General features: G+C 40.2%; 1 protein-coding gene across 1 annotated transcript; it reads left to right on the top strand.

Annotated features, from left to right (window-relative positions):
- The first annotated feature begins 22,421 nt into the window (after positions 1–22,421).
- Positions 22,422–250,490, top strand: PTPRQ (protein tyrosine phosphatase receptor type Q). The gene is made up of 64 exons (XM_075274511.1): positions 22,422–22,469; positions 23,198–23,345; positions 24,533–24,664; positions 26,682–26,936; positions 27,892–28,109; positions 29,350–29,539; positions 30,112–30,396; positions 30,654–30,938; positions 34,529–34,795; positions 35,006–35,272; positions 36,245–36,375; positions 37,285–37,414; positions 38,306–38,456; positions 39,131–39,237; positions 42,005–42,102; positions 58,471–58,633; positions 60,337–60,597; positions 65,836–65,996; positions 66,821–66,932; positions 69,134–69,360; positions 80,993–81,062; positions 98,308–98,507; positions 102,034–102,277; positions 107,165–107,293; positions 108,397–108,543; positions 130,961–131,133; positions 135,983–136,160; positions 141,119–141,280; positions 141,359–141,538; positions 143,718–143,825; positions 145,229–145,510; positions 145,591–145,872; positions 147,431–147,715; positions 150,790–150,972; positions 151,424–151,525; positions 155,168–155,288; positions 157,363–157,523; positions 159,701–159,846; positions 163,573–163,735; positions 165,237–165,512; positions 167,268–167,419; positions 168,695–168,836; positions 169,586–169,855; positions 180,519–180,839; positions 185,157–185,278; positions 194,666–194,852; positions 196,105–196,349; positions 198,770–198,836; positions 200,820–200,978; positions 209,790–210,012; positions 210,562–210,635; positions 214,023–214,122; positions 218,582–218,710; positions 225,191–225,235; positions 234,528–234,554; positions 234,958–235,039; positions 238,112–238,202; positions 240,941–241,017; positions 242,923–243,057; positions 243,134–243,259; positions 244,265–244,413; positions 248,191–248,326; positions 248,707–248,830; positions 250,210–250,490. The coding sequence occupies exons 1-64, from the start codon at positions 22,422–22,424 to the stop codon at positions 250,245–250,247; spliced, it is 10,449 nt and encodes a 3,482-aa protein (XP_075130612.1). The 3' UTR covers positions 250,248–250,490.
- The last annotated feature ends 2,653 nt before the right edge of the window (positions 250,491–253,143 follow it).

Below are 253,143 nucleotides of genomic sequence, written 5' to 3'. Positions count from 1 at the left end.
GTTTTGCCAACTAGACAGTTCTTTGACTCGTGCGATTTGTGAGACTTTAGTGAGCCAGGCCTGCTTAGTGGGGACTTCTGTTTGGAGTCAGAATAAAGAAATAAGAGATTTTGCCGCCGCTAGTAGGTGAGATGTAAGGTTAGATTTCGAATGAGAATAGGAAGAGGTTGGCAGAGAGAGGAATATTATTTCAGGGGTTATCCGGAAGGAGGTTCTCATGAGAAGGCTAACATAGTCTTGAACATCTGTCCAAAATTGTTTCAATAGTGGGCAAGTCAACCAAATGTGGAGGTAAGTGCCTTTGTGTAGTTTGCATCACCAACAAAGGTCAGATGAAGAAAGAGAGTGTTCATAAAGCCAGGTGGGAGTACGATACCATCTCGTGAGGAGTTTATAGTGACTTTCCTGAAGAATGATGCATTGGGAGAATCCATGAGCAGAGTAGAGAATAGTTTCAACATCTTTGTCGGAGAGTTTGATCTGAAGTTCAGACTCCCAAAAAGTACTTTTTTTGTTGCATGTTTTTCTGAAGTTGTTTGAGCCAAAGCCAAGAGTGAATTCAATAGGAATGGGAAATATATAAGAATCTGTCATACTTGTCCCTCCTGCAAAAGGCACCCCACTAAATCCACAACGTAGAGCTTCAGCCGTTTTTTTTTTTTTTTTAAATGGGCAATCTCTTAAATGGTTATTAAAATACTGATCATTTTGGGAGAATCCATTTTGTTTATTAACACACACACACCATTTTTAGGGAATCTATTTTGTTTTATGGTTCATTATTTTTATCGCTTTTTAAAACTGTACCAATTTTTTTTTGGTTTTGATAATATAATAGTTAGAGGTTGAAGGTGGAACTTAACTGTAATTCCTTACTATCTGATATATTTTCAAAGTGATACTTTTAATACTTAGTGATACTTTTACAGATAATAATCTGCATTGTTACAGAGATAACATTCATATTTACAGAAAAAACATATATAATTTATTTTATGACTATTTTAGTGAGAATTTGTTATAAAGGTATAGGACTGACACAAAGTATTCTGGTGCCCTCCACGTACACCTCCTTCCAGTCCTGGTTGTGTAGTCCTTCAAAACCAAGAACACTCAGGTGGTATGCTGTGCATATTGTGTTGCTATAAGAAGGGATCTAAATAACCCCTCTTAATCCTTTTACAGATTAACCCTAGGAGGCAGTGGCCATTGATGTCTATAAAAATTATTTTGAGTCATTTACATATCCAGAAAACAAGCTGAGGGAATGAGGGAAATAGCAGTGAGTAGGGAGGCCCAAGTGACAAACATTTAGTGAAATGAGAATCCCTTCTCCGGCTAGGAAATGTCTGGCGTCAGCTTTCCTCCCTTGTATAAAGTAAACATGCATGCTTGGCCGAGGTCAGAGGGCATTGCTGACCAGTTTATGGGCATGTCTGGCTTAATACTATGAATACATAGGTAGAATGTTTACTGGTACACGTAGAGAACGAAATCTGTTCTATCACTATATCAATCATAAGTAGTCATATATGTTGTACAGATTCCATTAATAAAAGATGAATTAGAAGAGGATCCTATCACAGGGAAATTAGAAGGCTGGGTTGAGAACTTGCTAAAAAAAATTTTCGATGGAACAATATGTGTAAGGTAAACCAGATTTAGATAATATGCTTCGTTTTAGCAAGTAGTGTCAGAGTTTACATAAAAATGGACATAGACACACATAATGAAAATATAGTTTTTAAAATCATTATTCAGAAGAAACAATGAATACTGGAAATATTACACAAAATATACCTAATATATTAATTAATATGGATGAATGTAACACGATCAGTATGGAGTCCCACCGTTGTTATAAGAACAAGGGACTATATTGGAAGAAAGAAAGCGGTACCATCAGTGAACAAAGACCTTGTACTGTCAATGCAGTAAAAGTTTACAGAGCGGTGCAATCATGGCTTATCTTCAGTTACTTATATAGCGCCAACGTATTCTGACATTAGGGGAGATTTATTAAGCAAAATGCGGCAGAATTATTTTGAAATTTACAACAGAAATCTTGGTAACAAGCAGTGTGCCACATCAAGTGTTTTAGATGCTTTATAGACAACTTTTGTAAAAACAGGGCTTGGTCTATCTGGAAAAGGGGTTTGGTCGAACTTGTGAATCTGTTTGCCAAAAATGCACCAAAAAGGAACTTTCACGCCAACTAATAGGAGGTGTAAAGCTAGACTAGACAACATGAGAGTACAACAGATTTATCAAACAGCATCAGAAACTTTAATAGACTAGGCACCAGATTTCTCACTTTTTAGGCCAGGGCCCCACTGGCCGGAAACGCCGCGTCTTGCCCGAGGCAGAAAAATCGCCTCATTTTACAGTACTTGCAAAGTGGATGGGATTCATGTGAATCCCATCCCCACTTTGCGGAAAAAATCGCAGCGCGGACACGCTGCGATTTCCAAAACCATTGCGGTTTTGAAAATCACAGTATGTCAATTATATCTATGGAAACGCTGGCGGCTTCCCCGTAAATATAATTGTAACCGAAAGTCCAAGGAGGAAAACTCTGTGAACTTTCTGTTCAAAGCGCTGTGGGAAGAACCGCGATGCGTTCACGCTGCGGTTGTTCCTGCAGTGCTTTAGCAGTGTGTTTCCGGCCCGTGGGGCTTTAGCCTTAGACAGTATTAGGGTGGGTTCACACCTGCACCCCGGGGGGTCGGGGCTTGACCTGCAAGAGAGTAGTGTCAGAAATTCTACTGCATGTGCACACTGCGTTGACATCTGTATCGGGTGTACGTTTAGTGCAGATCTGTCAGAGTTCGCTAGATGTAGTCCTGTGAGCTGATGGACAACCGACGCGCCTTATTATAGTCATTATGGTCCGTCAAGATCTCTGGTTCATGTTGTTTTCCTTATCCATTGCTGTCCGTTTTTCTGTTCTTATCATCCTGTGATGGAACAGAAAAATGAAAAGGACAGCGCCGATGTGAAGGTAGCATTTGGCTTTTACAGTTTTGATAAGGCCTATTGTGCACAACCTGCTAGTCCTGTGTCTCTGTAACTATAACTATTAGTCTTATCATATTTTGGGATGAAAAATATTGCCATATTATTTCTCATCAATGATTAAGTGTTAATACTAGTTCCAAGATGCTTATTTTGCTATCCTACAGATTTCGTTCTAAAAGTTGGTGACAGCTAATGTTATTAAAATGAGATTCTGCAGATGTAATTGCTTTGTAGTTTGTTTTTCTAAGTAAGTGCCCCCCCTCATGTGTCTATGTGGACTCCCACTCCCAGCCTGACTGTGTCTGAGAAAGGTTGATGCCTCATTGTTGCCATGGAGACCTCCCTTGACTTTAACAAAAGGGAAAGGCAAAGAATAGGCAGCACAAATTGGGATATATAAGAAATAGCTGACTGTGGGCGTGAAATCATAATCCAAAAGTGAAGGGAAAAAACAACATCCATTAGGAGGAGTTAAGCTGAAGAATCGTTGTCTTATTAAAAGTAGTGAGGCAAAACTTCTGGACGCATAGTAGAAGAGCCGTCACATTGTATCAGGATAAGCTCCAAGCGTCTTCTGCTGGAGCCCGAGGAGATTGCTTGTGATACTGGGTGCTCAGGACTGGACAGTCAGGAGGTAAGTTCCTATTTCTTTTTGCCACTTTTTACTAGCTGGGTCAATAGCAAAGTCAACTAGTTAAATATACCGGGTTTTATCAGTACTATTATTCAGATATATACTAATAAATTGTGCTTACGTCATATTTCACAAAGGATAAAAATATATCATAATTTTAATTAAAAATATATAACATTGCTGATCTCTGATCACACTAGTATCATGTCTTCCATTTATAATAGATCCATGAGAGTCAAATTTATTAACTGACACTGATTAATATTGACAGACAATATTGACATTAATGGAGTCCATCAGTATTGGTAAGAATAGTGCTGCAGACTGTGTTATTTCTGCCTGTGAAAGTACCACAAAACTCAATGTAAAGTAATAGTATCAATGTGAACAAAACCTACAATAATTAATCAATTAACATGTTATAGCCTCAGAGTTACAGAAATACTTCACTTGTGTACGTGTAATTTGCAACCAAGCCATAACAACCATATTTTTGCAAATGCATTGAATTGCATATCTTGGTTTATTTTCTGCTTACCAAGAAAATATATAGAAATACTGACCAGAGAGCAGAGCGTTACGGGAGGTTACATGACAGGTACACAAGTACGATAGGCCTCGGTCTGACTACTGATAAATGGCATACACATTCCATGAAGGGGCTAGCAGAATTTTTACTTTCACTTTGGGTGTGACTAGAGAAGAAAATGACATACATGAAATTGAATAACCTACAATTCACACTGGTGCTGGATTCTGTTAAGTTTTGATTGCATTTCAACAACAGACAACAGATACAGCACTATTTACTTGCCATAAAAACATGACTGTAAATTAGTGGAATATATCAAAATATATTAAGATTAAGTCGGTTCTCCGTTTTGGACAATATCTAAAGATATTGTCTCTTGATAATAAGCTGACCACAAAGTATCCCTTTGACTCACTGCGATCACCTGTACTCTGTTAGGGCGGGTTCACAACTGCGCCCGTGTGCACTTTGGGCAATCCAGCTGGGTTTCCGTTTTCTGCCCCAAGAAACTGGACAGGGGACAGAAACCCGGCAGTCAGTTTTCAAACCCATTCAAGTGAAAAGTGTGAGCCTGTGAGCGTTTTGTACCTGTCCGCAGCGAAACCGTTTTCTTTAACCGGACACAAAGTCGGACATGCCTAAAGCGCGCACGGGCACAGGTGTGAACCCGCCCTTAGAAAAACTGTTCAATTTCCTTACAGTGTCACTACAGCCTTAGGCTAATTGCAGGCAATCGTGTGAATTATGTGGTTAGAAAACTAGTAATTAGGCTCGGTTCACTTCTCCGCCAAGTCTCCGAGCACATATACCGTCCCCCTCTCCCCATGAAAAATACAGAGAGAAAAGCGCTCCAAGCAGCGATTTTCTCTCTGCATTTTACACCCTTTTTGAGCAGAAACCTAATGGAAAACATACGGACCCCATTATAGTCTACAGCAGGGGTCTCAAACTCGCGGCCCGCGAGAGCCGGGAGGAACGCCCCCTCCCTCTGCTAGCAGTACTCGTCCATAGACGAGCATTATCAGGGAGGGAGGGGGCGTTCCTCCCGGCTCTCACAGCGCAGCACGATTGGCTGTGCTGTGAAGAAGGATGTCTCTGACTGAGTGTCAGAGACGCTCTTCTGACCATAGAAGAGCTACGGTACCGGACCGTAAGCTCTTCACACTGGGCCCACATCGGGAAAGCCGACAGTGTGCTGAACTCAGCGCACTGTCAGCTTTCCGGCAGTATATAGAACTGCCTGTGGGCAAAATGGTGGAAGGTCCTCTTTAAACATTGAGGTGGAATGAAGGGGCTCATGACACTGGGGGCAGACGAAGGGAGGGGGGAGAACGGCATGACACTGGGGCAGAAATGGAGGGGGACATGAAACTGGGGGCAGAAATGGAGGGACATGAATCTGGGGGCAGAGATGGGGGGACATGAATCTGAGGGCAGAGATGGGGGGACATGAATCTGGGGCAGATGAAGGGTGTATATGTAACTGGGGGAAAGATGGAGGGGGGACATATAGTTTACGGGTGACTGTAGGAGGATTACACAGTGTGGGGGCACATGAAAAATGAATGGGCGGAGTCAACATAAAAGTGGGTGGAGCTAAATTTGCCGCGGTGCGGCCCGCCGACAGGCTGGGATCTTGCTCTGCGGCCCACATGCTGAGTTGAGTTTGAGACCCCTGGTCTACAGAGTCTGCGGGTTTGCATAAGTAACTACTTTTTATGTAGATTAGGTTTCCATTCAGGGGGCCCTCAATCAGACCCCCCAAATGGAAACCCTAGAGCAACTGTGAACCTAGCCTCAATCTTTAGTTTTTGCAGACAGAATGTCTTCAGTGTGTGTTCAGTGTGTTTTCAGTGTTTCTGCAGCATCAGTGAAGTATGTCTGCAAAAACTGACAGTGTCTTCAGTGTGCTATCAGTGTGTGATCCTAGTTTGTGCATGCACCATAAGAAAAAAAATACAGGTGACAATTATATCCCTAGCTTGTCCGAAAATGGATGGCACACTGATGACACACTGAGTACATCACTGTGCTGTCCTAGGTTTTTAGTCTCCCATAGGCTTCATAGGAGGTTCCGTAAAAACTGAATAGCATAGGACATGTTCTATATGATGTGGCGCAGACTCACAGCTCGCACACTGATCAGTGGAAAACAAGGATGTGTGCATGTACTCATAGAAATGGGCCCCTTCGGACGGAGGATACGCTGTCTGATTTTGAACGTGTAGACGTTCCTAATCAGCAGCGTTTAAAGCAGGTCCCATTGCTTTCTATGGGAGCCAGCATACGCTCGCTCCCCATAGAAATGAATGGGCTGCTTTTTCCTATTCATTTCTATGGGGAGCGCACGTATGCCGGCTCCCATAGAAAGCAATGGGACCTGCTTTAAAACGCTGCTGATTCGGAACGTCTACACGTTCAAAATCAGACAGCGTATCCTCCGTCTGAAGGGGCCCAATGAGTCAATGTGCTATCCATGAAAAACATGGATAGCACATGGATCTGTGCATCTGCAAGGGGCCTTACACAGTGCCCTTTCAACTCTATGGGTGGTGATACAGACCATGATCTGTCCTCTGTCATGTTGTTTTAAAGTGGTTGTTCAGTTTCAGGGAAATACTTAGACACAAATGTAATTGGTTGTATAATGAATAGAGATGAGCGAACAGTGTTCTATCGAACACATGTTCGATCGGATATCAGGATGTTCGCCATGTTCGAATCGAATCGAACACCGCGTGGTAAAGTGCGCCAAAATTCGATTCCCCTCCCACCTTCCCTGGCGCCTTTTTTGCACCAATAACAGCGCAGGGGAGGTGGGACAGGAACTACGACACCGGGGGCATTGAAAAAAATTGGAAAAAGTCATTGTCTGCCGAAATCAGGTGACCTCCATTTTAGACGAATAGTGGATTTCAAATCCGGGTCATATGAGAATGTGAACTTTGTGACTATGAGACAGGGATAGCTGTACAGGCAGGGATAGCTAGGGATAACCTTTATTTAGGGGGGAATGTTATTAAAAATAACTTTTTGGGGCTCTATCGGGTGTGTAATTGTGATTTTTGTGAGATAAACTTTTTCCCATAGGGATGCATTGGCCAGCGCTGATTGGCCGAATTCCGTACTTTGACCAATCAGCGCTGGCTTTGCTGGAGGAGGCGGAGTCTAAGATCGCTCCACACCAGTCTCCATTCTGGTCCGACCTTAGACTCCGCCTCCTCCAGCAGAGCCAGCGCTGATTGGCCGAATTCCGTACTCTGGCCAATCAGTGCTGGCCAATGCATTGTATTGGCGTGATGAAGCAGTGCTGAATGTGTGTGTTTAGCTCAACTACACCGGTGGAGTAGTTGAGCTAAGCACACAGATTCAGCTCTGCTTCAATCAGCGCTGGCCAATGCATTCTATTAGCTTGATGAAGCAGAGTGTGCACAAGGGTTCAAGCGCACCCTCGGCTCTGATGTAGCAGAGCCGAGGCTGCACAAGGGTTCAAGCGCACCCTCGGCTCTGATGTAGCAGAGCCGAGGATGCACTTGAACCCTTGTGCACCCTCGGCTCTGCTACATCAGAGCCGAGGGTGCGCTTGAACCCTTGTGCAGCCTCGGCTCTGCTACATCAGAGCCGAGGGTGCGCTTGAACCCTTGTGCAGCCTCGGCTCTGCTACATCAGAGCCGAGGGTGCGCTTGAACCCTTGTGCACACTCTGCTTCATCAAGCTAATAGAATGCATTGGCCAGCGCTGATTGAAGCAGAGCTTAATCTGTGTGCTTAGCTCAACTACTCCACCAGTGTAGTTGAGCTAAACACACACATTCAGCACTGCTTCATCACGCCAATACAATGCATTGGCCAGCACTGATTGGCCAGAGTACGGAATTCGGCCAATCAGCGCTGGCTCTGCTGGAGGAGGCGGAGTCTAAGGTCGGACCAGAATGGAGACTGGTGTGGAGCGATCTTAGACTCCGCCTCCTCCAGCAGAGCCAGCGCTGATTGGTCGAGTTCCGTACTCTGGCCAATCAGCGCTGGCCAATGCATTCTATTAGCGTGAACTGAGTTTGCACAGGGGTTCTAGTGCACCCTCGGCTCTGCTACATCAGATTGCTACATCTGATGTAGCAGTGCCGAGTGTGCATCAGATGTGTAGTTGAGCAGAACTGGCTCAGCACTGCTAAGTCTCTGCATTCGCATAGGAATGCATTGGCCAGCCTTCGGCCAATCAGCGCTGGCTCTGCCGGAGGAGGCGGAGTCTAAGGTCGGACCTGAATGGAGACTGGTGTGGAGCGATCTTAGACTCCACCTCCTCCAGCAGAGCCAGCGCTGATTGGTCGAGTTCCGTACTCTGGCCAATCAGCACTGGCCAATGCATTTCTATGGGGAAAAGTTAGCTTGCGAAAATCGCAAACTGACAGGGATTTCCATGAAATAAAGTGACTTTTATGCCCCCAGACATGCTTCCCCTGCTGTCCCAGTGTCATTCCAGGGTGTTGGTATCATTTCCTGGGGTGTCATAGTGGACTTGGTGACCCTCCAGACACGGATTTGGGTTTCCCCCTTAACGAGTATATGTTCCCCATAGACTATAATGGGGTTCGAAACCCATTCGAACACTCGAACAGTGAGTGGCTGTTCGAATCGAATTTCGAACCTCGAACATTTTAGTGTTCGCTCATCTCTAATAATGAACAGTTTTCTAATATACTTTCTGTATCAATTCCTTGCAGTTTTTTAGATCTCTGCTTGCTGTCATTCATACTGTTTACTTCCAGTGAATAAAAATCAGTCCATGGTCATGTGATGTAAAGTCCATAGTTATGTGTTATACAGTCTATGGTCATGTGATAGAGACACAGCTGTGTGTTCATCACATTTGTCTTTCAATATTTGTTTAAAATTGGACAACCCCTTTAAAGGGAGTCACCAGGGTAAAGCATTTTAACCCCTTAGCGACCTTTGACGTACTATTACGTCATGGACGCGAGGTACTTCGCGCACCATGAAGTAATAATACGTCATGGTTATAAACAGCCTCCGTGTCTCAAGACACGGAAACTGTAAGAAGGTTGCTGCTGTCCATGACAGCAGACAACTTTCTTTACATGAATCGGAAGATTTAACCCCCTCCCTGCCACGTGGATCGCTGCAATTGGACGATTGCTTCGCAATGTCCAATTGCAGCTTGCCGGCACAGATCCAATGATCTGTGCCGACAGATCGGTACAAAAGTGACAGTGATTGGAGCTACACCTTGCACCAATCCCTGTCGAGTGTTTGGGGGGCGTACAGTGGTGCGACCCCCTCCAGATGTTTTAATTGGTCAATCTGCCAGCATCATGGCAGATTGACCAATCAATGGCGTGCAGGGCAGTGTAAACTTCGGGCACTGCTCTGCTTACATCACTCCCTCTGGGAATTGCGAGCAGAGCAGAACCCGTGCTGCCCTGTGAGCGCTGTGCGTGAGATTGCTGCGTTACCGCTGCGTCATACCTCGATCAGATTCTGCCAGACGTCCTAGGTCCTCTCCCAGCCAGCCCTCTACTGCCCATCTCTCCCCTCTGCCGTCTCCCGTCCCCCCTCCCATCTCCTCTCCACCCTTTCCTGACCGAGGCATCTGAGACTGTCTGGCTCCTCCAGCTTCTGGGTCCTAAACTCTGCATTCTGTGCAGAAAAGAGACTCACCTCCCTCCCCTTTTTGAGAAAGCCCTTTTTGGCATTTCTCCAAATTTATTTTTTTTTTTTTTGTTAGGTTTTTTTGCATTTTTGCATTTTTTTTTCCTTTTCTTTTTTTTTGTTTGTGCACAAGCTTTTTTTTTTTGTAAAACTCGCCACCGCAAATTGACCAGTAATAAAATATACGTTATTGGTCACATTTGTGATTTTTGGCTCAGTTTTTTTTTCTAGTAGGTAGAAAAGAGAATTTTGTTTGTGCACAAGCTTTTTTTTTTGTAAAACTCGCCACCGCAAATTGACCAGTAATAAAATATACGTTATTGGTCACATTTGTGATTTTTGGCTCAGTTTTTTTTTCTAGTAGGTAGAAAAGAGAATTTTGTTTGTGCACAAGCTTTTTTTTTTTGTAAAACTCGCCACCGCAAATTGACCAGTAATAAAATATACGTTATTGGTCACATTTGTGATTTTTGGCTCAGTTTTTTTTTCTAGTAGGTAGAAAAGAGAATTTTGTTTGTGCACAAGCTTTTTTTTTTTGTAAAACTCGCCACCGCAAATTGACCAGTAATAAAATATACGTTATTGGTCACATTTGTGATTTTTGGCTCAGTTTTTTTTTCTAGTAGGTAGAAAAGAGAATTTTGTTTGTGCACAAGCTTTTTTTTTTGTAAAACTCGCCACCGCAAATTGACCAGTAATAAAATATACGTTATTGGTCACATTTGTGATTTTTGGCTCAGTTTTTTTTTCTAGTAGGTAGAAAAGAGAATTTTGTTTGTGCACAAGCTTTTTTTTTTGTAAAATTCGCCACCGCAAATTGACCAGTAATAAAATATACGTTATTGGTCACATTTGTGATTTTTGGCTCAGTTTTTTTTTCTAGTAGGTAGAAAAGAGAATTTTGTTTGTGCACAAGCTTTTTTTTTTGTAAAACTCGCCACCGCAAATTGACCAGTAATAAAATATACGTTACTGGTCACATTTGTGATTTTGGGGGCAGTTTTTTTTTCTAGTAGGTAGAAAAGAGAATTTTGTTTGTGCACAAGCTTTTTTTTTTGTAAAACTCGCCACCGCAAATTGACCAGTAATAAAATATACGTTATTGGTCACATTTGTGATTTTTGGCTCAGTTTTTTTTTCTAGTAGGTAGAAAAGAGAATTTTGTTTGTGCACAAGCTTTTTTTTTTTAAAACTCGCCACCGCAAATTGACCAGTAATAAAATATACGTTATTGGTCACATTTGTGATTTTTGGCTCAGTTTTTTTTCAATCTATATATAGCTCCATTTTTGATAGAAGGGAAGGTTTTTTTTTTTTTTTACATAAAATACACGTGTTAAAGCACAACACACACCCCACACTGAAAAAGTTTCAAAGAAATAAAGTTTCAAAGAAATAAAGTTTCAAGAAATAAAGTTTCAAGAAATAAAGTTTTATATACTCAAGTAAAACACCACACACACACAAAAATGTCCCAATCATCCCAAAGAAGGTTTTCAGTAGAAGAGGCGTACGCCATACTGGCCTCTGACACTGATACCGCCAGCGAGGGAGAAGAGGAAAATGCCCCATTCCTTTATTTTTCCTCTTCTTCCTCCTCCTCCTCCAGTGATGAGCAACCCCAAAGGAGGCGCCCCAGAACAATTGCTGAGTTAGTTGCCCCACCTGTAGAGCCCATGTGGACCCCACCCCCAGAAAATTATGAGCCTCAGCTTCCTGACTTTGTTGCCCGGTCAGGAATACAAATTGAGACTGAGGGCTTCAGAGAAAATTACTTTTTCAAAATCTTTTTCTCTGATGAGTTTGTAGATCTTATGGTGGCCCAAACGAATTTGTACGCTGAACAATTTTTGGAACAAAATGCCACCTCTTCCTATGCCAGGCCACAGAACTGGACCCCAGTAAATGCAGCAGAAATGAAGATTTTCTGGGGTCTTATTCTGCATATGGGCTGTCACGGGATGGTTAGAGTCCGGCAATAGGCAATGTGTAATATATATTTCATGTGGAATGTATTCTCTAACCTGTTGTAAACATCAGTGTGTAGTTGGCTGATTAGGGTCTAGTGTGTTAGCACATTGTATGCAAATACCTCTAACTAGTGAGGACAATGGGTGGAGATAATCTGATCAGTGTCTCCAAGAAGATGTTGGACTGTGCATTGTTCAAAAGAGACAGGGAGTCTGCTCTCCTTGGCATAGGTGAGGGGGGAAGGATCTGTGACTCAGCCCTTCCCACCTCCAGATATAGGAAGTAACAGTTTAGTATATAGATGTAGCTAGCAGTTAGTATGTGTTAGCCGGCCTGTGCACAGCTCTGCAGAGAGCCAGGATATAGTTACAGGACCAAGGAACCAAAGTTATCATTGGATTGTGACTTCTGTGGACTTATTGTTATTACGGTTGATGTGACCGCCGCCGGCTACTAACTTTGTGGATTACAATAAATTGCTGTTGTCTCCCGACCTCTTGCGTCCGTGTTGATTCAAAAGACCATCCGGAGGAAGACGTATACCTTTGCTCCGTGACAACTGGTTGGCAGCGGTGGGATCAACAGCGGACAGCGAGATGGACTACAGCAGCCCAGCGATTAATGGAGCCACAACCTCAGAATACAGGAACTGGACTATGGCAAGTCTACAAGTAAGGGCCCGGGAACTAAACCTGAGTTACCAGGGAAGAACGAAAGATCAACTGATCGAGGCACTGGAGGAGATGACCCTGCAAAGCGACCATGAGGAGGGCTGCCCCCAGGAGACAGTAGAGATACGGGAGTGGCAGGTACAGACCCAAAAGAGCAGATGGGTTGTTTTGTATGAGGAGGAATTGGCAGTGCTTGGGCTAGGAGCAACTGCAGAGCAAAGGAGTAGAGCGTTACAGAGAGCTCAGGAAACGGAGAAGGAGGAACAGAGAATGGCGCATGAAAAGGAAAGAATGGCGCATGAAATGCGAATGGCTGAGATAACTACGCGGAATTATAATCAAACGTCGACCCCCAGCCCAACAGTGAGAGAACCACCATATGTCTCCCATAAACACTTCAAGACCTTTGATGAAGCGGCTGGGGATGTTGATGGATATTTTCAGGACTTCGAACACCAGTGCCGCCTGATGGAAGTCCCAGAGAAGGATTGGGTCCGGTATCTGGTGGGGCACCTACGAGATGGGGCTGCGGAAGCTCTCAGAGCCATGGACCCTAGTGATCAGCGGGACTATGAGGCCATTAAAAGAGCGGTGCAGAAGTATTATGCAGTCACTCCAGAGACCTACCGAGTTCAGTTCCGCTCTTTGTCTTACAATGGGGGAAGCTCCTTCCACATGTTCGCCCACAAGTTGAAGCAAGCATGCAAGCGCTGGCTAGAAGGAGAGGAGGCTGTCACAGTCGATAAGATCCTCCAAGTCATACTTAAGGAACAGTTCTTTTCCCAGTGCCCCGCTGAGATCCGTGAGTGGGTGCTGGAACGGAACCCAGCCACAGTGGAGCAAGCTGCTTCCCTTGCAGATGAGGGCCTGACCATCAAGCCGCAGTGGAAGAGGTTGTTTGCAGAGGAGCGGAAAACTACCACAGTCCGCCAGACACCCTTCAGCCAGCCACCCACCTTTCGTGTCCGGCCTCAGGATTACAATTCCCCCTCTACCCCTGCCCCAGCCCATCGGCCTCCAGCTATGAACAACCCTGTCCCTAGACAACGACCCACTGGAAGAATGCTAGAGCGCAGATGTTTTGGGTGCGGGCGGCCTGGACATTTGCAAGCTAGTTGCCCTGCTAACATGGGGGCACGGGCCACCGTGGCATCCCGGCCTATTCACTACCTGGGAACCACCCCTAGGACAGAAAGTTTGGCCCCATTTCCAGATGACTCCATGAATGACCCATCTGTTCCACCTCCAGGGGTCTATGGGATTCAGCCCTCCGCCACACATCCCGCAAACCTTCAGCGGAAGCACTTGCAGGAGGTCCTACTGGATGGCCGAACAGTTGTTGGATTCCGGGACTCGGGAGCTTTCCTAACGGTAGCGGACCCCCGAGTTGTGCGACCCGAGGCCCTAGAGGAGGGCCCTGGCATTTCTATCAAGTTGGCAGGGGGTACTCGGAAACGTATTCCTAAAGCTACCGTGGAACTCGACTATGGTTATGGACCAAAACGATGCACAATTGGTGTGATGAGCGGGCTGCCGGCCGATGTTCTGTTAGGCAACGATGTTGGAAATCTACAGTGCCACTTTGTGGAAGCAGTGACCCGAAGCCAAGCTCAGGGAGAAGCCAACATGGATCCACCGGATTTTCTGACAGATGCCAGCCCTTCAACCCTACAACTTTACCATTCAGTACCGCCGAGGGAGCCAACACCAGAACGCGGATGGGTTATCCCGGCAGGAGGACATATGAGCTATAGAGACTGATGTGCATTCCCCAATTTACCTGTGTAGGCCAATTGTGTCATGCACATGTTTTGAGAGGGGGAGGGGTTGTCACGGGATGGTTAGAGTCCGGCAATAGGCAATGTGTAATATATATTTCATGTGGAATGTATTCTCTAACCTGTTGTAAACATCAGTGTGTAGTTGGCTGATTAGGGTCTAGTGTGTTAGCACATTGTATGCAAATACCTCTAACTAGTGAGGACAATGGGTGGAGATAATCTGATCAGTGTCTCCAAGAAGATGTTGGACTGTGCATTGTTCAAAAGAGACAGGGAGTCTGCTCTCCTTGGCATAGGTGAGGGGGGAAGGATCTGTGACTCAGCCCTTCCCACCTCCAGATATAGGAAGTAACAGTTTAGTATATAGATGTAGCTAGCAGTTAGTATGTGTTAGCCGGCCTGTGCACAGCTCTGCAGAGAGCCAGGATATAGTTACAGGACCAAGGAACCAAAGTTATCATTGGATTGTGACTTCTGTGGACTTATTGTTATTACGGTTGATGTGACCGCCGCCGGCTACTAACTTTGTGGATTACAATAAATTGCTGTTGTCTCCCGACCTCTTGCGTCCGTGTTGATTCAAAAGACCATCCGGAGGAAGACGTATACCTTTGCTCCGTGACATGGGCATAGTGAAAAAACCTAAAATTTGTCAGTATTGGAGTACAGACGTCTTGCACAACACTCCAATCTATCGAATGGCTATGTCCAGGAAGCGGTTTGAAAGTATCCTAAAGTTCATTCATTATAATGATAATTCCCAGTGCCCGCCCCAAGATGCCCCAAATTTTGACCGCTTATACAAAGTTAGGCCAGTCATTGACCACTTTAGTTCCAAATTTGCAGAGTCCTACATCCCTGATCAGAACATTGCAATTGATGAGTCTCTGATCAGTTTCAAAGGGAGGCTAAAATTCCGCCAATACTTGCCCAGTAAGCGGGCACGGTATGGCATTAAAATGTATAAGCTATGTGAGAGCAGTTCAGGATACACTTATAAATTTAGGGTGTATGAAGGAAGGGACACAAGGATTGAGCCCCCAGACTGCCCCCCAATCCTAGGAGTTAGTGGGAAAATTGTGTGGGATTTGATGCACCCACTGCTGGACAAGGGTTATCACCTCTATGTGGATAACTTTTACACCAGCATCCCACTCTTTAGGTCCCTGAGTTCTAGAGGAACTGCAGCTTGTGGGACTGTGCGCAGAAATCAAAGAGGCCTCCCTAGGGCACATATTGAGCAGCGCCTCAGAAAGGGTGAGAGTAGTGCCGTCTGCAATGAGAATATGCTGCTGGTCAAGTATAGGGACAAGAGGGATGTCCTTGTACTGACCACAATTCATGGCAGCGGCAGCACCTCTGTCCCTCTGCGTGGCACCAGTACCACTGTCTCCAAGCCAGACTGCATCCTGGCATACAATAAGTACATGGGAGGGGTTGATCTATCTGATCAAGTCCTAAAGCCCTACAGTGCCATGCGAAAAACAAGAGTGTGGTACAAAAAGCTGGTCGTGCACATGGTTCAGATGGCATTGTATAACTCTTACGTGCTATCACGATGTGCAGGCCACACAGGAACTTTCCTTGAGTTTCAGGAGGCAATTATCAATTCCCTGATATTTGGGGACCTAGAAGTGCCAGGCCCCAGTACTTCTGAAACTCAAGGTTCCCGTATTGTACCAGGGCAACATTTTCCCGGTGAAGTCCCCCAAACTGCTAAAAAAGGGAAAACTCAGAAAAGATGCAGAGTGTGTTACAAAAGAGGAATAAGGAGAGACACCATTTATCAGTGTGACACCTGCCATGATAAACCTGGCCTGTGCATGAAGGAGTGCTTTAGATTGTACCACACTTCCATGGAATATTATTTTTAGAATTTATTTTCCATGGAATATCGCCTCCTTATACCATCACGTACTCTGCACACAATTACTTTCATCCGGTTATGCAGTATTTTCTGGATAATAAATTATTGCCATACAAGCTGCATCCAAATGTTTGCTATACTTCTTGGTAAATTTTTTAAGAGGTGTAATTTAACACTAACATCACTGAAGTCAAGGGGTCTAGTTTCCAAAATGGGGTCACATTTTGGGGATTTCCACTGTTTTGGCACTTCAAGGCCTCTACAAATGTGACATGGTAACTAAAACCAATTTCAGCCAAATCTACCCTCCAACTATTGTTCTATCCCACTGTGTGACCATACATCACTTTACGTCCACATGTGGGGCATTTCTGTATTTGGGAGAAAATGCTTGACAATTTGTGGGGTGCATTTTCTCTTTTAACCCCTTGTGGAAATGCATAATTTGGGGTTAAAGCTACATTTTATAGCAAAAAAATGGTCACTTTTCCTTTTGTTGGGCCAATTCTGTTACACTCCTGTAGGGTCAAAGGGCTCACTATACCCCTTGATAAATTCCTTGAGGGGTCTAGTTTCCAAAATGGGGTCACATTTTGGGGGTTTCCACTGTTTTGGCACTTCAAGGCCTCTACAAATGTGACATGGTAACTAAAACCAATTTCAGCCAAATCTACCCTCCAACTATTGTTCTATCCCACTGTGTGACCATACATCACTTTACGTCCACATGTGGGGCATTTCTGTAGTTGGGAGAAAATGCTTGACAATTTGTGGGGTGCATTTTCTCTTTTAACCCCTTGTGGAAATGCATAATTTGGGGTTAAAGCTACATTTTATAGCAAAAAATGTCACTTTTCCTTTTGTTGGGCCAATTCTGTTACACTCCTGTAGGGTCAAAGTGCTCACTATACCCCTTGATAAATTCCTTGAGGGGTCTAGTTTCCAAAATGGGGTCACATTTTGGGGGTTTCCACTGTTTTGGCACCTTGGGGGCTCTGCAAAAGGAACATGGTGCCTGCAATCTATTTTAGCAAAATCTGGCCTACAAAATCCAATTAGCGCTCCATCCGTTCTGAGAGCGACCGTGTGCCCGTACATTAGGGTACCAGCACATATGGGGTATTGCCGTGTTCGGGAGAAATTGCGTAACAAAATGTGGGGTGCAATTTCTCCTTTAACCCTTAGTAAATGTGTAAATTCTAGGGCTAAATGAATATATTAGTGATAGAAATTGAAAAATGTAAATTTGACCTCCATTTTGTTTTAATTGCTGTGAAATGCTGAAAGGGTTAAGAAACTTTCTATCTGCTGTTTTGGATTCTTTCAGGAGTGCAGTTTTGAGAATGGGGTGACTTATGGGGGTTTTTACAAGAGAGGCCTCTCAAGTTCCCTTCAAAACTGAACTGGTCCCTTGAAAAATGTGTTTTGGAAATTTTCTTGAAAATTTGGAAAATCACTGCTTGACTTGTAAGCCTTATAATATCTGAAAAAAATGAAAGGGTGATTAAAATTTGACTTCTACATAAATCAGAGACATGGTTAATTATATTTATCAAAAAATTTGGGTAGTATGGCTTTCCATTTGAAAGGCTTGCAATTTCAAAGTTTGAAAACTGCACTTTTTTCCAAATTTTCATCAAATTTCCTATTTTTTCATAATCAAAGGCAAAAAATATCGACAAAAATTTTCTACTGACATGAAGTACAATATGTCACAAAAAAACAATCTCAGAATCACTTGTGTAAGTTAAAGCGTCTCAAAGCTATTGCCATTTAAAGTGACACATGTCAGTTTTGAAAAAAGAGGCCTGGTCCTTAAGTCACTTTTGGGCTGTGTCTCTAAGGGGTTAAAAAAGCAACACAGACCTACCTGAATGTAACTCCCTTCTCCCCATGACAACTCCTGCTTCCATCACAGAGATATTTTCTTTGATTTCATATGCTATTGAGCATTGTGGAGCACTGAGGGTGTGCGCCTGCTATGTCCTACACTACTCTAATACACGGGGTTGAATGTGAGAATAAAGGGCCAGGTAATATTTCAGCATAGCTTTCGCACCCTGTTACTGAAAGGAGGATGTATTACAGCAGGGGGATGTAGCAATTTGGAGCAATGAACCTGCCTTCGGTGTTCCACACTGCTCATTTGCATATTCTGAAATAACTAACTATAGGGATATCTGAAATAAATGACACTATAGGGATAAATAAATGATTATTTAGCAACACAGTCAGGTCAGGCTCACCTCAATATAACACCTTTTATCCCATGAAAATTTGTGCCTCTGTTGCTAAAATTCACTATGCAAATGAGCATGCTGGAGCACCGGGACATCTCCGATTCTTCTAACTGCTCTACCCCCCCCCCTTCCCCATGGTGTCACAAACCCCAAATTCAACCTTACCACATAATTATATTTAGTTAATAATTAATATAAAAACACATGAGACAAATTTTAATGGAATAAATAGGCTGCAATGTTTTATAATGGGGTTACCCAAATACAATTAAATTATTAATAAAAGTAATTCATTAATTCATTAAATAATTTTAATTAAATTAACCATAACTGTAAAACACCATTAATAAATAACACAGCAAAACCCAGTCTTCTCAGCCATACCTGGGAGACTATCACCCCACCATTAAAACTATGGCGACATTGAAGTAAGGGAGTGAGGGCGCTGACTTCTCTGACAGGAATCAACTTTCAACTGTCATGAACAGCTGGAAATGAGCGATATTTATAGACACGATTTCCCGCCACTTTTTAGTTTCGAATAGTGTTCGCTCATCTCTGCTGCTGACCAATCAGCTGTCTCAATCTGCTATCAGGCAAATTTAAAACAACCTAACCTGCTCATGCCGGGCACAGCTGACCTGGGGTTCACGTCAAGGTAAGACCACCCTGTGGAGAAATGAACATGTATTACAAGTACCTCATAGAAATGAATGAATCCAGTTGTAGTAACATTTCTTATTAATCATGACTAAAATTCTCAATTGGGTTGTGCCATCATGCGTCCCCCACATCATATAACATTTTGGGGTCCCTTTCATACTTTCAGTAATAGGGCCCGGGAGCTCTGCTGAAATGTCACCCGGCCCTGTGCTCTGGTGTTTGATCCCGCACATTAGCACAGTGTGGGGCGTAGTGGTTTTGCGTAATGGAGCTGTAGACTTGCACATTGTGAAATACATCTCTGCAATGTACTAAAGCATTCCATTCACCGATCTTTGTCACTGGCTTAATACATTCCTTCCTGCTGACAGACTCGCTTTATGTGTCTTCAGTCATTATACCTTCAACCTGATAGACCCAGGTTATATGTGGATATGCAGATGCCAAACAGATGTACAAAGACAGCGGCACATCACAATTCTCTACTGGCATCAGCAATTGCTCTTTTCAACAGGCCTTTGCACATCAAACAAGTGTCCCAGAAACTCCTGTCAGACTCCATTTCTTCTTAATATTCCCATCTCAAAAGAAAATTTGAAGAGATATGCACATAAGGGAAGGCATTACTACAAGCAGCTGGAAGTAAATGTGGGAGATTGGTTCCTGGTTAAGAGGCTGAGGCGTAGTGACTAGAGATGAGCGAACAGTGTTCTATCGAACACATGTTCTATCGGATATCAGGGTGTTCGCCATGTTCGAATCGAATCGAACACCGCGTGGTAAAGTGCACCAAAATTCGATTCCCCTCCCACCTTCCCTGGCGCCTTTTTTGCACCAATAACAGCGCAGGGGAGGTGGGACAGGAACTACGACACCGGGGGCATTGAAAAAAATTGGAAAAAGTCATTGGCTGCCGAAATCAGGTGACCTCCATTTTAGACGAATAGTGGATTTCAAATCCGGGTCATATGAGAATGTGAACTTTGTGACTATGAGACAGGGATAGCTGTACAGGCAGGGATAGCTAGGGATAACCTTTATTTAGGGGGGAATGTTATTAAAAATAACTTTTTGGGGCTCTATCGGGTGTGTAATTGTGATTTTTGTGAGATAAACTTTTTCCCATAGGGATGCATTGGCCAGCGCTGATTGGCCAGAGTACGGAACTCGACCAATCAGCGCTGGCTCTGCTGGAGGAGGCGGAGTCTAAGATCGCTCCACACCAGTCTCCATTCAGGTCCGACCTTAGACTCCGCCTCCTCCAGCAGAGCCAGCGCTGATTGGCCGAATTCCGTACTCTGGCCAATCAGCACTGGCTAATGCATTGTATTGGCGTGATGAAGCAGTGCTGAATGTGTGTGCTTAGCACACACATTCAGCTCTAATTCATCGGGCTAATAGAATGCATTGGCCAATCAGCGCTGGCCAATGCATTCTATTAGCTTGATGAAGCAGAGTGTGCACAAGGGTTCAAGCGCACCCTCGGCTCTGATGTAGCAGAGCCGAGGGTGCACTTGAACCCTTGTGCACCCTCGGCTCTGCTACATCAGAGCCGAGGGTGCGCTTGAACCCTTGTGCAGCCTCGGCTCTGCTACATCAGAGCCGAGGGTGCGCTTGAACCCTTGTGCACACTCTGCTTCATCAAGCTAATAGAATGCATTGGCCAGCGCTGATTGGCCAATGCATTCTATTAGCCCGATGAAGTAGAGCTGAATGTGTGTGCTAAGCACACACATTCAGCACTGCTTCATCACGCCAATACAATGCATTAGCCAGTGCTGATTGGCCAGAGTACGGAATTCGGCCAATCAGCGCTGGCTCTGCTGGAGGAGGCGGAGTCTAAGGTCGGACCTGAATGGAGACTGGTGTGGAGCGATCTTAGACTCCGCCTCCTCCAGCAGAGCCAGCGCTGATTGGTCGAGTTCCGTACTCTGGCCAATCAGCACTGGCTAATGCATTGTATTGGCGTGATGAAGCAGTGCTGAATGTGTGTGCTTAGCACACACATTCAGCTCTACTTCATCGGGCTAATAGAATGCATTGGCCAATCAGCGCTGGCCAATGCATTCTATTAGCGTGAACTGAGTTTGCACAGGGGTTCTAGTGCACCCTCGGCTCTGCTACATCAGATTGCTACATCTGATGTAGCAGTGCCGAGTGTGCATCAGATGTGTAGTTGAGCAAAACTGACTCAGCACTGCTAAGTCTCTGCATTCACATAGGAATGCATTGGCCAGCCTTCGGCCAATCAGCGCTGGCTCTGCTGGAGGAGGCGGAGTCTAAGGTCGGACCTGAATGGAGACTGGTGTGGAGCGATCTTAGACTCCGCCTCCTCCAGCAGAGCCAGCGCTGATTGGTCGAGTTCCGTACTCTGGCCAATCAGCACTGGCCAATGCATTTCTATGGGGAAAAGTTAGCTTGCGAAAATCGCAAACTGACAGGGATTTCCATGAAATAAAGTGACTTTTATGCCCCCAGACATGCTTCCCCTGCTGTCCCAGTGTCATTCCAGGGTGTTGGTATCATTTCCTGGGGTGTCATAGTGGACTTGGTGACCCTCCAGACACGAATTTGGGTTTCCCCCTTAACGAGTTTATGTTCCCCATAGACTATAATGGGGTTCGAAACCCATTCGAACACTCGAACAGTGAGCGGCTGTTCGAATCGAATTTCGAACCTCGAACATTTTAGTGTTCGCTCATCTCTAGTAGTGACCAACTATCATCCTAATACTTAACTTAATCCTTAATCCTTAACCCTTTCTAGCCACACAAGTTAATCGCATCATGATTGCTGCTCAACGGCAGCGTCATCTAGTCACAAAATAAACGTAGGCCCCTTTTAGACTGAGGCCCCACATTGCAGAAAAGCAGTTTTTTGTTGAGAAGAAGGTATATATTTCCCATTACTTTTATAGCCATTCTTGGCTTTGGCTCAATCTGCAACAAAAACAGCAAAATCTGCCACAAAAAAACAAAAACAAATAAAAACAGCTTTTCTGCAACGTGAGGCCTCAGCCTTAAACATCATCGCAGCTATGATCCAAGACTAACCAAATCAATGAATTTAGATGATGGGGTCCTCCTTCTAAATGATACATCCACTGACTTAGCATCTGTGGCTGCTTCTGTAAATTCAACAAGTTGGGTTGTTGTACCTGTTCTACACAGAAGAGAGCTAGAAACAGGGCCATGGAGAAACACATATTGTTACATCATCATATAGTTGGGTGTATTGTAGTTGCATTACAGGCCTATAAATAATGATATTCATTAGGCATTGTCACTATTTTCTAATTCTAATGTAACTTATTAAACATTTTTCCTACCCAGGCTTACCAAATCATCTGGCAAATGATGCATCATAATCTCTCCGAAAATGGACACCATGATTCTTCATCTGCTTCTTTTTAAGGGTCTTTTCCAGGTATGATCATAATTAGACATCTCTGCATATTCCAAAACTGCCATCCAAGACTTCAAAGGAGAAAGATGCATGCCTGCATAGTCAACTTTCCATTGATTTCATGGGAAAACAGACCACTCTGATATAACAAAGGACCCTTTATCTCCCAATTAGTTAGAGTTTCAAGGGTGGGACCTGCCAAGTACTTGTGGCATAAACGGTGTAAGATCTTTTTAGCTTGGCATGTTTAGATATGTGTGATGAGATGATAAGCTTATCAAGCCAATATTGTCTTGCGATATTGTGACACAAAGTAATATCCTATGTGTGTCTATGTCTGGGCACCCAGTGGCTAGGAACTAAATTGCAGCCTTTGAAGGATTTTGTTACTTAAAAGCTTGTGCATAATAAGATCTACTGCATATATCATTGGATTAGTAATAGTTATCTAATGGATAGTTTTCATTCAATTACAGTAGGGCTCTCTCTTATACGTATATAAAAGATCATACAGCTAGGGAATGGTTGGTGAGACATCTGGCCTCTAGGTGCAGTGTTCCTTGGCAAGCACCAATAAATTTCTTTAAGACAACTTCATCATCAGCATCAATACAAATATAAACATATTAACTTTGAGTGGTGTAGAGACTTAATTGTATATACTATGACCTAGTTTTGTTTTGTTGTACATGAACTGAGTATTTCACAAGCTTATGTGAATATTTCACCTTAAAGCAATATTTTTTTAGATGGTACAGAATGTGCAGTGTGGCAAGAAGGGCCCGAAAAATGTTGCACTTAGAATTGAGTGGGATAAGTTTCCTGAAAATAAGACTCCTGATAGTTATTTTGTGCTATATCACATCTATAATCGCACACACCAACAGGTAAGCGCTTGTATTGTGTGAATGTAACATTAAAGGGGTATTTCCACGTCGTATACTCACCAGTCTTCATTGCTGTAAATTCTTCTGTCTTCCTGCTTTGTTGTGTCATTGGTGGGCGGGGTTACATATGCAAGGCCCTGCGTGCACGCTCATAGACCAGTCTAGCCTTCACAATGTGAATACAGACCCGGCATCCGCCTCTCTCTATTACAGCGGATGCCGGGTCTGTATTCGCATTGTGAAGGCTAGACTGGTCTCACTATCTATGAGTGTGCACGCAGGGCCGGCGGCATCTTGCCGCTGGCTTTGCATATGTGAATACAGACCCGGCATCCGCTGTAATAGAGAGGCGGTTGCCAGGGATGGTTAGACGCCGGCACAGATGTACAGATGCCTGCAACCTCGCTATGCTCCTGCCCTGCATGAAGCCAGCAGTGGCAGGAGTGATGCTGTTATTCTGCTCCTCCCCCCCCCCTTCCCAAATAGCAGCATCGCTCCTGCCACTGCTGGCTTCATGCAGGGCAGGAGCATAGCGATGTTGCAGGCATCTGTGCCGGCGTCTAACCGTCCCCAGCATCCGCCTCTCTATTACAGTACTATGTACTGGCGGCCCCTCCCCCCCAAAGGGTAAATTATCCCCCCCCTCCAGGCTCGCTACCGTGCACTTAGCCCCTCCCCCCCTCAGAGCAGCAAATACATCACTTGACTTATCACCAGATAAGTCACGTGATGTGTAAAAAAAACCCCTGAATAAAGTAAGATAGTGGACAAACAAAGCAGTTTTGCTGAAGCAATGTATTTAGTCTTACATCCACATTATCAAGCAGTATAGATAGGATCCTTGTGATGGAACAATCCCTTTAAATTTCTAGATAATATTATGTGTTTCAGACAGTTTCTGTGCCTTGTCTGACAAGTGAGTGGGGTTTGTCAGAAAGGATTTGGGCTTATCAGAAAATAAGTGTGGACAAAAAGAGGACCTTTTACCACCTCCACCAATTCAAGTTTTTAGCATCTGTTAGGTGCTCATACAGATGTAGTAGAGTTAACCTGACTACTCATTGTTTTTGTTGTGTTTTCTGACAAGATATCATGATGTAGTAGATTCACCAATTGCCGAAATTTGACTTTACTCTACTCAGTTTGTGCAGACATGAGAATTTACATCTCCATCTCCGTTTTCATCTCCATAGAGAGCACCAGTGGTTGTTCAGCTAGCTTACAGTCCCTTCATATCATTGAATAACTTATACCAAGAAGAAGCTTATAATGTCACCATAAAATCCATGAAAGATGGCAACATGTTAAGTGTTATATCATTTTTAATACGTAAGTACACAAAGATATAGAGGTTATCTGTAAGTTACAGTCACACATATTCCCTACTGACTCTGTTTTTATTGCATATTTACTATATACTTGCAGTATGGTGTGGACTGGATTTTTAATGTTTTTTTTTGAAAATGCAGAAAAAGCAGACCAGAAAAAAAGCAACTAATGCATATGTTTTTCCATTAACATTTACAAGATCTCTGTGGAAATAGAGACCCTTAGGTATTAAGTCCCAAAGCAGCTGCTATATCTGCTACCGAGTGGCGTAAGTAAGAATGGTGGGGCTCCATGGCAAACTTTTATATGGCCCGCCCCCTCGAAAACCGCCTCCCTTCCCACCCACCCGAAGACCCTGCCCCCCCCCCCGCATGCACCATTATGCTGCATAGTGGCCCCTCTACACAGTATTATGCTGCATAGTGGCCCCTGCACACAGTATTATAGCCTATAGTGGCCCTTGCACATAGTATTATGTACTGTAATACATAATACTTACTGTAAAAAGTTTGCTGCCTGGGAAGAAGGTGGGACAAGTGCCACACTCAGTGTCAGTGAAGAGTGTTCTCACAGTTCTCACTTAAAACACTCTTCACAGACACTGAATGTGGCACTTGCCCCCTTCTTCCCCAGGCTGCAAACATATTCTAATTATTGGAAAGAAGCAGGCAGCTGCCAGCACAGTACTGTGTGCTATACAGCCTGCCCTGCATGCATATGTGACCATGATCCACGTTCACCTCACCAGTCTCCACTCTCCAGAAGGGATCAGAGCTGCGCTGCTTTCTCCACAGAATGGATCCTCCACAAGAGCTATCTTCTTCCTTCACAATGTCTCGTGCCCCCAGCGTCAGGACACTCACTGAGGGAGGGGACATACTGTGGAAGGTCCTCTTCAATCTTCAACAAGAGAAAAAAAACCCTTCTAAGGCTAGAAATAGGACTGCCTACGTCCCTGTGCCCAACCCCGACTTCTCGAGGCCCGGATTTCGGGGCCCAGGCCTCAAAAAAAATAAATAAATTGTTGGCATTAAGTAGTCAGGGGGCCCAGGCCCCTCAAGGTAGTAACGCCACCCTGTGGTAGTTATGCCATTGCTGGTAGCTATTTATGGTCTCATTCAAGGCCTAATGATAGGTCATCTGTTGCATACTCCTAGATAACTCCTTTAATCCCAGATGTTTTTATATTTTTTAACCATTTATTTAATCTAGTTTAGTTATCTAGTTTAATAAAAATATGGATAGAATGCATCAATCCAAAACATTTACTACTATATATCCTATTTAAATTTAGAACTGTTTATCTTATTTATTTTCAGGTCATTGACCTCAGCTGTGATGTTTTGTTTGCAAGCTCACTACCATCCCTGTCAGCAGTTCAACTAGCAAACAAAACGTCACAACAGAATGTGAGTGAGATGTGTGAGTGCTTTATTACCTGTTATTTCATTTCAGAGAAGCGTGGAAAAAGGACGGGGTTGCATGTAAATAACAGTGATACCAGGGGCACCAATTAAAATAAAGCAAAGCAAAGGCTGCGCCAGGGAACATTAAGTATTTAGCACTGCTGTGGATATATTTGCAGATAATTTTTGGAAGCTAGATAACCCCTTTAAACCTAAGAACAGTGCTTTTTTGTTCACTTTTCAAACGGAAGATAAAGTCCTCCAGTCACAATTCTATCTTCCATCTAAAGCAATAACAAACAAGATGGAAGAAAGCTTCTGTCTTGTTTTTTCTTTACAGTGAATGATGACAGGTACAGACAGAATGTGCTCCATTTGCATCCATCATTACATTAGGTTTCAATATGTTGTTCAGATTCTTCGATGGATCAGAACAACAGACTTAAAAGAAGCTGATACCATCTTAGTTGTACTGGTCAAAAATTAAATAAATAAAAAAATAATAAAAAAAAGTTGCCTTGGAGTCGTGTTAGACTACAAAAGTTCTTGGAAGATTACCTGATATACCTGTCTGCCTGATATAGTTACAAATGTTATACTTTTTCACTTAGACCCTATACAATTACAAGATGTAACCATTGCTGTGACAACGACTTCAGTATCATTCAACTGCAGCAAGATCAGTGGAGACATTTTTGTTTCCGATGTCTTTAACTACTCTGCTGAAGCTACGATGCTGAATGACAAGTTTTACGAAGTGACCAATTTGCATCCAGGATCTCTTTACAATTTTCAGTTTGTTGTGAAACAGTATTATTCCAGCTCTATTAATGTGATTCAGAAAATGGATATTCAAGTTGAAACAGGTATGACCATTTAATATATATTATAACATCAAAAGATATCAAAAAGCTGCCACATAAAGAGTAAAGGTAGGAAATTTTGCTGCATTTTTTACAGCCAAAGTCAAGAGCGGCTCGTAAAGGAATGGGAAACATAAAAGAAGCATTTATACTTTTACTTATAGTTTTCTCTTCTGTTACTTTCACTCCTTGCCATGGCCCAAAAGTTGCAGCAAAATCTGTAATACAAAAGGCATCCTTTTCGCAATGTGGGGCCTGAGCCTTAGGGGAATTGTTTGCCCTGCTGGGGCTTTGTTCTCCATTCTAGAAAACATCCCTTAACTACTGCCAAGCTTCTGACCCCATTCCCCCATTCTTTAAGTGACATCTCCCAGTTTGTAACACTTCGGCCGGGTTCACACGATGTCTTTTGGCACGTAATGTGCCACGTAGACGCCGCGGGAGCTTTTGCGGGCCGTATACGCTCCCATTGTTTTCAATGGGAGCCGATACCGTATACGCAGCGCTATTTTGCGGCCGCCGCAAAATCACGGCCGCAAAATAGCGTCGCATATACGGTACCGGCTCCCATTGAAAACAATGGGAGCATATACGGCCCGCAAAAGCTCCCGCAGCGTCTACGTGGCAAATTACGTGACAAAAGACATCATGTGAACCCGGCCTTAGTCTGCAGCTGCCTCCATCTGAAGCTGCCTGCTCTGCTGGGTGCAGCCTGGCATCCTCAAGCATGCACAGTACAGCCAGTGCTTTTTATGGCTGATCCAGACCATGAGCAAGATGTCATTCAAGCAGTAGGGATGGAGTTGAATGACCCTCTAAAGAAGTAGACTGCTCAAAAAAATGTTCTGTATGCATTATGTATAGTACAATTACAATTAGTCAAAAGGTTTGGCAAAATGTGGCTGTATGTCAGTAAATATCATTATGTTCTTACATTTACACTCTTTCCTGATTTCAGGGCTCTGTTCTAAGGGCTGGGTTGCATATAAAAGCAGCTGCTATAAGTTGATGCATTATAATAAGCCTTGGGCAAGTGCAGAACAAAACTGTGAATCGCTTCACAATGGAGCGCATCTTGTAAATGTTCAAACAAGCGAAGAACATTCATTTTTATCTTCTTTCCTGAGTATGAAGAGTGAATTAATCTTGCTCTGGAGCGGTCTCTCTGATTTAAAGGTTTGTGCAAGTTTTTATTTTTTGCAATCTACCTACTTTACTTACTACTGATTAATAAATGGCTTTACAATATCTGCTTGTTAATGGTAAAAACTACAGAAGACTGATGAATATTCACTTATGTATTTGTATTGGTATGCAATTTATAAAATAAACTCTAGGGGAACTTGTACAAAAAAAATAGAAAAAATTATTAACAATAATCATATTATTATTGCAAAAATTTGGTTGTGGACTAAATGCAACCAGCCTCGGATTGGCCCATAGAGGAGCAGGTGAATCCCATCGATGAGGTTCTCACCCAGGAAAACTAGTGGGCCCCTGCAACCCCAACCTCTGCATGAGTGGTGCATGCCATAGTACATTCATTGCACTACATAGAGATTGGCAGTGGACAACAGCTTGCACAGCCTGTATTACAATATAATAAAATGGGTATAAGAATTCATGAATTACCCACTTTATTATATATAAATGTACTGGATGGCTGAAATGACATCTACATAAAGAAGCAGGTGACCACTACCATCCCTCCTGGCAGTGATGTAACGATCGCACAACCGGTCTGGGAGGAGTATGGGGCCCGTGGCCAGATTGAAATGACCATGATAATTTTTTGGGAAAGCCTGGTTCCCTGACCGCTATACATAATGTTAATGGAAAGGGGTTTGACTATTGCTGGGACCCTTTCCAATTGATGCCAGTCCAGGAGAGGTGGCTAAAAATAAAAAAAAATACTTATACTCACCTCTCCTGACCTCAGCATCCTTTCCGGGGCTTTTCCTGGTAGGTGACTGTGGTCACGTGCCCCCGACGTCACGGCTGGGCTCTGTGATTGGGCCACTATGATTGAGCCCTAGTGGTCACATGAGTGTAAAGTCATCATTGCGCCCCATGTGTGCCCCATGAGACCTTTGAGACCTCTGAGGCCCAATTACAGGTCCTAGCAATGACATTTGGGGCACAAGCCCTTCATCTGCAAGTCCTGTTGAGTCCCCATCGTCTCTCAGTAGGTTCGAGTAAGACCGTTCCTCTTTTATCTAGAGAGCGGTTTATTATGTGCACTTAAATTAGTGATGTTTTTTGACCGTCTTAACATGAACATTTATTATTATAATTTATACTAAAAGTTAATTTTTATCATTCTTTTGGTCCTCTGCTTGTTACAATAGATTGATGGATCATGAAGGTTATCTAATAACATAGTAATTGCATGGCTTGGCAATTATACTTTTTATAGGTTGAAGAAGAACTTTTGTGGACAGACGGATCTGCTTATTCTTTAGATTCATATGAAGTGACGTTGTTGTCGCATTTGCCTAAAAATGATACAGACTGTTATGCCCTACAGCAAAATGCAACAGGTCGAAATTATTTTTATACAGCGTTTTTTTGCCACATGGCCTTACCATATATTTGTGAATATGAATGTGAGTATCCAAGATTATCTTCTTCTTCTTCTTCTTCTTCTTCTTCTTCTTCTTCTTCTTCTTCTTCTTCTTCTTCTTCTTCTTCTTCTTCTTCTTCTATCTCTGATTGAGGCTGGGGGCCACACGTTGCGAATATGCAGCATTTTGGCGGTGGTTGAAAACTCTGCGCATTATAGTACCTGCAAAGTGAATGGGATTATGGATGATCCCATCCACATATTGCAGTAAAAAAAAATCTGCAATAAACAATCACAGTGGGGTTTTTTCTGTGGCTCGCTACATGGGGCCCTAGATTTTGTAAGGTCCCACACAGCAAAACACAGCTGAAAACACTATGAAAATAAAACGCAGCAGAGAACAAAGGTAGCATAAAAAATGCATGTACAGATGAGATTGAATGAAATGTCATAGATTTTGCTAGGACTGTAAAATACTGTTTTTTTTCCCACTGCCTTTTCACAAAAGCCAAAAATGATATGTTTCCGTAACATGCGGCCTCAGCCATCATGCAATTTGGGAGTATTTCTGAACAAAAAAAATATTACATTGCTTATTTTCTTTTTCTTTTGCAGTCCCAGATGTTTCAGAAAAGTTTACATATTCGGTGAAAGATGTTTCAGAGAGTGAAGTGCAGTTTAGATGGAGCCATTTTCCTTTTTCAGCTGAAATAGGCTTTTATCTGTATTTGAAAATTTATTCCAATAGTTCAAATGGGTACTTTGAAAATATAAGGCAAAATTCTACAAATATCTCCATTCAGAGCCTGAATCCTGGACTCAAGTATCATTTTATTTTGTGTATAAAGGATGACACAGGGTCACAGTATAATTTAAGTCCAGTTATCTCAATACTAACAAGTAAGTTAAATGTATGTGTCAAAATCATGAAGTCAAAGTGTTAAAATGTGTTTATGGCACTAGTCATAAATTCAAAATCTGCAATCTAAAAGTGACATTTTCGGGAGCTTTTTGCAATTTTAATGTGCTGGGATGGTGCAGGGGGTACATTTGTAGACAAAGATCATATTGGGGTACAACTCTAATTAAATTTAATTTCAATTTGTTTAACTTAAATTCTCTTATTTGTCTGTTTTTCCTTTTAATTCTTTTACCAGGACCTTTAAATCCCAGTAATTTGAATGTTGTAAACATATCATCATCTTGTATATCTCTGAATTGGAAACCACCAACAAGCCCATTTGGCAAATTCATCTGTGGCTACCATTTAACTGTCTGGGACATAGAAGAAAACTCAATTTTATCATTCATGAAAGAATCGAATCACACTTCAACTACTATTAAAAATTTGAAACCATATCATAAGTACAAGATATTTGTACAAACTATAGCAGAGACTGGAAAATTAAGTTCTTTGGAAAGGAGCTTATCATTCATAACAGGTATAGTATATATTGTTAGTGTATATCGAACAAGACATTTAGGTCCATGCCAAACAATTTGTCTTCCATGGCATTTTAAACTGTTGTGAATATTGAAGCTGTTGATAAAGTCATAAAACAGTAATACGTAGTAATGATGTCATACTGTAGAAATAATACACAGATATTGGGGCAGATTAACTACTATTGTCTGATTTAGTGCAAAGTCAGACTAGACAGTCTTTAACCTGACCCCGATTTTCCAAAGGGTTACTGTTTGAATATCAGCCAGTGTTGGGGTATTAAAGGGAAATAACCACTTCTAAGTTTCCGATTGCTGGTGGTCTGGCTGCTCCATCACAAGAATGGGTTTCTTCAAGTATCCCATGTAACTGAAATGGTGGTGAGTATGCATGACTACCAATGCATTTATTTTTAAGGGACTGACAGAGGTACATGACTATGTGAGTCCTTTACTAATTTCCCCACCTTGTGGTTGTGGCCCTGGGCAATAACCATGATGTAGACATGACTAGTGCACACTAAAGAATACACTTTCACTTGTGGCTGTAAACATGCACACATGATTCAACAGTACAACAGCAAGTGAACACATAAATGTACCTTCTCAAGGCATGATACCAATATACATATTGTTTTCCCAATGATTTTTCATTGGTTGTTTTCTTTGATAAGATATATCATGCTGCTGTTTGAGTTAACTCTTATACATCCATGTCCTTTAATCAGTTAACTAAATGTAAAGTGGATTAGCAAAGATTATACAAAATTGCTATAGCAAGGTTTATTACAGATGAACCAAGCTATTGGCAGTTAACAAGGAGCAATATAGTTCTTAGTGAGTTAGATATTTCCTCTGTCCATATTCCTTCGGGAAGGATTTTTTTCCCCTGAAATGGGGCAATTGGCATAAGCCTCATGTTTTTTTTTCCTTCCTCTGGATCATGACTGTAGGGGATTGTAGGATTATAGGTTGGACTTGATGGACTGTTGTCTTTATCCAATCTCATCTACTATGTAACTATGATACATCATCTGCACTTTGGTTGATGGCACAGAGGCAGTACTGATATCAGCATCAGGCCTGAACACTCCCATGTTTTCAACAAGAGTGGTACTGTGGGATCTCTGGGAACCCCCCCTCCCCCCAGCTCCAACTGACTATTTGCATAGTGGTTAAAACTTCTTTTTCTCGGCATTCAAGGCACAATCTCAAACATAAAAAAGTATGATTTATGTTGCAGCATCTACAGCACGAGGGTCATTCCATATCAAGTGATCCAAATAGGAATATTTTTTTTACCTGACGTCTTTAGATTTTTTTTATTTTTATTTTTTATGAAGTACAACTTAAGTTAATTACAAATAAAAAGTTTTGAATTTTTTTCTTCATCAGTTAATTTTTTATAGACTTCTAAAGTTTTGAAAACGTGTGAATTTTGGCCTGGTATGGCTTTACATTTTTTAACATATCTTAAGCTAGAATTAAGATAAATAGGTGGGAGAGGCATCATTTTTCTCAGAGCGGTACCGGCTTTCATTTGATATGTCTCAAGACGATGTTTCTTTATATTTTGTTTTGGAGAAATCAAATTCAAAATTTTGATGCGCAATTGTGAAAAAAACGTATGTTTTAAAATTGTGAAAAAATGCATTTGTGTTACTTGTGTTCTTGGTTATATTTGTACAGGTTTTCAACTTGGGACCAAATTGGGATCAATTTTTTTTAATTTTTTTTTTTAAGCCTTGAATCATCTGATTTTATGTTTGTGTGGCTTCTTTCTTTTTTCTTTTCAAATTACAACTTGCTGAATTTAACATTTATATCCAACAATAAAAAAACATAAAAAACAAATACTGTAAGTGCCAGAACAAATACATCTTATCATCAGAACACAGCTTGTTCAGCATTTTCAACCTGAATGCATTGAACAAACCGAAAGAAAAAAGCTGCTCATATCCTCAAGTGCAATTTTCTAAATAGTCTCATCCTAATTATATGTTAACAAGGTTAAAAGAACCAATATTTATAACACCTATTTCTACATGTAACAATTGTTTTTTTATTATATCACTAAACATGTAATTTATTAAGAAAAATAGTCCGGTAGATAAATCCTCATTCTATAAAATATGAACTAATCAAACAATTAATAGGAGGTTTATAAACTACCGGCCTTTTATCATCAATTTGTCCTTTCTAGTGAGTGAAATGTAATCTTGTCCATAAGCGCTTACTAGCAATGGCCATTTCCTTTTGTGTCAAAGAGTATGTACAGCCTGTCATGGTGTTAGGCTCCACCTGAGTTAATATCTGATTTTTGTTGACTTGTAAAATGTCTGGTTTTCTTGGATACACAAAGGATGGTGCTGGACCAGAAGGATGCAAAAAAGGCAATTTTATGTCTTCATTTTCACAATCTTTGGAGAGTACAGTAGCCAGCCACCAGCGCCGATCATATTCACAGGTCACATAACCAGTTATGTCATCCATTGCCAATCTTGTGCTGCCTTCTACCACTTCATGGACTTCACTGTCATTGCTGAATGAAAAAATCCTTGTTTTTATTTCTGTTTCACTACATGGAATGAAAGTGTGGTATGGCTGAGTCCCTTGGATGGGTTCTGCTTCCTGTAACCGATGTTTTAACAAACTCCTCCTCTTCATAGTCCTGGTTTGTACAATACATGAACACACCTCTGAGAGAGATGGTCCCACTCTAGTGTCATATTACAGGACCTGTATACTGCTAGTCTGACACTAGTTAACATTAACATTTTGTGAGGTGAATCATTCTCTGTACATATCTCACATATAGACCCCACACTTTTAGACCACAGGCTGAACAGATCTGAAGTCAAGATTTTCGGAATTACACTGTAATAGTTATATTTTAAAATATTATCCCATCGTGATCCCAACTTGAATTTTGGTACAGATGTGGCTAAGGGCATAGCAGGCCCATGTGCATTTTTTTGAAATTTTTAAATAAAACGTTTTTTTCGGAAATGCGTTTTAAAATTTTGCGTTTGCGTTCACATGGGTAAAATATTAACAAAGATACTCTTGTGACATATTTGGTGAAAGCCTGTATAGTTCTGAGTAGAATGGCGTTTATTTTGTTTCTCTATCTTTTTTCTAGCCTAAGTTATGAGGAGAAATGTAAAGGCAGGCAACACAGAAATTCGCACTTTTTCTGAACTTTGAAAATCAATTAAAAATTCAAAAAAATTTCTAGAATTTTTTTTTCTTCACATTTTGCATTCTCTGACACACTATTACCAAATAACAAAATCTCAAAAGAATTAAAAATATAGAGGGAAAAATCATTGGTTCACTTGACACGGAATGACCCACAATAGGGATAATTTTACAGGGTTGGGAAGGTGATAGACTCTCTCTAGGTAGGTAACCAAACAAATAAAGACAGTAATTTATTTATTAAGTGTCATTCTTTTAAACTTGATGGACGTTGTGCTTTGGAGTTTGCTGACTAGACTGGAAATAGTATAGATCAGTGCTATTCTGCCCAAGCTATAGATTTTTATAATAACAGAAAATATATAATAATCAATTTATTTTTATCTAGAGGTAAATCCATTGGATAGAATCGGCATCGAACCAAATTCTGTAGAAGAAGACAATTTAGTCCTCCAGTGGGATTCTCCTCAAGATCTTCATCAAATCTACATTCACGTCAAATCTCTTGTGGATAATTCAGAAGTCTCTTATGATGTGAATGACACTGACAATTTCCGTGTCGGAGCATTAATACCTGGAATGACCTATGAAATAGGACTTTCTGTAGTGATGAATGGAAACAGAAGTGAAATGAAAACCCTACAGCAAACACTAAGTATGTATTTTTATAGATCCTTTTTGGTTAGGTTTTTGTATAAATGTATTTAATTTAATAGAAAGTTGATAACACAAATGGCAGAGCAATAGAAGAATCATGTGGTAAGATCAATTTTACCATTGTCAGGGCGCAGTCACACTTTTGTTTCATAGACTCAGCAGTTAGAACTATAGTGATGATTAAAATTCTTTTTTCCTTCACTTATAGGACCTAAACCAGTTACCTTTGTGGTCCCAGTCAAGGAAGACACACACAACGTTGAGCTCTTTGTTCAAAAACCTGATGTGGGAATATTGGATAGCATATTAGTAACAAACACAAATGGTGACAATAGAACAGTTTCTTTGGCACTTGTGGCACATGGCAAATATCTGATCGACCAGCTTTTGCCAGGCACTGAGTATGATTTCATTGTTTACACCAGAAGTAAAGACATGCTAAGCACTCCATTCACATTATCATCAGTCAAAACATGTAAGTATGGAGTTTTATGTGATCATTTCAGCAAAATGGTAGGACAAAATATGTTTTGTAGCATATTTTGGGTACAGCAGATAAAAACTCCCAGTTGCCCAGGTAAGTCTAAGTTTATATCAGGACCAGTTACCAGATATCTGTTTATATCTGTGTCTATTATGCACAGATCTGTCATAAATTGCAGGATGAAAAAGTGCTGAAAACCCAATTTCTCCAGTCAGCAATTTCAGTATATAGATACAACTGACAAACCCCATTATAGTCTGTGTGGTACCTTGGGCTCCATTCGTGTTGTCATAGAATGGATCAGCTTCTTTCCATTTCCATTTTTCTATTGTTCTGGTCATCTGATGAACCATAAGAACGGGCAAAACTGTTCAGATGTTCCTAAGTTCTACTTATACACATGGGGCCTGCAATATATTTTGTAGAATATGGATCATCTCAGATTCAGCATGCACTGTTTGAATTGGGCTACTCTGGTCATGCAGTGAAAGAACACAAACGTTCTGTAGAGGTGTGGGGTAGGTGACCTCAAAATCACTCTTTTTTTAGTGGAGCCAGAAGAAACTTGACTGACACTTATAATATATAGGGTATAGGATATGCAGGCACACATATATCATTAAAGAGTGTGGAGGTTGCACATGAGTTGCAATACCAGTGCTGTTTCTACATAGAAGCAGCCATGTTTTATATTACTGTAACATTTCTTTAAACTATTTACTCAAGAGTTCAGCTGGAATTCTCTCTCTCTATCTATCTATCTATCTATCTATCTATCTATCTATCTATCTATCTATCTATCTGCACCTGGTGTAGTGTTTGATGGTTAATGACAGAATACAGCTTTTTGAATTGACTTTTATTAATAGATACCAGCATTTCAAGACAAAAAACACTCACTTTGTAAATGTATCCTGTATGTATATTACTTTGGAAATATTAATTTACTATTTTCTTAAATAGGCCTGGCAAGCCCAACTAATGTACGTGAAGGGGAGGTGACTGAATATACTGTACAAGTCATTTGGGACAGAGCTGAAGGAAGTTTTCAGCAGTATGAAATTATTTGCAAAAATTGTTCCAACTTTATTACAGTAAGTGGAAATATGACTTCCCAGCCAGACAGGACAGCATGTACCGGTTGTCAAAGTGACATCATTGATAAAATGCCAACTGTTTTATGTCATATTTATTGGCTCTAAAAAGCTTATTTGTATAGCTAAATATAATGTACAAATAATATTGCATTTTGTTAAAGTACTGTATAAAGGAGATCAAAGAAATGTAACCTCTTCCTGCTGCAGCTATTTTTTGTTTTTTTAATTTTTGTTTTTTACTCCCACCTTTCAAAGCCATAGCTTTTTTATTTTTCCATTAACAGATCTAGAAGCTTATTATTTGTGGATCAAATTGTACAAAATGTTAAATGGTACCATTACGAAGTACAATGTATTGGGGAGCTGGAAAAATGTTCAGAATGAGTGAGAAATAAGAACAACTGGATTTGCTCCATTTTCTTTTGGGTTTTGTTTTACATTCTTCACTGTACAGCCAAGGTGAAATGTTACATATATTCTGTGGGCTGCTACAATTATAGTGATTTGCATAATAATCTTTATGCTTTACCACCTTAACAAAACTCCAAATATGTCGCCATATTCTGACACCAGTAAAAAAAATTTATATTTCTATGTACATAGCTGTGTAAGAAGTCTTTTTTACTAGATAAGTTGTACTTTTCATTTATACCATTTTCGGGCTTTTGTTTGACATTTTGATGGTTTTTATTTAATTACTCTGTGGAGGGCTAATGGTGACCATTGTATTTTATTTTTTTTCTGTTACAGCATTCACGTATAGGACAAATATTTTTATATGTTTATAGTTTTGCATTTTGGAAAAATTAGTGAAAAGATTTTTTTGCTACCATTAATACAAATAGTGTAAAGAATGTGACAAATCATTCATAATTCCAATCAATTTTAATATTGTCTCTTTTCAAGGTTCAAAAAGTGACTGAAGAGTCAGCAGTTTTTTTGCAGTTAACACCTGGGACATTCTATACATTCATGGTAACCACAGAAAAACAGTACTTCAGAGATAGTTTACCTGTTACAATACTTATACAAACATGTAAGTATTTAACCTTTGTAAACATTAGTTATTTTGTGGGTAGCCCATTATTGGCCAACTTTACCTGGCCTAAAATTCATAATAGTAGGACACTAGAATGGTTGGGTTGGCCACTGACCTTCCCTTATAAAAAAGAAAAGCTTTATACAGGCGACATTGAAAAAGCACAGAAACCTGGACTGAAATTTTTTTTTTTTTTTCTTAAATAGAGCAACTCTTATCTACTGGTTTTGCAGGTATTGTAGTTCAGCCTCATCTACTTAAAGGCACTGATACCAGACAGACCTTGGACAAGAGTGGTGCTGTTTCAGGGAATAAAAAGCGTATCCTCACTATATAAGCCGCAACACATAGTGAAACACCGATAAAAACGCTGCCAATAAAAAAAAATGCAGCAATGTACCAGTAAAGTGATTTGGGGTAATCTCTTTCACACACTGTAGAAAAAAAGAGCTGTGGAAGCTGCTTTTTCAAAAGTGAATGCAGTCATGTTAATTTTAACTTTGGAATCGCAAGAGGTTGCCCTATAGATTTTATAGGGGAAGTTTAAAAGCAGATAAAAACAGCACATTTTTGCTGTATTTTATCACAACGCTTTTTTTTTTTACCTGTGTTTTGCAATATGGAAACTTAGTTTCTCATCTGACTTTGGCTCAAAACCCCCCATAAAAAACTGCCTAACTTGCAATAAAAAAAACATTGCATTGGTCCAAATGAAGTTAATTGAATTCCCAAATGATATAAGGGCATTCAGGTATTTCCTGGATAAAGTTATAGCAATACTAGAGTAATGTAACGTAGAATTACTAGTAACTTTATATTCTGCTATGTTTTTTGTAGTATGTTGCTTTATTTTGTTTACGCATAACCGTAAACTGTTTTTATCACAAGTTCCTAGATCTGTTACATATGTAAGCCACACAATAGATACAACATCAATAACCGTCAACTGGCAACTGACCTTTAGTGGGTTTGATGGATATATCATTTCCATATCAGCAGAAAGCACCATCAAAACTGAAATGATTCAACCAAGTAAAAGGTACTTTTGCTAGTCTAGCTTTTTAAATAGTGCATTATAGTTAAACTTTAGCTTTTAATTAGATGATACTTAAAGTTTTTTTTTCTCCAGGAATATGATATTATTTATTTATCTTTGCTGGCAGCGTCTCCACCCTCGGGTGTTTAAAGGGGATCTTTCACTACCTTTATCTGTTAATAGGCACTGCACCACTGATTCCAGTACAGTTAGAATTTTCTCTCTAGTCCTCACCATTTCCTTAGTAACAAATGCATTTAGTTTTGGTGTCTATGTTCTAATGTTAGAAGGGCAGTTTCAGGCAGAGATTGGGAAAGGAGGGGGGGGGGCACACTCAGATTTCTAATCAGAGGATGCCAGTGTCTGACCTCAGAATCACACCCCTTGGTTGCTCTTGCCTGACACCCTTCAGACAGTACAGAGCCTAAACAGCAGATAAGGCACCAAAATTAACAGCATTGATTGCTGAGGAATGGTGGGTGCTAGAGAAAAAACTGTGCCCAAATCAGGGGAGCAGCAGCTATTAACAGATGCTAACAACCAGAGTTGGTGGAAGTGGTGAAAGGTCCACTTCAATGGGGCCATGAAATAATCACTGTGACCTCTGTACTGTATACCAGGCACAACATAATGACCAGTTAAATAAATTATTTATCTGTTATTTTTGTATTTTATAGACAGTATACTTTCAGAGGCCTTTTACCTGGTGTTGAATATGTTATCAGTATTATAACAACATGTGGATTAAAGCAAAGTGCTCCTGCAGTTATACACCTCTGTACAGGTAAATGTATAAAGGATTTAACCCCTTAAGGACCAGGCCATTTTTTGGTTTCGCATTTTCGTTTTTCCCTCCTCACATTTCAAGAGCCATAACTTTTTCATTTTTCAGTTCACAGAGTCACATGATAGCTTATTGTTTGCGGGACAAATTGTACTTTGTAATGGCACCATTCAATATGCTGTGCAATGTACTGGGAAGCTGGAAAAAAATTCAGAATGAGGCGCAATTGGAGAAAAAATGCATTTGCGCCATTTTCTTATGGGTTTAATTTTTACAGCATTCACTGTTTGGTACAAATGACATGTTACCTGTGTTCTACGTGTCAGTATGAACGCGGTGATACCAAATTTATATAGTATTTGAAATTTTTTGATACTTTTAAAAAAATGATAAACTTTGCAAAATAGAAAAAAAAATTTGTGTCATCATGTTCTAACACCTGTAACTTTTTCATATTTCCATGTATGGAGCTGGTTGTGGTGTCTTTTTATGCGGGACAAGATGACGTTTCTATTGATACCATTTGGGGAAAGATCTGATGGTTTGATCACTTTTTATTCAATTTTTTATAGGAGGCAAAGTGTTGAAAAAAACGTTTTTTGGCTGTTTATATTTTTTTTGCCGCTACGCCGTTCGCAGTACGGGATAAATGTTTTAATATTCTAATAGTTCAGGCATTTTGGAGCGCAGGGATACCTAATATGTTTATGTTTAATGTTCTTTAATTACTTTTATAGCTGATCTAGGGAAAGGGGGGTGATTTGAACTTTTATATTTTTTTAATTTTTTTAATACTTTTAAAAACTTTTTTTTTTCTTCTGTTACATTTATGATCAGACCCCTTAGGTACCTTGAAACCTAGGGAGTCTGATCGCTCATACTATTCACTGCAATACTACAGTATTGCAGTGAATAGGAAAATCGCAGCACTTCTATTAGACGATGCCTCTGGCATCGTCTAATAGATCTAGTGCAGAGACAAGCCTGGAAGCCTTCAATAGGCTTCCGGCTGTCATAGCAACCGATCACCGCCCTCATGTGACGTTCAGGAGGGCGGCGATCGGGGAAACATGGCGGCGCCCATGCCGCCGGTGCCGTTTACACACTGCGGTCACGTTTGACCGCAGTGTGTAAAGGGTTAACAGCAGCGATCGGCTCGGGCACCGACCGCTGCTGTTAGTGGCAGGTCCTGGCTGTATTATACAGCCGGCATCTGCCGTGTATGGAGCGAGCTCAGCGTGTGAGCTCGCTCCATACATCCCCATGCGACCCATGACGTACAGTTACGTCAAGGGTCGCTAAGGGGTTAAGCTTGTATTAACCCTTTTAAGGATGCAAGGCAGTTTGTACGTTAATGCTTGGTGACTTTTTCATATATTTCTTCCCCATCTTCCAAAATTCATAACTTTTTCTGTCGACATAGCTACCCTGTTTCCTCGAAAATAAGACAGTTTCTTATAATTAATTATCTAACAAAATATTTGACCTTTCTTATTTTCGGGGATGTCTCATGCAGCGGCTAGAGCGGGGAACAATCAGCAGTCATGCTGATGCTTCCTTACTGGAGCGCCGACATGACTGCCGGTTGTATGTGATCCAGAAGGTGAAGGGGGGGGGGGGGTCTTATTTTCGGGGAAACAGGATATTCAAGGGCATATTCTTTGTGTGACGAGTTGTATTTTTATTTATTTATTTATTTATTTATTATGCTTACTTTTATAGTGCCATCTTCCACAGCACTTTACAGTGTTTTCATTTGCCACCATTTTGGGGTACATACAATGTATTGATTAGCTTTTATTTATGTTTTTTTGGGGGGGCCATGTGAAATAACACACAATTCTATCATAATTTTTTTTATTTGTGTGTATACAAAGGAAAGGGGGTCCGAAAGGAAATGTCTTTTCTCTGGCTGTACACAAACATATGTTTTTTTAAATGGTTTTATGACATCTGGTCAAGCAGACACAGAAGGGGGAAGAGGGGTATAGTGCCCCTGGGATAACCTTCAGAGCCAGTAGAGACAAACAGCTCTCTAAGGTGAGGGAAAGGATTCTTCTGTCCAGATAAGGATGATTGGTTCATTCCCCAACTCAGGGAGTAAGAGGACAGGGACACCCTGGCAGGGAGGTGTGGCTGAACCCTACCCTTAAGAACCTACAAGACATTAGAACTGATGTCAAATCTGTGGATCCAGCAGAGATAACTGGGTGTGTCTATTTCACTAAATACAATTACCAAGATCTTGGGACAAAGCCTTTTAAGTATTATTCTATTTTTATCCCATTTATTATTAAGGCTGTTTGCAATGTTGTATTATTTTTGTCAACCTTTCTTGTATATATAGCACTGAATCCTTTGGGAATTGAGTTGTTAAATTTAAGGTTACTTTGTGTTGCTTTATGAACCCATTAGATTTTTGAGGTGTGTTTGTGTCTGACTGTTGGAGAGACACCAATATATTTGAGTAAAGTTCCCACTGAGCCAAATCAGTGGTGATGGTGGCGTATGTTTGGGGTGCATCAACTGTGTTGTATTTACGCTCAATTTGCGGCATGAGAGAAGGGTGAGTGCAAGATTGAGTGAGTGGAGTAAGTTGATGACCTGTACATAACATCTGGTGTAAAAGGACACAAAGTTTTGAGCTTATTTGAATAAATATTTTGTACCATTTTTATACCACTGACTACTTCTGAAATGTCTATATTCTTTAAAAATTCCCTTCACGATAAATCTCACCAATCAGTTTTGAACAATTTGGTTGTAGATCCTGAACCACCATCAGCTCTGGATGTTCTTGGTCAAGAGGAACATTCTATTTACTTATCCTGGAAACCCCCACAAGGAAGATATCAGAAATTTCAAGTAAGTGGTCCTTTTAATGGACATTTTACATATATGTGGTACCAATGTGTGTAGTTATGAAACTATAAATATAAATATAACAATGTGACAATAAAATTATAACTTTACCTGCAATTCAGTAAATTACATTTTTTTCTTATAAAGCATTATAGGGGCAGTTATTACTATAGGTAACATACCTTTGTCTTGTGAAAGTGCTGTGTAGATATTCAGAAAAACAACTTCTAATTTAGTTGCAAATTAGGTGACAAATGCACCTGGGGTGTGTCCCTGCTGGATTAAAGGGGTTGTCCCATAACAAGGATCCTATCTATACTGTAAGTTTATGTAGATATAAGACTTTTCCTAAATACATTGCTTTATCAAAACTGATTTATTTGGCCGCTATCTTAATTTATTCACTTCATTGTTGACACTGGCCCTTAGGATTATCAGCTCATTTTTCAAGTGACATAGCTGCCTGCTCTCAGGGGGGGAGGGAGGGGCTGACAAGCAACGGAGCGCCTCATATAGGGGAGGGGGAGGTGAGAGCTCCGGGATTACTGTGCTGTCTATCTTCAGCTTTTCCACTTATCAGCCAGTTTAATTGAATTTGGCTGATAAGGGCTGAGATAAGGAGTCCGTTACCTCTGTATGTAATACAAGCTGACTCAAATCCAGCTCTGCTACATCAGTTTCCACATCAGCGTCATACTGTGGATCATAGCAGGTAGCAGAGCAAGTGAAACCCCGCCCACCAATGTGCAAGAAATCCAGGAAGTGAAGAGTACAGAACCTTCAGGCTGCAGAACAAGAGTTATAGGAATACCCCATTAAGCACTGTCTCTTCAGTCCAAACGCTGAACAATATGTTTATCCCTGCCCAACTTCTTCCTCTGCCTTACTGATGAACGTCCCTACTTGGAACCATTATGACAACTCTTTCAATGAAATCTCACTCATGCGCTAACAGCTACATGATCTGTGCATACGCGATAATTCCTGTTTTTCCGACTGCATCATCCTCTACAGTACTGCAGATATGTCAGTTGCCCAGCAAACGGAGACAGCACTGTTCATATGTGCTGGCTGTAGAGCAATAAGCACATGCACAAGATTTCAGAGTAGAAGCATTCAGAGTAGGAAGACTTTGGATTCCTGCTCTACCAGTAGGAGAACCAGGTCTGGGTTCTACTTCTCCCTGGTTCTGGGTTGTATTTTCAGCAGAACTAAGGAGAATGTGGCTCTGCATTCACTTACCAATCCCTGCTCCTGCCCAAGGCCTCCTGCACTGACCTCTTCAGCCTTCGTTGGGCCCTGTGTCAAACATGTTGCAACACAATGACGTAATGTTTGGCGTAGGAGGCCCCCTGGAGGGGTGAAGGAGAAGTCGCGGCAGCAGTGAGCGGCAGTGGGGATAGAAATGTTAAAAGGGACCCACTGGTCTGGCCAGACCAAGCCAGTCTGCCTCTCATATAATCTGCTTCCTATAGTCCCCTCTCTCACACAATGCCCAAAATCAGGTCACCATGATTCCATGACCTTCCCCCCCTTGTTACCAGCAGCAGTTAGTGCAGCTTTATAAGGAACTGTAATCATTTTTATTTTTATGATATATGATATGAAATGGGTTTGAAAATGTCATTATTTGTATTTCTCATGCAACCTTTTGTACGATTCTGATTATTTAAGAAAAAATGTCCATGTACCGTGTTAGCCAGTGGATATGAAATGAAAAACTTCTCTCAAACATTTTCATCTGATTATTTAGACAGAATTAGTGTAGTTGCCAAAGTATGTGGATACCCAGTGATATGTTTGAGAAGTCAAAGACTGAATGTCAGATACTAGAAGATTAGAGAGCCAAAGTAATACATAGTAGCGATTTAAGGGTCAGTTTCAGGGCAGGATTACCAGCAACATAAGCTAGGCTAATGCTTCCGAGCCAATGGTCATAGGAGTGTGTAAGCACAGCCAAACATGCTCCACTGATTTTGACGATAAATTTCTCAGATGGCTTTTTCCCATATATGATCCACCTTTGTGTTATTACCCCTATGTTTTATGCTGAGTACTGATAACATCCCTACTAGTGTGAACACTACAGGAAAATGCATTTGCGCTTTTCTTCTCTTAGACAATTGTTAAAGTATTTTAAGACAGTGATCAGTGAGCATGAAAATCCTCTTCTAAACACATGGTACAATGGATTCATTTTTAATGAGTACGACATCTGTATGTCAGTTACTTAGCAAACACCAGTGAGTCAGCCAAGATCATTTTACTGATCATCTAATATTTATTATTCTAGCCCATATCATTTACCATTCTTCTCTGGCAGAGAAATGTTTTACAATAACAACCAGAATGGTCTAACATACTCCACTTCTGTTGACATGTACTTACATTTTTAAAACGGGGCATTTAAGTTTATTAAAGCATTGCAGGATATATCCGTGAACATAATATCCTAATAAATGATGAAAAGTGTTACTATTTACATTGGAAGGTAGACTCAACACTTTAGAACCATTGAAATGAATTGATACATGATAAACTATTGGCAAACAATGGAGACATAAAATCTTTTTAGACTCCAGAAAAACCTTAGTCATTGCTTTATTCTTCCGTTCACTTCAGTGCACCGATACATCCATGTACCAGGTCTGACCATATATCATGCATACTGTCTAGACACTTTTTGCATCTTTTAAGATACCCATACACCTTAAATAGCTGTTATCCATAGCTTATTTAGCTAACAGCTGTTCCTCCCGACTGCCTCAAACAAATACATACTTGGTTTTCAATGGAGAGTGTGGACCTCTGGTGGCAGCTTTGCATAGAGAGGAGAAATTCAACAGCAAGTCATAAAGCCACCATACACATTAGATAGCTGACCGCACCTGCTGGATCTTCAATGTGAATGAGGGCCTTTAGGCATGACAGCCATCATGTAGCTGTTGTAAATACCATTAAATTCTCTAGATGTATTTAAAGATCAGTATTTTAATAAAAAAACAAAAAACAAAACTGAAGTCCTATATTTGTCTGTATTGATAGCCACATAGACTCAATAGAAATCAATAGAACTGACTCATGTCTTTCACTCCTGTCTTGATAATCCCTACCCCATGAGATTTGGTGCCCAATTTATCACAATATGGACACCTCTAGGGACAATGCACTTGAACAGAACTCTTCATCAGCTTTGTGCCCATGGAGATTTCTGTTATATTTTCTAACAACTTCAAGAAAACTAGTGTAAATGAAGTGAATATGACAGAGCCGATGGTCCTGCCACCCATCATGCCCATGTTGAGGAAGGTGATGTGCGGGGTTCAAAGGTTCAAAAGTTGCAATTATTGTGCAATAATTATGCAATAAAAAATTGCAACGTTTTTTATTGCTTGTACATCAGTTTTATTGTGCATAAGCTATGATAAATTTTGATGCCTACTAAAAATGTAATGTAAGTATTTTGATTTAGAGATTTCCAGCCAGTAATCTTAGTATTAAGTTAAACAATAACTAATAAACAATAATTAATATATTTAATAAAAGGGTTTATCCCGGATTAGAAAACTATTGCTTCTTTCTTTCGATCTTAGCCTCACACATGTACCTGTCCACAGATTGTTTGATATTACAGCTGAGTCCCATTTACTTTATAAGATTTGCGCTGCAATGCCAGGTAGCCTACGGTAATCTGTATACAAAGGCGTAACTTCCCTGGGCCCCAATGCAAAACTTGGAACCAGTCCTACATTGTGCCATTTAGAATAGTGGTATATTTTATGTGGCAGATGGATCTTTGGAACCCTCCATGGTTCAGGGCCCCTATAGCTATGACACTGGAAATAAAAAAAAAATATAATCAACCTTAGCGTGGTAAAGGTAACTTGTGGGTCTCCTTGGCTTATGGGCCAGGTGGTATCTGCAATATCTCATGAAAGTGCTTATGGGTCCCATAAAGCACCTGGGCCTGGGTGCAACTGCATCCTCTACACCCCCTTAAGTTACGCCCCTGTCTGTATAGGTATACTGTTGAATACAAATGAAAAATGTTTGATGGCACATACCACAGGTCATACTGGAATGTAGTGTAGATCTAACCCTATTTTACTTAAACATCAATGTAGCTATATAAAATGTATGATCAATGTGTATAAAGATTAATCAATATATATAAAGACTATGAAAATCTATATTGGTTGTGTCAATCTAATTAACCCCTCACATCACCTACACTATAAATCAGGTCTAGGCTGGCAATATGTCTAGCCTGTCAGATTCCAGATGTGCTGCTTTAGAATATTAATGATCTGGGCTGGGGGTATAATTGAATATTGCTACTTGCGGCATAGGCATGTCAGCATCACTCAGGCACTGCCCACTGAGATTCTTAGATCTTGCACTGAGGGTAACCATATTTTATGAACTCTTGACATACTAGGAAATATAGATCTCTTGCCTTCTAGGTGACCATATAATATAGAAAAGCTATCGTTCATATTAGTCACATGGTTAGTGCTATGTGTATTTACTGTATGTTTAAAACACTGAAAGTGGAAAAACTAGATTGAAAACATGGTAATAGTGGAAGGGGGTTAGAGGTCAGGAAACTTTGGATTGAGGATGTGAACCTCAGCCATGCTGACCGCAGTATATATTTATGTATCTCTTAGATGTACATGTATGTTTGTATATGCATGTATATTCATCAAAACTGTAAAAAAAAAGAAACCTAACGTTGTTATTTACAGCATCCTATCACATACCTCCCAACTTTCAAAGAACAGAAAGAGGGACAAAATGAGTGCCACAGCAACTTTATCTCTACCCACTTCTATGCTGACTCCACCCATTATAATCCATGTTTCATTGTGCCCCCCACACAATATAATACTCCTTCAGTCACCATTACATTATATGCCCCCACATTATAATGTTCCTCTCCAATTTCTCGTGCCCCAGTTTAAACTAGGGGCAAATGGGGGGGGGGGGACACATTAAACTGGGGCAGCTGGAGGGGGACATTAAACAGAGGGGGTGGTTGGTGGGGGACAATAAATTAATGGCAGCTGGAGTGGGACATTAAACTAGGAGCAACTAGAGTGGGAGATTAAACTGGGGTAGGTGTAACGGGACATTAAACTGTAGTGGTAGCTGGAGGATGACATTAAACTGGGTGCAACTAGAGGTGGACATGTCCCCAGTTTAATGCCCCTTTCCAATTGCCCGTAGCTTAATGTCTCTGTCCAGTGACTCCCATTTTTTTTGATGTCCTCCTCCAGCTGTCCCCAATTTAATGTCCCTCTTAATCTCCCCCCTATTTACTGTCCCCACCCCTCTATTTGCCACCAGTTTAATACCCCCTTCATCTGTCCCCAGTTTAATAACTCCCCTCTATTTTCCACCAGTTTAATGTCCTTCAGACACAGATGACTTGAATCTGGGACATACCTCCTCTCCTCCCGATTTCTCAAACTGAACATGGAGAAAAAGGAGTTCATCATTTTCACCCCACCCCATGTGGCCCCTCCACCTGACCCATCTATCAAAGTTAACAGAACCACAATTACCCCTGTCTCACAGGCCTGATGTCTTGGGGTAACCCTGGACTCTGACCTATCCTTTAAGTCACACGTTCAAACCCTCAACACTTCCTGCCGCCTCCAGCTAAAGAACATCCATCGAATCCGCTCCTTCCTCAGCCCTGAAACTACCAAGATGCTCGTCCAGTCCCTCATAATCTCCCGCTTAGACTACTGCAACACCCTTCTTCATGGACTCCCAGCAAACACCCTCGCCCCCCTCCAGTCCACCTTAAACTGTGCTGCCCGCTTAATTCATCTCACCCCCCATTCTTCATCAGCTGCTCCCCTCTGCCAGTCCCTCCACTGGCTACCTATAGCCCAGCGAATTGAGTTCAAGCTATTAACGTTAACATTCAAAGCCATCCACAACCTGGCCCCTCCATATATCTCTGAACTAATCTCCCACTACCTGCCCACACGTAACCTCAGATCCTCCAATGACCTCCTTCTCCACTCTGCTCTCATCTGCTCCTCACACAACCGCCTCCAAGATTTCTCCCGTGCATTTCCCATACTCTGGAACTCCTTACCAAGACACATAAGACTGATCCCCACAATCACAGGATTCAAGAAGGCCCTGAAGACTCACCTATTCAGGAAGGCCTACAACCTCCAATAACACTATCACCACACCACCATCTGAACTGTCTCCCCCTCTCTTTCTGTCTCTACCCCCTTCCCCCATAGATTGTAAGCCCTCGCGGGCAGGGCCCTCTGCCCCACTGTGCCAGTCGGTCACTGTTAGTATGATATCTACCTGTATATTTTGTGTATTGTATGTAACCCCCAAATGTAAAGCTCCATGGAATTAATGGTGCTATATAAATAAACAATAATAATAATAACAACATACCTCCCGCCGACTGGGACTGCTGGACACAAACCACAATCCGGGACTGTCCCGCAGAATCCAGGAAGGTTGAGAGGTATGCAATCACAATGTAGCATATATATATTAAACAGCTCTAGAAAATGAAGACTTTACTTCAAATGGGTATAGGGCTATACAGGATATACATTTTTTGGGCGTAGAATAGGCCATAATTACCCAATCAGTAGGGGCCAACTGATGGTACTGTTCAGCTGTATGGGGTCGCTTCTGGCGCCCATACTATATATAACATAGGGTCAAAGACAGATAGCGCCTATCCCTATGTATTGGTAGAGTGCCAGTACTGCAATTCAGCTCCCATTTAGATTCATCATCATTTACACAAGTTTTCTGGTGTAAGTGATGCCTGAATCTATGAAAGCTATGAAATGGCATAAATTTCACAGATATACACATATAAATCAGGATAACTCTGTGTTGGCACAGGGGTCAACAAGACTGTCGTACAAAACAAATATGAATCTACATATTTTTATTAGTTTTCAAATGTGTCTTGCAGAGCAGTAGTAGACAGTGACATTGTTAGGCCAGGGTCCCAAGGTTCCATCTTTTTGACTTAGTGTACTGCGTGACCTGATGTCAAAAACAATTTTAGTTGTATCCATAACCATAGTTTAACAAAGTATCTGATATTAGAACTAATGTAGATGTAAGTATGTAATAACCACACCAACTGCATTCCTTCTGGTTGTACCCACACATAACTGGTGGTGTTATGTAGCCTTCTCAAGAAGGAAACCACCAGACACTCATGTACTGGAACCAACAATATACCAGGAACTGCTTACATAACTGTGACGTTCCCTTCCACACCCACAAACTAAGCCTCCATTTCCTGGTGACATAGCTTATACAATATTTATTTTTCCCTGTGTTATTGATGTGTCATACTACAGTTAAGCTTGTATCATACCATGGAACTTGTCAAAAGATCTTCCTTCAGGGTACATGGCCGCAGCTATAGTTCTGTCTTACACTTTACACATTGCATTATCAACGTCAATACAGAGGTCAGTAAAAAAAAGCAAAACATGGAATAAACACTGAATATTGCTATTCAGGGCTTAATAACTTGTTTTGCAGAAGCATAGCTTGAAGCTTCTGGGCCTCAAAGAAAAATTTGCAATGAGGCCAAACTTACCATGTGTTATCTATGATACTGGTGTCTCCCTATGTTACAGAGAGGCCTTTGGACCCCCTCAAGTTCCAGATCCAAGGAACACTTTCTGCCTCTGCACCTGCTGTATCTATACCCCTTACTGTATAAGACCATCTATGGTTACCTACCTAAGGTTGCAAAACTAAAGAGGTTAACCTTCATCTATTTACAACTTACAAGCCTGAGAAGAAATGTAGAGCTAGAGCCAACAATGAGCTAGGTTAATGAAAGGGAAAAGCAGCTAAATCATTGGGGATATTGTGGTTTTCATTGAGGCATATGTGGCATACTGTACTTGCCAACAGTTCTGAATTTGCCATAATTTTCAGAGACAATCAGCAAATTCAGCTTGTCATGACCTGGCGCTAATGGAAGGGTGATCCATTCCTCGGCCAACTTTACTAACTGAAATATTGCTAACAATGATGATATGAAGTTATGTGGTTTTGTAAATGTCAATAAATACATCCGTCAGTAAGACAACCAGTCCACCAGTACTGATAACTCCTACAGAGTGTGTAGACATCCTTTGTGTATAGTTATCCAAGTGTGTAAGTGTTGCTGTGTGTCATATTCATCAACACACTTTTGGTTAAGATTGTTACAGTAAAAGCTGGAGATGGGATCCTTTAAAAAATCTTCCATAGACTGCACTATAGTATGGAGAGTAGTTTGTTGTCATTTTACATAAAGAATCAATGTTGTTAATGCCATTATCTATATAATTCCATAACTGAATAATTTCGGGCACTAAGGGCTCGTTCACATCTGCGCCCGACACTCCGTTCTGCAGGTTTCCGTTTCCTGCATAAAACGGGGCAGGAGACAGAAACCTGCCGGCATCTTTCCAAACCCATTCATTTTAATGAGTTTGAAAAGTGTACGGCCATGAGCGCCGGTGGTTTTTTTAAAACCGGACACAGAGTCGGACATGCAGTACTCTGCGTCTGGTTTAAAAAAAACTGGTTTAACTGCGGAAAGCTCAAAATGCTCACCGGTGCTCACGGCCGGATTTGGCATGACAGGTTTCCGCCTTCTGCATGCAGAAGATGGAAACTTGATAACGGAGTCCAGACGCTGGTGTGAATCCAATGTAAGCCTTGGAGTATACAAGTTTAGTTAAACGTTCATGACTATTGCATTATGTCTTGCACAACAGTTAGGGTGCATTCACACTGAGTAAACGCTAGCTTATTTTGTAGAGTAAAATTACACTTGTAAATTTTGCTATCCCATTGACTTCAATGATATTTTTTTACAAGTGTAAAAATACGCCTGTAAAAAATACGCCTGTAAAAATACGCCTGTAAAATATCATTGAAGTCAATGGGATAGCAACATTTACAAGTGTAATTTTACTCTACAAAATAAGCTAGCTTTTACTCAGTGTGAATGCACCCTAATTATGTATTTTGATCACTTTTTCGGCCTCATGTGACAAGGAGGTGGGGCTTAGAACATAGGAGTCTGAAGTTAAAATTTGAAGGGATTGTGCCATTATAGGCATATATCCAATAAGAGCCAGATGAGTGATTGTAAATGTGGCCATAAAAAGAACCCACAATTTGGCCTTTTTTTTTTAACTGAACCAAAAAATAGGTGGCATAAATTTAGCCCAGACTAACCCTATATTCACACGAAAATGATAATCATCCTTATGATGAACATTTTATTAATGGCTGCAGAAAATTCAGTGTTTGTGAATGAGAGCTGTTTAATGGACTGTAAAAAAAATAGGTCATGTCCTATTTTTACCCATTTTCATGGATTCCTTAATAGGTGTCCCTCGGGAGCAAAACGGCTGTCTATTTTTCATGGCCAATTTATACCACGGTTGTGTGAATATAGGGTAGAGCAAATAGAGTGTGAAATTTTATTTTACACGTGTATTCTTTACACGTGTATTTTGCCAAAATGAGCGCTCGTTTACTCTGTGTGAATGGACCCTTAGATTTCATACATGAAAACATACATGGAAAAATCTGTGTGTAATCTATAACATGTAGCATGTAGCCTGAAGGTGTGCCAGATTTATAATCCACCATCAGCTATTATGATAAATCTGAGGCATTTTCAGACCATGAAAATCATTTTTGTTACAGATTTTGCTGTGATTTTTTTTGAATGGCTTCAAAGGAATGTGAAGTATAAAGGAAGCACTTACACTTCTCCCTACCACTAAACTAACTCCTGGATTTGCAATCTGCAACAAAAATGCAGCTTTATCTGCAACGTGTAGCCTTGGCCTTATCCATTATTACTAAATCTTCCCTAGTATATTTATCATTCAATAAACCTATAACACATGGTATGTCGAAATATGTGCTTTTCAAAAGTTAACATGATGGATCAGCCTGTAACATTTCTATTGCTGATGTATGGCACTTGGAATTATCAATTCATTATTTCTGATTTCAAAGTCTTTTTGTCTCTCCCACCAACTCTTCAGGCAGTCACATGAAATATCTCACATTTTCAGTCATTTGGATAGATAGATTGTCTGTCTTCCAATTCCTTAGATACCTTACATGGGAAAAAGTATTCTTTATGTTAACCATATATTTAGAGCGTTGACTGCTTTATGGTTCCTTCATTATTTCCTTCTCAAGAAAGTCACTTTTGTAAAATAGTACAGCTGTGTAATTTGTGGAGTCATATTAGTGTGTGGGCAAATTACCTGTGCAGTAGAGAAGATCCCCATGCAATGGTGGTACGGTTTTATTTTTCACTTGTGGTGCTCATCATAAAGCCATACCTGCTACTATTCAAAGGCTGACCCCCAGGATAACAGCATGCCGTGAGGCGTGGGCAATATCTGGCCACACTCCTGTTTGAGACATGGCTCAAAAAAAGTGTCCAGTTTACATTATAACTGAAAGATAGAGATTTGTCTGCTCTTCTGGGACTCCTGAAGATCACCCCTATTTTAAGGAGACCCATAGACATCCCAGGAGGTATGCATAAAGCAACATAAGCTGTTCCACATGCAGACATGTCACCTCACCCAGGGGTCCCAAGAGTCAGCCTCTCCTAGGTTGAAATCTCTGCATTTGTACCATACCTTTTTACTTATAGTTCATGTACTATAGTGCTATCTATATGTACCACATGCATTGTACCACTATCTACCAATGCTTACATGTATTGTACTGATATCTACTTGTGCTTCATTTACTATATTGCTCTCTACTAATACTATATATTGTTTACTTGCTGTTACTGCACTAAAGCCAGTTGCACAGAACCATGTGCTGTACAGCATGGGTGGACTTCTCTAGTGTACCTGCTGTGTATCCGTGGCCCCTTTCATTCAATTAATAGGAGCTACTGAAGCAGGGCCGCAATATTGGACAGGAATAGGACCTATTACATATTTTGCAGCCCAGACTGTCAGCCTGCACACGTGACTGTATCATTCATGGTCATGTGTGTGGGCCCATAGAAATGAATGGGTCTGTTTGTTATCCATGAAAAACCCAGATAGCACACTGACCAGACATATGGTCGTCTGCAAGAGGGCTAATAGAACTGACATGTCTCTAATGTATCCTACATAGGACAGCAAATCCAGGTCTTGCATTCAGCTTTATTTACCCAAATATTCTCTAAGATATTATTATACAGACAGATACATACTTTTTAATACACTACCTTTTTAATACACTACTCTATACTGTCGAGGTATGTATAGGGCATCGATAACTGTGAAGTAAGATGGTTTTGGCTTCTGAGCCCTACAGATTTTTATCTTTTGCAATAAAACATAAATGAAAAAGAACAACACTAGAAAGGGTAAGGAGTGCACAGTAGTCTGACTGTAGTGAAATATAATAAATGTTGTTTTGTGCAATCCTGGTTACATCTGTAGTCTGCAGCTGTCAGCAGCCTCCTTTTCTATTGAAAGCTTCATTAATATCCAAGCAGTATCTCTGGATTGAAAGATTGTATAGAAAAGGATTATGTCTGAAATAGTATTACTGCCAAATGTTTCAAGACAATCACAGGACAGACTAGAACAAAGTTTACATAAAGATTTTCGGGTAGTATGTTTTCACAGCCTCTACTCAAAAGAGACATGTCCTCTTAAACTTTAAAGAGATTGTCTGGGATAACCTAAAATCCCTATACTAATCTAAATACCCTCCCCCTCCTACTTTCTAATTAACATTGATCATCAGACATGTACAGTTACCCATATACCTGAGGAGGTCATGTGACAACCCCAGGGACATATTCTGATTATCTGTTGATGGTACGTTTCCGCCTTCCTTCCTTTTGGGGAACAGCTCTTCTTTCTCCAATGACGTTGGTGCGTTCATGTGCAATTGGAGCCTGAAGTCAATAATACATCTCTATTGCACAAGCGGAAGCATGTACAATAGAGAAGTATTGAAGGCTACGGGCACAGTGCTGCGCATTTCCAGCAGAAGGAAGAAGACAGGTAAAGTATAACAGAGTGGGGAGTAGGAAGGGGAAGTGGGGGTGGGCTGAATGAGTTAGTAAAGGCTAGAAGTGCGAGGAATAACTAGGGAGACAGGGAGGGGGGTGTTGGGGGGGGGCTAAGGAGTGAGTTGGAGATAGTGTGAAAGCCTTCAACTACCAGAATGCATTGCAGCAGGAAGCTACACCACTTAAATAAATATAGAACATGCTAGGCCTTCCCAGAGAAATCCATAAATCACTCAAAACACTACTAAAGTTATATGGGTGCACTTATTAACCCATTAATAACACTAGCAGATTGTTTAAAAAAAAAATATATATATATATATATATATATATATATATATATATATATATTGCCCGGAAAATGCCTTTTAAGGCTGCATGCGCGTATGGTGTCAGAAACCAGCACCTTCCACAAATATGACCTTAGGTGTGAGACTAATGCTTGGTTCTCATGCACGATGGTCTATGTGTGCTTTATGTACTGCCTATGTGCAAATGTTCTGTTGATTGTGATGACTCTGCTGCACTTGGTATTTTGTGCTAAATCACTTAAAGAGGACCTTTCACCACTTTTGGGCACAGGCAGTTCTATATACTGCCAGAAAGTTGACAGTGCGCTGAGTTCAGCGCACTGTCGGCTTTCCCGATCTGTGCCCGGTGTGAAGAGCTTACGGCCCGGTACCGTAGCTCTTCTATGGTCAGAAGGGCGTTTCTGACCATTAGCCAGGAACGTCCTTCTGCCTCGCGGCGCCAATCGCGCTGTGCTGTGGAGCGGGGAGGAACGCCCCCTCCCTCTGCTCACACAGCTTGTCCGTAGACTAGCATTATCAGGAGAGGGAGGGGGAGTTCCTCCCGGCTCCACAGCACAGCGCGATTGGCGCCGCGAGGCAGAAGGACGTTCCTGGCTAATGGTCAGAAACGCCCTTCTGACTGTAAAGCGCTACGGTACCGGGACCGATAGCGCTTTACACCGGGCACGGATCGGGAAAGCCGACAGTGCGCTGAATTCAGCGCACTGTCAGCTTTCTGGCAGTATATAACACTGCCTGTGCCCAGATATGGTGAAAGGTCCTCTTTAAAGTGTTGCATTGCTGAGTCATCACGTCTTCTTCGATCTAGCAGTTTCTGGAAAGAGGACAGTGTGGTGATTCTTCCAGATGAGTGGAACTGATTGCACCCATTGGCTGTTGGGCACAGCAGGTGGTGTCAGGGTAACAAAGCATGGAGCTGTAATAAGGAATCCTAATAACATAAATCTACTTCCTTGTGTAATCATAGTGTAGTTTGTCAGTTCTTCCCTTTCAGGATTCTGAGAAAGCTGGATAACATGGCAAGTAATGCAGTAATAAGGACTCATATCATATACATAAATAAATCCCCCAGCCTGCTTTCAAGTTATAGTTACATAGTTACATAGTAGATGAGGTTGGATAAAGACATGAGTCCATCAAGTCCAACCTATAACCCTACAATCCCCTACAATGTTGATCCAGGGGAAGGCAAAAAAAACCCATGAGGCTCATGCCAATTGCCCTATTTCAGGGGAAAAAATTCCTTCCCGACTCCAAATATGGCAGTCAGTATAAAACCCTGGATCAACGTGTCCTTAAAATCTAGAGACCATAACCCATTATATTTTTCTCTTCAAGAAAGACATTGAGGCCCACTTTGAACTTGTTCAGTGAATCCGCCATCACCACTTCCTGGGGCAGAGCGTTCCAGAGCCTCGTTGTTCTTACTGTGAAGAATCCCCTTCTATGTTTCTGGTGAAACTTCTCTCCTCCAGACGTAGAGGATGTCCTCTTGTCACTGTCACTGGCCTAGGAGTAAAAATATCCTTAGAAAGTTCTTTGTATTGTCCCTTCATGTATTTGTACATTGTTATTAGATCTCCCCGTAGACGTCTTTTCTCTAAACTGAATAACCCCAAGTTTGTTAATCTATCGTTGTACTCCAGTCCAGCCATTCCCCTAATCATTTTGGTTGCCCGTCTTTGCACTTTTTCAAGTTCACTTATGTCTTTCTTGTATATCGGGGCCCAAAATTGCGCACAATATTCTAAGTGTGGCCGTACCAGTGATTTGTATAGAGGCATAACTATGTCCTTGTCATGAGAATCTAAACCTCTTTGGATGCATCCCATAATTTTATTTGCCTTGGCAGCAGCTGCCTGGCACTGGTCATTAAAGGTAAGCTTGCTGTCCACCAAAATCCCTAAGTCTTTTTCATTGACAGTCTTACCCAGTAATTTACTATTTAGTACATAGTCATACATTTATTACGTCGCCCAAAGTGCATTACTTTACATTTGTCAACATTAAACTTCATTTGCCAAGTCTCCGCCCATGCTTCCAGCTTCCTTAGATCCCCTTGTAATATTCTACTATCCTCCTCATTATTGATTACCCTACAAAGTTTAGTATCATCTGCAAATATAGACACCCTGCTTTGTAAACCCTCTACCAGGTCATTAATAAAGATATTAAACAAGAGAGGACCTAATACTGACCCTTGTGGCACCCCACTGGTGACTGTGGCCCAGTCTGAATATTTACCATTAACAAGTACCCTCTGTTTCCTATCAGTGAGCCAGTTGCTAACCCAAATGCATATGTTTTCCCCCAGTCCCAACATTCTCATTTTGCATACCAACCGTTTATGTGGAACAGTATCAAAAGCCTTTGAAAAGTCCAGGTACACCACGTCTACTGCATTACCCATGTCCAGTCTTGAACTTACCTCCTCATAGAAGCTGATCAGATTAGTCTGACAGGACCGATTCCTCATAAACCCATGTTGATTTGGTGTTATAAGATTATTTACATTGAGATACTCCAGGATAGCATCTCTTAGAAAGCCCTCAAATATCTTTCCCACCACAGAAGTTAAACTTACTGGCCTATAGTTTCCAGGTTCCCTTTTACACCCCTTTTTGAAAATTGGCACCACATTTGCTATTCGCCAATCCTGTGGAACAGACCCAGTCATTACTGAATCCTTAAATATTAGATACAAGGGTCTATCTATGACCATGCTTAATTCCCTCAGAACTCGGGGGTGTATACCATCCGGACCGGGCGATTTCTCTATTTTAGTGTTTTGCAGGTGGCGCTGCACTTCTTCCTGGGTTAAGCAGGTGACATTTATGCCAAAACTTTCTTTTTTGATTTGGGTTAATTTGGGTTCTGGGAAAGATGGGTAGGATAGCATGTGGAAAACTGAATACTACACTTATTTTAATAAATCAAACTCCTTGCCACATTGTTGTCCCATATCATGCCAGATGTGCATTTCAGGGACTTGAGAAAACTAGACAGCATACCAGGTAATTATATAATTAATGCTGTAATATAGACAGCTGAGCTGCTGAAGCAAAACCTACCTATATAAACCTCTTTCTAAGTTATGACACAGCTAGCTACTGAATCTGGGAAACCTGGGTGATTTGCACAAAGTACATGAAAATCACACACATGTACACCTCCCCTTTTCCTGATGCAAATCATGCTCTAGAGCTACACTGTTTCCATTATAATTTAAAGGCAGTTTGTTACTTTATTAGACTGAGTGAGAGCTAAGTCACATCCCCTCCATACGCTCCAGTCATGCAGGATTTTTTGTGATGTCATGTTAGTGCATTGCATATAGGAAAGAAATACTGTCTGCACACTCTATGTCTGCAAGATTGTCTCCAAGATGTCTGTTCCTGTGTTAGGATGACAGCAACAGACATTAAACTGTTGCAGAGAACAGTCACAGACTGATTCGGTGTCCATTCCCTTTGACACTAATCTAATCAACCGGATGGAAGGGTATGTTCATATGGCAGAATTTGCTGCAGATTTTGGAGGCAAATTTTGCCCCCGAATCCGGGACAGATTCCGCCTGAAATCTACCTCCCATTGTTTTCAATGGGAGGGTGCAGAGAAGAGAAGCCACAGTCTTCAGCTCAAGACTCCCTGCTGATTATTCCCATTCATCTGGGCCTATTCAACAGCGGGAAGCCGCAACGGAATACTGGCCAATTTAGAAACTGTGCCAGTATTGTTGTTTCTTTTTTTATTCAGACCTGTTGGTGGATTGTAATGGGGGGAGGGGAAATATGATTGACCTGGGGCAAAGATATGAAATTGAGTCATATATTTCTTGAGGAGATGATAATATATGAGAAAATAAAGTATCAAAGGAGACACAGGACTTTAGGGAAGTATTGCAGAATTTTTATTGTTTCTGTGTATTTTATCCATTGAGCATTATTTTAAGAACTAATATGATTTATCTTTTGAAAGGTAACCTATCAATCAAGCAAAAAAGAATCATTACATATTCTAACTGTGTATCATAATGAAGTAGTCATAAAGAAGTTGGTGCCTGGTGAAGACTATGTATTTGAGGTTCAGACAATTCAAGGGAAACTATATAGTATTCCAATACGCAAAACTGCTAGTACCAGTAAGTATGCTCTGAATTATTCATCTAATGTAAGCGGCCTTTGCCTATGCGGAGCGCTGTGGAGGTGAACAAAGGAGCCTGCTGCTCATGATTTTGGACTTCATTTACACACATTGCAGTTCTGTGCTGAAATTGCTAACAGAAGAACTCTAAGTTACCGCATGCTATAATTTCTGTTATAAGCTGTGACCTATGTCGGCTGGCCTATTTTTCATTAAGAGAGAATTTTAGGCCTGTAACAATGGGTGGGTGGAGATGTGGACACATTAGGTTAAGCCAAGCAACAGATTATGGGTTTTTCACTTTTATTGCTCACAAGGAGGTATGGGCTTTCCACTGGGAAGCAGCAGCTGGCATAGAGAGGAACTAGTGTTTCCAAATTGTAGCACAGAGGAACTGGGCAGGATTTGTGGTGAGATGGGACAAGACAAGGATCCTGGCTGGCAGAGTACAGTTGTAAGCGCAGGTCAGATAGTGGTCATGTGGCAGCTGACAAGAAAGCAAGGTTAGGGGCCACACGGTGGCTCAGTGGTCAGCACTGCAGCCTTGCAGCGCTGGAGTCCTGGTGTTCAAATCCCACCAAGGGCAAAAAACCATCTGCAAGGAGTTTGTATGTTCTCCCCGTGTTTGCATGGATTTCCATCCCATATTCCAAAGACATACTGATAGGGAAAAAATGTACATTGTGAGCTCTATGTGGGGCTCACAATCTACATAAAAAAAAAAAAAAGAAAAGAAAAAGAAAGCAAGGTTAGAAAAATAAGCAGGGACAAATCCACACCTATGCAGTTTGGAACCAAAAGTACCTTCTTGCTCTAGGTCACAGTGGTATGAGAAGGACCCTTTTGAGGTGCAAGGGGCATTGGGATTGACTGGGGTTTGCGGCAGTTTGGTGCTGGCACACTGGTCCTTTAAGAAACCAGGGACCAGTTGCATAACTTTTCAGAAAAAAAAATTGGATGGAAGAGTGCAGATGTGCACCAGTTTTTTTTTAAATTTTTTTGCCAAACCACGTGTAACTGGATCAAATGTCTGAATGTCCCTGTCTGAAACAAAAATATGGCGCCTTATAGTGCCTACACACTGCAGGTTCTTAACATGGGTGTTGGTAAATCCCTTACTGTATGTCCTACACTACTGCACAATTAAAAACATCGCTCTGAGAAGGGGCTTCTAATAGCTCAGAAGGGTTCTTGGCCAAAAAAAGCATAAAAATCATTGCTGCAGACTGGAGTCTGTATATCGTATCCCTTGTTAATTCCATGGGTGACATGAAGGAGAACATGCCTTTATATAATTTTTTTAGGCTCTGAACAAGTGGTTCTTCCTGCAGGAGAGTCAATGTAAACTTTACATGCTACATCTGTACACATATAATATCAATTGGAATTTTTTTTTTCTACAGGTTTCATAAAACTGCCTAAATATGTTCCAGTTTAATTAAAGGGGTTTACTCATCAAATCGTTTATGGCAATTTGACTAGATATGCCTTAATAGTCTGATTGGTAGGGGCTGCTTGGCTGTATTTTCTGCTAGCCAAGAACAGGATCATTCCTAGGATCAATGGGGGTCCCAATGGTCAGACTTTCATAGATCAGATGCATATGTCATATGGCACAGTAATACATATATATAAGGCTAGATTAAGAAATTCAGCACATGACCATGTTCCTTACTGTGTTTGTATGTGTTTTAACTGCAGGGCCTTCTGGGATTTGCGGGCTCTCTGTGAAAGGCCGTAATACCACTGCTGTGGCTTTCCAGTGGGACCCAGTTGGAACCAGTTTTACTCACTACAGAATCATAATTAAGAACTATACATATGCAAGAGAGTTCATTGTTTCCAAAGAAGAGCCGGAATATACAATAACCCATCTTTACCCTGGTGGGATTTATAATGTTACAGTTCAGAGGTTGAAAGGAAATGTTCTTGGTGATATTTCATCTATACAGGTGGTAGCAGGTTTGTTCAGTCTTCTTGTTTACCACATATTTTATATCATTATTGATTTTTTTTCTTTCTAACCAGGTCTTAAAAACATTAATATATGGTTTATTTGTATAGCGTTGTATTACAAAAATAGTTTTCCACAGAACCAATGCCTAGGACCCCATAGAATTCCTATTTGTATTGTAGCTTCATACAACACAAACATTATACAGAATTGTAATATAATATGCGCGTGTGTACAAGTGAAGTGGAAGAACATGTTGAAGAGTCTGCAGGACACTTTGAGACTGCGCCTCTTTCTTTAGAAGATGTGTTGACCTGAGAATGCTTTTCTCTTATACCACTACACTAAAAAATACTGTTGAAGTTAGGGCGGGTTTACACTAGCGCCTGATCTCCGTTATCCAGGTTTCCGTTTTTTTGCCAGCAGAAGACGGAAACCTGGTAGACCATGAATGGCCGTGAGCGCCCGTGAGTGTTTTTAGTGTTTCAAATGAATGGGTTTGAAAAATGCCTGCAGGTTTCCGTCTCCTGTCCAGTTTCAGGCAGGAAACGGAAACCTGCATAACGGAGACTGGGGCGCAGATGTGAACCCGCCCTTAAGAGTACACATGTAACTCAGTATTTTTTATTTTTTGTTTAAATAAAAGTAGACATTTAACAACAGATTTTAGATGTAAATGTACATTTTGATATGTCTACTTAATGGATCAGTTGAGAAATAAAATAAGCAGAATTTATTTATTAAAGTCTTTTACCACTACAATGGTAGGAGAAACCACTTTATGTAACTACAATCTATCTCTTTTCGGTTCCTTTAACTTAAAATTACTGAGACTTTCATTTTTGTGGGTCAGGTGTTTCACTCTTTTTTTGCTTCACACTGAGTAAACACGCGTGTATTTTTGCAAAATACACGTGTAAAAATACACGTGTAAAAATAAGACTCCCATTGACTTCAATGACATTTTACAGGTGTATTTTTACAGGCGTATTTTTACAAGTGTATTTTTACAGGCGTATTTTTACACGTGTAAAAAAATATCATTGAAGTCAATGGGATAGCAAAATTTACAAGTGTAATTTTACTCTAAAAAATAAGCTAGCGTTTACTTAGTGTAAACTTACCCATAATATAAAATAGATAAAAAAAAAACTCTAAGATGTCTATATTTTCAGAAGAATATCTTACATTACGATTATTTAAATCCCAAACACTCATATGAAAGTTTCAATTTTAGAAGACTTTGGCAATGCAGTAAATTTAGTAATACTATCCAATGAAAATGGAAATATGTGATTGTTTTATTTTATTGCATAAATTGGTAGAGAATAGATAAACAGATGTATAATGAATTATTATATTACCTGCCTCTAGAATAGCACCATTTGTACCCATGTTTTTGAATTTTGGTCCCTTTCACTGTCCATGGTGCTGATGGAAAAATTTATGTAAAAGAAAAAAAATAATTATGGCATAAAAATCCAACAAAGGCCTTTAATTTTTTTTTTTTTAATGAATATTTTTGTGCGATACTTATGTTTTGATAAGGATGAATATTTAGCAGACCATATCTTTCTTTTCTTTTAAATCTCACTTTATTAACATTTTTTAATTTTACAGCTTCACAACATCAGTAAAAAATTCGAAGAGAGTACATACGAATGGAATCAAGTCATGTACAAAACAAAGCATGTACCAAGCAATCGTATATAATTCTAAGCAGGGGACGAAATAAACAACACATATAACAAACCAAATATGTGTCCATGTCTACTTTATCAAACGAAATATAAATGGATGTACAACAGTATAGAGTAAGGAGTTAGAGGAATATAAAGAGAAGGGAGGGGGGGGGGAAGGGAAAATAGTAAGTGAGTATTGAAGCTAAAGGGAGCTTCACCATAGAGCTTTTGGCTTACCTTCCCAGGCCATATCACTTAAACTGGAGGAACATCTGTACATCAGCTCTGTCCTTGATATACAGAAACTGCTGGACATATCTACTTTATGCCTATAGTGACTGTCTAGCCAAAACCTCTGTTCTGCAAGAGTCAGTCAGTGTACATGGAATAGAGGGAACTGCATTGCAAGACTAAAATGATCCCCACACTGTGCTGCTGGGTTTTACCATGTACGTGTTAAGCTCCTCCATATACTTGCTACATCCATTGGTTAAATTAGTCCTTGTTGTCTGGCATTGCAGTCCCTACTTGCACAAGTACTTGGCCAATGCCTTGTATTATAACAGAGCATTGCTTTTAAATTCACTGACGGGTAATTTACTCAATTATTAACTTTGTCACAGAAAGAGTAAATTTAAAACATAACTTTTAATTTTTAAGATAAAAAACAAAAACAAAAAAAAGAGCCCCAATGTGCGCTAAAAATTGAGAAATGATACACACTATACGGAATGATGGTGTCCATGTGCGTTAATAAATTCCTCAATACATAACTGTAGTGACTGTATAGAAGGATAGTGACCCAATTAGGAGAATGTAGATAGGAGAGCCATGAGCAACTGCCCCTCAGTCATCCATATATATATAGCACCCTAACCTGTACTGGTTATAACAGTCACTCTAAACCCCTGTGATTAATTAAACACCTGGGGAAGGAAAGGGTATATGGATTTGGCATAAAATAGATATTACTGCTCTCCTATTCTGACCTAATGTGGGCTATGTACTCCTCATAGCTCCTCTACGCGTTTCGCCAATGTATAATGCATGGCTCCTCAGGAGGACGATATTAAATATATACAGCCGCTATTGTTTGCAGTTAAAACTGCAGTTCCTGCATCCTTGATGGTAGGAAGCAGTAATGTGCTGCACGAGGAGTACATAGCCCACATTAGGTCAGAATAGGAGAGCAGTAATATCTATTTTATGCCAAATCCATATACCCTTTCCTTCCCCAGGTGTTTAATTAATCACAGGGGTTTAGAGTGACTGTTATAACCAGTACAGGTTAGGGTGCTATATATATATATGGATGACTGAGGGGCAGTTGCTCATGGCTCTCCTATCTACATTCTCCTAATTGGGTCACTATCCTTCTATACAGTCACTACAGTTATGTATTGAGGAATTTATTAACGCACACGGACACCATCATTCCGTATAGTGTGTATCATTTCTCAATTTTTAGCGCACATTGGGGCTCTTTTTTTTTGTTTTTGTTTTTTATCTTAAAAATTAAAAGTTATGTTTTAAATTTACTCTTTCTGTGACAAAGAGCATTACTTTTGGTGGAAGAATGCAGAAACTAAAGTGTTTCTTATGGGTCCATAATACCAAACGGCATTGCCTCTTTCTGCCACTGTATAGGTTCTGTTCACATAACTATACTCTCTACATAAGGCTTTAAACAATTAGTCTGGTTAAAATATTTTCAGTTTATTGTTATATTTTTAAATTTACTGAGAAATGTTAAAATAAGCAGACATATTATAGCAGCTTCTTATCTAGAGGTCAGCAGTGTAATGCAGTGCAATGCAGACAGCAATGTAATGCATTCATCCATGTGGTCCCATGGACCACATTTGACTCTGGCTGCCTACATTTCTTCTGAGTTTTTTACTTTACTACAGGGGATCTATTATGAGGATTAAGTCAGTCTTTAGTAAATTAGATTATATAGAATGTGTTAAAAACATGATCCCTGAGCACCAAACTTAAAGACGTTGAATGCAAGGGAGACACGTCTTATTTACCTATGTTCCCTGCATGTTTGTTCTGGTGGTGTACCTGTAACTTACAGGATACCACTGTAGCTCTCTATGTATCTACAGTACCATGCTTTCATTAAACAAGATGTATAAATAAGCATAAAACAGGGTTGATCAACCATGGAACCTTCTGTATTAGAATTTAATGGTAATTCATTAAACTCCCACCTCCTGCCTTCCATTCAGCACTATATTCCTATTAGCTTCCATCTGTTCTAGGTTATTACTAGAGATGAGAGAGTAGTGAAATATTCGAGATTCGATATTTGTTTCGAGTAGAGCCTCAATATTCGACTACTCGATCGAATATTGAATCCCATTATAGTCTATGGGAAAAAATGCTCATTTAAGGGGAAACCACTATTCGACTAAAGGAGAGTCACCAAGTCCACAAGTAGCAGGAGGAGAGTGTTTAGGAGGAGCGCTGTGCAGTTAAAGGGGTCCGTGCACTTTAACTGCACAGCGCTTGCAGTTGCGCTGATATTCCGTTCAGGGGGGGAGTCCTCCTGTGGACTCCTTCAGGACGGGAGGCAAGCGCTAATGTGAACCGGCCTTTACTCGTCCTGCAGAACCAGCATTGATTGGCCGAATGCTATACACTGTATAGCATTTGGCAAATCAACGCTGGTTCTGCAACAGGCTCGTCCTTGCTAGTCGGGAGAGCTGGCAGCTTGCGGTTATGTGGGAGCTGACTTTTTATCATAGGAATGCATTGACCAGCGTTGATTGGCCAAATGCTATACAGTGTACAGCATTCGGCTAATGAACGCTGGTTCTGCCGGAGGCTCGTCTGTGAGAAGGCGGAGTCTAAGATCGGACCACAGCAGTCTCCATTGCGAGACTGCTGTGAATAGCAAGTAGTATTCGATCGAGTACGAGTATTTTGAATACCGTAGTATTCTATCGAATACCTACTTGATTGAATACTACTCACTCATCTCTAGTTATTACTTAAAAGGCCTGAATAATACGGCTAACTCTCATAGTTACTATAGTTAGAGTCATTGATATACATATAAGTTCTTATAATTATATAATGTCACTTGGCCTAATGGTGACACTGAGATCATTCTCGCTCATCTCCAACATCTCAACTTAGACTGTTTGCACGTCTAAAATCCCCCTATAAAGGTCTGTGGTCCTGTGATTTTCGTAGTCATTAAGCTAGAAGTGCAGATTAAATGTGTCAGTCTGAATGATAGCTTATACGATTAACTCACAACTGTACCTGGAAAATAAACCTTTATATGGTACACAGTTCATTTCAATCCTCACAAACCTTCAAACACTGCAGAGACTTTAGGATCAGTGTTAAAACTAACTTTTGAATTGGAACTGTAATGTCAAAGATATAGCAGAGCTAAAATTGAAATTTGGGATAACTCATCATGATTCACCATATTTCCTTAGAACTGCAATTGGACCGTCATTCGACTTTGCTAAGTTTGTGCATTGCTACAAAGAATCCTATGCAGGCAGTTGTATAATTGACTATTTTCTTACATTTTTCATCTAGAACCTGAAGTTCCTATAGCGCTTACTGCCTTCAATATTTCAACACACTCCTTTTCAGTATACTGGAAGCAACCTCACGGACGGGTGGAAAGATATCAAGTGGATCTCTTTCCTCAACATGGCTTTGTTACTGTCAGAGATCTTGGAGGTGGGGAGTATCAGGTATGTTTTTCATTATAGTATGTAGATGGGCAACTTTTGTTTATACCCTGAGCTCATTGGAATATTCTTTGCAAAGCTGACCAACTGTAAAGCTGTTTTTTTCCCTATCCTTTTCCTTTTATTATCATGGGATGTTATCAGATAATCTATGCTAAATTTGTAACAAATTTCAACACAAGGAGACTGTTACCTTAATAACAATTAATTTCCTTGTTTTTTTGTAGTCCATCATGAAACTCCAGTCAGTCACCCAGGAGTTCATGAATAGTTTAACAAAGAAAGGGGAGTGCTATTGAGTAATACAGACTCATTAATTGTGCACTGTGCAGGCAGACCTTGCCTTAAATCATTAATGCAGGCAACATTTCCCTGGTACCATCAAAAAGACATAGGAACTATTCGACTTTCTGGACAGTAAAATAATGATTACCTTTTTTCTTGCTTCTTTGCTGCTTCTGTGGAGAACTACATATGTTCAGGTAGGCTGGTTTATGTTATCTGCTTCCGTTGAGGAATTTTTTATTATTTTGTTGTAGATTACATTTTTGTAGGAAACAAAAATATTCTAGCCAGGGAAGGAAAGTTAACCTGTAGTGTCAAGTGAAGTATTTCAGCTCCTTCTTGGTTAAAACTTTTCACACAACAAGGAAATATTTTCTGTTGAGTTTTGTTACCTATACAATCATCCATCACGATGGGAATGCAAGACAAGAGTTTGCTGCTTCTCAGAGATTCTGTGATGCCAGCAGTTCCAGAATTGACTGGTGCTTTCCTGCTCGCTACACTTCATATTTCACTTTTTGGATGTCTGTTTGGCATTTTAGGCAGATGTCTCCAGCGTTGCTCCTGGTACCACGTATAGTGTAGCTGTTTCTTCTGTGTCATCTTCAGCCTTCAGCTCCCCAGACAGCAAGTTGGTGATGACTAACGAAACCAGTAAGTTTATTATATATTATCTTAGAATTGGGTGGGATCTTGACTTTTTTACACCTCCGAATGTACACACAAACTGAATTATTCATAGAACTTCATATAACATACTGATCTCGCTGTGTCGCACAATCCAGGCTGTCTCATTCAATTACTATGGAAATATCCAGTGTCTAGCTTGTTGTCTAATGCTTCCTGACTATCTGGGCTAGTGTTCAAAATAATATATTTTTCATCTCTTATCTATCCTATAATCTATGTTTGCATTGCAAAATTCTTTCATTTCTAATTCAAGGGCATATGGATATAGAGTATCCAAAAGCATAGATGAACTTTCCAAGCTACTTACCACCAATGTATTTCATTCACTTAAGTCAGATTGTATTTGACCTCTATACCGTCTGGTGCACTTTAGCTGCACACTGTTGTGGACTATATTGCCTTCAGTTGCTTACTAAAAATAATTGACCATGGTAAATAAATCTAACAAGTTATAAAAGACATATAAAATTGGATTAAAATTATGCTGTCATTTTTTTAAATTAATACGATACCTTACAGAATTCAGTTCAGTTTAGAACACTAGATAGAGCACATAAAGAATATAAAGCAGTCTTTATTTTGTATCATGGTGTTATATTCCGAACCAGTGTTCCTGGGATTCTGGGGTCTCTGTGCCCTAATATGGGGTTATCTGGAACATGGTGACAACATGACCTGTCACTTTATTTACAATAAGAAAGGCATATTGACCTCAGCTTGGTCAAAGCAGTAGACATATTCAAGTCTATGTATAGCAATGAACAAGAATTCTAAAATGCTTTATAACCAATATTCACTGAGACAGAAATTGCATGAGGAGTTCCCAAGTGGAGTAGATTTTTGTAGCTTCCCTATAGTTATAAGGTTGGAAATCTATATAGTACACTATTAAACCCAAATACTGTATACCTAAGGCCTTATGCACATGGGTAAACTATGTGCATGAGCCTTGACTGGACACACATAGAGCCCTTATTCTTTATTAAAGAACTGAGTATACCTTGGTTTGTTACGATATAGTACTTTCATATGCGCCTGCCTGTATTCTAGAAAATTATAATGGAACATGAACCCTTATGACAAGAAACTCTGTATAGTTTGGTATGTAACCATGGACCAAGGGCCCTACACATGCAACACAAATTCGTAATATGGTCATGTGCCTGCGGTCTAATACAGAGCACTGTTTGGATACTAATGTATTCACATGAGTGATTGTCATTATTTTAATTTAATTCAAAAGCTTTGAAGTAATTCCTATTATAATCTTCAGATTTGCACAGGAGCTAGAACATACAACATACATAGCATTTATACCTTTACACTTTTATACCCATAGAGTAGTTATACCTTTAGGCCCTGGAAAGTAATAGGATCCAGAGGAGTGACTAATGCAAACTGACATCATCTTTTGCATACGTTGTTCTATCAGCTTGGATTCCCAAAAACAAAGAAACATGATCAGTGTCGGACTGAGGTTTCTAGGGTGCAACTGATAAAATGATCCTGCCGTTCAACCCCTCACAGGGGGTCGGAGATAGATCATGGTACCATGGATGCCTTATGATGGACCATTACTCTGTTATTGTGATTAACAGCACATGGTTCTCCTTTGTGCCTTATTCAAGGGCAGGGGTACAAAGGTAAAGTGATAGTAGCCAGCCTAGATTTTGTGCACATGTAGACTAACACGTTACCACAATGCAAATTGCTGCTTTTTGAGGAAGTAAACAATGATCTACTTGCCAAAAGATATAAGAACGTTTATTGAAGTGTCCAGATATGATGCTATTTCGACACTCCTTATTTATCACGAGGAGAGGTGTGAGCTGAAAAGTTGTCGAGGAAGCCTCTTATTTGCGGATACACACACCAATGTCATTGAAATCTCTTCCTGTATATAACTTATAAGTGTCAGAAGCGATCTGGCATCAACATGAAGCTATTCTGCATAGTTTTACTACATTGCATATCTAACATTCCTGGTAAAGAATGTTTCTTGAGTTCCTGTATTTAATCATCTTTTGTAAGTCCGTACTAGGGAGAAGAGAGTGATGTTAACAGCCAATCTGTCTTACACATGCTGCCTTCCCTTCAGTCCTAAGAGAGTCAGTAGCCGCTCATGTTTTTAGGTCATTGTGGTAACTTGTGTCTTGTCATTGTAGTTCCAGGACCCCCTGATCACCTAGCAGGAGAACGCGTGGGCTCTGCAGGAATCCTTCTATCTTGGTATATTCCACGGAATACAAATGGGAAGATTATAGCATACTATGTCATTTACAGAGAGGTTTGCCCATGGATGCAGTCATCTTACACTCAAGTAGCGACCACACCTGACAGTCTAGAGGTTCTTTTGACCAGTCTGACTCCTGGAACAACATATGAAATAAAGGTACCAACTCTGTCCTCCCTGTAATATATCAGATGTATAAGACTATAATTTCCTATGTAAAGTGAGTGATAGGAGTTATATATGAGTCATATATAGACAATAGTAAAATAAATTCATGCCACCTGTTACTATCTGATAGCCTGAAATATTCCAAGTATGGGGATAAAATGTGCCTGGCAGTAAGATCTTAACATGTGTATGACTGATATGAGAGAAGTCTGGCTAGCCAACAACCGTGTGCCAAGGACTAAATTGCTCCCTTATTTGCAAATGAGGTTGATTTTCAGTTTAATCCACATAAGGTTAAGCGGTATTATTATATCCTTATAATGACACAGCTTAGTAAGGAAGAAAAATGCAAGCTCTTCTCTCAGCATAGCGTAAATCAGGTAACCTAGACATTTATTCTTTCTTGGAATTGCTTGGAATCCTTTCTGTTTTAGTTAAAGAGGTTCTCTGAAACTATGATATTGATGATCCCCCGTCCATAGAATAGGTCATCACTATCAGATTGTGAGAGTGCAGTAGTCAGAATCAGATTCGCAGTGTGAAGGGGTGTAGCATTTGGATATTCACTGCAGCATCATCACTGGCTGCGTATGGTATTACAGCTCAGTCCTGTTCATTTGAATGGGACTGTGCTGCAGCATGGCCATGCGACCAATGGACCTGATGTCACTGGCCAGAAAGAAGTGACCTCATCAAACAGCTGATCAGTGAGAGCACCAGGAGTTGGTCCCCCGCTGATCTAATGATAAAATATCCCAAGGATAGGTCAGAAATTTTAGAGTCTTATGAAATCCCTTTAATAAATGGAGCATTGTTTCTTAAAATTGTTGCTGCTCCTGGAAATTATTGAATAAATTGACCACTAGGTGTTATTATATAGGGCTCAGAATCTAAATTTCTTATAAGTAGATCTTTGGATTGTGGGAGGAAACCCATGTAGAGAAGGGAGAATATATAAACTCTTTACAGATGTTGTCCTAGGTCAGATTCAAACCTAGGACTCCAGCATTACAAGAGAACTGTGTTAACCACTGAGCCAACATATTACCAGTTTGAGAGTATGGAAGGGGATGGAGTGTCGCTATATAGTCTTACACTGTCCAGCAGGGTCGGACTGGGGTGTCTAGGGCCCACCAGTGGAATTGTTTCTAGGGGCCCACCACCAGGAACCTGCAGACCAGCGATACCGAGACAGGGCAGCTAAAGGTAATACCATCTCGGGAGCCGGCTGCTCACCCGCCATACAATGTGCAACAACATACTACCTAAACCTACTGCTACACTCTGTATGGAAAGTGATCAGCATGGCTCCTAGAAATGTTACCATTACCTGTAGCCAGGCTGTCCTGGAAGAGCTGATCTGCAGAGGTCCTGGATGTTGTATCATCACAGATGTAATACTGATGGCCTATCCTAAGGACAGACCATCAACATTATAAAGATGGATAAATCCTTTAAAAATTTGTCCAGGAATTGGATCAACCCATGTGCCTGATGGAAGGTGTTAAATAAAAAAATAAATAAAAAGTGCCTTCACCTGTCCCCATTGCTCCATTGTCCACCGCCAGTGTCCATTTAGTCTCGTGCCGGCACCTCCTTGCTGGGAGTCCTGCACCTCATGGGACCACTGAAACCAATCAGATACAGGATTTCCAGAAATGAGGCCATGAGACCGAACGGACACAGGCAGGAGGATAACGGGGCGCTGGGGACAAAAGCTCAATGAAAACCACTGCGTCTCACGTCTGCGCCTAATCTTTAAAGAGGACCTTTCACCATTTGGGGCACATGTGGATTAATACACTGTTAGAAAGGCGTTTATGTCAGTCAATCAGTAACACCCTTCCTCACAGTAGCGTCTATTGCGCTGTACTGTGTGAGGGGGCTTTGCTTACCGCCTAGTGATGACGCTGAGCGGTGAGGAACGCTTCCGATCTCACAGTACAGTGCAATAGGCGCTGCTGGGAAGAAGAACGTTCCTGGCTGACTGTCAGAAATGCCCTTCTGACAGTGAAGAGCTACGGTACCGGCACCGATAGCTCTTTACTGGGGGCACAGAACAGGAAAGCTGCACTGAATTCAGCGCACTGTCGGCTTTCTAGCGGTATATAAAACTACATGTGCCCCAGGAGGTGAAAGGTCCTCTGTAACATCTCAATATACTGTACATCACACTATAAGGATAAGACCTAACACAGCGTCTGACAGCCAAAAAGCGCTGCGGGAAAACCCCCGGCCGCAACACATCAGTTTTTCCTGCAGCGCTTTTTTCAGAAACTCCACAGAGGTTTGCTCTGAGGACTTTCTGTTTCCATTATACCTATACTGCAACACTACACACTCATACATATACATTCATATATACTCACACACACACATATATATAATTAGCATATACACATTTATGTACATTCATATACCATACATACTATATATACTCACATATATACATACACTCACACATTATTATAGCATACTGTATATACACACACATACCTGTATACAAACATACAGTCCTCACACAGTATACAAGACACATGCTTTAACCCTTAAGTACTATCATGGTGTCTATCATAATGATTATGTGTGTGATAGTGGTGTATGATAGACACCATGATAGGACTTAAGGGTTAAACAAATGTACACATATACATATTAAACATTACATTTTACTAAAAAAAAAGGAAAAAATATACTCACATTTGTGGATCATTGCAGCAGCAGCAGACTCCTCTGTCCCCACACGGGCCGATGTAAGCGATGACTCACTGCTGGGAGGGGGAGGGGAAGGAAGTCCGGGCTGCAGAGAGAGCACTTCTAAAGATTGCAGGGATAGCAGCTGCCCCTGGTGTGCTCCGGAGTCCGATGTATACTTTCCTTATATTAATAGGGAAAGTATAGCACCGGCAGGAGGCCCCTCTGTGTAAGTGTCGGGGCCCTGGGAAACTGGCAGCCGGGCATCTTTAGTAATTACAGCGCTGCCGGCAGCCTGGGGCCCCGAGCTTACCGATCGGGCCCCTGCCACTAGCAGTGCTCAGTTTATCAATGCAAATGCACTGGACAGGGGCCTGAACCAGCCCCTGACATCCCGATCGGGCCCCTGACCAGTGCTTCTGCATTGAGGAAGTGAGCACTGTCAGTCCAGGCTGGGGCCTACCGGGGGATTCCCCGGTACCCCGGCGGGCCAGTCCGACCCTGCTGTCCAGCCAGGACTGTCAGTGTAGGCATGTGAGGGATAACACGGGAACGTACAACATGGAGTCCTAAGGAAAGATTTTTCAGAATTGTTAATTCATGTGAAATATGTATGTACTAAGTAGGAAAAATAGGTACTAAAACTAACATGTCAGAAGAGCTGCAGGTTCTCTTTAATTGTAAGGTTGAAGTTTCCTACATTGTGATAGAGAATATTTTTCTATGATTTATGTAATTGATGCATGTAAGATGTTTGCATTGGTATAGTGTGTGATTTTCACATAAGATTGGCATTACAGCAGGATTTAACCCCTTTAGCAATGGAAATATGATCACATTCTTAGGCCTCATGCAAACATATTTTTTGTCAATAGTAAACTGACCCATTCATTTCTATGACCTCATTATTAAATATTATTAGATCACATTAAAGAATTTACCCAAGTATATAGTAATTTACACTTCTGCACTCAGCTGTCATTTTCACTGATCTGTGTGGGTGCAGATCCTATTCCTGTCAGTTTTGCAGCTCAGTATCATACACTGAAATGACAGTCTATGAAAAATACAGATTGCACATGGATACCGTTCATGTGCTCAGTGGCGTAACTACCGTGGTAGCAGTGGTAGCAGCTGCCACAGGGCCCAGGACATTAGGGGCCCGGCGACAGCCGCTACCGCTGCGTTTTTTTTTTTTTTTTTTAATAGGCCGTTACCAGCTGGAGTTACTCCAGCTAGTAATGGGCCCTATATACTTACCGACCCTGGCAGGGGCTGGGATCGGTAAGTGACGGCGTGGGCCCCACAAGCACTATTATACTCGGGGGTCTTTTCGGACCCCGAGTATAACGATCAGAGGCCCGGGAGAGGTAACGGAACATAAAAAACTGTGTTACTTACCTCTCCAGGCTCCGGGCAGGCTTCTGCCTACTTGTGTGACGTCATATGACCTGCAACGCAGGGCCCCGGTCACATGACGTCCTGGAAGATGGCCGACAGCGACGGAGAATGCAGGGGAGTCGAGAGAAAAGGTAAGTAACAGTAGTTTGTTATGTTTGTATCCCTCTGGGTCTCCAATTATTATACTCTGGGGTCTGAAAAGACCCCAGAGTATAATAATTGTTCATGTATGTCCACAATGGGACATAATACTGTGTACTGGGGCCAGTATAGGGACATAATACTGTGTACTGGGGCCAGTATGGGGACATAATACTGTGTACTGCGGCTAATATGGGGACATAATACTGTGTACTGGGACCACTATGGGGACATAATACTGTGTACTGGGGCCAGTCTGGGGACATAATACTGTGTACTGGGGCCAGTATGGGGACATAATACTGTGTACTGGGGCCACTATGGGAACATAATACTGTGTGCAGGGGCCAATATTGGGTATTATAGTGTGCGCAGAAATGCGCATGGGGGGGGGCGACGGCGGTAGGGGACAGTTGGTCGAGGTCTTCAGCATCGGTCGGGGGGAGGGGGGGCATGTCAAAAGTTCGACATGGGGCCCCGCCATTCCTAGTTACGCCACTGCATGTGCTGTTCTTTCTGTTTTTCATGATCCCATTAATAACAATAGATGTGTTTATATCACAACATGGTGTACTCCAATTTTTTTTTCAGACTAAATGTAACCAAAGCCCATATGTATTAATATTGTCTTGTTAAGGATCATTTGTTCTTTATTTCTATGCCTTTTGGTGAAATTGGTGCATTTTATTTTGGAGGATATGTGGCTTGTACTTTAAACCCAGTTTTTTGCAAATCCAGCTTTTTGTATCATTTAATAGGTGCTGCCCCATGTGTCCTGACACATTGAGATTTGTTTTTTTTCCAGTCCCCATCCTCCCTGAGCAATAAGTGCTGTTAGTAAAATGACAGACACCATGACAGAACCTAAAATTTGACATTATGGATAAAAGAAATTAACAAATGCTGTCTGTTTCCCCTCCAGCTATCCACACAGTTTAATGTTTTAAACAAGAAAAAAGAGAGGAATAACAGCTCACCGGTCCGAATTCAAGGTGCCCGATCAGTTTCTCCTGGACTTCAAGGAGACAATCCAATGCCGAGTATATATACAGATGAGATCTGCAGCTCTTGTTCAGACTAAAAAAAATGTCCTTTATCTCTTCACATTAAAAAATGGTACAGAAACCATGACGAACAAGTGAAAAAGTGAGAAAAACATAAACGTGGTTAAAAAAACGCTAGTTGTTTACATGTCTGGCTGACGCGTTTCAAGACACTAAGTCTCTTAATCATAGCCTCCCAGTCAGGGACTGGGAGGCTATGATTAAGAGACTTAGTGTCTTGAAACACGTCAGCCAGACATGTAAACAACTAGAGTTTTTTTAACCACGTTTATGTTTTTCTCACTTTTTCACTTGTTCGTCATGGTTTCTGTACCATTTTTTAATGTGAAGAAATAAAGGACATTTTTTTAGTCTGAACAAGAGCTGCGGATCTCATCTGTATATATACTCGACAGTTTAATGTTCCCCTGCAGCAGCCACCCCACAATTATAAATTCCCTCTCCTGGTGTCCCCACTGTATAAAGTTCCTGTCTTTTGTAATGGAACAAGTAAACAGGTGTGTTGACGCCAATGACATATCTCCTGTCAACTGGGACAGTGGGATAGGACCCGGAATCTAGAAATATCCCGCTGAATCAGAGACAGTTGAGAGCTATGGGAATCTGCTCTATAAATGTTTCTCAGAAACAACCCCAGGACCATATAGGACATACTGTATATAGAAAAATATTGACCTGTACTGATGTTAGTAAAGTACTTTGGTTGTGATAGAAAGCTCATTTTTAGCTCCAGTTCAACAAAACTTGTCTTTCTTCTCTTTTTTCCTGCACATCCTGCTTACTTCTCTCTTCTTTCCCCTTAGACTCCTATAGACCTGTGTAATGTGACCTGCTCTCCATCTCCAGATAGAAGTAGCAGAAACAGCCTGATAAGTGCAAAAAGAGGCATGTGTCATTGATACAACATATTTCATTGTTTCTTACAATCACCTACTATCTATTCATCTATACAAAGTTTGAAGTTGAAATGACAGTGACTATTTAAAAGCACCTAATAAGGGAACTTCGGAAAGGTCCTCTTTCAGACAAAAATTAAGATTGTGAGGGAAAAGGACAGTCCGTACTAAAAAAAAGCACTGGAATGTGCGATGGCCAAAATTCTTTGTCTTGTATACTTTAGGAAACATGATAAGCAGACTGTTTTTCTCTTTGCTGGAACTAATGTCCCATTCCCTAATTGTCAATACTAAAAAGTCTCTAGCATAGACATTTATCACTCTTCAGGTATTTCCAGGGTATTCCAATTTTAAGAATCATATTTACAGTTGCAGCTTAAAGGGGCTCAATCATTGGCAAACTAGCTAAACACATCCTTGAATAGCCTTTAGAAAGACTAGTCCACACATACCTTTTGTATGTAAATTGCCTCAGTAGATTTTGAATGAGTCCATTTCTATACATATGTTAATTAGCCTCCACCGTGCATCGGAAGTCACTGTGCACTCCTCTCTGCTATACTCTCTGTGTATGTACAGCAGAGGCTGATGTGCTAATGACTCAACTCTGCGGTACATACACATAGAGAAGACTGTGCACAGAGACATTTCTGGGGTGCACAGAGACATTTCTGGGGTGCACCGAGAAACCTAATTACCATATGAATAAAAACGCACTTATTCAAAATCTACTGAGGTCATTTCCATACAAAAGGTAGGTGTGGAATAGCCTTTCTAAAGACTATGCAAGGATGTGCTTATCTAAAAATGACTTTTCCCAATGATAAAGCCACCTAAAGCTCACTGAAGTATTTACCCAATATATTGCTTTATCTATATTGCTCCATTTGCCAGATTCAGATAAAAAATCCTCCTCAGGGTTTAGAACTTGTTGCCAAGGTTACAGACCACTTCTAAGGTCTGCTGACTACTCAGTCCCTGTTCCTGGACTATATTCCCTTATCCCCCTCTCTCTGCACATTGCTTTCAGCTGCTGAGCCTGATAAAGATTAGTAAAGTTTCTTGATGAGTTCTCTGTTATGCCTTTAAGTAAATCCAGAGCTAACTGTGCATTTTACAACAAGCACAAGGGCACTGTTGGACTGAGCGGAAAACCATGAAGTGTCAGAGTGAGGAGATAGGAGGTGGCTGAAATCCTGAAATGGGAAACATCCCTTGTCAGTTATAGTAGTTTAAGACTTTTGGTCAAGCTGTTCTAAAGGAGTTTTCTGGGACTTTTAACCTGATTAACCTTAGTTTAAGATCTATCTATCTATCTATCTATCTATCTATCTATCTCCTATTTATCTATCTATCTATCTATCTATCTATCTATCTATCTCCTATTTATCTATCTATCTATCTATCTATCTATCTATCTATCTCCTATTTATCTATCTATCTATCTATCTATCTATCTATCTATCTATCTATCTATCTCCTATTTATCTCTATCTATCTATCTATCTATCTATCTATCTATCTATCTATCTATCTATCTATCTATCTATGAGTTTAAGACCCATTGGTGATTGTCACTTGGACCTTCAGTGGATCAGATATTTGAAGAAGCAGCAGTGCTCCCTAAGCATCACTTCTTCTCCATGGGCCATGTGACATAGTGTTCATCAGTCATATGGACTGATTACAGCTCAGTCCCATTCAAGAAAATGCATTGTGCTTGCTGAATACCGAAGAGGCTGTACACTATAGCCTCTTCAAACAGCAGGTGAGCTGACAGTCCTGGGTTTTGGACTCCTGCCATTTTTTGTTTGTTGACTTATTGCACAGCTAGATTATCAATTATTATGGCTGAAAACCCCCTTTAAGAAGAACACATCATATGGAACACTAAGTGATCTTATCATGCGATCAGTTACAAACCACATGCATATGCATTACAGAAATATGTAAGTTTTATGAAAAGATAAAAAGAGCTGCCCTTCCTCTTCCTCCTACTGACTTCCTTCATCCTCCTCACAAGTCTTAATTTCTAAGGTGATTACGTCCTGTTCATTTCTAGTAGTATGACATATGATTGCCGATGTCAATGGCTGCAGTGGTCACATACATTTGTGTGGATCAATGGGGAATTAATGACTTTTTATGAACTGATGTTAGATGACTATGACAATCCAAGTTTGATGTAGTAGAATTGTGCAGCGTAAGTATCGACTCTAAAATATGGCCTATGTGTATAGTGGTGAACTTTTGGCTGGCAGCATGGAAAGGGTTAACACTGGCTAGATTGTGCAGGATGTTTTAGCTTGAGTAGTAGAGCCATATCACAGCTAAAGAGACGCCAATTTGTTCTCGGAACCAATGAACCTTATATTCACTCGTGAGTAGGGCAACAGGTTCTCCCGTGGCAGGCAGTGCATGTTCTGCAAAAGCGAAATTGTCGCAGCCTGTAATCTTGTTAACTTGGCCGTATATTCTACTGTTGGTTTTATCTATGTTCCACTATGTATTCTTCTCTATTTGCTGTATCTTCCACATCTACCTCCGTAAAGAGAGCATCAACGAAGTACTAGTGTCCGTGTATTTTTCATCACCAGTGGGCAGCTTCAGGTGACATCACATGCAGTTTTTTATACCTGAGAGGTTGGTTGAGGGAAACAGGCTGAGTACAGTGGTGTGTTACCTGTGAAGGGGAAAAGGATGGGGCAGGGATAACAGGGCATCCACACTGCCAATGACCAGGTGGTGGCAGCTGCTTTTCAGTGCCTATTACACAGCTATGCCGACAGAGAATCACTGTTTTGGGAAATAAATCATCTCAAAACTAGGATTGAGCGATTGGGATTGGAAAAGATCGGATTCCAATATTTTCCCATGCGATCGAGGTCGGAGGTTATTTCCCACAATGCTTGGCTACTGACCAATCATTGTTAGCTTTTCCCACAATGATTGGCTAGTAACCAAGCATAGTGGGAAATAACCTCCGACCTCGATCCAGCGTGAAAAGATCGGAATCATAGCAACTTGTAAAGAAAGACTAGCAAGGAATGACTGCCTTATTTTTTTTTATGTTTACATGTTTTTTTTCTAGAACCTGATTACCTTTAAATATGGATGCAATTCACCTGCTTGTAGGGGTCTTCAGTGTAATGTTTGGAATTATTCTTTTCCTCTGCATTGTGCAGTTCCCTGGGGAATCTCTTGGAAATATATTATTGTCTTGATTATGTTTTATGCTGTGAAGTTTCTTTGATTCTTAGTTCATATAGTAGATGGTGTGATGTTACCTTATAGATCCTGGGGAAAAGGTCAGTTGTGATATTTCTATGACAAATTTAAGTAATTTCTTATCAAAATAAAATAAAGGTGACATGATAAAATTGTTGTCAGACTGTGATAGGTCAGTTATGTTTTCTATTCCCTTCAGCCTCAGGATGCTATTACAATGAGCAAAGAATAGAAAGTTTTGATGCTACATAAGAAACAGAAGCCACAACATACTCTCCCAGATTTGTTTTGCAATAGACACAATTGCCTTATATTAAATGTGGGTTCTGTCATTTTGATACACCCCATTCCCTAATACAATACTTCAAAATACCTTATTAGAGATGCCAAATTAAGAGTCCTTGTCCAGACAGATGCCACAATGAGTGATAGAGTCAAAAAGTGATTGTCCATAAAAAGACCACCGCTCCACATTTATAAATTTGCATGTCCGTCAATGTCTATAACATATTTGGGCAACTATACTGCTAATGTTACAACCAGACTCTGGCATAAAATGTTTCAAAATGTGGTGCATTTTGGAACTTCTATTTTAAGATCAAAATATTCTGACTCACTGGACAGGTGGGTGGAGCTTCATGGGTAAAGGATATGGCTTAAAGTCTACCAGTTGTAAAGCACGTTTCATAAATGAATAGTACAGATACATATAAGAAACTTTGCAATATACCTAATTAAAGAAATATTTTACCTTCTCCACTTTTCAGACTGAGTTCCATTCTACTTAGTCTATGGAGAGGGGAGGGAGAAAAGGCAAATGCCATAAAATACCGTATATACGTAAGAGTTACAGTGGATACCCATTTAAATGGGTTTGAAAAGTGTCCGCCTGTGAGCACCCATGAGCGTCTTCTGCTCTCCGTGGCGAAACGTTTTTTTTAACCGGACACAAAGTTGGACATGCAGGACTTTGTGTCCGGTGAAAAAAACCCGGTTTCGTGGCGGAGAGCAGAAGACACTCACAGGCACTCACTGGCGGGCACTGAATGCCAGGTTTCCGTCTCCTGTCGGCAGAAGGCGGAAACCTCAAAGCGGAGATTGGATGCTGGAGTGAACCTGCCCTTAGGTATCCCTGTGTCTGAAAGTGCCCGGTCTACTGAATATAGGGTATCTGCAGTGCTTCTATTCCATCGGGAAGGGGTTAATAGGAGCACTGCAGATACCCTATGTTCAGCCAAGCTGAATACTAAGTGGGCGGAATAAACCCCAGTCCTCAATCTCAGGGAAGGGGCAGACAGACAACCAAAACACCCCCTTCCCCTTCCCCAGCACCCAGCAACTACTGCACCCAAAAACTCCGACCATTTTCATTTTTTAAATTTTCCAGTAGCTGCAACATTTCCCCCCTTCGGCTTATACTTGAGTCAATATGTTTTCCTAGGTTTTTTTTGTGAGGTAAAATTAGGGGCCTCAGCTTATATTCGGGTCGGCTTATACTCGAGTATATACAGTACTTAGAAAATTGCTATTGCTCTACCCTCTACTCTGTGAGTAAGGGATAGTTCTTCGACATTTCTATATCTTGCAGATATAAAACTACACTGCACAAAATGAGGAAACAAATTTACAGTTAACAGTCTTCTCCTCTTCCCCTCTCCATAGAGCTCTGAGTGTGAGGTGAATACGGAGACAGAATCCTATGTCTGATTGAAAATGATAAGGACATAATAGGTGAAAAAGGAAATAGATTTGTTTAATAAGATATATTACAATTATTTTCATCTGTACTATTAATTTATGAGAAGTTGCTTATAACTAAAGGACCTCTCTGAATAGGTGGTATAAACTCACATTAGACAGCCTAAGCTGTATCCAGTTTACCATCCAGCATCAAGTGCTGTGATAAATCTAGCACATTCTCTCATTGCCTGTGTGCCAGTATTCTCTGTATCAAACATTATGAACTGCTACTGTAATAATTTCCATCTTTGAACTGTAAGGAAAGATTAGACATGTGATTGATCTCTTGGTTATGATATGACGCCATGCGATTTAGTATTTAATACATATGAGAAAGAAAGTTGGGGGTCATTATTACAGCTGTTATATCGCTTTATAATGTTGTAAAGGTTATTTTCTCTAGAAATACTTGGATTTCCAAAGGAAATTTGATGCCTAGTCTTTTCTGATTAATTCCAGGTGGCGGCAGAAAACAGTGCTGGCATCGGATCGTACAGCGATTCTTTTCTGTTTAACACTGCAGAAAGCGGTAAGATATTTCACACAGAGCAAAATAACCACATGTTGAAAAATCACTAACACTTGTCCTTGTGGTCCAATGTATGTTATAGAGAACACAAAAAAACATTGTCACCTAGGGTTCCATTAACCTTCTACACAAAAGAAATATTTCAATGATCAATTCAGCTCTGCTGCATTTTCTTTGCAAATCTAAAACCACCACATTCACTTACAGGTCGCACATAAAAGTGTGTTTTTTTCTAGCACAAATGTTGTTAAAGTTCTTACAAATTCAGATCATCTACTGTAACGGGACAGAATCAGACACATGAATATTTAGTTCTATCACACATGAATATTTAGTTCTATCATACAAACAATACATTATAGGTATCTTGACATATCTAAATGCTAAATACGTGTGATGCCAATTTCAAATACTTGCCTATACAGTCCTATGAAAAAGTTTGGGCACCCCTATTAATCTTAATCATTTTTAGCTCTAAATATTTTGGTGTTTATAACAGCCATTTCAGTTTGATATATCTAATAACTGATGGACACAGTAATATTTCAGGATTGAAATGAGGTTTATTGTACTAACAGAAAATGTGCAATATGCATTAAACCAAAATTTGACCGGTGCAAAAGTATGGGCACCTCAACAGAAAAGTGACATTAATATTTAGTACATCCTCCTTTTGCAAAGATAACAGCCTCTAGTCGCTTCCTGTAGCTTTTAATCAGTTCCTGGATCCTGGATAAAGGTATTTTGGACAAACAATTCAAGTTCAGTTAAGTTAGATGGTCGCCGAGCATGGACAGCCCGCTTCAAATCATCCCACAGATGTTCAATGATATTCAGGTCTGGGGACTGGGATGGCCATTCCAGAACATTGTAATTGTTCCTCTGCATGAATGCCTGAGGATTTGGAGCGGTGTTTTGGATCATTGTCTTGCTGAAATATCCATCCCCGGCGTAACTTCAACTTCGTCACTGATTCTTGAACATTATTCTCAAGAATCTGCTGATACTGAGTGGAATCCATGCGACTCTCAACTTTAACAAGATTCCCGATGCCGGCATTGGCCACACAGCCCCAAAGCATGATGGAACCTCCACCAAATTTTACAGTGGGTAGCATGTGTTTTTCTTGGAATGCTGTTTCTTTTTGGACGCCATGCATAACGCCTTTTTTTATAACCAAACAACTCAATTTTTGTTTCCAAAATGAAGCTGCCTTGTCCAAATGTGCTTTTTCATACCTCAGGCAACTCTATTTGTGGCGTACGTGCAGAAACGGCTTCTTTCTCATCACTCTCCCATACAGCTTCTATTTGTGCAAAGTGCGCTGTATAGTTGACCGATGCACAGTGACACCATCTGCAGCAAGATGATGCTGCAGCTCTTTGGAGGTGGTCTGTGGATTGTCCTTGACTGTTCTCACCATTCTTCTTCTCTGCCTTTCTGATATTTTTCTTGGCCTGCCACTTCTGGGCTTAACAAGAACTGTCCCTGTGCTCTTCCATTTCCTTACTATGTTCCTCACAGTGGAAACTGACAGGTTAAATCTCTGAGACAACTTTTTGTATCCTTCCCCTGAACAACTATGTTGAACAATCTTTGTTTTCAGATCATTTGAGAGTTGTTTTGAGTAGCCCATGATGCCACTCTTCAGAGGAGATTCAAATAGGAGATCAACTTGCAATTGGCCACCTTAAATACCTTTTCTTATGATTGGATACATCTGGCTATGAAGTTCAAAGCTCACTGAGGTTACAAAACCAATTTTGTGCTTCAGTAAGTCAGTAAAAAGTAGTTAGGGGAATTCAAATCAATAAAATGATAAGGGTGCCCATACTTTTGCACCGGTCAAATTTTGGTTTAATGCATATTGCACATTTTCTGTTAGTACAATAAACCTCATTTCAATCCTGAAATATTACTGTGTCCATCAGTTATTAGATATATCAAACTGAAATGGCTGTTGCAAACACCAAAATATTTAGAACAAAAAATGATTAAGATTAATAGGGGTGCCCAAACTTTTTCATAGGACTGTATTTTTTGTACACGAGAACTACTATCTATAAATATGGCAAACAACATATAAAATGTGCAATATTTTTATAGACCAGACTGTTAGGTGGTCAGTGAAATTAGCAGGGAAATTGTTATGGAAGCAGCATGAGTATCTAGTCGTGGGTAGTTTCACCAGCACCCTCATACCTTTGTTTTTAATATTCTGGAATTCATTTGCATGGAAATTGCATTTGTCCATGATATGCAAATGAGCCAGAAGTGCAGTGTACTGTAGTAGAACCTGGTTAATTTCGAGGTCTGCATCCCTGCTAAAAACCCAGCCAAGTGCCATCCTCTCTACTTTCTAGCCTCAGCCACATATCGACTATTTTCCTCATATGCACAGTACACATCCCCCAATATGATCATAGGCTTTTGACATGACATTGAAGCAGTAAACAAGAGGCAATGTAATAGGTGATCTTCACTTTATGTTCAGCAACACATGTATTTTTTAAAGGGAGTTTGTCCCCAGGGCCGTGACATGAGGGGTTGCAGAGGGTGCAGTCACACTGGGGCCCAGGAGCCTTAGGGGGCCCATAAGCACGGGCATCAGTATTCAGATTTCAGCTTCCATCTGGCCCATAAGCTAAAGAGACTCACAGATTACCCTAACTACACTAAAGAATGCAACAAGGAAAAATCCAGCAGCACGTCTAATTCCTTAAAACTTAGCCTTTATTCACACTGATTAAAAATCCATGTTCCATGCAATGTTGCTATCAAAAAAATTCCATCATACTGGGAAAAGCATCTATCTGACACGTTTCGAGGATAAACTGATCCTCTTAGTTGTAGCCAAGCCGATGGGTTCATTATCCGGGCATCCACCATCCTAACCGTTGTGGCGCGCACCTTTTATGGACTATATACAGAGAAAGTCACGTAAGTGGGCTGATTCCCTTTCCTTTATCCTTTTGCAAGTTTTGTATTTAACCACACTAAGGTTGAAACCACATTAAGGTAGAAATTTCCCCACTATGGGACTATTAAAGGATTATCTTATCTTATACTCTTAAACTCCTTTGTACCCATAACCATCAGTATTGAGAATTTGCTGTAGGGATGAGGTAGGGAACCCCGGACAAAAGATTGCACTGGGGACCACAAGACTTAAGTCACGCAACTGTCGGTCACCAAAACCCAGCATATCAACCCAGTCCAAGAGGTAGGTTTAGGTCACCTGAATCAAACAGTGTTTTTCCCATGTGAATCAGTGTTTCAGTTGCCAAGATTTATCTTTTATTTATTTATTTTTTTGCCAATAGGAAAATAAGTTCTTTGGAGAAATGAGGGAATTGCCACGTACCTCTTTGGAACAATGGATATACCCACTTTGCTCCAAAGAGTTCATTTGTGTACTAACAAAAAAGGTGATATATTGGCACCGAGGCACTGATTTACAAAACTGTTTAATTCAGGTGACCCTAACCTATCTATTTGTGGAGCTGAATTGCTATGCTGGGTTCTGATCACAAAGTCCTTTTAAGGTTGTGTTTTATAGAGTTGTAGGTTCTCCTTGGGCGTGTTGTTAGAGTGTCTATGTAATATGGCAATGTGATGAAAAATGTTTATGGTTCCATATAATGTTAGAGATAAAGTATTGGTAGTCTATACAAGCCAGATTTTGGATTTGCACAACACATTCCATAATATGTTGCATGTATCAGGCCTATGTATAACTTAAGCTTCTGTTTATGTGGTTGGTCACATACAGCTAGTGTTACTTTGCACTTTAATGGACAATGATACTGTGAAAATATGATAGCAGGATAACCAAATGAACAAAACATTTTCTTGGCCTTTGTCGTTCACCGAGAAGGGAGACAATACGTAATATGATAACGTAGTAATTAAGTAAGCCACTAATCATGTATATTTAATAATTAATAATAACTTTAAACAAAAGCTCATTGTTGTATGTGGCATGTTATGGGCAGAAAAGAGTACATGCAGAGAGGGAAATGTTGTTGTAAAAAGGATCAGCTCTAGAGACATTTTTAGTAGCATCTTCATGAATGATCCTTAAGTGTTCACAGGCTCTCTAAGCAGGGCCGGCTCCAGGTTTTTATGGGCCCTTGGGCGACAGAGCCTCAGTGGGCCCCCTTGTAAAGGAGGTGGGGGAGTCGAGACACTGTGCGTTGCAGATGAAGCGAGTGACATCATGCAGGAGTGTGGCATCACCAACGCCATACCTCCCAATCTTTTAAAGAGTAGAAAGAGGGGCAAAATGTGCGGCGCGCTCTGCAAATTTAGCTCCACCCACTTTTATGTTGATTCCACCCATTCTCATTCATTTATTATGTGCTCCCACACAGTATAATCCTCCTACAGTCACCTGTAAATTATATGCCCCCCCTCCATCTCTCCCCCAGTTTCATATACACCCTTCCTCTGCCCCCAGTTTCATGTCCCCCCTCCATCTCTGTCCCCAGTTTCATCACGTTCTCCCCCTTCATCTGCCCACAGTTTCATGTCCCCCGTCTCTGCCCCAGTGTCATGCTGTTCCCCCCCTCCCCTTCATTTGCCCCTTCAGTTTCATTGGGCCCCCTCCATCTCTGTCCCCAGTTTCATGCCGTTCTCTCCCCACCCCCTTCATCTTCCCCAGTGTCATGCTGTTCCCCCCTCCTTCATTTGCCCCCTCAGTTTCATTGGGCCCCCTCCATCTCTGTCCCCAGTTCCATGCCATTCTCTCCCCACCCCCTCCATCTGCCCCAGTGTCATGCCGTTCCCCCCCCTCCCCTTCATTTGCCCCCCAGTTTCTTTGGGCCCCCTCCATCTCTGTCCCCAGTTTCATGCCGTTCTCTCCCCACCCCCTTCATCTTCCCCAGTGTCATGCCGTTCCCCCCCTCCCCTTCATTTGCCCCCCAGTTTCATGGGCCCCCTTTATTATGTTTCACCTTAATATGTAATACAAAACAAACACTTACACTCACCTTCTATCACTCACCTTCCATCGTTCCCCCGACGCTCCTCTCTCTCTCTCCAGTCACATACCGACATACGCGATGCAGGAGCTGTGAGATCAGCTCCTGCTTAGCTACGGCCCGGCTTGCGTGTGTAGGCATGATGCGATGACGTCATCGCGCCTACACACGCAAGCCGGGCCGGAGCAGGAGCTGATCTCACAGCTCCTGCATCGCGTATGTATTCCAGCTCATCGGCGGACGGACGCCGATGAGCTGAAATTGTGACAGGCAAGTGCCGGGGGGCCCCCAGAGGCTCTGTGGGCCCCGGCACTTGCCCGACTATGCCGTGCGCTGACGCCGGCCCTGTCTCTAAGACAACAATGGTAGAGAGAAGAACTACAACAGGAGCTGAAAAAAATGTAACAAAACATATACAGAATCTGATCTTACAAAAGGTCCCTGAATGGTTTTTTTTAGAAAACATGAACTGTACCTGATATCAAATGTGTTTTCCAATACCATATCTGTTTTACACGTTGTTTTAGCTTTCTTTTTTTCTCCAAAATTAATAGGAAACATACATTTATAGATCAGAAAAGGCAGCCTACTTGATCACAGACTAAGGCCTTTGCTACATGCAGGAGTCTATATGAAAGCATACAGAGCCCTGAGAGTACTGAGTAGTACTGTTGTGTGGTGTTATACACAGTCCAGTCACATTAATGTGACCACCTCTCAAAATCCAGAATAACCACCTTTGGCAGAGCGGACCGCTGCGAGACGTGCAGGAAGAGAGGGGATGTTGTGATGATATTCACTTGGATGTTGAGCCAACTCCAGTGCCATGTCCAGCTGCGCTAGGGTATGCGGTTGAGTATCCACGGAGCAAACAACCCGATCGAGGTGGTCCCACAAATTCTCGATTGGGTCAAGTCCGGGGAATTTGCTGGCCAAGGGAGTATGGTAAACTCATCCTGGTGCTCTTCGAACAACGCACGTAAACTGCGAGATTTATGACACGTCGCATTATCCTGCTGGTAGATGCCATCATCCTGAGGAAAAACAATTCGCATGTAGGGGTGAACATGGTCTGCAAGGATAGATGCATACTTGTGTTGATCCATCGTGCCTTCCACAATGATGAGTGCACCCAGATTGCTGATGACACGTGCCTTCTGCGACTGGTTTTTTAAAACTAGGCGGTGGTCACATTAATATGACTGGACTGTGTATGTTAGAGGTCTTCTCTGAATGCAATGCTAATCTACAGTCCTATGAAAAAGTTTGGGCACCCCTATTAATCTTAATCATTTTTTGTTCTAAATATTTTGGTGTTTGCAACAGCCATTTCAGTTTGATATATCTAATAACTGATGGACACAGTAATATTTCAGGATTGAAATGAGGTTTATTGTACTAACAGAAAATGTGCAATATGCATTAAACCAAAATTTGACCGGTGCAAAAGTATGGGCACCCTTATCATTTTATTGATTTGAATTCCCCTAACTACTTTTTACTGACTTACTGAAGCACAAAATTGGTTTTGTAACCTCAGTGAGCTTTGAACTTCATAGCCAGATGTATCCAATCATAAGAAAAGGTATTTAAGGTGGCCAATTGCAAGTTGATCTCCTATTTGAATCTCCTCTGAAGAGTGGCATCATGGGCTACTCAAAACAACTCTCAAATGATCTGAAAACAAAGATTGTTCAACATAGTTGTTCAGGGGAAGGATACAAAAAGTTGTCTCAGAGATTTAACCTGTCAGTTTCCACTGTGAGGAACATAGTAAGGAAATGGAAGAGCACAGGGACAGTTCTTGTTAAGCCCAGAAGTGGCAGGCCAAGAAAAATATCAGAAAGACAGAGAAGAAGAATGGTGAGAACAGTCAAGGACAATCCACAGACCACCTCCAAAGAGCTGCAGCATCATCTTGCTGCAGATGGTGTCACTGTGCATCGGTCAACTATACAGTGCACTTTGCACAAATAGAAGCTGTATGGGAGAGTGGTGAGAAAGAAGCCGTTTCTGCATGTATGCCACAAATAGAGTTGCCTGAGGTATGAAAAAGCACATTTGGACAAGGCAGCTTCATTTTGGAAACAAAAATTGAGTTGTTTGGTTATAAAAAAAGGCGTTATGCATGGCGTCCAAAAAGAAACAGCATTCCAAGAAAAACACATGCTACCCACTGTAAAATTTGGTGGAGGTTCCATCATGCTTTGGGGCTGTGTGGCCAATGCCGGCATCGGGAATCTTGTTAAAGTTGAGAGTCGCATGGATTCCACTCAGTATCAGCAGATTCTTGAGAATAATGTTCAAGAATCAGTGACGAAGTTGAAGTTACGCCGGGGATGGATATTTCAGCAAGACAATGATCCAAAACACCGCTCCAAATCCTCAGGCATTCATGCAGAGGAACAATTACAATGTTCTGGAATGGCCATCCCAGTCCCCAGACCTGAATATCATTGAACATCTGTGGGATGATTTGAAGCGGGCTGTCCATGCTCGTCGACCATCTAACTTAACTGAACTTGAATTGTTTGTCCAAAATACCTTTATCCAGGATCCAGGAACTGATTAAAAGCTACAGGAAGCGACTAGAGGCTGTTATCTTTGCAAAAGGAGGATCTACTAAATATTAATGTCACTTTTCTGTTGAGGTGCCCATACTTTTGCACCGGTCAAATTTTGGTTTAATGCATATTGCACATTTTCTGTTAGTACAATAAACCTCATTTCAATCCTGAAATATTACTGTGTCCATCAGTTATTAGATATATCAAACTGAAATGGCTGTTGCAAATACCAAAATATTTAGAACTAAAAATGATTAAGATTAATAGGGGTGCCCAAACTTTTTCATAGGACTGTATCTTTGCATCTGACAGAGCATGTCATGATTTATCAAAATCATGCCACAGGCTCAGCAGTGATGCTGCAACATTCACCTTTTATACCTTTTTTTAAATGCTGTACAGCCCCTTTATAAGATATGTAAGATTTGTGAGAATTATGTTTTTCACTTCTCTTTCACAATTGGACTCCACTCCAAAAATGCCACAAAAACGCCCAGTGTGAAACTCCTTCCAACACTGAATAATTCTTACTTACCGTGTGGCTTTGGAATTCCCAAAACTTGAATTGCCTCCTAAGATTAATTTGAGGCAGCTGCACAATCTCCCTTTCTTCCCTGTAAGGATTTATTAAGTTTGGCTACTTTGTAGCATTCCCTTTGACAGCTAAATCTTTTTTTTTTTTTTGTTTACTGATAAGACGTATGAGAATCTAAGTTTTTAACAACGCATTAAAAATTTACACTATAAGAATGTCTCTTACTTAAAGGGGTTTTCTAGGACCTTTATACTTCTAAGCTATCCTTATGACAGCATCATAATTCATCGATATCAGATCAGAGAGTTTCCGACTCTCTCACTTATTAGATGACGAAGAAAGCAACAGCACTATAACCAACCCCAGCAGTGCTAAAGGTAGCAAAGTTCCATATAATGTGCTGTGGCATGAAATTGTACTGCATCTATCCCATATTTTTTATGTCAGAAAGCTGCAGCCACGGCACAGTATACAAACCTGTGCTATGTTTGGTGGTCCTGTAGGGGTTAGGAAGTTGAGCGCCACTGATCTTAAATTGATTATCCCTGCTAAGGATCCATTAAAGGCAAACAGGACCATCTTGTCTGCTCCACTGACTGACAAGGCGTGGTTGAACAAATAACTAGCTGCAGAATTGCGTACTCCAAAAACTGCGTGCTCAGCAGCCTCATTCTGGAAACTATTGGGAACCCCCTCGTATATGCAAATGCACAAATGGTCTTGCCATGAAAACTATTAGGCTGAGGCCCCATTTGCAGAAATGCAGCTTTTTTTAATTGCAGATCTCAGTGTGATTTTTGGAGCTAAAGTTAAGAATGGCTACAAGAAGAGAAGGAAATATATAGCAAGTACTTATACTTCTACCTTCTGCTCAATTCACTCCTGGATTTGGCTCAAATAACCGCAGCAAAATCTGCAACAAAAAGAGAAGTGTTTCCACAAAGGCTAAGGCCTTAGCCTGAACCAGATTGATTTGATGTTTATATATCTACTAAATGCCTGTTATAATGGACTAAGGTTTTAGTTGTCACAGGTAAAACAAGTATTGCATATGCCCTTCATGAACAGGAGCAATAGTCGAACCAGCCATTGACACATTACTGATGCCTGTACAGCTACACTATGCCGATATTCATACGATAAGTTTTTTGGGGTTTTTTGTAAAATGTAGATTGTGAGCCCCACATAGAGCTCACAATGTACATTTTTCCCTATCAGTATGTCTTTGGAATATGGGATGGAAATCATGCAAACACGGGGAGAACATACAAACTCCTTGCAGATGTTTTTTTTTTGCCCTTGGTGGGATTTGAACACTAGGACTCCATCGCTGCAAGGCTGCAGTGCTAACCACTGAGCCACCGTGTGGCCCCCATACGATAAGTTTTTTGCAAGTTTTTTAATGGATGTCACGTGGCCGCATTAATTTCAAGTCTGTCCATGTTGTAATGGACTGTGAAAATATACATCATGTTCTATTTTTTTCTGTTTTCACTTCTCCCTTCATACACTCAAATGTATAAGGGAGCCACAAAAACGGGCACCCCCTTGGTTGCAAAACTGCCATGAATAATGTACATTCAACTTGGACATTATCACCGTTAGTTGTCTGAATGTAGGCTGAAGGAGGCACAGGCTGACTACAAATGTAATACTAAGATACATAACTACAGAATAACACCTGCTAGCATGCCCTGCCAGCCTCTGAATGGATTGCCGCAGGTCAATCAGCATTGGCTGGAATTTCAGGATGCCATTTTGATTTATACTTTTTACTTAACATGTAAGTGAGATGTCTTTGATAAATCACAAAATATATCTTCTGCTATATATTTTTTTTATCTGTCTTAAAGTTCAAATAAGACACACATTAAAACATACAGTATAAAATATCTTTATAACATGAATAATGTTAGAGTTTTGACAGTAAAATAGGTTTCATGACAGCAGATTATAATGTAACATATTGGAAATATTTATTTCACCTTAATGAATTTTAGACCACCATCATTCACTTCTCATTGATCTCACAGACAGCACGTAATCATCCCACTCTCATATGTCCCAAATACATCGTTCTTCACAACCTACTACAGTATTGCAAGTTTTATGACTTATTTTAAGTTTAGTTATCGGGCTGATGCAAATTAAAAGTAGGTAAGAAAGATAAACTATCTAATGTACAGTAGCTTAGCAGTAGGGGGTGCAGAGGTAGCAACTGGTACAGGGATTGGAGCCTCAGGGGCCCAAAAGGTCTCTTCACAGTATAGGAAGACTATAGGTAGCACATAGTAAGTGGGAGAACCATTACATATTTTGCACTGGAGCCCAGGAGTCTCAAGTTGTGCCTCTGATAATGTGTATGGGGTCTTCTAACCCTCATCCAACAGGTGAAAGTATGATCAGTCACGTTGGATTGTGTAGAGACCACTACACTGAGGTTGCTGTGAAGTGGCTGGTGTTGAGAAAAATACAGTAGCTCAATATGCAGTATATTACTGGGATGTTTTGAACATGATTCTTTTTTCTTAAATTTGGTTGTGATTAGAGATTAGTGAACAGTGAAATATTCGAGATTCGATATTCATTTTGAGTAGAGCCTCAATATTCGACTACTCGATCGAATATCGAATCCCATTATAGTCTATGGGAAAAGATGCTCGTTTCAGGGGAAACCACTATTCGACTAAAGGAGAGTCACCAAGTCCACGAATAGCAGGAGGAGAGTGTTTAGGAGACTAGCAAGGACGAGTCTGCTGTAGAACCAGCGTTGATTTGCCACAGGCTCGTCCTTGCTAGTCAGGAGAGCTGGCAGCTTGCTGTTATGAGCGAGCTTACTTTTTCTCATAGGAATGAATAGACCAGCGTTGATTGGCCAGTGTACAGCATTCGGCCAATCAATGCTGGTTCTGCCGGAGGCTCCTCTGTGAGGAGGCGGAGTCTAAGATCGGACCACAGCAGTGGTCCGGGGCACTGAGTGTGAAGAATTCTTTTAGGCTTGAAGAAATGGATTTTTGAACTTGCTTTAAAGATGTGACATGAATATTATTGTGGCAACTTTAGGTATTGTAGGGGTAAGAAGGAGTTTCAATGGTCTGAGTAATGGGGGCATGGTCTGACCATGTTATGTGACCTATGGTGCAATGAGACACATCAGGAGCCATTTATCAGTTAAATACATACCAATATGGAAGTAAGTATGGTGTCTGGAGGAGTAAAATGTGAAATCTCCATCTAATGTGTGTAAGCATCACAAGCGACATGTAAATCTTCCTGTAGAAGCCAAGCATCAAGCTATGGGGAGGTCTATTACCGCAATAAGTGATATCAATCACATTGTGAGTGATATTGAAATCTCCACAAAAAATACATTTACCCCAGATTTTTTCTGTAAGTTTTTTCCTCAAGAAATTCAAAAAAAGCAACATGAAACGAATTGAGAAAATACTGTATATGTTACCTATCATAAAAGTTATATTATTAATAGTGCAAATCAGGGCAACAAACCTTCCTTTGTAGTCTTTTCTTGACCACAATAATCACACCAGCTTTTTTCTGTTCTCCATCAGGGTCCATTCACACGCGTCCATATGTGAGATGAAAAGATGTGTTAGTTAATTTAGTCGGAGAATGTTTATATTAAATAGGATTATATCAAAAAACGCAATCCTTTGAGAGGGAGCCTATGGCAGGTGTTAATTTTATTTAACTATTAAAAGTTTTACTTAGAAAGTTTCATGAAAAAATTGTATTTTCAGAATTGCAAAAAATTGTTCAAGTCAATGGAATTAGTCCTTAGGAAAAATATGTTTGCTTGTCCTAAAAGCAAACCATTAACCTTAAATTAACCAAGTTGAGAAGCGCTCTTCTAAAAAAGAATAAATTATCTGCTGCACACTCTTGATTCAGTGATAAACAAATACATTTATTGTGAAGTTAACATAGGAAATGCCATGGAAAAAATGGTATTTAGGTATAAATGAAAAATTGATCCAATGTTAAGCAGGGACATTTCAGTCTAATGACCTTCATCATGCCAGATCAATGTATGAAGTACGACGAGCCTCCAGGCTCTGTTCCCCTCTCCGCATGAAAAATGTGGAGAAAAAAGTGCTGCAAGCCATTATAGTCTATGTGGTCCGCAGGTCTTCTAAGGTAACTGCTTTTTGATGCAGATTAGGTTTCCGTTTGGGGGGTCCTCAAATGGACCCCCTGAACGGAAACCCTTGCACAGATGTGAATAAAGCCTGAGCGCCACATGTGCTGGCTATATATTGTATCTTATTTTTTCTTTTGATTTGTTTAATAGAAAACCCATTTATATTATCACCAGAATCTGCTTCCAGTGTTTACTATAGCTTCGACCCTCCACAGCATCACTTGTGTATTAGCTCCTTCTATAAAGTGACGTTCCAGGTTTTCTAGTATGTTAGGTAATGAAGATTGATTTTATGAAATGAAGACTATGAGGCTGACTTTCTGTTTATCTTATCATAGAAGGTAGAAATGGCGAGGAGAGTAAATAAGCAATGGGCACGAAAACAAGTATCTGCCAACTAGCTAGTTGATCTGTGTGCAGAGGAGAGATCCAGATTGTTCCTCCTTATGTATATTGCCCATTTAGGTATTACAGTTTGACAAATTATGTGTGAAAGGATTGGTTCTATTGAATTGTTTCTTGTTTTTACTTTAAGAGCAATTCCAATTTTAGTACACTACATCCTGAATAATATGGATCATTAGTAGATGCAGATCCTGTAACATCAAGGCATCAATGTCCCAAGCAATACTGAGCCTTGAGGTGGAAGTAAAAAATATCTGTGTTTTTATGACATGTTGCCCAGAATAGTTGTAACTTCCATGCACTCAGAAAGAAGAACAATAAATCTTGAATTGTGGTAGATATGGTGCCTTAATATAAACCATAGCAAATCTGAGTTTTAGAGAAATTAGGAAAACTCTATTGGCAATATTGAAGAACCTATGGCAGTATCTATGGGTATTATTAATGTACTTAGCTTATATAAATTCCATACTAATGTGAATCTCTGTTATAATGTTTCAAAGCAGTAAATCAAATTCTAACTTGAAGCTTCTGACCCCAATGCAAAATCTGTTACAGGTTCCCTATCTACAATACATGAAACCTCTGCGAACTTTCTTTCTAAAGTGCTGCGGGTACAACTGCGATACATTGTCGCTGCAGTTTTTCCCACAGCGCTTTATTGCTGCAGGATGCCACGTGGGGTCTTAGCCATAAAGTGGTATTCTCATTTCAGCTCTTCGTGGATCAAACTGAAATACCCATCTTTATAGCCCCCTGAGGTGGCTGGGATTACAGAAAAAGGCAAGCGGACTTGTACAGAATGTAAATAAACAGCACAGAGAACTATCCTGCATCTGTTAATTGGGAGCATTGGAAAAGGAGTAACTCACTGGGCTATGCTGTTTCAACAACTCCTGTTTAGTTCTACGAGAGGAACAGAAACAGTGTAGAAAGGCCTGCTCCTGAAATGGCCTGAGATACCTGTGATATTGTAATTGTCATGCGTTAGCTGCTGCAAAATTGCAAAACTGCAACCATCTAGACCCTTGCTGCTCTGTGCCATACTATTACGTCGTGTTCAGCCGAGGCTCAGGACTAGTTGCCAAAGTCAGAAAATACTCTGAGTCTGGCGCAGTAACTCCTTGGGTGCTCTGATCAATAGAACTCATGGCATCTGGGGGGTCCAGAAGCAAGATGGCTCCCCCCTGCCACTCCTTGGTTCCTCCATGATAAGATTGAGAAGTACAAGGGGTTGTCTTGGCAGCCAGGACTGCTTTTGTGGGATGTGCTGCAATATGATGTATTTCAGTACAATGCACTGGAGATCAGATAATCCCAAGTTCAAGTCCTGTTGTGGGACAGGTAAAAACTAGAGATGAGCAAACACTAAAATGTTCGAGGTTCGAAATTCGATTCGAACAGCCGCTCACTGTTCGAGTGTTCGAATGGGTTTCGAACCCCATTATAGTCTATGGGGAACATAAACTCGTTAAGGGGGAAACCCAAATTCGTGTCTGGAGGGTCACCAAGTCCACTATGACACCCCAGGAAATGATACCAACACCCTGGAATGACACTGGGACAGCAGGGGAAGCATGTCTGGGGGCATAAAAGTCACTTTATTTCATGGAAATCCCTGTCAGTTTGCGATTTTCGCAAGCTAACTTTTCCCCATAGAAATGCATTGGCCAGTGCTGATTGGCCAGAGTACGGAACTCGACCAATCAGCGCTGGCTCTGCTGGAGGAGGCGGAGTCTAAGATAGCTCCACACCAGTCTCCATTCAGGTCCGACCTTAGACTCCGCCTCCTCCGGCAGAGCCAGCGCTGATTGGCCGAAGGCTGGCCAATGCATTCCTATGCGAATGCAGACTTAGCAGTGCTGAGTCAGTTTTGCTCAACTACACATCTGATGCACACTCGGCACTGCTACATCAGATGTAGCAATCTGATGTAGCAGAGCCGAGGGTGCACTAGAACCCCTGTGCAAACTCAGTTCACGCTAATAGAATGCATTGGCCAGCGCTGATTGGCCAATGCATTCTATTAGCCCGATGAAGTAGAGCTGAATGTGTGTGCTAAGCACACTCATTCAGCACTGCTTCATCACGCCAATACAATGCATTAGCCAGTGCTGATTGGCCAGAGTACGGAATTCGGCCAATCAGCACTGGCCAATGCATTCTATTAGCCCGATGAAGTAGAGCTGAATGTGTGTGCTAAGCACACACATTCAGCACTGCTTCATCACGCCAATACAATGCATTAGCCAGTGCTGATTGGCCAGAGTACGGAATTCGGCCAATCAACGCTGGCTCTGCTGGAGGAGGCGGAGTCTAAGGTCGGACCTGAATGGAGACTGGTGTGGAGCAATCTTAGACTCCGCCTCCTCCAGCAGAGCCAGCGCTGATTGGCCGAATTCCGTACTCTGGCCAATCAGCACTGGCCAATGCATTCTATTAGCCCGATGAAGTAGAGCTGAATGTGTGTGCTAAGCACACACATTCAGCACTGCTTCATCACGCCAATACAATGCATTAGCCAGTGCTGATTGGCCAGAGTACGGATAGCTCCACACCAGTCTCCATTCAGGTCCGACCTTAGACTCCGCCTCCTCCGGCAGAGCCAGCGCTGATTGGCCGAAGGCTGGCCAATGCATTCCTATGCGAATGCAGACTTAGCAGTGCTGAGTCAGTTTTGCTCAACTACACATCTGATGCACACTCGGCACTGCTACATCAGATGTAGCAATCTGATGTAGCAGAGCCGAGGGTGCACTAGAACCCCTGTGCAAACTCAGTTCACGCTAATAGAATGCATTGGCCAGCGCTGATTGGCCAATGCATTCTATTAGCCCGATGAAGTAGAGCTGAATGTGTGTGCTAAGCACACACATTCAGCACTGCTTCATCACGCCAATACAATGCATTAGCCAGTGCTGATTGGCCAGAGTACAGAATTCGGCCAATCAGCGCTGGCTCTGCTGGAGGAGGCGGAGTCTAAGGTCGGACCTGAATGGAGACTGGTGTGGAGCGATCTTAGACTCCGCCTCCTCCAGCAGAGCCAGCGCTGATTGGCCGAATTCCGTACTCTGGCCAATCAGCGCTGGCCAATGCATTCTATTAGCTTGATGAAGCAGAGTGTGCACAAGGGTTCAAGCGCACCCTCGGCTCTGATGTAGCAGAGCTGAGGCTGCACAAGGGTTCAAGCGCACCCTCGGCTCTGATGTAGGAGAGCCGAGGGTGCACTTGAACCCTTGTGCACCCTCAGCTCTGCTACATCAGAGCCGAGGGTGCGCTTGAACCCTTGTGCACACTCTGCTTCATCAAGCTAATAGAATGCATTGGCCAGCGCTGATTGGCCAATGTATTCTATTAGCCTGATGAAGTAGAGCTGAATGTGTGTGCTAAGCACACACATTCAGCTCTACTTCATCGGGCTAATAGAATGCATTGGCCAGCGCTGATTGGCCAGAGTACGGAACTCGACCAATCAGCGCTGGCTCTGCTGGAGGAGGCGGAGTCTAAGATCGCTCCACACCAGTCTCCATTCAGGTCCGACATTAGACTCCGCCTCCTCCAGCAGAGCCAGCGCTGATTGGCCGAATTCCGTACTCTGGCCAATCAGCACTGGCTAATGCATTGTATTGGCGTGATGAAGCAGTGCTGAATGTGTGTGCTTAGCACACACATTCAGCTCTACTTCATCGGGCTAATAGAATGCATTGGCCAATCAGCGCTGGCCAATGCATTCTATTAGCTTGATGAAGCAGAGTGTGCACAAGGGTTCAAGCGCACCCTCGGCTCTGATGTAGCAGAGCTGAGGGTGCACAAGGGTTCAAGTTCAAGGGGAATCGAATTTTGGCGCACTTTACCACGTGGTGTTCGATTCGATTCGAACATGGCGAACACCCTGATATCCGATCGAACATGTGTTCGATAGAACACTGTTCGCTCATCTCTAGTAAAAACAAAAAAATAGTTAAAAATAAAGTATATAAAATAAATAATAAAAAGTTTGAAAATCACAGTTTTTAATCTAAAAAGCACATAATATAAACAAAAAAATAAACTAATGTTTTAGGTATCCCCATGTACATATAAGTTCACACTATCCAAAAACTGCTTTATTTATTCCATACCATGAACACCATAAGAGAAAAAAGGGGGTAGGAAAATTAGAAAGTCACTGAGCATTAATATACAAACTACCCTGTGTCCTTAATTGGTTAAAAAAGTGAGAATATTGTATGATAGGTAAACAAATCTTATAGATGTGTCTAAAACCCACAGAGTAAAGTGACTTGCACTGGTGTTTTAAACCCACAAAGTGTCAGTCATTTCTTTAGGTTTTACCAAGGGGTCCAATCACACGGAGTTTTTTGGCAAGGATTTTGACGCTGAATCCGCCTCAAAATCAGCTGCTTTTTTTGGAGGCTGATTTTGAGGCAGATTCAGCGTCAAAATCAGCACCAAAAAACTCTATGTGAATGGACCCTAAGAGAAGGGACCCTAATAGAATGATGTTTTTGCATGGCATTGTATTGCACAATATATACTTACTTTATTTGTTATATGACACAATGAATAACTATTACGTTAACTTTATTTCTTACAGCTCCAGGAAAAGTTGTGAATCTGTCTGTTGAAGCCCTTAATTCATCCGCAGTGAATCTTACATGGTTTTTACCTCGACAGCCCCATGGAAAAATTACTAGCTTCAAGATAAGTGTTAAGCATGCAAGGACTGGAGTAGTAGTAAAGGATACCACTGTAAAAGTAGAAGATATTCTGAATGGAGCATTGCCAGAATGCACTGTAAGTTCTGCTTCACTTGTAAAACTAAACTTTCTAAAGCTCTGAAAATTCAGCCTTGAAGTCATGGAGTCTCCAAAGTTTCATTACCAAGATTACCCTGTGGGTTCATTCACACAGAGTTTTTTGGTGCTGATTTTGATGCTAAATCTGCCAAAAAATCAGCCTCCAAAAAAAGCCTCCCAGTAGAATTCTATTCTTTTTTTGGAAGCTGCTTTTGAGGCATATTCAGCATCAAAATCTTCGTAAAAAAACTCAGTGTGAATGGACCCTGTATGAGTTTCCATAATAACAAAGTAACTGAGTCACCTGGGATTTAACATAAGAAATCTACACAGGCAACATGATAAAATGATAATTATCCCCTACAGGACATCAATGACTTTGGAATACTACAGTCATTGATTTACTACAGCATATTTGTTGTTTCCCCTGTCCACTTACGTCAATTCATGGGGCCCTCTGTTTTTGACAATCTATTAGTGACAATAAGCAGATCACAAATAGAGATGAGCGAGTAGTATTCGATCGAGTAGGTATTCAATAGAATACTACGGTATTAGAAATACTCGTACTCATTCGAATACTACTCCTATTCGCAGTAAAGATTCGATTCAGAACCAGCATTGATTGGCCGAATGCTATACAGTGTATAGCATTCGGCAAATCAACGCTGGTTCTGCAGCAGGCTCTTCTTTGCAAGTCGGGAGAGCTGGCAGATTTCAGTTATGTGGGAGCTGACTTTTTCTCATATGAATGAATTGACCAGTGTTGATTGGCCGAATGCTATTCATCAGAGTCTAAGATCGGACCATAAAGGAGACTGCTGTGGTCCGATCTTAGACTCCGCCTTCTCACAGACGAGCCTCCGGCAGAACCAGCGTTGATTGGACGAATGCTGTACACTGTATAGCATTTGGCCAATCAACGCTGGTCAATGCATTCCTATGAGAAAAAGTCAGCTCCCACATAACCGCAAGCTGCCAGCTCTCCCGACTAGCAAAGAAGAGCCTGCTGCAGAACCAGCGTTGATTGGCCGAATGCTATACACTGAATAGCATTCGGCCAATCAATGCTGGTTCTGCAGGACGAGTAAGTTCACATTAGTGCTTGCCTCCCATACGGAAGGAGTGCGCAGGAGGACCCCCCAAATAGAATATCAGCGCAACTGCAAGCGCTGTGCAGTTAAAGTGCACTGACCCGTTATAGTGTATGGGGTCCGTGTGCTTTAATTGCACAGCACTCCTCCTAAACACTCTCCTCCTGCTACTCGTGGACTTGGTGACTCTCCTTTAGTCGAATAGTGGTTTCCCCTGAAACAAGCATTTTTTCCCACAGACTGTGATGGGATACAATATTCGATCGAGTAGTCAAATATTGAGGGGCTACTTGAAACGAATATCAAATCTCAAATATTTCACTACTCACTGATCTCTAATCACAAAGGGTCACCTTCTGTCACCCCCAGCACTCTAACGCCAATGTTTAGGTCCTCCAAAGTGATGCCTTGTGCTCTCCACTGAATAGATAGAGATCCTTAACAGGAACCCCCTGTTAAATCAGAATTTCATATTACAGCGTTTAGAAAAAGTTTTCTAAACTTTACTACCTCTTTAATGCAGGACTGAGAAAAGACTGGATATAGCAGCCATTTGTTATTAAATTGTAGAAATATGCAGTAATTTATGAGTGAAGATCCCCATCAGTGATATATTTAAGTCACAAAAGGCAAAAGATTTGAGCTATATATATTGTTTACCAGTGTTTCACCCATTATATACACATTTTACACATTATACGTATATATTACATTATATATATATGTGTATATATATATATATATATATATATATATATATATATATATATATATATATATATATATATAGTGGGACAAAAAAGTATTCAGTCAGTCACCAATAGTGCAAGTTCCACCACTTAAAAAGATGAGAGGCGTCTGTAATTTACATCATAGGTAGGCCTCAACTATGAGAGACAAAATGAGAAAACAAATCCAGAAAATCACATTGTCTGATTTTGTAAGAATTTATTTGCAAATTATGGTGGAAAATAAGTATTTGGTCACCTACAAGCAATCAAGATTTCTGGCTCTCACAGACCTGTAACTTCTTCTTTAAGAGTCTCCTCTTTCCTCCACTCATTACCTGTAGTAATGGCTCCTGTTTAAACTTGTTATCACTATAAAAAGACACCTGTGCACACCCTCAAACAGTCAGACTCCAAACTCCACTATGGTGAAGACCAAAGAGCTGTCAAAGGACACCAGAAACAAAATTGTAGCCCTGCACCAGGCTGGGAAGACTGAATCTGCAATAGGCAACCAGCTTGGATTGAAGAAATCAACTGTGGGAGCAATAATTAGAAAATGGAAGACATACAACACCACTGATAATCTCCCTCGATCTGGGCTCCACGCAAAATCTCACCCCGTGGGGTCAAAATGATCACGAGAACAGTGAGCAAAAATCCCAGAACAACGCGGGGGGACCTAGTGAATGAACTGCAGAGAGCTGGGACCAATGTAACAAAGCCTACCATCAGTAACACACTACGCCGCCAGGGACTCAGATCCTGCAGTGCCAGACGTGTCCCACTGCTTAAGCCAGTACATGTCCGGGCCCGTCTGAAGTTTGCTAGAGAGCATTTGGATGAACCAGAAGAGTATTGGGAGAATGTCCTATGGTCTGATGAAACCAAACTGGAACTGTTTGGTAGAAACACAACTTTACGTGTTTGGAGGAAAAAGAATACTGAGTTGAATCCATCAAACACCATACCTACTGTAAAGCATGGGGGTGGAAACATCATGCTTTGGGGCTGTTTCTCTGCAAAGGGGCCAGGACGACTGATCCGGGTACATGAAAGAATGAATGGGGCCATGTATCGTGAGATTTTGAGTGCAAACCTCCTTCCATCAGCAAGGGCATTGAAGATGAAACGTGGCTGGGTCTTTCAACATGACAATGATCCAAAGCACACCGCCAGGGCAACGAAGGAGTGGCTTTGTAAGAAGCATTTCAAGGTCCTGGAGTGGCCTAGACAGTCTCCAAATCTCAACCCTATAGAAAACCTTTGGAGGGAGTTGAAAGTCCGTGTTGCCAAGCGACAGCCCCAAAACATCACTGCTCTAGAGGAGATCTGCATGGAGGAATGGGCCAACATATCAACAACAGTGTGTGCCAACCTTGTGAAGACTTACAGAAAACGTTTGACCTCTGTCATTGCCAACAAAGGATATATAACAAAGTATTGAGATGAAATTTTGTTACTGACCAAATACTTGTTTTCCACCATAATTTGCAAATAAATTCTTACAAAATCAGACAATGTGATTTTCTGGATTTGTTTTCTCATTTTGTCTCTCATAGTTGAGGTCTACCTATGATGTAAATTACAGACGCCTCTCATCTTTTTAAGTGGTGGAAATTGCACTATTGGTGACTGACTAAATACTTTTTTGCCCCACTGTATATATTGCTTATTATATATATTTAATCTGTCTTTTCAGGAAAAAAGTGAATCATTTCTATGGAGCACAACTAGCCCTTCTTCAACTCGTGGGCAGTCTACAACTACAGCTTCGCTTACATTACAGACCATAACCTCTCGGACATTTAATGCCATCTGGGATGAACCAATCACATATATAGTAGGACAGCTTAGGCCATACACAACTTACTTATTTGAGGTTTCAGCTGTTACCAACGAACCAGGCTACATTGACAGTACAATTGTAAGGACACCAGAATCCGGTAAGTAAATATTTCCATTTTCACATAGAATTTAATTCTGTGAAGCCTGAAGGGACTCCATTATTTTGATTTTGGACAAACAAGTGTTTATTAGAAAGTTCATTGATTTTAATATTTCAGTGGACTTTTTAATGCCTTCAGATAACCCCCTTTTTGTTTCATTACGATCAGTCCCCATTTTTGACAGAAATAGTGCAGGCTTTTGTTTATATGGATTGTTAAGGGACACTTTTTCCTTTTAGCAAAACCCTGGTGAGTCACAGTAGCTTAAGAATTGATTTACATGAAAGATGTGCTAAACAGCTCTGAAAAAAGTAAATTTTTCATGACTGCCTTGAACCCGCAGGACACCTGTTTTCATGGATCCCCCATACATTTCAGTGTATGGTGGGATGTATAAAACCAGCCAAAAATAGGAAATGAACTATATTTTGATGGTCCTTGACAATGGAGTGTCAAAATGACAGACATTTGAATAGTCCCCATTCACTGACAGTGAAATGAATGCTGTCCTTCTATCAAAAAATAGATAATTCTCAGACTCAGGTTTTTCCAGTAGCATCAGCTATAAATCTTACACTTATAAACACAACAGGCATCAAGTTATCAGCAGACCTTTCCAAATTTAGCTGATGGTCTGCAGATAAACACCAATACTAAAACAGTGGTCAGTTTTAGAATTGTTTGGCACTTAAGGCCGGGGCCCCACGGGACATAAACGCCGCGATTTGCCCACAAAGGAAAACGGGAAAAAATGGGAAAAATCATGGCGTTTTACAGTGCAAGCAAAGGGGATGGGATTCATGCAAATTCCATGCCCACTGTGCAGAAGAAATCGCAGCGCAGACACGCTGCAATTTGCAAAACTGTTGTGCCTTTGCAAATCGCAGCATGTCAATTATATCTACGGAAACGCCGGCGGCTTTCCCGTAGATATAATGTTAAGAGAAAGTCCGCAGAGGAAAACTCTGTGAACTTTCTCTTAAAAGTGCTGTGGAAAGAACTGCAGTGCGTTCACGTCCGTGAGGCCTTAGCCTTAAACCTGATTTGGAATGTTTCAGATGTGTAGCCACCATACATATTAAATTGCTGTTGGTCAAGCATATGTTCATCCCCGAGCTATCTCTCCTAATCCACCATACACATATATGTTCAGCTCAATGGAACATGCATATGTTTAGAATGGGAAGAAGATTGGGAATCTTAAATCTTAATTCCCAATCCTTATCTCACTGGTGTGCAAGGCTAGCTGAAAGGGTTATTTTAATCGAACATTTGTGACATATTTACAGTATATGCTATAAGTGTACAAGATGTATCGGTACTACCTCTGAGACTTGCATAAGGCTCAAGAACAGGGGTTCCCTGACTCCTGTCTCACAGCTGCCAGTAGTGTAGCGGTGGCTTCATATGCACATCACCTTCCATTCACTTCAATGGGAGTTCCAAGAATAATCAATCAGGCAGACTTGGCTATTTTTAGTAAGGCTAGGTTGACATCTGTGTTCAAGTCTCTGTAAGAGACTCCGCTGCAGATTCCCCTTAAAATCAACAGAGAGAAAGGTCCTGCAAGGAGGAATTTTCTCTGTCAGTTTCAGTATGAAACCAGTGGAAACTGGATGGAAACCTGGTGGACCTCATTAAAGACAGGGACTCTGTCTTTTGGGTCCCCACACAGACACCAATGACAAAGACCTGGATGTTAGTGTGAACCTTGCGTAAACCCACAAAAGTGATTTTTAGATAGATGCTGTTGAGGTAAAGGCCGTGCAACCCTGTTTTCATGATAGGAATATCTCTGTAGACTAAGGCCCCACATAGCAGGCTACAGAGAAAATGATTGCACTTTTCACAGAACGTTTGCAGAGCTTTCCTCTGCGGACTTTCTTTCTCAATTATACTTAAATGGAAACCACCATCATCCCCATAGGTATAACTGAGATGCTGCAATTTCCAAAAATGCAATGGTTTTGGAAATTGCAGCATTTCCCCTGTGAGTATTAGAGTCCCAACCACTTTGTCAGGACTGTAAAATGCTGCAGTTAGCGCCACATGGGACATCAGCCTTAGGCTCCTGTATTATGAACTTTGACATATTTTTCACATTAAAGGGACCCATTAAAAGTGATATGCTACTGTTTTATATCCAGTGCCCAATATCTAGCTGTTGTTTTTCACCAAACCTGTGGTTTGATAAAGCAGCACTTAAAGTACAATACAGAAAGCATTTTTGGCACCAGAAGAACAAGTCCCTATAAGTCAAAACAAGTAGAAGTGCCAGAAGAGAAGGAGCTTCTGTTGCCTGCTCAGGATGTCTGTGATTCTGCTGTGAACAAGTGCTTCATCATTTACTCTTATCCTGCCAGGTCCAATGTTATCAGCTTCAGTTTTAAGTAGGATGAATTATAGGAATGCAATGCTGAGGTTCTTAGCTTTCACTGTTTAATTCTATGCCTCTATTTTTACAGAAAACCCCACAGCATGGTTTGTTACTATAAACATATGTATTGTAATTGTGCAATTGCATGGAGTGCACATAACTGACCTATGCTTGTTTCAATAGACATGTGGCTGACGATAGATAGTATGTATATATTTTATATGATTAGTGATGATCTCATAACGTGCAGTGTAAGCAATACATCATCCAACAAGACAGTCTTATACTCTATTGCAAGGCAAGTGAAGTAAATTACTTGTTTGGAAGAGGTCAATTTATACATTTCCTTAGTAAGTTGGGAATTGCTTATGTAGTTATTCTGTTATATACTGACCTCTTATTTGGACGACTCTGAATCTTGGTTAGTATATTAGGGAATAGAAGAAGCATTAACCCCATGTTGTTCTTTAGTGCACAGCAGATGTTACATATGCTTTTGATACCTGGCAATTTTTAGAGAAAGCCAATACAATTTCCCTGTAGCTTTTATTATCCAGGGTATTTGGAAATTGCTCAAGTATTTTAGATTATATGTAGCCACATTTTATTTTCTGACTAATGTCTATAGTTTGCTTTCAGTAGTCTATAGATAGGCTCCAAACCACAGTTGGCATAACTTCCTCTTCACCATTAAAACACAGTAGCTTTGAGGTCTATGTTGTCAACCTGCTCCAGTAAAAACCTTTTTTGTATCGCTGTTTTGTATTTTAGAGGGTTACTGTATACTTTGATTCTCCTCCCACCCTAACAAACTTTTGTAAAAAGGGATTATGGTTTATCTTCTTTATCTCCAGTAGGTAGAAAACTTGCTCACTGTGTTACCTTCCTTGGTTTTGTGCAGTCTGATGCACAGGAACTTGATTTTGGCTAAGACCTCATGTTGTGGAAAAGCAGCTTTTTTTGTTGAAGATTTTGCTGTGGTTTTTTGAGCCAAAGCCAAGAGAGAGGTTGCAAAATGAATGGGAAATACACAGTCCAGTCATATTAATGTGACCACCGCCTACTTTTGACGTCAACATTAAATAACCAATGGTAGAAGGCATGTGCCATCAGCCATCTGGGTGTACTATCATTGTGGAAGGCACGATGGATCAACACAAGTATGCATCTATCCTTGCGGACGATGTTCACCCCTACATGAGAATTGTTTTTCCTCAGGATGATGGCATCTACCAGCTGGACAATGCGACATGTCATAAAGCTCTCAGTGTACATGCATGGTTTGAGGAGCACCAGGATGAGTTTACCGTACTCCCTTGGCCAGCAAATTCCCAGGACTTGAACCCAATAGAGAATCTGTAGGACCACCTCGATCGGGTTGTTCGTGCCATGGATGCTCAACAGCGTAACCTAGTGCAGCTGGCCACAGCACTGGAGTTGGCATGGCTCAACATCCCAGTGACCATCATCACAACATCCCCTCTCTTCCTGCACATCTCGCAGCGGTTCGCTCTACCAATGGTGGTTATTCTGGATTTTGACAGGTGGTCACATTAATGTTACTGGACTGTGTATAAAGGAAGCTCTTATACCTCTACATTCTGCACAATCCTCTCCTCGCTTTGGCTCAAAAACTGCAGCAAAATTTGCTACAAAAAAAGCTTTTTTCCGCTCCCTACGTTGCAAATACGTGGTATTTTGGCCAGCGTATCACAGTACCTGCAAAATGGATAGGATTTTGGCTAATCCAATCTTCACATTGTAGAAAATATATTCACAGCAGAAATGCTGCAATTTCAAAAATTGTTGCATTTTTGTAAACTGCAGCATGTAAATTATACCTACGGAAATGCTGGCAGTTCCCATATAGATATAATAGGAACAGAAAGTCTGCAGAGGAAAATTTTGACTTCCTGTGAAAAGCGCTGCAGAAAAAACCACAATGTGTTTCCGAAGCAGTCTTTTCCACAACACTTTTTGGCTGCGCCTTGCTACATAGTGCCTTAGCCTTAGATAGGTTATTCTAGAACTAGATATAATGTTACACAACACTATATCCATCCCTTCTGCTTCTAAATCTGTAAACTGTGTAGCTATCAGCTGATCAGTGAGGGTGCCAGGTGTCAGAACCCAACCCTTCTGATATTGATAACCTTTCTTGAGGATTTGCCATCAATATCTATTTGTGGACGAACCCTTTATTGCCTGTATTATAACTATTAATAGCAATTTCTAACTCAAAATCATATAAAAAATAACATTATACCCACAACCAGAAATAAACAACATATAACTTTGTCTATTTTTTTTTACTGCCATACATAAAGAGTGATTGCATTATATATCAACGGTGGTTTTCCCACAATACAATGTGTCCCTATACACAGGATCGGACCACAAATCCATAGGATGGAGCCCCAGCCATGTCCAACTTATCCCCTATCTTTACTATTGTATAAAAAAAACGCTACGTTTTAGAATAAAAAAATGTGTGTATATTGTTTCAGTGCCTGAAGATCCTCCTCAAAATCTCGTCAAGGGCAACATCACAGCAAGATCCTTCTCTGTTACGTGGGATGCTCCAACTATTGTGACCGGAAAATTTAGTTACAGGGTTGAATTGTACGGCCCCACTGGTGAGTAAGAATAACCAATGTTTGTGGCTTTTATAACTATTGCCATATATACTGTATGTTCTAAAGTGTATGTTTCTTATATTCTTCTGCACTATTCATTTATGAAAAGCTATTTTATTATTGGAGACATGCTTTAAAGGGATTATATAATTAAAAATCACATTTTTGCTCGATCACACATATTAATAGCCCTAAGAAAGGCTATTCTTCTCCTACCACAAGGCCACAAGAAAATGGCCGTTTACTTGCTGTGTAAGAGGCCATTATTCTTGTTGCCACAGGCATGCGCAGTCGGCTCTGCCTGAGGCCCGAGGCCTAGAAGTTTGAACCCAGCTCTGGAAGAGCCCGTTTCTGAAGAAGATGGCGGCGCTGAAGATTTCTCTTGTAATATTGGGGACGCCCCCAGTGCTGTTTGAGCTCTGAGGCCCGCCCCCAGTGCTGCAAGAGAATTAATTTGCATACAGACAAAAAACGGGATTTCTACCGAACAGCAGCACGGAGAAGACATCTAAAGAATAGCCTTACTGTACATAGACAAAGAATTCTGGGAACAAGCCGGGTACATTGATATTCGTATATACTATGTGATATGTTTGTAAAGAATTTTGGTAAAAGCACAAAGTGATTCTGCAATCTGTCAGGTTCAGAGGTCATTTTCAAGGTCATTTGTCATAAGTTGAATACTTTTTAACATTTAGTTAGCTGAATGGTATTGCAAAGTATTACAAATCTTTACAGACTGTCAGGACGGTTCTCTGGGACGTTGTCTGCTGAAATCCCAGCCTACCTACTAGTCACTTGGTTTTGCTATTCTTCCTGCAGCAGCTTTCAATTCTTGCTAAAAGTAAGGCATGCCAAGCAAGACATCCCCTCCATGATGTCCACATGTTTTAGTAGGGTGTAATACATATTTCTGTGAATAATACACATCCTTTGAAAATTGGAGAATTGCAGATATTAGGATCACCAAGCCCCCCTTCCCTAGCATATGCTCCCCCTCCCCAGTATATCGGTTTTATGAACTTTGATGTGGTGCGTTTTGCTCATAACAGTAAGGCATAAAGCATTCTTTATACTTATACACTAAATTCTTTTATCATCAGGTCGGATTCTGGATAACAGCACAAAGGATCTCAAGTTTACTTTTACCAACCTCACTCCTTTCACAACCTATGATGCATATATCAGTGGAGAAACAAGTGCAGGTGTTGGGCCCCGATCCAACATATCTGTTTTCACTCCAGCTGAAGGTAACAACATTTCTGTTACAGTATTTATATCTTGGCCTAAATACATGTGAGAGATATACAATGCATTGTAATAGCTAATGCAGGAAATATCTTATCAAAGCAGATAGATGCCATGAGCAGCATGGTGAACCATGGCACAATATGCAGAAGAAATACTAAATGCTAAAGTCTGTGATGGATAAGTATACATTATAAGCAAGATGGAGGTAGAATACAGTAAAATGTATTTCGTATGACCTGGATCAGCCTTCTAGATAGAAGCCCTAGAACATACCTCCCAACTTTTGAAGAACCAAAAGAGGGACAAAATGTGCGGCAGCGGCGCGGCAAATTTAGCCCCGCCCACTTTTGTGTTGACTCCGCCCATTCTAATTAATTTTTCATGTGCCCGCACACAGTATAATCCTCCAACAGTCACCCGTAAATTATATATCCCCCCTCTATCTCTCCCCCAGTTTCATATACACCGTTCATCTGCCTCCAGTTTCATGTCCCCCTCCATCTCTGCCCCCAGTTTCATGTCCCCCCCATCTCTGCCCCCAGATTCATGTCCCCTCCATCTCTGCCCCCAGATTCATGTCCCCCCATCTCTGCCCCAGTTTCATGTCCCCCCATCTCTGTCCCCAGATTCATGTCCCCATCTCTGCCCCCAGATTCATGTCCCCACATCTCTGCCCCCAGATTCATGTCCTCCCATCTCTTCCCCCAGATTCATGTCCTCTCCATCTCTTCCCCCAGATTCATGTTCCCTCCATCTCTGCCCCCAGATTCATGTCCCCACATCTCTGCCCCCAGTGTCATGCCATCCTCTCCTTCATCTGCCCCCAGTTTCACATTCCACCTCAGTGTAAACATTACACTTACCTTCTCCTCGTTCCCCCGCTGCACTCTGTGCGCCTCTCTCTCTCACTGGCGCACAGTTGTAGACGCGATGTGACGTCATCACATCGCGTCTACAAGCCAGTAGGCGGCATTCAGCGGTGAAGCAAGGAGCTGACCTGTGTCAGCTCCTTGCTTCAGCCACGTATGTGTTCAACTCAGATCTGCGTCCTCTGGACGCAGATCTGAGTTGAAATCGGGACATACCTCCCTCCAACCGGGATCGCGGGACATGTCACCGGAATCGTGAATGTCCCGCGGAAATCGGGACGGTTGGGAGGTATGCCTAGAAGAATGGTGGATTACATTGCTGACTGGACATTACAGCCGTTATACAACAAAAATTGTTCATAGGATAGGGGATAGATTACTGTTTGGTGGAGTTTAACTCTGGAGACCCCCACAGAACAAGGGTGTTTTACCAGGGATTCAAGTGCTAACAGGCAGTAGAGCCTCAGGGGGCCCGATGGACTAGGTATAGGATAAAAAGACTCCAGTATTATAGATAGCACATGGTATGTGGTGGCCCTATTACAGATTTGGCAATGCGGCCCTGGAGCTTCAACTTCCACCTCTATGGTAGACGCACCGGCTCCATTCATTTCACTGGGAGTGCCAAAGATAGCAGAGTGCTTTACGTCTTTCCACACAAGGGGTCCTGGGTGTGACAGCCCTCGCAGATATAATATGCGGCTTAAAGATAGACCATCAATCTTTGAAACTGGATAAACCCTTTAACTGTGGCAGGTAAAGATATATTGTAACTGTGTGGTTTTCAGTAAACACCTACATGTTGTGATGGTTTCCTATAAACAATGGAGAATAAATACACTTAGTCTTCTAAACATGAATTCAATTATGGTATCTAAATCCTCAAGTGTGTAACATAGATGTCTAACAATGTTACTAAAGAACAGACAAATGCAGTTTGATATTGTTTCCACATGGTGGCAGTGTATACTAATGCATCACACTCACATGGAGGATATTCTATCCTTAGTCTAGAATAAACATTTGAACAACTTTAGTAATTTTGAGTTTTATAGAGAAAGAAAAATCAAAGATACATTATCTTTAACTATGTTATTTTAACATTATTTTATATGATACATTTTTATGTAATTTGTAACTGAGAAAGATGTTGGAAAAACCACTTATAAAAGTAAATTGTTTAACCACTTCAAAACTAAAGTATTATCCCACACACAGTCAGTGTTAGATGGAGTGATACAGAAAGCGGCACTGCCACCATTGTATACACAGCACTGTATAGTTAGCAGTTTCAGAAAGTCGAGTCTCCCTATATATTCAATAGCTGCACATTCTTTTTAGCTGTCTCCAAACCACATGTATATTCACCATCCTTTCTCATGGAATATGAATCCCAAACAATACATATGATTAGAGATGAGCGAACAGTGTTCTATCGAACTCATGTTCGATCGGATATTAGGCTGTTCGGCATGTTCGAATCGAATCGAACACCGCGTGGTAAAGTGCGCCATTACTCAATTCCCCTCCCACCTTCCCTGGCGCCTTTTTTGCTCCAATAACAGCGCAGGGTAGGTGGGACAGGAACTACGACACCGGTGACGTTGAGAAAAGTAGGCAAAACCCATTGGCTGCCGAAAACATGTGACCTCTAATTTAAAAGAACAGCGCCGCCCAGGTTCGCGTCATTCTGAGCTTGCAATTCACCGAGGACGGAGGTTTCCGTCCAGCTAGCTAGGGCTTAGATTCTGGGTAGGCAGGGACAGGCTAGGATAGGAAGGAGAAGACAACCACAACAGCTCTTGTAAGAGCTAAATTCCAGGGAGAAGCTTGTCAGTGTAACGTGGCACTGACGGGCTCAATCGCCGCAACCCAGCTTTCCCAGGATCCTGAATGGAATACACTGTCAGTGTATTCCCGTATACCCGATATATACCCCCGATACCCGTTCCAACGGTGTGCCCCCCCACCTTCACCCCAGAAATACCCTGCAAGTCCCCTAGCAATAGAATTGGGGCTATATACACCCACTATTTTTGCTACTGCCATATAGTGCCATTGTCTGACTGGGAATTCAAAGAATATATTGGGGTTACGTGCACCCACAATTTTTACTACTGGTATACAGTGCCATTGTCTGACTGGGAATTCAAAGAATATATTGGGGTTATAAATACCCTCATTTCTTGCTACTGGTATATAGTGCCATTGTCTGACTGGGAATTCAAAGAATATATTGGGGTTACGTGCACCCACAATTTTTACTACTGGTATACAGTGCCAGTTTCTGACTGGGAATTCAAAGAATATATTGGGGTTACAAATACCCTCATTTCTTGCTACTGCCATATAGTGCCAGTTTCTGACTGGTAATTCAAAGAATATATTGGGGTTATAAATACCCTCATTTCTTGCTACTGGTATATAGTGCCATTGTCTGACTGGGAATTCAAAGAATATATTGGGGTTACGTGCACCCACAATTTTTACTACTGGTATACAGTGCCAGTTTCTGACTGGGAATTCAAAGAATATATTGGGGTTACAAATACCCTCATTTCTTGCTACTGCCATATAGTGCCAGTTTCTGACTGGTAATTCAAAGACTATATTGGGGTTACAAATACCCTCATTTCTTGCTACTGCCATATAGTGCCAGTTTCTGACTGGTAATTCAAAGAATATATTGGGGTTACGTGCACCCACAATTTTTACTACTGGTATACAGTGCCATTGTCTGACTGGGAATTCAAAGAATATATTGGGGTTATAAATACCCTCATTTCTTGCTACTGCCATATAGTGCCAGTTTCTGACTGGTAATTCAAAGAATATATTGGGGTTATAAATACCCTCATTTCTTGCTACTGGTATATAGTGCCATTGTCTGACTGGGAATTCAAAGAATATATTGGGGTTACGTGCACCCACAATTTTTACTACTGGTATACAGTGCCAGTTTCTGACTGGGAATTCAAAGAATATATTGGGGTTACAAATACCCTCATTTCTTGCTACTGCCATATAGTGCCATTGTCTGACTGGGAATTCAAAGAATATATTGGGAATACAAATACCCTCATTTCTTGCTACTGCCATATAGTGCCAGTTTCTGACTGGTAATTCAAAGAATATATTGGGGTTACGTGCACCCACAATTTTTACTACTGGTATACAGTGCCATTGTCTGACTGGGAATTCAAAGAATATATTGGGGTTATAAATACCCTCATTTCTTGCTACTGCCATATAGTGCCAGTTTCTGACTGGGAATTCAAAGAATATATTGGGGTTACGTGCACCCACAATTTTTACTACTGGTATACAGTGCCATTGTCTGACTGGGAATTCAAAGAATATATTGGGGTTATAAATACCCTCATTTCTTGCTACTGGTATATAGTGCCATTGTCTGACTGGGAATTCAAAGAATATATTGGGGTTACGTGCACCCACAATTTTTACTACTGGTATACAGTGCCAGTTTCTGACTGGGAATTCAAAGAATATATTGGGGTTACAAATACCCTCATTTCTTGCTACTGCCATATAGTGCCAGTTTCTGACTGGTAATTCAAAGAATATATTGGGGTTACGTGCACCCACAATTTTTACTACTGGTATACAGTGCCAGTTTCTGACTGGGAATTCAAAGAATATATTGGGGTTATAAATACCCTCATTTCTTGCTACTGCCATATAGTGCCAGTTTCTGACTGGTAATTCAAAGAATATATTGGGGTTACGTGCACCCACAATTTTTACTACTGGTATACAGTGCCATTGTCTGACTGGGAATTCAAAGAATATATTGGGGTTATAAATACCCTCATTTCTTGCTACTGCCATATAGTGCCAGTTTCTGACTGGGAATTCAAAGAATATATTGGGGTTACGTGCACCCACAATTTTTACTACTGGTATACAGTGCCATTGTCTGACTGGGAATTCAAAGAATATATTGGGGTTATAAATACCCTCATTTCTTGCTACTGGTATATAGTGCCATTGTCTGACTGGGAATTCAAAGAATATATTGGGGTTACGTGCACCCACAATTTTTACTACTGGTATACAGTGCCAGTTTCTGACTGGGAATTCAAAGAATATATTGGGGTTACAAATACCTTCATTTCTTGCTACTGCCATATAGTGCCAGTTTCTGACTGGTAATTCAAAGAATATATTGGGGTTACGTGCACCCACAATTTTTACTACTGGTATACAGTGCCAGTTTCTGACTGGGAATTCAAAGAATATATTGGGGTTACAAATACCCTCATTTCTTGCTACTGCCATATAGTGCCAGTTTCTGACTGGTAATTCAAAGAATATATTGGGGTTACGTGCACCCACAATTTTTACTACTGGTATACAGTGCCAGTTTCTGACTGGGAATTCAAAGAATATATTGGGGTTACAAATACCCTCATTTCTTGCTACTGCCATATAGTGCCAGTTTCTGACTGGTAATTCAAAGAATATATTGGGGTTACGTGCACCCACAATTTTTACTACTGGTATACAGTGCCAGTTTCTGACTGGGAATTCAAAGAATATATTGGGGTTACAAATACCCTCATTTCTTGCTACTGCCATATAGTGCCAGTTTCTGACTGGTAATTCAAAGAATATATTGGGGTTACGTGCACCCACAATTTTTACTACTGGTATACAGTGCCATTGTCTGACTGGGAATTCAAAGAATATATTGGGGTTATAAATACCCTCATTTCTTGCTACTGCCATATAGTGCCAGTTTCTGACTGGGAATTCAAAGAATATATTGGGGTTATAAATAACCTCATTTCTTGCTACTGGTATATAGTGCCATTGTCTGACTGGGAATTCAAAGAATATATTGGGGTTACGTGCACCCACAATTTTTACTACTGGTATACAGTGCCAGTTTCTGACTGGGAATTTAAAGAATATATTGGGGTTACAAATACCCTCATTTCTTGCTACTGCCATATAGTGCCAGTTTCTGACTGGTAATTCAAAGAATATATTGGGGTTACGTGCACCCACAATTTTTACTACTGGTATACAGTGCCATTGTCTGACTGGGAATTCAAAGAATATATTGGGGTTATAAATACCCTCATTTCTTGCTACTGCCATATAGTGCCAGTTTCTGACTGGGAATTCAAAGAATATATTGGGGTTACAAATACCCTCATTTCTTGCTACTGCCATATAGTGCCAGTTTCTGACTGGTAATTCAAAGAATATATTGGGGTTACGTGCACCCACAATTTTTACTACTGGTATACAGTGCCATTGTCTGACTGGGAATTCAAAGAATATATTAGGGTTATAAATACCCTCATTTCTTGCTACTGCCATATAGTGCCAGTTTCTGACTGGGAATTCAAAGAATATATTGGGGTTATAAATACCCTCATTTCTTGCTACTGGTATATAGTGCCATTGTCTGACTGGGAATTCAAAGAATATATTGGGGTTACGTGCACCCACAATTTTTACTACTGGTATACAGTGCCAGTTTCTGACTGGGAATTCAAAGAATATATTGGGGTTACAAATACCCTCATTTCTTGCTACTGCCATATAGTGCCAGTTTCTGACTGGTAATTCAAAGAATATATTGGAGTTACGTGCACCCACAATTTTTACTACTGGTATACAGTGCCATTGTCTGACTGGGAATTCAAAGAATATATTGGGGTTATAAATACCCTCATTTCTTGCTACTGGTATATAGTGCCATTGTCTGACTGGGAATTCAAAGAATATATTGGGGTTACGTGCACCCACAATTTTTACTACTGGTATACAGTGCCAGTTTCTGACTGGGAATTCAAAGAATATATTGGGGTTACAAATACCCTCATTTCTTGCTACTGCCATATAGTGCCAGTTTCTGACTGGTAATTCAAAGAATATATTGGGGTTACGTGCACCCACAATTTTTACTACTGGTATACAGTGCCATTGTCTGACTGGGAATTCAAAGAATATATTGGGGTTATAAATACCCTCATTTCTTGCTACTGGTATATAGTGCCATTGTCTGACTGGGAATTCAAAGAATATATTGGGGTTACGTGCACCCACAATTTTTACTACTGGTATACAGTGCCAGTTTCTGACTGGGAATTCAAAGAATATATTGGGGTTACAAATACCCTCATTTCTTGCTACTGCCATATAGTGCCAGTTTCTGACTGGTAATTCAAAGAATATATTGGGGTTACGTGCACCCACAATTTTTACTACTGGTATACAGTGCCAGTTTCTGACTGGGAATTCAAAGAATATATTGGGGTTACAAATACCCTCATTTCTTGCTACTGCCATATAGTGCCAGTTTCTGACTGGTAATTCAAAGAATATATTGGGGTTATAAATACCCTCATTTCTTGCTACTGGTATATAGTGCCATTGTCTGACTGGGAATTCAAAGAATATATTGGGGTTACGTGCACCCACAATTTTTACTACTGGTATACAGTGCCAGTTTCTGACTGGGAATTCAAAGAATATATTGGGGTTACAAATACCCTCATTTCTTGCTACTGCCATATAGTGCCAGTTTCTGACTGGTAATTCAAAGAATATATTGGGGTTACAAATACCCTCATTTCTTGCTACTGCCATATAGTGCCAGTTTCTGACTGGTAATTCAAAGAATATATTGGGGTTACGTGCACCCACAATTTTTACTACTGGTATACAGTGCCATTGTCTGACTGGGAATTCAAAGAATATATTGGGGTTATAAATACCCTCATTTCTTGCTACTGCCATATAGTGCCAGTTTCTGACTGGGAATTCAAAGAATATATTGGGGTTATAAATACCCTCATTTCTTGCTACTGGTATATAGTGCCATTGTCTGACTGGGAATTCAAAGAATATATTGGGGTTACGTGCACCCACAATTTTTACTACTGGTATACAGTGCCAGTTTCTGACTGGGAATTCAAAGAATATATTGGGGTTACAAATACCCTCATTTCTTGCTACTGCCATATAGTGCCAGTTTCTGACTGGTAATTCAAAGAATATATTGGGGTTACGTGCACCCACAATTTTTACTACTGGTATACAGTGCCATTGTCTGACTGGGAATTCAAAGAATATATTGGGGTTATAAATACCCTCATTTCTTGCTACTGGTATATAGTGCCATTGTCTGACTGGGAATTCAAAGAATATATTGGGGTTACGTGCACCCACAATTTTTACTACTGGTATACAGTGCCAGTTTCTGACTGGGAATTCAAAGAATATATTGGGGTTACAAATACCCTCATTTCTTGCTACTGCCATATAGTGCCAGTTTCTGACTGGTAATTCAAAGAATATATTGGGGTTACAAATACCCTCATTTCTTGCTACTGCCATATAGTGCCAGTTTCTGACTGGTAATTCAAAGAATATATTGGGGTTACGTGCACCCACAATTTTTACTACTGGTATACAGTGCCATTGTCTGACTGGGAATTCAAAGAATATATTGGGGTTATAAATACCCTCATTTCTTGCTACTGCCATATAGTGCCAGTTTCTGACTGGGAATTCAAAGAATATATTGGGGTTATAAATACCCTCATTTCTTGCTACTGGTATATAGTGCCATTGTCTGACTGGGAATTCAAAGAATATATTGGGGTTACGTGCACCCACAATTTTTACTACTGGTATACAGTGCCAGTTTCTGACTGGGAATTCAAAGAATATATTGGGGTTACAAATACCCTCATTTCTTGCTACTGCCATATAGTGCCAGTTTCTGACTGGTAATTCAAAGAATATATTGGGGTTACGTGCACCCACAATTTTTACTACTGGTATACAGTGCCATTGTCTGACTGGGAATTCAAAGAATATATTGGGGTTATAAATACCCTCATTTCTTGCTACTGCCATATAGTGCCAGTTTCTGACTGGTAATTCAAAGAATATATTGGGGTTACAAATACCCTCATTTCTTGCTACTGCCATATAGTGCCAGTTTCTGACTGGTAATTCAAAGAATATATTGGGGTTATAAATACCCTCATTTCTTGCTACTGGTATATAGTGCCATTGTCTGACTGGGAATTCAAAGAATATATTGGGGTTTCGTGCACCCACAATTTTTTCTACTGGTATATAGTGCCAATTTCTAACTGGGAATTCAAAATGCGCAAGGCTCCCGGAAAGGGACGTGGACGAGGCCGTGGGCGAGGTCGGGGGAATGGTTCTGGGGAGCAAGGTAGCAGTGAAGCCACAGGGCGTCCCGTGCCTACTCCTGTGGGGCAGCAAGCATTGCGCCACTCCACAGTGCCAGGGTTGCTTGCCACATTAACTAAACTGCAGGGTACAAACCTTAGTAGGCCCGAAAACCAGGAACAGGTCTTGCAATGGCTGTCAGAGAACGCTTACAGCACATTGTCCAGCAGCCAGTCAGACTCTGCCTCCTCTCCTCCTATTACCCAACAGTCTTGTCCTCCTTCCTCCCAAAATTCCCAAGCTTCACAGAACAATAACCCCAACTGTCCCTGCTCCCCAGAGCTGTTCTCCGCTCCTTTCATTGTCCCTCAACCTGCCTCTCCACGTCACGATTCCACGAACCTAACAGAGGAGCATCTGTGTCCAGATGCTCAAACACTAGAGTCTCCTCCATCTCCGTTCGATTTGGTGGTGGATGACCAGCAACCCACCCTCATCGACGATGATGTGACGCAGTTGCCGTCAGGGCATCCAGTTGACCGGCGCATTGTGCGGGAGGAGGAGATGAGACAGGAGTTGGAAGAGGAAGTGGTGGATGCGCCGAGGACAGATATAGTGTTGTCTGCACAATTTGCCTCTCGAAATTGATTAGGGGCTCTGAGAAGAGCAACCTGTCCACCACTTCAATGCGCCGTCATTTGGAATCCAAGCACTGGAATCAGTGGCAGGCAGCAACGGCAGGACAAAGGCCGCCTGCCGTTCACGCCACTGCCACTGCCTCTGCCACTGCCTCTGCCTCTGCCACTGCCACTGCTGACTGTGCTGGCGATGCACTCCAGAGGACGAGCCAGGACACCACTTCATCTGCCTCCGCCACTTTGTTGACTTCTCCCTCATCCTCCCCTGTTCCTGTCTTATCTCCTTCTCCTGCACCATCAAAGGCACCATCAGGCGCTTCTTTACAACAACCCACCATCTCTCAGACATTGGAGCGGCGGCAGAAATACACTGCTAACCACCCACACGCGCAAGCCTTGAACGCCAACATCGCTAAACTGCTGGCCCAGGAGATGTTGGCGTTCCGGCTTGTTGAAACTCCCGCCTTCCTGGACCTGATGGCAACTGCGGCACCTCGCTATGCCGTCCCTAGCCGTCACTACTTCTCCCGGTGTGCCGTCCCCGCCTTGCACCAGCACGTGTCACTCAACATCAGGCAGGCCCTTAGTTCCGCGCTTTGCACAAAGGTCCACTTGACCACCGACGCGTGGACAAGTGCATGCGGACAGGGACGCTACATTTCACTGACGGCACACTGGGTGAATGTAGTTGAGGCTGGGACTGCTTCCCAAACTGGCCCGGTGTACCTCGTCTCCCCGCCTAACATTCCTGGCAGGGACACGAGAAGAACACCCCCCTCCTCCTCCTCCTCTACCGCCTCCTCCTCCGCCACCGCCTCCTCCTCCGCCACCGCCTCCTCCTCCGCTGTTAGATTGACCCCAGCTACGAGTTGGAAACGTTGCAGCACTGGCGTTGGTAGACGTCAGCAGGCTGTGCTGAAGCTGATCAGCTTGGGGGACAGACAGCACACTGCCTCCGAGGTGAGGGATGCCCTCCTCGATGAGACGGCAATATGGTTTGAGCCGCTGCACCTGGGCCCAGGCATGGTCGTTTGTGATAACGGCCGGAACCTGGTAGCAGCTCTGGAGCTTGCCGGACTCCAACATGTTCCATGCCTGGCCCACGTCTTCAACCTAGTGGTGCAACGTTTCCTAAAGAGCTACCCCAATGTTCCAGAGCTACTGGTGAAAGTGCGGCGCATGTGCGCCCACTTTCGCAAGTCGACAGTAGCCGCTGCTAGCTTAAAATCTCTCCAGCAACGCCTGCATGTGCCACAACACCGGCTTTTGTGCGACGTCCCCACACGCTGGAACTCAACGTTTCAGATGTTGAATAGAGTGGTTGAGCAGCAGAGACCTTTGATGGAATACCAGCTACAAAACCCTAGGGTGCCACAAAGTCAGCTGCCTCAGTTTCACATCCATGAGTGGCCATGGATGAGAGACCTTTGTGACATCCTACGGGTCTTTGAGGAGTCCACAAGGAGGGTGAGCTCTGAGGATGCGATGGTGAGCCTTACAATCCCGCTCTTGTGTGTTCTGAGAGAATCCCTGATTGACATCAGGGATAACTCAGATCACACAGAGGAGTTAGGGATAGCATCCGATCCGTCACAGCTGGAGAGTAGGTCCACACATCTGTCCGCTTCACTGCGTTTAATGGAGGAGGAGGAGGAGGAGGAGGAGGAAGAAGAGTTGTCCGATGATGTGATGGTGATACAGGAGGCTTCCGGGCAACTTCGAATCGTCCCATTGTTGCAGCGCGGATGGGTAGACATGGAGGATGAGGAGGAAATGGAGATTGAACTTTCCGGTGGGGCCAGAGGAGTCATGCCAACTAACACTGTGGCAGACATGGCTGAGTTCATGTTGGGGTGCTTTACAACCGACAAGCGTATTGTCAAAATCATGGAGGACAACCAGTACTGGATCTTTGCTATCCTTGACCCCCGGTATAAAAACAACATCTCGTCTTTTATTCCGGTAGAGGGGAGGGCCAATCGCATCAATGCTTGCCACAGGCAATTGGTGCAGAATATGATGGAGATGTTTCCAGCATGTGACGTTGGCGGCAGGGAGGGCAGTTCCTCCAGTAGGCAACCAAGTTCTCACCGGTCCACACAAACGAGGGGCACACTGTCTAAGGTCTGGGACACCTTGATGGCACCCCCTTGCCAAAGTGCCGCCACGGAGGGTCCTAGTGTCACCAGGCGTGAGAAGTATAGGCGCATGTTGCGGGAATACCTTTCCGACCACAGCCCTGTCCTCTCCGACCCCTCTGCGCCCTACACGTATTGGGTGTCGAAGTTGGACCTGTGGCTTGAACTTGCCCTATATGCCTTGGAGGTGCTGTCCTGTCCTGCCGCCAGCGTCCTATCTGAGAGGGTGTTCAGTGCAGCCGGTGGCATCATCACTGACAAGCGCACCCGTCTGTCAGCTGAGAGTGCCGACCGGCTCACTTTGATAAAAATGAACCACCACTGGATAGAGCCTTCATTTTTGTGCCCACCTGTGTAAAGCACCCCAACATGAAACTCCATGTCTGTACTCAACCTCTCCAATTCCTCCGCATCCTCATACTCATCCACCATAAGCGTTGCACAATTCTGCTAATACTAGGCTCCCTCCAACATGATTTCCCCCAACTCTGCTGGTTAGAGGCTCCCTCCACCCTGATTTCCACCAACTCTGCTGGTTAGAGGCTCCCTCCACCCTGCTTTCCCACAACTCTGCTGGTTAGAGGCTCCCTCCACCATGAATTTGCCCAAACTGGGCTGGTTAGAGGCTCCCTCCACCATGAATTGGTCCAAACTGGGGTTTTTAGAGGCTCCCTCCACCATGAATTTGCCAAAACTGGGCTGTTTAGAGGCTCCCTCCACCATGAATTGGTCCAAATTGGGGTTTTTAGAGGCTCCCTCCACCATGAATTTGCCCAAACTGGGCTGGTTAGAGGCTCCCTCCACTATGAATTGGTCCAAACTGGGCTGGTTAGAGGCTCCCTCCACCATGAATTGATCCAAATTGGGGTTTTTAGAGGCTCCCTCCACCATGAATTGGTCCAAACTGGGCTGTTTAGAGGCTCCCTCCACCATGAATTGGTCCAAACTGGGGTTTTTAGAGGCTCCCTCCACCATGAATTGGTCCAAACTGGGCTGGTTAGAGGCTCCCTCCACCATGAATTGGTCCAAACTAGGTTTTTTAGAGGCTCCCTCCACCATGAATTGGTCCAAACTGGGGTTTTTAGAGGCTCCCTCCACCATGAATTGGTCCAAACTGGGGTTTTTAGAGGCTCCCTCCACCATGAATTTGCCCAAACTGGGCTGTTTAGAGGCTCCCTCCACCATGAATTGGTCCAAACTGGGTTTTTTAGAGGCTCCCTCCACCATGAATTGGTCCAAACTGGGGTTTTTAGAGGCTCCCTCCACCATGAATTGGTCCAAACTGGGGTTTTTAGAGGCTCCCTCCACCATGAATTTGCCCAAACTGGGCTGTTTAGAGGCTCCCTCCACCATGAATTGGTCCAAATTGGGGTTTTTAGAGGCTCCCTCCACCATGAATTGGTCCAAACTGGGGTTTTTAGAGGCTCCCTCCACCATGAATTTGCCCAAACTGGGCTGTTTAGAGGCTCCCTCCAGCATGAATTGGTCCAAACTGGGGTTTTTAGAGGCTCCCTCCACCATGAATTGGTCCAAACTGGGGTTTTTAGAGGCTCCCTCCACCATGAATTGGTCCAAACTGGGGTTTTTAGAGGCTCCCTCCACCATGAATTGGTCCAAACTGGGCTGGTTAGAGGCTCCCTCCACCATGAATTTGCCCAAACTGGGCTGGTTAGAGGCTCCCTCCACCATGAATTGGTCCAAACTGGGGTTTTTAGAGGCTCCCTCCACCATGAATTGGTCCAAACTGGGCTGGTTAGAGGCTCCCTCCACCATGAATTTGCCCAAACTGGGCTGTTTAGAGGCTCCCTCCACCATGAATTGGTCCAAACTGGGCTGGTTAGAGGCTCCCTCCACCATGAATTGGTCCAAACTGGGTTTTTTAGAGGCTCCCTCCACCATGAATTGGTCCAAACTGGGGTTTTTAGAGGCTCCCTCCACCATGAATTGGTCCAAACTGGGGTTTTTAGAGGCTCCCTCCACCATTAATTGGTCTAAACTGGGGTTTTTAGAGGCTCCCTCCACCATGAATTTGCCCAAACTGGGCTGTTTAGAGGCTCCCTCCACCATGAATTGGTCCAAACTGGGTTTTTTAGAGGCTCCCTCCACCATGAATTGGTCCAAACTGGGGTTTTTAGAGGCTCCCTCAACCATGAATTGGTCCAAACTGGGGTTTTTAGAGGCTCCCTCCACCATGAATTTGCCCAAACTGGGCTGTTTAGAGGCTCCCTCCACCATGAATTGGTCCAAATTGGGGTTTTTAGAGGCTCCCTCCACCATGAATTTGCCCAAACTGGGCTGGTTAGAGGTTCCCTCCACCATGAATTGGTCCAAACTGGGCTGGTTAGAGGCTCCCTCCACCATGAATTGGTCCAAATTGGGGTTTTTAGAGGCTCCCTCCACCATGAATTGGTCCAAACTGGGCTGTTTAGAGGCTCCCTCCACCATAAATTGGTCCAAACTTGGGTTTTTAGAGGCTCCCTCCACCATGAATTGGTCCAAACTGGGCTGGTTAGAGGCTCCCTCCACCATGAATTGGTCCAAACTGGGTTTTTTAGAGGCTCCCTCCACCATGAATTGGTCCAAACTGGGGTTTTTAGAGGCTCCCTCCACCATGAATTTGCCCAAACTGGGCTGTTTAGAGGCTCCCTCCACCATGAATTGGTCCAAATTGGGGTTTTTAGAGGCTCCCTCCACCATGAATTTGCCCAAACTGGGCTGGTTAGAGGCTCCCTCCACCATGAATTGGTCCAAACTGGGCTGGTTAGAGGCTCCTTCCACCATGAATTGGTCCAAATTGGGGTTTTTAGAGGCTCCCTCCACCATGAATTGGTCCAAACTGGGCTGTTTAGAGGCTCCCTCCACCATGAATTGGTCCAAACTGGGGTTTTTAGAGGCTCCCTCCACCATGAATTGGTCCAAACTGGGCTGGTTAGAGGCTCCCTCCACCATGAATTGGTCCAAACTGGGCTGGTTAGAGGCTCCCTCCACCATGAATTTGCCCAAACTGGGCTGGTTAGAGGCTCCCTCCACCATGAATTGGTCCAAACTGGGGTTTTTAGAGGCTCCCTCCACCATGAATTGGTCCAAACTGGGGTTTTTAGAGGCTCCCTCCACCATGAATTTGCCCAAACTGGGCTGTTTAGAGGCTCCCTCCACCATGAATTGGTCCAAACTGGGTTTTTTAGAGGCTCCCTCCACCATGAATTGGTCCAAACTGGGGTTTTTAGAGGCTCCCTCCACCATGAATTGGTCCAAACTGGGGTTTTTAGAGGCTCCCTCCACCATGAATTTGCCCAAACTGGGCTGTTTAGAGGCTCCCTCCACCATGAATTGGTCCAAATTGGGGTTTTTAGAGGCTCCCTCCACCATGAATTGGTCCAAACTGGGGTTTTTAGAGGCTCCCTCCACCATGAATTTGCCCAAACTGGGCTGTTTAGAGGCTCCCTCCAGCATGAATTGGTCCAAACTGGGGTTTTTAGAGGCTCCCTCCACCATGAATTGGTCCAAACTGGGCTGGTTAGAGGCTCCCTCCACCATGAATTTGCCCAAACTGGGCTGTTTAGAGGCTCCCTCCACCATGAATTGGTCCAAACGGGGGTTTTTAGAGGCTCCCTCCACCATGAATTTGCCCAAACTGGGCTGGTTAGAGGCTCCCTCCACCATGAATTTGCCCAAACTGGGCTGTTTAGAGGCTCCCTCCACCATGAATTGGTCCAAACTGGGCTGTTTAGAGGCTCCCTCCACCATGAATTGGTCCAAACTGGGTTTTTTAGAGGCTCCCTCCACCATGAATTGGTCCAAACTGGGGTTTTTAGAGGCTCCCTCCACCATGAATTGGTCCAAACTGGGGTTTTTAGAGGCTCCCTCCACCATGAATTTGCCCAAACTCTGCTGGTTAGAGGCTCAATCCACCCTGATTTTCAAAACAAATGTTGGTGCCAACCTCAACTTACTACAAGGGCCAAATTCACTGCTGGTGACAAGCTCTCCTCACTGCAAGTGCCAAATACACATGTTTCAAGGTGTTTTCCTACTGTCAGAGAGGTGGTATTGAGTGTGTAAAGTGTGTAGTTGTTAGGCTGTGATGTTGGGGTAATAGAGGGTCTTTGGTGTGTTAGATGCCCCCAGACATGCTTCCCCTGCTGTCCCAGTGTCATTCCAGAGGTGTTGGCATCATTTCCTGTGGTGTCATAGTGGACTTGGTGACCCTCCAGACACGGATTTGGGTTTCCCCCTTAACGAGTATATGTTCCCCATAGACTATAATGGGGTTCGAAACCCGTTCGAACACACGAACAGTGAGCGGCTGTTCGATTCGAATTTCGAACCTCGAACATTTTAGTGTTCGCTCATCTCTACATATGATACCTTCAGCCAAAAAGTGAATAAAGAATTCCGGTATTCTACTATAGACCACAATCTAAACCTCCTTAACCACCTACCAAGCCCCCTAACCAAATATCCGGATATAAGCACCTGATAAAAATAGACATCCAGGCCTTCTAAATAAATGTTGACATACCGACCCTTGAAATACCAGTCGAGATACCCAAAGTAAAATAGGCTCAAAATCAGACCTGTCCCTTTAAAACAGATTGTACATAAAAATCCTTTTCAGACTGAGACCCCTCATATTCATCTGCAGCAAAAAAGCATTTGAGACAAATAGGATTTTATTCTCAAGGTTTTAAACACCAATGTTAATAGTTGTCGAATAGTAAAATGGTATATGCTAGTTTGGATGAGGCCCCATGTAGCGGGTTGCAGTGAAAAACTGCAGCAGAATCGCATCACTCTTGCCCGCATCAATTTTCAGAGGGTTTCTTTAGTGGACTTCTGCTTCCATTATACCTATAGGTAAACCGCTAGTGCTTCTGTAGGTATAACTGACATACTGCTCTTTGCAAAACTGCCACAGTTTTGGAAATTGCAGCATGTCCACTGGTGTTTTTTTCTGCAATGTGTGGTTTATTTCTCATACAGTAGCATACTAAATGCTACAAATGTTGTTTTAACTCTGGTGGTCGAAAACAAATTTGCAAAAAGAACAATAAAGAGATTCTACCACTAAAGCAACATTTTTTCTAATTACCACGTCGGAATAGCCTTAAGAAAGGCTATTCGTCTCTTACCTTTAGACGTGGTCTCCGTGGCACAGTTCCTCAGAAATACCGGTTTTAACGGTATGCAAATGAGTTCTCCACAGCAATGAAGGCGGGCCCCAGCGCTCAAATGGCGTGGGGGCGTCCCCACTGCTGCCCAAGAGCTCACTCCAGCGACGCCTCCATCTTCAGCTGCAACCCCGCCTCTTCTGTCTTCCGTCTCGGTCCAACTTCCGACGCCTGCGCAGTACGCTCCTGTATTGAACTACAAGAGCAAGAGCGGCCTCCGAAAAATGGCCGCTGGCCAGTGGCCATTTTTGGGAGGCCGCTCTTGCTCTTGTAGTTCAATACAGGAGCGTACCGCGGCCGGCCGGCGGCCATTTTTGGGAGGCCGCAGTGGTAATTAGAAAAAATGTTGCTTTAGTGGTAGAATCCCTTTGTAAGTGGAACCTAATTATCTCCAAGAAAAGTAACCCAGGGCATGCACTCCTCAAGACCAAGAGCTGGAATACCAATGGATAAGAATACTTCAGGTTTTATTAGATAATGCGCTTCAGGGTTTAAAGCGTGTTGGAAAACGCACCCCTTCGTCATATCTCTATATTGCTGTGTGAGAACATACAACTATAACAAAGGGGTTCGAAACGCTTAAATTCAGAAACGCGTTATCCAATAAAATCTGAAGTATTCTTATCCATTGGTATTCCAGTTCTTGGTCTTGAGGAGCCCATATCCTGGTTACTTTTCTTGGAGATAATTGGGTTCCACTTACAAATACTTATTCTCATTGAGAACATAGCTCTGGTGGATACAGATGTGCCCCTGTTCCATTCATTTCAATGGCAGAGCCAAAGATAGCTGAGTGCTTTACAAAGGCTATTTCTGGTACTCCCACTGAAATGTATGGAGCAAGGGCACATCTTATCCACCGCAGCAGTGGCGCAGCAATTTATTCTCTATGCTATGGGGTTCTGCCTTCTTGGATTGGTTCTGGTTTATAACCACAAGTCCATGACAGGCCAAACAGTAAGTGAGCGCACAGAGAGACTGCTAGTACACCAAGACCAAAATGTTTATACAGATTACAAGAATTAGAAAAAGAGGATTATTGCTACACATGTACAAATGAGCCCAAGGTCTCATACACATATCTTGTCAGTGTGCTATCCATGTTTTTCAGCTAGCACACTGACCTATTATATACTATGGCCCCATCCACACACCCAGGCAAAACTCTGGACAGGTCCTATTGCCATCCATTTTTCAATACAGGCTCACTGAAGTAAATGAATGACTGTGAAGTGTCCAGAATTTTCTATACTTGCGAGATGGCTATATGAGGTTCCTGGATGGATGCTAGAGCTGTCACTCAAAATCTGAGCAGGAGTGAGTGATTGTCTAGGTCCTGTCTTGTGGAGAAGAGATATGCACATGTCCGTCTATGGACATACTCCAGGTGTCCTGTCCGCACACAGTAGACTGACTAATTCATCCTGCAGGTTGTGCATGTGAAAAACAATGCCCTGCGGGCCTACAAGTCTAGTACTATGTTTGGACAGTGCAAGGTATTGATAGTGACTACAGGGCTTATTTCCCCTTTATTGCAGAATTCTATCAAACAGGAAAAAACTTATAATGCCCCTTAAAAGACATCATACAGATATAGCTACAACGTCTGCAGTGCCCACTCTGTTATCTCTTCAGAACCCAAATTTTCATCCACAGAGTCCCAATTCATATTTACAGTTCACCCATTACCATTCAGTGTCTCAATTGCCATGGGCATCCCAATGACTCAGTAATTAGCACTATAGTGGCTTTCAATCCAACTCCACAATCCAGTCGATTTGATGGGTGTTTTTTAGATATTAAAAAAAAAAAAATTAACTGGACATCTGACTGCCATAACCTACCTTACAAGAATGTGGTCTTAACACTAACTATGTGAATGGAGTTTCAGTGTACAGTCATAGTTGGTAGTGCATACACATAGAGGGACCACCTGTCAGACCCCCGGTAATAATAAATGTACCCCTTATCCTCGCACTGTTTGTAAGAATAGTTTCCCTCAAAATTGATCCAAATGTATAGCTGTGATAGATAGATAGATAGATAGATAGATAGATAGATAGATAGATAGATAGATAGATAGATAGATAGATAGATAAGCAATACTTAGCACTATTCTTACTGCTCCAGACTCGAAAATCAAACAAGAATGGACATGAATCACTCCTTATTGTTCAAAAAGAGGTTCTGCAGGTGCAGATGTGTGTAGTATAGAAAATATAGTAGTATTGCTCTTACTATAAATGATAAAGAATACTAGGAGTGACCCCTGATCTGTGACCTACAACAATGCACTTGACCTCTAGCCTTGTACTCTTATATGGTGACAGAATCTCTTGGTAACTTCTAATATCTTTATCATTACAGAAGGGTGAATCATTCCTTATATAAACATAGATATGTATAAATGGTGCATGAACTAATGTAACATTGAAGACCAGTATTAGGACATGCCCTTTAGAGCAGGCTTTCAGTTGTCTGTCAGGTGACATAATGGTGTGATTTTGACCTTTCTACACTACAGTGGTGATTAGCATTGACACCTTTGTTTCCCCTGGCCAGGAGCAGGGTGGGACCTAACACATCATTAAGTGGCAGGGCCTCTCGGTGTGACAGCAGTGGCACTTTAAAGACTTTTGCATGGTCTTGAGCAGCCTATATTGAGGATGAGTCTAGGCCTACTGTACTTGTGATCTCTTAATTAAGTGACAATAGTCTTAGTGCAAACAAAAGACTTTCTAATTGTTCTGATTAAGACCTGTGAAGTGATATCTTCTGTTTGCTTTTACCTCTAATGGTCCCTTTTTTGGGTGTTGAATACTGTATCTTAGCATACAAACAGTAAGCAAGAGAAAGATACACAGGAAATGTTCTCATGAGAACTTTTCTCTCTTTTTTTCTTTACTGTATATGCAGGCACATAACAATACACTTATAGTAATTGCTTTGGAAACTTGTATGCAGTACAATTCAGTGTGAAAGAATACAAAGAGAAAGAAAAATGCTGCCCATACACACCTTTACGTAAAATATCTCATATGTTATAGTGCTCTGAGCTAAAATCCTATATAGCTCTTTCATATAGAGATTTCTGGTTAGGGCTAAATAACCCCCAACATATTGGTTTCACAATGAGATGCCCATAGCAGACATCCCACATTGTCACTGGCCGCAGCAAATCCAGCCAGAACAGTAACTTTCAGGCTCACTAGACAGAGAGCTGTCCTGGTTTTCTACTTTTGCATTGCAAAGTGTCAGAACACACAGCAATAATGGACATACTACACAGTCAAAATACACTCTGGGGAGGATTCATCAAATCCTCTATGCCAGAAAAATGGAATAGCTGTGACTTGTGACTATATAACACCACCTGCGACTTATATAAGTGCAAGTGACATTTTTGAGCTGGCCGCACCTCTTTTCTTAAAGTTGGTGGTGCTACCACCTGCACCTATTTTATTAACATTTAAAGGGGCTCTGTCATTGGGAAAAGTAATTGGAAAAGTCATTTTTAGCTAAGCACATAGTTGCATAGTCTTTAGAAAACCTATTTCACACCTACCTTTTGTATGTAAATTGCCTCAGTAGTATTTGAATAAGTCCGTTTTTATTCATATGCTAATTAGTAGAGATGAGAGAACACTATTCGAAACAGTCGTTTCGAATAGCACACTCCCATAGAAAATAATGGAAGGGGCCGGCACGCAGACTTTGCCGGTGGCCGGACGCTTAACCCCCCCGCGTGCCGTCTACGTCCATTCATTTCTATGGGAGCATGCTATTCGAAATAGCTGTTTCGAATAGTGTTCGCTCATCTCTACTAATTAGCCTTCTCCGTGCACCGGAAGTGTCTCTGTGCACCCTCTATTCTCTATGTGTGTGAGAGAAGAGAGGCTACTGTGTTGATGACTCATCTCCCTGCTCTCATAGCACTAATAAAAACTTCTGGTGCACGTAGAAGTCTAATTAGCATATGAATAAAAATGGACTTATTCAAAGACTACTGAGGCAATTAACATACAAAAGGTACGTGTGGAATAACCTTTCTAAAGGCTATGCAAGTATGTGCTTAGCTAAAAATTACTTTTCCCAATGATAAAGCCCCTTTAAAGCACAAAAGTGATGTAAATATCATCAAAATCTATAACCACTCCAGTGCTACCGTAGAGTTACACCTAGGTTCCAGGACGCCAGGAGACAGCCCAGTCTCATCATTAAGAATGCATATTAGCAACATTAAGAATTGCAGGTCAGCAGCACATCCCCTATTTACATGAAGAAAGGTGCTGTGTTCAATGAACAGTTTATTGCCTGATTACACAATAGTGCTCACACAAAAAAGGAAAATAATGACATAAATGGAACTCCCATTGAAATGAATGGATTAGAATGCTCACGGCCCAACCACCAAAGTCGCCTGTTCTCCTGATCATTGGTAGACTATGTGGTTGTTCAGGTTATCCCCTATCCTATGTGTAGGGGATAAGTTACTTTAGAGGGAAAACTTCTTTAAAGAAGACCTTTCAGCATCTAAACCTATTCAAGCTCTTAGCACCTTGAAAGTTCTCTTGCCCACACCATTCCTGAGCAAAAAGTGCTGGTAATATTGATACTTGATGTGCTATTTAAGCTCTGTAATGTCAGAAGGGCAGGGTCAGGCAGGGGATTTGATGCAGAGCTCCAATGAGAGGCGGCCGATGTCAGAGCTCAGAATCACATCCCTTGTCTGGTCCTGTCTGACACCGCCCTCCTGACAGTACAGAGACTAAATAGTATATCAGCCACCAAAACTAAGAGCACTGATTGCTTGGGAATGGTGGGAGCTAGAAAAATAGTTTCAACTGTTCCAGAACTAGCAGATAAGCACCTATTAATTGATGTAAAGAGCTTGACTTGCCGGTGATAGTGAGAGGTCCTCTTTAAGGCCTTTACATGGATGAATGGTTGTTGTAAAAAGGGAACTAATCCATTTTTGAAGCAGTCAGCTGTGACTAGTTCCTATGGTAGGCTATTCCACAGTCACAGTCTTTTACAGTCTAGAAGCTTTGTCGGTGCTTGCAATAAAACCTTTTTCTTCAGGTGGAGGGAGTGCTCTCTTTACTTTTGAGTGGATTTTACATGGAATGCTTTCCCCCAACTTTCTTGTATGGGCCTTTTATATATATTTATACAGGTTTATCATATCTCCCCTTAAACTCCTCTTCTCCAGACTAAACAGCTTTAACTCATTTAGTCCTCCATTACCCTTATCAGTTTTATGTCTCTCTCCGTTGAACCTTTTCCAACAGTTGAAACCTGGAATTGAATAACTAGACATTAGTACTAGTAGACATCGTATTAATGTGTAGGTTGGAAGGAACTTAATGGGGATTGAATTCTTAATGTTTTCACTTTCTTTTTATACATTTCCCAGTACCCAGCGCTGTTTCTGATTTAAATGCAAAAGAAGTGGAAGCCAACTTTATAACAGTTAGCTGGAGAAGACCACTGCAACCAAATGGCATCATTACCCAATACAGGGTTAGAGCATTCGTAAAAGAAACAGGAATGGCCATTGAAAATACAATTCTCACAGGAAAATATAAGGTAGCATGGTTTCTTCTGTTCTTTGGAATTTGTGTTGATCTTTATGCATTGAACAATTAGTAATCACTTATTGCTTTGTGAGTGTTTTCACACTTTGCCTAATCTACAAGTCTTCTGTAAGATTAGACAGAGACTCCCTTTCTTCCATTTACACCTACTTGGTATAGTTCAACACCTACAAGTGTTTCCTGTTATTTCTTCAATTAAAGTAGTGCTGATAGGATTGTTGGGAGTTGTAACATTAAAATAAAAATCAAGACAAAACACAAACCAAATATTGTTTTCTCTATAAACATAACTACAACATGGGAAGATATTAGATCCTCAAATGTAAGTGATATTTGAACCTGTATTTCAACTAGTCAAACATTTGCCTCCATCCCTTGCTTTTCTCTGTCACTATTCGAGGAAGTTAGACAAATGGCCTAGTAGGACTTTTAAAGTCTTCCTAGTATATAGTGTATTGCTGACAAGGAAAGTGCATGGAGGATTTTGTTTCATTAATCAGACATATCTGACTATGTGCACATTGAATATTGGTGGTACATCTGTCGGCATATTGAATCTTTGTATGCCAAAAGTAGTGAGGGTGTAGGTATTGGTGGTACATAAGTAATGGTCACACCCAGGCTTTAGTGTCTGAGGTTTCTGTGAGAATTTGGCAAATATTTGTCTGGTTAACATTTTTTAGTTTATTGCTCTATTTAGTACAACAAAAAAAGAATACACTATTTTAATGAATGAGGTCCATGGAAAGACAGGTCCAAATGTTATAAGTAAGATCCCTACTGACCAAAATGTTTCAAAAGTTAAAATGTAAGGGAGACGAGAGTTTGTGTTTGCCTTGTAGATGTCTGCTGGTAGATTATGAGCATGGACAGACGTGGAGGAGAAGACTTATCAGTACTGTCATAGTGACAGGTTTAGCACTTTGTAAAAAACACCATTAATGTGATTGATGTAACTTACACTTTAAAATGTCTCACAGCTCACGATAAATGTCCCTTCCACTAGAGACCATCATATAACCAGTTCTGCGCCACCAGTTCTATCTTATATATGCTCCACTGTTGTAAGAGAAATAAGTCATGTAAATAGGAGTAATAGTAATTATTATTACACTGCAATGAGACAATTCAAAAACATTTTTCCATGGTCACCCTGCAACCTCAGAATCTCAATGCTTCATGTCAGCAATGCTTGCTAAACATAAACATGCACACTCAGCTGAGCATATGGTAATAACTGGCTTGGGCAAAGATTAGCGGTACACGGATGTCATTCAATGAATAGGAGCTGCGGAAACACGGTTGCAAAACCAGACAGGAATAGGACCTGTTCTGAGTTTTGCGGCCTCGACTGTCAGCCCACAAACAAGTCTGTGGTAATACATGGTCATGTACGTGGGCTAATAGAAATGAATGAGTCAATGTGCTATCCAGGAAGAATCCGGATAGCACAATGACCTCTCCCATGGTCATCTTCAAAGGGCCTAATACTTTTGTTTCCAGGGGAGATAAGCCACTTCTAGTCTAGTTGTCCTACTCACAATCTTCCCAATTAGAAATCATGCCTGCTTGGTGGATCAAAATGCAAAAGTATGTGTATGTTTGTGAGGGATTTGGGTCATAAGGAATAGCAGTTGGCTAAATAAGTCTTTTTGGTCAGGATTTTGAGGCGGATACAGCCTCGAAATCCTGACCAAAATACCCTGTGTGAACTTACCCTTAGACTCTATGCACATAAACATGTTCATTGTCAGTATGCTTGCCATGTTATTCACATAATTTACTATGGCCCCATACACACACCCGTGTATTTTAATAGGTCTGTTTATGGGGCTGTGTACTCAGGAAAAAATTCAGGACAGGTCTTGTACCTGATCACTTTGCAGCCTGTGCTCACTGACGAGAGTCTGGGAGGTATGAACAGGACAATGGAAATAGCATTTTACAATGTATCCAGCTCACGCACACATTCATGTGCATGTAGCATAAAACAAAGGACTAAGGGAGCCTGAACACAGAGTATATGCTCCGCTCATTCTGAACATAAAAGTCGTTCAGAATGAGCGCATAAAAACCAGCTCCCATTGACTTGAATGGGTGCTGGCAGACGAGCGTTCCCCATTGAAATCAATGGGAGGCTTTATTCCCTATTGCTTTCACTGTGATATGCGTGATCGCATTGCGGTTCTTTCCGCAGTGCTTTGAAGAGAAAGTTCACAGAGTTTTCCTCCGCGGACTTTCTCTTCCCATTATATCTACGGGAAAGCTGCCGGCGTTTCCGTAGATATAATTGACATGCTGTGATTTGCAAAGCCGCAACAGCTTTGCAAATCGCAGTGTGTCTGTGCTGCGATCTTTTCCACAAAGTGGGCATGGGATTCGCATGAATTCCATCCACTTTGCCTGCACTGTACAACGCCGCGATTTTTCCCGCAGTGTCTCCGCTGTGGGCAAATCGCGGTGTTTACTTCCCATGGGGCCCCGGCCTAAAACAGCATTAAATCATTTACTTTACTCTATATTTTACTGAATTTTAGTTTTACTATATCTTTAGTGTAATTATATAGTTTTGTACACTGTGAGTTGTTTATATATTCCAATAGATTAGCTCGAAAGATGCAATTCATCCGTGATCCAAAGATTTGAAATGCTTTATACCATATAGATATTTGCATGATATCAGATATTCTCCCCATGGATTTGAGTTGGTGTTTTGGGAAACCATCATACTAATATTATTATATGTATAGCTGATTTAGCTGTCCTTTTTAGTTGGGTAAAATCATTCTAAACTCATCTGATACACCACACTCTGGTCACAAGAAGCAAAATTCGGATTCTGAAGCATTGTGTAAATTAAAATTGGTACAAAATGAACAAAGCAATAAAAAAATCCCCCCCAAAAAAGCCCAAAAAACAACAACCATTAAACAGGTGGACAATAATGGAATTTCCACATTAGATGTATTTTTATTATTTCCATATATGAGCCATAAAAGCACTATAACGCCTTTCTACCATCTTTCTGTGGTAGACTGACGCTTTTGCAATCTACTTCTTTTAGTCTACCAGTTTTAAGCTTTTCATTCTATATTTTTCCCCATTAATGAGAAGTGGCAGCCCATTTCCTCCCTTGTAAGTGGTCGGGGTGTGAACAAGCCAGCTACTGTATGTTTGCTCTTGTCTCAGTGATTGATGTATGAGTCCACTTGCAGCTGCACTAACGGCGACTTAACTGAAAATCCAGCATTTCAGCTTTAGTTTTCTTTAGGGTGTTATTCATGGGTCCCCTAATAAATCCATTTATTGCTTCTGTGAAGAGTTTTAGGCATGTCCATTCATTGGCTAAATGAAGGATCTGCTGCAGCAATTATGATGGATCTCAAGGTTGTCTTGTGCCATAGTCAGTGACCTAAGTGGCAGCCCTTATTCTTCACTTTAATTTGTCTTTAAAATAACATACAGCAGCTCAATCTTCTTTCCTAGCCACAACTTGTCTAAACATGGATTAGTCAGCTGGTGTTTGTCCAGGGTTCATGTGTATTTTCTCAAGCAAGATTTTTAACCCAGTACAAAATTAATTTACATTATCCTGATTAAATAATTAAAAAAAAATCACTGTCCCTATGCAGGTTAAGCTCGCAAGAGCAGGACCCTTTGAGGTTCTTCTTGACCATGCGACTCATCAATTGGACCACAGGGGCAGGGTGTCTGGTTAGCTTGAATGCTAAAATGGTCTTCTACTAAAATAGAGTCTGTAAAGTCCAAAATACCTCTGAAATCAGTAATAGTGCACTGTAGAAGACTTTAGTCGCAGTAGAAAGATATCTTTTTGACCATAAGGCAATGAAGAAATGTAGAAATCATCATCCTGTTTTTTTATGGATATTCAAATCAGCCTTCAAGTGCAATGGGAGTGGGCTCAATTTGTCAGATTTGCCTACAGACATTTGCATATTCTCATACCCTCCTCTGAAATCAATTCCCAATGTCCTCCAGGCATTATCAGCCTTTACCTGCATTATGGTTGTCTTAAGGCAAATCTGGTATATTAGACTTCTAGTCTGGAGCACTTGCAGCTGAATATCCATATCCACATCACAACAGTATGCTTCTTTTCCTATTAAAGAGCCCTAGATATATTTCTGGTTAGGGAGGTGTTTGGACGTGAAATACTCCCTTAAAAGGGAGTCTGTCACTAGGGTGGAGCATAATAAATCAGAAACATAGTTGATCAGATCAGGCTAACCTAAATGTAACATGAAATTTGGGCCTCCATTGCAGAGATATTAATTTATTTCACAATATGCAAATGAGCAATATGGAGCACTGAGAGTGTCTCTGTTGCTCCAAACTGTTCTAATACGTCCTCCTTCTCCCCTCCCTTCTTGGAGTGACAGGGCCAGGGATTTATGATGAAATCTCCCCTGGCCCCAGGTTCTCACATATGTGCCCATGTATTAGCACATCATGTGGCCTAGCAGTCTCGAGCAATGGGGCCACCCTTAGTGCTCCAAATTCAGAAATAAAGGAATCCCTTGGAAACAGATGCATGAATTTTCAGTGGGAAATAGGTTTTACATTCAGGTGAGCCTGACCTATCTAACTGTGTTTCTGGTTTTATATGCTTCACCCTGCTGACAAATTTCCTTTAAATAGTCATCCTAAAAATCTTACTTGTACTATCTTATTTATAGGGGTTGACATGCCAGTAACACATAGAATTCAATACATGTTGCCAGAATATGCTACAATCATACTTACACATATTGGTATAAATATAAATAATGGAATGTTGTAAGTTGTATTCTAATCAGTCCTTGTTATATCCTTATTTACAGTACCCTTATAACTCCGACTATCAGACTTCAACCATGGTGAATGAATATACCAAATCTCTGTTTTTGGGACCTCTAAAAGAGGCAATGTCTGGAGTGTACGAAGGATCAGCTGATATTTTCCCCACCGGTCAATCTATGTCTGCGGTAGCATTCTACAACAACCCAAATGGTGATACTGGTAATGTGGGCTAACAATATAAAATGTAACTTTTTACTATGTGAATACATGGTTGACCAATATAGTTTATTGCATTGTTTTTGTTGTTACTGTTGCTTAAAAATGTTTGTGGCATATGGCAAAGCCACCCAAGAAGAGGCTACTTTCTTGTCACATTGTTGACCTCCATTATAAGAAAGAGTAGCCCCCTGTAGCCCCCGGGCAGGCTGCATAGACAATCAGTTATTACAGTTGCCAGAGCAGGTGTGACTATTAGGGATTAGCGTATCACCTACTGTAACATACAGAGCTCTGCAGTAGAGGAACATTTGACTAATGGCCCTTTAAGTGTCACTCGTGGAGTCATATAGGTCAAACTGTTAGTGTCAGCGTGTGTGGTGGCAAACAGGTGTAGGCGACCTTTTTGACATAAAGACACCATTGTCATGCAGACACATCCATTGGTGTAAATAAAGCACACTGCTTTCTTGAGATAGAGATATTTTGTGAATAGTTAAATTGACAGATATATGGTTAAAATAATATTTCTAAAGTATTGAGTTGATGAAATAGATACTTTACATATCTTTTTATTGTATCTATAAAATTTGCATTATGACTTCTTTAAACCACTGGACACATGTGCTTTATTGTTTGAGAATTTCTTTTATTCTTGCCCTGTATTCTGGACTCCCTCTTAAGGCTGAGGCCTCACGTTGCAAAAAGCAGCTTTTCTGTTACAAATTTTGCTGTGTTTTTTAGCCAAAGCCAGCAGTAGATTGAACAGACAAAAGAAGTATAAGTACTTCCTAAGGCTAAAGCCCCACGTTGCGGCAATGTAGCATTTTTCGGCATCCCATTTCCTGCAGATCAGCTCTTTCAAGTGGTTGTAGCAATGTTGTGAGTGCTATGGCCTTTTCATTTTTTGACTTGACCCATCTATGGTACCTGCAGTCCTTAAAGAGAACCAGTCACCTTGAAAATACTGCAGTCAGCTTGTTATAAAACAGGAGGAGCTGAACAGATTGATATGTAGTCTTGTGGAAATAGATTCAGTATAGCTTTTCATCTGTCTATTTACTTCTGTTCTCTCAATGCTTAGAAGGCGTAATTGGAGCAGATAAACCAAAACTATATACCATACCAGATTTCTTTTTTTTATGTAGATTGTGAGCCCCACATAGAGCTCATAATGTACATTTTTTTCCCTATCAGTATGTCTTTGGAATATAAATCCATGCAAACACGAGGAGAACATGCAAACTCCATGTAGATGTTTTTTTGCCCTTGGCGGGATTTGAACACCAGGACTCCAGCTCAAGGCTGCAGTGCTAACCATTGAGCCACCATGTGGCCCCTTACATACCAGATTTCTAACATTGCCTGATGGTATTTCATTATCTGTCTAGTTGAACTTTAAACCACTTTTTTATTGGCTTAGTTTTTGACAAAATTGTGGCATGAAAATGTGGCACAATAGCTGAAATGGTGGTGCAATGGCCTTACCTATAGGTCATAGATGGACTGAAGTATGTATTGATGGCATATAAAATAACCCAAAAGAGATTTAATCATGGCTGTTCTTCTTCAATAAAAAGTTTTTTTTTATAGTCCAGTCAATTAAGGGAAGAAATATCATTAGGGACATTCCCCTCTATAATCCAGCCTAGGAAGTCACTAAGACCAGATCCCAAAAACTGTTGCAGATTTGCCTTGGCCAGGCTTTGTGGTCAGCTCCTTTATTTTAAAGACCACAATGTATTACGTTATTTATTTTGCAGTAGTCAAGCAAAACTTCTTCCAGCCGTTTGCAGTTAAAGGGGTTGTCCAGGATAAATTTAAAATTAACCCATAAACTAAATTCCCTCCCCTAACTTCTAATATACTTTAATTTAAAAAAAAAATCTATAATTACCCATATCCCTGGAGCGGTCATGTGACTGCTCTAGTGACACTTTCTGATAATCCAGTGACATTCCATTCTACCGCTTACAAAACAGAATGTCACCATTACTCTTCCCCCTCCCCTATCCCCTGCAATACTTACCAGCCTTCCTGTGTCTGGAGAATGGATCCTCCCATTTTTCCTGTCTTCTACAGTGGGCGGAATAGCTTAACATGGGAGACGAGAGGGAGGGTGGGCGGGAATCACTATTCTAGAGAGACATGGGGGGGTGAGAGGTTAGTAATGGGCGGAATCACTATTCTAATGAGAGACTGGGAGAGGGAGTGTAGGAGTGAGGGAGGGCTGAGTGTGAGGGAGTTAGTGCAGCAGCTACGCAGGAAGCTGCACAGCAGGAAGTAACAGCATGTAAAAGTCAATGGGAGGCTTTTTATCTGCGCTGAATCTGCTGCAAGCTATCATGCCAGAATCCACGCCATTTTACTCCGTGTGAATGCCCCCTTATAGTGGAGAGGAAAAGGAGGATATATAGCCATGAGATCAGCTGCCTATTATTTAAAGTGAATCAGAATGTCCACAATATGCAAATAGCGCAATGCGTAGCACACAGTTGACTAGTTAAACATCGCTACTTTTACACCTTCAGTGCCAGTTGCCTCCAGAGTAAAGAAATTATTGGACAGGTTAAGATCTGAGTGTCTAAACTTTTCTCAGTGGTTGAGGGAGTTTCTTGGGTTGTAAACATACACGTTAGCAGATCTCATAAAAACTAACAGGTGAAATCTAATGGGTATGTCCAGTCGTAAAAAATACTTTTGCAAAACAGTCAGTCTATGTGGATGAAGCTGAAAAATCATTTCCACACATTTCACATCTTGTTTTTTCCATAAGGTAGCCAGTGTACATTACTTGTACATATTCCTAGATGTTTAAAAGCATTTTACCCGGGTAATCAGGTCTATAGAAACCTGAACAAGTGCAGTAAATACTCCTCTGTAGTACAAGGCCGATCCCAATAAACCACATGCACACAAATAGATAACAGTTATTTCATGTGGTTTCTGCTATTGCTTTTACCTCAACTGAGGTCATCCGGAAAAAATGCCGAATTCTATATGAAGCGTACTCTAAAACCACCCCAAACCCACAAAGTATGAATCAGAATACAGAACACAAACATATCTGGTCACTGCTTTCATATGCTGCAGGAGGAGAATTGTCTAATTGTGTCCTTAAATCTAGCTTGAAGCAGTTTACACAAAATATCACTGTGAAAGTATACATATATACATGTGAGGTCAATGAGTCAAAACACAGAGACAGGTGCATGGGGGCACTATAGTGCACAGTCACTATATTCATGCACATTGAAACTTACTTAACCTGTGATTGCTTTTTCTGCTGACACTACTGTTCAGGCTTGTCAGCATCACATAAATACTTCAATTCTCTCAAGGTAATAAAAGACCTAACAAAGAAAGTATTAACACTCACTGAAAGGATGATTCTATCAGAGGAGGATGATGATGATCAGAGTTTTCTTCATTATGTTGGATAGAGCAATCCTTTGTATCTATCTATCTATCTATCTATCTATCTATCTATCTATCTATCTATCATCTCTCTTTCAGTCAGTCTGTCTCTCTACCTATCTCTCACTTATTTAACAGTGTATTCTAATTGTCATCATTACAAGACTACATGTACACAAACATGTACATGTACAGGTCCGTGAGAAAATATCACGGATGACATTAATAAACCCAGGCCACAAAACTGGGAGGTATATAACCTGCCTTACTAAAATTACTACTTTGCCAGGCCATCCAGGTTGCATTTTGACAAGATATCTGCTTCAAATTCCTGAATTCAGTGCACTGTCGGCTTTCTAGCGGTGTATTAAACCGCATGTCCTCAAAATGGTGAAAGGTCCTCTTTAAAAACATCTATTTTGTCAATGGGAGAGAGGAAAAGAAACCTACAGGCAAGGCACAAATCGTTTTTTCCTCTCATCCATTAACAAAATGGATGTTTTTCTGGAGTTTTTTTTGTTTTTGTTTATTTTTAATAAAAGCCTTCCTTTTAATACATATCCTGGTGAGTGCCCCCACTCTTTCTACTTATTTATTTAATTTGTGAACAAGACTACATTAAGGGACAAGTGCACCACAGGTTTACTATATGGATTTGTTAAACATTGCCTCCTAGTGCTATCTTAATGTTATATTATAATTTGATATAGGTAATACATCTAAGCAGTGCCACCTTTATTTTTCTATACTTTTACCTTCTGCTCCATCAACACCTGTACTTGGCTTGAAAAACCACAGCAAAGTCAGCAACAAAAAAAGGCTGTGTTTCCGCAACGTAGGGATTCAGCCTAACCCTTGGTTCACATCTGCGTTTGGTAATCCGTTTGGGAAGTCCGCATGGGGACCCCCCTGAACGGACCACCAAACGCATTTGCAAGCGGTGTGTAGTGAAAGCACACAGACCTCATAGACTATAATGGGGCCCGTGCTTGCCGCGCGCTGTCCGCACGAGTCATATGGACAGAAAAGTAGCTTGTGAACTAAGTTACTGACCGCATGTTCCCTTTGGAGATCTTGTGACAAGTACACGGACTCCATTATAGTCTATGGTGATCCGTGTGCTTTCACTGCACACTGCTTGCAAATGCATTCGGTAGTCTGTTCGGGGGCATCGCCATGCAGACTCCCCGAACAGATTACCGACGCAGATGTGAATGAGGGCTTACTGTCATCTGAGCTCCCAGAATGTACTGCTCTCTAAATTCTGTTTAATGCCTGTATTATGTAAAATGTAGTATTCTTCCTGAATGATGAATAGACATCATCCAATACTAAATCAATCCAAAATAAAGAAATCTCATTAATAAGATATTAAGTATGGGAGATTGGAGATTCCTTTTAAAAATACAAACCTTAAAAATGTGGAAGATGGAGAACATTTTTTGAAGCTCTGTGAATAGCCCTGTGTCAGGTTTGAGTATATGATGTTATAGAGTATAACATGTCTCTCCAGTGAATCATTCTCTCTTCTGTGTTCTTTGCAGTTGTTGAGACTGTGCAGGATGGGATTGATATTGAGGCTGAACAGCTGTCCTACACGGTGGAGAAGCTTTTACCTTACACTGACTATACAATCAGTGTGTCCGCTTTTACTACAGTTGGGGAAGGACCACCAACAGATATTGTCATAAGGACTAGTGAACAAGGTACTAGTTGGTCACTGAAGGCTTATAAAAGAACTTAACAACTAAGCATGATTAACACTTTCATGTTCTTACCTTTAGTTCCCAGCTCAGTGAATAACATAAGTTATCAGAACATCAGTTCGACATCAGTCATGGTCTTTTGGGACCCTCCTATGGAACCCAACGGGATGATAACCCACTACACAGTCTATGCGATGGATTTATACACAAAAGATGCTTTTCATGTCATAACAAGCAACACAAGCATGCTTATAACAGGTGTGACCCTTTTTGTTTTATTGGTGGAAACCACTCAAGTCAACAGATTGATATAGTTTGCCTAGTAGACAGCATAAGACTAACAACAGATACTGGAACTACTGATGTAGCAGAGCTGATTTTGTCATTTCTTTGGAAACTCTGCGCCATAAAAAATATTGTACGTTATTTGTGGTTTTCTTATAGGACTGCACATAAACCTATTCTTACCAGTGTGGTGTCAAAACGTAAAGTTACAAATGGCAAACTCAGTTCTGTACTTAAGCATGCTCACATATGGGCTAAATGAGGCACATATGTTGTAATAAAACATCTTTACATTTATTAAATTAGATAGTGAATAAAATATTTGAGTTAAAATGAATTGTGCAATGTTTCCCTTAAGAAGGATTACCTCTATAAGATGCAAAGAGCACAGTAAAAAATGGGATCTTTATAAATGTACCTGAAATATGTATATTCTGTAGGATTTCTGCACATCTTTTCATCAAGGTTACTTAATGTTTTCATCTAAAGCATCTTGTATTATAGATTTAAAGTGAATATTAGGAGTATGAAGAAAAAGGACAGAGCAGCTCTCATTTTTTTTCATTATATACGCCATCGACAGCAGTGGGAGTCAGAGAGGGATTCTTCATTTCTTTTAATCCCCAGATGGAATTATGCACTGAGCTTTTATCACATCTTAACAAATGTCTCCAAAGAGATAAACTGGACAGATAAACTATGAATGGGAAAAATCTGGAGTCACTGCTATATTATGTTGCTAAAGAACAGAAATCTACAGTCCAAATCAGTTATATTTATGGCTAAAATACCCTTTTAAAGAAAACGTATAACAAGTAAATCAAAAGAACCGAGTTGGTCCTTCTCCAGGACAGCAGAATAAAAATATGATCCCAAAAATCTTCAGTCCTGGATCTGCCATCTCCTTCTCAATCACAAATATGTTCTTTTATCAGTGACAGCACTTCTTCTTATTAAGATACAATGGTAGATCATCACAAGAACTCACCATTCACTTGAATGGAAACAAAACGGCAGTACTCCAGCACATACACTATACAATGGGCAGAGCCTTCTGCTTCTGTCCTCTGTACAGGTTCTAATTCCGCAGGCTGTATGGAAGGAGTTGGACTTCCACAGATATGATACTGAGGATATGACATCAGTATCAAAAATACTCCTCAGCCCAAAAAACTCCTAAGTGATTGATCCCCTATGTGGCCATTTTGAGTGTGTATGCCTTAAGAAAATCAAGGGAGGTAGCTTTTAGCTGAGCTAGATATGTTACGTGTATAGCTGGCATTACACAGACATAACATGTTAAAGGGGTTGTCCGGTTTCAGTAAATTAATATTATTGTGTGTATAATGGAAAGTTATACAAGTTTCCAATATTCTTTCTGTATCAGTTCATTTTTCTAGATCTGTGTCATTCTGCTTATCTCCAGTGAATAATAATCAGTCCACGGTCATGTGATATACAGTCCATGGTCATGTGATGTACAGTCCATGGTCATGTGATATACAGTCCACAGTCATGTGATATACAGTCCATGGCCATGTGATGGACACACAGGTGTACAGCTCGTTACTGTCATAGCACAGTAATCAGACTTCTGCCTGGTAACGGGCTGTGCACCTATGTGTCCGTCACATGACCATGGGCTGTACATCACATGACCATGGACTGTACATCACATGACCATGGACTGTATATCACATGACTGTGGACTGATTATTACTCACTGGAGATGGACTGTAGGTTTTATTTACCTCAGTCTTTAGGAAGCTTAGTATGTGTGTCTGTTAGTGTCCTACCCTATGGGTGAATGAATATCTGCCTGGGAAATAGTTCACTCAGGCTGCGTTATGAAAGGCAAATGTACCATCATTGACAGAGAACCTAAAGGAAGTTGTGCTGAATGGGGGAATTAGAAAATGATATTAACAGGGCTTGGATTGCAAACGGGTGGAGCATGACAAAAAATGTTAACATGTTAATAGTTGTATCCGCCTAGTGCAAGCTTTGTGTCTATATAGTAAAATAAACATATCTACTAGTAAAAATTACTCAATGAACCTCTACACTGTGTATCCTCTATAGTGTGCAATGAACACAATGAAAACATCAGCTATATGTGTAATTTAATGACTGATATAATGATTAATTTTAGGTTTAAAAAAATATACGGACTACAAAGTGCGAGTTACGGCTTCAAACTCAGCCGGCGAGAGTCCCGTTTCGGACGAAAATAATATTTTTGTACGAACCCTTGAGGATGGTAAGTATACATATTACAAATGGGAGAAAAGAAACACAATTTTCTTTTCTTACTTTTTATATTTCCAGGTTATAAAGTAAACATTGTCACTTCAGTGTCATTATACTGATGGAAACATGGCACTACATCACAGAATCGTCAATAAAGTGTATTCTGGGTGAGATTCCACTTTAATTAATGATGGGCAAATGCAGCACCATTATAACCAGCATATACAGTTTCGGGTGGTTTTTTTGTAGATGCACTTAGTTCTCAAGCTACAAATAGAAAGTTGATGACAATTCAAGAATTCTTTCACTTCATCTGCTGAAAATTATTTATTTTTATAACTTGAAGTGTGTGTCTGTAATGCATACCTTAGTCTACAATCTATAATATTAAAGGATTATCTTATCTTATAAATATAATAAAAGCACTCTATCAATAAGATCTACCTAAAAAATCCTTATCGTGCCAGTGTCTGAAAAACCTACTACATCCTGAAGCCTTTAAAAAACTGTGCAGCTACCAAGAAGTAATGTCGCCTCTAAGTTTGTCTTATTCAAGTTCAAGACTATGGCAATACCGAGGGCAGTCTTACATGACTAGTTTATGATGCAGAAATATCTGGTGTAGAAACTATATGGAAAAATAGAAAAGTACAGTGTTAGTGAAACAAAAAAAAAAAAAATCATGCAACATTTGTTAGCTTTATGTCAAAAAGGCAAAAGTATTATAGATATGATACCTTTGATGGCTGACCAGAAAAATTACATTTTCCAGATTTGAAAGCAAAGAGGTTGCTTCTTCAGGCTTTAACAAATGGCCATTGCTTTGTAATGTCTCTTAGGTGCAAGATGTCCATGAAAAATGGAAGTTTTTCATTGCCGTTTTGCACCTCAGTCATCTGAATCAAGCCTAACAGTCTCCCATAAGTGACAGCTATAGTTAAACAGGCAATGACACAGATCCGAGTCCCGTGTCAATCATTTGACCATTATATAATAGATATAGTAACGCTCCACTCATTCAGACAAGTAAACACGCATCAGAGTGACCGCTATATAATAGAATCCCATTGACTTCAATGGGTGCCGGTCTTACGTGTACTACACATTGAAATCAATGGGAGGCTTTTAAATCCATTGATTTCAATGTGTAGCGTGCGTAAGACCGGCACCCATTGAAATCAATGGGATTCTACTTTACAGTGGTCACTCTGACACGTGTTTACGTGTCTGAATGAGTGGAGTGTTACTCCATGTGCATGCACCCTCAGTTCTTAATATTAATAGGTTTCAGACTCAAATTTTCTAAATAACTTAATGAGTCAACTGGTAACTGATGGTATAAATCTGATGTAACATGTAAATATATATATTTTTTTTACCTTTATAACTAATGTATATTGACTCTTCTTTTAGAGCCAGGATCGCCACCTCAGAATCTGGTTTCAGCTGGCGTTAATGCAACTGCCATCAATTTGGAATGGTCTCCACCAGCAGAACCCAATGGCATCATTACACTCTATGAAATAATCTACACAAATTCAACAGTGATACTTGCTCAGAACACAACTTCAACAACCTTCACCATAACTGATTTAAACCCATACACTCTTTATAGGATTTCTGTTCGGGCTTACACCCAATTTGGGCATGGAAACCAGTCGACACCAATACTCTCAGTAAAGACCTCTGAAACTGGTAGGAATGGTTTTCTTAGCTAAAATATGATTCATGATCATATATATATTTTTATAAACTAATTCATTTTTCATTTTCAGCTCCAAGTAGTCCTCCATATGATCTGCTGTACCGGAATTTGTCATCCACTAGAGTGCTGCTCACATGGCAGCCACCAATATTTGCCAATGGAATAATATTGTTTTATAAGATTAACTACTGGAATTCTTCTCATTCCCTGACAACGATAAGCAACGACTCATTGATTGTTTTGTCAGACCTTAAAAAATATTCCCAGTATCAAGTGGTTGTATCAGGTCACACAATACATGGAGATGGAAATCAAACTAGTGAAATCCTGTATATGACAACTATGGAAGATGGTAAGTAATAAAATCCCTATAAGACAACATATATCAGTGAATAAAAAAGGTTTCTTTATAGTAATATATCATATTATAATGTAAACCTGATACACAATTTTATTTCTACACTTTATCAAATCAATTTTTTAAGCATCTTTCACAGGCTCCTAGACAAGTATGAGCTCCTTGGCCTGACATCATGAGAAAATAATAAATATGGCATTTATATCCTCTGTTTGCCAGCACAAATCGTGTGATTGCAGTGTTGTGAAATTATAGGGGCTCTGCACTTATAGAAAATCTATAATATTCTTTATGCCTAATAAACCAATAAGGGAATTACACAAAGGTGATTATGTATCTTTGTGGCCATTTATAGAGTTAGAATTCCTGAGAAAAGAAATGTGTAAGCAAATGACAAATTGTGAAGGTGGTGTCTAGAATGGATTAGAGCATGTGCAGTATTGCCACCTCACTGGGGTACAGTACATGTTCCACATAGGTAGCGGTGGCATAACTACTGGGGTAGCAGAGGTAGTGGCTGCCACAGGTCGACAGCCGCTACTGCTGCGTTTTTTTTCTTTTCTTAATAGGCCATTACCGGCTGGAGTTACTCCAGACCCTTTTCAGACCCCCGAGTATAATGATCGGAGGTCTAGGGGAGGTAAGGGAACATAAAAAACCGTGCTACTTACTTCTCCGGGCAGGTTCGGGCCTACTTCTGTGATTCTCCATGACGTCACATGATCGGGGCCTGCGTCCCGGGTCATGTGACGTCTCGGTCATGTGACGTCCCAGACTTCATTGACGATGGCTGACACCACTGAGGACTGCAGTAGATCCGGGGATAGGTAAGTAACATTGTTTTTTATGTTGTTACCCCCCTTTGGTCTCCAATTATTATACTCTGGGGTCTGAAAAGACCCCAGAGTATAATAATTGTTCGTGGGTGCCCACAGTGGGGCATAATAGTGTGTGTAGGGGCCACTATGGGGCATAATACTGTGTGCAGGGGCCACTATGGGACATAATACTGTGTAGGGGTCACTATGTGGCATAACACTTTGTGCAGGGGCCACCATGGGGCATAATGCTGTGTACAGGGACCACTATGGGGCATAATAGTGTGTACAGGGGCCACTATGGGGCATAATAGTGTGTACAGGGGCCACTATGGGGCATAATAGTGTGTGAAGGGGCCACTATGGGGCATAATAGAGAGTGCAGGAATGTGTGTGGGGGGGGGAATTCGGTCGGGGTCTTCGGTGGGCATTGGTCGGGGAGGGGTGGCCATGTGAAAACTTTGTCACGGGACCCCGGCGTTCCTAGTTCCGCCAATAATAGGTAGTATACATAGAAGAGCTTACAAACTGAAAAAAAGGTGTACTGTACATGCAGTTTTCAGTGCCTCACACACAGAATTTAGGATGTGGACATGAAAATGTGTATGTGCATGTATAATGGTTATTATTTGTATGACTTGTTTTGTATAATGTTCACATTTTGTCTTGCTTGTGTATATCCAAATAATATTGACGCAGGTTTAAGTTCCTTTTGTTTTTTGTTCTTTCTGCAGTTCCTGATGATCCACCCTATAACCTGTCCTACAGAACTCTAAACTCTACTTCCATACAACTGTTCTACTCTCCGCCTTCTTCTCCCAATGGCATTATTAAGTATTACACAATCATTTGTCATGACGTTTCAGCTAGAGCCCGGCATTACAGCAGCAGTACCCAGTCTATAATAATTAGTGATCTCAAAAAGTATAGTGAATACAGTATCACTATTAGTGCAAGTACATCTGTGGGACCTGGACCAAAAACAAGTAGATTGCTTTTTGTAAGAACTGGTGAAGATGGTAAATTGTACATATTTTTTAATTTCTTTGCCATGCATGTCTCTTAAATAAATTAAAATAATCACAAAATATATTTGCTGAATTAGCACATGAATTACTTTGCTTATGCATGTGTCACACTAAGCAATATAGACTAACAAAAAATTAATATAAAATACAGATAAAAAAGTTTATAAATAATAATAATAATAATAATAATAATGATAATAATAATAACTTTATATAGTACAGACAGTATTTGACATTACAATGTGACAACATAGTTAACATCTCAAACAACAGGAGTGAAAGCCCTGCTTGCAAGATCTTACCATTTATGAGGTGATAGGGAGACGCAAGTGGTAAAAAGCCTTGTTTGGCACAATGGTCCTGCCATCTTTTACTAAATGAGGTCATATAACTGAATCTGTGTGCTGTTAACCATCCCCAGACAAGACCTACAAGGTAATGGGTATAAGAACTGGCAGACAGTCCCACAATATTTGTTGCTGTAGGACAAGGATTTTGAGCTGCATTAAAGGGATTCTATCTTTCAAAGACATTTTTTTCTAACTAACATGTCGGAATAGCCTTAAGAAAGGTTATTCTTCTCCTACCTTTCGTTGTCTTCTCCGCTCCGTCGTTCCGTAGGAATCCCAGTTCTTGTCGGTATGCAAATGAGTTCTCTTGCAGCACTGGGGTTGGCCCCAATGTTGCGAGAGAACTCTCTAGTGCCGCCTCCATCTTCTTCTGGAACGAGGTCTTCACCGGGTCTTCTTCCGGCGGTGTCTTCTAACTTCTAGGCCTCGGGCCTAGGGCAAGCCGACTGCGCATGCTTGAGGCCACAAGAAAAATGGTCGCTTGCACAGTATCGGAAGCGGACATTTTCTCGTGGCTGGCAGGCATGCGCAGTCGGCTAGCCCTTGGCCCAAGGCCTAGAAGTTAGAAGACACCACCAGAAGAAGACCTTGTTCCAGAAGAAGATGGCGGCAGCACTGGAGAGTTCTCTTGCAGCAATGGGGCCGCCCCTAGTGCTGCGAGAGAACTCATTTACATACTGAGTAAAAACGGAATTTCAAGCGAACGGCGGCGCGGAGAAGACATCTAAGGCTAAGGCCCCACGGCTGTATTCGCAGCGCTAAAACACTGTGGAAAGAACCGCGGCGTGAACACACTGCGATTCTTTCCGCAGCGCTTTCAACAGAAAGTTCGCAGAGTTTTCCTCTGTGGACTTTCTGGTACAATTATATCTATGGGAAAGATGCCAGCGTTTCCGTAGATATAATTGACATGCTGCAATTTGGAAAGCCGCAACGGCTTTGCAAATCGCGGCGTGTCCGCACTGCGTTTTTTCCTGCAAAGTGGGCATGGGATCCACATGAATCCCATCCCCTTTGCTTGCACTGTAAAACGCCGTGATTTTTCCCGCAGCGTCTCCACTCTCCGTCTTTCCTAAGGTTATTCCAACGTGTTAGAAAAAAATGTCTTCGAAAGATAGGATCCCTTTAAACATGCAGGCTAATAGTTGTTGATAACTGTCTGATATGTAGGGCCAACTTTGCACAGTCCCAGCAATAAATTGGGCACCATATGGAATATTTCATTTATTTATTTTGCTTACAAATATAGCTCCATCATATTCTGCAGCACTTTAGAGACATATTGTCAATACTGTCCCAAGTAGGAAACACATTTTAAATTCAGTATCAGTATGTCTTTGGGGATGGAAATATTTTGGAAATATTTTCCCTTACTGAACCATCCGATGAAGATGCTACATTTTTTAGTGCCAAAATTGAGTTATAATGTTCTCTTAGTGGACAGAACAAATATTGCCAAATATAAATTCTTCTATGTCAGGGAAAAGAAATTAACATAAAATCACGTAAACTTCAGACTAAAAAGCAAAAATACTACAAAACTAGGTTCTAGATTTAATATTGATACTGTACAGGGCAAGAGACAGATACAATGAGTTTGTAATTCCTATACTTGGTGTCCGCAAGCCTTATATTAACATGAGATGAACATGTTACCTGTATCATCTGATTTATGACTATAGCGTTACATGTGGAAATGGTTTGTCTAGCGGATACTCATGAACTTTAAAGACCTGTTTCTCACAGGAAAAAGAGATATTTATGAGAGGACAATGAAATACTTTGTACTGTGGTGCAGGTCATAACTGGGAGGATGGGCAGTTAGATGATGAATATTATTTTACCTAAACAATATAATGTATATAATATACGTGTGAAATAAGCTTCAAAGTAACAAAAATGGTTAATTTTAAAACATATTCCTCAAAACAATGTTTTATTCATTTCTTTATAATATTCCTCTCTACTCTATGATGTCTGGCCAAAAAATTCCCAGTCATCCAGCCAGAAGCGGTATCAACAATATATATACCGTATGTGATTGTAGTACAGCACTAGTAGGCTGTAATTTGACAACATACGGTATAGTTCTATATTTCTCTAGTAGTCCATTAATGGGATTAAGAGAATTTGGCTTCTTTTTATAAAGAGGTTGTCTTCATGATTCATAAAAAGTTAAAAATATTAGGTCAGTAGGTTGAAATAGGGACTAACATAGTGTCTGCTCTCCCAGGATCTGTGATGGGCCTGTTATTTGACAGAAAGCTACTCTATTCTGTCATATACTAATAAAAACTTGGTTTTAAAATTTTTAATCTATAGAAAAAAATTAAGACAATGTCAGTAGATCTTGAAACTGTTTTTACTGTTCTGTCCTTCTGTCTCCTTCCTTTAAGACAGCAATTTCTTGAATCTTCTTACCTACACCACTGAGCAAGATGAGCATGTAGTACATACCAATCTAGCAGTGACTTTGTACCAACTTACCCAATTTATTTTTCTTTTACCATGTAAAATATCCATAGAGCCTAAATCCAAATCCTAATATATACAGAAATGAGTGCATGTATTGATTTGTCGCCTGCTACATGTTTGGGCTCATGTCAGATACAGAACTAACATCTAATTTCTCATCTGTAATGACTGACATCAACTATTTTTCTTTAAAAAGAATTTGAACCAATATTGAATCTTTTCGCCTTATTCTTCTTACAGCACCAGATAGCCCACCTGAAAACATATCATACAGAAATATATCTTCCACAGAGATCATTGTATCATATTCTCCACCAACTATACCGAATGGAATCATATTATACTATACTGTGTATATAACATGGATTAACGGCACAGTGGAAAGGGCTCCAGATACACCGGACCTGTCACTCACTATTACAGGTAATTTTCTAAGGATATTTTGTGAAGGAGTGGACTGGCCATTTGGGCACTTTGGGGCAAAAAGGGGTCATAGCCATCTGTTCAGTTAGAGGACTCCTGGAATGTATAAATCCAAATCAACTTTATTGTAACTATAATGTCTGGGGGCCCATGCCCATGGATTTATGCTATGGAGTTTGCTAAACTGGATGTCAGATTCATATCCATGTGAAACAATGGAGGGTGATGTAGTGTAGAAGACACAATACAACTGTCTCAATAAAATAAACAAAGTATTGAGGGTGGTTGCAACTGTTAATAATACCCGATATGTAAAGAGTTGTACATTGTACTTTAATACCAAATTAAGGCCAGGCTGGAGAGAACAGAATCCTATGCTAGACTGTGTACTAGAAAAAAATGAGCTGTTTTCTTACAAGGGATCAGTGACCCAATATTTTGATGTATACAGGTTTACGAAAACATACAAGTTATATTCTGAAAGTCTCTGCCAGCACAGTAAAAGGGGAAGGTGTACACAGCGACCCAGTCAACATCACTACAGAAGAGGACGGTAAGCTCATAATAAGTTCTAAGTCATTCTTCATTAAGTTAATGTATTATAGAATCATCGCTATTTTTCAGTTTAGTTTTTTTTTTCACATCCAACATAGACTTCCATGTGAGCTCCAAAATTTTATCTATTCTGTCAAATTTCTTTTATTTCTGCTTGTGGATGCTGAAGAGTCATGGGAAGAGGAAGCATCTAGTCAAGTGAAAGGGCTAATCTGTAATACCAGGCCAGCCTATAGATAAGAGTGGCATTGTTGCTACAAGAAAAGACCCTTTTGTCTAATATAACTCTTTATTCATTGCACTGACACATTGTAGCAAACTATTAGGACAACTAGAGGTTTGTACTGAAGATATATTGAGCTAACATAGGTTTGCCTACATTGGGTACAACTGTAATTAGGTCTGTATAGGTGTCCAATCAGACTAACCCTAGGCTCACACTTGCGCTCTGGTTTCTGTTGTTCGGGTCCACTTGGGACCCAAAACATGGAAACCGAATCTGCTTACAAAGTGTTTACCCATGGAAACCCACAGACCCCATGGGACTTTTCTCTACGCATTTTTCAAGTGGAGATGAGAACGAAATCCCCAAGCACTCACTGAGTGCAGATGTGAACCCAGCCATATTCACAATGATTCTCTTCACTGACAGCAAACAGCAGGGTTTTACAATGTTAGAACACAAAGTGTATTAAAACATTGAAGAACTAGTTATTGTACAATGTGTATGCTTTGGGCCCTTTTATGTGGGTTAATGCTCAGATAGGACGAGTGCTCATCAAAGGTATAACATGTTGACTGACGCTCATTTATATGAGCCTTTACCTGCACAGGAAAGGAACAATCACCCATCCATATGTTCTACCTCTATATCATTCCATTATGTGAGCAGCACATCCTCATTTTATATAGGACACGTTCTGCTTGACAGATGATAATTTTTGGTGATGTCTAATAGAAACAATAACTTAATAAATAAATAAATATTTGTCTCCTTGGTCGCTCTCATTCCTATAAATTATTTGGTCAATTATTGACCAGTTTAAAGCAGACTTTAATTATACAAAACTAGAAGATCCTTTGCAATTCACAGAAGTGGATGTTTTCTGAAGAGATCTCAATAATTGTGGTAGTATTACCTGTCCAAAATTAGCAGGCTCTATCTGAGGTCACTAAACACCTTTAACCATTTAAACCCTGCATTATATGCATTTTAAATAATGATTTGAAGTAAGAAGAAATCAAGATATGTTAACACACCAGTAACCGATTGGTGGAGGTACAATATCCAAACCTTACACCACAAAACCTTTGCTGTGTGTGGTGCAGTAATGCAATCTATAAAGGGGACAAAGCCAGAAGCAGAAGTCTCTGTCTACTATATAGCCACTCTTTCTGCATTCTGCAGCTCTGATCATATTCACTTAAAGGGGCTCTATCATTAGATTTTAGGGTTTTGAGTAGTTTGAGTCGTTTTTAAAAAGATTACTTTTGAAATGGATATGCGAATCAGTCTCTGTGTGCACGTTGCGCGCCCACTCTACGTGAGCGTTCCGTGCACCCTCTCGCTTGTGTTACAAAACTCCTTCTCCTCCTTCTTATTCACTGCCTCCAGCGTTGTCCTTCCGGCGGTTTCTATTGAAATTTTGCACATGTGCAGTAGCGCTCCCTCCGGGAGCCATTTTCCTGTAGAGAACATTGCGAGCTGGTGTTGGAGCGTGCACAGTGGCGCTTGTCCTTCCCGTCAGTTTCTATTGAAATTTCGTGTGTGTGCAGTAGCATATGCTCCAGCGCCATTTTCCTGTAGATAACATTGCGAGCTGGTGCTGGAGCGTGCGCAGTAGTTTGTGCATGCGTGAAATTTCAATATAAACCACCGGAAAGGACAACGTTGGAGGTAGTGATGAAGGAGGAGGAGGAGTTTTGCAGCACAAGCAAGAGGGTGCACGGAACGCCCATCTTGCACAGAGAGACTGATTTGCATATCTATTTCAAAGGTAATTAACAAAAACAGGGAGGTCTTTTTACAAACAACTAACAGCACCTGGATAGCCTTATTAAAGGCTATTCAGGCATAGCTTTATCTCAAAACCCTAAAATCTAATGATAGAGCCCCTTTAAATGGGTCTTCCCATTTCAGTGTATCAACCAGGCTGCCTGCAGTGTCTGCTTTTCACTTCCTGTTTTTTTCTCCCTGGACACAGAACACTTATTCAGATGAGATAATATACAGATGCCTGTACAAATTGGGCTCAGTGCTATCTGTGTGTTTACATAGAGAGATAACAGACCTGGCTTTATCAGCAAACTGCAATTAGCTGAAGCTGGCAAGAACAGTGAGAGAGTGATGTCACTTGTTCTATAGGTCCATGTTTATATCAACGCTGTGTAAACAATGTGTGTGTGTGTGTGGGGGGGGGGGATAAATTCACATACCAGGAAAACAAAGCAGAATTTCTAAAGCAATATATTTAGGAAATGTCTTCAATTTACATAAGCTAACAGTATAGATAGGATCTGTTTAGATGGGGCAACCCCTTTAAATGGAGGAAGAGCTGCAGTACTCCACCATAGCTGCTATACAGTGGACAGAGCCTTCAGCTTCTGGCTCTGTCCCCTATATAGGTTCCATCATTAGAAGCACCTGAAACAACTGATCAATTCATGGTCCAGGTGTCAGTCTCCCAGTTTTCCTCTGCAGACTTTTTGCTTCAGTTATACCTATAAGGGAATCGCAGGCATTTCCATAGGTATAATTGACATGCTGCAATTTCCACAAAAACAGCATTTCCGCTGTGTGCATTTTTCTGCAGTGTGTCAATGAGATTCGCCACAATCCCACCGACTTTGCACAGAACATAAAATGAAAACCTGCAACATTTATGACATGTGGGGCCTGGCATAAAGGTTTGCTCGGTAAAGACAGAATTCTCAAGAAAAAAAAATAAGCTTAACTTTAGACTTAGATACCTCAAAAGTGTCAAACTAATTTTTACAAAACGTTCTCTAGAAAAGTTCACCCTGGTAATTTCTAAGCTGCATGCATGGCCTTCCATGTTGTACAAGTTATGAATGGTTCTTGGACTACAGGATGGAAGAGATATAGTTGACATATGTATTATTTTCTGTTGTAATAATGTGGCGTCAGAGTGTGTTATATATTGGGTAGCGTGGAATGGTTTAAGCCCTCCATGCAATCCCATATTTTTATGATCTCTCAATGTTATGCCCAGCAGGAATTTTCCCACCTCTTGAAGCTTGAAATAATTATTTCCAGCTTTCTTCCCCCAGTGGAATTGTGTTGCAAATTACTTTATTTTTACATGCATTCACACCTATAAAACAGATTTTGCTTTTATTGGAACAAAAAATATAACAGCACAGAATTTGTAGAATATATTAAGCAAAGGGCTGTGGTATGCCTACTGATCTGCGTTCTCATGAAATCGTACTTTCCATTGAATCACAGAAACAGATGTGTTAATACTACCATGAAAAATTGTCCTTCATTTTTGTAGCCAAGGAAGTAATACAGTCTTATTGGAGCTGATAGACTTCAAATACCTGTTCATGGATTTTTTTTAGTTTTCTTTCATTGGATGATTGAGCCAAGTGTGTCATTTTTGATTTTTTTTTATAGCACCATCTACCCCTCCTCGCTTCCTTGCTGTAAGCCAGTTATCCAGTATACTTGTGAAGTTATCGTGGCTACCACCTCTGGAGCCAAATGGAATTATACTTTTCTACACACTGTATATCTGGTAAGACAGAACACATAATGTGACCGAGTATTACATGTTGTCATTGTATTAACATGTGCTTTATATCTACATTCTACTACATTGTAATTGCAGCACAAAGAAGGAAAAGTCTTGTGAATATGGGGATCACAGAATCGATAGACATGTTAGTGATATGCAAATGATGGAAACAAAACATTCAAAACCTCTGAATTTATTCAGTATTTATCATGAGTGCCAGTTACAGAAACACATGCATTAACTTTCCTAGGAATGCTATCAGTGAGGTTATTAATGGTTGGCTGAGCAATGTTATGCCACACTGAATACACTGAGGCTGGGAGTTCCCTTTACAATAGATAACCAATGACATTCTAGATGGGCTGAATAGGACACAAGTCCAGCGGTAGCATGTTTAGGCCATGTAGTATGCTTACTGTACTGTAGTATGAGCAACATGCGGCCTGGCATTGTCCTGTTAAAAAATGGTTCCTGAAATATATTGAAGTTATAGCCTTACCACTGGTTCCATGGCCAAATCAGTGTAACGCCGAGCTGTTTTTTTGACTGATAGGAAACTACAAAGAGCTATACATCACCATATATTATCCAAACCATAATCCAGGGAGTATGACCATTGTGATTTTAATTTGTGAAGTTTTCTTCATGGCGTTGCGCACGTGGTTTCCAGATCAGTCTGGCTTTTCTGCTCCTCCTACATGCCACAAAACGGATTTAGGTGCTTAAAATGTGATCATTTTAGCGACAACTGTTTCTTCCTTGATTTGGATAACCCTATGGCTTGTCCTTCTTGGTGTTGCAATTTTAAAGTTGAGCAGTGCATGGGCAGCCTATTTTCCAGGAAAAAAAACAACATTCAAGCAAATCTCATCCATGCACTGTGCCAAAAACCCACAGCTTGAATTATATTAGCCAATGTAATTTATGCTGCTTATTTTAACCTGAATAAACCCATAGCATAGCATTTACATTATGAATTCTGCATGGCGTGGTTTCTGATGCTGCAGAAAATCTGCTGTGCATCAGTACTGTGTGGATATAGATTTATAGTGAAATGCAATGTACTAAACAACATATGGCTTGTTACATTAGTCATATAAGTGCATAAATCTCAGATGTAGGACTTTGTAACACCAGTGTAAATAAAGGGGGTGCAGACCTGAAAGGTCTCTCCACCCAATATAATGGTACCAGTTTCAGTTACAAAATATACTGTATTTAGGAAGCACTGCTACATATTTACCTAAGAGCTTCAGGTTATGTTATGTGTAAAATAATATGGTACATGACCAAACAGTAAGTTTCCTGGTTTCATCCTTCAACTGTTTTATGTCATGAAACGTATCAATATTGTTGCAAAATGCACAATTTTATGACACTTTAATGTGCTACACATGTTCATTTTTTATTTCCTTTACCCCGTAAGGGCTAGTTCACATGCAGTGCACGGCATCTCATTGTGGCTCTCTGCTCCGGTTTAGGCCCAAATGAATGGGCCTAGTCCGGAGGGCGCTATTGTGAGGCGGATACCGTGACTGATTCAGCCGCGGATTCCGCCTGAAGAAAGGGCAGCTCGCTTCTTTTTTACGTGAGCGGCAACATGCTGTGTACAGAAAAAAGTAGGCTGGCGGTCTACATAGACCTCCATTGTGAGGGGGCGGATTATGACGTGGATTCAGCTCCATAATCCGCCCCCTCTTTCCCCGTGTGAACTAGCCCTTACCGTCTTCTGAAAATGTCACTTTTTTATTGCAGATTTTGAATTAATGGCTAAAGTAAATATTACTGACACATAACTCTGGTGCCTTATGTACATTGAACTCTTTAGCAGCCTAACACATTTTAGCCTTACACCAGTAATATTTTATACCTCTTTGTATTCCTGCTTTCAAAACATTTTACATTTAAATCGTGAAGGGGGTTAAAAGGAGTCTACCACCTCCCTCAACCAACCCCCGCCTTATAGAGTACGTTACCATTTACCTAACTTTTTGACAGAATTTGTGCATTCTGTTTTTATTTTTATCTGTACTTCTTATTAATAGGACTTAACTTTTCCTGTTTTATACCCTAGGGATGAGACATCAAATAAAACTATTAACATCGAAGATACTTCAGTGGACTTTAAGGATTTCGAAAGCAATCATGAATACAGTGCTTATGTCACATCTAGTACTAGATTTGGTGATGGAAATGTCAGAAGTGATATTTTAAGATTTAAAACTTTAGAAGGAGGTACATAGTAAACACATATTAATATATGGTATGCTTTATACCCTGTGACAGGTCTCCTACCAGTCCACCTATTTCCTTACAAATAATCTTTTACTAATGTTTTACAATTAAAAGTAACAACCATCTTCCCTGCAGAAATAATATCTGTTATATCTACATGCTGTGACCCCTCCTCGTATCCTCCAACCACGGTCGGGCTGTATTATTATTTCTGTGTTTTCTTTCTTTTTAGTTGCTATGATTCCTAGGATTTCTCTATCTGCCATGAGCTTGTATGTGTTTTCTCTCTTGTTATATACTACTGTACCATCTATGAAACTATATCACTGAAACTTCCCCATTGTGTGACTATTAAAGGATTATATTATCTTATCTTAATGTGAGTTCAAGAGCAGAAAGAAAAGTGCAGTAGACCATCTAGAAATGATAAGACTACTACCTGATTTCTTTCTTCACTAGTTGATAGGGGCAAAAAATATATGCAAATCTATTCTCCAGGATGTAATTAGGAGAACAGTGCCTCTGTATGCTGCCCTCTAGAGGGCAGCCTCCTTAACATCATGACTCAGTTAATAAGCCTACTAACATGATGCGGATTTAATTGCCAAATTAGTATTTCTATTCCAAAAGGAACAGATTCCCAGCTATGGACAGCGCTGTTTCAGCCTATAGTGCAGGGATACTGATTTGGCAGAGTGAGAGACTATAGACCAGGGTCAGGGGATAATCGTACACATCAGAGGAGGGGGAAAAAAGCACAGATTTATTACCAAATTTAATTCCTTTCTGTGAAATCCTAAATTTCTTAATTCTTTCCCTTTCATTCATATTGAGAGCTGTTCCTGCCTCTCACTGAAAGTTACTATGGTTGGAATATGCGCTTGGAGTACAGACTGTGTAAAATGTAGAGAAAATGAGGGTACGGAAAAGTCACCAAACAGTTAAGTCTAAGGGAGAATAAGGATATTTATATGCAGCTGCTTAATATATGATATAATTATCCCAATATTTATATTATATATATTATATATCTATATTAATATAGTTTGTATTTTCATATGGCACCAAAAGCAAGTTTGTACATTTTATAACACCTGTGAAGTGACCCTCCCCTACCCTTGAAGTGACATCCCCTTACCCTCGTTTTCTATACATTTTACACCACCCCTACTCCAAACCCATACTTCATACACAGTGAGAGGCAGGAACAACTCTCAATACAGAAGCAAAGGGAAGAATAAATAGTTGCAGGATTTCACATAAAGGAGACAAACTTAGACAGAAAATCAAAGCTCTTTGTTCACTTTTACTCATGATGTCCTGTGGTAATACCTATAAGGTTCTACTACTTCAAATACCTATGAACATTAATGAGCAAATTTATACATATATATATATATATATATATATATATATATATATATATATATATATAGTGAACTTCTGGAATTTATGGCAAAGTTTGTTCCTGCTCCAACTATACTATGGTGTGGATTACGAAACTGGAATGATCCTTTGGCTATAAGTAAAAGCTTGGATCTGCATAGGTTAGCATGGAAATTAAAATGTGGTAGCTTTTAGAATACGGTGAGGTAAAAATGAACCCTTCAGAGGTTAAAAGGTCCCATAACACCTGAAGAATGCATTAATATATTAAATATAAAAAATATTACTGTTAAATAAACTGTAAAAAAAAGCATGGAACATGCACATTTGTTATCTGTATAACTTTAACAAATAATCTACAATAAAATCCGGATGCTAAATCAACAAAAAAGTTATAAAATGTATGGTATATGACATGTAGAAAGTAATTAAGCTATGCATTTTATCAAATAAGTTCATTGCCATTTTCATCAACAAAACAGCTCTATAAGCATTGCAATGGTCTCAGTTTACACTAGATGTTTGCTTTGCTTTGTGCTGGATATCTGATGTTGATCTTCTATTTCTAAGGCATTGTTCTGATGTGACCTATAATCCATAGAAAATGGTGTAAATAATGTAAAAGACTATTCCTATATTATCTATATTCCCATAATCTATGAATGATAGAAACAGGTTTATAGGTTGGAAAATTAATATATCTTCATTTATTTTATAAAAACTAGGTATTGTTGTAAGTTTTATGTTACTATATTTAGGTTTGGTGAATTGTTTCTTAATTCATTTTGCAGTTCCAAGTGACCCACCAAAAAACGTATCATATAGAAATCTTACCTCTACATCTGTAAAGATATTCTGGAACCCACCCATTAAACCAAATGGCGTCATACTATATTATACGTTATACTTCAAGAACACTTCTAACACTTATGTCAGGGTGAGGACATTATATTTTTAACTTTTGTTTTCTGATATAATATAGTAGCATTTCATACAAATAATTTCCTCTCTCGTATTGTTATTCAAATTAATGAAAATAATCAGTTTTATTTTTTAAATACTGAGAAATGTTGACTATATTTCTATTGATTTTTATACCATTGTCAAACCATTTGTGCCACAGAAGTCAAATGTAAGCATATTTTTAAACTACGGTAGACCTTGCCCACACTGGTTATTACAGTTACAGTTTGCAAATGTACCACTATCTAGCTCATACAAATACAGCAGGTCAATTTGTTCTGTTGCATTAGAGAATGTGAAATTTTTATACTTATTTGCTAAATATAAAAAAACCTCCCAATTACAGTCCAGAGAAAAAGTCACCCTGTAGCAAAGTGTGATCTAAAATGCTCTTATAGCTAGTTCCTAAAGCAAACTATTATTATTATTATTATTATTATTATTATTATTAATAATAATAATAATAATAATGATGATAATATAAATGATAATAATGATAGTTAATAATGTATGTTGTGGATTCATACAGTCCTGTTCAGAAGTACAGCATATTAGACCCCTGTAAAATGCAGATGAGAACATGACATCAATTTCAGTAACAATTCACTTTTACATGATATATTAGAGCAATAATGCATGTTGATACATAATTTTAGAGCAGTGGTCACCAACTTGTGGCTCTCCTGCTGGGAAGCTAGCTTTCCATTCTGCAGTTGTAGGACATTATGCTGGATGTAGATTCACAACTACTGGAAATCCACAGGTTGGACACCACTGTATAGAGCAGCCAATAGGGGTGCCTTGGAAACCCAATGGGGTGCCACAACACTATGGTTGGAAAGATGACCACATGCCTTCATGTAATGTTATCTGTTTTTTGTCTTTTGGTAAAAATTATTTTGTAGGTTCCCTCATTTAAATCTTTTGTTCAGGGTTGACCTAGATCAGAAAAATATGTAAAACACGGCTATATGGATAGAAAATTCATAATAAATGACTACATAACAATATAGAACAGTTCTATGTAACTTATGTCGAAACTAGGTAGAGTGAAGCTAAGCCCATGCTCCACTAATGGTATAAAGTCAGTGAGTGCTACAGAGAGAATTCACCCCATGGCTGTATTTGGTGATGGACAAATGCTGTGAAGGTAACTGAAGGTACTCTGTTATAGAGACCATCTGGTTCCTACTACTGTATGTTCAGCAGGCACATGCCCTTTCCAGTTTGCTTTCAGAAAAGTGACAACATATTGCAAGCCCAGTAACAAAGTCAGTTCATTAAATGTGTGTAAATAGCAGTTGACTCAGGATGCAGGTCATTCCACAACAGAAGTAAGCAACAAATGCTGGGGGATAAAAGAGCTCTCTAATTAATGTTCTATGCAGGCGAGCTTGTCTTCACAGGATGCTCGCTACTGCATCTCACGTGTGCAAGATGGCAAATGCTGACACGTTACTGTATATTTCTGAATTAGGGAACAGTATTTATTGGGTCCATACAATCTGCACAATAACAGATCTGCACAATATCGTGTGCTATATGTTATGAAGCATGCATTGAAATATCTTATATAAATGTCATCTAAATACAGTAAAACCTCTGAGATGACCCACCAAATTTGAAGTGACAAATTGTCTTCTACATTGGAGCTCTAATCTACATAATAAAAACCCACCACTAATGCACCTACTGCAAAACCTTAGGCAAAGGCCCCACTTGGCAAACTACAACTAAAAAACGCTTTGGAAAAGACTGCAGCGGAAATGCATCATGTTTTTTTCTGCAGCATTTTTCACAGAAAGTCCGAAGAGGTTTCCTCTGCGGACTTTCTGCCTCTATTATACCCATACATGCTACGATTTCCAAAAACACAAGTATTTTTAAAATCGCAGCATTTGAACTGCATTTTTTTTTTGTTTTAAATGTAGATTGTGAACCCCATATAGAGCTCACAATGTACATTTTTCCCTATCAGTATGTCTTTGGAATATGGGATGGAAATCCATGCAAACACAGGGAGAACATAAAAGCTCCTTGCAGATTTTTTTTTGCCCTTGGCAGGATTTGAACACCAGGAGCCCAGTGCTGCAAGGCTGCAGTGCTAACCACTGAGCCACTAAGTAGCCCTGCAAATTTTTTATTTTTTTTATTTTTTATTTTTTATTTTTGCAATATGGTGCCCCAAGCTCAAAGAGGATCTTCCATGTCTTCTAATATAGGGCATAATATATATAATATGGCTAAGAATTCAAGCACTTTCAGCTTTGTTGGTCTCTTCTCCTGTTCCAGAGATATTGGTTCCATTAATTACATTTTCCTATATAACTGTACTGATATCATCGATGAGTAGTGGAGGACGCCTCTTCACAGTATAAAACTAAGCAGGTGTTCTGCCAGGCAACATTCCCCTCCACAAAGCGATGAGCTGAGCTGTATGACTGATCCACCTAATAAGTACAATGATAACAGTAGCTGAAAATAACACAACCAATATCTCTGGAATGGAGGAAGATACTGCTAAAGCTGAAAGCATGCTGAAAGTGTGTTTACGGTGAACGCCATAGCGGAGAAAAAAAGTAAGTGAGTTGGATTGCCCTTTTTTTGGTATTTTGCCTCTATTAAAAAGTGGAATAAAAAAGCAATCAAAATAAGGCTATGGCACCACATAGCAAACTCAAGTGAAAAAGCACTGTGGAAAACAGAAGCACATTGCGCTTTTTTCTGCAGCACTTTTCACAGAAAGTTCACAGAGGTACTCCAATAAAATAGGATTTTTGCAACGTTTTTTTCTTAAACCTATATAAACCTATATAAATTTAGCAGCTCCATAATTGTACTATCCCATGGAATACAGGTGACATGTCATTTTGACTGCACAGTGAATGCCATAAAAACAAAGCCTATAAGAAAGTCGCAAAAACTTTTTTCTACAGTTCCACCCCATTATGATTTTTTTTTCAAAAATCAAACTCTCATATGGGTTTATTAATGGAAAAATAAAAAAAGTTATGGGGTTTGGAAAGTGGGGAGTCAAAAACAAAAATCAAAAAATGCCTCCAGCAGGAAGAGGTTAAATGAGAAAGATGAGTGTCAGAGAGTCAGTTGTGTAAGAAAGATGTTATCTGTCCCATGTGGCACCTTTGAGGATTTATTTGACTATTTTGTGCCAATGCCAAATTCACAGTGATAAAGTATAGAATTAAATATAATAATATAGTTACATGGTCAGATATGTCTATTTTATAGGGTGGTAATTACTTTAGCAGTATACCTTTTTATCTTTTGTATGCTAAAGTAACAGTGTAAAGAGGCAGAACAGGCAGCAGATCTTTTTTTTCAGAAGTGCATATCTATACCCTATACAAAAAGTATCTTCTTATGTTTATATATTGCCAATAGTGATTGTCATCTTCATTGAGCTTGTATCTGAACTGAGGATCCAGTGCTACAAAACAATAACCAGTGTGCTACCATGCAGCCGACATCTTGGTTGGATACTGGCCTTCTTGAGTCTTACCTACTGTTCTCTGTGCAAAAAAAATATTATAAGAATTAAATTCACGGCTGTTTCATTGATATGGAGAAGGTGGACTGTTCTTCTTTAAACTTTAAAGCCAACCATAACCTGTTTAAAATATTTTATCTATTTTATGACCCATTTGAATTTCCCTTCAATGAAATATATGGTTTTTCTTAGAATCTCACTTCAGGTGATATTTCAGCCAATGGAAATGATTTATCTGCGACAATCCATGATCTAGCAAAATTCAGCCACTATGAATTCTGGATTACTGCAAGTACTATATTTGGAGATGGTGATCAAGCTAGTGAGATTATTGATGTCAACACAGAGGAAGATGGTAGGTTTACAGCTATGTTTATAACCAGAAATACTTTCCTCGTTCCTTTCCCTACAAATGACTAGAATAAAAATTGTGAAAAATACATATACAAATAATAATTGTACATTACAAAAAAGAGAAAATGTGGTGGTTGCTGGCGTGGTTTCCAGCATGTTAACATACTGGTCTCTACATGGTCCTGGAAAAGCTTATCTGCAGGGGTCCTGGTTATCAGATCTCACATATCTAATGCTGATGACCTATCAATATTAAAAAAAAGTGGATAACCCGTATAATATACAAAGTCATAACTACACTAGGGGAACCGCGAACACTGAACAGGATGCTATGGGGAGAAGTTTCCAAAAGGGGAGAGGCTCTGTGTTAAAAGTGCCAGGTCTGAAAATTTTCATCACACTCTTCAAATACTGCCTCCCCTTCCCAGTGCATACATTTTTGTGCTCTGTGGGCTCTACCCTTTCATCCCCAAAAATTTGCTGTCAAATTTTCTAATCACTAAAAACACTGAGTTTTAAGTAATCTGAAAAATATAAAAACAAAGACACCGAGCGCTCTAAGCGTATTATCACTAGATGAAAAGGTGATATATTTTATAACATAGATAGATGACCAATAGGCCTCTCACCTGACAGGGTTGTGATGTAGTCACAACACCAATAGCAGCAGTAATCGGATAGATAAGTCAGGCGAGAGTGGCAGCGGGCCTGTCGATATACACCGGGGACCCGGGTGAAGAGCATGGAAATGTCAAAAGTCAGGGATCCGCGCTCCAGAGGTCAAAGGGTCAAAAAAATGTAACTATAATTTACTTTGTCAAAGAAGAATAATTTAATGAAAAAATGAAAGAACAGCAAGCACAACGCGTTTCGGATTATCCAAAATCCTTTTTCAAGTGCACAATTCACTGATGCACGTCGGGCGGGATGTGATTTTAAGTAATCTGAGTATTCTGATATATGGTAAGACAATAAAGAGGACCTTTCACCACCTGGGGCACATGTGGTTTTATATACCGCTAGAAAGCCGTTCTGTGCCCCCGGTGAAGAGCTATCGGTGCTGGTACCATAGCTCTTCACTATCAGAAGGGCGTTCCTGACAGTCAGCCTTCCTCACTATAGCACTGTACTGTGAGAGTGGTGAAGAACACCTCCCTCCCCTCTTGATAGTACTTGTCCATAGACGAGTACCGGGGGCGTTCCTCACCGCTCAGCGTCATCCCTGGGCGGTAAGGACCGCCCCCTCTCGCAGTACAGCGCTATAGACGATGGATCATTTGAGTTGAGTATCGCTTGAGTTTATTTTGTTCAAGTGACTAGGCACAGTCACATTTGTACTAAATATTGTGGTGAAGGGATTACTCCTTCATTCTGCTCTTCATATGGTTCATCAATGTAAAATCCTTTGAAACTCTGTTTAGGTATATGGGGCTTATATCTGAGCATGTTATACAGTATTGTACATCTGCTGGGGAAATGATTTTATCTTGCTTCACTTCTAGTCCCAGAATCTGAACCTATGATCAGAGAGTACAAGAACCTCACATCTACCTCAGTGCTGTTATCATGGGATCCTCCAGAATATCCAAATGGGATTATCATTGGCTACTACTTACAGATTTATGGACCACAAGGAAATTATCCTTTAGTTACCACTCACATCTCCATTGTCTTGGAAGATCTTCTAGCGTTTACTCAGTATTTTGTATTTATTGCTGCAAGTACAATAAAAGGAACTGGTCCTCCAAGCCAGCTTGCCTTTCATACAGATGAAGCAGGTACATGTTCGTGCAGAATTAAAATCATTAGAAAAATTATCCTTAATCCTTTACATGTTTCTAGTTTCACTGTCTTCAATTTTTTTTCTTATGTGTCTTCTTGAATTATGGCATTCCTCTAACAAGGTCACAACGGTACATGATATATTCCTCTCTTGTGCTAAAATTTCAGTGCTCTGACAGGTTTAGTTATGCTACAAAATCTCTACTTACAGTGGTGGCATTTCCTTATTTTATCCTGTACTTCTTGACCGAAAGTCATCGAAGAAGAAAAATGATTTTACTGCTCCATCTTGAAAACGATAATCTAATTACACAGAGACATTCAGTACATTAGACCAGGCTCACGCTGAAAAAGCAAACTGTGAACATCATTTGCTTTGTTGTCTTATACTGTATATGAAGCAAAATGTACCGCTATCTTTACTTTTACTGTATATATATATATATATATATATATATATATATCATGCATATTGAAATGTTGATCCTTAATGCTTTGATCACATCTTATTTTAGCTTTGTCAGAGTCATATGCATACAGTAGTATATGTCTGCCTCTGACTTCCCTGTAAACAGTTTTTTTTTTAATAAAAAGGGTATGCCAAGGACACTTTTGGCATAAACTGGATGTATGGGGACCTTTGCACTATGTATATGTTTGAGCAATTAGCATAAATAGTAAAACAGTCACATTTTTATATCTATTTTATAGCCCAAAAAACCCTATTTAACCAATCTCAGATTATTTTGGAACCCAGCCTATGGTGATATGTATTCAGTTGAGTAGAACTATGGGAAATCTAGAAGTTACACCTGTAAAATAGATCCTAAAATGCTGCTGTTTGCTCGGTTGCTTGTCTTTTATATGAAGAGTAAGTAGAGATTTAGTAATTCAGCTACCTCAGTTTTCTGGTATAATATTTTTGCTTATGCAACCACTTATTTCTAACTTTTCTGCCACTTACCTTCATTGTTCTGTACCATGCACCATATTATTATATAATGTGTTGCTGAATATAACACATACTGCCTTTCTATGCTACTGAATGTGTCCCAATTGTATGCACAGCCCAGTCTATCACATTGTTACATCCGCACCTATTCGAACTTCCGTGCCATCCTCTGGCCGCATTATACGTCACAAGAGGCGCATCCAGCTATGATTCCTTGCTCTAGGTTCTTCTTGTATTGTCTGAACACTGTCCTATTCCCTCACCTCCCTTTGCTCCTTTGTGATTGACAGCTGATCTACCAATCAAGTCTGGGGCGGGTTCTAGACTTCCTATAAACAGGTTATCAGCTCACACATGTTTGCTGGCTATTGTGACTTTGTTCTTGCTAAGTGGTTCTCTTGCTATTGTATTGAATTTACTTGTTACTACTCTTTTGGATTTCGATTTGTTTGTCTCTCTGGTTTGACATCGGCTTGCTGACTCTGCTTCTGTGTTGTTTTGTCTTGTCCTGTTCTATGTAAACACTTATCCAGAGAAGAGACTGTCATCCAGTTGCCCACTACCGCCTAGGGTAGTTGAGACAAGTAGGCAGGGACAGGGGCTGGGTCAAGTTTAGAACTCACTGTCTCTGTCATTCTCTTCCTTCATGGTTTCAGAAGCAGCCACTGGAGAATTGCTGCAGGCAATTCCTTTACACACATACAATATTATGCCCAGGTGTATTGATACTGTTCTGCTTCCTGTGAATATTGGCTATAAGCTAAAATGAAGTTAATACCACCCAATTATTTTATTGCAGAGCCATCGGCACCTCCTCAAAACCTGACATTTATCAATGCCAGTGATAATTCTGCCTGGTTACAGTGGAGTCCAAGTCCAAAACCCAATGGCATTGTGCACATATACAACTTTAGAATTGTAGATGACAACACTCAATCTATATTTTACCAGGTAAGAGCAAACATATATTTCCCATGTATGGTAGGCACAGGGAAAGAGCAGCTGCAGTTACCTTTGGGTCCCATAAGCAGTTTTTGGTAGTTGTTTTTACAATATTTATTATGCTAGTATAATGACCTATGAGTCTGTAACTTTATCTATGACTTGGAAAAACTATGGCAATATTAAATATACATTTGCTTTTATACAAAATCATAAAAGAAACTATTCCATAATTGTACAATTATAATGTCATTTTGTACAATAAAAAGCATACTACTGAATATAATTAGTTTTTGTTTTGTTACATTCCTAGAACAATAATGATTTCATTTTTTTTATCTGTATGAAAGCATGAATTGTAGTTTTCACTGATGTTATATGGATCAAATAAATTACATCAATGCTTAAGTCTTGGAAACTCAATTTAGCTTTTGGATACATTCAACAGGGATCTAAAACAGGCAGCCCCTGAGATCATCATCTCCCCAGTTCTGCCAATCCAGGGGAGAAAAGAACCCCTGACTTGGTTCTAAACCTTTCTGACATAGGACACATTAGGCCTACAAATTCCAATCAGCTTAACTGTATCTAGTAGATACTTACCTCTCCGCTCCTCCCAGCTCCACATGCACATATGTCACAGCAGTGCGTCTAGAGCAGGGTACAGGGTACATTAAAGTTTTATAAAGTTTGACATTAAGTTTAATTATTAAAGCTTAATCATCAAATTGTGTGTTTCCACTGGTGGGGAGGACATGAAACTATGTGGGGCCACTGAGGATGGGGGGGGTTAAACTGTGTGAGGCCAATGCTGGGGGACATTAAACTATATAGGACCACAGCTGTGGCACATTAAACTGTACGGGGCCACTTCTAGGGGATATTAAACTTTACAGGACCACTGCTAGGGGAAACTAGGGGACATTTAACTATGTGAAGTCTCTGGTAGGGAACATTAAAATGTATTGGCCACTGAAAGGAACGTGTTTGTCAAGTTGAATTTTTTTTCTACGTGTGCCCCATTTTCCATGGCTGTGTTTGAGACCCCTGTACTAGAATGTTCATCATCTTCTGAGAAAATTTTTCAGTGGATTTGCTACGTTTATAGAATTTACCTTTTAAAAAATAATTCACAGCAAATTCTGTAAGGTGTTTACTCAGGTTGACATTATATTTATTTGTGAAAGATAAAAAAGAGAACTGCCCAACTAATAGTAATAACATCCATTTTATTGGTAATATTGCCTACTTTACTACCTACATTAAAATATTTTCTCCTAATAGAATATTTCTGGAGATCAAACTGAAGGAATACTTACTCAATTGGAACCCTTCAAGAAATATGAAGTTAGTATGTCTGCATTCACAAAAGTTGGTAATGGGAACAAGTTCAGCAACACAGTTAATTTCACCACTGATGAATCAGGTAAGCAAAATATCTTTATTTCATGTGAATTAGAAATTCGTAGCACGTCAAGGTCAAAATAATATCAGTCAGGCCAAAATATAAAGACTAGTAAATAGTATACCAGTCTTTATTATCTGCTGTGCTGTCATGAGATGCACCAAAATATGTCTTAATAATGCCTAGGTGCCATATTCTGAAATGTAGACCAGGAGCTATTCTCGCATAAATGATGAAAAATTTGATGAGCCATAGTCTCCTTATGTTCCCATCCCTTTTAACCAAATTGGGTAAGAATTAAAAAAAAGCCATTTTTGGTGCAGAAAATAACTGCAAATCCAATCCATACCTTGCGAAAAAATACACACTGCAGACACTCTGCCATTTCCAAAACTGCCGAGGTTTTGGAAATCGCAACATGTCAATTATACCTATGGAAATGCTGGAGGTTACCCTATAGGTATAGGTGAGACAGAAAGTCTTCAGAGGTTTTCTGTGAAAAACGTTGCGGGAAAAACTGTGATACATTGCCTCCTCGGTTTTTTCCTCATAACTTTTTTTGCAGCCCTCTATGTGGGGCTTTAACCTTAGATCCTGTATTCTGTGAGTCTAGCTGATCAAATGTGAGAAAAGAATGATCAACTGTATGAGTAGTTACCATGTATCTCTGTCTTATTTTATAAGCCTTTGATTGTGCATCTTATTTATTATTATGGATGTAATATTTGTGATTTTCCAATAAAGTTAATATCTTGTATATCCATTTAAAGCTCCAGATTCTGTCCAGAATATTCACTGCGTAGCAACGAGTTGGCAGTCTATACTGGTCCAGTGGGATCCACCATTACGACCAAATGGAATAATAACACATTACATCCTAACATTTCAAAGTGTCACTACTTCAGTCTTGCCTACTGATACTGTGTACACTTTCAGAGATCTGCTCTCCAATACCACTTATTTCTTCACTGTCAAAGCTGCAACATCTGCGGGAGAAGGAGTAGAGCAAGTATGTAATGCAACTACTAAGTTTGAAGAAGGTATGTTTATCTTATTCCTCTCTTTGAGCTGTGTGTTGTTAATGTAGCATAAAGTATACTTACATTTAGATATATGTTAATCCCCCGTCCTCCATTAAACAGTGCCAATCTTCTTCACAGGAAATATCAGATATAGCAGCTGAACCCAATTCACGTGACTTGGGGTGCAGTACTAGGCACAGCCCATTGATAGGCATGGTGCATAATGCATACATAATACATACATAATATATAATGCATAATACAATTTCAAGGGCATAGTGTGTGTTTTATAAATCACAGCCACATTTTTTTCTTTGCTTTTCTTTTACACAGTTAACTTTCCAATACCACATTTAGAACCACATTGAATGTGGTTTTGAATACAAAACCAGTTCCAGGGAAGGTGATGGTTAAACCACATATATATTTTTTGCACACACAGCCTGCATGACCGCTGTTGTATGTGAACATTCCCTAAAAGCTAAAGGCATGTGGTAACACTAGCAGAGCTGAGAGGACATAAAATAATAAAACGGTGACATAGTTTTTTTGTGAATATAAACTTTGAATAATTTTCGGATGAGTGTGTAAGTCAGCAACTCTCATTTGAAGTTGGGAATAGTTCTGTAGCTGTTGTCAGCCTCTTATTAATGGTCCTGTGGCATTAGTCATGGTTACAGATCCAGCACTGAGTCATTGACAGTACATTTATTTTTGACGTAAGGTGAAATCAAATTAGCTTCACTGTCTCCCTACACTGTGTCTGGCCTTAACATTCCACACTAAGGTTACTTGTCATTTTTTATGTTGCTTTTTTATATCATGATTTTTTTTTATCATTCTGGATCAGATGTACAAATGAAGCTCAATGATAGGAAACTGCATCACATATAACCATAATTTGGGTTTTTATACTAGAATTCTGATAAGATCTGTACTGGAATCTTTGATAAGACTGCAATAAGTTACATAAAATTAATCTTAGTTTGAAATTGCAAACAATTTACCTGCATGCTAATGATGAAATTTCTCCTGTTTATTCAATACTACAACATTGTTAGAGTCTCTGGCTTCCGGCTATTGAATGGGCTGCTCTGGATTAGAAAAACGTGGCTGATGTTTTTTTTTCTAGAAACAGCACCACATATGTCTATTGCAGCTCAGCTCTATTGAATTGGGTGCAATACCAAGCATGCTTTGTAGACTATCGTGGCGCTATTTCCTGAAGAAAGCAGCCATGTTTTTCATGTTTTTCAAATTCTTTCTCCTATTTCCTCTTCATGTACAGTACATGTACTGCGCAGCAGGTGGTAGATAGTGCACTGTGCCGTATATGTGCAGTCAGCTTCATCAGCTGTTGGTGTCAGCTGGTACATACAGCTGATACCTCGCTGCAATGGCCAATGGAGATAACGGTCAATGGCAACTGCAGCTCCTGGAGGATTTCATACAGTGAATAAAATCCAAATGCCACCCTGGAACACTTTTGTAGATTTGTGAAGGTTCAATATGGCAGGCCACTCAGGTGTGTCAATGTTGGCCATTTTTTAAGTCCTACCAGAGGTAAAGCCTAATAGGATGGCTGTCATTGTTATGTAGACGCCAATAATTGAACCTTAATAATTGAACCACTGTACAGTAAAATTGCTTGAACATTATATTTGCATTCAGAATGTTATGTGATGTAGACCCCTGCTGACAAATCTAGGAAAAAAAAGATAATTGCTAGTCATCAACATGGAATAGATGGTAAATATAGATTAATAGAGGTTGATAGAGATAACCCCAATCCCCTGTCTCTCACTACCTTCTCTTCCTCGGAGGAAACTATAACTTATAGATGCATCTTGTCTTCCAATTAGAGACACTCCGTTCTTTCCTCTCTACTAGAGAAGAGGCTTAAATGTGGGATTCCCCTCTATTACATCTACATGACACTGGGGCATACGGATAGGAACTGTCTCAAGTGCACAGCCTTCTTAATTTAACATACCTTTCCCAAAGACAGCATAGTATTTGAATCTGAAATACATGATTATATAATGTGCTGGTATATACCTTCTTAAAGTGTATATGAAGAGGTTTGCTTAACATTTTTGTAATATCCTTTATGAACCTATTGTACTTTCTTTTAGCAAAAAACTAATTCTAAAGTTCTCCTTAACAATTCTTTAACTATGCATCGCTAGGGAGATGCATATGCATCCTCTGTTACCAGTATATACAGATATAGCAGATGACAAAGGGGAGTAAAAAAATTACAAACAACTGTATCTCCAGTTTTATGCCATCTAGCTATAACAAAGACAGAAAAATCACTAGTTAAAAACAAGTAGTGAATGTGATTTGACATTTGCTATATATTGTTAATAGAGAGAGAGTATGGGATGCTTACATAGAGCATTGCTAAGAAGAACTTTACAATAGTACAATCGTTTAATAAAGTATATCACAAAGAATTATAATCCCCCATATAAAAGAAAAAAAAAGTGATATGTTAATTACACTTAAAGGGGCTCTATCATTGGGAAAAGTCGTATTTAGCTAAGTACATACTTGCATGGCTTTTAGAAAGACTATTTCACACCTACCTTTTGTATGTAAATTACTTCAGTAGTTTTTGAATAAGTCTGTTTTTATACATATGCTAATTAGTCTTCTCCGTGCACTCCGGAAGTGTCTGTGATCACAGTCTGCTATTCTCTATGTGTGTGAGAGAAGAGAGGCTGATGATGATGATGACTCATCTCCCTGCTCTCAGACACATAGAGAATAGCAGACTGTGATCACAGACACTTCCAGAGTGCACGGAGAAGGCTAATTAACATATGTATAAAAACAGACTTATTCAAAAACTACTGAGGCAATTTACATACAAAAGGTAGGTGTGTAATACGCTTTCTAAAGGCTATGCAAGTATGTGCTTAGCCAAAAATGACTTTTCCCAATGATAGAGCCCCTTTAAAGATTTCAGATTTGTAAAAATTTTGGAACAGCTTTACCGTCAACTGTTGCCCTTATTGACAATTATGGGAGTGAAGATATTTAGTACAGGAAATGATGGCCTTTATTTCAACTTTGATAGAGCATCATACTAGGCCTGGTTCAATGTTAGAAGCCCCAGGGAATATATATATATATATATATATATATATATATATATATATATATGTGTGTGTTTGTGTGTTCAATATGATATTTAGTATAATATAGTAAAACATATGTATAGCAACAATGGTAACTTATTTAAGACTACAAGTGTATATTATATTGAGAAGCCCACTCATATTTTACAGACTATGGGGTAAAAAATGAATATTTGGTGACAGTGGAATGCTCTTCTCTTCTATTACTCGAGAAAGAGACAATTTATAATGCGGTAATCCAGTGTTTATGATGGCAGCAGTATTCAATATCCTCACCACATGTTATGGTTATCTGATAACTGAAACTAGCACCGTCCTATCATTGATGAGTTGAACGTAATTGTCAAACATGTGCTGTTATACTGGCCTGACAGAGGAGAAGTAACATAATAACATTAGAAGTATTGTTGCGTGACCTTTACATTATAGCTGCCTTATGCTTGAGATTATTGAGTGAACTGAGAAGCAATGGTCAAAGCAATCTGCAATTTGCAACCAGCTGCCACACCGAAATGGGGTTTCAATTAAAGAAGCTGGTGCTTTTAATATTTGGTTAGACTCTTCCATTTAACCTGATACTATATATATAGAGTTCACACAAAATTTTTAAAATTTGATGTTGAAGCTTAAAGCCTAGTCATACATGGAGTATGTACAATGCATATGTTTTTCTGGCATAATTTCATTACCAAGATTGATGTATATGCTGAATGTAGCATGACATGAATAAAATCTGTTGTAAGGCCATGTTTATACATGAGTCCCCCTTTGACAACAATAACAAAGGATTAAGTCCCGCCCTTCCTATTTCCGGTCGAAGATCTCTTTCCGGTTTTGAGAGTTTGCCATGTCTAGCAGGGGTATAGGCATACTGTTTCGTGGTTACGACGAGCCTGCTGCAGAACCTCATTTGCTAAATGCTATACAGTATATATATTCATTTGCCGAATGCTATATATATGTATAGCATTCGGCAAATGAACACTGATTCTGCAGCAGGCACGTCCTTGCTACGGGCAGGCAAGAGTTTTTCTCATTGGAATGAATAGTCCGATGTTAGACTCCACCTCCTCAGACGAGCCTCTGGCAGAACCAGCGTTGATTGGCCAAATCACTGGCAACTGGCCAATCAACGCTGGTCTATTCATTTCAATGAGAAAAAGTCAACTGGTAACAGCATACTTACCTGCTCGTAGCAAGGACGAGCCTGCTACACAATCAGCCTTCATTTGCCGAATGCTATACACTGTATAGCATTCAGAAAATGAGGTTCTGCAGCAGGCTCGTCGTAACCCGAGGACCATACCCTGAAGTACATACCCAGCCCTGGTTAATTCACTAAGGAACAGGAAGTCTTCTTGCCGCCCTTCCATTGCGCATGTGCCAACCGGAAGTTCGCAGGGGGACTCATGTATACCTTATTTTTAGCCTATGTCACACTAATACATCTCTAAAAAACACAAAAACTAAACATAAACATGGAGCATATACACATGAATGTATTATGACTCTGAGTTGCATGTAGCTGTAATACGGCGCTAAGGGAGCCTGCACACAGAGTTTACGCTCACTCATTCCGAACGGAAAACTTGTTCAGAGTGAGCGGCATAAAAAACAGATCCCATTGACTTGAATGGGTGTCGGCATATGTGCGCTCCCCATTGAAATCAATGGGAGGCTTTTTTACTTATTGCTTACAATGTGATACGTGCGTATGCCGGCACCCATTCAAGTCAATGGGATCTGTTTTTTACGCCGCTCACTCTGAACGAGTTTTACGTTCAGAATGAGCGAGCGTAAACTCCGGGTGCAGGCTCCCTAAGACTACTATAATACTCTAGTCTTCTCTGATTTTGTTAGATGTACAAATCTTTTAATCTGTCTGAAGCTATTATCCCATATGTGGGAAGCACGGTGGGAACTTTCTCTGAAAAATGCTGTGAGAAAAAACATGATGTGTTTCTGCTGCAACTTTTCCCGCAGCGCTCTTTTGCTGTGGCCCAGTATATGAGGGCTTAGTCACTAAAGGATTTAGCCCTGTTTGATCTTTATGTGACTAGAGGCTGTGGTTACGGTACCCTAGAGCAGTGATTGCGAACCTTATAGAGACCAAGTACCCAAACTGCAACCCAAAACCCACTAATTTATCACAAAGTGCCAACACGGCAATTTAACCTTATTAAAGTGTGGATACACAATTGCACACAATTACAGACCTGCAAAATATGGTCATATGAATGGGGTTTTATATAGCCTTCTGCTCCACTGTGACCCACTGTGTGTGTAATCTGCTGCACAGTAGTTCCCACACAGTACAATTTGCTCTACAGTGGCCCCCACACAGTATAATCTGTTCCATGCACGGTTGCCCAAAGAGAGGGCTCTGAGTGCCATAGGTTTGCCATCATGGCCCTAGAGGATGCAGTACAACTCCATTAACTATCTTTGGTCGTAGCCATAGCCTAAGGCCTCACACCAACATCATGTAAATGATCCTATACATTACTGCACTTCAGGTCTATGTACACAAGTGGGTCTATGGGAAAACCTCTGGCAAGCACAGCATTACACTATTCATTGTTCTCAGTTTCCATGCTCTTTCTAAGGTCCCCACTGTATAGTATGGAACCATAAACTTCTGCGGTGGCTCATTCAGGATTTGTGTCACAAATATTTTTCAATAGATTTCCTTATATTTGTGTTATTACATTAGACATGTACCCTGCGCACTTCATCCCCTTATATGGAATGTGTTACATGTGTGCTGCATATTTGGCATTTGCAAAGAAAGATGTTTATACTGTATCAATGATTAACTTGACATTGGATTTAGTATAGAGGAGATAAATATAAAACATTTATGAAATATTTTGGGGATATGTGCTCCTGATGCTGACAGTGATCACTTCATCTTTGTGGATTCCTCTATAGTAAATGAAAACAAGCTGTGCAGTAAGTATAGGATACATGGAGCAACGTGTCCAAACTAATACCAGCTGTGCCTGGAAGCTCTGATGAGGGTTTTTTGGTCATTCTCAAAGAATGGAAATCCAATTCTCCATGCTAAAGCAACAGTAATCCTGTTTGTATCTGTAACTCAATAGTGTAATCGTCCTAAAACTGCCTGTTTCAGCATACAGTTTATCAAACTAGGAGAGGGTATCATGGAAGGTCACTGCTTGTCAGGTGAAAGTGGCCTCTGAAAAACTTATCGTGAGCTTTGATGTCTGGCATTTTGGTATCTACATATCAGCTAATTTTCTGCTAATCACAAAGTAGTGGTATTACTTTTCTTTACCCTACTTAACTTACATGAACTTGCTGAAAATCTTGGTAGACTTCACAGCTATCACTTGAAATGTAGAATCCTATAGACATCACCATACTGTCCCAGAGATGTATGGTGGAAATGCACTTAACGTGACTTGGTCCTTCAGTGCAGCATACTGTGCCCTTTCCATGACCATTTTAAATGCAAACATAATTCAGTTTTAGCCTAGTCTAGACATATAGTGGGTAACTCTAGGACTTATAAAAGTCTACTGATACCCTATTACAGGGGTACAACTTGATGTTCCAGAAATCTGCCATTGTGTGAATACACTTATGCTGTACACATTGTTGCTTCCAAGATTATGAGAAAACAATACACAACACTGCTTGTAATAGTGTGCATTGCTGCACCACAAAACAAAATGTTTAACTTGGCCTTAGAGCACTGGCGAATTTTACGCAGATCAGCCGAGGCCACCACATGGTCTGTTCACAAGTTTCATAATGAAGTGGCCAGGAATGGAAATCTCAGAGGTTACATTTGCCCCTGGACCATCATATTATGTTGCTAAGGCCCCATGATGTGGAAACACATCCTTTTTTTTTTTGCAGATTTTTCAGTGTTTTTTGTAAACCACAGTCAGGAGTGAATTTAACTCTTTAAAGCTGAGGCCCCACGTTGCGGAAGCGCAGTTTTTTGTGGCAGATTTTCCTGCGTTTTTTGAGCCAAAGATAAGAATGGCTGCAAAAGGAATGGGAAATATATAAGAAGTTCTTATACTTCTACCTTCTGCTCAATCCACTCCTGGCTATGGCTCAAAAAACTAACAAAATCTGCAATAAAAAAAGCTGTGTTTCTATAACGTGGGGCCTTACTGCCACTTGTACTTACTGCCTATGTACTGCCCACATGTGCATACTGCCAGCCATTAATGAAGGACACAGCCAGCGCACAAGCAGCACATGGATTTCACTTGTGCTCTACCCTTGCATTGGCTATATTTCCGCCATCACATTCATTCAATGAATAGGAACCGCGGAAGCAGGGCCGCAAAAGCAGACATGAATAGGACCTTTCCCATATTTCATGGCCTGGACTGTCAGCCCCCACATACAACTGTGTAATTCAAAGTCATGTGTACAGGCCTATACAAATGAATGGGTAATACAGTCCTCTGCAAGGAGCTTAAAAGGCGCAAGAACTTTTTTTTTTGCACACTTATTAATTTAATAATTTTTACAAATTGACATGTTAGATTGACTTTAATATGTATATGGAATTGGTGCATGGTTTAAATGTACTTATTTTTTCCAATTATTATTTTCAGCAGTTACATTCCTAATATTATTAGTAATGGCCATAGGTCTATTGTAACTAATGAGTGAAAGTGTCTACTTTCACCTAAGATGTCAGTGTCATTCTGTTTTAAAAGCAACAATACAGCTGTTATGTAGTAGTGTAAGATAAAGTTTAGATAAATGGAAAACATTGTGCAATTAACTGCCAAAACCACAAGCTGGTGATCTAATACTCATGATGTATGCCCATAAAAATGCACACAACTATGTGTCAGCTTTTACTTGCTTCATGGAGAATTAGGATGTTTGTTTGGAAATACATGTTAGTAATTATTATTGGCAAGAATTCTTCTGGTTAAAGATATGGTAGAAACTAGAAAGATAAGTTAGAAATTTATCTTCACATTGCAGTGATGGAGAAAGGGCACCACAGCAGTAACAGCGGGTGCAGAAAAAGGGACAGTGTAGACCTAATGGGGCTTTATGACATAATGACATAGGTCGTATTGTATCAGCCGAAATACAAAAATATGATAATCTCTTATAGATTTAATATAAAGGCATAAATTAGCAATCCCTGAAAGGAGTTTGTCAATGGGAAAAAAAAAACTTACAACCTGCTCTTAATGTGTTAAAAAAAAAGACGCCATACTCATGTCACTAATCCTGTTCCCCTTTAATTCTCATGCTTCACAGTTCCCCACCGAACTCTGCTTCTTAGTTCCTCTAGGCACACAGAAAATGGCCATTCTGCCAACCACTGGCCACAACTGTGCTCCGCCTCTATCAGTGATTGGCTGAGTAACATTTCCTGTGTTCAGTGAAGGATCAGGAAGTAGAAACCAGTGGGCACGCGTGAAGGGACAAGAACGGGAGCAGGTGTGCATTGGTGAGGCGTTTCTTATTTTATTCTTTATAAATAATTATGATTCTGTTGTCCTGTTGCCTATCAAACTTGTCAATGGGATTTTAAAAAACAATATTAAAAATGTAATTAAAAATATGTTAATTAATGCACCCTATGCGTAAGCCATCTGATGTACTACTGTATGATTTCTGATTTCATGGTTTCTAGCGGAGAATTTTCCTTATTTTCCATGGAGTCCAACAATGTCTTTATAGCTCCATATTACTAATGCTGAAATACAGAGAGAGAAAGTGTTGCCAGGAATGACCTATTATTTAAATTAAATTTTATATTTAACATATTTAAATTTTTTGTAATTTAATTTTAATATTCCATGTTATTATCTATACTTTAAAAAATCTTAACAATCTTACAATTCCAACTCTTGCTACTTAGCTTAAAATGGTTTGAGACTTCCTGTCTCCTGGGACCTCTGTAGAGGTCATTGCAAGGGGGGGGGGGGGTAAGATAGAAGATGAAATCACTTTTTTTTTTTTAAATGTAGATTGTGAGCCCCATATAGGGATCACAAACACAGGGAGAACATACAAGCTCCTTGCAGATGTTGTTCCTGGCAGGATTCAAACCCAGGACTATACAGTGCTTCAAAGCTTCAGTGCTAACCACTGAGCCACCATGTTGCCCCAGATGAAATCACTTATTGTGGCTAGTGGATTCTATGTCTTCTCTATATATACATAGTAGCTGCTATCATCAGGGTGCTGATCAATGAGGTGACTGCTGCAAAGAAATCTATAGAAAACAGGAAGTTTCAGCATATTGGTATTATTCAGAACTGAGTCAGAACTGTAGGATTAGTTGGAATTTTTAAAAATATAGATAACATGTAAAAAAAATTTTAAAACCTTACCTAAAATTCCAGGTGTGCCTGAAAATTACACCAAATCTGTACTTTATTAACTATATATTTTCTTTTCTTACACTTGACATTGAGGCTAAGGCCCCGCAAAGGAAGTCACAGCCTAAAAGCACTATGGAAAAAAACACATTGGTAATGCTAACACCAGCATTCCCGTAGTTGTAAGTGACATGCTGCGATTTATAAAAAAGTGATGGTTTTTGAAATCGCAGCATGTCCTCTCTGCATATTTTTCTGCAATGTGTGAATGGGATAAGGCAGAATCCCCTCCACTTTGTAGATACTGTAAAATCGTGTAAACAGCACTTTTCTTTTCGCATTTTTTGTGCAGAAACCGAGCAGAAACCACACAGACCACATTGTAGTCTATGAGGTCTGCAAGTTTCCTAAGGTAAGTGCTTTTTTATGCAGATTAGATTTGGGGACCCCACGAACGGAAACCCGAATGCAGGCTAAATTCACATGGCAGAAAATGAAGAGAAACTCCTCTTCCAGCCGCGGGTTTGCTGCGATGGAATGCTGTGGCAGTGCATCGGTATTCCGTTGTGGCTTTCCTTTGCTGACGAATGGGTCTATTTAGCAGGGACTCCCGAGCAGTTTTTCCACAGCTTTTTTTCACGCAATATGTGGATGATATTAATGAAATCTCATTTGTTTTTCCCACTGCTGCTTTTCCCTAACATGGGGCCTCAGCTAATGTTATATTCACACAACAGTGAAAATCGGCCACATAACTTTCTCTGTCTGTAAATGAGGCTGTTCACGTGAATTGACACGTTCGTGTGAATGTAGGTTTACTCTGTCATGGTAAGATGGAAAAATATTCTTTAAATTATTATGTGCCAAATGGTATATTTGATGCTTATTGTAATAAGAATAGGAAGCTTGCCACCTTTGTAGGTTACTGCTGCTTTTTATTACAATAATCTGCATCCTATATTTGTAGCTGATTTACAATACGTGTAAACATTCATGCACAATGGATCTGTATGATATTTATATGGATACATTTAATATAATATACTTATTTTCACTGAAAATTTCTACCAAAATGTTATTTAGGGTAGATAGGGTAGATTGTCTTTTGGCTTAGTGCCATGCAGGTTATCTAGTAATAAAGTAAATAGTATAAATGTATATCACAAAATATTTTATAATTGACATCTTCCCTTGTAGTTCCCAGCGCTCCACGATATGTTACTGTTTTAGATGTCGCCTCCACAAGTGTCACAGTGCAATGGAGTAGACCAGAGTATACAAATGGCTATCTAAAGACTTACAGAATCACAGTTCAACTTCTTTCTACTGAGTGTAATGATAACCATGCTGAATGCATTGAGAGAAGCCAGGACTTCTACTCATACCAAGAGAATACTGTTGAGAAGACAATATATGGCCTAAAAAAGTTCAGATGGTATAGATTTAGAATTAGTGCCAGTACAAATGCTGGATACGGTACTTCATCACCATGGATTACTGTTCAGACATTATCTGGTCGTAAGTGAAAAATTCCTTATAAAAATCTACTAACTTACCAAACTAATCACTAACCCCCCAAAAATCTTTGTGAAAAGGTAGACTTATTGTAAGCAATGATATGATCATATGTATAGTATAAAATACAGTAAATAAGACACGAACCACCATTGGATGTATTAGACTACTTGTTATAATATACAGAACATAAAAGATTTAAAATGTAGTTGTTTTCCCAAAAAATTATTTACAGGTTTCCATTCAAGGACTTTTCTCTCCACATTTTCAAGTGATTTTGGGGACAGAATCCCCAAACGGAAACAAAGCGCTGGTGTGAACCCAGCCTTATAAGATTTCCCCAAACCATGCAGTTATAGTTTAGTACCTGGTAAAATCGCGGCGTTATACAGTACTTGCTAAGTGGATGGAATTCATGTGAATCCCATGCCCACTTTGCAGTTAAAACTGCAGCGCGGACACGCTGTGATTTCCAAAATCGGCATGGTTTTGGAAATGGCAACAAGTCAATTATATATATGGAAATCCTGGTGGCTTTCCCATAGATATAATGTTAACAAAAAGTCTGCAGAGGAAATCTCTGTGAATTTTTTGTTCAAAGCGCTGCGGAAAGAACCATGATGCTTTAGCGCAGTGTTTCCAGCCCATGGGACCTTAGGTTAATTCTTTTAAGGGGCTCTATCAGCAAAATTATGCTGTATGAGCCCCACATATGCGTGAATAGCCTTTAAAAAGGCTATTCAGGCACCGCTAATCTTATTTTAAAACCCTTCCCGTTTTAAAATAAAACTATAAAAACATATATGTAAATCATACCTTACCGTGGATGCTGGGCAGTCGTGCACGATCCAACGTCATCTTCTGGCACGCCTTCCTCTTCTTTCTTCTTCTTTCGGCGACGCCCTCCGGTCTTCGCTCTTACCCAGCTTCATTGTCGTCTTCTTCTGGCAGTTCAAATCCGATTGGTTCAAATCCGGCACGTGCGCAGTAGCGTTCCCTTCGGAGCTACTATGCACACTCCGGCGCCATTTTTCTCAATGTCAGTGCAGACGTGCCAGATTTGATCCAATCGGATTTGACCCGCCGGAAGAAAACGAGATGAAGCAGGGGAAGAGACAGGACCGGAGGGCGTCGCCGAAAGAAGAAGAAAGAAGAGGAAGGCATGCCAGAATATGACGTCGGATCATGCACGACTGCCCAACGTGCACGCTAAGATATGATTTACATATATGTTTTTATAGTTTTATTTTAAAATGGGAGGGGGGTTTAAAATAAGATTACCAGTGCCTGAATAGCCTTTTTAAAGGCTATTCACGCATATGTGGGACTCATACAGCATAATTTTGCTGATAGAGCCCTTTTAAGCTCCAAACAGGCTGGACCTTATGGAGCTAAAATTTACTTTTTTGGCATACAGTGTTAACTGTAGACATGGTGCTCCAAATTTTGAGAAAAAAACCCCCAAACCCTGTTGTTTGGGATAATAAACCTGTACCGTGTATGTCGTCTTCCCTTTCATCTTGTCCACTGGTCACACATTCATCTTGGCCTTTAGCCCACACCTCCTGTCGTGTGGATGCCCTCATCACCTCTTAGTGAACAAAAAGGAGGAGGGACAATAGTCAAATTTCCTGATCTCTGGAATTTTTTTTTAAATCTATGTCATTTAATATCAATGTTGAGGCTAAATAATGTAATATGATCAATTTTAAGTCGCACGGTTTATTTGGGACTATGCTTTATGCACAAGTGATTGGTTCTCCAGATTCTGTACTCTGAACATTTTTACAACTACCCCAGTATCAGGACACAGATGAATTGCAAAGATGACCCTGACCTCTATAAGATTCACATTCCTGTGCAAGGATAGAAGCATGTTAATCAGGAAATGATGCTTATTAGTTACAGTAAATGCATTATTGTGGAAACCAGGACAAAAGTACTTATGAGCGGAAGTGATTGGATTATGATAGGAGAGATGTTTCATCCATAGTCAGTAAATTGCAATGATTTATAAACGTAAGCCAATTTTCCCCCTAACAGTTTTACCATACACACAAAAATAGAGGAAATAATAAATCTGTGATTTGCAGATTTAGAGCGAGTTGTGTTATGAGAATGTAACTGAGAAAAGTCATAATGATTGTTTCTTTCTACTAAGATATTGTTGAAAATATCGGCTACATGGCCGGTCTGTGTTTTATGACAATGGATTTTTGTCAAATAACATGATATCCCATTAGCGGAAAATAGGAAGCACAATACCATTGTGAAAATGCCCTTACATAGATAGTTAAAGGGAACCCGTCACACTGAAAATGCAGTCCATTCAGCAGGCACTATGTTATAGAGCAAGAGGAGCTGAACAGCTTTGTGGGAAAACAATCAGCACAATTTGTAATTTGTTAATTTAAATTTCTTTCTGGGCTTAGGAGTCCAGTGGGCGGTCCTACTCAGTGATTGACAGCCATCCCTGTATGAAAAGAACAACTAAGTGTTAAATATAAATTAATGAATTGTAAGCTAGGCTGAAGCCCCATGTGGTGAAAATGCTCTGTTTTTGCTGCAGCAGAAACACCGTGGCAAAAAAAAGCTGCATTTTACATTACTTGCAAAGTGGATGGGTTTCTGGTTAAACTGATCCACACATTGCAGAGAAAAATCTGCAGCAGAAAAGTGCATTTTCAAAAACACTCATGTCAATCATACCTGCGGACACAATGACTTGTTTGTATAGGTATGATGCGGTAGAAAGTCTGCAGAGGAAAACTCTATGAAAATACATTGAAAGACGCTGCAGAAAAAACTGCAAGGCATTTCTGTCACTTTTTTTTTTTTTTTTTGCTGCGTTTCACTACATGGGGCCTTAGACTTAGGCTGCCTTCACACGGAGTAACGCTGGGCTTGTAAAAATCCTCATTCACAGCCGTACACGCGAGTGCTGCAGAAGGCCACCGAACACTTCCCATTCACTTCAATGGGAGAGCTTGTAACACCAGCTTTATGAGCGCTCCCATTGAAGTGAAAGTGTTCGGGAGCCTTCCGCAGCGCTCGTGTGTACGGCTGTGAATGAGGACTTTTACAAGCCCGGCGTTACTCCGTGTGAAGGCAGCCTTATACTGAATATTGTCCCCAAAGTGATAATTATTAGGCCTGGTTCACATCTGCGTCGGTAATCCCCCTCCGAAACGGACTACCGAACACATTGGCAAGTGGTGTGCAGTGAAAGCACATGGACCCCGTAGACTATAATGGTGTCCGTGTGCTTTTCGCATGGTCTCCACACAAGTCATGCAGACAGGAAAGTAGATTGTGAATTACATTTCTGTCTGCATGTTCCGTGCAGTGACCATGCGGAGAGCATACGGACCCCATTATAGTCTATGGGAATCCATGTGCTTTCACTGCACACCGCTTGCAAATGTGTTCAGTAGTCCATTCAGTGGGGTCCCCATGCGGACTCCCCCAAATGGATTACTGACACAGATGTGAATGAGGCCTAAATCTGCTCAGCTCTTCCTGCTCTATAACATGTAAATTGGACTGAATTTACACATTACAACACATTACAGTTGTAATTTAACAATTATTTACACCTTTAAAACTATTTTTACTGTTCCAATGCATCTAAAATCATATTAATAAAAAGGTACAACCCGGTTTGTGCTTACATCTACTATGAAGAGCTTAACATGAGAATTAGCAGAGAACTATGTATGGAATTAATAAGGATAAACAACATCAAGACAGTCCAAAACCAAAATGGTAACAATGAGGGAAGTCTTACAAACAAGGAATCATTAGATGCTATAGAAAAATAATTTTCTTAGACTTTAGATGACAAGAATTTTGTTATTTGGGTTGTCAATTCTAACAAGTTTTACTACTAACATACTAACATTGTTGAATTTTGTTTTGTATGAGAGAATTTACAAATTGTATTCATGGGAATACTAGGTTCATAGAAAAGCTTCTTGTTTTGGATGACCTTTGGTTATGTCTTTCTTCTCAAGCCTCAATGCATTATCTTTAATGTATCTAATTTTCCAAACTATTAATATAGTTACTGGATAAAAATCTACAATGAAAATATAAAAAAAAAATGCTTTCAAACATTTTCAGCACATTGAGTATGATTAGAAATTCTCACTGTTCTTAAATTTGAAGCATCCTGAATGTATCTTTGCTTCTATTCACTTTTCTAGAATTGCTTTGCTTCATATATTATTTACTGATTAATTGATTGATTGATTGATTGATTGATTGATTGAATTAATGAGTATAATATATAATGGTTCACCATTTTTCCATTTTCTGCAGCTGCAGATGGGCCACCACAAAATGTCACAGTCGTTGCCACATCACCCAACAGTATTAATATCAGCTGGAGCCAACCAGTCGTTATAACTGGACCAACCTCATATCTCATCAACATTTCATCGGTAAGGAACAGTTTAGTTCAATGGCTGCAGCAGTCATATGTTATACTCGGCTCTTTCCCAGAACTCCAGTGCTGACTCTTGATGATCCTCCTGGTCTCTTTTTACAGACCATCTGTTAAAGCCAAACAGTGGACTACTATCACTCTACAGTTTGTATTGAGATTCTAAGAATTATTTCATGTAGTTGTATAACTTTATCAGAAATATGAATAGGAATCTTATCCGAAATATGAATAGGACAGAGATCTCTCCATTATACTGCTGAAGTAATTAACTTCAAGGTAATTGATCTACAACCAAGGATCCTTTTACAACGGCAGGTGGGATCCACATCTCTCAGTCATTTATGGTATATTCCATTGATATAGCTGAGATTGGAGTACCCCTTTAATTCTAATTCACCCAGTATCATTGCTTTGATCTTCCTTACTTTTATGTATATTCACTATAACTAGGACACCTTCTGGCTTCATCATGCACACCTCCATTTTCTACAATTAAAATGGCACACATTTCCATATATCATTGCAGTTATGTATTTCATGTTGGAACCAATGTGTAACATCTGCGCCTATTCGGGTCTCTGCGCTACCCTCCGCTCACATGCTGAAGCGCAGGAGGAGTGTTCAGTTTGATTCCTTGCTTAGAGTTCTTGTCTGTAATTGAAATTCCACCAAACCCATCTCCTGCACCTTTATTTCCCTCCGCTCCACTAACAGTTAATCTTAGTCTTGCCTATGTGATTGAAAGCCTGTCTGTCAAACAAGTCTGAGGCGGGTTCTGGATTTCCTATAAACAGGTCATCTGCTCACATATGCTTTGCTGGCTCTTATGACTTTGTCCTTGCTAAGCTTTCTCTTGCTCTTATTGTATTGTACTTACTGACTTCTGACCTTTCACTTTTCTTGTGCCTACTCTTGTATTTCGATTTGGTACTGCTTTGTCTCTCTGGCTTTGACCCTTAGCTTGCCAACCTTCTTCTGTCTTGTCTTGTCTTGTCACAATCTGTGTGACACTTATTCAGAGAAGGGATTGCCTCCCAGTTGTCGTTGGTCGCCTACGGCAGTTCCAGCAGGTAGGTAGGGACAGGGACTGGGTTGAGTTTAGGGCTCACGATCTCTGTTTTCCCCTTCCTCCCTGGTTTCAGCAGCAACACTAGGGAATTGCACAACTAGCACCCCCCTTTTTCAGAGAATTCACACAAGCCGCCTGGGAATCTGGTCTGAAAGATTTGGTGAAAACCAACCGTTTTTTGATTTTTGTTGCAATGATCTCTTGCTAGATGTCTGACACATGCCTAGAACATGGGAGCCTAAAGCATAACTAATTTACGTAACCTCATTTTCTCTATATTTCACATAGATGTACTCTGAACCTATAATCCGTGCATAGTAACATTCAGTGAGAGACAGAATATGTTCTCAATATAGAAGCAAGGGAAAGAATAAAGAGATGCAGGATTTCACATAAACGAAACAAAATTTGTTAATACAGTATATTGCAATATTTATTAATGACACAAATACAGCCAGAAAATCAAAAGCTGTCCGAAATTTTAGTTACACTTTAACCTAACTGTCTGATTCATGCTGAAGCAAGGCTATGTAGGAAATTATCAATGGTTGGCATGGTAAATAGTAGTGATTTGATTAACACTTTGAGTGAGAGAGAATTCTAAGACTGTGTTAACACGGAGGAATTTGCTGCGAATTTGGGGTGGATTTCGCCCCCGTATCTGGAGCAGATTCCTCCCGGAATCCAGATCTTAGCAGGACACAGAAAAAAGAAGAGTCCTGCTTGATGTCGCTGCAGATTCTGCAGCTGATTCAACCGTGGGGTCCGCAACACGAGACTCTCCACCTGGGCCTAATCAGGAGCAGGTTGTTGCGACAGAATGCCGATGCACTGCATATCCTCTTCATTTTCTGCCGTGTGAACATACCCTTACTATTAGCTGTAGCACCAGGCATTTGTGTATCTAACTGCTTCTTTCTTCTCACCCTTCTTTCTCCTCCTCCTTCCCTCTCAACTTTTATGGGTACATGTAATTTGATACTTCATTGAGATGACAGTCCATCTTGGAAGACCAAGATGGATTCAGGTAAAGATTTCAGAAAGCCATTTTAGCAGGGGGAGGAGAATCTGATAAGTGGTAAAAGGAGAGCTAAAACATAATACCAAGTTTCTTATATTCACATGTACTATTGATTTATGCAAAATTTGTTGAAAAGTTAGTGATAATTTAAGGGGTAAGGACTTGTTTTTAACAACTATGGAACATATTTTGAATTGATTGCATGGAAACTTAATTTCTGTATAAAACCCGACTACATAGACTGAACATGATGTGTGGCTTGTTAGTGCATTTTGCATTTAGTGTTATAGCAAACAAAAAAAGTTTTCCTTAGAACTGTACAGTTGTTTTTATTAATTATTGGCAGACTTTAGTCACTTTCCATTTAACATCATACTGCAGCCAATAACTGCTGGAAAAGTATTATTTTTCTGGATAAATTGCTTATAACAGAAAGTTGTTGATTTAGTAGATAACTAAATTGGTTAGGCTTTGTCTACTATTACCTCTAAGTCACTGCTTTACCATTAGTATGCCTACTAAAACATCAGTGACAGACAAAGGGATAACATTCATTTATCTGGCGGAGAAGAATATTGAGATAAGAAAAAATTCTAATTAAAACTAAACAGACGGAGACTAAGGAGATAAAATAGCAGACACGTGAAACATGAGAGTTGGGAACTGCTGAAATTAAAAATGATAACCAAATACTAGAGATTATTTCATCAAGGTCTTTCTGGTCCTATTTGGAGAGCATGAAGTAGAAATTCGTTGTTGAGTATTGTGGCGATGTCACAGCAGCTCTGATAAAAGAAAAACTTGTCTTTATTTCAGACAGCTGAAGTGAAAATCCATATCTATAGGTCAATGTGCTAATGAAATTAAAACAGGGGAAAGGTAGCACTTTAAAGGTTGATAATCTACAGTTTTGTGAGTGACTACGCTAAGCTCAGTGTGATAGAGGATCATCTCTCTGATCTCATGCCAAGCTGATGTCATTGCAATGTACTGACTTAGAAAAATGTTTTACTTGAATTTCTTACTTGGTTTTCTTTAACAATCGGATTACATACAGAAAGGATTTATAATATTTGTAAAGGCAAAATTTGAGTATAGTGTTAGGTGAAGTACATATAGGTATTTTCTAATTCAGATTCATATTCTATATCTTTATACAATCACTCCTTACACCACTGCAGATGTGTATTAAATGCAGTACAGCCAGAATTTGTGTTTTTTTTTCCACGTCACTACATGCCTTCTCAATTTACATATTTTGACTTTCCATTTTTTCTGGATAGATCTCCCAACTTCTGCTCTCACTTGCCTTACGTTGCATGCCGTATCTCAGAGGAAGAATAAAAGTGCCCCCTCCTCTTCTTTCTTCACATGTTCTATTTGTAGTGCTCAGGGCCAGTCTTAGGTTGGATTACACCTTGTGCAAAATCTTTTTATGACCATCTGTCATAAAAAACAAAACAAGACTGTATATTGATAGTGAAACCTCACTAGAATAGGACCTTATGAGAAGACCCCCACTTATAGAACAATTTTTCAGCGACAGATCTTCAGCCCATGAAAATCCACGCTATGAAAGCTGCTTCTCTATAAGAAGATGACTCACTTAAAAAAATACCACTTTTTGGAGTTCTATACACTATGAAACCAATGTGGATGAGGCTCTGTGCTGCATAACATCATGGGACCACAAAAAGCAAGAACAAGAGACTTGCAGTGGACATCATGAGCAAAACATTGCCAACATTAAACTGAAGCAAATAGACCATATCAAAGGCTGACTGCTGAACAATGGAGACTGCAATTTGCCACTTAGATGCTGATCATACTTGCCATCAGTCCCAAGTTTGCTAGAATAATCCTGAAAACTGGGCCACAAATGAGGCAAAAACAATATGCCCACTGTGTCCCTTTAACAAATCTATGTGTCATCCCTGGCCCAAATGTATTTTTCCCATCCTAAATAGACAGATGCTGCAAAGTAAAAATACTGAGAAAACTAGAAGTATTAATAGTTTAATGTTGGAGGAATATGCAAATCTGTCTCCCAAGATGTCAACAGGGAGACAGTGCCTCTGTTAGGCCGCTCTCTATGGGAAGCACCCTGAACCCTGATGGACGTTATCCTCATAATCTAGTTTAATGTTGTAATTTAGCAAAAATAAGTAAAGAACAAAAGAGAAATTACATCAATATTTCATGTGACCGCACTTTGCCTTCAAAACAGCAACAATTCTATTAGGCATGAAGGTTGTTCCAAGCATCTTGGAGAACTAATCACAAATCTTTAGTAGATGTAGGCTTTCTCAAATACTTCTGTCTCTTCAAGTACTCCCAGACAGACCTGATAATGTTAAAATCTGTGTTCTGCGGGGCCATATCACCTCCTGGAGAATTCTTTAATCTTTTTTTTTCCTGAAGGTACTTCTTTAGCTTTATGTTTGTAGCCATCTGTCAATGGATATTATTTGACATCATGATTTGGTGTCATAGACCAATTAACCAATATTAGCACCAACTTTAATAAATATCACTGTACAATAATTTTAATGTTGGAGCAACATGGTGGCTCAGGGGTTAGCACTGCAGCTTTGCAGTGCTTGAGTCCTGGGTTTGAATCCCACCAGGAGTAACATCTGTAAGGATTTTGTATGTTCTCCCCATGTTTGTGTGGATTTCCTTCCATTCTACAAAGACATACTTAAAATGGAAAAAAAATGTACGTTGTGATCCCTATATGGGGCTCGCAATCTACATTTAAAAAAAAATAATTTTAATGTTGTGCGGCTTATTCAAAAGCCAACACAATTCTCTCCAATCTCCTTTGTTTCTTCCTTCTTACCAAAACTACTATTACCCACAAGTTTTGGTAAGTATTTTTTTGCAAACAAAAGGAAAACAGCAATCAAATGGAACAGCATCAGAAATAGACCATTGACTATTGCAGTTTTTTTAATGACTATCCTCTTTACACTCTGATAGGAATATTAAAGAGACTACAAGTACTTAGACTTAGGGCCCTATTATACTGCTCTATATTCAGGGCTATCATGGGCAACTAGAGCTTCCAGGAACATTCGTTTCCTATACTAGCCCTATCTAATAATGCTGCTGATCAGCTGACTAATGAGCAAACACTCGCTGGTCAGCTGATCACATCTTTTATGCAGAATAAAGTTAGGGACCAGAATGAAGGACCGCGCTTCACCAGATGTCAAAGAATAACCAGTTTATTAAAGTTCAACAGCAAACGCGTTTCGGGCATACATCGCCCTTCTTCAAGTGCAAAGGAACTGCCGTGGTGTATATGCTTGCCTGGATGACCAGATGGTACATCTGGTCATCCAGGCAAGCATATACACCACGGCAGTTCCTTTGCACTTGAAGAAGGGCGATGTATGCCCGAAACGCGTTTGCTGTTGAACTTTAATAAACTGGTTATTCTTTGACATCTGGTGAAGCGCGGTCCTTCATTCTGGTCCCTAACTATATCCTTCACACCCTCGGTGAACAGGACCCAGTCGCTCAATCACTTACAGGGAGGAACCCCCTAGAATTGGTTTCCAGGCATTTACAGTAGTTGTGAATTCTTCACAACTTTATCAGGTGAGAGTGCACTTAAACCTGCTACTACACCTCTAACTTAACAATACTTCACCATATACAGCTCAGTGCTGTTTTTTTGTTTTTTCTCTACATTTATGCAGAATAAAGATATAATGTATTCAGGACACTGCTGCCAATAATCCAATCACAGTAGAGATATTTCTCCCCCTATTCAGTTTACATCGGCCTGCAGATCAACATGTTCCATTGCAGTTGTGACGTCTTCTCTTAGGGATCTGGCTGTGTAATACAACCTTTAGTTTTACATTCATGAATACAGAAAATGTATCAGTAAGTGTAATGAGAATCTTCATAATGTGAAGGAAGAATGAAGACAAAATGTAAACAAATGAATGTAAAATAATGCAGATCAAACAGAATATGATGATCCATTCAATAATCTTGTAATTTGGCACTTGTATGCAACAGATGTAAATTAACATGAAGCTCTGTGGAAGAACAGTCATAAATGGGGTTAGTGAAGATGATAATAGTCACATTGTTTCTAGCAGCAATAACAACACTCAGGGGAGTAATGCACCTTTAAGACTGCGGATTCTATGCACAGCAAACCATTACATAAGCATTAGCACCTAGCATTCAGGTCAGGAGCTTTAGGGATTTGTTTAGTATATTACAGGAAGCCATAAATCAGGATTAGAGCGTTGTCTTTACACAAACTGTTCTAATTTAATAAGTGGACCACATGCAGTTTATTGTGCATCATTGATAACAAATGACACCCATCATTAGATAAGAAAATAAGAAAAAATAAGAATGACACATGTATGTTATATATGTTATATGTTGGATATCACTGGCACTATTGGTCTTCAGGGGAAAGGGAATGTCTTTTTAGTGCATCAGAGACAACTGAGAACTGAGTAAGGAATAGGATAAAGCAGTGCATCTGTCAGGGATGAGCAGTCCTAAAATCTTAGCAGCTGCACTTAATATACATATCCCCCAGAGGAAAACTACCGTACAGCTACCTAATCATCAACAATTCCGAAACACGTTGAAATTATATCGTAAAAGCATCCTACAGGGTAATAGGCAGTATTTCAAAGCAGTAGTGTGATTTCAGGCTGAACATCATGACAATTGACAAACCTCCCTGTTTGACATTTATGTGTAGTTTTTATATATTTTGTAGGTTGTGGTAGTTTTTGTGTACATCTTTCTTAACCCCTTCCTGCTAAAGCCATTTTTGTTTTTCTACATTTGTTTTTCACTCCCTATCCTCGAAAACTTCCATAACCTTTTTTATTTTCCTGCACACAAAGGCATATTAGGGCTTATTATTTGCAGGATGAATTATATTATGTAATGGTACCATTTATTACTCTGTATGATATACTGGGAACAGTGGCATAACTAGGAACAGCGGGGCCCCGTGGCAAACTTTTGACATGCCCCCCCTCCGACCGACACCCGCCGAAGACCCCGACTGACTCCCCCACACACACATTCCTGCGCTCTCTATTATTCCCTTTAGTGGCCCCTGCACACAGTATTATGCCTCATAGTGGCCCCTTCACACACTATTATGCCCCACTGTGGACACTCCTTAACAATTATTATACTGTGGGGTCTTTTAAGACCCCAGAGTATAATAATCAGAGACCCAAGGGTTACTTACCTAGGTTACTTACCTTAGGTTACTTACCTATCTCCGGCTCCGCTGCAATCCTTGGTGGTGTCGGCCACATGACCCGGGACGTCACATGACCGGGACCTGCATCCCGGGTTATGTGACATCAGGGAGCGTCCAGAAGTAGGCCTGAACCTGCCCGGAGCGTGGAAAGATAAGTAACAGTGTTTTTTATGTTACTTTACCTCTCCGATCATTATACTCGGGGGTCTGAAAAGACCCTCAAGTATAATAGTAATGTTTGTGGGGCCCTTTCCTAGTGTCTATCATAGGCTCTTCTGGTCTCTTCTGGCTTTTTCTCTCATGTCACACATCCTGGTGACCCCCCTGATGTCTGTGATTAGGCCTCACTGGTCACGTGGGACGTATGAGATAGGCCTCGTCGCCTAATCACAGATCTCAGTGGTGATCCCCTGGGGCATGATGTTTGAGAATATGTTGGAAGAGGCTGCAAGAGCCCACGGGTGTAGACCAGATGCCAGGAAAGACCGGATGCAAGGACAGGTGAATATATATATTTTATTTTATCTGTACCTTCCCTGGGTCTCCGCTTGTTACAGTCTGGAATCTGCAGTGACTCCAGAGTATAATAATAGCACTTCCAGTTTGTACTGAGAACCTTAACTTGCATTAAACGAATCTTGAAAGGTTCGCCCATCACTATTAAAGAACGACAGCTGCTGTTGCATTATGGATGTTGGGTAAGAGTTAAAGGGGGTGTGATTTTTTAAATACTCTTGGGGAACTCTGAATTCAGGTTCTTAGTTAGCTGTCGAGAGCAGAAAATATCTACAAAGAGTGTCTTTAGCTCTTAAGAACTCCGCACATTATATTGACATTTTAATAATATCTGTGTAATGCTTAATTTCTTCTGTGCCGATGTTGCAAGGAAATGAAATACTTTTTAGATTTTACTGACAGTTGACAGCTGAATGTAGAATGCTAACAAAATATTAAAGGATGATTAAAAAAAAAAAACATCTAGATCAACTCAAAATGACTTCAAAACAAAATGACTTCTATAGGAGTTAGAGCTCTGTTTCTCGCCACAATTTTAACATTTAAAGAAACAGCTGCATGCAAGATGAATTGTAATTCTTGTCCACTATTGAAATACATAAGACAGTTTCTTAGAATTTATCGAATTTTCTTTAATTACATTTCTCCATTTATTTGGATGACGTTATAATAAACTGTGAAGCCATCAGACAGGAAGAGTCATAATAACACATTGTATATTCAAGAGTGGAAATGTAAAACTTTTCTGATGTAGCAATAGACAACGTTCCTTCAGTAAGCATATGAAAACATCTAATAAAAAAACTACAAAAACATTAATTGTCTACATTTCTCTGCACATCCTTCTTCATTTTCTTCCTTTGCTTTTATGTCTCAGAGTACAATTAAGACTGAATAAATAAAGAAATCACTCTTGCCAAGAGAGTCTTACAGCAAGTCCCTCCTTATCTTCCTCTTGTTTCTGGCTGTAAGGGGGCGTTCACACTACCGTCTGTGTCCGACAGGTAGTGTCCGCTCCTAGTGTCCGTTCAAAGTCTGGCATGGACATTAGGAGCAGACACTAGCTGTGTCTGTGACACTTGTCATTCATTTAAATGGCAATCGGGTGCGTTCTTTTGCACTCCATGCCCTTCCTTCACTGTCCGCATGTAAAGAGGTCCGACTTTTCAAGCGGACAGAAAAACCCTACATGTCGGACACAGACGGTAGTGTGAACCCCCCCTAAGACAACTGGCTACAGTAGGAGCTTCGGTCTTTAATAAGATGACATATTGCTAAGCCCCTTCCCTTTGATAAAACTAGCTTTCCCTACTCAGTTACCATCTGAAAATGAAACAGATCCGCAATTAAATTAAATTAAATTGGAAATTATCTGTTTTCTGCATGATTTTGTCAGATGGTTCTGCAGACTGGCAACCTGTGGGGACAAGCTATATTTCATCTTTACTTTTATCATTTGTAGTTTTAACATTCCATTTGTTTTCTGTTTTTTTTTTATTTTTTTTTTATATAGGTTAATGGTGTAGACTATTCAAAGGAATTTATAAGGTGGAGTAATGAAAGTAGAAATATTGAAGTCAAAGGCCTGAAGCCATTCACCAATTATTCCATAACAGTCACAGCCTTCACCGGTGATCTAGATTCAGCTGTTACAGAAGGAAAGCCAAGCAATCCAGTGACTGCTACTACTCTTGAGGCAGGTATGTTGATTTTATCTAACACATTTGTTAGAAAAAAAATTCTGCTATTTGTAGTTAAATAATAATTTTCTGTATGTACTACTCTCATCGTGTATAATTTGCATCACACAAAGATCGCTATAGGGAAAATGTATGAAGCCCTATCCTGAGGCATTGTGGTGTAAAAATGTGGAAGAGTACAGATTTCGTGTTTATGTGCACATACATATGAGGACATTTTACATCACCCCACTTTTGAAAAGTGGATGGGAATGTACAGTAATTGTGGTTATCCTGTCAGTATGGCTATTCACCAGATTTATCAAACGTGTCTTTTTAAAAAGTTAACAACAGACATTTATAGTGTACCTTTCTCACCAACGGACTCTAAGCACAGGAAGTGTTGTGGAGTAGGGGAGTTAGTGGCTGCCATACTGTCGATCATCCCCAACACGTCTATTCTACACAGCCATTTTGTACCCGAGGGGAATGCATTTCATGGTTCCCCCATACATTTGAGTGTATGAAGGGATCCATGATAATGGACAAAAATAGAACATGAAGTATGTTTTGACAGTCTGTTACAACAAACCGTCAAAATATCAGTCTTATGAATAGACCCCTTTCACCTGCATTTAACTGAATTTAATGGTACCTTGCGATGTCCATTAAAAAAATAAATATTACATGTCTCTTATATTCCCTGTCATGTGAATAAAGATTAATCCTTGGTCGGTTTAGAACCCAGAACCTTAGAATTGCAAGGCAGCATTGCTAATCACTGAGCCACTGTGTTGCCCAAGTCACAAAAATTGTCACTTCAGTAAGAGGTTGGTATAGAAAATGGAGAAGAAGTGTTAGATATGTTTCAGCATGCCTCCCAGTGACATACTATCCCATACTACTACTATAGATAACTAACCTGCTAGGAGTCCCTTTCCTGGCATATTTTTCAGACTGGTGGATTCAGCTAAGACACAGACTGAGTTTCACGGCCTTACCCACACAACAGTAATAAAAGCCTCCATAACATGACCGTCTTGAGAACACATTGATTTCAGTGTGCCTATTCAAGCAACAGACCTGTCCTGTGGGAACCAAGCAACCTTTTAATATCCTAATCTACGCTCCTCTTTGCAATGTAATTAGATGTTTTTATATTTAGTGACAAAAGGTTATGGAAGACTTACATCCCTTGGGTTTAACCAGTTTTTTTTTCTTTTAAAAACTTTTCCTTTGTGTTACTAAAAAAGTGCTGTAATATTTTCTTTAGTGCCAAATGATCCACCTAAAAACATAACAATTCAGAAGATTCCAAATGAAGTGACCAAAGTTCAGATGACCTTCATACCTCCGGCTGAGCCTAATGGAAACATCCAAATGTTCCAAGCACTGGTGTACAAAGAAGATGATCCCACAAGATCTCAAATCCGCAATCTTAGTATTATTAGGAAAAATGAAGAGTCTGTAACTGCAATTATAGAAGGACTTAAAGGTGGATATACATATAATATAAGTGTAAGTGAAGCTGTCATTCAGGCACTTTCCCAGGTGTACATCCAATTTTTTATTTTTATTTTTTTCAAAAGATGAAACTGTATTCCTGCCTCTTTTTTCTTGCTTTTAGCAACAGCTCTAGAAGTACAAATATGAAAGCTGAGTAATCTATGCAGAAAATCGTTTGCCACATCAAACAAAAGGGCTCTTATAGACAAGCATGTCGCCTCTGAATACACATGCATTGGAGTGACCATTGGTCTACTGTTCTAGATGCACAACCTAATAAATCCCTACAATTCTGCTAGTTCGGGACATCAGACTTGCAGTTAGGAAGGGAATTGCAATATAGCCGCATAAACCTTATAGCGCTGAATACAGACAAGGATCTTTTCTGTCCTGAACAGCATTGAGATTATTTGGGGTACATGCATTGCATTTGCATATCATTACATGTGTCAGTTTTCACTATACAGTATTGCTCATCTTTGCAGATGGACGTCATAATTTCCTTCAAGGCTTAGAAATAATAAATCTTTTGCATAAATCTAAAGCAAAAGTCTATTTAACATTTCTAAATATCTATGCTCCTGAAAAATATTTTTATCTATACTTTTTGAATGTATTCTGTTCAATGTTTCCTGCAACTTATGTCTACTGTCTTGAGCTACTTTCACGATGCAGTTGCAGTGATTGTTTTACATATGCACTTGATTAATGCCTAGTGCATACGTCAAATATACCCAAAAGCACACATGCACCTGAATAAAAGAAAAAGAGAATCCTTTTGGTCTCTGTTAGGCTTGTATATGTAAGCAATTTATCTATCTGTTTGGAATAGTGCATCAGACTGAATAATGTCATTTCTTACAATGGCAGGCAGTGGGGGATAGATGCCACTGTACACATCAACAGACCTAAGCCAATAGTCAGCTAGGTTTAATAGGCCACTAGATGATTGCGTCTGTAATAGAGATAAGCAAGTAGTATTCGATCGAGTAGGTATTCGATCGAATACTACGGTATTCGAAATATTCTTACTCGATCGAATACTACTAGCCATTCACAGTAAATATTCGTTTCAGAACCAGCGTTGATTGGCCGAATGCTATACACTGTATAGCATTCGGCCAATCAACGCTGGTTCTGCAGCAGGCTCGTCCTTGCTAGTCAGGAGAGCTGGCAACTTGCTGTTACTAGGGAGCTGACTTTTTCTCATAGAAATGAATACACCAGCGTTGATTGGCCAGTGTACAGCATTCGGCCAATCAATGCTGGTTCTGCCGTAGGCTCGTCTGTGAGGAGGTGGAGTCTAAGATCGGACCACAGCAGTCTCCTTTGTGGTCCCATTTTAGACACCACCTCCTCACAGACAAGCCTCAGGCAGAACCAGCATTGATTGGCCAAATACTGTGCACTGGCCAATCAACGCTAGTCAATGTATTCTTATGACAAAAAAAGTCAGCTGCCTCGTAACAGCAAGCTGCCAGCTCTCCTGACTAGCAAGGAAGAGCCTGCTGCAGAACCAGGGTTGATTTGCTGCAGGCTCGTCTTAGCTAGTCGGGATAGCTGGCAGCTTGCGGTTACGAGGGAGCTTACTGTACAGTGCAACTGCAAGCGCTGTGCAGTTAAAGCGCAGGGACCCCATAGACTATAATTGGGTCCGTGTGCTTTAACTGCACAGCGCTCCTCCTAAACACTCTCCTCCTGCCATTCGTGGACTTGGTGACTCTCCTTTAGTCGAATAGTGGTTTCCCCTGAAACAAGCATTTTTTCCCATAGACTATAATGGGATTCGATATTTCACCGAGTAGTCAAATATTGAGGCTCTACTCAAAATGAATATTGAATCTCGAATATTTCACTGTTCGCTCATCTCTAGTCTTTAACAGTCTCAGTAAAACACTGCTGAGTAACCCCTTGTTCACATCTGTGTTTGGTAATCCGTTGGGGGAGTCCGCATGGGGACCCGCCTGAATGGAATATCAAACGCATTGGCAAGCGGTGTGCAGTGAAAGCACTATAATGGTGTCTGTGACTATAATGGGGTCCATGTGCTCTCCGCATTGTCCGCATGGAACATGTGGACAGAAAAGTACTTTGTGATCTACTTTCATGTCCACATTATTTGTGCAGGCAGCACACGAAAAACACATGTACCCCTTCATAGTCTATGGGGTCTGTGTGCTTTCACTGCACACCACTTTCCAATGGCTTTGGTATTCCATTCAGGGGGGGTCCCCATGCAGACTTCCCAAACGGTTCACCAAACAGAGATGTGAACGAGTGGTAAAATGAGTCTATAAAAGCTTCATGAACTAAATAAAATAGACTTTAATCCTCTAACTACCACCTCCAGAACAGTCCCTAAACAGTTTATTAGAAAATAATAGCACATCAAACTAACAGCAGCTTGTAAATAATCTATCTTCCCTTTGTAGATATATGCAGTGAATGGTGCTGGGGCCGGACCAAAAATCCAGATGAGAATTACAACTGATGTAAAGGGTGAGATTAAAAGTTTAGTTTTAATATTAATTCCTATTATACATTGTCACTTTACTCCCCTCCCATTGATATAACATTTCAACCATTTTCCACAATTATACTTAATTCACTTTATTCATCATCTTCACCACAAACCAAATTATTTGTCTCCATACCTTGTACCATTGTTATTACCTTTATTATTCTAGTTATTGTTTTTTTGCTTTTCATTATATTTTATTTACCTTTTTTATGCACCTCATCTATTGTTATATTGCTATAGCTCATAATTTAATTTACCTAAGATCTAATCTTTTCTTTAATTTATTTGTGAAAAATATAATGTCTAATTTGCTGTATTCTATCCTTAATAAGCATGGATTTATTACATAAAAACAATTGTTGAAATATATAAATAATTCCTACAACAGAGAACTATAGTGAGCGCCGGTGAGCATTTTATGCTCTCCGCTGCAAAACCGGTTTTTTTAAACCGGACACAGAGAACTGCATGTCTGACTCTGTGTCCTATTTAAAAAAAAACTGGTTCACTTGAGTGGTTTTAAAAAATGATTGCCGGGTTTCCTTCCTCTATCCAGTTTCTCGGGGCAGAAGACGTAAACCTAGCTGGATTGGCTAAAGCACGCATGGGCGCAGATGTGAACCCGCCCTAACTTTTATAACCCATTGAAGTCAACGAGTTTTCATCCGGACCGTTTGAAATCAGTTTTTGAAGATGCTAAATACTGATTACAAACGGATTTGCCAAACGCAGATCTGAACCAGGCATAAGGCAGGGGCCCCATGTTGCGCAGACATAGCATTTTACAGTAACTACAAAATGGATTAGATTTTAGCTAATCCCATCCACTCATTGCAGAAAGAAATCCACAGCGGAACTGCTGCGATTTCAAAATCCATCACGTTTTTGTAAATCGCAGCATGTTAGTTATACCTATGGAAACGCTGGCTTGTTCTGTGTAGGTATAATCACATATATAATTGCAACTATTTATAACTTACAACAGTTATAACTACAGAAATTCTAGGATTTTTTCCTTATAAGTATAATAGGGGCAGAAAGTCTGCAGAGAAAAACTCTACAAACTTCCTATGAAAAACGCTACGGAAAAAAGCACAATGCGTTTCCACCTCCTTTTTTTGCAGCGATTTGCTGCGTGGAACCATAGCTTAAAAGGGTTTTCAATGATATTATATTGATAGCCTATGTGTATACAAAGCCATCAACATATGATCTCAAAACTCAACAGATCAGCACAGCAAAGGGGCATCAATGCTTGTCCCTACTGTCTCATGTATAGTGTGTGCATTTATGCCCATAGTAGAGTGTGCAATATGTAACCATAACACAGACTACAATGGGCTACATTGGTCCATGTGGGGTTTTCTTTCAATTACCAAGTTTTCTACTAGAAGCTAAGGAATTGTTCTGGTATACTACCATCAACGGAGCATGCTGTATTCTGCTCTCTACATTATAAGCTCCTTGTATACACCCTAATTTTAAAAAGTATTACAGATGTCTTCATTGAAATGCAATAATACCATAGTTGGAATCCATGTGATATAGATCCAAAGTATGTTAGCTTACTTTATTCTACAGCAGCACATACTACCTCTCTAAATGTAGTACTAGTAACTGTTGTCTGAAACAATGTTTCTTAACTCCAGGCTCTAAAGGTTGCCAAAAGGACATAATCTCAGGATTTCCTTAGTATTGTATAGGGTATATAGCTATTGCTAGAGCATCAGATATTGCCATGGGTGTTGTTAATATAAGATATCAAATAGAAAAGTAGTTAACAATGAATGCCCTCATTAATAATAATAATAATAATAATAATAATAATAATAATAATACATAATACCACTTATTTGGGAAGTTATATTGATGCATCTTATTCTTTGTTATCATGTTACTTTTTAAACTACTATTTTTTTTTTTTTTATCTTTTTGTATTTTTTTTTCTTCTCTTTCAACAGAACCACCTCGTCCTGTCATGAAACCGGTGCCTATTTATGATTCAAGTGGGAGTGTTATGGCTACCTCGACCACAATTACCATTAAAATGCCGGTATGCTACTTCAGTGATGTCAACGGGCCAATTAAAAAAATTCAGATTCTTGTTTCAGAAATAGGAGGTAAGGAAGTATTCTTCAACAAATTCTTTGTTTTCAAAATATATTTTATGCAGACAAAATTCTGACATTGATTATGTTTCTGCCATAAAAAAAGAAAGTTTGTGCTTGCAAATTTTGCAGAGTGTTTTTCTTTCTTGCTTTTCAGAAAGTTGGCAGATGTTGGATATTTGGAGCTCATAAGCTCCAGATGTCACCAGCTGCTAACTTATAATGGCAGATGTAAATAATGAAATGCAACAGTGTGAAATATACAGGGTGCCAATACTGAAACTGCTTTGTCAAACATACAAAATTCCAAAATGTGGCTAAAATGTATTCAAACACATTTTTTGTCTGCACGTGCACCTACTTATCTGCCATGCACATACACAGGTGTATGTTTCTCTTGTGTCTTTGCTTTTAGTATTCTAGTGCAAAATTTGGAATTCAAGGAAATGGACTTGTAAAAAAAACCTCTATGTTTTTATGTTGCATTGTGTTTATTATACAGAGAATAGCTCCTCTTCATAATGAATTATTACTTATTGAATAAATTATTAAGCAAATAAAAATGCTTATTAAGGTTAAGGCCCCACATAGCAAGTTGCAGCCAGAGTGTGCTGTCGGAAAAACCATATGAGAAACACATTGCAATTTTCCTGCAACGTTTTTCTCTGTGAACTTTCTTTAATTATTAGAGTTGATTCGAATAGTATTCAAAACATATAGAAGAAAAAAAAGAAAGCTTATAGCTTACCACCTTCCTTTGGCTTGTCGATTTCAAGTAACCTGGGTGCACGATCCAAACCTCAGACTAAGGCTTGTGTATAGGTACAGACAAAATGAATTGATAGAAGGATCCGCTCTACCAGGAATATTTCTTTAAAAAATAACTTTTAATCCATAATGATTAAAAAACACTCCATAGACAGGAACAAAAGTGCAAAAGTAGGAAAAAAGTGATTAAAACCGCATAGGTTTCATTGTGGCTGACATGTTTCGACACGTCTGTGTCTTACTCATAGCCCAATCTCATCTGTCTATGGAGTGTTTTTTAATCATTATGGATTAAAAGTTATTTTTTAAAGAAATATTCCTGGTAGAGCGGATCCTTCTATCAATTCATTTTGTCTGTACCTATTCAAAACATAGTTTCAAATACCTCGCTCCCATAGGAATGAATGGGAGCAGGTGAACAGCAAGGGGTTAAGTGCCAGCGCACCAGCCGCTTCCATTCATTCCTCTGGAGCGAGGTATTTGAAACTGCAGTTTTGAATACTATTCGCTCATCTCTATTAATTACTAGAGATAAGCGAGTAGTACTCGATCGAGTAGGTATTCGATCAAATACTACGGTGTTCGAAATACTCGTACTCGATCGAGTACCACTTGCTATTCGAATGTAAAAGTTCGATGCAGAACCAGCATTGATTGGCTGAATGCTATACAGTCAATCAACGCTGGTTCTTCTCCTACCTTCAGAAGTCTTCTCTGTGCAGCTTCCCTGCGGCGTCTTCCGGCTCTTCATTCACTCTGCCAGGCATCGGGCCTGGGTAGAGCCGACTGCGCATGTCTGCTTGTAGTGCGGGCATGCGCAGTCGGCTCTGCCCAGGCCCGATGCCTGGCAGAGTGAATTCAGAGCCGGAAGATGCCGCGGGGAAGCTGCACAGAGAAGACTGCTCGGAGGATCCAGCCTGACCCTCACTCGTGGACTTGGTAAGTATAATTTGATCGAATGTTGCCTACCCCTGAAACAAGCATTTTCCCCCCATAGACTATAATAGGGTTCGATATTCGATTCGAGTAGTCGTATATTGAGGGGCTACTCGAAACGAATATCGAATCTCGAACATTTTACTGTTCGCTCATCTCTATTAATTACACCTTTATGAAAAATGCCTTAGTTTCAATAGGCATAATTGTCATGCTGCGATTTACAAAACTGCAATGGTTTTTGAAATCATAGTGTGTCTGCTGCGCAAAAAAAATAGTGGCATTTACGCCATGTGAGGCCCCAGCCTATAGAGGTTGCTTGTCTAAGACAACCGCTCTTAATGTCGCAGATCTTAAAGTTGAAATAAATGCATATGAAACATTGTACACTTCCACTGAACTTGGTGGGCTTTCCATTATTTTCAATAATGCACTAAGCATGGGATGTCCCATTATAACAATTTATCATATCATCATATCAAGCTCATATGTAGTTTTTATGTGGAAAATCTCTTTACAGACAATATAACTAGTCTATCTAATTTCTATTTATTGTGCAGTTAATGGAAACTTGCCATGTTGTAGACTCAATCCAATCTGCTGGTAGCATGTTATAAAACAGGAGGAGCAGAGCAGATTGATATATAGTCTTGTGGTAAAAGATACAGTATAACTTTAAGGAGACTTTTAACCAACTCTGCCAAGTCCAGCTCTTTGCATTATTTAGTAGGTGCACAGTTGGAATTGTTTCTCTAGTTCCCACCATGCATGAGGAATAAGTGCAATACATTAGTTATACTGCCTCATTTGCTATTAAGGCTCCTACTGTCAGGTGGGCATTGTCATGGAAGCAAGACGTGTGATTTGTAGCCCTGAACACTGTCCAACTATGATTGGCACCAAAACTAACACCACTGATTGCTCAGGAGTGGTGGGTGCTAGAGAAAAACATTCCAATTGTGCTGGAATCAGTGGAGCAGTGACTATTAACATATACTAAAAACAGGAATTGGTGGAGGTGGTGAAATATTCTCTTTAATTTAATTCACTTTAATTCTGCTCCTTCTGAGTTTAGAAGCCAAGTGGGTGGTCCCAGTCAGTGATTGGCAGCTATCTCTGTGTGCACAGTTATACAGGGAAAGCTGCCAATCACTGACAAGGTCCACTGGACTCCTAAGTCTAGAATGAGCAGGAAAAAGTTAACACAGCTCACTCATGGTTAACCCCATGTGGTTATGGTTGTGCTGGATGCTTTCTTCATTTTTTGTAGAGTGAGCAGAGGTTTAAATGAATGAAACACAAGTTCTGCTGAATCTTCCCACAAGCTTGTTCTATAACATGGTGCTGGCAAGTCAGGTATCTTGTTTAATGTAACAGGTTTCTGTGAAATGGGAGCAGCCATTTTGAACTGGACATAGGATCACTATAGAATTACAAACAGGAAGTCTAGAAAAATGTTTTCCTCTACTATGACTTTATTCACAATTTTTCAGACTTAGCAAACCTACAGAAGCATTTCTATGAAAAGAGATGAGTCAGTTAAAGTCCATTTTTATACCGTATTTTTTTTTGTTTATTATTTTGTTCTGCTTTCTGAGCATGCGCAGAAAAAAATGGATTGTGCTAATGGACAGTATAGCAGATGTTACCGTTACTGTCTGTTAGCCTTAGACATTAATGTTAAAAAATAATAGACACTTAACATCCATCATAAGATCGTTATTTTGAATGGACCCAAAAATCTTGCACCCTGCGTCATTATGACTGCCAAAATAGAGGACCTGTGATGGATTTGATGAAAATGGATGCTAATGGACAACAGATCAAATCCCATTGAAATCAATGGTATTTTGACACAGGTTTTTGACGTATCTGTTTGGATCTGTCAGTGTTCTGATGAATGTTAGCAATGAACACTAGAAATGGTAGTGTGAATTCCCCCTAACATACAATCTGTTGGACGCAATGCTGATATATATGTGTGTGTGTATATATATATATATATATATATATATATATATATATATATACCCTGTTTCCCCAAAAATAAGACACCCCCCTTCACCCCTTCTTCACCTCCTGGACCACCGACAACCGGCAGTCATGCCGGCGCTTCTGATTTGTGAAATGACAAATACTAATTTTAGCAATTTCAGCAAGATGATTTCCAAAAAGTTGAAACAAATTTGATTTGTGCTGAATAAATGTGCTCATCTCTGTCTCTGAATATATATAAACAGCAGATGCAGCTCTTTCAGCTCTTTTTTCATAAGTATCATCATTATTTATTGAAATTACGTTTTGCCTTCCTTTGAGTTGGTTTGACTAAAACTATTTCTTTTACTATAAATATATATTCTAATTGATCTTTGTCCTTGAATTTGAAGCTATTTCCTTACACCAAGTAATATGTTCACCTTTACATGCTGCTTTTGGGCAGCAATTATATTTTTCCGTCTTGTTTGGAAAAGGGGGATTGACAGGCTCACTTAGGTGGATGTATCCTTAAACCTTAATGCACTACTCTCCCTGTTATTTGCATTGCAGAATATTAGCTGGATTAGTTCTGCAAGCTAACAGGAGGCATGTTCTTATTTCTGACTTCATGTGTAAATTATCCTAAATTCAAGGTAACTGCTATATATCTAAAATCTATTATCTGAAGAAATACGGACAGAAAGAGACCAGAAAATAGAAAGCATGGTGTTGTCAAACCATGTAACTGATGAACAAGTTTTCTCTGCTTCCTCTGGTTTGCATGCTGCTCTAGTTTGGAGCCATTATGAGAATGGAGGAATATGCCCAGACATATCCACTGCCTCAGATAGAAACTGCAGATGGCAAATTCCCTTGCTTTCCAATAACTGTGTGGTGCATTACATTCAAAGAAACCAAATTTCCATATGGATGCTAGTAATTTTCTGCTTTACAATAATGTTATAATGCTTTCTAATGTCCTTGTGGTGACCTAGTATCACTTATCATAATTATTATCAGGATTGCAGGCACATTGAATATTAGGAGTCTTGACCTTTCTAGTGCCAAGGTGATTGATACACTATTTGTTTTAAATCCAAGTCTTGAGGGATAGGATTAGGTTTCTATTCAGTTCCGCAATCTTGTTTTATTTCCTAACCAAACTGGTCTCTCTCCCTTCAAACCCCAATGACCTTGTGTCACTGGACCAATCCCAAGGGTCACACTAAAACTTGAGGGCTTTGGGGGAATTTTAAAAAGTATTTTAATAGTAGGAATTGTGATCAAATACAAAATAACATAATAATAGGCTTTTTTATTTTGAGCAAATACTGGACAAAAATAATGCAGAATCAATATTTCAGGTAAATTAGGGGTAAGGTTGCAGGTAACTTAGTGTCACGTAACACTCCAGTTCACACACTGTAATCTGACATTGTACTGTCACACCCAGGCATTCTGCTGTGGCCTCTTCACTACTTACCAAGCACAGCGTTCTACATATTATAGTGTCTGTTTTTAGTGTTGCTGCTGAGTTCCATACATCTGAATGGGGCTGCACTGCAGCATGGCCATGTGACCAATGGATATTATGTCACTGGCCTGAGAACTGAAAGTGGAGCTCTATATCACAATCACTTTAAAGAGGACATTTCATGAGTTGGGGCACATGTGGTTTTATATACCGTTGGAAAGCTGACAGTGCGCAGAATTCAGCGCACTGTCGGCTTTCATGATCTGTGCCCGGGGTGAAGAGCTATTGGTGTCAGTACCGTAGCTCTTCAGCGTCAGAAGGGCGTTCCTGAAAGTCTGTCAGGAACGTCCTTCTTCACAGCAGTGCCTATAGCGCTGTACTGTGAGAGCAGTGAGGAACCCCCTCCCCACTCCTGACAGTGCTCGTCCATAGATGAGTACTGGGGGAGGCGTTCCTCCCCGCCCTCACAGTACAGGCTATAGGCTGTGACTGTCAGGAACGCCCTTCTGATGGTGAAGAGCTATGGTACCGGCACCAATAGCTCTTCACCTGGGGCACAGATCGGGAAAGCCGACAATGCACTGAATTCAGCGCACTGTGAGCTTTCCAGCAATATATAAAATGGCATGTGCCCCAACTCATGAAAGGTTCTCTTTAACTACACAATATTCAAGTTCCTAGAATTCCTTAGAATAGCCTTCAAGGGACACACACTTGGGTTTGAAAATATAAACAGAGATGGATAAACTATGTCACTATTCGTCCCCAGCAGATATGCCACCAGTATTAGGACAGATCATGAATATAAGATCGCTGTGTTTTTAACTATAAATTTGAAGGAGCTGCGGCACTTGGTTTAGTGCTATAACCTCTTCAGTGTTTACATAGGTTTTACTACCTGAGCACCATTACTTAGTAGTGAACACAGTTTTGTCCCTCTTTAGTTAATCGAAGAAAGCGGTGTTACCCTGTACCACTGATCCTAAGTCAATGGTATGACCAGTCCAATGTAAACAATGAAGAGCCCTTGGTAGAGCATCACACACCCTTCAAACAGCTGATTGGCGGGGAAAAGTTCGTCCTCCATGAATCTGATATTGGTGACCTATCCTAAAAGTCACTGTTGCGAAACTGGAAAATCCCTTTAATTCTCTTGAAATTATTAACCATTCATTTGAATTTGACTGAGATGTGACATGGCCATGTGACCAATAGACTATGACGGACTTGTAGTCCTGGATAACCCCCTCAATACAAAATCTATGGCAGAGCCCCATCTATTAAAGGATATATCTGGTTTCTAATATTGATGGGTTATCCTGGAGATGGGTCATCATTGTTAGAAACCCTTTTATGTTCTACTGAAAAATTTTCGGTAGGCTATCAGGTATATTAGCAGAATACTGAATAAGCTCTATAGTATAGGTTAATATTTCTTCATGGGAATACCCTACAGAGCATCAACAATATTATTTCTGAACTTAACAGTATTCATTTATTCAGTATTGTATATAACGCCATATCATGTACCAGTACTTGTGCAAGTACATGCCAGGGTCTCCCAGCAATTAAGAAACAGGCATAAAACTGCTAATCTCTATAAACTTAAACTTAACCTTTCACCACTGCTGAGGTATACAGGTCATGGCTTTCAGACAAACTGTAATTGAGAACCTAAGTCTCTAGAGGTTTCTCCAAAATGACTATAAACAGGAGAGACAAAAGAGATACCTTAAACATGTCCTAACATTGTATAAAACCTGACTTAATTTTATATATTGGATATGACAATTAATTTTGCTACATGACCCCTATGGAAAGTGTACATGATAAGTCAATTTATCACATACTGTATATGGTCAAGATATATTTATGCCTTATTTATTCTGTTTTCAGGTCCTATATGTATAAGTTAAAGGACTTGTCTAGTATAAAAAAAACTATTTTCATATACCTGTTAGGAAATTCTTAGTTAATAGAGGTGTGTCTGTTTGGTATTCTTTGCCAGTGCTCCGTTTGGCGGAGATGCCAATTCCTATATCACACAGACAGCACATCGATATTAATGAACTCTGTGTTTCTCCAATTGTCAAGAGACACGTCTAAGCAGTATGGATTGTCCAAAACTGCAAACCCCATTTAAAGTGAAAATTCCTCTTTTATTTAAGGGGTAGTCTAGAAAGTTAAAGGGATCCTATCATTAAAATCACATTTTTTGTAGCTCACACACAGGAATAGCCCTAAGAAAGGCTATTCTTCTCCTACCTTTAGATGTCTTCTCCGCACCGCCGCTTGGTAGAAATCCCAGTTTTCATCAGTATGCAAATGAGTTCTCTTGCAGCACTGGGGGCGATCCCCAGCGCTCAAACAGCACTGGGGGCGTCTACAATGCTGCGAGATAAATCTCCAGCACCGCCTCCATTTTCTTTAGTAACGGCCTCTCTGCGCGTCTTCTTCCGGAGCTGGGATCGATCTTCTAGGCCTCAGGCCTCGGGCAGAGCAGACTGCGCATGCCCATGGCCACAAGAAAAATGTCCGCTTATACAGTAAGCTGGTGTAAGCGGCCATTTTCTTGTGTCCTTTGGGCATGCACAGTCGGCTCTGCCGGAGGCCTAGAAGATTGAAGCTTCAGAAGAAGAAGCGCAGAGAGGCCGTTCCTAAAGAAAATGGAAGTGGCACTGGAGAGTTCTCTCGCAACATTGTGGACGCTGCCAGTGCTGGTAGAGTGCTGGAGGCCGCCCCCAGTGCTGCGAGAAAACTCATTTGCATACAGACAAAAAGTGGGATTTCTACCGAACGGCGGCACAGAGAAGACGTCTAAAGGTAAGAGAAAAATAGCCTTTCTTAAGGCTATTCCTACGTGTGATCAATAAAAAATGTGATTTTAATGATAGAATCCATTGAAATAGCTAGTCTAACAGCAGAAAATGTGAAATGTGACTTTTTTTTTACATCCTAGACAGCCCCTTAAATATATATCCACACTCATAACTTTCTAAGTTTTTTGTTACTCTGTTACAACTACTTGGAAGATGTAACTAAAAATGAATAATAATAACAATAATATATTAGGTAGCTACAGATGTAGCAATGGTGAAATGTATGTATCATGCTAATGAACTCTCCTTTGGTGCTCATTTAAATTGCATAATGTGGCTGCAGTTCACTTTAAATTCAATGCAGCCGTGCTATGCAAAGAGCATTGTCCTGAAATTGAAAAAAGGAACAATGGAATACAATAGAAGTAGGAAACTTCTCTAACTAATGAGAGATGAAACAATGTATTGTCATACCAATGATACGTTTTAGAAGGTGGAAAATTATAAAAATGAATAATGATTAAATTTACACTTTAGTATATACATTATTAAAAAGCGATATGACTATTTAGTTGGTACTTTCCTAATTTCACTTAGTTGTAAATTTTCCATATAACATTAGCTATATAATTACAGTTTTATCATTTGGCATTTGGCCCATAAACTAGTACAAGGACCACCAAAGTGGATTTCTCACATTGGAAAGAAAGCTCTAAAGTGTTTTAGCACGTGTCAAATGTGTCCCAGTGTTAGTAACCTAGTTCTGTAAGATATTTTACAATATTCTCTTGGTACATTGGGATATTTATTTAATGAATTCATCTCACATTCCTGTGCTATGCATTACAGCTCAACATGATGGGAATATCACTAAGTGGCACGAAGCTTATTTCCAAAAACCAAGACCATATTTTACAAATGAAGGTTTTCCAAATCCCTCATGTCCAGATGGAACAAACCGTTTTTCAAGCAAACAAGAAGTATATGTCATTGGAGCTGACAATACCTGTATGCTACAAGACAATAAAGAGAAATTCTGCAATGGACCTCTGAAGCCGAGAAAACAGTACTTGTATGTTTCTTAGATTTCCGTGGCAAAATTGTTTTTGTACTTTTCATTATTTGCATTTTAAGTAGCAAAATGTATTATGTGAAAGACATCATATGATATTCAAAGCATAGTTAAAAGTGAATGCGGGTTGCAGTACTACATGCTCCCCACTTTTAAAAGTGGCGCTGTTTCTAGAATAAATCAGTCTTGTGTTTTTACACTAGTAAACTCCTTTAGTAAAATAACAAGCTCTGTGCACAACTAATGTAGTTTTAGCAGTGACTAGCGTTGTATTTTATGGCGAAGATTTATTAAAATGGTCTAATAGCAACTAAAACAGTTGTGCTTTTAGATTGTTTTAATAAATCTGTCCCATAGATTTTCTGTTGATCTTGTCTCTGAGGAGCGCAGAGCATACCTAGTAGGACACAGACTTCATATGATCATTTTTGATCCATTGTCTTAATGATCACTGTTGAAAACTCACAATTTTTTTTTATTTTTTCAGTTTTACTTCCACTTTAAATAAAGATGTTGTGTTCTAGTTTTAACTCTTTTTCTTGCACACAGGTTTAAATTTCGAGCCACAAATATTAAAGGACAATTTACAGACTCAGAATACTCAGAGGTCGTAAAAACCTTAGGTAAGTAAAGCAATTACATACTTGCTTGCACGTAGAATTTATTGCCACAAGAACATAGCAGCTCTGAAAAGTGGATACTGAATAGTCTAGTGTTGGCCATTAATTCATTACCTTCCATGATGTATCACCTATCCCTGCAGTCAAGCTTTGATCTGTTTGATTTGTTTAATCTGTCATTCTATTATATATTGTACTTGCTTTGGTTTGCAGACTTAACTCAGTTATACATAGGCCAATGTTACAGAGATTCACAGTGACAATTGAAATTTTTGCCCTATAAAAGAAGGGCTGGCTCTTATCTGGAGAGAATTGTCAGAGTAAATGAAAGTTTCCATAAGGCAAACACAGTAGAGGTTGACATTTATGGACCCTATAGCAGCACTATAACCTGCCTTTATAGTATGTACACCCTTCATCAAGTATAATGTGGGAAAAAAAGAAAAAATGAGAAAATTTTTTTGCATACAACTTAAAGGGGTATTCTTATTTCCATGATCATATTTAACCTGTAGCAATGTGATGCATTGCTAAATTGTGGCGCTTCTATTACAGGCTGCCTAGCTCACTCTGTAATAGAAGTCTATGCCAGACAAGCCTGAGAGTCAGCAATAGCTCCCAGTTGTCATGGTAATGGATTACCAGCCCTGGATCTTGTTCCAAGGGCCAGTGATCCACACCAAAATGGCATGCAACAACAGGAAAATCATTCCTTGGCCATGTTTAACCATGGCACTGATTGCGGGAGCTGCTGCCAGGTCTCCACTTTTTTGACACGTTTTTTTCAGGATACATACACTGTGCTGGAGGAAAAAAAAAAAAAAAACGCTCTAAAAAACACCTCATGTAAAAAAACCACTTCAAAAAAACATTTCCTAATTCCTAAAGCAGATTTTTTCCTCTCCAAAATCCTCGCCAAAAAACTTTGTGAACCCAGCCTAAAGGTCAGTGCACACAGTTTTTTGGCGCTGATTTTGACACAGAATCTGCCTCAAAATCAGCCTCCAAAAAAACCTCCCAATAGAACTCTTGAGGCAAATTCAGCGTCAAAATCAGTGCCAAAAAACTCTGTGTGCACTGACCCTATGACCCCATGTAGCAGGCCGCAGCAAAAAAGCATTGCAGGAAAAATCACGGCAGAAATGCATTGCGGTTTTCCTGCAGCACTTTTATCAAAAGTCATTCTGCTTCCAATATACCTATTAGGAAACCGCTGGCATTTCTGTAGATATAATTGACATGCTGTGATTTCCAAAACCGCGTATTTTCCCACAACATGCGGTGTGATTTGCTAGAATCTCATCCACATTGCAGTGACTGTAAGATGCAGCATTTTTTTCAGCTTTGGGTTGAGTGCAGCCTTTGTGCCACATTGGGCCCGAGCCTAAAGCTTCTGCAAAGAACTGTCAAGTAGATCGTGTTTGCAATGAAAGCTGTGTCCTATAATTTTTTTTGTCTTTAGTCTTTGCACTCTTCTGGTAAAGGACTGTCCACTACACGGGCATTTTACAGATGTTTCCATATACATCAAAGGCATTTTAGTGGTATTGTTACAAGATTGTGAATCTCATTGCCAGTAACGGAAAAAGGCTAATGCTCCATTCATTACTTACTCTCCTACTACTTAATAGGATTAACCTTGCCTTCATTGTTCCCCTGGTGCCTGATCTTTTTCTATAAGGTCTAGTGAATTCTACAAAATAGCTGTGACACAGTATGAAAAAATTTGACGAAATACATATGGGACACCAATGTATTTTGTTTTGTAACCATGGTTGCAAGTATAGGGGGTACAGAGGTAGCACACAATAGAGTAAAAAAAATAGCAAGCATTAAAGCATCCAGAGTTCAAGTTGAAGCATTATTTATTTATTCCATTACTACAACCATCATATGTGTGGGGGAAAAAAAGATAAAGAATTAACATTAATACAATTTCCTTGGCTCATATGGTTGAAACTATAATGTCCCAGACTTATTAATAGACAGTGTAAACTTAGACAGTCTGAAAATTCACCAGATTCATCATGGGGGCTCATGCTGCATGATAAATTTGGCGTATCCTTAGGGTCCATTCACACAGAGTTTTTTGGCGAGGATTTTGTCGCTGATTCCGTGTCAGAATCCACGAGGAAAAGACACCTCCCCATAGAGTTCTATGGATTCTGCTAGCTTTTTTTTCCGTTAGTGGATTTTTCCCCTTAAATCACTTCCCTGGGACTGTGATTTCATTTTGATTAGGGGGGATCCCCGTGGCCGTCTATGACGTTATAATAAATACATGGCATTGTAGTAGTTGCTAGGGCTGTTTTCCAGGTTAAAATATTCATGACCTATCCTATCAGTCATCAATATCAGATCAGCAGGAGCCCAACATCGGACGTGGAACAGAATGGAACAGAAAGCAGACAAATTTGTTTTCTGTGTAGCAGCCTTATCAAGTACTGCAGATCAGCTTCTATTCATTTGAAGTTCTTCAGTTCAGCCACTATACATAGAATGGCGCTATCTGCTTCCTGTTCTATTCTCTGTGCATCAGCTGCTGAGACTAACTGATCAATGAAGATCCTGGATGTCAGACCCACACCAATCTGATATTGATGACCTAGCCTTAGACTAGTCATCAATATTTTTAGCTCAGAAAAACCATTTGAGGAATACATACAAAGAACATAGATCAAAACTAAACATAGTGAAGAAAATGCTCTAGAAGCAAGGAAACATTTCAAATAATCCTTCCTTAATTCTCATTCTTTTCTTTGCTTTTATTTTGTTTTATAAGGCAAATAAAACTGAGAAATGAAAGAAATATTTGTGTGTCCCAGAGAATAGATTGGTAATCGCCAATTTCATAAAACCTGCCATTCACCCATTCCCAAACCCAAAGTGGGACAAACCAGATGGAAATTATCCCTTGTGTATTCTCTAGGATTTCTGCAGAGTGACAAACAGTGAAGGCAAACATAACTCCTGTTTTCTTTAATCGTTTATTTTTAGGTTTAGTGGTCATATAACACTATTGATATTTGTGAAACATTTAACAAATTCAGAACTGCAAGGTGTAAACATTTACATGAGAAATCTTTTGAAGGCAGAACAAGCAATATTTCTATGAATAGTGCATGAGGCGGTTTTTCTCGATTTTCGGTTCTGAGATAATAAAGTATTCCTCATCTCTCGGGTGACTAGAATGAAATATATGACGCTGTTAGAGATAACTATCTGTCTGCTGATCTATCAAATGATGTGTTCATCACAAGTCAAACATTTGTTTTTCATTTCCGAGTCTGAAACATGTTACGAATAAAAATCTCTAGTGCATAGTGTTTGGCTGTACACCAAGTATATTCTGAAACACCTTGTTTCTTATTTGCAACTATTTCTCACCAGCTGATGGACTGTCAGATCGGGCTGTAGAAATCATCCTGTCTGTTACACTGTGTGTGCTCTCTGTGATTCTACTCGTGGCAGCGATTTATGCTTTTGCAAGGTAAGGCCTATTTTCTTTTCCATATGTCACAAATATATTTTACTATTGTATATGATGAAACAGCATGATTTATATACTAATAGTTCACTAAAGTTGAATTGTAACCTTATAAGACTTAGAAGTTCTTAAGAAAGGAATGGGGAAATAAATTGTATGTGGATACGGTGGAAATTATTTTAGTAAGTTAAAATGATATAGGTGCTGAGATGATCGGAGAGGTTGGGAGTCGACAATCACACGTGATACACAAAGTAAGAAAGATCAACCAAGTTTACATTTGCATATTTAAGAATTGCTTTAAAGTGTACCCGACCTTTCAACAAACTTTGCATAAATCAATAGTACAGTGTCTGTTTAGCAGGTTTCCCATCTGCATGCTATATCTGCAGGTTGCATTCCTTTCTGAGTTGTTGGGTGCTGTACTATTACAACGTATGGCATACAGGGGTTAAAGTATATACCTACTCGTAAACAGCTTTTCACACTTATCAGTTTCTATATTAACTGTAAAGTGTTGCTCTTAAGGCATTTTACTATATACTTGAAAATGATCACAGATATTACTTATTTTTTGGGAAAAAATATTTATTGAGGCCTTCATTTCGAGGATTGAGCCATAAACTGCAAATGCCATATCTCAGATTCTTGAAGTTACACTTTAAGGTGTTTTGCTTTTCTAATGTTTTATATATGGTTGAGCCAATCTTGAGATCCCAGGATTTTTAAAATCCGATTTCTGATCATTTTCCAGCCGATCCCGATCGTGATCGGGAAATTTAATCGATTGCTGATCAGGATCCGATCTTTCCCGATCGCTCAACCCTAATTTTCTATTATTTTATTGTTTTTTGGTTTTTTTTAAATTTCTAATTGTATTAGTTTATTCTTTCGGCAAAATAGTTACAAATTGTATAGTTACATATCAAGGATCACAACAATCAGGCTAAGTTCACATCTTCGTTGGAGACATCGTTGTAGTGTGTGCCTGAAAATCAGCAGAAGAAAGAGTCTTGCACGGAGACTTTTTCTCTCCACCAGTGTCAGTTTTTAAACAAATAGTCAGTGGGATCTGTGGGACTCTGTGTTACTGCTATATTAGCGGTCCCCTCTCCGTTACTCTGTTCCTCAAACAGACCCAGAATGACAGAGAGGTAACACTAGTGTGAACCTAGTATCATCTATACAAAGTTCACATCCAAGTCAGAACTTCAGTAAATGTACTTACATAGGCATGTTATCAGATACTAGGTATGATGGATACTGAGATTTAACTGAAATAGAAATACATATATGGAGGAAAAGAAAATCTCAAAGGAAAGGGAGGGAAAAACATAGAAATGTAGTGAGGAGCGCAAGGTCATTGAAAGTACTAGGTCTATTGTTCTACAAGGTCCACGTCTCATAAGTTGTAAAAGCATTTTATGATTGCAATATTGAGTGCTGTACAGTAGAGATGAGCGAACAGTGTTCTATCGAACACATGTTCGATCGGATATCAGGGTGTTCGCCATGTTCGAATCGAATCGAACACCGCGTGGTAAAGTGCGCCAAAATTCGATTCCCCTCCCACCTTCCCTGGCGCCTTTTTTGCACCAATAACAGCGCAGGGGAGGTGGGACAGGAACTACGACACCGGGGGCATTGAAAAAAATTGGAAAAAGTCATTGGCTGCCGAAATCAGGTGACCTCCATTTTAGACGAATAGTGGATTTCAAATCCGGGTCATATGAGAATGTGAACTTTGTGACTATGAGACAGGGATAGCTGTACAGGCAGGGATAGCTAGGGATAACCTTTATTTAGGGGGGAATGTTATTAAAAATAACTTTTTGGGGCTCTATCGGGTGTGTAATTGTGATTTTTGTGAGATAAACTTTTTCCCATAGGGATGCATTGGCCAGCGCTGATTGGCCGAATTCCGTACTCTGGCCAATCAGTGCTGGCCAATGCATTCTATTAGCTTGATGAAGCAGAGTGTGCACAAGGGTTCAAGCGCACCCTCGGCTCTGATGTAGCAGAGCCGAGGCTGCACAAGGGTTCAAGCGCACCCTCGGCTCTGATGTAGGAGAGCCGAGGGTGCACTTGAACCCTTGTGCACCCTCGGCTCTGCTACATCAGAGCCGAGGGTGCGCTTGAACCCTTGTGCACACTCTGCTTCATCAAGCTAATAGAATGCATTGGCCAGCGCTGATTGGCCAATGTATTCTATTAGCCTGATGAAGTAGAGCTGAATGTGTGTGCTAAGCACACACATTCAGCTCTACTTCATCGGGCTAATAGAATGCATTGGCCAGCGCTGATTGGCCAGAGTACGGAACTCGACCAATCAGCGCTGGCTCTGCTGGAGGAGGCGGAGTCTAAGATCGCTCCACACCAGTCTCCATTCAGGTCCGACCTTAGACTCCGCCTCCTCCGGCAGAGCCAGCGCTGATTGGCCGAAGGCTGGCCAATGCATTCCTATGCGAATGCAGAGACTTAGCAGTGCTGAGTCAGTTTTGCTCAACTACACATCTGATGCACACTCGGCACTGCTACATCAGATGTAGCAATCTGATGTAGCAGAGCCGAGGGTGCACTAGAACCCCTGTGCAAACTCAGTTCACGCTAATAGAATGCATTGGCCAGCGCTGATTGGCCAATGCATTCTATTAGCCCGATGAAGTAGAGCTGAATGTGTGTGCTAAGCACACACATTCAGCACTGCTTCATCACGCCAATACAATGCATTAGCCAGTGCTGATTGGCCAGAGTACGGAATTCGGCCAATCAGCGCTGGCCAATGCATTCTATTAGCCCGATGAAGTAGAGCTGAATGTGTGTGCTAAGCACACACATTCAGCACTGCTTCATCACGCCAATACAATGCATTAGCCAGTGCTGATTGGCCAGAGTACGGAATTCGGCCAATCAGCGCTGGCTCTGCTGGAGGAGGCGGAGTCTAAGGTCGGACCTGAATGGAGACTGGTGTGGAGCGATCTTAGACTCCGCCTCCTCCAGCAGAGCCAGCGCTGATTGGCCGAATTCCGTACTCTGGCCAATCAGCACTGGCTAATGCATTGTATTGGCGTGATGAAGCAGTGCTGAATGTGTGTGCTTAGCACACACATTCAGCTCTACTTCATCGGGCTAATAGAATGCATTGGCCAGCGCTGATTGGCCAGAGTACGGAATTCGGCCAATCAGCGCTGGCTCTGCTGGAGGAGGCGGAGTCTAAGATCGCTCCACACCAGTCTCCATTCAGGTCCGACCTTAGACTCCGCCTCCTCCAGCAGAGCCAGCGCTGATTGGCCGAATTCCGTACTCTGGCCAATCAGCACTGGCTAATGCATTATATTGGCGTGATGAAGCAGTGCTGAATGTGTGTGCTTAGCACACACATTCACCTCTACTTCATCGGGCTAATAGAATGCATTGGCCAGCGCTGATTGGCCGAATTCCGTACTCTGGCCAATCAGCACTGGCTAATGCATTGTATTGGCGTGATGAAGCAGTGCTGAATGTGTGTGCTTAGCACACACATTCAGCTCTACTTCATCGGGCTAATAGAATGCATTGGCCAGCGCTGATTGGCCGAATTCCGTACTCTGGCCAATCAGCACTGGCTAATGCATTGTATTGGCGTGATGAAGCAGTGCTGAATGAGTGTGCTTAGCACACACATTCAGCTCTACTTCATCGGGCTAATAGAATGCATTGGCCAATCAGCGCTGGCCAATGCATTCTATTAGCGTGAACTGAGTTTGCACAGGGGTTCTAGTGCACCCTCGGCTCTGCTACATCAGATTGCTACATCTGATGTAGCAGTGCCGAGTGTGCATCAGATGTGTAGTTGAGCAAAACTGACTCAGCACTGCTAAGTCTCTGCATTCGCATAGGAATGCATTGGCCAGCCTTCGGCCAATCAGCGCTGGCTCTGCCGGAGGAGGCGGAGTCTAAGGTCGGACCTGAATGGAGACTGGTGTGGAGCGATCTTAGACTCCGTCTCCTCCAGCAGAGCCAGCGCTGATTGGTCGAGTTCCGTACTCTGGCCAATCAGCACTGGCCAATGCATTTCTATGGGGAAAAGTTAGCTTGCGAAAATCGCAAACTGACAGGGATTTCCATGAAATAAAGTGACTTTTATGCCCCCAGACATGCTTCCCCTGCTGTCCCAGTGTCATTCCAGGGTGTTGGTATCATTTCCTGGGGTGTCATAGTGGACTTGGTGACCCTCCAGACACGAATTTGGGTTTCCCCCTTAACGAGTTTATGTTCCCCATAGACTATAATGGGGTTCGAAACCCATTCGAACACTCGAACAGTGAGCGGCTGTTCGAATCGAATTTCGAACCTCGAACATTTTAGTGTTCGCTCATCTCTACTGTACAGGTATTGACGACTGTCTACATCATTTCCAACATATAATCCGACTGTTAACATTTCTACACTTATCTATATGTTTTTATCTTTTTGTCTCTAGAATTAGACAGAAGCAGAAGGAGGGAGGAACGTATTCACCACGAGATGCCGAAATTATTGATACTAAATTCAAGCTAGATCAGTTAATCACTGTGGCAGACTTGGAGCTAAAGGATGAGAGATTAACACGGTAAGCGGACTTATTTGACAAAACAGTAGTCCAAGAGGTCACCAGCCATGACCCCACCATGACCTGTACTTGTTTGGAAGTGTTTGTCCTGCTCTTATTTACACAGGTCAGTAATATCCTCTTTCAAAGGCTGACCTGTGTCTTTCAAACCTCATAAGTAGAATTTACTTCTTGCACCTTCATCTCAGCAGACTAAGGGTTGATTTTACTGTCATGGTGTATCAGACTGTAATGTTACATTATTATTTTTTTTTACTTTAATACATGAAAAAAATAGATTTTATATAGATATAAATATATATGTGTTCATATAGTCTGACATAATAGAAATGTTACTAATGTGGCAGTGTATATTATACATACACATATTATTTATGTATATGTATATCTGCGTATCCTGTTACATAAAACAGCTGGAATGACCATAACACATTTAAACCAGAAACTACAATTCTATTCAAGATCTTGCCTACAGGTAGCTCAGATATTAAGCTTGGCTACCCAAACTGATACTTCTAAGGGCAACTTCAATTTACACTCTGTCCTCGGCTTTGTCCATCAGTTCCATAGTCTGATGAATCAGATACATGTCAGCTACCCTGTGCATAGGTCATAAGTATTCATTCATGAAAGAACCCTTTTAAAGTTTATTCACATATTACAGTCACTTTACTTGGTAAAAAAAAACATTGCAAAGGTGGTTATTTTTATCCAAATGTCCAAAAATCACAGCAAAAAGAGCAACATGACTACTGTCTGTCTAAACCGTTTATGATCTGAATCCCACTGATAATCTACAGATGTGGCAGTTTATCTTGAGACATGTTATCTTGAGTCTTTGAATGAATTTTTATTGGCCTTTATTAGGACTCTGTAGCAACCTCTCCCAGAAAGTCAAGGTTAACTTTGCTAAATCTGTACCAGTATTAGGGATATGATTTGCTAAATCGCTTACAAAAAAATAACAACTGTTAAACACAAAGACAAAGTCATCTAAAATACTTTATAAACCATAAAATGCCAATAAACATTTACCTCTTACTTATAACCTTGCAAAAGTATTAAGTGACATGTTAAACGCTCTTCAAGAGCCTTCATCTGAACACATTAGTCCTGCTTCATGACCACCTATTGGAAAGGTCATTTCTAGTGCCCCAATGCTCTGAATCATTGACTTCTAATGGATGTGACTAAGCAGGGTTAATGTTGTGGAATGATACTGTACACAGCTATTTCAACAAGTACCTGGTGGGCTGTTAAACAGGATCATGTCCTCTGAGTAAACATCTAAAGGCCTGCTTTCTAAAGTGTACATTAAAAAACAGAAGTGTGAAAGTCTTGCCTGTAAATAAGATGCAAAATAAACTTTAGGAATATCTGCAGAATAGATAGTACAGCTCATAACTGGATGAATAAGAGAATACTATAAGTTTCCATGATTATGAATGATTAGTAAATCATAGTTTTATCCATGACAACATTAAAGGGATCCTTTCTTTTAAACACATTTTTTTCTCCCTAACATGTCGGAATAGCCTTAAGAAAGGCTATTCATCTCCTACCTTTCCTTTTCTTCTCCGCGCCGCCATTCGCCTGCAATCCCGGTTTTCTTGGTATGTAAATGAGCTCTCTCACAGCACTGGGGACAGGCCCCAGCGCTCAAACAGCACTGAGGGCATCTCCAATGCTGCCAGAGAGCTCTCCAGCACCGCCTCCATCTTCTTCTGCGACAAGATCTTCACCGCGTCTTCTTCCAGTGGCGTCTTCTTACTTCTAGGCCTCGGGCCTAGGGCAAGTCGACTGTGCATGCCCACGGCCACAAGAAAAATGGCCACTTCCACAGTATTGTAAGCAGCCATTTTCTCGTGGCCGGCGGGAATGCGCAGTCGGCTTGCTCTAGGCCTGAGGCCTAGAAGTAAGAAGACGCCGCCAAAAGAAGATAGAAGCGGCGCTGGAGAGCTCTCTGGCAGCATTAGGGATGACCCCAGTCCTGCTTGAGCGCTGGGGCCCACCCCCAGTGTTGCAGGAGAGCTCATTTGCATACCGGGATTGTAGGCAAACGGCGGCGCGGAGAAGAAAGGAAAAGGTAGAAGACGAATAGCCTTTCTTAAGGCTATTCCGACATGTTAGGGAGAAAAAATTGTGTTTAAAAGATAGGATCCCTTTAATTTTTTTATTTTACGATATTACCTACTACAAATTCCTTCAATTCAGTATCTGATAATCCAGATTAATAATCTGGTTCGAGTTTATGCCCAGAGCTGTAATATTATGTGGACATTCACAAGACTAAAAGCAGAAGATGGAGTGGAGAGCCAAGGAATCAATTAAAATACAAAGATATAGTGGTAGAGGTTTTTTTTTTCTTATAGATGTTCTGAGTGAAGTTTGTAATATATACTTGTACTTATATACTTGTCCATAATACAGTATGTGGTAATTTGACATGTTTTAAGTGTTTACAGTTTTTGCTATGATTTAAATAAATAAATAAATCTAGCTAAAAACTGTGATGTCACCACATGTGAACCCAGCCTTGGGCTTTCAGGCGTTCAGGCAAATATTGAGAGACAAATGTTACTGTTTGTATAATAAAAAGTTGTACCGTTTTCCAATATACTTTCTGTATCAATTCCTCATGGTTTTCTAGATCTCTGCTTTCTGTCATTCATTCTGTTTACCTCTAGTAGATGAAATTCTGACCATGGTCATGTGACATACAGTCCATGGTCATGTGACATACAGTCCATAGTCATGTGATGTACAGGTGTACAGCTCGTTATAGTTATGGCACAGTAATCAGACAGCTGCCTGGTAACGAGCTGTGCACCTGTGTCCTCATCACATGACTCTGGACCGTAAATCACATGACCATGGTCAGAATTTTATCCACTAGAAGTAACAGAATGAATGACAGCGAGCAGAGATCTAGAAAACTGTTATAGAAGAATTGATAGAAAAAGTATATTGGAAATTTGTCAAACTTTTTATTATAAAAACAATAACATTTGTCTCTCAATAGTGGTCTGAAAGTGGACAACCCCTTTGTGTTTTGTATTTTATTGCAAAATTTGGTTATAACAATACAGTTAATTAAAACCATTAGGACAATTAGTATATATTCCTATTAGAGCATGCATGGCCTGTAAAACTCACACTACACACAGCAAGGTGGCCTGTAAAATAAACATCTCCCTAAGCAGATATAGTACACCTTACAACCAGCATCTATAACCTCTCACCTACCTAACCAGTATCCTACTTTGTACTGATGAGGGGCAACAACTGTGAAACAGTTGTCTGTAGATGGGTCTCTCCTGCTTATGGAAGAGAGTGTTGTGGTTGGGTGTAATCCAATTCACTGTCACTAGGTTTCTTATACAACCTAGCATTTATCTATGAGGAGCTACCTACCAAAAAAGTGGCACTAGAGGAAGTTTTCCTCCTTACATCAAGGAGAACTTACTAGAATTCCTAGCAGAGTATGTCTGATTTGTAAGACTCAACACACTGCAAGGTTGCCTGTAGAGGCAACATCACCCTAAGTAACATTGCTTAAGTACCCCTTCTGTCTTAGCACAGTTAATGGCTAAAGTCCATTCTACTATAGTATTACTATGTACCTGTGGCCAGTTTTAGTTGGTTTTTAAAGCTAATGTATTTTTAGTTTTCTTACTTGTGCAGCGCCAACATATTTCACAGCGCTTTACATACATTGTCAGTCACTGTCTCACATAGGGCTCACAATCTAAACTACCCATCAGTAGGTTTTGAGTGTTGGAAGAAATCGGAGTACTTGGAGGAAACCCACACAAACATGGGAAAAGATAAAAACATGTCCATGGTCAGATTCAAACTTAGGATTTCAGAGCTATAAGGCCAGGAGTGGATCTTAATGGTAACCAATCACCAGGTTGGGGACCCTAAAAAGTTTTTCTTAACTTCCCAGGTTTAAATTAAAAACCCTTATAAAAAAAACAAACGGCATCAGACGGTCACATGTTGATTATTCTATGCCATAACTTAGGTCCTAGTGGGGTACATGGACTGATGAAGAAGGACACATAACAATAGTAAGAACTCCTTCGCTTTACATGATGAACATAGGCTATCATTGTTTCATTTTTGTCAAAGGGATATTCCACAGTATATTCCATAAAAGTGGGTCTTATATCTGGGAACCATATTTATCTTGAGAATAGGAATACCCACCTAATTTCATGGCTGTAATGATTGAAGATCCTCCCCTGAAAGGCTATTACTATAAGTCCCAGTGAATGAAGAAAGCACAACATTTGCCGCAAGCTTTACACTCAATTCTCAAGATGTGTCATAAATTTCCAAGATGGGAATACCCCTTTAGGCCAGGACCAAATGTGGCATAAACACTGCAGTTTAGCCACGGTGGAAACACCACAACAAAAACCACTGCGTTTTACAGTTCCTGTAATCCCATCCACACTTTGCAGAAAAATGCCCGCAGCAGAATTGCTGTGATTTCCAAGGACCATGTATTTTTGGAAATCACAGCCTGTCAATTATACCTACAATGCTGGCGGATTCACTATAGGTATAACTGACGTTGTCCAGCTCCAGTGAATTGAAAAACATGGCTACGTTCTTCCACAAATGACACCACACCTGCCCATAGGTCGCATTACCAGGCACAATCCATGGACAGGTGAAGTGCTGTTTCTAGAGGAAAGTAACCATGTCTTTTTACTCATAGAGAACTAAGTTATGTGTTTTGTTCTTGATAAATTACAAATGCAATTGCAATAAATAAATGTATTTTTAATGCAACTATACTATATCTATTTTTGCTAACCTTTTCACCTGTTCAGTCACCCGGGTTGTAGCCACACCTGCCAGAGCATTCGTTTTTTGTTTTTTTTTTGTGGTTTCTGCTCATAGCCAAAGAGAAAGAATGATATGCCCCTTGGAGCCAGAATACGGGTGCTTTGGCAGGCATGGAATAAATATGGATTAAAAGTTCAACTTCTTGGCAGCAAGTCTGCACTGCGACACACAAAAGATATGTACAGTATATGAGTAACCACTCCTATCACAGCATATATATATAGTTTAAAAGAAACTTTGGTGGTTGTAGACTTTCATATTTAAATCACATATAACAATATTATAAAATAACTTTTTTCAACACTGAAATAATTCCAATTGCTTGCTCTTATTTTAATGTACTTTGATATATCCTGTTCAAAGTTAAGATATAACATTTTATAATTTGTAAATTCCATGATGCAAACTGATTCTGAATATTTATGTAGTTACATTTGTGAATGTGTTAAAAGAGGATGACAAAATTAAAGTAAATGTCCACCTTCTATCTCAATGTCAACTTAAGTTTAACATTGAATTTTTCTCTATTTGTGAATAACTGTTTGTGTAATATCGAGCTCCGAATCCTGTTTGTTAATAAACAATAGAGATGAGCGAACAGCGAAATGTTCGAAGTTTGAAGTTCGATTCAAACAGCTGCTCGATACTCGACTGTTCGATCGAACATCGAACCCCATTATAGTCTATGGGGAATAAATACTCGTTTAGGGGGAAACCACTATTCGACTCAGGAGGGTCACAAAGTCCACTATGACACCCCAGGAAATGATGCCAACACCCTGGAATGCAACTGGGACAGCAGAGGAAACATGCCCAAGTCACTATATTACGTCGGGATCCCTGTCAGCTTGCGATATGCGCGAGATGACATTTTCCCATAGAAATGCATTGACCAGCGTTGATTGGCCGAATGCCATACAGAGTACAGCATTCGGCCAAAGAACGCTGGTTCTGTTGGAGGCTCGTCTGTGAGGAGGCGGAGTCTAATATCGGACCAGAATGGAGACTGCTGTGGACCGATCTTAGACTCCGCCTCCCCCGGCAGAACCAGCGTTGATTGACCGAATGCTGTACTCTGTATGGCATTCGGCCAATCAACACTGGTCAATGCATTTCTATGCCGAGATGTAGCAGTGCTGGCCATGCACTCAGCTCGTCTACTCTGGAGATGCAGCTGAGCTGAGAGCATGGCCTGCACTACTACACCGGAGATGCCTTGAATTTTTAGCGAGTTTGCCACCTGGTGTTCAACTCGAATCGAACGTCTCGAACAGCCTGATATCCGATCGAACATGTACTCGATTGAACGCTGTTCGCTCATCTGTAATAAACAACTATGTGCAAAATTCTGTCTACCTGCTACCACCACTAGGGGTGATGGAATTTACTGAATACCATTACTATTATTAACATATATAGAATGTAAATTTGGCTCTAGTGATGCTTTACAACAGCCAGATTTTAATTCACTTTAAAATACTCTAACAAATTAAAAGATGATATGAGTGAGAAGCTTTATCTAGATAATTTAGCACTTTTGAGGGTTTACTTTATAGTAACATTTTATCATGCTATTATTATAGCAATCCACATTGGTAATTGAATAATTTTTGCTTCCAGATATTCTTCATTTTTCTTTAGACGCAAGGACATTTATGTCATCCAGTAAGTCAGAAATGGATTAGTTGTGTGAATTTTCAAACAATCTTGTGTTTCCATCAAGCATTTTCCTATGGAGGGAAACACTTTAGATAGTATATGGTTAAAAAAGCAAAATAACACATGTATATTATCTCTATTTCATAATGAACATCAAAATCAACTACACCGTCTATCAAAGCCTTTATACATATTTCAATATAAAATTATCAATACCTGTAACATTAAAAGAGTGATCATTAACCATATACTATGCAGCTTATTACATGCCTGTGTTAACATTGACTGTGCTAACACAGACCGGTAATATTAAGATCCATTAGTTGTTGCAATTGAAATGTATGATATAAAATAGAAAAAAATGTTTTGTAATTTATTTGCTTGTTCATTGTATTTACTCCCAGCAGTTATTGTCCCCTTTTGCCATTTTCACTTGATTTATATCAATAATGGCTACATGTCAATAGGCCTTACTTCAATGAAGTGCTTAATAAAAACTGTATAATATACAGAAAATGACATTTTATACCCTTTAAATAATAAGAACAATGGTACCAAATAATATAGTAATTTGAGAGTATTAATCTAAAAAGAAATATGTTTTGGCTGGATATGTCCAGATATGTGTATCGTCAGATGAGAAGCTTTTCAAATCAACACAGTTTCGCACTATCCTATTATAAGCTACCTTTACACATGGTCACCCAGCGGTTGCGTTGTGTCTTTTAGCCTGTTGTGAGTTTTGCTAATATTTAATATTTTATTTAATAATAAGATAAGACATTTAAATTTAATTTAATTTAGGTGTAGTTTTTTCTTTATCAGTTCTATAAGCCAAAAGTAAAATGAAAAAGTAGCTAGTAAAAAAAGAAAACTATATTCATTTTCAACTTTTCCATCTCTCTAAATTAAATTTACTGGTTAAAAAGTGCATAATGTGTTTGAATTGCAAAACTACCATACAATAAGTATCCTAGTGATAAAGAAAATGTAGTTCAACAGTCTGTCTTTAAGTTGTATGCTTGAAAGTAAAGTGTTATGTTTTATGTTCGTCCTGAACTTCTTCCGCTCTCTCATCCTTCATTGTTCATCTAAGTCCCTTTCCTTTTGAAGAAATGTCTGATAAGAAGATTAAATACAGGTGTAGAGCACAACAAGGCTCCTCTTGGCAATAGCTTTCATCTGAATGGCATTGTACTGCTTTGTTGTGTCCCAAAGGATCGCAACACGATGCTCCTTAGTTGTCAATGTGTTCCTGCCAGTTGCATATTGCTTACTAATCTGAGTACAGGAAATGGTGCTATATTGGAGGCCCAGGTAGCAGGTACTAACTGTCAGACAGCACCTGCTACGTCTGTTTTTTATGTTCTAGTTGAATAAAGTTTACTTTTACCACTGCAGATCTGGATAAAGTTATATTATACTATTCAGTAAGATTTTTTTCCTTAGTTTTTTCTTACTTTTAAAGAAAGCTTCATGACGTAACAACTGAAATCCCCTATGGGGAAAAAATATTCCCCCTGTAGTGCTTCCTATAGATAGCTACCCTTTATATTTTAGTAACTGAAGTCAGTGCCGGACGGGGCCACTGGGGTACTAGGGGATCCTCAGGTAAGCCCTGGGTATGACACAATAATTGGACTCATAAGCCAACACATTTGTATGTCACTTTAGTCACTTGCTATAGTAATTAGATTTATGAGATTATTAATAACAAACCTTTGAGGACAGGTTGTTTAACTCTCTACCATATTATTGGTCTAAAGTGCACTTATATAACAATATACAATGAAATTAAAAGTGTCAGGCAGGATTTTGACACAGAAAAATCTGTGTAGGTTTATGAATTACCATTATAAATACTATATATCTTCAGTGATAACACCCTTTCAGATTGCGTTTGATTTTGCTTAGGGAAGTTGAATCCAGCCATAAATTTTTTTTATAAGTGACCCTGCAAGGAAAATGTTGTATACGTATTACAATATGGCCATTAGGATGCCTTACAGAGAGGCTCTGTAACTGTAGTAGTAAGCTTTCTAGTTTCAGTCAGTCTAGTCTCACTTAAAGGGGTTCATCCACAAAGAAGACTGATGATTGCAGGACCTTTGTTCTGCTGTACTTCGTGGGGCATCCACTTTAAAGGGAGCCTGTCAGCAGGAAAATCAGTATGCAATGAAAGATCGTACCTTGTAGGGCAGCTTCTACACTTTCCAAAGATGCCTTTCTTATTCTGCATTGTAGCTCCAATTTCATAAAATCAGCATTTTATTCTTATGTAAATTAGCTCTAACTCTAGACAAAGTGTAACAAAGTAAAATATGTCACTTAAGCAATGGTGGCCAGGGATGGTCAACTGTTAAGGGAAATTATCTAGAGCAAAGATAGAAGACCTGGCAGGAGAAAAAATGGCCCTAAAGCCCTTTTCAGCTAATTGGTACAATTCCATGAAAATGAAAATATTTCCATGAAAATAGAGCTGTAATCCAGAATAAAAAAAAAGCATCTTTGGAAAGTGTAAAAGCCGCCCTACAAAGTGCTGTCATTAGTTTCATTAAATTTTTCCTGTTGATAGACTCCCTTTAAGTTACTTTGGCTAGCAGAGTCACCTTTGCTATAATGTTTTGATGCCCTAACTAGGCATAGGGACATGGGACACTAATCCCTTTAAGGAGATATTCTAAGAATACTTAAGAGTACCATCTGTGTCTGTACCCAGTAAACATATATATATATATATATATATATATATATATATATATATATATGTAAAGTTCAATAGTTGTTTACCAAAATATGGATAGATTGGAGGCCTTTCGTCCATAAAACAAGAACACTTACTGCATAAGGGTTTAAAATGGAAAATATTCATCAGCATCATAAATCTGGAACAAATGAAGTTCACCAAATTCCTGAAATTTGTAATGCAATTTTGCAGAATTTGTTATATAACCTTAATAATATTTCAATATTTCACATTGAATTTTAGCTATAGTTATCTTTTGCTATGGTATGCCAGTGAGCACCATACTCAGTGTCAAAACAACAGCTATACTACATCTTTCAGCAGATATTGTTTAGTAAAACCTCAGCCTTCAGGATGTACAGGTCATTCTATCATCTCAGCAATGTTTAAAAATAAGGAAATGTACAGAGGGCTAACAAGGTGATTGTTTATATTTGGAAAACGGGATTTCACCAATGTTTCTATGTTGATTCAAGATTGTAATTTAATCCTTCACCTCAATGTCCAGCTTTTTTTAATTTACAAAAAGGAATAAATTAAATGAAACACTAAGGAGAAAGTTATAACATATTATATATACATATATATATATATTAATATGTTGCTAGAATGAGTTTCCACTCTACAGTACAGTGTTTAAATAAGCCTGCAAAAAAATTTTCCGTCTTTAAAACAGACGCAAGTATTGATGTAGGATATGCTGTTCTTACTTTTGTTCGGTCTTTAGACAGTGATATACTGTATGTCTTACAACTGCTAACCAACAAGTTACATCTCTTTCTATAAGACAACATTTTTTTTTAAATGTCATAAACTTAAAAAAAAAAAAAAAAAAAAAAAAGTCATACACCACCAGCATACTCTCCATTCACTGCAACCAGATATTGGGAATAAAAGGAAAAAACAGCACCGAGCTGTATGTGGTGATGTACGTAAGGTAAGTATTTAGATTATCTGTAATGAAAGCTTCTCACCTTACATGGTTGTGAAGAACACAACCACCAAAGAGCCTGTGAACCACTTATTAAGGGGGGTTCCTCTCTAGGTGTTGGAGCTGCAGGACCTGTGCCTCCCAAGGTGTCGATCAATGCCAATAGGACCAAAGAATAATGATCACCGCACTTCACCTTATATTGATGAATGTTCTTTATTGATGTCCAAAAATAAAACCACAATGCATTTCAGGTTTACTACCCTTTCTCAAGTGTGTGGACTTCGACGTCGTGCTGGATGCATCCAGTACGACGTCGAAGTCCACACACTTGAGAAAGGATAGTAAACCCGAAACACGTTGTGGTTTTATTTTTGGACATCAATAAAGAACATTCATCAATATAAGGTGAAGCGCGGTGATCATTATTCTTTGGTCCTATTGGCACAAGACAGGTCTTGATCTAGAACCTGCATCTATTGGACATTTACAGCATATTCTGTGGATATGCCAGTAAATGTCTAAGATGGGAATCTGTCTCCCATTGTTTTCATAATTCAGCGGCTCAAGACTCCCTGCTGATTAGGTCCATTCATATGGGACGTGACAGAGGGCTGATGCCCTGCTTCGGTATCCCGTCCGGCTAGACTGTGGCCGAATACGACAGTGGAAAATGAAGGGGAATTCCTCTTCATTTCCCAAAGTGTGAACTTACCCTTAGGCTGAGTTCAGACGGGGTTTTTTGGTCCAGAATTTGACACGGAGGCCGCCTCAAATTCCAGACCACAAAAGCGTTAGCCCCGAATGGATGCCGATGCAGTGCATCGGCATCCAGTCGCGGAACTGCACTCTAGATTTGGCCCAAATGAATGGGCATAGTCAGGAGAAAGTGTCTTCAGGCTGAACTGGCCCCAGAATCCGCCTGAAGAAAAGGCATGTTGCTTCTTTTTTCCGGTTTGTTTCCGCTCACGGAAAAAAGAAATGACCTGCACCCATTGATTTCGTGTCAAAATCCTGTCCAAAAAACCCCATCTGAACTCAGCCTTAAGGTCTGTGGGAAAAGGCCTATAGGTAACCTTCAAATATACCATAAATATATTTTAGACAATCACATTGGTGGGGAAAAATCAATGGGTTATTGCTTAGAAAGTCATGTTAAAGTCTTGTATAGATTTCCAGTAACTAAAATGACTCAGATTTCTGGAAATTGGTGACTGCTGGTTATTTTCTGCTGGATTTTCCTTTTAATTCCAGTGGAATTAAAAACGAATTAGACCCAGGCATTTCACACTCTGAGATAGCCACCACTGCTTGGCAAACCAACGTAGACTTTATTTATGCTGAACATTACTAGATTGGAAAACTAAGTAATGGCAAATAATCTGGGCATTTATATCGAATTATTACTTTTATATTAATTGTCTTAATTTTTTTGGTAGCCCATATTTAACACACTTTTCTCACAAACTTTGGTTAAATGCAAGACATTTATATAAACAATATACAGTCACAATAAATTACCGTTCATGGTTCTTTTCATGCACAGTAATATATAGCTATGATGTCATAAGCACTTAGATATTTGACCTAAGTCTATGGGACAAGTATACAATAAACTCCCCAAGACACCGGATTTTAGTATGATATTAATATATATTATGTAATTCCCTTTCAAGTTGGTGTACCCATTCTCCGTTTAGAAATCAATTTCTGCTTTATTTGACACTGGGACTTTAATCTGTTTTGGCAACAGAAATGCATGGTTTCTCACTGTATGCCCGAATTGTAATATGAGCAAAATAAGACCTTTTCTAGACTAAAAACCCAGACGTGAAATTGTATACCATATAAAGGATATCCACAGTTTAAAAAAAAATAGTTTTTTATATAATAATAAAAAAAGGCTGATACACTTTAAGTTCCCAAAATGTAGTATTCCGCCACATGCATCCATAAATTAGATTTTTATGGTTGACATGAAAATAGGCTTTCTTACTGCAGACACATTTGTTAGTCTACGTGCACAGAGGTAAAGGTTACTTAGGCAGGGTGTAGGATGTCGAATTATATCTGAAAAGAAACAAAGGCAGCAATATGTTCTTAGTTGTCAGGAATATTTGTAATGTATGAAATTGCTTAACTCGATGCTGTCCAGCTTTTCCATAAAGTGGACAAGATATAGGGCTGAAGTACATGTTTTTGGTTCAATTAAAGCAATGTCTTACAAGAGAGAATGCAAGTTTCTTGAGCAGCCTGGGGGTCAGAGATCATCTACAGTTGAACAGACCTGATCCGCATAAACGTAATGCTTTTTCAAAATTGGTCATTGACTTTAGGTAACTGCTGCAAGTTGTGTAGCTGTCATTTGTTACTTTAGGCCCTTCTATCACCATACACATTGAGCCTTGGCCAATGTAAATTCCTAAGAAGAGAAAGGAGGTTGAGTAACACCTCTAGCACTACCTTTCTTGTAACCAGCGCCGCACCTCCCATGACACGACCTGAAGCGAGCACTTCAGGCAGCACTATGTCAGGACCCCAGGGAGGGTGGCATTTTTGATTATCTAAGCCAGTCCTGGACAAGCTGTCCTGGACTGGCTTAGCACTGAGCGGTGGTTTGGGGAGGCCACTGAAGCAGCACTGCTCCAGCAGCCTCCCCTCACGCTCAGGCAGAGAGCAGGTCTTCTCCGTGCCTGCTCTCTGCCTGCGAACGGCGCTAAGCCCCACACCCTTCACTCTGCCATGCCCCCTTCACTCCACCACGCCCCTACGCTCTGCCCCCTTTCTGTGGCAGCTTTCTGTAGTTCGCCTCGGGTGGCGAAAGGGGTAGGTTCACCCCTGCTTGTAACACATTACATGCCAGGGGTGTAGTTTGTTTTCTGGCAATGTCCTGCACATTAGAACTTCGTAGGAATGATTTTCACTTGTGTTTGCACATTTTATACTTAAAATATTAATATCCTTTTTTATTTCAACTGGCTTACTTATATAGAACTTTATGATAGCAAATCTAGCAGTGTCACCACAAGGCGAGTGGTTTGATGGTTTAAACCACTCCCTTTATGACTGTGGCTGGCACCTCTCTTCTGAGAGTCAAGAAAGCAATGGCCTAGTAACCAATGAACGCTTCCATCATTGGCTTATTCCAACAGCGGCCGATATTTACTACTTACCGATGCCTGCTCCTGCTCAGTCCTGCTTCTATGGAGCACTATAGATTTTGTCGTGGTGCAGAACAAGGCCCATACAATGATATCCTGATAGTGTTCAGTATCTGGACATACCATGCAGTGGCAAGCTAGAGGCAAATTGGAGGTTATATACTGATTGGGGGCCAATAAAAGGGAAAATATATTGCGCGTCAGCCAATAAGGGGGCAATGTACTGTGTTTGGGTCAATATAGGTGGTGTTATACTGTGTGGTAACCAATAAAGTAGGCAGTATACTGTGTGTGAACTAATAATGGGGCAATATACAGTGCAGACCAGTAAAGGAGACAATATACTATGAGGGAGCTAGTAAAGGGGGCATGTGTATGAGTCTCAGCCAGCATGTGATACAACCCCCCCCCACACACACACACACAAAGGGCTAACCCCAGATATACCCTCTTGCAATATGCCATGTTACCTATAGAAACAGGGATTCTGGTTTGCATAACATCATACTTTTAATAGAAAAGTTTGGGGTGATTGGCACTTTATTTCTGTTGGTTGGCTACCCATAGCGTGCACCACAGAAATTTGTCAGAGAGGAATTGTTCATTGATCACTGTTACTTTGTTCAAACTTGTCCTTAGGTGCAATTTAATGGAATCTATCAAGATCTGTTTGGATACAAGATTTGTCAGGATCTATTTTCCACCACGTAGAATAATTTTTATTAATGGAGAGCCCTGATGTTCAGTTCATGGCAGTGTATTTCACTGCTTCGGCTTCCAGCAGTCAGTTGGGAGCTCAGGAGAACACAACAGAAAGTGTTTAATTTCCCTGCAGCACCACTACAGGGGAATTGAAGTATTACACAGTTTCAATGGACTGTTCTTATAGTGAACAAACATTCAAGGTCCTCCAAAATGAGAAATTCTCCTGTGGCTGTTACCCTCTACTGTCTAAATATGAGACCACTCTGAGTATTTGATAATGAGTTTTGTAAACCAGACACTCCCTTTTTACCTTACATGGAGATTAAAGAGGACCTGGTATCAATTTTATTTTAGTAATAATTGTATTCCATATCAATTAACAAATTTTAAAGCAATTTTTTGTATAATTTATAATTCTATATTGTACTGTTTCCCTATTATTTTTGCTAGAAATTTAAAGAGGACCTGTCATCACTTGGGGAACATGCGGTTTTATATACTGTTAGAAAGCCAACAGTACGCTGAATTCAGTGCACTGTTGGCTTTCACGATCTGTGCCCCAGGTGAAGAGCTATCGATGCCGGTACCGTAGCTCTTCACCGTCAGAAGGGCGTTCCTAACAGTCAGTCAGGAATGCCCTTCCTCACAGTAGCGCCTCCCTCCCCTCCTGATAGTGCTCGTCCATAGACATGTACTAGGGGATCGTTCCTCACCGCTCTCACAGTACAGCGCAATAGACGCTACTGTGAGGAAGGGCGTCACTGACTGACTGTCAGGAATGCCGTTCTGACGGTGAAGAGCTACGGTACCAGCACCGATAGCTCTTCACCTGGGGCACAGATCGTGAAAGCCAACAGTGCGCTGAATTCAGCGCACTGTTGGCTTTCTAGCAGTATATGAAACCACATGTGCTCCAAGTGATGAAAGGTCCTCTTTAAGAACAAATTAATAACTGGGTGTTAACCGTTGTGAGTGTGTCTATATATATATATATATATATATATATATATATATATATATACACTCTGACATTGTTTAATTACTGGCACCAGAGTCAATTACCCAGCTTATCAAACCAGCCCCGCAACTAGATAGGTTAGGGTCACCTGCATCAAACGGCGTTTTCCTCTTGGAGCAAATGCAACGCCCTCATTATTTCAAAGGGCTCATTTGCATATTAACAAAAATAGAGATATCTTGGCAACAGAGGTGGCAATTTACAAAGGGAAAACACCATTTGGTTCCAGTGACCCTAACCTATCTACCTGGGTTCTGGCGGCAGACTCCCATTAACAACGGGAATGGTAATACACCAACTTATTTATAAATTTCTAGGTGAAATAACAGAGAAAAAGCACAGAACAGAATTCTAAGAAATATTCTGAAGAATTTTGATATTAGGTAGAATACAAGTATTTAGTAAAACAGACAGGTCAGGGGAGGTCACAGGTCCGCTTTAATTGTCCAAATTACAATAGGATAACACTGAGTAGAGTATTCAGCTGTTGCTGCTGTTTATGGTGTTATGGAAGAGAAATCCACTACTAATGTTTGTAATTAATTTTGCTATTATATTTAATACATAGAATTTAAATATATTTAATGGTATTTTTATTATCAAACATAGAATAAGTGTGGCATGCAGTTTTGTGTGTTTTCATGTATGTAATCATGCTGTGGAAAAAAAAAATTTTTAAGTCAACCAAGTGTACTGCAAATCTGTTGGCACATATTTTAATCTAATCTCTGTTGCAGGTTACTTAGTTATAGGAAATCACTCAAGTAAGTTGACCGAAATTGTGATGTGTTTTTTTTTTTTTTTTTTTTTTCTGAGCCGGCAGATTTAATAGTGTGATGAAAGTTAATGTACGGTGCTTTTTCATGCATTTACAAGGACAACCTGCATATAAATCATAAAAGCATGACTAATGGCATGGTAACTGGAGAAATGCTTTGTCTCTCTAGGGTGAAACTTGCATGTGAGTGTTTTAGTTTGAACTGAGTGAAAAACTTTGTCATTGTGAGAACGAAATCTCTGCTCAAAACACGGGAAGTAGTCAGAATAACATGATAGTGTTTTCCAAAAAAACCTATATATGATAGAGTGAATCAGGGCTTGGTCATTTGAATAGATCTTTGCAGAGGGATACTGTATGTGTAATTTAATCTTGTACTTTCTCCGTAGGCCTGTGAGTAAGAAAGCCTTTCTGCAGCACATTGAGGAGTTGTGTGCCAATAACAACCTAAAATTTCAAGAAGAATTTTCGGTATGTTCCTAACAGTTGTCACAACATCACAAGCTCTCCAGTAATTGTCATGTGTCACATTTCATGTCCATTTTAAGCATGTGAGACCAAGAAAAACTGCGGCCTTGATAATCAATACCCAATTACCCGGGTAATTGTTTAGACAGTAATGCTACACTGATTTGGGTTTTACATGCCATATTGCCCTACAGAGTAAACTGCCCATGCTGGGCAAAGAAAGAATAAATCAATCAATCTATGGATGGGAACAAATTGGAATATGAGAAATCTTGAGAATTTGCAAAACAGTTGCCTCACATACTCATGTGGTGTTAATAAACATTATACATCATGATACTATGGATTTATTAGAGTTTCTGTCACCTTCCCATACATTGTGAACTGGGTTATTCCCAGCTTTTAGTGTTGGTATATCACTAGTATATGGTATAGGTGTATGATTGGTGTCACCTCTGGGTCCCCACTAATCCTGATTATGAAAAGTTCACATCACTGCTTTTTTCATGCACAATGAAGTCCTAGCCACCCAATTTGTAGGAAACTACAGCACAGCCCCAGTTATTTGTGCCGTGGTTCTGAGCAGGAGAACTGATTCTCTTAAAGAGGACCTTTTACCATTTGGGGCACATGTGATTTTATACACCGCTAGAAAGCAGGCAGTGTGCTGAATTCAGCGCACTATTGACTTTCCCTTTCTGTCAGAAACACCCTTCTGACAGTGAACAGCTACGGTATCGGCACTGATAGCTCTTCACCGGGGGCACAGAAAGGGAAAACCAATATGTTGAATTCAGCGCACTGTCGGCTTTCTAGCAGTGTATTAAACCGCATGTACCCCAGATGGTGAAAAGTCTTCTTTAAAATGGGACCCAGCATTAAAATAATGTTGCAACATTTTCATTGTCAGGATGAATAGCGGCCCCAGGGATCTTTCTTCTACAAATCATACATTGATGGCATACCCTAGCAATATATCATCACATTATAAGACCAGAATAACCCTTTAAAAGCCTGCTAGATTTTAGACTCATACACCACTTTCCCATCACATTAACTACATGTAATATATGTCTTCATTGTAAGATACAGTTCGAGGAATTTTTTTAATTAAAAAAGTGGACACTGACCATGGTTTTTATATATTATTTTCAATGCCACATGATTTAAGTGGAAGTCAATAAGGTGAAATTATTGTAAACAGTTAAAAAAGTGAAGTTACATCCAATGAAAAGAATTTAAAACTGCACAATTTTTGCTCACTCTCATGGTTTTCAATACCACTGCTATGCCGATGACACCCAACTATACATCTCTGGACCAGATATTACCTCCCTGCTGACCAGAGTTCCAGATTGTTTAGCAGCCGTAGCCTCCTTCCTCTCCTCCCGCTCTCTCAAAATCAACATGGAGAAAACAGAGTTCATCATCTTCACCCCACCCCGTATGGTCCCTCCACCTGACCCATCTATCAAAGTTAACAAAACCATAATTACCCCTGTCTCACAGGCCCGATGCCTTGGGGTAACCCTGGACTCCGGCCTATCTTTCAAGTCACATATTCAAACCCTCAACACTTCCTGCCACCTCCAACTCAAAAACATCCACCGAATCCGCTCCTTCCTCACCCCTGAAACTACTAAGATGCTCATCCAGGCCCTCATAATCTCCTGCTTAGACTACTGCAACACCCTTCTCCATGGACTCCCAGCTAACACCCTCGCCCCCCTCCAGTCCACCTTAAACTGTGCTGCTCGTTTAATTCACCTCACCCCCCGATCTTCATCAGCTGCCCCCCTCTGCCAGTCCCTCCACTGGCTACCCATAGCCTAGCGAATTGAATTCAAGCTACTAATGCTAACAAAGCGATCCACGACCTGTCCCCTCCATATATCTCTGAACTAATCTCCCGCTAGCTGCGCACACGTAACCTCAGATCCTCCAATGACCTCCTACTCCGCTCTGCCCACATCCGCTCCTCACACAACCGCCTCCAAGATTTCTCCCGTGCATCCCCCATACTCTGGAACTCCTTACCAAGACACATAAGACTGATCCCCACAATCACAGGCTTCAAGAAGGCCCTGAAGACTCACCTATTCAGGAAGGCCTACAACCTCCAATAACACTACTGTCACCGCACCCCCATCTGTACAGTCTCCCCCTCTCCTTCTGTCTCTACCCCCTTCCCTCATAGATTGTAAGCCCTCACGGGCAGGGCCCTCTATCCCACTGTGCCAGTCAGTCATTGTTAGTATTATATCTACCTGTATATTCTGTGTACTGTATGTAACCCCCAAATGTAAAGCACCCTGGAATTAATGGTTCTATATAAATAAACAATAATAATAATAATAAATAAGATTTTACCACAATAAAGTAGATGGCGGCTACTGTCAGTTGTTAACAAAACACAAAAATATGATACATGCAAAAGTTACCAGCAAAGCAGAGAATTCCATATGTTGGATCAGCTTTCAGTGCAACAGAACGATTGTGTTCCAATTGGCATTAAATATGGAAGTGAGGAGGTCGGATTTAAAGGGGATGACCAAAACTTCATATTGATGGCTTTTCTTTAGGACACCTTATCATATATGAAGATTGTGGGCCCCCTACAAGTCTAAAATTTTGAAAGTGATCTGATACTATGTGGATACAGAACCAGACCAAAAAATGTTTCATACAGTAGATAGAAAGGGAGGATCTCTTCTGCAGTATACTGCCTTCTTTCCATAAAAAAAAAACAAAAGCAAAAACTGAAAGCCGACATAAAGGTCTTTCTGTTCTTATTTTAACATTAAACCTAATCTGTGTCAGAAGATGTCACACATGTTTGCATACTCCTTGCCAATTGTATAGAGCTAAACCAAAGTTGGTGGGTGGTTTGGGCAGAAATGGGTACCCAATTGGGCCTTGAGCCCTGAGCAGCCAGCAAAACTGTCTAAATTGTAAATAGATTTATATACGGTAACAAAATGACTTTTATATTTTATGTACATATTTTAGCATGTAATGAAACAATACTTTACTATGTATTAAGTATGTTTTTTTATTGTTACATTTTTCTTGTAGGAGCTCCCAAAGTTTCTTGAAGATCTTGCAGTATCAGATGCTGATCTACCATGGAACAGATCCAAAAATCGCTTTACAAACATAAAGCCATGTATGTATTATTACTTCTGTTTTTTTTTTCTTATAGTCCATTCTGAGATTTTTTTTACTTATCAGACAACTCATGTTATTTCATTTTATCTTCAATAAGAAATATATATTGGGGACAGCACAGTGGCTCAGTGGTTAGCACTGCAGCCTTGAAGTGCAGGGGTCCTGGGTTCAAATCCTGCCAGGAACAACATCTGTAAGGAGTTTGTATGTTCTCCTTGTGTTTGTGTGGATTTCCTCCCATACTCCAAAGACATACTGATAGGGGGGACAAAATGTACATTGTGATCTTTATATGGAGCTCACAATCTACATTTAAAAATAAATATGTATATTGTAAATTTCTTATCATAAGTTATATGTATGTTATGACTTACCTGGGATCCAGCTAAAGACAAGTGATATTGTGGCACATAGCTGTTACTTGGAGCATTGGAGTCTATGGGACTATCCAGTTAAACCAGTGCCCAGTGCGACCCAGACAGTAATTGAACTGCATTTCAGTTATCATTTAAAGGGAGTCTATCACCTTCCTTAACCCTTCAAGCAATCACCATAGTGTTGTAAGTGCTGTAGCATGCTTCCTTCATTATATACCTTCATTATATACCTTCATTATTTGTCACAGTCCCATGGATGGTTTTTTTTATTATTCAAATTAGGTGCTCGGAGCACAGGGGGTGTTCCCAGAGATCTCCGATCACAGCCTTCTCTTTTGAGAACACACCCCTGTAAGTTTTGTTCTACCTCTAGCCAGTGTTAACCAAGCAGGCGACGACATCACGTGGGACTATTAATATTTAAATAATAAAGAAAATGTAATTTTCTTGGCATCCGCAGGATGTTGACACGTAATGAAGGTATGATATGGTATATGGTATGGTATTGGGGGCCTCCTCAATTGGCCTGGATCGAGTGGGATAGTCCTACTTTTTGTTGTGCATTTCCACACAGCAGGTAGCGATTTCAACTCTATCTTAGGACACAGTTAGCATTGAATACAATGTTGATGCTCCATTATACAGCCTTCAGATGAAGAGGTAGGCGCAGGGAGGCATGATGTGTGCTGAGCTGTAGATATCATTATAGCCAGAGCCTGCAGGCAAGTCCATAGGGATGGGGTTAGGTGAGTATTCTTTTGACTGAAGGGAAATTGGGACTTATATGGAGACTAGTTAAGGGGAATTGAAATTATATGTATGTGGGGGGGGGGGGCACTTATGAAAGGATTGAACAGGACCCCCTAATCTATAATCTATTAAAACAGCCCTGCACAAGTTGCTTAAAGGAATATTCCCATGAACACAACCAGACCTATATTTGTAGATAATTAAAAGTTAAGCATTTTTGCAAACATAAGTAGTTAAAAATTCTGCAGAGTTTTAAAGATTTTCTATAATTATCTTAGTGGTGTCTTGATCGGTTGCCAATAGATATGACCACAAATGCAGAAATTTTCTATGGTCTAGGACTTGTCAGTAACCCAGCTATGATTTTCCTATTGTAGCTTGCTTTTCAGACAGGTACACTACGTGTATCAGAAGAGATCATGGTGGATTTTCTTACCTTAGAAAGTTCCTGCATTCATGGTCATATCCATTGGCAACCGATCAAGACATCAAAGCTGTAACCACAAAATATTTAGAGAAAATCGTTAAAACTCTGAAAAATATTTAATTACTTATACTGTATTTGCAAAAATGTTTAACTTTTAATTATCTACACATTTAAAAATAGTTATGTTCATGGGAATACCCCTTTAAACAATGAACTTGCCTATAGGAGATTATGAAATAGACATAGCCGTGAGTTTTGTCTTGTGTAGCTTAGCCATTCGCAATTTATTATAGTAGTTTAGCCAGATTTCTGGGTTTGCAAGTTTTAAACACCGGCTGTGACATTTTAGTGTCTGCCAAGCCACTTTAAAGAAAGCAAAGGTGGCATCTGAATTGTGCTACATTTAATATAATTTATGTCAGTGCACTGGCACAAGTGATCTCTGAACTGTCACCACAAGCATGTGCCTAGCAGAGGAGTTGCTTCATATATGAAGAAGCGTGCATCTTGTCATAAATGAGGCTGCTCTTCCTCTAGTCCCCTGAATATGAATACTGGCTTTGAATACCAAGCACAGCCTACAAACAACAGTGGTGTTTATGAAAAAATACAACTTTTTTTACCAAATAAATGAGGTTTTTAATGACAGTAAAATATAAAATATTGTGTTGTGTTTTGAATTAGTAGATGCAATTTTCACATTGAAACTGTTGTGTGATCTTGAAATGACCCTTGTAATGTTCCAAGGCTGATTGTCTGAGTAACTCTGTACCCACAAGCTTTTATATGCAGGTGCAAGAAATTGTAGACTTAATAGTGTCTTAACTTTGTAATGTGACACAAGTAACCAACCTCTTTAACATTCTTTACTTGACAGCCGTCCCAAGACTATTTCCTAGCCTTACATTTACAGTATAGAAAGTGTTAAAGTGAGAAGTCCTATATCCATGTAAATAAAACCATAATAACGTATAGTACTTGCAGTGTGTAATATAGAGGTACTCAGTTCTTCCTATTCATTTTCATGAGTTACTATGTCATGTACTATTACTTTCATCAATCTTTTTGATTAACACTATTTGTGACAACACTATAATGTCCAGTATAATAAAGTGTCTACTGTACTGTACGCTTATTGTAAGTATGTGCAAAACTAATCCTTCTTCCACATTTTCTCTACAGATAACAATAACCGAGTAAAACTTATAGCGGATGCTGGTGTGCCAGGCTCAGATTACATCAATGCAAGCTATGTGTCTGTAAGTATAAAAATACCCTGTGGTCAGTTACTTTGGTTAGGCTTGCTGGTTAGAAAAGCAGATTTTACACATTAAAGTGCCCTTGGTTATAAGATTAAAAGATGAAGATACATTTAGAGTATGGTGTGTGTGGGGGGGCCTCATCCACCTTTTAGTTAAAATGGTATTGATTGAATGACAGGGTAAGGCTGAGGTCCCATAGTATGGAAACACAGGTTTTATTATTGTTGCAGATTTTGCTGCATTTTTTTGAGTGAAGAGTGACTACACAAGAAATAGGAAATATATAGGAAGTACTTACGCCTCTCCCTTTTGCTCAATCCACTCTTGGCTTCAGCTCAAAACAGTGCAGCTAAATCCACAACAAAAAATCTGTGTTTCCCCAAAGTGGGGCCTCAGCTTAAAGGTAGAGACTTAACATTTAAGACAATGCAGCAGTGATCAAATTGACATCAAGCAATATATAGTACAACAAGTAGGGTTGAAGTCCAAGCTTCCAGTCACAGCCATTGAATACAATCAAGGAAATGCTGTAAATATAGCCTAGTAAGTATTTGTTCAGGTTAAAGGAACAGGAGAAAGGAGAATAGCAGTACAATACAAATGTTTGCAATAAGCAAAGTAAAACAGATGCAAAAGTAGCAGCACTGAAGGAACTGAGGTTGGAGTAAGGGATAAAATTCTCTCAGTCACAGTATACAATTACAATTGAATACTAAACCCACTTTTTAAATACAACACATATCTATATTTTTCATGCTGTGACTCAGGGCACTTTCTAGCTTGAAATATGTGAGCTAATCTCATGTTCTAGATGTATCAAATCTAATTCAGTTATACATTTATATAATTTGGTTTAGTGCATTATGAAATGTAAAATCCACTAAAGAAGACCAAGGAGAGTTGAGCAGCAAGAATCCTCCATCACACAAGAGAAGGAGAGCATTCCTCTCCCAAAACTCTAGCAATTGGTCTCTGAACTTCTCAGTAGTTTATAAATGGAATTTGGGTTGCATAATAATGGATATACATGATTAATGCACATGCAGAGGTTTCCAGTGGGGAAAAAATTATATATGGTTCCAAATAGGTTTAAAATATTTTAATAAAGTATTCTTTACCTCACCAATTGTGATCCAGTGTCCTCAACTAGTCTCTACCTCCTGATCCCTCTCAAAACACAAGAAGTTCTAGTGATTCTATGAGTTGTCAGAGGCTGGATTGGACAGGAGTGGGAATCGGAGATAAAAAAAATATTGTCCGCTACCTGTTGGAATAAATTCAAAAAATGTCGCCACTCAGTTTGTGCAAAAAGGCGTTGCCTCATGGCATGAGCAGCATTGAGACTTCACCCTTTCTAAATGTTATGCAAACCATCAAATTCTAACCCTTTATAGATTCTTAAAACATTACTCCTCCTTTGTAAGCACCAGGGTACTTGCTATTGCCCATTTACTGTACTTCCACAATTTTCCTTGTCCTCTCTGTAACTGTCCTTACACTTGGTATCTCCATTTATGCCTTTGCAAAAATAATGGCTGGTAGACTGGCTCATTGAGAGTTGTTTGGAAATATCATCAACTAAAAATAATTTAAGATAATGTTGTATGGCAATCTAGCTTTCCATTTTGCCTTTGCATATGGAAATGTAGGTTATGTACAGTATTTTTATGGATTTACAGCAACATATAATGGTATACTCCAGTAGCATAAGAATGCAATACTACCTTGACCTTGACAAAACAACTAGTTTAACAAGCACAGGCATTTCATCAAAGAGCAGAGAGGTGATGATGATATGTCCCATGCACACAATGGAAATAAATCTTACTAAGAGTCTAACTAGTCTACTGTTACAGTACATAGCAACCAATGTTCTCCCAGTAAATGCTTTCGTCATTTTAGGGTTATATTTGTCCTAATGAGTTCATTGCTACACAAGGACCATTGGCTGGAACTGTTGGTGACTTCTGGAGAATGGTATGGGAAACAAGAGCAAAGACCATAGTAATGCTTACGCAGTGCTTCGAGAAAGGCAGGGTAAGTTAATAGGAGTTTTCATGAGTAGATCATGTTTTTTTAAAATGTCATATTAACAAATACATGTATTTTACAGATTAGATGTCATCAATATTGGCCAGAAGACAACAAGCCAGTTACAGTTTTTGGAGATATTGTGATCACCAAAGTGGTTGAAGATGTCCAAATTGACTGGACCATTCGAGACTTAAAAGTTGAAAGGGTAATTAAATTAATTCCTTTTATAGGTTTTGTAAGGGCACAAGCTGAAAATGCACTGATCGCTGAGCAGAGAGGAATGTCTCCCTTCACAATACAGGTCTATAAGAAGTGTATTGTTGGATGTGTTCCTCACCTCCCTCAGGTAATGCTGAGCTGTGAGACCAGAACCCCGACAAAGCAGTGATATCAGTAGCTGACAGTATTGAAACCGATATCTCTGCAATGGGGAAAAATACAGGCAAAGTTAAAAGTATGCTCAATTCAGTGCGCCGTCAGTTTTGCTAGCACTATCAGTTTGGTACATTTGAAATTCCCTACCTTAGATGACATGAAAGATCCTCTAAGTTGCTGAATGGTGGAGTCCAACTTCTCATGCTCTCACCATCCTATTAGCTGGTTTCTATTTTAACCATGATGGTGGAATAACAAGTTATGTTGAGTTTACCCATCTTCCCTGGGCCTCTGCTCATTATACTTTGGGGTCTGAAGAGACCCCACAGTATATTAATACTAGTTCCATTTCAGATCTGCTTGGTCCTAAAAAACCTACCCACCAAGTACTCTCAGTGCTGCAACCCTGTTTACCGATCCACAATCCCACCCACAGCCAACTCTGCTTCTCCCTTCTGCCTTGAGGTTCCATGAGTGCGTTATGGGGCCCCCTGAGGGCTGAAGCAGAGGCAGACGTTGGCAGGATCAGGATTGTTAAGTAAATAGTGGCTAGAGTAATCCAGTAGATAACGGCTAATTAAAAAGATTAGCAGTAGGGTACCAACCAGGTCCACTAAGATCACACGTCCGGTGGCAGTAGCTATGGCTGCTATGGCGGTAGATCCGCCACTGGACACATGCTTAGAGCGCTGTGTTCAAATTCCAGCACCATCTATTGCAAGCTAGGAATAACCATTTAATTTTATATTACTAACCATTGTTGTCATCACATAAAGTAATAAACCTATTGTACAAGAAAATATTATAACAATATCAATACTTTTTTGTACTACAGCATGGCGATTACATGATGGTACGTCAATGTAATTTTACTTCTTGGCCAGAACACGGAGTCCCAGAAAACACTACAGCCTTGATACATTTTGTAAAAATGGTTCGAGCAAGCAGGCCACATGAAAATACACCAACAATTGTACACTGCAGGTACCAATCATAAATGCTAAAGTTTGGTGGGTGGATTTTATTTCTTAAAAAAATAATGTCTGTGGTGCTATACTAGAACTGAGTTATTATTGGTATGGTAAAACTGTGCAGAGGTCACCTTTTATTGTACATTAGGTCAGTAGTGTAATGTAATGAACACATGGGCTGGTAACTAATATATAATCATTGACTTTTGCCTTTTGGATGTAATTGACTTTTTTTTTAGAGTATATTTACGTTACAAAAATGACAATAAATGTAGAGCATTAGTATCCAGCTGTACAGAACATGATAGAGTATTGCTGACTCCCACCATAAATGATCAATAATAATCCCCTTTAATTTATGACCTGAATGGATTAAATTGGACACATATTTTTATACAAAACAATGCTTGCCCAAGGAAGATACAGATTACAGCTAGACAAGTGCTAGTGAGCCATTTCCTGGGGAGCTCAGGACCTTATTAGCGCTTCCCTTCAACATCTAAAACTCTGATTCCCAACCAGAATCTTCACCATCTAAACAGCTGTGAAATAACCACTCCTGTTTAGATAATTGTCCCTCTGAACCTTATGTCAACTCCATTGAAGGAGCTCTATCATTGGGAAAAGTCATTTTTAGCTAAGCACATGCTTGCATAGTCTTTAGAAAGGCTAATCCACACATACCTTTTGTATGTAAATTGCCTCAGTAGATTTTGAATAAATCAGTTTATATTCATATGCTAATGATCTTCGACCGTGCATCGGAAGTGTCTGCGATCACTGTCTGCTTCATCTGTATGCACAGCACAGACGAGTCATCAGCACAGCAGCCTCTGCTGTGCATACACATACAGCAGACAGTGATCACAGACACTTCCGGTGCACGGTCGAAGATCATTAACATAGTCATTAATATCATTTTCTGGCAGTTGCAGCGGTTCACATAAATGCTTCAGTAAGCTGGGTATACAGTGGCTTTCAAGGTGGAGTTCAACCGCGTTGGAATGTCACATATAAGCCAGTCTAAATACAGACTGTTTTGTCACCATAAGTCATGCAGAGCGTTTTTGGCAACGTAAGAAAAGCTGTAATGCACAGAGACTTTTTACAGCACCTATATCATGTATATGACATCAATCTTGTCAACCTGCCACTGTCTATTGGTGGAGAGGCTGTAACAGCACCGCACCTCCCATGAAGCGACCTGAAGCGAGCGCTTCAGGCAGCGCTATGCCAGGGCCTCAGGGAGGGCGGCATTTTTGCTAACCTAAGCCAGTCCAGGACAAGCTGTCCTGGACTGGCTTAGCACGGAGTGGTGGTTTGGGGAGGCCACTGAAGCAGCGCTGCTCCAGCAGCCTCCCCGCACGCTCAGGCAGTCTCCGGGCCTGCTCTCTGCCGGCGAACGGCGCTACTCCGCCCCCTCCCCCGGCGGGGGGGGGGGGCGGCTTTCTGCACTTCGCCTCTGGCGGCGAAAGGGGCAGGTTCACCCCTGGGCTGTAAGCTGATGTCAAGTGGTGCTAGTAAGTTACAGGAAGGACTCCTCTGTATTTCCAGCTCAACACATGGCAGCGACCACTGTAATGATCATTTTTGTTAGTTTCATCATTCAATAGTAATGATTTAGTTCTCTACTGTCTGACTACAGTATACAATATGAGACAACCCACCTGACAATATATAATAGTCTATTTAGCATATTAGGTGCTGCAACTAACAACCTCCATTGCTCAGGAATGGTGGGGGCAAGAGAAAAAATTCCATCTGTGCTGTAATCGGTGGAGTGGTATCTATTAAAGGATGCAAAGAACTGCAGTTAGTTAGTGTGAAAGGTCCTCTTTAAAAGCATATTTCTTTTATTTTTTTTAGTCTCTCCAAATTCTGTCATTTTGACCCCCTCCCAGATTTTACCCTAAGTCCAGCCTTAATTAAAATAACTTACTTCATTTAACATATCAGGATATGGGGAACAGCTGGCATCCATAAAAATGAAAAAGAAACTGCAGAAAACATGAAATCCTACCCACCATTTAGCATATCCCATACTATAAGTGTTCTCTTCTAACATGCACATTAGAGGTTGCTTTAGGGTAATAAATAATTTAGTATCTGACTGCCATTTTCATTGTAGAAGTCACTGTCTGCAGACAATAGCTTCCGCATCTGTATGTCCCAGGCTTGACAAAAGGTAGCCAGGTCACCTCTTCCAGAAACTTCAGATGATTCATTTGTGAGTAGGACACTTGAAGGCCAAAGATACTTATCTATGGAAGTAGCAGTAGCATGCATGTTATAGGCAGTGTGTGAATCCAGTTTATTCCAGGAAGGGGTATTTGGTGGTACCAGCAGAATACACAGTATGACCAGTGCATTCTCCGATTCCAGTGCATTCTTGGATTATTGCAAACAATTAATCCAGGAGCATTCTAAATTATACTTTGTTTTATAACCTATAAAACACAGCAGTGGCGTAAGATATAATGCAGGGAATTTATGAAATTCTGCACTCCAGAATTCTGGTGTAAAAAACTCTTTTAAGACAGGGCCCCACATGGTGTAAACGCTGCGGTTTGTCCTTGGTGGAAACATCGCAGAAAATATTGCAACATTTTACAGTCACAGTACAATTCTAGCAAATCTCATCCCCACTTTGTGGTAAAATAGGTACAACGGAGATGCTGCGATTTCCAAAAACGTTGCGGTTTTGGAAATCACAGCATGTCAATTATACCTAAGGAAACACTGGCAGTTTCCCTATCAGTATAATTAAAGAAGAAAGTCCAAAGAGGAAATCTCTGAACCTTCTATGCAAAAGCACTGCAGGAAGAACCGTGATGCGTTGTCACTGCGGTTTTTCTACATGGGGCCTTAGCTTTACACTTTTTGCATTTTTACACTACTCACTGCAATTTTGAAAATTGGGTGGGAAAGTGGGTTTGGTTAGCCTGTCTAGCTGTCTGGACTCCAGATTTATCAACTGGGACTTTTTAAAAAATCACCAAAATTGTCTCAATCGCACTCCAGTAAGGAGGTGGTATAGAAAATGGAGTAACATTTCAGGACAGATGTGTTAGACTTAAGGCGGATTCACACCAGCGCCTGGTCTCCGCTTTGCAGGTTTACGTCTTCTGCCCGAGAAACTGGACAGGAGACGGAAACTGTCAGTCAGTTTTCAAACCCATTCATTTGAATGGGTTTGCAAAGTGTCTGCCCGTGAAGTCTTCTGCCTTCTGTGACCATTTTTTTTTTCCGGACACAAAGTCGGACATGCAGGACTTTGTGTCCGGTTAAAAAAAAAAACAAACGTTTTTTCTGCGGAGACCAGAAGATGCTCACGGGTGCTCATGGGCGGGCACTGACTGCCGGGTTTCTGTCTCCTGTCCAGTTTCTCGGGCAGAAGACGGAAACCCATTCAGCAAATACCGGGCTCAGGTGTGAACCCGCCCTCACAGATATACTGAATTTATCAAACATATGCATCATTTTGCCAAAAACAGACTACAGCAAAAATGACAATAACAATGGCCCCATGATTCATCTTCCCTCATGACTACAATGGAGAATTCAAGTGTTAAGTTTTTTTTCGGTGTTTCCCTTTAATTGATTTATTTAAAAAAAAAAAAAAAAAAAGCCTAATCCTTTTTTCCACTTTGATAATGCAGCAACACATTACCTCTCTGTCAGTAGAATATACGTATAAATGTATGTGATACACTTTCTGGATTCCTTATTGAATTAATTCCGGTATTTTTGTACTACTGTGATCAACAATATCCATAAATATATATTTTAGTGCAGGAGTTGGAAGATCAGGAGTTTTTGTAGCAATGGATCATGTAATCCAACACATTAACCACCATGACTTTGTGGACATTTACGGTCTTGTAGCAGAGCTAAGAAGTGAACGAATGTGTATGGTGCAAAACCTGGTAAGTAAAGGAAATAATAACTGTTAGTTGTTTTATTTGCTTGTAAAAGTAAGAAGACTAAACTTTGCAGACAAGAAATAAATGCATTTCTTTAGGTATAGACACTCTTATACACAAAGCAAAGCATAATAATATTTCATACACTAGAGCCAATAAACATTCATGGCAGTGTAACAGATGCTTTGATCTGCTGCTATATATATAACAAGGCCCATTTTTCATAATTTTGATAGATCAGACTGTAACTTTTGAATGACCTTGTATGTGAAATTATTATTATTATTAATATAGTCAAAATCTGTCTTTCTGGAATGCTCTTCAGTAAATGTACGTAAATGATTTGTGATTATGTTTATTTCTGCCCTTCCTTCTCTAAACAGGCACAGTATATATTTTTGCATCAGTGTGTTGTGGACCTATTAGCAACCAAAGGCAGCAACCAGGCCATCTGTTTTGTAAATTACTCTGCTCTTCAGAAAATGGACTCTTTGGATGCCATGGAGGGTAAGTGGATACATTTGCATTATGTTTGCATGTTTACCAATATTGGAAAGAGATTATATAAATTCAGTCCTGATTTAGGTACAATGACTGAAGAAAGTCTCTAGTACCAAACTGTTCACAATTCATAAAACTTAAAGGGAAGTTCCAACCTATGATATTGATGACCCATCCCTAGGATGATTAGGACTGATTAGCTGTTCTTAAAGGGATCCTATCATTAAAACTCAATTTTTCTCACTAACACGTCGGAATAGCCTTAAGAAAGGGTATTATTCTCCTACCTTTAGATGTCTTCTCCGCGACGCCGTTCGGTATAAATCCCAGTTTTCGTTGGTATGCCAATGAGTTCTTTCGCAGGACTGAGGGTGGGCCCCAGCGCTCAGCATTGGGTCATCCCCAATGCTGCAAGAGAACACTCCAGCACTGCCTCCATCTTCTTCAGGAACGTCTTCTTCACGCATCTTCTTCCGGTGCAGGCTTCAAACTTCTAGGCCTCAGGCCTAGGGCAAAGCCAACGGCGCATACCCGCTGGCCACAAGAAAATGGCTGCTTACACGGTATTGTAAGCGGGGCCCTCAGTGCTGTGAGAGTACTCATTTGCATACCAACGAAAACCGTGATTTATACCGAATGTCAGTGTGGAGACATCTAAAGGTAGGAGAAGAATGGCCTTTCTTAAAGCTATTCCGAAGTGTTAGTGAGAAAAAATTGAGTTTTTATGATAGGATCCCTTTAATAGCCTTTTGTGCTGGAAGTATGCAGTGTACAGATTTGGAAGCAGATCCCTTTATTTACTGTGTAGTGACCATGCCATGGTATGGCAGCTTATCTCCATTGACTTGAATGGGAGCTAAGTTGCAGCACCCAACAGTACATCTGCTGCTGGCTCTGTACAGGTTTGACACAGAAGGCAGGGTTCTGGGTCTTGGACACCCACTTATCTAATATTTGATTACCTATTCTAAGGATAGGTAATAAATATCATAGACTGGAAAAACCCTTTTGGGTCTGTTAAAGTCAAGTGTGGCACAAGGATCATTTGTTTGCATATTATTAGAAATGGTCAATTGTGTAAGATGACAGATGAATAGGCAAAGCACTGGTGGACATTCAGTTGTTGGGGTCCGCAGATCCTAGATTCTATCAAGCTAAACTTCTGATATGTAAATCATTAACAGTTATGTAATACAAACTAATCATCTGACTATATATGTATATTGGATTATTTAGTCACTATCGATGTACAGGTTGGTATGACTTTTACTGAATGTAGTACACTTATGGTGATGGGGCAAATACTCGCCATTTATTTAATAAAATAATCTAGCTTAATGACATTAATTGTATACTAATTATTATTACTTCCTACTTATTTTTAGGTGATGTTGAACTTGAATGGGAAGAGACAACAATGTAATATTCAATATCAGACAAAACCTTATCTAAGTTACTTGTGGCAGAAGCCAAAAGAGCTCCCTCTTATGGAGAAGAGCAGAGGAGACAAGGATTAACCACCAATCACTCCTGTGCCTTAAACTTTTGTTGATAATAATGTTATGTGCACAGAAATACAAGATATGGAAATATTTTGCACTGCCGCAGTCTGAGTAAAAAAAACAAAGGATTTTTTTTTTAAAGATTATCTTGAAAGAGATAAGCAGAGCCAAAGTGAATGTAAAGTGTTACTGTCCTCTGTGTGGATACCTCTGTTTGAATAATTACTGCCTCTTTTGGAGATATACGGTATAAATATGTATATGATAGGGATTTTGTCGGTCTTGGGATACCATGCTCTGATCCTGAACAGCTGAAGGGTCGCCCTCTGACACTACAGAAATATTTTGGCTTTTACACAGCACACAGTAGCTCTTCAGGGATACTTGGGGCTATTTAAGACTGCCAATTGTTATATCATTCCTACTTCAATATTTTGCATATAGTTGGTGATAAATTACCTCGTTTATCTCTCTCTTTTTTAATGAAAATATGTTGTAGAATAAAGGTTTGATTTACGATATCTTCTGATGATCCGTTGTTTTTGCTTTCACCTCTCATAGAGTCAGGGTTGACAGTGAAATGAGCATAGACATAAGATCTAACATATTTCCAGCAGAACATTGCGATATGCTATGCCAGAAAATTGATTATACCACCAATATAATAGAATTTACAAGTTAAAAATGGAAGTCAAAGCAAGCATGAAGTAGATATTAAAGTGATGATACATATCCTGTAAAATACTATGAGATGTTAAATTAGAAGCTAATGCAAAAAAAGAACACATCTTGGGTAAGGAATACATGAATAATATTGCTATATTGTATTCTATCAATAGTATAGCTTATAACTATTGTCATGTTGTAATTGTGTTCCAGAAAATCTATGGTATAAACCCAGAAATTAAAAGATGGCATCTGGATTTGCTTAGAGGTTATTGGGGGAGCTAAAACTGATGACAATGTACGCAACACAACAAAACATGAAATTTACTAATATAGATTCTGCTCCCCCATTGCACCAATTAGTAGTCCTCAGTAGCACTGCCGGGTGGCCAGAAGTCTTCAGTTTTGCTCCTCCAATGACACTCAGACTCATGTGGCTGACCCTGTTGTAGTCATCCTGCTCGTCCTTAGTATATGATTTAGAATTAGAGTGTCATCGGGAAAGCTAAACTAGAAGACTTCTGGCTCCCAAGCTTCTAAATGGGGCATCGTCAGTAGTTTTGGTTCCCTGGATAACTTTAATGCCATGCTTGCTTGTCTCCTTTCTATCACCTGTACAATTCAATCCTAAATAGAGATGAGCGAACACTGTTCGGATCAGCCGATCCGAACAGCACGCACCCATAGAAATGATTGGAAGCACCTGTGACGCTGACTTTGCCGGCGGCCGGCCAGCGTCACAGGTGTTTCCATTCATTTCTATGGGTGCGTGCTGTTCGGATCGGCTGATCCGAACAGTGTTCGCTCATCTCTAATCCTAAACTGAAATTCTTAGGAATAGCTGACTTCTGGGGATTTACTGCCTATCAACCATATCTATAGCAACCACCAATGTCACTCCATGGCACTATTCTGATTTTTTTAAATGACATGGTGAAGCAATTCTATAAATTTAGCAATTGTCAAAGAAACATAACAAACCAAGGTTAACTTGGGTATTATCTGAACTAGGAATACTAGGTAAATGTGTAAACCATAAAATGAAAAAGCAGCACATCTATGGCTATACTGTGCTGCCTTTGACATGAGGAAAGCAAAATGACAGGTAAGATATATTGTCTCTTTATTTTTACAAATGTCAATGACTGTAAATACATAACTGATGTGAGTGTGAGTGGCACGCAATAAAATATGATTGTCCCCATGTCACAGAATTAATACTATGCCACAATGTCATTATAAAAGTACAAATGCAAATAAATATAAATTTTACATGTGCAATGAATTCTAATACTGGCTTACTAGTAATATAAACTTGTTCAGCAAATGTTAGTGTAGGCTCACACTACCGTAATGTCCTATGACAGATGAAAGAAGCATGAATGGCAGAATGCAGGCAGAGTAGCCTCCATCTGCTGTCTGTCTGCATTGACTCTCATGTTCAAAAACACAACAGAAGCTTTCTATAACAGTAAACAAACATGATGGAAGAAAGCCTCCATGGTTTCGTTGGTGTCCATCATCGCTGCTAAAGTCCTTTGCTCTCTTTCTAAGATGGATGAGAGCAATGGACGTTCACAATGGTTCTCTGAAAGTCCCTTTGGGTGTATAAAACAAGTTACCAAGAGGTTTTCCAAAACCATACATTGCTTCCTCTCTTTCTACAATAACAAAAAACTCCATCTATGCCCAGAGTAAGATGTAATAAACTGCATAAAAACTCATTTTTAACTTTTTATGATTTCTGTTCATTGCATGAAGATATAGGAGGAATTTATCAACCCATTTTTCTGGTATGGATAGGGAATAATGTTGCGCAACTTTGGTGCATCTTGTTCTACACCTCATTCACCACCTTTCACGTATGTGTGATGAAGAGAGGGACATGCCAGGGTGGGGATGCCTCAACCTAACATATTCAATATAATTTATGGCATTTGTCTGGCTCGAATTATACAGAAATTCTACCCAGTGTAACATCTCTGCCTGTTCGAGTCTCTACACCATCCTCTGCTCGCACACTGCAGCGCAGGAGGAGTGTTCAGTTTGATTCCTTGCTTAGAGTTTTTTGTTGTTCTGTCTGAACACTGCTCCATTACCTATCCTCTGTAATTGAATTTCCACCACACCCATCTCCTGCACCTTGTTTCC

This window comes from Leptodactylus fuscus, chromosome 5, assembly GCF_031893055.1.
Source record: "Leptodactylus fuscus isolate aLepFus1 chromosome 5, aLepFus1.hap2, whole genome shotgun sequence".
Lineage (NCBI taxonomy): Eukaryota > Metazoa > Chordata > Amphibia > Anura > Leptodactylidae > Leptodactylus > Leptodactylus fuscus.
This window is presented reverse-complemented; position numbering and strand designations above follow the sequence as displayed.

What these genes read in the sequence shown, in the direction of transcription:
- PTPRQ (XM_075274511.1), top strand. Translation starts at nt 22,422, where the DNA reads ATGGACACCATGATTCTTCATCTGCTTCTTTTTAAGGGTCTTTTCCAG. An exon ending in ATCTATACAGGTGGTAGCAG is followed by an intron (nt 60,598 to 65,835) that starts GTTTGTTCAGTC and finishes TTTTTCATCTAG; the next exon opens with AACCTGAAGTTCCTATAGCG. An exon ending in TTCTCACAGGAAAATATAAG is followed by an intron (nt 131,134 to 135,982) that starts GTAGCATGGTTT and finishes CCTTATTTACAG; the next exon opens with TACCCTTATAACTCCGACTA.